Consider the following 276966-nt stretch of genomic DNA (forward strand, 5'->3'; position numbering starts at 1 on the left):
TGCGCCCTGGGGATGACATGGAGCTGCAACACAGACAGCTGCAGCTGCTCTCAGGGACTTGGTCTTGGCTCACGTGAGCCCTTCCCGTTTTAGAGGCAGGGTTCTGAGGCCCAGCCTCCAAGGATCATATCAGATGATATGGGGCCCTGACTTCAGTGACCCCCGGCCCAGCTTAGGAGCCAGGACAGGATGAAGGATATAAAGGTGGTGTGGCTTCTGGCAGCAAGGACACCATGCGGTGGTCCTATGTTATGTTGTTTTTTTTTTTTTAAGATTTTATTCATTTATTTGACAGAGATCACAAGTAGGCAGAGAGGCAGGCAGAGAGAGAGAGAAGGGGAAGCAGGCTCCCCGCTGCGCAGAGAGCCCGAAGCGGGGCTTGATCCCAGGACCCTGGGATCATGACTCGAGCTGAAGGCAGAGGCTTTAACCCACTGAGCCACCCAGGCGCCCCCCTATGTTATGTTTTATTTCACAGAGACTTTCTAAGACATAATGCCATCCATCCTCCCTGGAGTCTGTGCTTTTTGTACCCAGGAAGAAATTGGCCCAGAGCAGGGATATGGCCTGTTAGTGGCTCACAGTGGAGCTGTGGGTCCAGGGCTTCGTACTCCAAGTATTTTTCATCCTCTGGGTCACTGTGGACCCATGGTGGCTGTGTAGACCCCTTTATAAGAGTCCAGGTAGGCTGTCACATCCTCGACTAATTCTGGGGTGTGTGGGTCACCCCATCTGTCTATGTGGACACAGCCTTCTCCACAGGACTCACTATCTTGGCTGGTCATGGATGGGGACAAGAGTGGGGGTGCCTCCATGGAAAAGTTATACTGCAGCAAACATCTTACCCCTCGATGCCTCAGTTTCCTTCCTGTAAAATGGATCAGGTAGTGTCGATCCTAACTATCCCCCATAGGGACAGAATGAGAATCAAGCAAGCCGATGAAAGGTGCCCACATCATGACTGGCATGTAGTAAATGTTGAGGGCTGTGGTTCTGCCAAGTCCTGGAGGATAAGCAGGAGGGAGCAGACCCAGGGCGAGCAGTGCAAGAGGAAACACCTATGGGAGGGTCTGGACCAGGAGGGCCAGAGCCCCTGGGAAAGAGTTTAGCAGCTGGCAAGGGGAGGGATGTGAGGTGAGGGGACTTTGGGGCTTGGGTCTCTGGGGCCTGAGGGCAGATCTGGCCTCCCTCACATCCGCTCCCCTCCACCAGCTCTTCCTTCTCAGGGGAGCATCAAGGAAGACAAGCCCAAGGCCCAAGATACTGCATTGCCAGCAGATGCCTTCCACATGAGTTTCCAGAAATGTCAGTCATCTCAGCAGGCATCCTCCTTTCTATTCTTGATTCTGTGGTGCTCGACCACTCGCCACTGGAATGGAGCCACAGCTCCCAAGGAGCATGAGTCCTGGGGCAGGGCCCCTTCCTCAGTGGCCAGGGCTCTCTTCCTACTCTTCCTCTCCTTCTCCCTTCACTCTAGGGTGGGGCTGAGTGAGCCTGTCAGTCTAGGGCACCTTGGAGGAAATTCATTCCTGGACCAATTTGGGACACAGGCTCTTTATGGTCACCCTGTTTACCTGCCAACATCCAGGAAAAGGACAGAGCAGGGACTGGCATATGCCGACACCAGGAAAATGTTAATGGGTAAATGAGTGAATGGGGGCACTGAGCAGCATTTAGAAAGGTGGTTGGGGGCTTTGAGTATTGATGGTAAGTAGTTCTTCTGAAATTGATGGTGCCTGTTGACAGGCCCTTTATTCATGGGGTCCCCAGGGAGACAGCCACACAAAGGCAGAGGGATTGTTGCCATGGTCTCAGGGTGCTGCCATGGGGCAAAAAGTCCAGGTTGGGGACACTTACTGGTCCCAGAGCACATGTGGCTGGTCTTGGATGCCATCACATCCTCCAAGCCTCCCCTGCCCAGCCCTAAAGTGGATGTAGACCACACAGGTGTGACAGATGGCTTTGTTGGGGGCTGACAGGGGCCATCCAGCTGTCTCTCTAAGGCCACAAACCTGAGTGCTTTGGGAAGGGATGAGGCATCACTGTGTCTTAATCTGCTTAGGTTCCTATAGCAAAATACCGTGAAATGTGTGGCTTAACCAACAAATTTATCCCTCATGGTTTTGGCGACTGGAAGTGCAAGATGAGGGTGCCCACAGGGTTGGGTTCCAGTGAGCGCTCTCTTCCTGGCTTCCTGATGAGCTACCTTCTCTCTGTGTCCTCACACACTGAGGGAGGGAGGGAGACGAGAGCACACATGCTTTGGTCTCTCCCTCTTCTTATGAGGTCACTAGTCCCATTGTGGGGCCCCGTCCTCATGACCCCATCTAAACCTAATTCTCCTGCCAAAAGCCACATTTCTCATTACCTTCTTGCTGAGGAGTAAAGCTTTAACAGGAGTTTGGAGACAACACAATAATTCAGGTGAGACCACAGTACCCAGTGTCAAGGTGTTAACAGCGCCACTCACAGCATGAGCCACGCCCCTCCCCCATGACAAGAGGGTGTTTCCCAGAACATTCACATCCTACTGTTCCCCATGGGGCTGGCCCTGCTCAGATGGGGTCCATGGCTGAGCCAACGTATGTGGGATGTTTCAGAAGCCAGTGACATTTAAGGACGTGGCCATAGACTTCACATGGGAGGAGTGGGGGCTGCTGGGCCCCACACAGAGGATCCTGTACCATGACATGATGCTGAGGAACTATGGCAACTTGGTGTCCCTGGGGAGGCCTTCCTGTCACTTCTTCATCCATGTCCCATGTGTGTGCGTTTCCATGTGTGCTCACACATACATGTACATATTTATCCCCTGCCTTGTCCCCAGTACCCCACACCCAGGTATGTCCTTGCTCTGACCTGTGTCCTCCAGTTGGTTCCCGTCTGTGCAGAGTGGACGCCCTACCCCATATCACCAGAGAGAGACCTCCTGTGCCTGGGGCACACACGCTGCCCTGTTGGGTCTGTTGGGGTCTGGCTGGCTTGTGACAATAGCATCAGTATTTCCCTCCTACTTTCTAACGATGCACAGGACTTCCCGATTGCAAACCAGATGTGATCTCCAAGCAGGAGCAGTGAGAAGATCCCCGGACTATGGAGAGAGGTGTCCCAAGAGGTCCAGATGAGTGAAGTTAGCATCTATCAGATCAAGTGTTTTTTAAAATTAACCTTCCTCCCTCCAGTTGTTTTTTTTTTTTTTTTGAGGTATAATAACAGACAAAAAGTGTATATATTTAAACTGTACAACATGATGTTTTGGTATACATATACATTATGAAATGATCACCACCATCAAACTAATTGATATATCCATCACCTCACATAGCTGTGATATTTTTTCTGTGGTGAGAAAGATTACAATGAACTCCTTTAGGAAATGTGAGGTACACAATACAGTTTTGGAACTGTGGTCACCATAGTTACTATAGTTCAGATCAGTTTATTTCTCCTCCTGGGGCAAAGAGGTGCAACGTATATCGACCAGAAAAGAGCCAGTAGGCAGAAGCCTGAAAACAAAACCGACAGTCACTTAGGGATCACTTCCCGAGACCCGACAGCCACTAATCCGCCTCCTGTCTCTGTGATTTGCCTGTTCTGACATTTCATATAAATGAAGTTTATATAAATGTATTTGTATAAATTCATTTGTTTTTCCTATAGATACAGGTCATACTATGTGTGGTCTTTTTGTGTCTGGCTTCTAACCTCTGGCAATAGTGGTCTATGAATGCTCATGTCCCGGTTTTTGTTTGACTGTTTTCCATTATGTTGACTAGGCCATGTTGTGGTAAGGGTGTGGTTGTAAAACACCCCCACTGGCAGCTGACAGGTGGGGTGGCTCTTGGTGGCCTTGGCCCCTAGCCTTTCTGTGTTCCATTCTGCCATTTTCCTTCCTTACCATGCAGAAGAGGCTTGACAGCAGGCCTGTGGCCACCATTCTTGGAAAGGCCTGGTGCAGGGTTGGCCTTTGACTGGCCTGGGAACATGGATCGTGGGAGGATTCCCACCGTGTCTTAAATGGAGAGTGTCTCACTGCGCCCAGACTATTTGTCCAGACAGTGTCGTTTATACTGAATGCCTATTTTACTTCTGAGAGTGTGGAATTTGGGTAGATGCCACACAATGGGTGCATATGTGGCCAGCCCCCAGCCAAACCCTGGGCACAGAATCTCGAACAAACCAGAGACTACACTTTGTATGTTCACATACAGTGTAGGAGGGGTTTGGTGCACGCTGTGTGGCTCCACTGGAAGAGGGCTCTGCCCCCTGTGCCTTTTCCCGTCATGGATTTTGCCTGGTGTCCTTTTGCTCTAATCAGTCACAGCCACAGTGTGGTTCTTTGTTGAGTCCTATAAGTCCTAGGGAGTCACCAAGCCTGTGGTGGTCTTCTGGACCTTGATCTCTTCAATCTTCTGTCCTCAGCTGCAGGAATGCCACTGAAAGGCGCAGGTCTGTGTGTCCCAGTCTGACTGAGGTTCTGTCCGTCCCCTTCAGACTCAGTGCACAGTCGGGTTAGGACTTGAGCATGTTTTTTTGCTTATTTTTCAGACACAGAGCCTGGGCCCCAAGCTGCACGGCTGCCTTTAGAGAAAGGTGCTCTGCTTCAGGGGCCGAAGACAGTGGGACTTACAGGGCAGGATTTCTGGCACACCATCCAGAAAGAAGCCACAGAGTAGGAAGGCCAGGTGGTGGAGAGACAATGCCAAGCAATGACACTCAGCCAGGGGAAGAGGAGCCCAGAGTGGAGCCTTGCAGGGACTTTCTCCTGGCACCCATTCCTCACTGAGCACCAGTCCTTTCAGTGCTCAAGCTCCCACAAGCCACGTTGGCAAAAAGGGCCTCACCTGCCTTTCAGTCCTAGATCAGGGGCACCCTGCCAAGAAGAGAGTGTATGTCTGGAAGCCCCTTGCTCTTTTCCAGACCCAGTCACCCACAGGGAGCTCACACTGTGGGGGACACGCTGGTGTGTGGTGGGTGGGGAGATGGCTTTGGCAAGAATACACACCTTGGGGGCGCCTGAGTGGCTCAGTGGGTTAAAGCCTCTGCCTTCAGCTCAGGTCATGGTCCCAGGGTCCTGGGATCGAGCCCCACATCAGGCTCTCTGTTCAGCAGGGAGCCTGCTTTCCTTCCCCTCTCTCTGCCTGCCTCTCTGCCTACTTGTGATCTCTGTCAAATAAATAAATAAAATCTTAAAAAAAAAAAAAAAAAAAGAATACACACTTTGTGGGCTCTCCACGGATTCCCAGTAAACGGAAGGCCTACACGTGCGAGGAGTGTGGGAAGGCCTTTGGACAGAGCACACATCTCATTCAACACCAGAGAACGCACACCGGTGAGAAGCCATACTGTGGCGGGAGTGTGGCCGGCCTTCCAGCAAGAACTCATCGCTTGTTAAGCACCGGCGGGTGCACACGGGCGAGAAGCCCTTCAGCTGTGGGAAGTGCGGGTTCGCCTTCAGCCGGAGTTCGCACCTCGCGCAGCCTCAGCGAGTCCACACCAGGGAGAGGCCGTTCGCCCGCTGTGAGTGCGGCAGAGCCTTTGCCGAGTCTTCAAGGCCTCCTGGTCTCCCACAGGACCCACGCAGGGAGAGGCCTTGTGAGTGCCGCATGTGCTGCAGGGCGTTCGGCCTCCACTCCTCGCTGGCCGAGCACGAGCGCAGTGCTCCGGGAATGTGGGAAAGGCTTCAGCCAGAGCTGCTCCCTCCACAAGCTCCTGAGGACACGCACGGGTGAGAAGCCGCACCCCTGCGGGCACCGCCGCCGCTCTTTCAGCCAGAGCTCCTCCCTGGCCAAACACCAGTGGGTGCGCACGGGCGAGTGGCCCTACGCACGTGGAGAATCGTGAGGACCTTCAGCCAGAGCACGCTCCTCACCCGGCACGAAGGGATCCACACTGGGGAGAAGCCCTCTGTGTGTGGGGACCACGGAAGGGTCTTAGTGCAGAGCACCGCCTCACCCTCCACCTGGGACGCACACCGGGGAGGAGCCCCACAAGTGCAACGAGCGCAGCAAGGCCTACATCTAGATGTCGCACCTCACCGAGCACTACCGGGTGTACACGGGGGAGCGGCCCTACGTGTGCAGTGTGCGCAGCAAAGCCTTCAGCCGCGGCGCACACCTCATGCAGCGCGGGTGCGTCCGCGCGGGTGCGTCCACGCGGGCGCCAGACCCTGCATACGCCGCCTGAGCCGGAAGACCGTCCGCGAGCCTGCGGTCCTCCTTCCCCGTCGGAGGGTTCAAGCTGGACAGAAACCCTTTAAGTGTCACAAATGTGAGAAAGTCTTCAGCCAGGGCAGATCTCTGGCCCGGCACCGGAAAGTTCTTTCCCAGGGGACACCACGTGAGTGCAGCAGGTATCAGAAGACCCTCAGCAGCTCTTCCGCGCTCATCCCTCAGTGACCTGGGCGCGCGCCAAACATGGCGGCGACCCGTCGTCCTTGGTGTGGTGTTTCTCCTCGGCAGAGGGCGCCGGGAGGATCAGCAACCCCAAGCCGGTGCAGAGCAGCCCCTTGCCGTCATACACGTCTCGCTGCAGGGTCAGCCGGTTGGGTGAGAAAGCCAGAGTAGCCTTCAAGGGGAGCAGCAGCCCCTCCCGTGCTCCATCATGCAGGTTCCCACAGATGTCCACCAGGTGGTGGGAGAGACCAAGGTCCCAGCAGGTCTGAAACAGTCGTTTCAGTTTTTGCCAAGGCAAAAATGAAATTAAAAACAAAACCCAAAAAACATGAAACTTAAAAAGATGCTTTTTCAGGGCACCTGGGTAGCTCAGTCAGTTGAGCTTTTATCCACTTTAGAGAGAGTGCACAAGCTCTCTCTCTAAAGTGGATAAATAAAAAAATTTTTTTGTAAATATTTTATTTATTTGACACAGAGAGAGAGATCACAAGTAGGCAGAGAGGCAGACAGAGAGAGAGGAGGAAGCAGGTTCCCTACTGAGCAGAGACCCCGATGCGGGGTTCGATCCCAGGACCCTGAGATCATGACCCGAGCTGAAGGCAGAGGCTTAACCACACTGAGCCACCCAGGCACCCCGGAATATTACTTTTTTAAGATTAATTTATTTTAGAGTGTGAGAACATTTCCATGAGAGAGAAGACTGGGCATGAACTAAGACAGGACACGGAAACACACACACAAACGTCACAAATCACAGAAGTGCACAAGACATCTGGCAAAAACCAGCCACCCAGGAGCCCCCATCCTTGCTTTTATTTATTTATTTTTTAAGATTCTATTTATTTAACAGAGAGGGAGATCACAAGTAGGCAGTGAGGCAAGCAGAGAGGTGGGGGGGAAGCAGGCTCCCTGTCAAGCAGAGAGCCCGATGCGAGGCTCAATCCCAGGACCCTGAGATCATGACCTGAGCCAAAGGCAGAGGCTTAACCCACTGAGCCACCCAGGTGCCCCAATAAATCCTTAAAAATTTAAAAAAAAAAAAAAGATGCATTTTCAGTTGTTGGTGCCTTGTATTAACTCAGGCCATATGGTTTTGTTTTTTTCTTCGGCCAGAAAGTAAAGTTTGTAATGCTGAAATGTGGTGTGTCACAGTCATGGTATTTTATTTTATTTTAATTTATTTATTTGGCAGAGCACAAGCAGGAGGAGCAGGAGAGGGAAGAGCAGGCTCCCTGCAGGGAGCCCAACGTGGGACTCAGTCCCAGGACCCTGGGATCATGACCTGAGCTGAAGGCAGATGCTTACTGACTGAGCCACCCAGGCGCCCAAAGTTGCAGTCTTGAAAAGACATTGTGTGTCATTCATCAGCTTCAACACAAGGACTTCATTAAAATAATTTGAGCCGGTGACATTCAAGTAAGACCTTAGCACTTGGTAAGTACTTATACCCATTGTTCCATTCATCCTCTCAGCACCCCTGGGATGCAGATATTTTTATCCCCACTTTAGAGACAAGGAGCTGAGTTGTTGTTGTTGTTATTGTTGTTGTTTTAAGACCTACTTATTTGAGGAGGGTAGGGGTAGAGCAGACAATCCCAAGCAGACTGTGTTGATCATGGAGACTGACACAGGGCCCAATCATGACCCCAAGACCATGACTTGAGCTGAAACCAAGAGTCAGACACTTGACCGACTGAGCCACCAGGCGCCCCAAGGAACTGAGATTTTGAGAGGTTAAACCACTGCCGGAGGACTCCGGCTAGAAGCCACTCACTTTTCAGGATAAAAATATATGAGTTAGCAGATGGGGACAGAGAGGGAACAGTCCCTCCATCCCGTTCTGCAAATGCAAGGGGTATTTACTATAAGGAGGCAGCTCTAGAATTTGCCGTTCTCTTGAGACTCAAAAATGGCAGGGTGATTGGGTCCCACCTGAAGAAGCAGGTTGAACCATCCGCTGACTTAGGTAAAGGCAGAAAGTAGGAGCTGGCAAGCCACTGCTCAGTCTAGATGTTGGTTATGTGCCTGCTGGAGCCATTCCTTCATCCCGTCACAGGTGTGAGCCTTTCACTTTCCCACACAGCTTCACTCAGGGGTTCTTTGTGGCCGTCAGGATGTGGTCTGGCCTTGAAGCCCCTGCACTTACCCACCATACCCCATCTTTCCGGGTTCATTTCCAGTCATCCCTGTGTTGTCCAAGCCCAGCTTGGTTTGGTCTCCTATCCTCAGCATCAGCTCCAGGGCCCCTCCTCACTGGCTGAATCAGAAGCAGCCTGTCTTCCCCTCGTGTCCCCCGTGGCAGTATGAACATTGTGTTGTCATTGTCCATGTCCTTGTTCAGAGCCCAGTCTGGACCCAGAGCCCCTTCAGCACACACCTGTCTCAGGTGCCTCCATAGACCCATCCCCTGGCATGTGGCTGGGACAAAATCGGGAGGGAATGAGTGAGTGAACCAGGGAGATGGGGCGGGCTTGCCACAGACCCCCCACTCAGCCCCTGTAAAAACAGGGACTGTGTCCTGGCAGCAAGGTAGAAGGACAAGGAGGGATGGGCCAGCTCTCAGCAAAGTCTGCTTCCTTCCTTCAGGGTGGTCGGGCCTAAAGAACCAGTTAAATCCAGGTCCATGGGTTTGAAGTCCAGCATGACCCCAAGGCACTCTGGGTCTTTACTCCCTGCCTCATATTCTTGTCTATGAAATGGGGATGGCGAACGCCTCCCGACAAGGATTGAACGTGTTAACTTGGAGAGAAAATATGTGCAGTGTGAGTGTCGTTCCACCAGGAAGCACCTTCCACCTGAGGCAGGTCAGTGACAGTTACAGACTGGCTGCGGTTGGGTGATGAGAAAGAAGTGCCACCAACAGCTGGCACGAACAGCCCCACCAGGGGAGAGGGCGGCAGGTGGGAAACACCCAGCTCTTATGGGATCTGATGGTCAGGGCAAAGGCTGGCACAGCACCACATAGGAGCAGGATGGTACCCACAGAATGTCCCTGGGCGATTCACTTTCCCTAGAAGGCCAGTCTTCAAGTTCTCTGCCCATTCCTATTGATGGTGCACCTGTGTGTGTCTCATATTGAACATCTGTCTGCAGAGAGCTGTTCAGACACTGTGCAGAGGGCAGGGGAGCTGCGGGCACTGGCTGCGGGAGGCAGAGACTGGGCCTCCCAGCCCAGCTGGACTGTCCTGGGATAGGAGGCAAGGGGGAGTTCATGGGGCCTCGAGGCTGTCACTTCACTCCTTGGGTGGTGTGCACCTGCACTTAAACACATCCTCACAAAACATCGCACGCTCACACACTGACAGAAGACACTCTCTCTTTTTTTTTTTTTAGATTTTATTTATTTATTTGACAGACAGAGATCACAAGTAGGCAAAGAGGCAGGCAGAGAGAGAGGAGGAAGCAGGCTCCCCGCCAAGCAGAGCAGAGCAGAGCAGAGAGCCAGATGCGGGGCTCGATCCCAGGACCCTGAGATCATGACCTGAGCCAAAGGCAGACACTTAGTGACTGAGCCATCCATGTGCCCTGATGTGAGAGTTTATCTCCAGTTCTCCATGTTATAGAGTCAGGTTTATTATCTCCATGCTATGGAGAAAGTAGAGACCCAGAGAAGTAGAATCATCTGCCTGAGCAGGAGAGAGTAAGAAGCACAACTGGGAACTGAGATCTGCCGGGCCCCTCCCGATAGCCTGTACTTCCTATTGCATCCCCCCCGCTCCTTAGCCAGTGGTTCCCAGCCTCACCTACACGTGAGAATTGCCTGGATAAAAATCTGGGTGACCAAACCAAACACCAAACCAGTGCAATCTGGATCTGTGGTAGGCAGAATAATGCCTCCTCTCCCTGCTTAAAGATGCCCACATCGTAATCCCCAGAACCTGTGAATATGATACCTTACTCGGCAAAAGAGAATTTGCAGACAGGGAGGGGGAAGAGAATCCTGGGTCACCAGGTGGATCCAGTGTCATCACAAAGACCCTTTTAAGTGAAAGAGAAAGGCAAAGAGGGTCAGAGTCAGAGAAGGAAATGAGATGACACTGACGCAGATAGGAACAAGGAATGTAGAAGAGACAAGGAAATAGTTTTCCCCTGGAGTCTCAAGAAAGAACTGCCCCTGCCACTAGGGCGATTTTAGCCCCTTGAGACCCATTATAGACTTCTGACCTCCAGAAAGATCTTTGTTGTTCTAAACCACTACATTTGTGGTAATTCGTTAGAGCAGCAATAGGAAACCAACACAGCCTCTCTAGACACAAACCAGACCAGTGGAGTACAACCAGTTGTACCCGGGGGAAAACAGGAACAATGGTTTATGGAAGTGATAAAAGAGAAATCAGGAAAAATGTGGGGCTCTTTTCCCTGGTAGGTGGGTGGAAAGGCAAGTTCTGCTTGGAGGCAGGGAGGCACCAGTGATGTGAAGCTGGGCTGGAGAGAAGACAGGGCTGAGAGCTGGAAAGCAGAAGCTGCCAGAGGTAGGGCACCTGGGTGGCTCAGTTGGTTGAGTGACTGCCTTCAGCTCAGGTCATGATCCAGGATCGAGTCCTACATTGGGCTCCCAGCTCCATGGGGAGTCTGCTTCTCCCTCTGACCTTTTCTCCCCTCTCCTGCTCTCTCTCAAATAAATAAATAAAATCTTTTATAAAAAAAAAAAAAAGCAGCAGCAGCTGCCAGAGGTAAAGCCTTCGGTGGTGCAGAAAGAGATGGTCACAGCAGAGCTGGGAAACTGGATTAACCAGCACCGCCCAGACAGTGCCTGGTGCACAAAAGGGGCCCAATAAAAATGTGGTCTCTTGTTATGATTACTGGGGGTGAGCATCCTGGGGTTGTTCCTTTGACAACAAAAGGCAGAAAAGCAGAGAGGAGGCCAAGAAGACCCAAGGAGATGAGGGCAACCAGTGCCACCCACGGGCCAAAGCCCAGTTCAGTGCTTGACAGGGAAAAAGCACAGAATTTCTTGGATTAGGACCCCTGTGGTGTGTCTACCAGTGGTGAGAAAACGAGAAGGGGCCATGTGCACAAAATACCAGTGCAGGCAAATCTATGGAGGCAGAAAGCAGATTAATGGCTGTCAGAGGCTGGGGATCGGAGAATAGGGAGTAACTGCTAATGGGTATGGGGTTTGTTTTTGGGGCTGAGGAAAGCGTTCTGGAATTAGACAGGGGTGGTCTTTGCACAACCTTGTGAATATATTAAAAAGTGAACTGCATGGGGCGCCTGGGTGGCTCAGTGGGTTAAGCATCTGCCTTCAGATCAGGTCATGGTCTCAGGGTCCTGGGATTGAGCCCCACATTGGGCTCTCTGCTCAGCAGGGAGCCTGCTTTCCAACCCCCACCCCTGCCTGCCTCTCTGCCTACTTGTGATCTCTCTGTCAAATAAATAAATAAAATCTTTAAAAAATAATAAAAATAGGGGCGCTTGGGTGGCTCAGTGGGTTAAGCCTCTGCCTTCAGCTCAGGTCATGATCCCAGGGTCCTGGGACTGAGCCCCGCATCAGGCTCTCTGCTAAGCAGGGAGCCTGTTTCCCCCTCTCTCTCTCTGCCTGCTGCTCCGCCTACTTGTGACCTGTCAAATAAATAAATAGGGTCTTTGAAAAAAAATAATAAAAATTAAAAAAAATAAAAAGTGAACTGCAGGGGCGCCTGGGTGGCTCAGTGGGTTAAAGCCTCTGCCTTCGGCTCGGGTCATGATCCCAGGGTCCACATCGGGCTCCCTGCTCGGCAGGGAGCCTGCTTCCTCCTCTCTCTCTCTGCCTGCTTCTCTGCCCACTTGTGATCTCTGTCAAATAAATAAATAAAATCTTCAAAAAAAGGAAAAGTGAACTGCACACTTTAGAAGGATGAACTTGAGGTATGTGAGCTATAGCTTAAAAAGAAGAGAGTTAATTTTTATTTATTTATTTATTTATTTTTTAATATTTTATTTATTTATTTGACAGAGAGAGAGATCACAAGTAGGCAGAGAGGCAGGCAGAGAGAGAAGGGGAAGCAGGCTCTCTGCCGAGCAGAGAGCCCGATGCAGGGCTCGATCCCAGGACCCTTAGATCATGACCTGAGCTGAAGGCAGAGGCTTAACCCACTGAGCCACCCAGGCGCCCCAGGAGTTAAGTTTTAAAGGGAAAAGAATATGGAAAGAGAACCAGGTAAAAGGGCAAACTCTGGCAACGAGGAGGGAAGCAATGAGAGTGTAGGTGTAAGATGAGAGAGAGGACATGCCTTAGGCCTTCTGGACGATGGGAGATAACGTGGGGCATGGAGAGAGCATAGCCACCAGGGCTCTTCCGCAGGTCCGAGCTCCCCGGAAAGGCTTTGCCACACTACTTGCATTTGTACCACTCCCCTCTGGGGTGGGTCCTCTGGTGTACTTTTTAGTACACTATATACCAGGAAAGGAAGACTTTTCTACACTCGTGGCATTCATAGGGTTTCACTTCAGTATGGATCCTCTGGTGATCAACGAGGTTAGACCAGCACCGAAAGACTTTCCCACGGGTGCTACATGGACAGGTGCTACATGGATAGGGCTTTTTCCCAGTATGAGTCCTCTTGTGCACAGGGAGGGCCAAGTGCTGCCTGAAACTCTTCCAATACAAGCTGAACCTGCAGGGACTCCTGTCCACACAGGCAGCCTAGGACACAACTGCCTCTGGCATGTGCTCAAAGCTTCCTCCATGTGCACCTAACATGTGTGGTTTGTTTTCCACAGCAACGCTCTCTTTTTTTATAGAGCTGGAAGGTATCCTGACACTCCTCACAACTTTTTTAAAAAAGATTTTATTTTATTTATTTATTTTTTTTGTCAGAGAGAGAGAACACAAGCAGGAGGATCAGCAGGCAGAGAGAGAAGCAGGTTCCCCGCTGAACAAGGAGCCCCATGCGGGACTTGATCCCAGACCCTGGGATCATGACCTGAGCCAAAGGCAGATGCTTAAGTGACTGAGCCACTTAGGCGTCCCCCCTTCTCACAACTTTACTGCCTATAACCTCTCCCCATACTAGGAGATTCTAGTCTATTGACTATCCCCCAAAGGTCTACTGGGGAATGACCTTTTCTTAAAATTTTTTTACCTGGAAAAGTCTCCTCAGTAGCATCTCTGTTCTGGTTCCCTGAGGAGGCCTCAGGAGCATCAGCATCTTGAAGGCAGAGCCCTGTGAGCTCTCTTTTCTGATGACCTCCCTTGTTACCGCCATGATGAACTGCAGCAGCTCTTTGAATATCCTCTGTGGTCACCGTCCTTGATCTGAAAGAAACCAAGATCACAAATGTCAACTCTGTTGACTTTCTAAGCTGAAAAAAAAAACAAAAGTATTGATGAAGTGGACAGAATTAACGGCTCAGTTTTCCACCCCTCCTTGTGTACATACCCTTGGCCATATTTGTGGTTCTCACTAAAGGCAGCATGGATGCCTCTTCCTTGACTTTGGGTGTGGCCATGTGACTTGCTTTGGCCAACAGAATCTGAGTGGAGTTGCTAGTATGTTAGTTCTGAGCCTGGGCCTCAAGCCGGCAGGCATCTCTGCCATCACCATGAGATAAACTTGCCCTATGAGCCATACAAGACAAATGTAGCAGAGATGGACCCAACCTATAGCCTGGAGCGCAGCCCAGCCCGGATTAGCCAATTCTTAGACTCATGAGAGAAATAAGTGCTTACTGCTGTCAGTCAGTGAACTGTCGTAACTGTTCATTACAGAGCAATAGCTGACTGACATAACTGCCAAATTAAAAGGAATAAAAGATGGGGTTTGAATTCTGGGGAGAAGATGAGAAAGAGAGAGAGGAAGAGAGGAGAGTCTATTCAGGAAAACCCAGAGGTCTAGAGCACTGGTCCAGTAATCAGAGAATAAGCATAAAGGTGTCTCCCAAAGTCTGGGGTGTGGAGTGGAAGGACCACAGTGAGGATGGAAAGTAAGACAGAATCCAGATAAGCAGCTTCAAGAAAGGAATACTGTCACTCCGCCATTCATTCTTCACAACTCTTCTTGGGGCTCTGACCTGTGCTAAGCACCAAGGATGCCCCGGCCTCAGGTCACAGAAAGGGCAAGACTCCTCTCTGCTCTAACAGCACAGACTCCTAATCTGGACAGAGACGAAGGCCCTGAGGAAAGCTCCCGTCGACTTTCCAGGTCACCCCACACCTACTGTCAATCCAGGCTTTATTCCCTGGCACCTGGGTCTCCTCTGGCTGTTGCCCTCTCTCCCCTGCCCTCAGAAGCCTCCCAGAAAGTATCCCCACACTCATACCAATGTCCCTTCGTCCCATTACAGGCTGAACTGCGTCCCACCAAAATTCACACGTTAACACCCTAACCTAACACCTGGTATATCCCAGAATGTGACTGTATTTGGAGACAGGACCTTTAAAGAGATAACAAACATTAATCAAAGTCATATGGGTGGGCCTAATGCAGTGACTGGGAGGGAGAGACACCAGGGGTGTGCTAATGAGGAAAGGCTAAATGATGACAGAGCAAGAACGTGGCCAAGGAGAGAAGCCTCAGGAGAAACCAACCCTGCCAACACTTTGATCCTGGACTTCCAGCTTCTAGAACTGTGAGAAAATAAGTGTCTACTGTGTAGGCCACCCAGTCTGTGGTATTTAGTTATGGCAGCTGTAGCAAACTAAAACACTCTCAGGCTCCTGGGCCAGCCTTGCTCTCCCCTTGGATGCTGCACTTCAACCCATTGAGCTTGTCTGTTCCGTCTTCAAAACAGATCTGTATCTGACCACTTAGCAATACCTCTACCTCTACCATCCTGATCCGACCTACCCTGCTCCCTGGGATTCCAGCAGCACTCACCTCCTAGGTCTTCCCACCTCTACCCTCACCCCAGGAGTCTTCCCCTGTAACAGCCAGAGGAATCCTACAAAGACCTAAATCAAAGCACAATCCTCTGGCCAAAGGCTTCCCATGGCTCCTACCTCTCTCAGGGTAGACATCCAAGTCCACACATGGCCCATAAGCTCTGCACCATCTGCCCCCACAGGACTCCCGATTCCATCCCTATCCTTTGCTGTGTCCTTCCCTCAATCCACTCCAGCTGGACCTCCTTGCCTGTACCCGCCTCGGACTCTTGGGATTAGCATTCCATCTACTGAAACACTCTGCCTCTTCCCTCTATTCAGGACTCGGCTGGGATGCCACCTCCTCAGAAGCAGTTTTTGCGTCTTTGATTACTGTCTGCCTTCCCAACAACAACGTCCGCTCCATAGAGGCAGGCGGTGCCTGTCGTCTTCTCTGCAGGTCCCATCTGGGATGGCATTGGCCCTTACTGCTCAGTGCACATCTGTGGAAGACACAAGGTGCTCATTCTGGCTGCAGGCAAAGGTCTGACGAGCAGAAGGGGCCATGATCGCAGGCTGGGATCAGTAAGCATGGGCCAGGCCAACCTCAAAGCCTCACCACACAGGCTGGGCCCCTACCCACCCTGTCCTCCGCCCCCAGCCGGAGTCTCCTGCTCAGACTCTCCACAGAGGACATGTTTTCACATATAGTCACACATTCAGGCATCCACACTATCACACAGTCACATCCGCGATCACAGTCACAGTCCCTGCACCATCACAGAGCAATTCTACACAGTCTGGGACCCTCCTGCTGTACCGGGCCCTCCTGGGTACCACCACCAGACACCCTCTTTCAATGTGACAGCCACACCGTGCTGCAGGATTATCACATACGGTGACTAACACAGAGAGCACACGCACAAGTTACACACACAAGAACTACCCACACACGTGGTCACAGCGAATAACACATTCACCCTAGATTGTGGGGCACCTACAGCCACAAAGGACAAACACGTGCAATCAACTGTATACCGTCACAAAAAGCAACACATGCTACACACGGTGACAACCCTCACACCGATACCGTCACCCCTCACCCCCACGCACCGTGCACGCTTCCACCTCCCGCACAGCCCCTGGCCCAACTCTCCACTCACGGCCGCCACAACCCCACAGTGGGCCAGCCTTCTGCCCACTACCCGCCCGCACTGCAACTACCGTCGTGCCCCCACGGTGCGCAGGAGGGGACGCGGGGCTTTCTGGGGCTTATAATCCGGGAGGGCGGCGTGCGGGCTGAGGCGCTTGAAACGCGAGAACCCTGAGGATTGTGGTTCCGCCGAGTCCACGCGCCCGCAGGACGGCGAGGCGCATTCTGGGAATTGTGGTCCCGGCGGGCGGGCGGGCGGGCGCGCTGCCGGACAGCGCGGCGCATTCTGGGAGTCGTGGTCCCGACGAGCGGGCACCGCCCGGTGAGCTCCCGGAAGTGGCTCCCGCCGCGCGGGTGAGGTGAGTCTTGAGGCGGTCCGCTGGGGTCGCAGCGGGAGAGGAACCTTCCACGCCCCGAAGCTGCCAGCTCGTGCGGCGGCCTGTGCGAGGCGTGAGGGACCGACCCGCCGGCGGGAACTGAGGCGCTGACCACGAGCGGCGCGACTGGAGGGCCGCGTGATGGCCGCCCCAGCCGAGTGTAGAACTCCCTGCCCGAGCGTGGGGCCCCCGGACGGGGATGCAGCCTGAGAGTGGGCTGCAGCGGCGCCACGCCGCGGGCGCGTGTTTCTGACGGGCCGCTCGCTGTGGTGTGTGGCCGACGGGGCTGGGGGCTTGCGCTCCCGCGGCTTGTGTGCGGTCAGGAGTGGGAACGTGGGGGTGTGGCTGCGGGGCGAGCGGCTCAGAGCCGCGGAATGAAGGGGTTCGCGGGGGCGTTGGCGCCGCTGTGAGGACCTGTGGCTCCTGCCCTGACTGGGAGTGACACAGAGATTGGGAGTGCCCGGGTGGATTCGGGGGTGTGGCTGACGCCGCGCCTGAGGTAGGCTGTGTGCGTGCGACCGTGTGGCTAACACGTTGCCGGGCCCGCTGGAACGGGGGTACTAAGCAGAGTTTACCGAGTCTGTGCTTCGCCGCGCCCGCAGCTGCAGCTCTTGGACGGCGGACACCCACCCGGGTTTGTGGATGTGTCCCCAGCAGCTTCTGTGTGCTTAACCCGGCAGGAGGCTGTGGAGTCAGCGGACTGGGTGTCCACCACGTGTTCGCCGAGTGCCGGCCGCTGCTGCACGTTCATCATGGAGCACCTTGGGTGACCTCACAGCAGCCCTCTAAGGTAGGTCAGTTGTCAGGACAGCTACAAGTGAGGACCACTGTCTTCGGTTGGCTGAACACTCACGAATCCGGGGACCTTGACCTGATGTCCGGTCAGCGCGGAGGGGGATGGGCTGAGGCGGTTCCGTGTCCATGTGTTTCAGCGACTGTCATCAGGAATTTTCCAGAATAGAAGCTCCCGGTGTCCAAAAGGGAGCTTGGAATCTTGGTGCACTTACTGCCGTCCCTTGCTGCTTCCCCTCGCCTGTACAGTGGACTCCCCACGTCTGTGGGTGACCATGCCCAGCCTTCCCCGGTCCCAATTTGCTCAGCACCTGTTTACTATGCACTTGACGTGGGCCGTGCGTGCCCTGGGCGCTGTTGCTCCCGCTTGCCGGGTCTCTCTGGGGTAACATGTGGTTACAGCCAGAGCTATAGGAAAGAGAGACCCAGGGCATTCACTTAGCTTGTTCCAAGCGCTTGGACAGCTCTTGGAGACGAAGGCAGGCAAAGCGCAGTCTGGAGGAGTAGGAGAATTTAGGTGCAGAGAGAGATCGTAGAACATGAGAATAACAGGGACGAAGGCTGTAAAGATGCGGGTTGGGGATGATGGCAAGGACAAGGTGACAAGAGATCCAAATGAGCTTCTAGGGGCTCGAACACAGTTTTGCCAGAAGTTGCCAGCTGCCACAGAAAGGTTTCGGGATTGGGGACTTACTTTACTAAGGTTTGCTTTTCCCTGTGCCCAAGGCCATGGCTCAAATGCCAACCAACATTTGTTACCTCCTTTTTTTTTTTTTTTTTTAAAGATTTTATTTATTTATTTGAGAGAGAGAGAGGATGAAAAGGGAAGAAGGGTCAGAGGGAGAAGCAGACTCCCTGCCAAACAGGCAGCCTGATGCGGAACTCGATCCCAGGATTCCAGGATCATGACCTGAGCCAAAGGCAGTCTCTTAACCAACTGAGCCACCCCGGCGCCCCTGTTACCTCTTTTTGATTTTAGCCATCTTAGCAGGTGTAAAGTGGTATCTCATTGGGAGTTTGATTTGGATTTCTGTGGTTGGGCATCTTTTCATGTTGCCTCTTAGCCATTTGTATATCTTCTTTGAAGAAATGTCTAGTCAAAACCTTTGCCCGTTCTTTAACTGGATTATTTGTCTTTTTATTATGGAATTGTTTAGATACAGGTTCCTTATCAGATATATTTTGTAAATGTTTCCTGCCATATTATGGGTTGCCTTTTTGCTTTCTTGTTGGTGTCCTTCAAATCATGAAAGTTTTTAATGTTGATGAAGTTGTTTATCTGTCATCATTTGTTTATCCTCCTTCATTTATCTGGGAAGGCTTTGCATTTTTTTAATTGAAGTATAGTTAATGTACAACATTTTATTGGTTTCAGATGTACAACCGTGATTCAGAATTCATACACAGTGTAAAATGCTCTACAATAAGTCTAGTTACCATTTCTTACCATAAAAAGTTAATACAATATCATGATCTATATTCTGTGTGTTTTACATTACATCCCCATAACCTATTTATTTTATAAGTGCAAGTTTGTATCTCTTGATCCCTTTCACCCAGTCCCAAACCCCCTTCTCTGGCAGCCATCAGTCTGTTCTCTGTATCTATGAATCTAGTTGTTGTTGTGTTGTTTTTTTTAAGATTTTATTTATTTGTCAGAGAAAGAGAGGGAGAGAGCACACAAGCAGGCAGAGGCAGAGAGAGAAGCAGGCTCCCTGCTGAGCAAGGAGCCGGATGTGGGACTTGATCCCAGGACCCTGGGATCATGACCTGAGCCGAAGGCAGCCACTCAACTAACTGAGCCACCCAGGCGTCCCTGAATCTGGTTTTCTTTTGTATGTCCACTTGTTTGTTTTTTAGATTCCACATGTAAGTGAAATCAAATGGTATCTGTCTTTCTCTGATTTATTTCACTTACCATAATACCTCAGGGTCCATCCATGTTGTCATGAATGGCAAGATTTTATTCTTCTTTATGGCTGATATATATATCTATATCTATCTATCTACGTATGTCACATATATGTATGACATCATATGTATCATGTATATCATATGTATCATGTATATGTATCATATCATGTGTATATGGATATATATGATATATATATGCCGCATCTTCTTTATCCCTTCATCTGTTGTTGGACATTTAGGTTGCTTCCATATCTTGGCTATTATAAATAATGCTGCAATGAATATAGGGTGAATATATCTTTTCAAGTTAGTGTTTTCATTTTCTTCAGATAAATGCCCAGAAATGGAATTGCTGGATTGTATGGGTAGTTCTGTTTTTAATTTTTTGCATTTTTTTAAAAGATTTTATTTATTTGGTAGAGATTACAAGTAGTCAGAGAGGCAGGCAGAGAGAGAGAGAGAGGAAGCAGGCTCCCTGCTGAGCAGAGAGCCTGATGCGGGGCTCGATCCCAGGACCCTGAGATCATGACCTGAGCTGAAGGCAGAGACCTCAACCCACTGAGCCACCCAGGAGCCCCAGTTTTTTGCATTATTTTTTAAGTTTATGCAGAACACTGACTAAAATTAACTATATATTGGGTTACAAACCAAGTCTTAGCAAATTTCAAAGGATTAAAAATGACTAAAGCACATTTTCTGAGCACAACAGTCTTAATCTGGTAATCAACAATAAGAAGATAACTAGAAAACCCCAATTGTTTGGAAATGAAAGAGTAGATTTCTAAATAACCCATGGGTCAGGAAGAAACTACAACGAAAATGAGAAAATATTCTGAACTCATTAAATGATAATGAAAATGCAACATCGAACTGATGGGTGTGCAGTTAAAGCTTTGTTTAGAAGGAAATTTATAACCTTAAGTAAATGTATTAGAAAAGAGGAAAGGAAGAAAGGCTGAATGTCAATTATATAAGTATCCATCTCAGAAGCTACAAAATAATTAGCAAATAAAGTGAGTGAATGACCGTGTGTAGCTACCTGAGGAGTGTGTGTGAGGGGAGGGAGATCTGGTTCTGTGTGGGAAGAGCACTGTAAGCAGACCAGCCATGGGCTCAGGCTGCCTTGGTTTACAGCTCAGCAACTCCCCATACCTTCAGTATCTGGGAATCTTTGGGCAACTCTTCTCCTTTCTATCTGTTTTCATATTGATACAATGGAAAGGAAGTTCCCACCTCCTGACTTCGTTATGAGTTTTAAATGAGTTACTATATACAAACGTTTAGAATGGTGCTTAGCATCTGATTATTTTGAGCATCTATGTCTCTGTGAGAATGAGTCACATCTCACAGGCCCCCAGTCTGCATCTGCCCTGCTCTACAGGTACGAGCAGAGCACCAAGTTCCACACGATGACAAAGTTCTGGCATTCCTGCAGACCCAGTTCCAACACTCCAGCCCTCCTGTGCCTCCCTTTTGTACTGCTGCTTGATGGCCATCCCCAAGAGTCCTCTGAGCCCAGTGCCCTGGGAACAGGAAGGCTTCCTGCGTGTGAAGGTGGAGGATGAGGAGGCCACCCTCTCTGAGATCCAGGAATCTAGCTCTGGCCACACTGCCCACCCTGAGGCTGCTCGTCTTCGCTTCCGGCGCTTCTGCTATGAGGAGGCATCCAACCCACATGAGGCCCTGGCCCGGCTGCGTGAGCTGTGCCACCAGTGGCTGCAGCCCGAGGCGCACTCCAAGGAGCAGATGCTGGAGCTGCTGGTGCTGGAGCAGTTCCTGGGGGCGCTGCCCCCCAAGATGCAGTCCTGGGTGGGTGCCCAGTTCCCCAAGAGTGGTGAGGAGGCTGCCATGCTGGTGGAAGGTCTGACTCGGGCACTCGACAAGAGAGGTGAGGCGGAGCAGCTGGTAACTGTTCACAGCGCACTGAGGGCAGAGCCCGGACTGGAATGTGGGAGTGCAGGGTCTGGGCTTGGGGTCGCTCACACACACACTCGTCACCTTTGTACCTCACCCAGACTCTCACACACTGTGCTAAGCAGATCTGTTTTGATTGCTAATGACCAAAATCCCAGCCCAAACTGACTGAAGCAAAGTAGGGAGGCCTCGTGGCTATATTCAGGAGCTCTGTTGATGGTATCAGGACTCTTTTTTTCTCATTCTGCTTCTCAGTTGGGTTTTCCTACATTAGTTTCTCTCTCTCTCTCTCTCTTTCTTTTCCTTTTCCTTTTTTTTTTTTTTTTTTTTTTTTTTTTTTTTTTTTTAGAGAGTGCGCAGGAGCGGCAGGGAGGGGCAGAGGAAGAGGGAGAAGCAGTCTCACCACTGAGCAGGTAGCCTGATGGGGGGGCTCAATCCTAGGGCCTTGAGATCATGACCCAAGCCAAAGGCAGACACTTAATCAATTGAGCCACCCAGGTGCCCCTAGCTTTACTCTTAAGCAGCTTCTATCCTCATTGGAGATAAAATTGGCTCAGCAACCCAGACTTATGTCTTACCAGTGTAGAAACCCCCAGGAAGAACAGTAAAAGATTCCTGGGCTGAGGCCAGCTGAACTGGTTGGGGTCTTGTGCTTGTTTTTTGGATGATGAGCAAGATGAGCAAGGAAAACCAGGCTGCTGGGAGCTGGAAGCCTGTGAGGGTGGGGGCGGGAGTGACAGAAATACCCAGTGTCTCCTTGTGTCTTCTCTGATTCCTCCCTCTGCTGGCCCTCTAGGATCTGGCTGAGTCAGTCTTGCCCTTAACTAGAGTGGGCACTGTTGCTTTGGGGGACCCACACCAATATCCCAGCCCGGGGAGGGCCTGTAGGACGCAGAGAGGATGGCAGGACAATCGAGAGCAGGGAGTGAAGGCTCCTCCCAGAAGGGCCTGGCCCAGTGTGGCCAGGCGTGATGGTAGCAGATAGCGTGTATATGCCAGGACCTGGGAGGAGGCGTGCTGTGAGTAGGAGGAACAAAAGTATGATCAAGGGTTGGTAGATCCACCACTGCTCTTCTTCCTCCTGGTCATGTGACTTTCTTGTGCCTCTGTTTCCCTGTCAATAAAATGGGAATTGCAGTCATAATACCTACCTCAGTGTCAATGCCTGGCACAGATTAAACACAGTGGAAACTGGGGCTGTTAGGATGATTTTTTTTTTAGCTCCTTAAGAAGCAGACTTTTCTGGAGAGGGTAGTCATGTGCTTTCCCGTGGCCCCATCAGCTGTGCCCAGGCAGAGGTCATGGGGACAAGGGTAATGACCCCATCTTCCTGCAGGGTCGAAGTTTTCAGAGAAAAGGCAATATGGCACTGAGACAAGAAGGACCTGGCAGTCCAGGCAGAGGGAATGGTGGGAGGTGAAGGGCCAGTGGTACAGTAAGGACCAGTGAATTCTGGAAAGGCAGGTTGTGTGATATTTCTAGAATAGAGGAAGAAAGGGAGATGTGGGACCAAGCATGTGGCTGGAGAGGCTGGGGTGTTAGGAGGACATCTGTAGGCTTAGAGGAGGAAAGCTGAGATCTACAGTTGAAATCTCAACTTGGCTGCTAGCTAACTGTGTCATCTTGTACCAGTTAGTTACTCAAGACCTTCCTTCAACTGGGCCTGTTTCCTTGTTGAAGTGCAGTCGTTGCAGTATGTCCTTGTGAGAGCAGACTGAAGCTGAAACGAGGCAATGGAAATGATCCACTGTACTTGGAGACTAGCACATAACAAGAGTCCAAGAATGACCAGCACCCCTGGGAGGCGAGCGGTGGTGGGTCCCTCTGGCACAGGTGGGGAAGCAGGGCCAGACAAAAGCAAGCAAGACTGCGCAAGGCCCTGGAGCTGGCCAGCGGCAGAGCTGGGGCCCCACTGTGGGCAGCTATATGCCTTCTCCCATCTCTTCCTGGGGTCTGTCCAGTGCACGATGCTGTTCACTGTCCCCAGGTGCCCTGTGCACCCCTCAAGGATCAGTTCAGCTCAAAGGTCAGTTCAGACATGCCACTGACTCATACACAACCCAGTCTCCAGCTTCCTTTTAACCATACTCTGCCTCCACAGCCATTTAGAAAGAGTGGGCCTCAATCCTCCTGGGGTCTTAGGGAAGCCAGGCAGGTGTGTCACCACTCACCCTCAGCAGCACTTGTCTACTTAGGGCTCGAGGTAGAGTCTACTGTAGGAAACTGCACAGTTGTGAGCATCTGGAATTAATTCCCTCATTCAGCCAGTATTTACTGAGCACCTGCAGAAAATGCTCAGTAGGTGTCTAGGTCCATGGGGAAGGCACCAAGAGCTGGGGCCTGCCCAGGGGGAGCGAGTATGCAGGCACTTGGCAAAGAAGAACCCCTGTGCGTGCTTACTTGCTCTCGCTCTCACTCTTTCAGTTCAGTTCAACATCAGAGTCTTCCTTCTGATACTTGAGCAAAAATCAGCAGCCTTGAAGAATGAGACTTGTGGGGAGGGGGGATTGAAACCTGTGATCCAGTTTTTGATGGTGTGGGAGGACAGCCCCATGCCCTTTTGTCATCCAGGACACCAAATGAGAAACTTTCCTTTGGAAATGGGGCCAAATATTAGGAGTGGCTGTGTCTCCCCTTACAGAGTCAGACCAGGCCGAGTTGGGGAGCCCTGTGTGGACAGAGTGGTGACACTGTGGTTTGGATTGTTTCAGGATGGGACCCGAAAGCCAAGCTCTCAGAGGCAAACTGCATGCAGAGTGATTTGGAAGAGTCAGAGCCATTAGACAGAGCCACTGAAACCCTTATGGGAGGTATTTCCCTGGGACCCACCTTTGGTGATGCTTGTGAACCTGAGGGCAGCTCAGAGAGGCAGGCAGGACTCTCGGGGGAAACCTGGACGAAGTCTGTCCCCCAAGAGATGGATTTGAGGGAAACTTCAGAGCCTCACAAGGATGTTCCCATTGACCAGCCCAGCTGTGAATCTGGTGCCTTGGGGAATAGTCCCAATGTGTGGCCAAATTTCACCTCAAAAGAGAAGACACCAGAAGAGAAATTTGATGCAGTAGATGGTGATAGGACAGAGCCTCCATGCATATACTCAGGGAGGAGGTCTTCCAAGTGTGGTGAATGTGGAAAAACATTCCAGAGCCCCTCAGCCCTCGAGACACATCAGAAGAGCCATTCTCGGAAGACACCCTACACCTGTAGTGACTGTGGGAAAGCTTTCAGCCGGAGCACTCACTTAGCCCAGCATCAGGTCATCCACACCGGGGCAAAGCCCCATGAGTGTAAAGAGTGTGGGAAGGCCTTCAGCCGGGTCACCCACCTAACTCAGCACCAGAGGATCCACACTGGAGAAAAACCCTACAAGTGTGGGGAATGTGGCAAAACCTTCAGCCGCAGTACCCATCTCACTCAGCACCAGCGGGTGCACACAGGGGAGAGGCCCTATGAGTGTGAAGAGTGTGGGAAGGCCTTCAGCCAGAGCACCCATCTGACTCAGCACCAGCGCATCCACACTGGGGAGAAGCCCTACAAGTGTGACGCTTGTGGGAGAGCCTTTAGTGACTGCTCAGCTCTGATCCGCCACCTGAGAATCCACTCCGGAGAGAAGCCATATCAGTGTAAGGTTTGTCCGAAGGCCTTTGCACAGAGCTCCTCCCTCACTGAGCACCAGAGAATCCACACGGGAGAGAAGCCATACAAGTGCAGTGACTGTGGGAAGGCCTTTAGCCGCAGCTCAGCCCTCATGGTTCACCTGAGAATCCACATCACAGTCCTTCAGTAACCAAAGAAAGCCCTTGGGACACAGAACAACTTCCCCTCGGAGGATCAACATCTAAAAGAAACCCTAAGTTCCAAAGGAACAGAGAACAGGGTGGGTGATTGATAGTACCCTAAAATGATAAGGTGCTTCTGGGCAGATTCTGGGGCTGTCTGGGAACAACTCTGCGTTTGGAGACCCAGATGGAGGCACCTGATGAACACAGAGCTATTCAGGCCAGCAGGAGAATCTTCCAGAAGGATCCTGCTTCTCTCTATACCCCACTCAGGCCCATCTCAGAGAAAGGACAGCTGAGCTGAGGACCTGGATTGGTCTTCAGAGCCATGACAATTGGAGTAAAGTTTCTGTCGGGACTCAGTGGTCCCAAGTTGCTCTGGGCAGAAAGGCTCCAGCTTCATGTTTCCATGTAGCTGCTCTTACCTTTTCTTACTTTTTAACTTACCTGGTAAGCTGAACTTACCTCTTAGCTTTTCCTCTCCCGCTTAGCCCAGGAGGGATGACAGCCCATGCCCACCTCTGTGCCTTCACACCTACTCTTTTGCTCCACCTGTTCATGTCTAACTCCAAGGCCAACCTGTGGGGCTGCCTTTTCTGTGAGGCCTTCTCCAGGCCCCCAGTCTCTCTCACATTCTCCCTAATCAAGGGTGTGACATGATGCTTGCGCAGCATCTGTTTCTCTTTGCCCTCTTCTTCTATGTCCCATCAGTCATCAGCCCTGTTGGCTTTACCAAAAACTCACCTCTAATCCGCCTTCACCATTGTCACCTTCTGTGAGCCCTCATCACCTCATCTGGATTGCAGCTGGGGTCTCCTGCCTTCATTCTCTCCTCTGACTTCCCCCGATATTTCTTTCTCCACACCAGCCTCCAGGGGGCTCTTTCTGCAAGCCAGACCTGATTGTGTCACTCCGTAGTAGAAAGCTCTCCAATGCACCCCCTTCTTTGGCAAAGCTTCCTGAATGGGTTACAAGTATGCCAAGACATAAGTCTTGGCCCCAAACAACCTCTCCAGGTACCCTTATATGTGTATGTGAAAACTGTCATTTTTCTATGTGTTCAGTGATGTGAAAATGGTTTCAAAGAACTGCCCTTAGGGATATATGTCAAACTCCTTCACCTGCCATTCATGATCATTTGTGACCTGACGCCCCCGTTCATCTCCTCCTGTGGTAGCCCCACCTTCCACACACCAGCCCTGTGGAACTACTTGTGGTTCCTGAAGAAGCCATATTTCCCCCCACCTACGTGCCTCTGTACCTGTGCCTGCAAACCTTCTCTCCTTTCCTCCTAGATGTTTCACATATCCCTCTCTAACAAAACCCTCCCTACTTCCTTGAGCTGACTTCAACTTGCCTTCTTTGCTTCCAGAGCACCTCCTTAACTTCTCTTTAACTTCCTACCATGTTGTATTTACTGCTTCCAGAGCTTACAGTCTGTGTTTCCCAAAGAGACTGTGAGCTTCCAAGAGCAAGGACCTTGTCTTATCCTCAGTATCCACAGCACAGGATGCAGTAAGCTCTGACCAGTGTCTGTTGAATGATTATACCATTACTGGTGCCTTCCTGGAGGCAGTTGCCATGCTCCACCCTGCGACCTGAGAAAGGTTGCTGTCTCCCTGACACCCTGCAGGGCAAGAAGAATCTTATTTTCCTAGAGCCCCAGCACTCAGACAAGCCTAGCATACAGTGGCCTCAATAAAATGTTACCATATTGAGTCTGCCCTTTCTATCGCCCCAGAATTCCCTGGACTCAGTGGTTGCCAGCATGCTGTCAGTGCTTTCTGGCCTTCTCTCACAGTTCTGTATCCCTGCCCCTCTTTCAGGGTCCATGTCTGTAACTGGATGTCACTGCTTCTGTTCTTAACTTTTAGGGTGTCTCTCTCTGATGACCCTATCACATTCACATGTTAGCCTTTTGACCTACCATACTGTTTTGTACTGTACCATCTCTCCCAGTGTTTCTCCCTGTGTCTTGAACTCATTCCCTTTGTGTCACAAGTAAGCAGAGTCACACAGACCAACCAAGGAGTGAGGTTCAGAACAGGAAGGTTGAGACCCAGGGAAACAGATCTTGTATCAGTATCTCTGAGAAAGTCCCAGATACACCTGCACACAGGCAGACTGCCACTCATAGTGAGACCAAGGCTGAGAGACTCAAAGACTCAGACATAGGGAAAAGCTCAGAGATGAGAGATACACATTACTAGTGAAATGATCACACAGGCCTCCAAAAAGCCTTCAGGCAATGGAAATATATGGGCCTAAAGTCAGGCTGCCAAGCCCTACTGCTCCCCAGGGCTGCTTTTAGGACCTCAGATTAGTGACTTCCCTAAACCTCAGTGAACTGCTCATCTATAAAGCAGGAATAAGACGACCTGCCTTGTGCAGGACCCAACCCAGGGCCTGGCGACCAGCTTGCAGTGTCCATCTCCACCTCTTTCTGCCCCCATTTTCCTTGTCTTTGGCACAGAAGAGCTGAAACTCCATTCCCTGGTGCTCTGAGCATCTCCACCACCCACTTCGTCATGACATATGTGTCTTCCCGTGTTTGTCTAAAGGGGGAGGAAATCAGGAAAAAGGAATCTTCATTAAGGATCCACATGTGTTGTTCACTCTGCCAAATAACTTATGTACATCATCTCACAACACTCAGGGCAGGATGACCATCCCTGTTTTACAGAGGAAGGGACGTGGCCAAGTTTTTACTGCCAGAGACTGGAAGCACTAAGATTTGAAAGCCTATCCAAATAATGTCAGCAATTTTAAGAAGCACCACTATGTTCAACAAACCAAGTAAGTCAAATACTAACATTGGATTTCCTTCAAATCCAGACATATGTTCTTTAGAAGAAACACATTTAAAATGGGCAAGTTGAGGGTAAAGGAATAGAAAAGGATATACAAGGCGGATGTGAATCTGAAGAAAGACAACAGAGCTATATTAATTTCAACAAAATAGATGTTGACACGAAAGCATCATTAGGGTCATAGGATTGCTATGTTGTTTTGTTGGGGTTTTGTTTGTCTGTTTGTTTTTTGTGGTATTTTTTGTAATAAATAGAACATGCATTAGGAAGATGTGATAGTTTGGAACCAGACAGCTCATGACATCTGTATTAGGGAACAGAATCACAATAACTGATAAGACCATACATGTAGTTGAAAATGCTGCCACATTCTTTGTGATAATAGCAGAGAGAATATTTGAAGAAGTAATTACTGGAAACTTTTCAAATTTGGAAAAGGTGTCAGTTTACAGGTTCAGAAAGCTCAGTGAAAAACAGTGTAATCTCAAAGAAATCTATGCCTAGACACATCATAATTGAACTCCTGAAAACAAATTTTAAAAATTTCGAAAACAGTCTGTGAAAAACTATGTATCCTATAAAGATCAGTGCAAAAGATTATGGGTTTCCTGTCAGAAATAGTGAAAACCAGAAGGCAGAGAAACAACATGTTTAAAGTGTTGGGGGAAAAAAAAAACCCTGGCAATCCAAAATACTATATCCAATGAAAATACAAATCAAGAAGGGGAGTAAAATAAAAACATTTTCAAATTATGCAAAACTAACAATCTTGCCAGCAGGCTAAAGAGTGATTTTGGTAGAAGGGAAAGTGACACCAGAAAGAAAATCAAAACTTTGGTAGTAAAGAAAGTAATGCATTGCAAATTTTTGTTCTTTAGGAAACACATGAATGTTTTTTAAAAAAGATAGATATGACTGTTGAAAACAAAACTTATAACATTGGTAGTGTTCAATGTATGTTGTTTTAGTATGTATGACTACAACATAAAGAGGGGAGAATATCAAAATTCATTCATTGGGGGTGCCTGGGTGGCTGCCTTCAGTTCAGCTCATGATCCTAGGGTCCGGGGTCCTAGGATCAAGCCCCACATCGGGCTCCTTGCTCAGTGGAGAGTCCCTCCCTGCCTGCCATTCCCTCTGCTTGTGTTCTCTCTGTCAGATAAATAAAATCTTTTCTTTTTTTTTTTTTTTTTTTTTTTTTTTTAAGATTTTATTTATTTATTTGACAGACAGAGATCACAAGTAGACAGGCAGGCAGAGAGAGAGGGAAGCAGGCTCCCTGCTGAGCAAAGAGCCCGACGCGGGACTCGATCCCAGGACCCTGAGATCATGACCCGAGCCGAAGGCAGCGGCCCAACCCACTGAGCCACCCAGGCGCCCAGATAAATAAAATCTTTAAAAAAAAATTCATTCAGTGATATATTTGAGATTTGTATATTTTAATGCATATACATTATATCTCAAAGAACCATTAGTGTACAAAATTTTTTTTTTAAATTAGAGGGGAGGGCAAAGAGACCTCTAATTCTATGGTCAAAGAGGTCAGAGACCTCTATTAATTCTATGTAGACTGAAGAGTGAGGTACACATATTGTAATCCCTAGAGAAATGTCAGAGACAGACAGACACACACACCTATGCAAAGAAATAAGCCCAATAAATGAATTACAATGAAGCTCTACGGGCACCTGAGTGGCTTAGTTGGTTAAGCGTCTGCCTTCAGCTCAACTTATGAACCCAGGGTCCTGGGATTGAGCCCCACAGTGGGCTCCCTGCTGAGTGGGGAGCCTGCTTCTCCCCCTGCCTCTGCCACTTCCCCTGCTTGTGTTCTCTCAAATAAATAAACAAATAAATAAATAAATAAGGCAGGTGCCCTGCCAATTATTTTTTATTCACAAAGAAGTAATTTCCTATTATTTAAACTAATACAGACTTGTTTTTAAGCCTAATAATGAGCTGTTACTGATGTCTACTCCCAAGAAATCAGTGATCTGTGTTTCCTGAAGAAAGTGAAAAAGAACAAATTAATTCAGAAATAGAAGAGAATAATAATGATACAGGTAGAGATCCACAAAGTAGAAAAGAGACCACAGAAAAAATGAACACGGGCGCCTGGGTGTCTCAGTGGATTAAGCCTCTGCCTTCGGCTCAGGTCATGATCACAGGGTTCTGGGATCGAGCCCTGCATCGGGCTCTGCTCAGCGGGGAGTCTGCTTCCCCCTCCCACCTCTGCCTGTCTCTATGCCTATTTGTGATCTCTCTCTGTCAAATAAATAAATAAAAATCTTAAAAAATAAAAGAAAAAGAAAAAAATGAACAAATCCAAAAGTTAATTAGTTCTTTGAAAAGATTAATACAATTGATAAATCCCTAGCTAGACTGACAGAGGGAGATATTGGGGGGGTAAGGAGGGACACAATATCAAGCATGAAAGAGGTGACATCATTACAGACTCTGTAGGCATTGAACTAATACAGGAATGTTGTGACTAACTCTATACCAGGAAATCAGACCACTCAGCTGAAATAGGCAAGTTCCTTAAACAAAACTTATGAAGTATTAATTGATAATGCTGATACAAAGCTTCTGGTATTCCTGTACCTTGAGGGCCAAGCTCTAAGTAGACTGGGCAATCAAATGTCTAGAGGGGTACTGGGTCAGGCAAAGGATCTTAGATAGATCTGAGGAGACATGGGAAAGAATAAAGAGGAGTCGCACCCCTACAACAGTTTCAATCTCCAGTGTGAGAGACCTAGCCTTTGGGCACAGACTCCAGCACCATCAGCTGGTGGCCACTCAGTCCAGAAAAGAGAACTACAAAATGCAGCCTTTCTGAAGTGCCTCCCAGTGTGGGGACCAATTTGGTCAAGGTGGGGTTGGGTTTGTTTGGGGAGCTCCCTACCCAGACCTGCTAGGGACCAGGCAGAAGTGCCTGCAGAGTAGGAGGCAGCTTGAAGAAAGCAAAAGGTAATCTTGACAAATGTGGCCCCAAGTAGCCAGTCCATGGCCCCTATATCCTCAGGATCCACCCCAGAGCCCATCTACCTTTAGGACACAAGATCCCAGACCACTTCACTCAGCCCTGGAAGTATGGCCCCTTGCACCAGGACTGCCATAGCCAAGGACACCTTTTAAAGTCTCCACATTTTTATTGATTTCCAGGAGGAATGAGGGGCAGTCCAGCACTTCCAGGTGAGTCCAGCCTCTAGCTGCGGCGTGAGGCATCAGAGCCAGACTGGAGAAACTACTTGCCAAAGATACCATTAGCAGTGTGAGTCTGCAGCTGGATCAACTTCCTAGACAATTTGACAAAACAGAAGTGGTAGAGGAGGGAGGCATCAGGTGTCCTCCTCCCTGGTGAAATCAGGGCAGACCTCACTGAGACCCCTCAGGAAGTAATTAGCTTGGTCAGCCGCCAGCCAAGACCCCTCCCACAGGTGGGCCTCCTTCCAGGTGCTCTAGCTGACCAAACCACTCTCTGCTCCAGGGCCTTTCCCTGCCTTCAATTTCCCTCGTAACCCCAGCAGACTAGCCACACTAACCAGTATGCTGGGAGGAGGTGCAGGGAAGGGGCCCTCCTGGCAGAGGGCACAATCTGGGCAAAGGCAGGAAGGAGGAACCCAGCTCACAGAACCAGAGGAAAAGTTCACCTGCCACCTGGAGCTCCACCGGGTCGCTGAGCTCAGACACGAAGGGTTTGGGTGACCACCAGCGGTAGCGGCAGCTGTAGTTGCCCACGTGCTTGGGCCCCACATAGGTCACTACAAGGTCTGCTGAAGGGTGGCTGGACCAGAGCCTGGCTATAGGCTCCTCTTCGCCTGCCCGAAGCAGCTCGAAGGTGACGTCAGGCAACTGGCCCTCGCAGCGCAGGATGGCATCGCGGCCTGGAACCACTGCCCCACTCCACAGGGGCCGGAGCTGTGGTCTGGGATGGGTTCCTGGCCAGAAGAGCTGGGTCAGCCCAGTGAGGTCATCCCCTCAAGTAGCAGCTGCCCCAGCCCCTCAATGCCTTCCTGCTTCCCACTAAACCCAGGCCTGCTGGCTGCTCCGTCCCTCCAGGATGCTACCCTTTGTCCTCACACACCTCTCCTTTTCCTGGTCCTGAACAGACGCAGCGCCTCCTCTTGTCCTCCCAGTCACCCTCTTCCCCAAGACCTTGTAAGTTCCCTAGACCCAGGCCTGCTCTGAGACTTCCTGGGGCCCCTAGCATTTGGCAGTCAGGGCCTCAGGACAGGGTACCCAAAGGAAGAAATCGCCAAGGGAAATGGTGTTCCCGGCAGAGAGCACAGGAAATAAGCCAGATGCGAGGTGTCCCCCGGGGCGAAGTTCAGTTGGTCCGAAGGGTCTGCTGTGCGGGCGGGACCAAGGCCCGGTGCACTTCCCTTCCGCACCCTCATTTGCTCCCGGTTGCCCACCCCCTCGCCCCCTGCTCACCGTCTACACGCAGCTCCAGGTGCGCGCTGGGCTCTGAGCCCTCGAAGGGTGGAGCCGTGTCCACGTAGACGCAGCTGTAGTTGGCGGAGTCCACCACCGAGACGTCCTGCAGCTCGAAGGTGGCCTCTGTCCCCGCGGGGCTCAGGATACGGTACACTCGGCGCTTGGCATCCTCTCGCATCAGGGCGAAGCGCAGGCCAGCCCGGGGCGCCCGGCACCGCAGCTGCACGAGGGCGCCGGGCGCCGGGTGCAGCATCGCGGGCTCGGCCGAGAGCTCCGGCGCGGGGAGCGTCTCTGCGGGGAGGACACGGGCTGATCTGGGCGCTGAGGGGAAAGCTTGGGCCTCTCAGGCGATCCAGCCTCGTGCCTTCTGCCTACAAGAGTCCGCGCAGCCAGCTCTGCTCCCTCCCAGGAGGCCTGCCGGTCCTCCTCCGCTTAAAACTGCAGCGCCCTCCAGACCTCGCCGGATCCCTCACACACAGTCCTACACTATTCCTTATTAATTTGTCCATAAAAACACGTGGGGAAGGAGTCGACTTTTGTCACCAAGCTCACGACATGCGGTTGCAAGAGCATGCGTGCTTCCCCTCAGTCCGGGATCCTCTCTTGGGGTCGAGGCTCCCTGTCCTTGGCAGGTCCTGCAGCCCCAGACTGGCTCCCTTCAACAAACAGGCCTCAGGCGCCAACCCACACCCGGGAGACAAGAGGAGACCCCGGGCAGGTGGGGGCACCGGCATGGCCGGTGCCAGACTTGGTGTTGACCCAGTTTTTCTTGTTGGAGCCTTGGGATTGCTGAGCTCATTGTCCTATTCTCAGTTGGGGAAACTGAGGTCAGGCAGACGAGTTGGGATTGGGCCCCAGCCAGAGCCCTGCACTTCTGGGGGACCCCTTCCCTGCATCCTTGCTGCTGCTCCCCACCCCTGCAGCGGAGTGGCTCTGGCCCTCCCAGGCCCATGGCCTCCTCGTCGCAGCCTGTGGCTGCCAGGCTTACCGTCGCTCAGCAGCAGCTCCACAGGCGCACTGTCCGGGGACCAGATTTGCTCGCCGTGCAGCCTATAGCGGCAGGTGTAGAGACCTCCATTCCCGAGAGCCACCGCGTTCACTTGAAAGAAGACGCGGTCTGGGCTGGTGGAGCGGCTGGGTACCAGCAGCTCCTTCTCACCCTGCCGCAGCTGGAATTCCACGCCGCTCAGGGGCGCCACGCAGAGGAGGGTCACTCTGGCTCCCCTGTGCAGGACAGCTGCAGACTGTCCCTGGAAACTCAGCGTGGGTGGCAACGGTGCTTCTGCAAGGCAGGGAGCGTCCCTGGGGCTTGAGTCCCCGATAACTACCCCCTCCCACCTTGGGACTGTTCCTGAGAAAGATTGGCTCAGCCAGACCTCCAGACCTCTGCCCTGTCTGCGGCAGTCCCAGGAACACCTTTCTTTGTGGCCCATCCCCAGGCCAGCCATGGCACACAGTGTCAGTGTTCAGGTCAGGTGTGATCCACCCAACTGAGTGACCACTGTTTCCCAGACCTAGTCCTGGGCAAGGGTATTCAGGGTTGGGATCAAGGTAAATGCAGTTCTGTCCTCCAGGAACCTCCCACCCCAGGAAGCCCTCTGGGATGGTCTGCACACTCACCCAGCTCCTCAACTGTCACAGTGGCACTGGGCTCAGAGGGTGCGCCTGCTTCGTGGGTCCTGTAGCTGCAGCTGTAGTTGCCTGGGTGCAAGACTGTGAAGGTGGTCTCTACGTCTTTCGGGGCCTCAGCCACCTCCAAAAACTGATCATCGCCTTCCCGCCTCAGCAGGAAGGTCACACCATGAAATCCCCCACGGCACACCAGTTTTGTCTTCAGACCCCGTGTGATCCAGGACACCGGCTCAGGTGAGAGCAAAGGTGGGGGTAGGGACTCTGCGGGTGGAGCAGGGTGGGTGGATGGGTCTGAATGACTTGGCCCAAACAGACTGGGACCTTCACACTCATGGAAACGGGAGGGAGGGGCACCTGGGGGCTCAGTCAGTTGGGCTTTGGACTCCTGGTCTGGCTCAGGTCATTGGGTGGGGGGGGGGCTCCGTGCTCAGTGGGGAGTTTGTTTAAGGATTCTCTCCCTCTCACTCTGCTCCTCCCACCATGCACATGCTCTCTCTCCAAAATAAATAAATCTGAAAGAGAAAGAGAGGGAGAGAGGGAAGGAGAGAGAGAGAGAGAGAAAGAAAAAAAAGGAAGGAAGAAAAGGAAAGGAGAGAAAGAGGAAATGTGCGGGGCATTTCCCAAGCGATTTCTGGGGATTCAGTCATGTATTCCTCACAACCTTCCGGGATCAGTGCAAACATCACCCTCATTTTACAGATGAGGAAACAGGATCAGAAATGTCAGATGACTCGCCAAAGGCCACCTAGCTGCTCAGGGACACCCCTCCCCACCCCCACCCCCATGTCAGAAAAGTACGACCAGGAGAGTGAGGAGTGGAGAAAGGGAGGAAGGGAGGCCTGCCCCGCACGCAGCCCTTTCCCCACTGTCTCACGCCTCCATTAAAGCCTACGCACACCTGCTCCGGTCACCTCCAGGAGGTTGCTCAACTGGGTCCATCCACTCTTCAAGCCAGAACGGCAGCGGTAGAGGCCCCGGGTGTCACTCGTCACTGCTCCTAGTGGGAACCGGTGCTCCATGGCGGGTAAGTCGAGGTGCACAAGTTCCTGGGTTACCCCATCTTTGAGCAACTCAAAATCCGGGGTCTTCAGGCGGGCCTGGCACACCAGTGTCAAGCCAGCCCAGGGCTTCAGCAGCGATTCGGCCTCTGCCCACAGGTCTGGCTGGGGATCAAATACTGCGTGGCCAGTGGCGGTCAGTGCGGGGCTCCAGGACAGGGGCTCACCTCTGCAGGTGCCCACCTCCCCCCAAGACCCGACCCGGACTCACCTACTGCTGCCTCAGTCACTGGGCCCAGTGAGAGACCTGTAGAGAGGGCACCTGTGAGGCCCCCATTCCTGTCCCTTCTCCTCCCTCCTGCCCCAAGGGAACCCAGCCCCAGCAACCTCACCCCAGAGCATCAGGAAGACCCCAAGTGTGGACATGATGGCCAGTCTCCCTCCAGCCAGGGACTGTCTGGGATGATAAAGCCCACATGAGGCTGAGGGCAGCAAGGGGGCAGCAAGGGGCATTGACCTCTTCCCTATCATTTGTCCCTGCAGGCCGTGGAGACAAAGGGCAAAACTCCAAGGTCTTTGGGAGCCTCATCAATAACTATAATCAATAATTATGTATAATTATAAACTAAGCAATAAATAATAAAAATGATTTTTAAAATAATATAATAAAATAGCAAACTACAGCAAATAATACATTAGCAATTAAAATGACTTAAAATATGAGAAATACAATTTTAAAACAAAAATTAAAATAATGTAGTAATTACTAATTGATCAAGGAAATTTTCAGTTTCTAGTGTTTGTGGGCCCTGCCCCAGGGCTCCCAGGGAAGCTATACTTTAACATTTACTAAGATCAAAATGACTGCACAAAACCTCAGAGCACAGGCTCTATGTCTGCCTAGAGCACACATTGTCTGTCTGCTTCATTAAAACAACAAAAACAAAACAAAAAGGAGCATTCCAAACTTAAAGATAAGAAAAACAAAAAACCACCCTGGGTCCCAAAAGATGAAAGTCCTACAGACTTGCACATACTAAAAACACAAGAAAAAGTCTGAAACTTTCTGGAATGTCCTTCATTATGATGATTTGTAACTCTTTTTTTTTTTTTAAAGATTTTTCTTTATTTATTCGGCAGGCAGAGATCACAAGCAGGCAGAGAGTCAGGCAGAGAGAGAGGGGGAAGCAGGCTCCCCGATGTGCAGAGAGCCTGATGCAGGGCTCGATCCCAGGACCCTGAGATCATGACCTGAGCCAAAGGCAGAGGCTTAACCCACTGAGCCACCCAGGAGCCCTTTAACTCATTTTTTTTTTAAAGATTTTATTTATTTATTTCACACAGAGAGAGAGAGAGATCACAAGCAGGCAGAGAAGCAGGCAGAGTTGTGGGGGGGGGGTCCAGGAAGCAGGCTCCCTGCTGAGCAGAGAGCCTGATGCGGGGCTCGATCCCAGGATCCTGAGATCATGACCCGAGCTGAAGGCAGAGGCTTTAACTCACTGAGCCACCCAGGCGTCCCCTTTAACTCATTTTTTTAAAAAAGATTTTATTTTATTTATTTATTTAAGAGAGAGAGAGCACGCATCAGTGGGGGGAAGGCAAAAGGAGAAGCAGACTCCCCACTGAGTACCCCTGGGATTATCGCAGGACCCTGGGATCAGACCTGGGCCAAAGGCAGACACTTAACTGATGGAGCCACCCAGGTATTTGAGCCCTCTCTTCTTTGTGCAGACTGTATCCTGGGCACCTGCCCTAACTTGGGCTGGAATAAAACTCTTCCTTTCTCCTTAAACATTTTTAAAGGGTTTGTTCATTTTGCATCAACATTTCTTGGCATACTCAACAGGATGTCAGAGCAACTCGCCTGAGAACACGTGGGGATCATCTAGAACTCAGCGCTTGGTACGAGCACAGGCCCTCTGTGCCTCTCTGGCTCCTTAGCACCTCATAGGTGTTTCTGGTGAGATGTCCTGATATCTGGACTTCTTCAATTTGGGTTGACAGTCATGACTTTTATTTGAACTGTTCAAGGTTACCAGTGATGTCCTCTAGGTGGGAATAACCTGGGAGGAGGGGAAGTCGATTGGTTGGTTATTTTAATTTGGCATTATACTAATGGATGCTATTAATATATAAGGCTTGAGTAAATTTTCTCGCTAGAAATATAAGAGACTGAATAACTCAGCTCCAAAGAGAAGGGACACAGAAATTTCCTGTCTCATAAGGTAAGTGATGATTGGCTCATGCAGGGGTGCCCACATAAGGATTAGTCTTGCATTGCTCCAAACCCCTCTATGGTCCTAGACCTTCCAAGGAGAAATGGAGACACAGAGAGTGTACCACGGCCATTCAAAAGTAACACTCACAAGCGGCACCCTCTCGATCCACCACTCTTTATATCCTTAGATCTTAGTCAAGCCTTATCCTAAAAATAAAACCCAAATTAAAAAGAGTAGGGAACTGTGCTTCAAAAGCCAGACCAACACCCAGAAAACGAACCACCACCCATGGGAAACCCAGGCAGGCTACCTGTGCGTATGCACAGAGCCTACATTTGCAGGTGCTGGCTTCATTGGGACAGGTAAGGATAACCTGAGTGGGGTTCTTTTGACATGTCTGAACTAGTTTATTTGTGTGCGCAATTAAAGAAAGCCAACTGTAAGACTAAGTAACCAGAAACTAGGAAGCCATTTCGTTGAGTCAGTGAAGTCCCCAACTTGTGGGGAAGAACCAGCAATCCCAGAGGTACTCTGGGCTTCGTTTGGTTTGTCTGTTGCTACGGTTTTTGGTATCTTTGCATATGACGGGCCATGTTCTAACTGGAAAGGGAAAATAACTAATAAATGGATCCATAAATTCTAATGCTGTCTTACAATTAGATTTGATTTAATAGGGGCGCCTGGGTGGCTCAGTGGGTTAGGCCTCTCCCTTCGGCTCAGGTCATGATCTCAGGGTCCTGGGATTGAGCCCCGTATCGGGCTCTCGGCTCGGCAAGGAGCCTGCTTCCCCCTCCTCTCTCTGCCTGCCTCTCTGCCTACTTAGAATCTCTCTCTCTGTCAAATAAATAAATAAAATCTTTTAAAAAAAGATTTGATTTAATAAAAGGGGGATGTTTGGGAATTGGGTCTTTAAGGTCTTGTGCACAAATAAGAGTGAAACAAAGGCTAAGTTTTGTTCGCATCTTGTTTGTATACATGTATCCATGTGTGTGTTATAAATGGGAGGTATTTCCTCTATCTCTGGATGGTATTGCTAAAACCAATTTGTAGAGGAGCTCTATTTCATTGGTTTAAAGACAAGTCCTTGTACAAACTGGGCATGCTAAAACTCAAAAGGTTAAAAAGTAACCCTAGTGGTTTTTTTTTTTTAAGATTTTATTTACTTATTTGACAGAGAGAGAGAGATCAGAAGTAGGCAGAGAGGCAGGCAGAGAGAGAAGGGGAAGCAGGCTCCCCGCTGTGCAGAGAGCCCAACACGGGGCTCCATCCCAGGACCCTGAGATCATGACCTGAGCCAAAGGCAGAGGCTCAACCCACTGAGCCAACCAGGTGCCCCAACCCTAGTGTTTTCAAGTTCACATGATCTGGGGTAAAATTACCTACATTCAAACTTATATGTTACTCCATAATAAAAATGCATCATAGGAAGGGACCAGAGGAACAAAAATTAAGACACCTGACCCCCTTCCCGATGGTCAGAATAATGAGGGAAAGGAGGAGGAAGATAGGCAGACATCTTAGAAATCCTAAATTTGGGACGCCTGGGTGGCTCAGTTGGTTAAGCGGCTGCCTTCGGCTCAGGTCATGATCCCAGCGTCCTGGGATCGAGTCCCATATCGGGCTCCTTGCTCGGCAGGGAATCTGCTTTTCCCTCTGTCTCTGCCTGCCTCTCTGCCTACTTGTGATCTCTCTCTCTCTCTCTCTGACAAATAAATAAATAAAATCTTAAAAAAAAAAAAAAAAGAAAGAAATCCTAAATTCGCACCCCCTCCTCCAAGCACAAGCACCAGAACCAATGTCCAATCCACTGCCTGCTCTCCTTCCAGAGGGCTACAAAATACCCAGAGGAAAAGACAGGAGACACAGAAATCTTTTTAGGATTTTTACTTTTAAGTAATCTGTATACCCAACGTGGGGCTTCAACTCAGAACCCTGAGATCAAGAATTGCATGGGATGCCTGGGTGGCTCAGTCAGTTAAGAGTCTGCCTTTGGCTTAGGTCATGATCCTGGTATCCTGGGATCTTCACCTTCCTGCTGATCAGGGAGCCTTCTTCTCCCTCTCCCTCTGCTGCTCCCCCATTCCTGCTTGCTTGCTCTCTCAAATAAATAAATGGCATCCTTAAAACTGAGTACTTACAACATCCAACCTGGTTAGCTGAGGAAGGCCTGTGGAGACAGCCAGGCTGGAATCCTGATCCAGAGGCCTGAGCAGAGTGTCCTTCCCTCAGGTGAGACTTCTAACTGACCGTCACCATAAGGCCCTATTTATAGGGCAGATAAGAGGGTTTGAAATTAAACATCTGTTGCCTACGTGCAGTTTGGAGCGAGCTGCATTTCCATGTTATCATGTTTCTATATTTTCAAGGAGCCTGGGTGTCTGCCTCCCCTCCCGGATTCCAGTCTGGGGGGCCAGCCCAGCCTGGAGCAGGAGGAAGCAGGAGACAAGATCTGTAGCTCTTGGCCCCCAAACCAGAAGGGCCAGTTCTGACCTGGAGGCAATATAATATACTTCAAACCAGCAGGCTCCCAAGGTTACTCACACAGCACGAGTGTCACAAACAACATTCTTTAGCCTGCCTGTGTATATATAGACTCATAAGCATACCCGGCACATACACGGTCCAGGTGGCTGGCTATGTGGGACAAATCGCAAAAACATCCATCCGTACAGAGCTTATACATTACATCTATGTTTGCTCAATACACGTGCGCCATCTTTCCTCATAAATAATCATACATTTCCTTACCCTTTTATCAAGATGTACACCAAGGATTGTTTGGATTTTTCCTTCCTGTCTGTTCAAGTCTATTCCAAGGTTGCATTTGTTCCTTCAAACTGTACTTACTGGAATTCTTTTTACCATCCCTAGATCTTTGTTATAAATCTGCAAAACCAGAAGATCTAAGGCAGGCACACGTACTATGTCTGCTCATCAATTGGACTTTAATAGAGAACATATATCACTTTTAATCTTCCCACCATTTATGTTACAATAGTTTCCCCCCCAAGTGATGCCAGCAGGCCACGTCCAGGGACCCAGAGGGGGTCCCCCAGGACCAGGTAAGAGGGTCCTTGACTTCATGTAGGCTCAAAATCAAGCGCGAGCTGGCAAGAGGTGAGAGCAGAATTTATTGAAGATATAGAGATAGCAGATGCAGACGGAGTGTCTGCGAGACTCAGAAAGGAAAAGAGCATGAGGCTTGTCTTTGTTTGGGGCCTGGGGGCTTTTATGGAGGATGAAGATCTGGTGTACGTGCCCCCCAGGCATCCAGGAAACCTGGGAGAGCATCTAAGACTATCTGACCAAGAAGGATGGGATACAACACTGGGCTGGATCAAATGTAACTACCCATATGGGCCAACTTGCAAAGATTGGGTTTAAGGAGTTGGATTGAGTAGCTTGAGGGAGATTTTTGTTTGGTAGGTTGACCTGGACTCACAGTGCCCTAAATTGGATGAGGCCAAATCGCCAGAACTTCCCCAGTGCAACATGGAAGAAGGAATCCAAGGGCGTAGGGGCATAGAAACGTTGGCGTAGATTTGTTATGTGTGATCATACAAATTCATAGTAAAGAGGAGGACGGCCTTGTTTTAATGACATTGCGAAACAGGTTAGTTGGGAGGGGACCTGCATCCCTGAAAAGTGCCAGTGCGCTCCAGGCCAGTATGGCCTTGGGAGATGCTGCCATCAGGACTGATTTCGGAGATCAAAGGCCAGCTTAACAGAGCTCAAGTGACAGAGCCCAGCAGCGATGTGCACACTAGCCATCACCGGCAGCAGCAATGAGGTGGTGATCAGGATGTTTGAACCGTCAGAGGGGCTGCTTCTGTAGGAAGAGGTTTAGGATGACTTCGGGGACTTAAAGAGTCTCATCTTCAGGGATATTGTTCTTACCAATGCTTTTTCTCTCCCGGTATGCAAGGACCGCCACAATCACCTCATTTTCACGTGGCAGGGACAACAGCACACTTGCATGGCTTGCTCAAGGCTATCAACTCAACTTTCTTTTTATCTGTTGTAATCTCTGTAGAGATCCTGATCAGCCTGACTTCTGACAGGACGTCACACCCATGTGTCATTGCTACTACCGGGATGACATTGGCTGACTGGACCTAAGGAGCATGAAGTAGCAGGTCCATTAGACCATTATGTGAGTTAAACACATGCCGGGGTCTCACCTCCTCTGTTGAGTGCCCAGGGATCCAGAACATGTTAAGATAGCCCCCTCCAAGAAAAAAGATCAGTTGCTGCAACAGATAGGGTCTACCACTTAAAAAGAGGAATAGGGGCACCTGGGTGGCTCAGTCAGTCAGGCGTCTGCCTTCGGCTCAGGTCATGATCCTGGGATCTGCGATCGAGTCCCACATCAGGCTCCCTGCTCAGCGGATAGTCTGCTTCTCGCTCTGCCTCTGCCGCTCTCCCTGCTTGTGTGTTCTTGCTCTCTCTCTCAAATAAATAAATAAAATCTTAAAAAAAAATACAAAAGAGGAATACAGGAGGCCTCTGAATCCTGGACACAACATATATACCTCAGGGTGCTGCTCCAGTCTGTCTACAAGGACGGTTTTGTGTGGGGCCCACGCAGCAGGTCCTGGATACAAAGTCCGCTGCTCTGGCACATGGGGCCTATTACCAGAAGATCCAGTGATGCCGCTGGATAGCTTCAATGTGTCGGGCAAATAAAGATGCTGTGTTGAGCCTCTGGTGAGCCCAAACAGAATATAATGCTGGTTTCAAAGTAGTATCTGCTGCACATCCTCAAAGTTCCAGCAGTAGCCAAGGTCCAGCCTTCTCAGAGGCCCAAGCCCCCCCTGAGCCCCTTGGCCCTCATAAATCCACCCCTTGTCTTTTGCCAGCCTAAGGGACAGTAAGGGCTCTATGCTTAAGAGTCTCTGGGTTTTCAGTATTCCCTTGGGTTCCTTCAGCCTTACAAAGCTAAATAATCAAGTCCCTCAAAATCCCTAGGGAGGGAGGTTTATCTGCCTGCCTCCTCCCTGAAGCAGCCCCCTTCTGGCCCACCTCCCACCCATCAATTGGGCCAGATGCTCCCACCCACCCTGCTGCAGGGAGATGCTAGAGGTCAGGTCTGGGCTCTCGGTGCCAGCCTCTTCTCCCCTGGCCTGGGGCCAGCTTGAAGCCTCCCAACTGAGCAGTCAGGGCCAGGTGGAGAAGTCCCTTCATAGCACCGGATATGGTGCAACAGGGCTCAGTAACCCTTGTGATTAGACACTGCTACCCCGGCAGATAGCCCAATAGGGTCCTCATCATCTGTGAGTCCTCAGGCCCATCCAGTCCTCTCTGGGGCTCTGCTCTGAAGACAAGATGAGAAGGAACTTCCCAATCTAGAAAGGATTCACACTAGTCAGGGTCGCAGCTCCAAGCATTCCCTCTCCCTGCTTCCCTCACAGGCTTCTGCAGGAGGCTGCTGGTCCCAGACCCAAGTACCCAGGGGCAGCCGAGGGCAGAGAGAGGCTCCCTAAAATGGCGGTGGGGGCAGGAAGCCGGACAAACCCACAGACCGCAGGGGCATGCAGTGGGGCAGGACCAGGTAAGAGGGTAATGAAAGCCAACTGTATGGGAATCCTGGCATGGGAAGCCACGAGGGATGGTGGTGGCCGGGCCTGAGAAGCGGCCCTGTGCAATGCCCCTGCATCCCAGAGGAGACACGGACCCACCACCTTCCGGAGAGGGCCCCCTGAGTATGCCAGATGGCGCTGCCAGCTCACCCCCTGGGGAGGAAAGGGCAGTGGGTGCAGGCCAGGGCTGAGGGGGCCAATGCCCAGAAGGTTGCTTGGGAGCCTGGAAGGGGCCTCTGAGCCGGAGTGCTACCAGAGAACTGGTCTCTATCAGAAGAGGCCCCAGCACAGGTGGAAATCCTGCCTGGCCACCAGGTGTGGGAGCTGGGAGTGGTGGGCATGGCTGGCAGTAGGGAATGCCCCCTCGCGCTTTGTGGGTGGTCTGCTCCCACCCTACCCAACCCACCCATTCTCTCACTGAGCTCCCAGCACCTGCGGTGGTCCAGCTGGCTCCCCCTCTAGCTTCCCTTCCGGGAGGCCTTCCTGCTCGCCACCCTGCGTCCTCAGCTCCCCACCATCCTGCCCCTCCACCCGGCTGTTTTCCCCTCACTCTGCAGCCAGCCAGAATCCCTCTGCGTTGCCAGGAAATGGGTCAGAAACCTGCTTGCTCAGGTTGTCATGTGGGGACTGTGACAACCCCAGATGTGCGGGTGTGCTGCTGGGTCCACAACCTGCTGAAGTATTTCAAGCTGCTCAGGTTTCTTTTTATTTTATTTTTTATTTTTTTATTTTTTTTAAATTTTTTAAAGATTTTATTTATTTATTTGACAGGCAGAGGCCACAAGTAGGCAGACAGGCAGGCAGAGAGAGAGGAAGGGAAGCAGGCTCCCTGCTGAGCAGAGAGCCTGATGCGGGGCTCTATCCCAGGACCCCGGGATCACGACCTGAGCCAAAGGCAGAGGCTTAACCCACTGAGCCACCCAGGCGCCCCTATTTTATTTTTTAATATTTTATTTATTTATTTTGACAGAGTGAGAGAGCACAAGCAGCGTGAACAGTGGGGAGAGAGAGAGGTAGAAGCAGTCTCCCCACGGAGCAGGGAGTTCCATCCCAGGACTCTGGGATCCTGACCTGAGCCTAAGGACTGAGCCACTCAGGCGCCCCTCAGGCTTGTCTTTTTATAATGGACCCCTGGCCACAACTGTGGAGAGAACAGGAGGGAGGGGTGGGGGGGAAGCAACTGGGAGGGGGAAGATGGCAGGACCACCCCCCCCTTTGCCCTAGGCCTCCTGCTGCTCACCAGGGGCCCAGAGTAAGGCCTCTGACCTTCTGGCCCTTGGCTTGAAACAAAAAATGCTGTGCAACCTCAAATGCAGCTGAGGTGAAGGGGAGGCAGGGAAGGGGACTCATGTCGCCCTCCTTCCTGGGGAGCCAGCTGCACTCTGGATCTCTGTCTCCTAGGGTTCTGAGACAAGACCACCACTGATAAATGGATAAACAAAACATAGTGGACACCTACAACCAAACATTATTCTGCCATAAAAATGAAATGAATGAAACACAGATACATCGTAATAAGATACATGAACCTTGCAAACAGTACACTAAATGAAAGAATCAAGACACAAAAGACTTCACATTGTATGATTCTATTTATCTGAGATGTCCAAGATAGGCAAATCTGTAAGAAGCAGAAAGTAGATTAGTGGCTGCCACAAGCTGGGAAGAAGGAATGGGGAGTTTGATTAATGGGTATGGGGATTCTTTCAGGGTGATGAAAAGGCCCTGGAATTAGCCTGTAGTGACAGTTGCACAAAACGTGAACATACTAAAACAAACAAACAAAAAAACACTGTACACATTAAAAGGGTTAATTTTTTAAAAAGTCACCAGCCAATTTCAAAAGGTTACTTATTATATGATTACATGTATATTACATTCTTGAAATGACAAAATTGTAGAAAGAGAAAACAGAAAACCAAGGGGTTACGGAAGAGGTGGAGGCAGGAGGGAAGTAGGTGTGGCTAAAAGGGCAACTGGAGGAATCCCAGGTGGTGGAAATACTCAGTATCTTGATTATCTATTTGAATAGCTTGGTTATCTACTGTAGTTTTACAAAATGGTACCACTGGACAAAACTGGGTAAAGGGTACATGGGATCTATTTGTATTATTTCTTACAGATGTGATTTTATAATTATCTCAAAAATGTGTTTTTTACAAGTTATCAGAATTCAATAAAAATCCTTATTTAAGGACCCATGGCTTCAGGAGTCCCATGTTTCTAAGGATGGAGCCTGGCAGGGATATCCCTCCAGCCAAAACCTATGCTTGGCAGCTGCCCAGTCCTCTGTCCCCTCCAACTGGGCGCCCTGCCTGGGAGTCTGCCCATCTTGGGATAGTATCCAAATCCCTGAAGGTCATTCCTGATTGCCTTCAATGCTCCAGCCTCCCCACCGTCCTCTCACGGTCACTGTGTGCCCCTTTTCTGCCTGAAAGCCTTGTCCCCCACTCTCCCCCAGAATGCGTACTCACATGTTTTGTGGCCGCCCCTCCAGTCAGTCCCCATCGCCCACGCCAACAACCGGCTCCCATCGGACAGGACACAAGTGACTATTTGTTTCTCTCCCCAGCCCCCAGGATCTGGGCTCTCACCTACTGGGGGCTGGATGGAAAACTACTGAGTGGAAGAAGGGGAGGGACCCTGCACAGGAGATGCCCAACGGGGGTTCCGGTCTCGGGGAGCGCTGGGTTGGGGGCACACCTCGCAAGTGAGCGCGGAGGCTGGGAGTTCGCACGCAGAGGGCGCCGGCGGAGGCTCGGCGTTGGAACCAGCCTGGCGCGCCCTGACGCGGCGCGGGGAGGAGGTCCGAGTGGATGCGGGAGGAACGGAGGAAGGAATGACCGCGCGGCCTCGGGAGCGCAGCGCGGGACTGGAGAGCAGGAGGAGGAACGAATGAATGCGCACACGGATGGACAAACAAATCGGAGCCAGGTGGCCACCAGCTCCGGGCGCCGAGGGCGGAACCAGACAGCGGGAGGATGAATAAACGCGCGAACGAACGAACGAACCCGCGGGAGGAAGGGACGCTGCGGAAGGAAGCGACAGACGAGGCTCGCGGGACCGAAGTGCGAGCGGTGAAGCACGGGGCGCGGATGGGCGAGCCCCGGGCTCGGGGCGGCGGCTCACGCCCACCGGCTCTCCTGCGACGGCCGGAGACCCGAACCCTGACCCTCGCTCACCGCCCTCCGCCCGCCCCGGCGTCCACCTGGCGCGGCCGGGCTAGGACAGCGCCCGGGTCAGCACCCGGGCTCGGGCCGCGGGGAACGGGGAGGGGCGGGGGGTGAGCGCAGGGTGTCCACCGAGATGCTGTCGCGTCCCCAGTGCGACCTTGCGCCTCGCGGTACTCCTAGTTCCTCCCAAGTCGTGGGCTTGCGTCCTTCGGTTTCTGTAGCGATGGTCCAGCTGCCCTCTCCCCGGTCAGTGTCCTCCGTTGCCGTGGATACGCACCGCCCTTTTCCTCAGCCCCTCCCCTGCCTCACTGACACACCCAGAGGGACGGGGTGGGGACACACACACGCACACGCACACGGCCGCTCAAGGTCGCCGGGATCTCGGAGACCGGAACCAAATCTGGAGAAAGAACCGTCCTGCAGCCAGAGGGATGCACACTCCTCACCCCTGTCCGTTCTCTGGCCACCAGGTCCTCTCTACAAACCCAGGGACCTTGTCCAGCAGGGGCCATCAGGGAGCCGGTGCGCATCTCACATACCTAGCGCTGGCCCCGAGGCCCTTCCCTGGGGGACAACGCGCCCAAGCTGGAGGCACTATTTGCTGTATGAAAGTTTCTCAGTTGCCCCGCTCTCCGTCCAGGTGGTCTGGACGAGTGTGGACGTGTGACTCAGGCATACCCGGATTCCGTTCCCCTTGGCCCTCAGGACTGACTCAGGATCTATGTATGAGGAGCTTCCGCCTGTGGTTTCACGGGGCAGGAAGTTCTTTCTGAGCAATTAAGGCTTCCATTTTGTATGGAACTTTAAACCGTGACTAGCTTGCAGGTAGTACAGCTGCAGCTTTCTTGACCCATAAAGGGAGAACCTATCAGACAATGGAGCCCACATGAGAGGCAGAATGAAGGACAGTGTTATTAGTGTCCTAGGGCTCCTGTAACAAATTACCACAAACTTCTGGCTTAAAACAACGGAAATGGATTCTTTCACAGTTCTGGGTGCCAGAAGTCTGAAATGAGTATCACTGAGCTGAAATCGAAGTGTCAGCAGGCCTGATGGCCCTCTGGAGGTCCCGGGGAGGATCCGTAACTTTGCCTTTTTCAGCATCTATAACTGCATTCTCTGTATTCCTTGTTTATGGTCCCTTCTTTCATCTTCAAAAAACTAATAATTAAACAAAATCTTTGACACATGTTCATTTCATATTTGCACAAGTCACAATTTTAGGTTGTTGGGTTTTTTTTAAAGATTTTATTCAGGCGGCGCCCGGGTGGCTCAGTGGATTAAAGCCTCTGCCTTTGGCTCAGGTCATGATCCCAGGGTCCTGGGATTGAGCCCCGCATTGGCTCTCTGCTCAGCAGGGAGCCTGCTTCCCCTTCTCTCTCTCTGCCTGCCTCTCTGCTTACTTGTGATCTCTGTCAAATAAATAAATAAAATCTTTAAAAATAAAGATTTTATTCATTTTATTTGTCAGAGAGAGAGAGAGAGAGAGAGAGCACAAACAGGGGGAGCAGGAGGCAGAAGGAGAAACAGGCTCCCGGCTGAGCAGGGAGCCTGATGTGGCCCTTGATCCCAGGACTCTGGGATCATGACCTGAGTAACCAACTGAGCCACCCAGGTGTCCCACGATTTAGTTTTTAAAAAAGATGTATCCTGGGACTTCTGGGTGGCTCAGACGGTTAATTGTCTGACTATTGGTTTTGGCTCAGGTCATGATCTCAGGATTCTGGGATCGAGCCCCACATCCGGCTCTCTGCTCAGCATGGAGTCCGCTTGAGTTTCTTTCTCTCCCTCCCTCTGCTCTTCCCTTCTATGTTTGCTCTCTCTCTCAAAGCAATCAATCTTAAAAAAAAAAAAAAGATGTATCCTTTAACAGCAGGTAACTACACCTGCAGTAACCAACAATTCCAGGACCTCAGTGGCTCAACACAATACAGATGTCTTTTGTTCTCATGTCACAGTGTGAAGTGGTCAAGTGACCCTCCTTCCAGAAGGCGGTCCTTGATTCAGGGACTCAGGCTTCTTCTATCAGGTCTTAGCTATTCCTTACAGCCTCCTCAGAATTTTCTGCCAAATCTTCTCTGTGCAGCTGGCTGATGAAACAAGCAAAAAAGATGATGTAGGCCATTTCATGTTTTCCATCACTTCTGTCCACATTCCATTAGCCAGAACTCCGTCACATAGCTCCGTGTAACTGCTAGAAGCCTGAGAAATGTAGGTTTGTGAGGAAGAGAAAAGGGGCTTTGGGGGCATTTTAGTCCATCTGTATATGGGACCCACAATGTGCCTTCTATACAGAGGTTCATCTTGGCAGCACTCAGGGTCCAGTAGAGTCCATCATACTTGGATTGAACTCTCCCAAGGGCCTCCCCATACCTCTTACACACTCAAGATTTCTCCCCAGCATGAAGTCCCCAGCGTTGACTGGGCTCAGAGGCTCCTGTACTCCTAGCCTTCCCAGTAGCCACTCAACTCCTTGCATAAGGGGGCAAGGGCAAGTGGCGCAGATGCAGGGCCATCCCTCCTGCATCTGGGATGGGGGATGGCATGCATCTCCACAGGATCTGGAGCAGCCCAGAGTGCGGCAGATGTGAAGTGCCCAGCCTGGGCCAGGCACACACTAAAGGGAGTGCTTGGGAACGGAGAGCCAAACACTTCCTTACCCCACAGGGTGAACAGGAGCCTCTGACTTGGAGACACAAAGTGAAGAGGTATTTGCAGGGAATTTGCTGCCGGATCAAAAGGCCATGCCTGGGAACACTTTGGAAGTATATGAGGCCCAGGCCCCAGACTCAATGATGAACCCAGCTCTACCCTCCCACCAGGGGGCTCTGGCTGAGCCACGTGGCCTCTCCAGGGCCCTTTGCTATGAGGTGAGAGTTGCCCCTCCTCTCCCAGTTAGGGCAAGGATCAAATGGGGTGATTAAGGGTAGAGTGCCCAGCACAGTGCCTGGCATGTAGTAAGTGCAGCCAAAGTGGAGAGCTGTAGGGGTGTCACTTTGGAACTAGTGTGGAGGATGGAGTGAGGGAATCTGGAATCATGTACAGACGTAACTGTAACGACCTATTTAAAAACTGTCCCTGCTCCCCTTCCCCCAGGGGATTTACTTGGAGACAAGTCCCGGAAACCAGCTTCAGATAACAAAGCCCAGATACGAGGGTGGGTCAGGCCAGGTGGAGACATCCGATCAGTGGGGGGGATGCATACTGTCTCCCAGGTTACCAAGGAGTATGGGCTGCGCCCTTTGGGAGCCTTTTGGGCTCCAATCCCAATCAAGGTGTAATAGGCTGGTTCAAATGTCTACTAGGGTAAATTGTAACTCAATTGGTCACCTAGCATCACTGTGGAGTTTCCTGTGTGTATTACAATCTCATTGGCCACCTGTGCGTGGCCAGGCCCGACCGCATGGCCTTTGCCCTTAAAAGCTAGGCTGTGAAACAGAGAAGGGTCGCCCTCTCTTGTAAGAGGTGCCGCCCCGAACGTTCGGTTAGATTCTTGATGCTTGGTGCAAAATAAAGCTTTGCTTGACCTTCGCTTTGTATCAGTCTCTCTCCTTTAATCACGGACCCATTATTGGGGCATAGCAGTAACTATATATATTGCTGTGAAAGAAACATGTTGGTAGCTCCAGGCCTCTGGTGGACTCCCACCTATGTGGTGGCCACGTGGAATTGTGGCCGCACACTTGGTTCACACTCCTTGATTCCTCCCATGCGGCAGGAGATGGCATCCAGCCCGGAGTCCTCTGACAGAAGAGCACTGGCTGGATCACCCGGCCTCGATGAGGTCCCCACTTGCTAATCACAAGCCAGGCCAAGGCTGCCCGGGAATCCCTCCTCCTTCCAAGGGGAGTCCTCTGCGTAGCGAGTAGGAGCCACCAGGCGTAGGACAGGCAGAGGCTGTGCCCACGAAGCCCGTGGCCATCGGCCCCAGGACGGTCACTGCAGAGTCCCTCTTCTGAAGTCCAGGGAGGCCAGAGATCATCTCGAAGACCCAACGGAGGAGGCCGGGCCAAGCTACACTAATGGGTGTGCAAACACCCACAGGACACCAAGGGCTCACGAAGCCCCCTAGGCAAGCGCAAGGAGAGGTCCTGGGGTCAAAAGTCACCTCTACCATTCTCTGCCTGTGCCCCGGGGAGTCACGCCCCCGCTTCCCCACTTTCCACCCTACCCGGGAGGCGGAGCCCGACTCCCGAGAGCCCACGCGGCTTCCGGCTCACAGCGCGCTCCACGCGCGCCTTTATTAGCGCTTCGCCAGAGCCCGTCGCTGGGCGCGCACCCGCAAGGGCGCAGGACGGCGGGAGCGGGGGGAGCCTACGGACGCAGCGAGTACCGAGCAGGGCTCGGGGAAGCCCGGCGCCGTTTCGCAGTTTCGCAGGCTCAGGAGGCGGCGCGGCCCGCGAGCCGCCTGCGGTGCTCGTTGAGGTTGGAGCGCTGGCTGAAGGCGCGGCCGCACTCGGCGCACGCGTAGGGCCGCTCGCCCGTGTGCGTGCGCCGGTGGCGGACCAGGCTGCAGTTGCGCACGAAGGCCTTGCCGCAGTCTCGGCAGGTGTAGGGCTTCTCGCCCGAGCGCAGGCGCTCCTGCTGGCGCCGCGCCGAGCAGCCGCGGAAGGTTCTGCGGCACTCGGGGCAGCGGCAGGGCCGCTCGCCGGTGTGCGCGCGGCGGTGCTGCAGCAGGCCCGAGCGGCCCTTGAAGGCTTTGTCGCACAGCGGGCAGGCCTAGGGCCTGGTGCTGCTGTGTGTGCGCCGATGGTGACTCAGGTTCGAGCGCTGCTTGAAGGCTTTGCCGCACTCCGGGCACGCGTAGGGCTTCTCGCCCGTGTGCACGAGCCGGTGCTCCACGAGGTGTGACAACAGGGCAAAGGCCTTGGCGCACTCTGCGCACTCGTATGGCTTCTGCCCGGCAACGGGCACTCGTGGAGGCCCCCGGGTCCCCTCGCCACAGCCCCCACAGGGCGGGCACTCTAAGAGGCAGGACCTCTGGGCCAGGGCCAGGCTGTGGCGGTGGTGCTCGGCCGAGTGGGTCTTCTGGTGGCGGTGGAGGCCGGAGCAGCGCACGAAGGCCTTGCCACACTGGGCACACTCATAGGGTCGCTCGCCGGTGTGGATGCGCTCGTGCCGCAGCAGGCTAGAGGTGCGTGCGAAGGCCTTGCCGCACTGGTCGCAGACGTAGAGCCTTTGTGCCAGGGGGTCGGGGGTGCCGCAGCTGGGCCCCGAGGCCTGACCACACTGAGGACACATTAAGGGGCCCTCGGCCATCTGCGGCTGCTTGTCGGAGCCAAGGCGCTCGCCACACCGGGCACACAGGAGGGGCTCCTTTGCCATCAGCACTGTTTCCTGCGCGTTCGGCAGGGCCGTCCGGGTCAAGCCCTCGCGGCAACGGCAGGCCTGGGGCAGCTCCTTCAGGGGCTTCTGCTGAAAGGGTCACTTGCAGCGTCTTTGGGAAGGCCTGGGTGCCTATGCGCTGTTCCTGCGACCCCTCCTCTATGTGGACCTGGCACAGTTGGGACCTGGGGCAGCACCAGCACAGCAGCTGGCCTCCACAGTGATCACACACCAGGGGCTTCTCCTCCAGGGGTGTTCTGTGATGCTGTGCCAGGCAGCAGCTACAGCTGGAGGCCCTGGTATTGACTGGGCACCAACAGGGGCCCTCCCCAGCATGTGGCCTCTGGGGAATGACTAGGTCCGGGTCCTGAGAGGAGGTGGGGCCACATGGTTCTTTTACCAGGGGTCCTGCTCCTGCACTCTGGCGGGTCCCTGGACTGGGACTCACACCAATACCCCAGCTCCAGGAGTCCCTGCCTTGGGGAGCCATCTTGCTGCCTGCTGTCCCTCCATGTAGTCTCCCTCCTGAGAGGGGTGTCTCTTGGCCGGGTCCTCTGCCACAGGCCTCCACTCCATCTTGGGCCTCTCCTCCTGGCCCCTGTCGGCTCCCTGTAGATCTGCCTTGGGGATGCCTCCCTGCCTGGAGTTCTGGTCCCAAGCCTCCATCCTGGGGCCAGCCCCCAACAGTGTCCAGGATGTAGGATCTGGAAGAGCAGAGGAGAAATGGAGGTTGCAGTTCCCAGGAGGGGAGAGGTGAGAACTGCCAAAGAATGATGACCCCAGGACTGATGGGGTTGCCCCCACTTTTCTGTAGCCCAGGGAAGAAAGAAGAGAAATGACATCAGGCAGGGAGAATACTGGAGCCTCCTGCCCTGACTCCTGACATCTGCCACGGTCTAGGATGTCACGGAGGCCCCAGAAAGCATCATCCCTACTCTTCACCAGTTGCTGGAGCACCGTCATCCTTGACTTGCCCCTCCCTTTAGCAAGACATACCCCAATTACAAAGCTGCCCACTCCCCAGAATCACACTCCATTCCCAACCACCAGCTTCCTGGCAGCACGCCCTACTGACTCCCTGCCTTGACCTGGCCCAACCCTCTTCACCTGCCATCAGCCAGGTCTTCTGGGAGGTGCAAGGTAGGGCTCATCCGACAGCAGGGCTGGCCACCAGCTGTGCCCCTCCCCACTTCTACCAAGCAACGTTGGTTCTCTCAGGTCTGGCAGCCTGAGAAACGGGCATGATAAATGTAAAGTGAACAGCCGAACTTGGGGGCCCTGATCATTCCAGCAGCGACCAACACCAAGAAGGCCCGATGCCTCCTGTTACTATTTCCAAATTCCACTGTGGCTGTTAATTTTCTATTGCTGCCGTAACAAATTGCCACAAATTAGTGGCTTAAAGCAATGCAAACTTATTAGCTCACAGGTCTGGAGAGAAGTCCTGAAGCCAGGTTTCAACAGTGTTGCTTCCTTCTGGAGGCTCAAAGCCTGGATCTGTTTGCTTGTCTTTTCCAGCTTCTAGATGCCACCTACTTTCCTTGTCTCATGTCCCCGTCTTCCGTCTTCAGAGCCAGCAGTGAAACATCAGACTGCCCCTCCTGCCTCTTCTATACAAAGACACTATGATCACACTGGGCCCACCATAAATAATCCAGGATAATCTCCCGCATCAGGATCCATTATCATACCTCCTAGTCCCTTTTGCTGTGTGAGTAACAGTCACAGGTTCTAGGGACTTTGGGGGAAGGTGGGGGGGGTGTTCTGCCTACCACAGTGGCTTTTTCTGAGCTCATTGTATGCTTTACTGGGAAAACACAGTGTATGAATCGAGATGCCACTTACGTGAAACAAAACTGAGCGTTTCATCCGCAGTCCTGAAGGACACACAAGCAGCTCAGAGCAGTCCCATCTGGGTGGGGGCTTGCTTGGCAGGAGACAGTGAAAACATGTAGAGTGGGATGGGTGACTCTGATGTGTAGCAAACGTACAGGAAGGGGTCAGGCTGAGAAGGCCCACTTGGGGGGTTGGAATATAGAAAGGAAAAGGACAAGGGGCACCTGGGTGGCTCAGTTGGTGAAGTGTCTGCCTTCGGCTCAGGTCACGATCCCAGGACTCTGGGATCGAGTCCCATGTCGGGCTCCCTGCCTGGCAAAGAGCCTGCTTCTCCCTCTTCCTCTTGCCTGCGTCTCCCCCTGCTTATTCTCTCTTTCTTACAATCTTTCAGGGGCACCTAGGTGGCTCAGTGGGTTAAAGCCTTTGCCTTTGGCTCAGGTCATGATCCCGGGGTCCTGGGATCAAGCCCCGCATCAGGCTCTCTGCTCAGTGGGGAGCCTGCTTCCCCTTCTCTCTCTCTCTGCCTCCCTCTCTGCCTACTTCTGATATGTCAAATAAATAAATAAAATGTTTAAAAAAAACTTTCATTAACAGTGGAACTATTTTTAAAAAAAGATTTTTATTTATTTATTTGACAGAGAGAGATCACAAGTAGGCAGAGAGACAGGCAGAGAGCAGGCTCCCGGCTGAGCAGAGAGCCCGATGAGGGGCTCGATACCAGAACCCTGAGATCACCACCCGAGCGGAAGGCAGAGGCTTTAACCCACTGCGTCACCCAGGCGCCGCTTGTTCTCTCTTTCTAATAAACAATTAAATAATAATAATAATAAAAGATAAGAAAGGAGAACTTGCTTGTCGATTAGGTTACTGATTAATGACAGTCACTAAAAGAGGACTGACCTGTTAAAGAGGCCATGGTAAGAATGAGAATTCTTCCTACATTGTTACTTCCAGAATAAATATAGACGTACCCAGCACAGCCTTCGAGGTACGAATATGTGACCACAGTAAATCAACAGCTCACTGAGCATGATGGCTCAGGTTCTCGTCCTTTTGCTCTGTTCCCTTTTCTGTGCAAGGCAGATTATCCCTTTCTCAAAAGTTCCAGAAATTCTGGACACCTGGGTGGCTCAGTTGGTTAAGCATCTGACTCTTGATTTTGGCTCAGGTCATGATCTCAGCGTTGTGAGACTGAGCCCTGCTTGGGCTCTGTGCAGTATGTGGAGCCTGCTTAAGATTCTCTCTTTCCCTCTGCCCTTCCCCACCTCTCTCCCTCTTAAAAAAAGTTCCAGAAATTTGAGTCTATTTAGTGAAATGGTTTTCACCAACTCTCCCTTGACCCACTGCTGTTTTTCTGTCATTTTTGCAAATTTCTAACAAGCAGGTCCCTGGGGGCTACCAGTGGATTGAAATAACATGACTTGGAACTAAAAAGAATCAGGAAGCATTTGGCCAAGTCTCTCTGCACGTTTTCAGCCAAGGACACTTCAGAGCAAGTAGACATGGTTCTTTTCACGACGGGGCTGCCAGCCGTCTCTGGTGGATTACCTTGCCCTTGGACATCACAACCACAATGGCAGAAATCGGCTGACTTGGGAGTGAGAATTAGACATGCTGAGGAGGTCAAAGGTGAAAAGTGCAGAGTCACACACGTTCTCCAGATCACAAAGGGGTCACAGCAGCCGCTCGGCCACCAGCGCTCTGCTCTTCAGGCTCCCGCCTGCTGCAGTGTGGGATGCTGAAGGGTCCACAGTAAGGGTCATTTGTCTGGTCACATACTCAGCAAGTAAGCAGTCGGGGGCATGCTCCGAAGAAACGAAGGTGGCAATATGGACAGAACCACACACTGTGACCTGACGTTACTCAGACAGTCCTCACTCCAGTCATATGTGGTACTAGCAACCCTCCTGTGACTTTCAGGCCTGTGTGAGTCTGGCCTTCAACCCAAGGTAGGTGAGGCCACCTTTCTCCAGCTGCACCTCAAAGCCACTTAGTGTCTGGGTGGACTAAGACTTCACAGGGCCACATTCAGACCCAAAAGGAGATCAATCCTTGCTGGCTCTCTCTCCCATGGGTGGCACCGATGGGGGCTAGGGAATCCAACATCTTCCCCACTGTGGCAACTACCACTACGTGCCTTTGTTTCTCCGCCTGACAATTTAGCCACCTAGAGCTTGAGACCCAAGCAGAGGTGCTCAGAGCCCCCAGAGTGAGAGACTTCAAGCAAGCAGGAGGACATCTGGGCGACACTGAACACGGACATGTTGTACTCCAGTGCCAGACTGTCCATGGTGCCCTTATAGAGGGAGGCAGCAGGAGGACGTGAGGGGCACGTCTCTTTCCCAGACACTTGGGATCTGAGCCCGAGGTTATTCTCCCCAGGTAAGAAATGGCTACTATCCTACCCCGATACTATGTTTCTGCCTGTCTGCCCTGAGACTGGACTATGCAGCTCTCCAAAAACAGGCGTGGGGAACGACATTGGCTAACTAGGGAGCAAGCAACTGTGGGCTCCATGTGCCCACCTGTGCTGACTACCCTAACAGTAGGTGGACAGGAATCTAACCTGCAATAGACACCGTGCTCAGGGTTGAAGGACCGTGACTCCTGCAGAGCCCTCATTGGACCCACCTAGGGAAGGTCAAGGGACGAGCTTTCTCTGGAACATGCAGCTTGCTGTGCAAATACAACAGACAACCTGGGGGTCCAAGTTTCAGAAGGTGTCCCTTGCACACTGGCACTGGCAAAGCCGTTGTACTTTGTACGTTGGACCCACTGTGGGTAGACTGACCAGCCTCTTCCAGCTAAGTCTCCACACTCAGACTTTGTCCGAATGAGGACAGATGGGCAGGAAGACCTGGCAAAAAAGGCAATTGCACAACGCACTCCCACACAGCTAGTGGGAATGGAAAGTGATGCAACCAGCTTCTGTGGAAAACGGCCTGGCAGTTCCCCAAAAGGTGAAACACGGTGTCAACACATGACACGGCAGTTCCACTCCTAAGTATCTCTCCGGGAGAAATGAAAACGGGCTGTCAAGCAAAAACTTATACACAGATGTTCATTATAGCATTTTTCATAACAGCCAAAAGGTAGAAATAACCCAAATGTCCAAAAACTGGTGAATGGATGAATGAAATGTGGCGTGTCCACACCAGGGAATATTACTCAGCAACAAAATGGGATGAAATACTAATACACGGATGGGCCTCAGAAAACAGCATGCTCAGTTAAAGAAGCCAGACACAAGAAGACCGCATTGTATAATTCCATTTATGTGAAAACCCAGAATAGGCAAATCCACAGACACAAAGGGTAGACTGGTGATTGCCAGGGGCTGAGGAAAGGAAGAATGGGAATGGGGAATAATGGTTTCATGAGTACGCAATTTCATTTTGAGGTGCTGGAAATGTTTTGGAATTAGACAATCGTTGCACAACACAGTAAATATAGTAAAAACTAAAATATGTTAATAACCAACCTCAACTGTACACTTCAAAATGGTTCATTTATGTTACAGGAACTGTATCTCAAAAAACAACAAAGGAAACCGCCCGCAGCACAAAGCATTCCTGCCTCCGGTGTGCGGCAGAGCTCCAGAGGTGAGCCTGCCCTACAACACCCCGGAAATCATCTGAGCCCCGGCGGGCCGTAGGGACAGGGAAGCATGGGACGGAGGGTGTGTGTGTGTGTGTGTGTGTGTGTGTGTGTGTGTTTAACAATACTTTCATAATGAGAAAAACAAGGTCTTCAAAACTGCTAGGTAAAAATAAAATATGAACTTCCCCCACATGCCCAAGTGGACTGTACACCAAGCAGAGTTTCCACATCATTGGCTTAACCTCTGTGTTAACAGCATTCTCCCCTGGACCCAGACTTCTCTTCAACCAAGTGTCTCTTAATCCACTCATCTGAAGGAGAAAACTCTTGGTAGGAAGCTAGACACACCTGCTGTGCCAATGGGTATCAAGCTGGGGCCCAGGGAAATGCTTCATGGTGTCTTGAGGCCCAGGGCATTGTCATCACTGATTTACAGATGGGAACAAAGGCTGAGAGTTGGCGAAGGAGCTCACACCCCATTCTGTCTGACCATGAAGACGTCCTCCATACCAGGCTAGCCACTGGCTCTCCACCGCCACCCACGGAATTCACCTTTTGACTCTCACAAGCCTCCCTTGCATCCCCACCCCCAGCCTCTGCCTCTAAGCATGCAGATTCTGCAGGGTTCCTTGGTCTGCCTCCCCAAAGCCAGGCTGACCCCTTTCTGTGGCCAGGCACAGAGCTGTAGGAGAAGCCATAAGCATTGATATGGGGACGATCCTTTCTTTCCTCCTCATACAACTGTAACTCCAGGGTGAACTCTGGCTGCTCACAGAGAAGAGGGGGCCCCCACAGTGAGGGTTGAGCAGCAGGAAGGCAGGTACCCAGATTTCTGTTCCCAGGGAGGAATCAGGACTTCTATAATCATACTTTCTGGAAGCCCCACAGCCAGGATCTGGCATGATACCAAGTTGCAATGCCCCAGATGTGAGGGACAACAAGACCTGGGTGCCTGCCATGCCCCTGCCCCAGGGCTTCCATTAAATGCTGTCCCTAAAAAAAATAAAAAATAAAATAAATGCTGTCCCTGCAGGGTCATGGTTGCTGGCCTCATACCCTGGTTTGCATTAGAACCTGGCGGCCGGAACAGGACCTTGTGGAACTCAGAATGAGCTCTTGGAACCTCAGGAATCCAGAGGCCAATGACCCACCGGAATGGGAGAACACATCTGGGACAGCCTGACCAACCCGGGACAGCCAATCACCGTGGAATCAGTGGACAGGGCAGAGGATGGGTGGCCTGCAGTGTGATGTTGCTGCTGCCCCTCAGAACAATGTTACTTAAACTGTAACCCCTGGAGGATTTTACTAGTTGCCAAGCACATTTAGATATGGCCTTAAGAAAAACATACACTGGCAACAGGTCTTTGGGGAGAAGAACGATATATAAACATGAAGCTGGGCAGCTGGGGATGCCTGGCCCTCCCAGGGCGGAACGGCGCCTGCTTCAGGGAAGCCGAGCACCGGGGAACGCCGGGGAATGCCGGGGCAGCTCAGGGTGGAACGACGAAACACCGCCTGCTTCCCTTCTCCATTATCGCTCCTTTCTCTTCCCAGAAGCGCCCGTTGTTAGTTAGATGAGTCCTTTGAATGTGCTTGGTTAACTATAAACTTTATCCTCCTAAGACGTGACTAACGTTTGACCTTCATCAGTCTTTCTGTTGGCTATTGTTTCTATCTAATAAAAGTGAGACTGTGGAGTTGCTGGTGGCAGCAGTCCTTTTCGACGGTTGTCCCCTGCTCCCAATCTCTTGTAGCTGACTTGTATGTGCCTAATTCTTCTCCCGTCGCCGACTGGAAGTGGCATGATGTCACCCAGGACTGGGCAGGTTCCACCAAAGGAAGGTGTAGTGGACTGAATGGTGCCCCATCCCAAAAGCTACATATACACCCTAACCCCCAGAACCTGTCAAGGTGACTGACCATAGTTGGGAAAGGATATTGCAATGAGATCATCACGCATTCCCTGGGTGGGGCCTAAATGCAGTAACAAGAATCCTTGTAAGAAAGCGAGAGTGCGAGAGAGAAGAGGTGGAAGCCAAGACTCGAGAGATGCAGCCACAGCCCAAGTGGCATCTGAAACCATCAGGTGCCACGACAATTTGCATGGGATGGTCTCTGCCTCAGAGCTTTCAGGGCCTGGAGCCCTGATGATGTCTTCAGACTTCTGGCCTCCAGAACCGAGAATAACTTTCTACTGTTTTAGGCCACCTAGTTGGTTGTAATCTGTTATAACAGCCACAGAAAATCAATAGAGACTGGTCCAGCACCCCTCATAGGATGACTGGGTTTAGGGGTGGGAGCCCTCCTGATCTCTGGTGACGTCCAGTCCGATGACTGACTGCTCTGTGCAGAGGGTCAGGTAAGACTGGGTGGTCGCAGGAAAAAGCAGCAGCTTTTTTTCTTCCTAACAGGAAGAAACCCTGAACTCACAATGTGGGGACCAAGGGTCACCCATTAGCCATGTTCACAGAGCATCTCCCAACTGTCCCCAGACACCCGCTCCCATAGGTGGCTTCCTGGGCCCATCTACAGTGACAGAAACCTGCCTCCCGACGTCGGACACAGCAAGTGGAAGCTGCCGCCCACGGCCAAGGCTCCCTGCCTCTCTTGCCCTGCTCCCGGCCTGCACCTCCAAACTATCCTACCTGTACCCGGAGGGCCTTCAGTCATGAACCTGGGACCGGAGGCTGAGCTCAGCAAGGGCTCCCGGGAGCGGGTCTCCCCGCTGCACAGCGGCCGTCCCAGCTGTTCTGGCAATGCCTCCCCATCCGCCTCGGGTGAGCTCGCCCCGCAGCCTGAGCGCTCCCCAGCCTCTCTAAGGCTCTCCGGGCTGCTGGTGGACGGGACAGGACACACAGCGGCCACCGCTGGGTAAGCAGGAGGCTGAGCAGGGGACGTAGCCCGGGCCAGCCCGGCAGAACCGCACGACGACAGCACATGGGGAAAGGCTGGCAGGCCGACCGTCCTCCGCGTCTGGATACAACCCACTGAGACCTACGGCCGTCTGCCTGCTCCACCGGGCAGTGCGCGGCCCGGCGCGCGGGCGCGACCCGAGGGTGGGCCCGCCTCCGCGCTACGCCTGTCCTCCCGGTGACGCGCCCACCCTCGGGCCGCCTGGGGTCGGGGTCGGCGCCGTTCCAGGACGCGGACCAGAACGCACGAGGAGGAAAGCAGGGTTAGTGCGGGGACGAGCGACGCACGCGGGGCGGCGTGACAGCGGGGGAGGAGCGGCTCTCCGGCCTCCCGGCGATCGGAGCGGCAGGACCGGGCCTGACGAGGAGCCGGCGCCTGCACGCAAGCCGAGGCCGGCGGGTGGGCCGGGGGCCTCGGGAGGCCAGGGCCCGCCAGCAGGAGGCTCGGAGTTTGATTCTGAGAGCCGCGACGGTGGGGCCCGGGCCTGCTGCCTCCGCACGTGGGGCTCAGTGTCCACGCTCTGGTGGGCGCGCGTGGCAGCCGGAAGTGGAGCCGACAGGCCCTCCCGGAACTGAAGGCCCGACCTACGGTGGCCAGCCGGACCCCTGGGCGAAGCGGACCGGAAACGCGCGAGACAGGCCTCCGCCCAGAGCCCGCGCGCCGAAGGAGGGGGCAGGAGGCCGGTTGAGGTCGGGGGGGGGTAGAGGCGCGCTGAGTGCCCAGAGGTCCCGGCCTCGCGGGCTGGAGTCGCGGGTACGTGGCGAATGCCACTTACTCGCTCGGGGGCGGCCCGCACGGGTCCCCTGGTCCCCGCCCCGCACGCGGCACAGAGCCTGCCACCCTCCGCCTTCGGGCCACCGCGGCACTGAGGGATTAGAGCCTCAGGGCGAGAGAGAGCCGGAACCCTCGCGGGGCCTGCTGGGAAACGTAGTCCCGGCGCGCCCCGTGGTCCGACCCCTGGCCTCCGGTTGTCATGGCAACCGCGGGCTTCTCCGCCCAGTCAGCGAGGTAGGGCTTTTGCGTCTTCCGCAAGGAGACGGAGTCCCGGACCGACTGGGGCGCTTCCGCCTGTCCCAGAAATGCTCCGCTTTCCGTCTCCGTAGAGAGGAAGAGTGGGGTTGATGCTGGGAGCAGCACTAGAAGAGCCCTCCCCGCACACGCTGGTCACCTACGGGGTGCTTCAGGAGTGAGAACCCGGGTCCCCAGGGCACTGGAGAGAAAGTGGGGTTCCACACCAGGAATCCAACTCCCTCGGCTTGTCAGTCGCTGGACTGGCCTCATGCCGAAGCCACAGCCCTGGGAGCCTGTGCCCCAGAAAACTGTCGCGCCACCTGCCACCCCTTCACGCAAGTCCCTCTGCCGAGGGCAGTATCCCAGCACGGTGCTCCGCCGGGAGCTTGACTTCACGACAGGTTTCTCCTGAAGTCCCAAGGCACTGGGGACTGGGAAATCAGCCTCAGGGCGTCTTCACTGCTCAGCACCCTGGGCCGGAGCCTCCACCCTGGGGCTGGCCTTCGATTCAGAATCCTAACAGCAAGATCTGGGAACGCCAAAGAGAAATGGAGAGGCTGGCAATTCCCAGGAGGGGAAAAGGGTGCAAAGGAAGCAAATCCCAGCAGCTGAGGGATCTTAGATGGCTTGAACAGATTTGCTAGTCTAGAAAGCTGTTAAAAGGTGGGAGACATAAAGAAGGCATTTCGGGGGGCGCCTGGGTGGCTCAGTGGGTTAAAGCCTCTGCCTTCTGCTCAGGTCATGATCCCAGGGTATTGGGATCGAGCCCCGCATCGGGCTCTCTGCTCAGCGGGGAGCCTGCTTCCTCCTCTCTCTCTGCCTGCCTCTTTGCCTGCTTGTGGTCTCTGTCAAATAAAAATAAAATCTTAAAAAAAAAAAAAAAAGGCATTTCGGCAGGAACTGAAGGCAGCCAGCTCAGTGGGTGAGGTGATGGGGGGTGTCACCTCTTTCTCTTTAGGCTACGTTAGAGAGACTGCTCTCACCTGTCAGACCACTGGCCTCCTGCTGATTTCTGCCTCTCTCTGACCTATCCTCATTACCAGCTGCCCTGTACATACTCCAGACTGTCCATGTGACAAGCCACACCCAACGCTAGCTGTTGGATGGCTGTGTCAGGCTCATGATGGGAACTGTTGCTGACCTAGGTTTAGAGTCCCACGCATGTGTGTGTTAGATAGAATAATGGACCCCCAAAGATGTCCATGTTCTAATCCCTGCTCCTGGTGAATATGTTACCTCATATGGCAAAAGAGACTTTGCAGATGTGATTAAAAATCATGAGATAGGGACATTATCCTAGATTTTTCAGGGATCCAATATAATCACAGTAGTCCTTACAAGAGGGTTGCTGAGAGAGTCGGGAAGGAGATGTGATGATAGAAGCAGAGGTCAGCGTGCTGTAGTCACAAGACAGTGAATATGAGCAACCTTTAGGACCTGGGAACGGAGAACCTAGTTTCTCCCCTGGAGTCTCTGGAAGGATTGCAGCCTGCCGAAGGAGGATTGTGACCTCTCTCTGTCAAATAAATTTTTTAAAAGATTTTATTTATTTATTTGACAGATCACAAGTAGGCAGAGAGGCAGGCAGAGAGAGAGGGGGGAAGCAGGCTCCCCGCTGAGCAGAGAGCCCAATGCGAGGCTCGATCCCAGGATGCTGAGATCATGACCTTAGCCAAAGGCAGAGGCTTAACCCACTGAGCCACCCAGGCGCCCCAAGTAAATAAATCTTAAAAAAAAAAACAAAACAAAACAAACAAACAAAAAAAACTGTTCCAAGGTTCTCAAATCCAACCCAGAAACTCATCTCCCCTATTCCTTACTCCCAAGTGCCCCAAATGAGGAGACAGGTCTGGATCTGATCTAGTATCACCATCCCAGCCCTGTTGCCCCATCCCTACCTACAATTCCAGAGTCATCCTGAATATGTGGCTCTAATTTACAACTATGCAGACTGAAACTAGGGAGGGGGCTTAGGTTTGCTGATCCAGCATCTGGCCAAGTGGACTGGCCCAAGCACCTGCCTCTGCCTTAAAGTCTAGAATTCTCACTCTTGTAACAAGCATCCCAGCCAAACTACCTACCCGTGTAAGCCCAGCTTTACACATGCTGGTTGGTGGCCAGGATGTAGGGAGCCCTGGGCAGTCGGAAAGATCAACTTCTTGTTTGCCAAGAATCGTGGGAGAAGGAAACAGCACCGCAGGAGTTGGAGAAGCAATAAATATGCTTTTTGTACCTCTCTGGGCCTCCATGACTATCCATAAAATGGGGGAACCCACTTCAAACAGTTGCTCTGAAGAGTAAGATTGGATTCCTGGATTCCTAGATTTCTAATGTCCACCTGGGAGCCTGGGGTCAGGCAGGGGCTTCCCTGGAGTGACCTCAACAATGGAGTAGCCAGGAAGAGGGGCAGAGCAAGGTAAGGAGGTCTTCTGAACAGGTCTTATGAATATGCCTAAAAGTCCTGGGTGTGGAACTGGTGTCTGGTGGAGGAAGGACCAGCCACTCCAGGTCTGCCTGGAACCCAGAGTGGGAGCAGCAAGTGTATGAGGGACTAGGGAAGACTGGCCTATCCACCCATCATTTATTCAGGTTACTCACAGGCAGATCCTGTGTGGCAGGCTCCGTGCTCGCAGCTGGGGATACAGCAGGGAATAAGCCACACAGTCTACCTTCCTAGAGCAATTAGACAAATAGGGCAGAAGAGATGGTCAAGGCTGGTGGGCCCAGAGTGGAAATGATGCACCAGGTAATGAAGGTGGCCTCTAAAGAGACTTTCCACCGTTCAGGCTGAAGAACACAGTGCCAACATCCATAGACCCATGGGGTCAGCCTTCAGGTCTCCTCCACTGTGTCATGGAGGTGGGGAGGCGGGACCACTCCATGCCTGGCAAGACGTATGTGAATCTTAGCTATGCAAGGTGACACTCTCCGCCCCCCCCAACCCTTTTCACATTATGGGGTTTTATGGCAGGAACTCCCTCCTGCTCTCCAGTGCACAGCAGGTCACTGTTTCAGGGTCTATAAAGGAGTCTATTTGGGGCACCTGGGTGGCTCAGTCAGTTAAGTGGGCGACTCTTGATTTTGGCTCAGGTCATGATCTCAGGGTCCTGGGATCAAGCCCTACATCAGGCTTACCCCTTAGTGGGGAGTTGGCTTGAGGAGTCTTTCTCTCCCTCTGCCCCTCCCCCCACTTGCTCATGCTTTCTCTCTAAAAGAAATAAAAAAGATGTCTATTATCAAATGACAGTAGGCCAGTAGCCCAGGGCACAGGATCCAAACTGGCCTTGTCTCATTCTTTTTTTTTTTTCCCCCCAATTTTGTTTAGTAGGCTCCATGCTCAACTCAGGGATCAAACTCGTGACCCTTAAATCTAAAGTCACATGCTCTACCAACTGAGTCAGCCAGCACCCCTGATTCTGTTCTATGTCTATGCTGAAGGGGGAAACTGAGGTTCGGGGGGGGCTCTCAGCTTTTGAGGAGAAAGAGGCAGGGTTGGGAGCCTCCCTTTGGATCCTGCTGAGTGTGGGGGCACTATTACCTCTGTCTCTCTCAGCTTCCCTGCTCCCCCCGACCCAAGCACCTTCCCAAGGACCTCCCCCAGGACAAGGGAGGGCCCCCAAGGGTCAGAGAGGGTCTGCCGGACCAGGGAGGAGCCCATTTATCCCCTCCCCATCCCCCACAGACCCCAGTGGTAGGTCCAAGGCTGCTGTTTGCACCTAACAGGGCAGAGTTCAGGGATAAGGGCCACAGGTTGTAGGGGCTGGGGGCCTTGGTGTCTAGATGCAGTTCCTGTGCCCCCAATGGCAGCCCAGGATCTAACCCCATGCTCAGGCCAGCTTCAGGGTGTATCCTTCTGAGTCCAAGGCAGGGAGCAGCAGCTCTTTCTACCCAAGGTTCCTGTCCCCGTGTTTAATAAAAACGACCATTTTGGACCAAATCAAAACAAAAAACAAAAAAATCCAAAACCCAACTAAAAACCAAACAAAAAAAACCAGTCCAAGGGGGCACAGAGTCTCTGGTCTGAAACACCTGAAATGGGGTAGGAACAGGGGCTAGTCCTTAAAATCAGTCAAGCAGTACACACCTAAGGCGGATGCTGAGGACCTGCTATGAACATGCTCAGAGAGTGGGCAAATGGGGTCACTGGGGATCTACAGAGGACCACTTAAGTCAAGTGGCTGGGCCCCTTGGGGTCTGGCTTGAGGGAGCATCCCCTTGGAGGGAGAGATAGGCACCAGGAGGTGAGGAGCCCCATGCAGTCCTGGAGAGAAACCACTAGAGGCTGCCGCATTATCCTGCTAGGCAGCGTGGGTGAGCAACCGCACTGTCGCTGCCTCTGGGGAGCGCACCAAGACTTAGTCCACGTTCCAGTTCGACTCCAGGGAGTAGGTTTAGGAGACGCCAAACAATCGGGGTGTGTGAAGTTGCGGGCACAAGCTCTTCAGGAGAGCCACCGGGTCAATGGGTGAGGCTACAGCGTGGCCGCGGCACGGCCACCAGGGCCGACCCCCTGCACCCGTCCAGTGACGTCAGCATCAACACAGGACCCAGGTGCATCAAATAGAGTGAAGGCTGCCCCCGCCTCCAGTCCACCTGCTGGGCACAACCCCTGGCCCCATATCCAGGGCTCCTCCCCAACATCCGCCCGCACACGATAAGGGGCGGCAGTAGACGTAGAGAGACGACAGGGGTACCCTGGCATGGGATGAAGAAGGCTTAAGTCGGAAAGGGTCCCGCCCTCTAAGAGGCTCAGCAATCCGAGCGTGCGAGTGTGCGGTAGGCCGACCCGCGAGAGGGGCTAGGGCATGCACGTGGGGGCCAGTCGTGACCACCAGGCCCACTCCTCCTCTCCGAGCCTGCAGCTGCGCTTGTCTGTGAGGCGGCCGTGACCTGGACGAAGAACGAACCCGCTACCGCACTCGAAACCCGCGGCAGGTGCAGCGTGAAGTTAGAGGCCCAGGAGCACGAAGAGCGCGAGCCTGACTTCTACCCTCATTAGACATGGCGGCCTTGGCCTCAGAGAGATCTCTGCGCTTGTGCGAGGGCCGCCAAGACCGGGCAAGTACTGGCTATTAGAACATCCGCCAGGCGTGCTCGTGGGGTCACTTTTGCAAGCGCGCGTGCGCAGGGTATTTACGTATTTCGTTTGGCCCGGGGCGCCTTCATATCTTGTTCCGCATTGGTCCTTGGGTATAACGTAACGTTTTTGCATACGCGTTGTCCCCGCTGACCCGGAAGTTTTCACCCCCTTTAAAAGCTTCGGCCCGCGATTCGCGGTCTTTTCCTGTCTGTGCCAGGGCGACGCGTGGTGCAAGCTGATCGATTGTGACGCCCCGGCTGCGCCTTCAGGTAAGGCCGCCACGGTGTCGGGGGTGTACGAGGAACGATTCAGGATTTTCCGGGTCGCGATGAGCGATCCCCGAGGCTCGGGGCTTCCCCCGGGGGAGTTTCACGTTTTTCTCCGGAAAACGTGCTGAGGAACGTGGAGGCGCAGGAAAGTTACAATTTCTCGGTGTCCCGCTACCTCCGTACCTTTGCCCGGGAGCGGGGTTCGGGGGTGCGGGTTGGGCCCTGCAGTCGTGAGTTGAGATAGGAGGTTTCCGTTCTTAGCACACGGTGCACTCCGCGGCCAGTGCACGGTTTTTCCTCTAGTAGCTCCTAGTAGGTCTTTGGTGTCGGACACGCGCGGAATTCGTGTGGTGGCCCTCGGTGGCAGACCCGGGTTTCCATTTGACTCCAGAGAAGCAGAGCAGAAGCAGCCTGACTCTCCCCTGGGTGGGATTCGAATTCCAGCGGATGCGGTGTCGGTGTACCGGGTGTCTCCCTTGCAGACACGGTCCGCGGAGCCGCTGTTGGCCGGGGCCTGCCAGCGCTTGGTTCCCGGGGTCCTTGGTGAGAGAGAGATGCTTCTTTCTCACATTACAGCTAAGTGGTTTTTCTAGGACCCAGAAAGGTGGGCCCAGACGGTCACCGCCTTCCTGGGTTCCACATAAATTCCCAGGTGGCCGCGTGTGGGCCAGCCTTGCAGTGGTGGGTATGTTTGGGCTCTGACAGTTTGTGTTCCTAGGATGACCGAGTGGGAGACGGCTGCACCTGCGGTGGCGGAGACCCCTGACATCAAGCTCTTTGGGAAGTGGAGCACCGATGACGTTCAGATCAATGACATCTCCTTGCAGGTGAGAGGGGCGTGTGGTGGTCGCGCTGTCCCCAGCTAGGGGGTTCGGGGCACACGTGGAATCTTCCAGAAGGGGTGACTTGAAACTCCTTGCTATAGACTTGAAGATGTGACAGGTAAAGGAGGGCTTCCTGGACCACCACACCCACGGTATCTGTTTTTCCTTCGTATTTTGTTAACCCGGTTGCTACACACGATGGTTCCCACAGGGGTTTTGTGTCCATGTTTTGATTCTGTTTTTCTTTTTTGTTGTTTTTGTTAAGATTTATTTATTGATTTGAGGGGTGCCTCCGTGGCTCCATTGTTGTGTCTGCCTTTGGTTCAGGTCATGATCTCAGGGTCCTAGGGTGGAGCCTCTCTGGTTCCTTGCTCAGGGGAGAGCCTCCTTTTCCCTCTGCCCGCCGTTCTCCCTGCGTGTGCTCGCTCTGACAAGTAAATACTTTCTTAAAAGACAACTTTTCACTTTTACCTAGTGTTCTCTTAGGGGCTGGGGAAGTCGAAGTCCGTGTCATGCCAGAATTTGGTTTTGAAAGATGTGCAAGGCTCTGCCATAGAGCTGGATGTTATATCCAATCCCTGCCAGGGCATTTGGTGTTTGTGGTTTATCCTGCCCAGTGTGGAGCCCCGCATGGAGACCTAACTGCTTGCCTGTTTGCGCAGGTGGTTCTGTGCAGACTGTCACTTTGGTATCAGAATTTTCTCTTCTCCTTCAGTTATTCCTGGTGTTTATAGAAATAGGATGTGTGTGGGGCTTCTCGTGTATAAGTGATAGAGTGACGTTTGGGTGTATTTCACGGTGAAACGGTTGACAGTAGTACTCTACACATACGTGTAGTTCCTCTGATTTGAATGCCCCCTAACATTTTGGTGTTTTATAGACATTTTCTTGGGAAATGATGCCTCTGTGTATAGGAAGCGTTGCTGGATAATTTTGCTAAAACAGTGGTTCTCTGGCGTGATCTTCCCCCACCGCTTTTAGGTGACACTTGGCAATGTCTGGATACATTTTGGGTTGCAAAAACCCAGAGGGGTGCTACCACCGTACTGGATGCTACTAAGCGTTCTGCAGTGCACAGGACGGCCCCTGCAACAGGAGTTCCTTCATTGAAAATGCCTGTGGCACAGAGTTTGAGGAACGTTTAAAACTGAAATCGTTGGGGGTGCCTGGTGGCTCAGTTGGTAGGCGTCTCCCTTTGGCTCAGGTCATGATTCCAGGGTCCTGGGATCGAGCCCTGCATTGGGCTCCCTGCTCTACAGAGAATCTGCTTCTCCCTCTCCTTCTGTATGCCGCTCTGCCTACTTGTGCTTTTTCTCTATCTCTCTGTCAAATAAATAAAATTTTCAAAAAAAATAATAATCATGGGGTAGCTGACTAAGCCTGGTAGCCTAGTTAGTTAGGTGTCTGCCTTCAGCTCGGGTGGTGATCCCAGAATCCTGGGAAGGAGTCTCATTATCAGGCTCCCTGCTGTGCATCGTGAAGTCGGCTGCTCCCTCTCCCCTGTTCATGTTCTCTCTCTCTCAAATAAACATTAAAAACAAAAAATAGATCATAAGTTGTGATCTTCTTGGTTCTCTATTCCCCTCCCTTCCTCCCATTACAGAGGAGGTGAGCTTTTTTGGTTTAAGACTTCATTTATTTGAGAGAGAGAAAGCACAGATAGAGGGAGAAGCAGACTCCCCACCCCACTGGCTGGGCAGCCTAATGCGGGGCTCCATCCCAGGACCCTGAGATCATGACCTGAGTGGAAGGCAGACGCTTAACCGACTGGGTCACCCAGGTGCCTCAAGGAAGTGCTCTTCTTAGTGACTTTGATGAAGACACTTGTTAAGGTTACTTGTTTTGTGGCAGGCAGGGCCCTCACAGTAAAGCCACCACAGATGGGTGGGGGCTACCCCCAGTGGGTGCTCAGTCCCTCTGGTTCTTGTCCATCTTACTCCTAATGATGGTCCTTCCATCCCCTCTCCCTGCTGCCCCAGGACTACATTGCGGTGAAGGAGAAGTATGCCAAGTACCTGCCCCACAGTGCAGGGCGCTACGCCGCCAAGCGCTTCCGCAAGGCGCAGTGCCCCATCGTGGAGCGTCTCACCAACTCGATGATGATGCATGGCCGCAACAATGGCAAGAAGCTCATGACCGTGCGCATTGTCAAGCATGCCTTCGAGATCATCCATCTGCTCACTGGTGAGGTAGGACTGTGAGGCCTGATGAGGCAGAGTGCCCGTAGTACAGCCTGAAGCCATCAGCTGCCCCGTGGCGTGCGTCTCAGGGTCCATTAGGGTTTGGGGGTGAGGAGGGGGGTGGGATGTGGACTGATGTCACGTTCGTGGCTGCCTTCTCCTAGAACCCGCTGCAGGTCCTGGTGAACGCAATTATTAACAGCGGTCCCCGGGAGGACTCAACCCGCATTGGGCGAGCCGGAACCGTGAGGCGTCAGGCTGTCGATGTGTCCCCGCTGCGCCGTGTGAATCAGGTGGGCTTGGGGCAGAAATGGGCAAGTAGGAAGGTTTCTTCTGCCTGTGTGCTTTACCTGGAGTGTCTTTTGCTCCAGGAATCTTTCCTGCATTACCATCACATTCAGGGCAGATACTGGTTCTGGCCCCGTCCCGAGCAACGTTTCCCTGAGTCACGGTTTCATTTGAGTGTGTGTTGTTACATACTGTGTGTGGGTGTGTGTGTTTTTTTTTTTCCACAGACCATTTGATCATCAGCTAGGGGCATTGTCACCACGGCCCCCTTAATAGAGATAGAATTGTCTCACATTCTGTGCCTGCAGCTGTCCCCAGTGTATCTTTCGTAGCTGTCCGTTGTCAGTCAGGGTCCAGGTCAGGAGCGCACACGGCATCGCGCTTCCCTGCAGTCCAGGTTTCGGATCTCCTGTAACCAAACACCCAGCGTCAGCCTTTGTGTCCACACTTTGTTTCTGTGGCCCCCGGTCTGATCTCAGATCTGGCAGCATTTCACCTGGTGCTGCCTTTGGGCTCCTACTGTGTCTCGTCTCTGTCGCGGCGGGGGGGCAGTGGATGCCAGGCAGTATGGTAGCCAGCATTTGTTGGGGTGCCTAGGCTACGGAAGACAGTGGCCCTATCTGCTTTGGGGGCATCTGCTTAGCTGAACCCTGTGCTCCCTAGGCCATCTGGCTGCTGTGCACAGGTGCACGTGAGGCTGCCTTCCGGAACATCAAGACCATTGCTGAGTGCCTAGCAGATGAGCTCATCAATGCAGCCAAGGTGAGTGAGGACACAGGGGTGGGGCCAGTTCAAGGGGAAGCTGCTCCAGCCTTCAGAACTGACCATCTCTCTCCTTGCAGGGCTCTTCCAATTCGTATGCTATCAAGAAGAAGGACGAGCTGGAACGTGTGGCCAAGTCCAACCGTTGATCACGTGGCTGTGCCTTCAATAAACCTGTCTGTCCTCGGGGCAGCCTCACCCACCTGTGCCATTGTGTGTCCTGGGGGGCTCTGGAGTGGGATGGCCCCAGGGTCCTGAATTGCTGGCCACGTTTCTGACCTGTCTTTTGGCCTGTGGAGACCCGGGTTCACCAGGGAGATACTCTGCTCAGGAAGTGCCACTGACTCAGAACCATGGAGAGCAGGCCTGGCTACCCGGAGGGTTCCAGTGTGTTGGAAATGAGAGGGGTGGGTTGTCCTGGCACAGATGTCACTCTAGTCTGGGGAAGGGCTTGGTGTTTATCCAGGAGATCTGGGTGGTAGCCCACCACCCTGAGAGGCATGTTTCCTGTGAGCAGCGCCAGGGAGCGGTATCTAAGGCCAATGGTCTGGGTCAGTGTTTCCAGCCTCCTGCCTGCTGGTTTGTCAGGGGCCAGCCCTATCCAGTACACTGTGGGGCCTGCCCACCTTCCACCCCAGAGGCTCCTCTTTGCTCTGGCCAGCTTCCCCCTGAGCTCCAGGCTGCCTGTACACTTTTTTTTTTTTTTTTAAGATTATTTATTTGACTGATCACAAGTGCTCAGAGAGGCAGGCAGAGAGAGGGGGAAGCAGGCTCCCCGCTTAGCAGAGAGCCCAGTGTGGGGCTCAATCCCAGGACCCTGAGATCATGACCTGAGCCAAAGGCAGAGGCTTAACCCACTGAGCCACCCAGGCGCCCCTGCCTCTGCATTTTGTGTACTAGTCAGGACTGCAGCAACCCTGGGTACCCATAGAGGCACTGCTACATCAGGTTCATCTGATTCCACCAGTGGCTTGAAAGTGGATTCATGAGGTGATGGAAGACTTGGGTGGTGGGTTGTTACTGCCCACCCATGAGACCAGACTCACTGGCCTGTCCCCCTGTGCCATCTATCACCTTGCCGCCCCCAACATCCGGCCAACGTCAGGCTTGGTGTTCATGCTGGAGGGACCTGTCTCGGGGGCGGGCCAGGCAGTCAGACAAGTCTGACAGGTACCTTGGGAACCTGGGATCTGGAGGGAGTGGTACCAAGGCAGTACCTTCCTGCAGGGAGGGGCACCTAGTATACAGCTGCTGGTAGGCAAAGTACTGGGGTCAGAACTGGCAGGGACGTGCCAGGCAGAGGGAGGTGGCACCCACAGGTAGGAAGAGTCCAAAGGCCCACTGGGGTCTGTCATCGGGAATCTCTGGCACCTGCTCTGGGCTTCTGTCATTTCTCTGTGTTGCTGGGCTCCAGTCCTGAGGCTGGCATGTCCTCTTCCTCATCTGCCCCTCCTGGGATCTGGTATGGACCCCCCCCCCCCAGAATCGAACTAGTTCTTAGAGGTCCCCATCTTTTTTGTTCCTCTCCATGTTGGAGCCTCCCCATTGCTTGTCTGGGGTCCTGCCTGGTGATGAGTCCTCAGCTGTCATCTCTGCCCCTTCCCCACCTAAGTCAAGCTTAGGACCTACCATGCCCCCTGGGTCTGTCCCTGTCCCCCAATCCTTTCCTCCCATCTCTTTTGCTCCCTCCCTTCTCCAGTCTTGATGCTTCTTCAACTCCCTACCTGGACACCCTTTTTCTTTGCTTCTACCCTGAGTCGCCTACCATTCTAGCCTCTGCTCCTTGGCTCTACACCCCCTTTGCTTCGGTACTCCAGAGTGCAGCCCCTGAACCCCCGCAGACCCTCCTCCGCTCTTCCACCGCCTGCTTTCCTGGCTGACGGGCCTCTTCCCTCAGGTCCCGTCCAGATGCCCTGCCCTCGGCCGCCCTGGCTCCGCTGCTCCCTGGCCCCTCAGGGCTCAGGCCCCAGCTCCCCGAGCTCACTCTCTGCGCCCTGCTCACCCGCCAGGGAGGAGGGCCAAGACGACGACGGCGAGGAGGAGGAAGGGGACGGCAGCCCCGGCTCGGGCCCCATCCTGACCCCCGCGTCCCCTGTGGAGTGTCTCATTTGCGTGTCACCCTTCAACGGCGTCTTCAAGCTGCCCAAGCGCCTGGACTGCGGCCACGTCTTCTGCCTCGAGTGCCTGGCTCGCCTGTCCCTGGCCACGGCGGGGGGCGGCGACGCGGTGGCCTGTCCGGTGTGCCGCGCGCCCACGCGCCTGGCCCCGCGCCGAGGGCTGCCCGCGCTGCCCACTCAACCGGGCCTGCTGCCCCGCGACGCGCGCGCGCCCCTGCCGCGCCAGGGATCGGTGCGCTTTGACCGTCGCCGCGGCCTGCTGTACTTGCGGCCGCCGCCGCCCGGGCCCCGCAAGTCCCGCGCCGCGCACCCGCCGCCGCCGCCGCCGCTGCGCCTTGGCCGCCCGCTGTCTCGCCGCCTCTCCCTGGCCAGCCCGGCCTGGGTCTTCAACGCCGCGGTGGCGCTGGCGGTGCTGGTGGCCGCCGGCCTCGTCGTCTCGGGTGTCTACATCTTCTTCCTCATCCCCCACGCCGCCTCCTCCGGCCCCGTGCGGCCCCAGCTCGTGGCGCTCGCCCCGGCGCCGGGATTCTCCTGGTTCCCGCCGCGGCCCGCGCCGGGGACATCCTGGACGCCGCGCCCCGTGGGTCCTGACCTGGACACCACCCTGCCAGGGGCTACGGAGGACGTGCTGGAGCCCGAGGGGGGCTCCGAGGACAAGGCGGAGGCCGAGGGGACTCTGGACCGGCCCCCCGACCTCGTGTGGTGAGCAGAAGCCGGCCCGGGCTGGGCCCCGCGGGGACCGGGAGGGAGGAGGGTGTGGGCGCCGTGGTAAACGCATCCGTGCTGCTGGTCCTGTCTCCAGGGCTGGGGTCCTCCGTGTCCTCCTGGTGGGGCCCTGCCAGGATCCCTTGCCCTGGTCCTCAGGGAGGCCTTACCAAGGTGCATGGAAAGCACCCATTTCTTCGAGGGAGGCCTAGTGAGATCTTTCCAGGCGTCATTACCAAGGAGCAGGGACCCTCTCAAGGAGCAACCTCTGCCTTCATTCCCACAAGGGCCCTCTGGGAGCACCCATAACCCCCAGCAACTGTGGGCATCCAGCTGAGGCTGTCCTGAGCCCCTCTTTGCAAAGGTCCTTCTGGGAGGCACTCCTAAATCTGGTCTCCATGAGGGCCCAGGTTGGGAGGACCCTTGATCCTCATCCCCCCGAGAGTCCAGCTAGGGAGCCCCTCGGACCAGCATTGGGTAGGTACCCTGCTCAGGAGCTTGCCTCCCCATCAGCCCCTCCGGAGGGTCCCACTGAGCGCACCCCCAGTCATCATCAGACCTTGGGGGGAGAACCCTCAGCTAGCAGCTGGGGGGGGAAGCTTCTGATTTAGTCATCCTGTGGGCTCACTGCAGGTGGCTGGAGCCCCCAGTCTCTGGTGGTGAAGCTGCTACTGCTGTTGGCCTCTGGCCATGCCCCTCTGCACGGCCCATCGCAGTCCTCCCCACCCCACTGGGGCTGTGGAGTTTATTTTCCACTCTGCTGCCTGCAGATTGGGTGTGGGTGGGATCCAGCTATTTCCAAGCTGGTCCTTGGTTGTCTGCACGCATGGCTGGGGCTTGGGCTTGAAGGGGCAGGGGTGGCCAGGCCAGGGCTGAGGAGGGACACATAGGGCCTGAGCCTCCAAGATTAGTTCCCACTTGGTTCTGAGAACCAGTCTGCAAGCAACAGCCTCGACTACTGTTTGGGTCGTGGCTTCTGGGGTCCTGATATGCTGTGGGGCAGCTGTGGTCACCAAGGCTCATACAAGCTTGCCCTCTAGGTCAGGTCCACGTGATTTGGGGGGTGGGTGCTCCTGGATCTCGCTGGCCTGCTTGGAGACATCCTGGCCTCTCTCCCTGGGTGCTAGAACCCCCATCACCCTTATTTCCACTCATTAATTTCTCGAGACCAGTTATTGCATGTCTCCTCCAGAGCTCCATCAACTTTTTTTGGCAACCCTGTTGTACCCTGAGGTGAAGCCTCAGCCTTGGGCAGCAGCCTACAGGGAGCGCAGCTCTTGGGTTCTTGTCCTCCTCCTCTCAGAAGCCTTCCTGGGTCAGTCATCACAGGGTAGATGGCTGCTACCCTCTACACAGACTGAACGCAGGTCTTCTGTTTCCCCCAAGGCTCTTGAGCCCACATCCTGCCTCACTTGGCCCAGGTTTGGGGTTCCATGTTCTGTGGCTGGGAATCTGGCATTTTCCAGAGAGAAATGTAACTTCTATGGGGCTGGGGGCTCTCATTTGATCTGTTTACACGTATGTCCTCAGTGCCTGGCACATGGGGGGTGCCAAATAGTTTTCTGGGGAGTGACGGCATTGCGGGTGACCAAGAGGCAGGCTGGGAATGCCTGTGGGCACTCTAGGCTCAACTAGCTCGGAGCCACCCTGGTGGAGGCATGTCAGCCGAGTTCCTTTCGATGGGAGCTGCTGCTTCCGGTTGGAAAGCCAGAGGGGGATCATCAGGACATCAAAGGGAGTGTCTTTCCAGACCAGTTCTTGTCCCACACCCAGGTGCCAGTGTCACCCACAGTGACTGAGAGCAGGGTACTGGGTCACTGGGCAGCCCTAGCCCCGCCCACACAGGGAGGGGACTTGGTCAGGCTGGAGCAGTGTTGGTGGTCTAGGTTAGTGTCTGCTGACTGCTGCAACAGAGAACTAAGACTAATTCTGTCACAGTTCTGCAGGCCAGGAGTCTTGAAATCATGTTTACCTGGCTAAAATCAAGTGTCCTTAGGGCTAGCTTCTCCGGAGGCTCCAGGAGAGAATTTCCTTAGCTTTTCATCTTCAAGACCTGCATTCCTTGGCTTCTTCCTCTATCTTCATATTTTATTTTTATTTTTTTAAGTAATCTCTACACCCCATGTGGGACTCAAACTCACAATCCCAAGACCAGGAGTCCCATGCTCTACTGACCGAGCTGACCAGGTGCCCTGTCCTCCTCTGTCTTCAAAGGCAGCAGCATCGTGGCTACAAAGCTCTGACTGTCCTGCCTCCTGCTTTCACTTGTAAGGGTATTGTGAGAACTTGAGCCCGCCCTGATAATCCGAGATAATTTCCCCAGATCAGCATCTTAATTTAATCACATCTGCAAAGTCCATTTTGCCATCTAAGTAGCAGATTGACAGATGCTGGGGGTTAGGACCTGGCTATCTTTGGGGGCCATTATTCACCTCACTATAACGTCTCAGGTATCCTTCTCATCCCTTCCCTCCTCCACCCAAGGCTGGGAGATTGGGGTGGGGGGCAAAAGTTGGGCCCAGCCAGGAGAGTGAGAAAGGGGCCCTTAGCTGGTGGTGCCCAGAGAGGGGAGAGAAAATGCTTTCTGCCTGAGGTTGTTCAAGAAAGGCTGCCTGGAAGAAGACCTGCATCTTCGAAACAGCTGGTATTAAGGCAGAAGGAGCTGGGGCAGTAAGCGGGTGGCTGAGGGCACTGGCAGGGCTGACCATCCCATAACCCAGTCCTAGCTAGCTTCCTCCTAGAGGTTAGGGAAGGTTCGGCTTCTCCGCTCTCCCAACTGGGAGACTGAAACTTCAGTCTCTCCTTCCTTACAATGAGCCTGATGACAGATCCCAGGGGTCCTGAACATTCCTGTCTGCTAATTACTACCTCGATGACTGCCCGTCCACTGCCCATGAACAAAGGGGCCGTCCAAAACCACCCTGGGGCCGGTATCATGGGTCTTCTGCCCCAACCTTTCCTACCAGCCTCTGTGGCCATCTAGAGCCATGCCCTCCCTGCCCTCCCTCTGCCCACTTCAGCCCTGCTGCATAACCACCCCTCATCTGTCGCAGGCTTGCGAATACCCAGCGAAGGGAGTCAATCTCATTGCCTGGCATGGTGCCAGAGATGCCAGAATTTGGTTCTCTCTTCTGTAAAATGGGTGACAATAAACACTTTACTTGCAGGGAAAATTAGTTAATCTACAAGTATTTATTGTGCACCTGCTGTATACCAAGGGTGTGCACTGGGGACATCGCAGGAACAAGGAAGGCCCTCACATGGCAGATGACATCCAGAACGCTGAGCAGAGCAACTATCATCTTGGCCACACTGCCTTCCCTGTCAAGTTCGTGGAGTCCCCAGTTCCCCAAAGCTTCCCCATGTTCTCCTCCCAGCTTTGCCTTCTTTGCCCCTGGAGGGACGCAGGGTGCGCTGTTCTATAGGGCTCTGGCCAGCCTCTCCTCATGAGAATCAAAGATGCAGCTGCCCGCACTGCACCCATCCCTGCCCATCAGGGCATCTTCTTGTGTTGAGGCCAAGGGAACAAGGGCCACAGAGGGCCCTCACTGGACCCTGAGAGTCGCAGAGTCCAGACTCTGCGGGGAAACAGAGGCTGTTGGGCTGGGCAGGGTGTGGATTCGAACCAGGACCAGAGCTTCCTGCAAAACACCTTCTCCCCTCAACTCCACACCCTGGTAGGGTAGACTTGGTTTTTTCCCCTCCTCCCCCGGTCCTGCAATTGGAGTTCTCTCTCCACACTTGGGAGGCTTCCCCTCCTCACTAACACCCACACGCAAACCAGGGTGGGGCTTGGGGGAACTTCTAGCAATCCTGGCTGGGGGCTGCTTGAGTGTCGTCACAACATGGCAAGTGGCTTCTCTCTGAGCAAGTGAGCCAAGAGGGAACAAAGCCAAAGAAGCCACAATGCTTTTTATGACCCGGCCACAGAAGTCATTCTATCATCTCCCCCATGTGCTAGCGGCCACTCTATTCACTATGTAAGGGACCTAAGTGAGTGTGTGAACATGGACAAGGGGACTCATGGTGGCCATTTGGGAGGTCAGCCATCTATCTAAAGTGGAGTCACCAGCACAGTCCTTTGTCCTCTTTAGCCGAATGGGCCTGTGCCACTCTCTTGGGCCCTCTCTCCCCGAGAGAGTCCCAGGCCTTTGGTTCAGGCTGAATCCCCAGGGTGACAACCATGTCACCCTTTCTGTGAGTTTGGGGGAGGCCAGGGAGAAGCCAGTGCGGGCCACAGTAGCACCAAGTAGGGACTGGGTCAGAACCAAGGACAGAAAGGGAAGAGTGACTGGCTTCGTCCTCACCGGTCTCCAGGCCCCCAGATCTTAAGGGAGGGAGGAGACATGGAGCTGTGGGTGTTGACAGGAGTTGGAGGGTCGAGGGGGGTGGCATTAAAACAGCTGACTCTTTTCTAGGCCCCTTACCCTCCGGTGTTGGAGGAACAGGAGTGAAGAAGCATTGTGGTGGTTCAGACCTGGGCTAGGCACCGCCCTGCAGCCGCCTGTAGTGTTTCCACATCAGCAGTGTGGGAGGGCGCACAGTGGGGCAGCAGGTGGCACAGGTGCTAGGGACCAACTGGCCTGTTGCAGAATTTGTCTGAGATCGGAGTTCTCTGCAGGAAGCTGGCTCTGCTGCCCTTATTCTGTGCTGTCTGGAAGAGCCAGCTGGCATGGGTCCAGAGGCTAGTAAGATGCCAAGGCAGCTTAATCGTTTCAGAGAGGAAGCATGACTCATTCCAGGATCTACTCTGTCCCACAGCCTTGGTGAGCCACTGCAGTCAGTCCTGTCCACTGTACCACTGGGCGGAAATAGCCCTCCTGATATTAGTGTCCTTGTGTACCTGGAGCCCTAATCCACACCAGATCGTCTATGCCAACAGTGTGATTTGTGGTAGGGGCTGTGGGCCACGCTGCATCAGTTTGTCTTGCGGGGGGCGGGCGGGGGAGAGACTGGGTAACTAAGGTCAGTTACATGGGTGCTGTTACAAAAGTGCACACCTTTGTTACTGTTTCCCAATGAAAACCCTGGAAACCAAGACTTAGGTGAGGACACTTGGTGGCAACAGTCAGTATGTGTTGTCATGTATATTGTTTTTGGGAGAAGTGAGTGCTGCGTGTGACCCCACTGGGAGAGGACAGCAGGAAGCTTGTGACTGATCTTTCTTAATTCCTGTTTACATACCTCTTTCTTCTGCCAGATTTTATTTATTTTTTAAAGATTTTTTTTTTTTTTAATTTGACCCAGAGAGAGTACAAGCAGGGGGAGCAGCAGGCAGAGGGAGAGGGAGAAACTGACTTCCCACCAAGCAAGGAGCCCCACGTCGGACTCGATCCCAGGAGTCTGGGATCATGACCCCAGCTGAAGGCAGACGCTTAATGAATGAGCCACTCGCGTGCCCCTCCTTTCCCAGATTTTAAATTATATCTTTTCACTGTAATAAACTGCAAATAAGGGCCACTACAACAACGTACTGGCAAGGACGTGGAGAAAAGAACAGCTGGGCACTGCCGGTGGGAATGTGAGCTCTACAACTGCCGTGGAAGACAGTAGGGAGGCTCCCCACAACCTTAAAGATAGAAACCCCACACAGTGCCGTAATTTGCGGAGGGGAACGAACTATTGAGAACATACAAGCACCCCTCTGCTCACTGCAGCGCTATTTCCAACAGCCGAGCTGCGGACGCAGCCCACGTGCCCACCCATAGATGATGGATAAAGAAGGCGCGGAGCACGAACACTGGACCACGGCTCAGCCGCAAACACGAAAGAACGGATCCTGCCCTTTGCAACACCGCGGATGTTCTCAGGATGTCCGCTCTCGGGACGTTCTGCAGAGCGGGTCGTCCCGGCCTCCGCGGCCAGGGACAGCACACACCGAGCCGCGGGAAGGGCCCGAGCCCAGCCACCCACCCCTCTGCCCACACCGACCGCCGATTTTCCTCCCCGCACCCCGTTTTCCTCCCGCCCAGGTCCCCAGGCCCTGAGTCCGCAGCTGCTCAACGCCAGGGGGACGAGCCGGCTTCCGCGGGCACGAGCCGGTTTCCACTGAGGAGGTCCCCGCACGACTCCGCCGCACAGCCCGGGTCCGTTCCCACTAAGGCTGGGGACGCCAGGGGCCCAGGAAGCGGGTCATTCTCCGCGCTAAAGGCGCATACAGGGCGTGGCGGGACCCTGCCCACTTCGACTCTCGTGCCGTCCGCCACTCCCGATTCCGCCGATGCGGGGACCCTTACGGACGCCCTCCGGGCCCGCGACGCGGTAACCAAGCGAGGGGCCGATAAAAGCGGGACTACAGACAACCATCAGAGGCGGACGGCGGAAGTCCCGCCCCAGCAGCCGTCCCGGAGACGCCCCGTCCTGGGTCCTCATTGGTCAGCGCTGAGGCGTCGTCGCAGTGTCTTCTGGGTAGTGTAGTTCCCGCCGTGGGGCCCCGTGCGCCCGCGGGGCCCCGTGCGCCCGCGGGGCCCCGTGCGCCCGCGGGGCCCCGTGCGCCCGCGGGGCCCCGTGCGCCCGCGGGGCCCCGTGCGCCCGCGGGGCCGAGTCCTCCGGGTGCTACTGCCCACGCTCCGTGAGGGCGGGGTCCGTCGTCGCATCTTCTCCGAGCTGGGAGCTCCCAGTCCTGGCTTCGTCTCTCTGAGACTCGTCCCCAGCGTGGGGCGGGCTGCCTCTCATAGAGATATCGGTCCGCGCCGCGCGCTCTCCCGAGCCTCCTCACCGGTCCTCGGTGCCCGCCGCCCCGGCAAGGGGCACCCGGCGCCCGGTAGGCTTCTCGCGCAGGAGTGGCTGGGGACCGAGGCCCCGACTGCGACGGTCAGCCCGAGGTCATCCCTCCGCTGGCTGGGCTGGGGTCTGGTCTGCGGACACGTGGGACGACCCGGAGCCGCCTTTCAGCGCGCAGCTCCGCCGCCACGGCCGCCGACGGCCGCGGGGACGACAGACCCGGCGCAGGTGGGTCGCGGGTGAGTCCAGGGCGCTCCCTCGGCCCCACTCACTCAGAGCCCCGTATCACCTGGGCTTTGGGGATCACCCACAGTCCAGCCCGCAGTCCGGCGGTTATGCCAGTCGGTGGAATGTGATAGGGAAAGCGTTAAGGACACAGAAACCAGCAAATGCATGTTAGTGAGGCTGAGTGGGAATCCAGGTCCCACCGTGGTCTTCCGAGAACAGAGAGCAGGGGCAGGAGTCAGGCCTGGAATGGATCTAGACCCCTGTTCCGAGGGCTCTGGGAGCCACGGGAGATTTAGGGCAGAGGGGGAGGTGATCTGACACGGTGTTGGGAGGCTCCCTCTGGCTACAGAGGGAAGAAGGCCCATGAGAGGTTGCTGGTGACGGGTGGCTGCACCAGGGTGCTGGCAGTGGAGATGGCAGAGGTGCTTGCACTCTGTCTGTTATCTCAGTGCCACCAGCCCAGTTGCTGGATGTGAGGCAGCGAGAGACACTGACCTATCAAGGGGTGGCTTGGGCGTTTGGACTCAGTGGTTTGATGGATGGACTATCTATCAACAGATGTGGAGGTCGGTGGCTAGAGCAGGTTCTGGGACAAGAGCTGGAGTCTGGTTTTGGAGACTTTAAGAACAATCCATCCAGGAACGGAGGCTCCATGTCGCACAGGGATGTGCGGCTCTGGAATTCTGCAGGATCCGGGCTGGCAAGATCCAAAGGATGGGGCTGGAGAGTGGGACTAGGAACGATGTGGGATGAAGGATGGTGGTGAATGCCCGGCGAGTTGTGGGAAGGGAGGCTGGGGACCAAGGAGGACCAGATGTTCTGACTGTGCAGTCGGAAGGTGGTGGTCGGTGTCACTAAGGCACTTTGAAGTCTGGGCCTATGTTAGCAGGGAATGGAGGGGGTGTGGCAGGGGGCCAAGGCTCCTGATTGGCAATTGGACCTGGGATGCAGCCTGTGGCCTGGCAGAGATGGAGGGAGGGGCTAAGTGGGCCCGGGGTTGGGCTGATTCCCTGTCTGCAGGCTCTCCAGGGTTTTATATTTGTCCTCTTTGGGGCCTGAGGGTTTTCATTCAGGGTTGCAGAGGCATTCAGTGGCAGATGGAGGTCACCTGGTAGACAGGCAGTGTCCCAGGCCCAGTGGGCTGGACTCTGAGTGTGCCTCAGGATGGGAGAGGAGGATCATGGCAAGTGAGAGGGCAGCCCGTGCAAAGGCAGAGCTGAAGGAAGTGCGGCATCTCAGAGATCCAGCTGTAGTTCTGAGTGGCTGAATACTGAAGCCAGGAGCAGGGCCGGGTAGGGAGTCTTCAGTGCAGGGCAGGAGGGTGCTTGTGGTGGTGGCCACAGGAAGCGCAGGCAGGCTGGAGCAGGGTCGGACTGTGGTTGCTGGGCCATGCACCCTCAGGACACCACATGGAGCGTGGTATGCGGGGACGCCAGGGAGTTGCCAGTGGGATGCACTGGTAGGTTGTGCTGGAATGGTGTGGGTGCAGAACTAGGAGGATTCTGAGTATGTCATGTTCCTGCTGGGCAGGAGTGCCGACTGAAGGACCTTGGGAGCCGGTGTCTGGCCCTAAGGAAGAATGGTGAGTGTAGGTTTAGTTGCATCTGAGAGGTGTGATGTGAGGGACATAGACAGAATGGGGTGGGAGGAGAAAAGGTGAGGCCTGTGTACCTGGACCAGAACATAGATGGCATCCATCCTGTCGTGTCTGTGGGACGGATACAGAATCTAATAGTAACGTGAGGAGAAAGGCACCAGTGGCACTGTGACTTGGTATTCTCTCTGAGGTCGAGTTCTGGAGGGAAAAGGATGTGTCGGGATGTGGTGGTGGGGGGGCTGGTGTTGTTGAGCCTGCCAGTGAGAGAGAGGGTGGTGCCCTTCCCTGTCAAAGCTTGGATGTGTCCAGTGGTTGGTTTTCCCCCCAATCGCCAACCACTAGGATCAGAGGAACCCATCACTGCAGGGTCAAGTGACATTTGAGGATGTGGCTGTGTATTTCTCCCAGGAGTGGAGGCTCCTTAATGTAACCTAGAGGCATCTATACCATGATGTGATGTTGGAGAACTTTGAGCTCATCGGCTCTCTGGGTGAGTCCCTGCACCTTCCCACAGTATACTGACTACATTCTGCCATTTCCCATGGGAAGTTCTCTCTATCCCAAAGCTGGATCACAGGGTCTGCTTCCTTCCCAGGTTTCCCTACGGTGGGCGCTGTGACTGGGGTGGGCATACTCTCCCAGCACTCTTCGAGCAGCTCTGTGAGTAGCCTCCAATAGGTATTACCTCAAGACTTCACAGGGTAGAGTTTGGGGGCCAGGTCTTTCATAGGTATCCAGCTGATCCCACCAATCTCAGCCTCTCCCCAGCTTGGTGACCCCACTGGAGTCATGGCCTCTTTGTGCTACAAGTGTGCCCTCTTCCTTTGCAAGTCTTTGTGCAGGACTGCCCAAGTCCTGGGCCAAGCTTGATCTCCTATACTATTCCCATTTAATGTTAGATTTCTGGCTGTGTGGGTCAGATGATACCAGTTCATGAGGGGATGCTCACATCACATGGTGACCTGGAGTCCCCTGGTTAGGCATTCAGTCTTTGATTAGCAAACTAGAAACTATTTCTCTAAAGTAGAGTTGTCATATAAGATGTAGACTTGCTTCCAAATCCTGGAGATCTGTGCTGTGATTCTCCTACTGCCGCTTGCCACAGGCTCTGCACAGTGTCCCAGTTTGCCACAGACAGTTCCGGTATCATTGAATCTGCTGTATTGTAAGGCCCAGGGGGTTGAGCAGCCTGAGCCTGCTTCACAGGCTTGTCTCTTTCTGGTTCCACTTAAAACAGGAAGCCTGATGGCTGACCTGGTGGATGGTTCAAAGCAGTAGATTCAAATGGTGTGTGGGTTACTTCCAGAATCCAGGAAGGCCTACCAAATATTTTTTGGTGGTTGATGGTGTGAGGTGCAACAATTAGATGGGATTTCTCAACCTACTCGGTGACTGAACCCCTGAGAGCTTTGCTGAGGTCACAGGCCCCTGAATTTTTGGAGGTTTTGTTTCTCACCCTTTTGTCTGCATATTTCTAATGGAGGTATCTGAAGTAGTTGCTGCTTCTTGCTCATCAGATCCACACAACATGTCATAATCAAGGGAACCCACGTGATGTTTATGCAAGACCAAGACGGAGCAGAACATACACTGTGGTTTGGTGTGAGCAGATGAAAGGAAATGGTTCGTGGGGCTGCTTGTGAATAGTATGGAAGAGAAGGCTCCGGCCAATTCACTGGCTGCAGGCCCAGTGCCCGGGTCTGCCTCTGGGAGAGCAGCCACAGTCGGAGCAACCACATTAAATTTAGGATGGATGGTCCACGGTCATCCTCCAAGATCCATTTGGATTGTGCTCAGGCCAAACTTGTGAGTTGCATGGGATGTGATAGGTACCAGTGGCTCTGCTTCCTTCATGTGGTTGGTGGTGGCATTAGTCCCTGCACTTCCTCCAGAGGGCAGTACTGCTTTCAGCTGTCTGTCTTGGCAGGGAGTGGAAGCTTCCAGGGCTTTCATTTAGCACTTCTTAGCATAATGACCAATACCCCAAGTACTTCCTTCGGAGGAATGCTGTACCCAGTTCCTCACTGCCAAAGACCTCTTTGGGTCCAGGCATTCTGGTTGCCTGGACGACACTGCTGCCTGTTGTGGCAGGTGTGCCCACCTTGTATTTGGTAATTAAGTGCTGCCCCTTGGTGTCTGCTACTCATGGGATCGTCCCACAGAAAACAGAGCCCATCTCAGTGGCAGCATCTCCTACAGTCATAACTGGCTTACAAAAGAGAGTAACCATGGAGATTTTCAATCCTCTCATTAATATATTTCTCAATTATTTTAGTGAAGGGAATATCTTCTGTGTCTTTTTGTGGAACATAGTTTGGAGATGGTGTGTACTTTTTTTATTTAAGATTTTATTTATTTATTTGACAGACTGAGATCACACGTAGGCAGAGAGGCAGGCAGAGAGAGGGGAGGAAGCAGGCTTTCCGAGGAGCAGAGAGCCTGATGTGGGGCTCGATCCCAGGACCCTGAGATCATGACCTGAGCTGAAGGCAGAGGCTTTAACCCACTGAGCCACGCAGGGGCCCCTGGTGTGTAATTTTTATTGCTGCTATAAAAGATTACTACAAAGTTACCAGCACAAGCAGGGAGCTTGCTTTTCCCTCTCCCTCTGCTGGAATTCCCCCTGCTTGTGCTCTCTCTTTCTATCAAATAAATAAAATCTTTTTTTTTTTTTTTTTTTCAAAAAGGTTAACATCAGGGGTGCCTGGGTGGCTTAGTTGTTGAGTGTCTGCCTTAGGCTGTCGTGATCCCAGGGTCCTGGGATCAAGCCCTGCGTCCGGCTCCCTGCTCAGCGGGGAGCCTGCTTCTCCCACTCCCCCAGCTTGTTGTGTTCCCTCTTTCACTGTCTCTCTCTTTGTCAAATAAATAAATAAATAAAATATTTTTTTATTTGCATTTTATTTTTATATGCAGGCTTCCAAAGAAAAATATTTTAAAAATCTATTTGCGGGGCACCTGGATGGCTCAGTGGGTTAAAGCCTCTGCCTTCAGCTCAGGTCATGATCCCAGGGTTCTGGGATTCAGCCCGGCATGGGGCTCTCTGCTCAGCGGGGAGCCTGTCCCCTCCCCCCACTGCCTGCCTCTCTGCCGACTTGTGATCTATGTCTGTCAAATAAATAAATAAAATCTTTAAAAAAAACCGGTTTGCAAAGAGCAGGCAGATGGGTGAATTTGGAGCTGAGAGACAGTCAGGTGAAAACCAGGATGGTAACCTATGCAGAGCTGTCCCACGCTGACCTATTCTACACACGACATGAGTCATGCAAATATCTTTCTGTGTCACATTTGAACCAGCTACTGTGCTGCAATGACATTTTTTTTATTAACATAAAATGTATTATTTGCTTCGGGGGTACAGGTCTGTGAATCATGAGTCTTACACAATTCACAGCACTCACCATAGCACATACCCTCCCCAATGTCCATAACCCAACCACCATATCCCTCCCTCCCCCTCCCCGCCACCAACCCTCAGTTTGTTTCCTGAGATTAAGAGTCTCTTACATTTTGTCTCCCGCTCGATCCCATCTTGTTCCATTTTTTCCCTCACTCACCCCATGACCCCCCCGCCCTGCCTCTCAAATTTCTCATATCAGAGAGATCATATGATAATTTTATTTCTCTGATTGACTTATTTCACTTAGCATACATCGTGGCAAATGGCAAGATTTCAAGTTTGTTTGTGTTTATTTAAAGATGTTATTGATTTATTTGACAGAGAGAGACACAGCGAGAGAGGGAACACAAGCAGGGGGAGTGGAAGAAGGAGAAGCAGGCTTCCCGCTGAGCAGGGAGCCTGATGTGGGGCTCGATCCCAACACTCTGGGACCATGACCTGAGCCAAAGGCAGACGCTTAACGGCTGAGCCACCCAGGCGCCCCAGATTTCCAGGTTTTTTGATGGCTGTATAGTATTCTACTGTGTGTGTGTGTGTGTGTGTGTGTGTGTGTGTGTGTGTGTGTAATGTATATATGTGTATGTGTATGTGTATGTGATATATATATATCACATCTTTTTTCCCCCAAAGATCTTATTTATTTTATTTATTATTTATTTATTTTAAAATAAGTATTTATTTATTATTTGTTTATTATTTATTTATTATTATTATACAGCTTATTATTATACAGAAAGAAAGACAGCAAGAGAGGGAATACAATAATGGAGAATGGGAGAGGGAGAAGCAGGCCTCCCACGGAGCAGGGAGCCCAATGTGGGGCTCAATCCCAGGACCGGAGCTGAAGGCAGAGGCTTTAACCCAATGAGCCACCCAGGCGCCCCCCCCCCCTTTTTAAAGATTTTATTTATTTATTTGACAGACAGAGATCACAAGTAGGCAGAGGGCAGGCAGAGAGAGAGGGAAGCAGGCTCCCTGCTGAGCAGAGAGCTGGATGCGGGGCTCAATCCTAGGACCCTGGGATCATGACCTGAGCTGAAGGCAGAGGCTTTAACCCACTGAGCCACCCAGGCGCCCCAAATTCTTTTTTTTTAAGATGGGAGGGGACCCTAAAGGGTTGCCCTATGATGGAAAAAATCTTGAGGTCATCTTAGAATTCTGCCTACTATGTTTTTTTTTTTTTTAAGATTTTATTTATTCAGGGGCACCTGGGTGGCTCAGTGGGTTAAAGCCTCTGCCTTCGGCTCGGGTCATGGTCCCGGGGTCCTGGGATCGAGCCCCATGTCGGGCTCTCTGGTCAGCGGGGAGCCTGCTTCCCCCCCTCTCTCTGCCTGCCTCTCTGCCTACTTGTGATCTCTGTCTTTCAAATAAATAAATAAAATATTTTAAAAAAAAGATTTTATTTATTCATTTGAGAGAGAGACAGAGAGTGTGAGCATGAGTGGGGAAAGATGCAGAGGGAGAAGCAGATTTCCCGCTGATCTGGAGCCCGATGTGGGGCTCAGTACAATGATCCAAGCTGAAGGCAGATGTTTAACTGTTTGAGCCACCCAGGCGCCCCTGCCCACCATGCTTTTGAAAGGGCAAAAAATTTGGACACCTCAGGAACAAGATACACAGGTAGCAAATAAGCATAAGAAAATATGCTCGAGGGGCACCTGGGTGACTCAGTGGGTTAAGCCTCTGCCTTCGGCTCAGGTCATGATCTCAGGGTCCTGGGATTGAGCCCCACATCGGGCTCTTTGCTCAGCAGGGAGCCAGCTTCCTCCTCTCTCTCTGCCTGCCTCTCTGCCTACTTGTGATCTCTCTCTCTGTCAAATAAATAAATAAAATCTTAAAAAAAAAAAGAAAATATGCTCGAGATTATATGCTATTAGGGAATTGCAAGTTAAAAGAATATCATTACATAGGTATTAGAATGGCTAAAATCTAAAATCCAATAGGAGGAACCAGGATTCTCATTCACTGCTGAGGAGAATGGTACAACAATGTACAAAATGGTACAACCACTTTGGAAGAATCTGATAGTCTCTCGCAAAGTTAAATACAGTCCTACCATATCAGCCAGCAAGGCACACAAATGGTTGTAATTGTTCAGAACAGGAATCAACTCAGATGTTCTTCAATAGATAAGTGGTTAAAGACACTGTGGCACATACACACAACAGGATATTATTCAGCTGTAAAAAGAACTGAGTTGTCAATCCACAAAAGGGCATGGAGGAATCTTAAATGCATACTGCTAAGTGCCAAAGTCAGTCTGAAAAAGGCATCCGCTGTTAAATTCCAACTTTATCGCTTTCTGAGAAGGGCAAAGCTTAGAGACAGTAAAATATTGGTTGGTGAGGAGGGGAAGGGAGGGAGGGAGAAATAGGTGAAGCACAGGGGGTTTTTCATGCCACAAAACTATTCTGTATGATACTGTAATGACTGACATATGTGATATTATATATTTGTCAAAACCCATATTATGTATATATTATGTACAACTCTAATGTAAACCATAGACTTTAGTTAATAATAATGTATCAGTATGGGTTCACAGTTGTAACAAATATACCACGCTAAAGATAACAGTAGGGGAAAATGTAAGGTGAGACCAGGAATATGAAAATTCTGTACTATCAGCTCAATTTTCCATAAACCTAAAACTTAGTGCTCTAAAAATAATGTATATTAATAAAAACTAGAGTAGTATTGATAAATAAATGTCAGAAATTTTTTTTAAAGATTTTATTTATTAGAGAGAGAGAGCACAAGTAGGCAGAGAGGCAGGCTAATAGAGGGAGAAGCAGGCTCTCTGCTGAGCAGGGAGCCCGGTGCAGGACTTGATCCCTGGCCCCTGGGATCATGACCTGAGCCAAAGGCAGTCACTAAACTGACTGAGTCACCCAGGCATCCTAAATGTCAGAAATTTTAAAAATGAGCCGGACTAGAGACAGTCATTGGGAAAATCATGTGATTTTCACGTGTAGTTAATACTGGGCTACTTTGAGTACAGCCGGGCGGTTTTAGGCAGTGTCTATACAAATTTAAAACATGACAGGCTCAAGGAGAGTTATATAGTGAATTTAAGAGCTGAACTGTTTAGAGGGAGAAGTATCTAACAATAGGGCACTACTGGAAATAATTGGGGTATCTCCATTAAAAGATGTTGGCACTGAAAATGATTACATTTATAATCAGCAAATATACTAATAAACCTTCTCTGATAAGCAGAAAACATCATGTGCTTGTTAACAAATGGCCAGTGTCCCAGCTGAGGCTTGCATCTCAGCGACTTGGATGTTCCCATTCTCTCTTCCTTGTTCCCGATGAGCAGGAACTTGCATTGTCTCCTTGCCCAATGTCACCCAACCCAAGAACGAAACGCTGTAAGTATGTGATCCCAGACAATGCTGTGAATGCACACGAGAAAACAAAAAGCACCAGTAATTACGTATAATAAAGTATAAATAAATTCTTTCTTTTTTTAACTTATTGTAAAAGCAACTATATAAAGCCATATACATAATTGTATTGCTTAATCTATAACAAATAGGAATGTATTTGCCATTAGCAGCACAGTGGAGGTGGGTGGACATAGCAATACTGGCTTAAGGAAATGGACTACAGAGAGTATCTCAAGTTCCATACATGGGTATATCTGTTTGTCCAACCTCATCTAATTTTGCACTTGAAATGGATTTTTTTGTTATACATACATTTTGTATGTATACATACATACATTTTGTTATATATAAGTTATACATTAATAAAGTTGACTAAAAAAATTCGTTAGAAAAAGGGCAAAAATTTGGGGTGTCTGGTTGGCTTAGTCAGTTGAACATTGGACTCTTGGTTTTGGCTTGGGTCCTGATTTCAGGGTGGTGGGATGGAGCCCCACGTTGGGCTCCATGCCCAGGGCAGAGCCTGCTTGGGATTCTCTCTCCCACCCCATCTTGCCCCATCCCCTGCTCACTTACTCTCTCTCCCTCTAAAACAAATAAATCTTTTTAAAAAGATTTTATTTATTTGATACAGAGAGAGAGAGAGAGAGAGCGAGCACAGGCGGGGGGGCAGGAGAGGGAGAAGCGGACTCCCCACTGAGCAGGGAGCCGGATGCGGGGCTCGATCCCAGGACTCTGGGATCACGACCTGAGCTGGAGGCAGATGCTTAACTGACTGAACCACTCATGCGCCCCTAAATCTTTTTTCCTTTTAAAGATTTTAAAAATTTTATTGATTTGAGAGAGAGCGTGAGAGTGAGCACAAGTGAGAGAGAGCACGTGTGCACAAGTAGGGGGAGGGGCAGAGGGAGAAGCAGACGCTCTGCTGAGCAGTAAGCCCGATGAGGGGCTTGATCCCAGGACCCTGAGATCATGGCCTGAGCCGAAGGCAGACGCCTAAGCGAGTGGCCACCCAGGTGCCCCTAAAATAAATAAGTCTTAAGAAAAAAGAAAAAAGAAAACGGGCAAAAACTTGAGCAGATACTTCACTAAAGCAGATACATGGATAGCAAATATATGAAAGGAAGGCTGTTCAACAGCTGTTGCTGGTGGGAATGTAAAACGGTGCCGCGACTCTGGGAACAATTTGGCAGTTCAGCATACAATTACTGTAGCACTCTACAGTTGCGTTCATGGGTATTTCTCACTTCCCTGACACACAGAGCAATGAAAACGCATGTCCACACTAAAATGAAAACATGTTCATAGAAAACCGAATACAAATGTTCATGGCAGGGTTGTTTGTCATAGCTAACGATGATGATGATGACGATGATGATGTGGACACCCCAAATGTCCTTCAGCAGGTGACCGGATAAGCAATCTGTGGTATATTCAGATAATGCGATACTGCTCAGCCGTAAAGAGGAACAAGCTACTGATAGACACCCCTTTCATGGATCTCAAATACGTTATGCTGAGTGAGAAAAGCCCACAGTACGGCGCATCCATGCTCTAGGATTCCCCCCTGTACGTGACATTTGTGAAGTGGCCCAATTACAGCGATGGAGGACAGATCAGTGATGATCAGGATTAGGAGAGGGTATGACCTAAGGGTTAGTTAGAAGTTCCTTTGTGAAATGAAACAGTTCTGTATTGGACTGTGGTGGTGGTGGTGACATGAAGCCACACACGTGATAAAATTTCACAGAACTCCGTAACAAGTATATGTGAAAACTGGTGTGATCTGACTAAGGTCCGTAATTGAGTTAGAAGTATTGTGTTAGTACTATTTTCCTGGTTTTGACAAGGTACTGTGGTTATGTAGAATATTATCATTGACAGAAGCTGGATGAAGGATACATAGGAACTCTTTTGCAACTTCTTTCAAACTACTTCAAAATAAAAAATATTTTGGGGGTTCCTGGGTGGCTTAGTTGGTTAAGTGTCTGCCTTTGGCTCAGGTCATGATCCCAGGGTCTTGGGATCGAGCCCCATGCTCAGTGGGAGCCTGCTTTTCCCTCTTCCTCTCCCCCCACAGCCTCTTGTTCATGCTCTCTCTCAAATAAATGAATAAAATATTTAAAGCTAAATAAAAGTATTTTGTAAATTTCTTGAATGTATATGTCCAATTGAAAGGGGAAACACAAATCAAGGCACTGTGAAATAAGAGGGCAGATCTATTAGAATGGCTCGCGTAAGGTAAACAATTACATACTACCTGCTACAAAAGGGATAGGCACACGGTTCCTGCAGGGTACACAAGGACCCTCACTGGCATCACTACTTCCATAAGACCCTCACAGACACTTCTAGGCTTATGTGGGAGGGGTGGGGTAAGAGGTCACAGCCACCTCTCTGCAGGGTCACTGGTCTCCTCTGCCACCCTAGAAAGTGTACTTTGATAAGGGAGCATGTCGTAAAATACAGGCAGGACTCTTGCCCAAGGGATGTATTCTTTTTTTTTTTTTTAAGATTTTATTTATTTATTTATTTGACAGGCAGAGATCACAAGTAGGCAGAGAGAGAGAGAGGAGAAAGCAGACTCCCCATGGAGCAGAGAGCCCGATTCAGGGCTTGATCCCAGGGTCCTGGGATCATGACCTGAGCCGAAGGCAGAGGCTTTAACCCACTGAGCCACCCAGGCACCCCCAAGGGATGTATTCTTACACGCCACACCATTCACAACTGGGGAGAGGCAAGAATAATTTCATCTGGACTACACAGAGAAGGGTCTATACTGTTTCAAATTCACTGCATGAAATGTGATGCTAGTAATTATGCATCTCGTACTTTCAAATCCACACACTTCAAACTTGCATCAAATTTAACCACTATGTCCTGCTTGAAGCAAAATTGTACACAGAGGTGGGGGGGTTAAAGCTTAGGGAGTCAGGCTGAGCTGAGTTTCTTCCTGGGCTCCCATGAGACTGTGGGTACAATGCCTCACCTCTGTATGTCCATTTCCTTCTCCATAAAATGTGGAATTCATAATCTCAGGCTGTGGTGAGTGGGAATATCAACAGGAATATATACATTCAGGCCCTGTATGGCTGTGTGGTCACCTCCAGTCACCTCCACAGCCCTTCACAACTGGTTGGCAGGAAGTGTCTCCCACCTGCCAACAGCCCCCCATGCTGCACTGTGACCTGGGCAAGGCATCCGCCTGTTGTGGCCACCCAAATGGCTCCCTCTTGCCATCCTTCAGGCAGCCAGCCATAGGTAGATGTCCTGCAGTTTAGGGTCACCCTGCCACCTCCCCAGTAAGACTCCATTGTTTCATTACCTGTTCTTATAGTCTCTAAAGAAGCACCAAACCTAAAATCTGAAAAGTAAAACTACTGAGGTTCAAGAAGGCAACCTCAGGAATTAACACAAATAAAAAACACGAGCTGTGACTGCAAGCCCAAGAAAGGTGTGTAGTTACAAGAGGCAATTCAGGAGTGCTTGGGGGTTCAGTTGCTTGGGTATCTGACTTGATCTCAGCTCAGGTCTTGATCTCAGTGTTGTGAGTTTAGGTCCCACCCTGGGCATGGAGCCTACAAAAAAATCACCCTGGGGTAGGCTTCTTTGGTACTCATCTAAGTGCTCTGTTTTTCCTAGGAGACTCAGTAACACATCCTCCAGGGTAAGTGCATCTGAATTGAGTACAAGACATCCGGAGCTGGGTTCTCCTCCTGCCAGCCTCCTATCCCCATGTGCCCAGGATCTTTCCCCCAACACGCTCCTCCACAAGGCCCCTGAGTTGGCACCACGGCTTGACACGGGGCAGACTACCAGCCTACATTCCTCTGAACATATGCCAGACCCATTCCCAGCACCCCAGACCTGCCTGAGTCCAGTGGACCTGGCACCATAGACTCAAAACTTGTAAAATCCCACTGCTGATCTTCCGCGACCTCCCCTCCCCACCAAGGTTCCCCGCCCCCCCCGCAAGCTGCTGGTCCCCAGGTGCTCACTGAACTCTGGCTGGAGAGTCTTTCTTTCCTTTCACCTTCCCCTATCTTTCTCTTTCTTTTTGCTTTTAGGATTTTATTTGACAGAGAGAGCCAGAGACCACAAGCTGGGGACTGGGCTAGGGGTGATGGTGGTGGATGGCATAGGGAGAAGGAGAAGCAGGTTCCTCAACGAGCAGGAAGCCCGATGTAGGGCTCCATCCCAGGACCTCGCGATCATGACCCTTACCGAGGGCAGACGCTGCGCCGACAGAGCCACCCAGGCGCCCCCGGAGTCTTTTCTGAGCTCTGTCTCCTGCTCTGTGAAGCAGACACAGCGGCAAGCGCAAGGACTCCCCGGCGGTCCCAGGTACCACAGGCTTTGACGGAGGTGAGGCCCAAAGGTGTCACTTCTCTGCGGCCCGGGACACCAGGGCTCGGGACACCTCCGGCGCTCACTCTCACCCCGTCCCTACGCCCCTCTCCTCCGCCCGGAAAACCCTCTCACACTCAGACCTGAGCGCAGCGGCGGTCCCCGTCCCGCGGGTGTGGCTCCGAGGGAGGAGACCGGCGCGGGAAGTTCCGCCTCCCCCCGCGCGGCTTTCCGGAACGCTCCTGTCCGCGGCAGTCCTGGTCTACATCCGCTCGAGCTCTCCGCAGCGGCCTCCCCTGTCGCCTTGGCAACGAGCAAGCGGCCCCGCGAGGGGAGCTGGGAAGTGAGGTCCTGGAGTGACGCGGGGGCTAAGCTCATGGCGCCCGCTGAGGCGGCGGGACTTCCGGCTTTGCCCTCGAGCTTCTCCGCTTTCCGCTGTGGGTCGGGACAAGTATCCCGAGAGCTGCGCGGCGGGCCGACTTCCCTGAGAGGCCGCACCGCGGAAGACAGCGGCGGGGACCCCCGTGGCGCCCCTGTCAGCGCCCTGACTCCGGGAATGAGCCCCTCTTCCTGAGACTCGCTGTTGCCCCCTGCGGAGCGGGGCCGGAGGGTCTGGGCCTCCCACAGGCGGCTGCCTGGTCCCTGCGCACGTTTTAGACCCAGCTTCGGAGGTCCCACGGTCGGCGGGAGGTTCCTGCGCCCAAGCCAGAGTGGCAGGTACGGCCTGAAGAGGCAGAAATTCGGCGTCCGCCACGGCCATGCTCCGCCCACAGCTTCCGACGGCCGAGGAGGCGCGGGTGAGTGGAAGGTGCCCCAGGCTTTGACAACCCCGATCCCCACCCGGACCCATTGGGTCCGGGTTCCGAATGAGCTCAGGAGGAGCGGGGTTGGCTGTGGCGGGTGAACGGACAGCCTAGGCAAAGGCACAGGTGGAAGAGGGCCGGGATCTCCGAGGTCCGTGTGCGGTCTGGTCGGGGAAGGGTTGAAGCTAAGAACAGGTCTGCGTGGGAGGTCTTCAGTGCAGAGCGGGGGGAGGGGGGATGCCTTTAGCAATGAACCTTGAAGGAGTGGGGTTCGACTGGGGCGGGATGGGATGGTGGTTGTTCTTAGTGGAGATGCCATGTGCAGAATGAGCATGTGGGGGATTCCATTGAGTTGCCAGTGGGGTGAACGGGTGAGATTGTGCTGGGGTGTGGAGCTGTAACATGCAGTGGTACAAAGACATATGCATGTCAGGCAGGAGAGCAAACTGGAAGGTCTGGGACCACGTACCGGGACCTGAGAGGGAAGGGTGAGCGTATGTTTGGTTGCCTCTGGGAGGTGATCTCTGGGACATAGAGGGAATTGGCTGACGGAGGTAGGGTGGGACCTGTGTGTCTGTCTGTTACATAGATGGCATCTGTCTGGTCACCAGCCTGTTGTTGCTGTGGGCAGGATGCAGAATCCAACTGAGGAGAAGCAACAACGGAACTGGGGGCCCTGGCAATCCTCTGAGGTCAGGGTCTTAGGAGGAGGGAGGTAGAGGGTATGCTTGCGTGGGAGTGGGGGTTTAAGGCTCAAAGGGAAAGATGATGTATGTCAGTGAGACATGTGGCAGGGCCCTGAGACACTGATCAAGGGCCTGGATGTGTTCCTCTGTCCATGTTTTGCTTGGCTTTTCTGCCCACTGTTGACTCCTAAGGCTCAGCTGAATCAATCATTACAGGGCTTGGTGACCTTTGAGGATGTGGCTGTCTATTTCTCCAGGGAGGAGTGGGGTCTCCTTAATCTGACTCAGAGGAGCCTGTACCGTGATGTGATGCTAGAGAACTTTGCACTTATTGGTTCGCTGGGTAAGTCTCTCACACTCTTCCCTGGCAGACTGACCACCTCTGCCTTTTCCCCATAGGAAGGTGTGTTCATCCTAAAGCCCACCACAGAGGCCGTTTGTTTCCCAGGTTCCCTGTGGTTGGTGCTGTCAGTACTGGCATTGGGCTGTGTGTTCTTCGTCCGCCTCCTTAGCATCTTGTTAGCAGCCTCAACGGCTGTTGGTCTCCTGGAGTAGGGCTTGGGTGCAGGTATTTACAGTTTGCCCAACCAGCTCCACTCAACCCTGCCTCTCTCTCTGGCTCTGCTGAAGTCATGGCCCCTCTGTGCTCTGGGTGTTGATTTCCTTCAGAGGAGATTTTTTTTATAGGGCCCTACCTGGGCCAAACTTCAGCCATGAATTCGAATGAGTAGATCAATTTGGGGAGTATTACCATCTTAATATCTTTCAATTCATGAACATGACATATCTTTCCATTTATTCAGTCTTTAACTTTTTTCAACAGTGTTTTGTAGTTTTCAGCATATAAGCCTAACTTTATTCCTAGGTATTTTATTCCTTTTTTTTTTTTTAAGATTTTATTTATTGATTTGACAGAGAGAGATCACAAGTAGACAGAGAGGCAGGCAGAGAGAGAGAGAGAGAGAGAAGTAGGCTCCCCGCTGAGCAGAGAGCCCGATGCGGGACTCGATCCCAGGATCCTGAGATCATGACCCGAGCCGAAGGCAGCGGCCCAACCCACTGAGCCACCCAGGAGCCCTATTTTATTCCTTTTGATGTAATTTTAAGTGGAATTGTTTTCTTAATTTCATTTTAGGTTGTTCAGTGCTCGAATATAGAAATACAGATTTTTATATACTGATTTTATGTCCTGTAGCCTTGCTAAGCTCATTTATTAGTTCTAATAGTTTTTTTAAATCATATTTCATTTTTTAAATTATTACTTACATATAATGTATTATTTGCTCAGGGATACAGCTCTGTGATTCATCATTTTTTTTTAAAAGATTTTATTTATTTATTTGACAGAGAGATCACAAGCAGGCAGAGAGGCAGGCAGAGAGAGAGGAGGAAGCAGGCTCCCTGCTGAGCAGAGAGCCCGATGTGGGGCTCGATCCCAGGACTCTGAGATCATGACCTAAGCTGAAGGCAACGGCTCAACCCACTGAGCCACCCAGGCGCCCCTGTGATTCATCATTCTTAAACAATACACAGTGCTCATTGCAATACTAACCCTTCCCAGTGTCCATCACCCAGCCACTCCATTCCTCCCACCCCCCTCCACTCCAACAACCCTCAGTTTGTTTCCTGAGATTAAGAGTCTCTTATGGTTTCTCTCCCTCTCTGATTTCTTCTTGTTTGATTTTTTCCTCTCTTCCCCTAAATCCCAATAGTTCCTTTTTGCCCTTGCTTCCCTTGCCTTCGGCGATGTATCTAGAAAGAAATTTTTGCGGCCGAGGTCAAATAGGTTGCTGCCTATGTTTTCCTCAAGGATTTTAATGGACTCCTGTCTCACATTTAGGTCTTTCATCCATTTCGAGTCTGTTTTTGTTATGGTATAAGGATATGGTCCAGTTTCATTCTTCTGCATGTGGCTGTCCAGTTTTCCCAACACCATTTGTTGAAGAGACTTTTTTCCATTGGACTTTCTTTTTTTTTTTAAGATTTTATTTATTTATTTGACACAGAGAGATCATAAGTAGGCAGAGAGGCAGGCAGAGAGAGAGAGGGAGAAGCAGGCTCCCTGCTGAGCAGAGAGCCAGATGTGGGGCTCGATCCCAGGACCCTGGGATCATGACCTGAGCTGAAAGCAGAGGCTTTCACCCACTGAGCCACCCAGGCACCCCTGTGCATTGATTTTAAATCCTACCACTTTATTGAATTTCTGTATGTCTATCAGTTTTAGAGTGGAGTCTCTTGGGTTTTCTACATAAATTATATCATCTGCAAAGAGTGAGAATTTGACTTCTTCTTTGCCAATTCAGATGCCTTTTCTTTTTGTTTTCTGGCTGCTGAGGCTAGGACTTCTAGTACTATGTTGAACAGCAGTGGTGAGACTAGACATCCCTGCCATATACTTGACCTTAGGGGGAAAGCTCTGTTTTTCCTCATTGATAATGAAATTTGCTGTGGGTTTTTCATAGATGGCTTTTATGATGAGGTATTTAAATTCTGTCTCTACACTATGAAGAGTATTTTAATCAAGAAAGGATGATGTACTTTTTTTTTAAAAAAGATTTTATTTATTTATTTGACAGACAGAGATCACAAGTAGGCAGAGAGGCAGGCAGAGAGAGAGGGGGAAGCAGGCTCCCCGCTGAGCAGAGATCCTGATGTGGGGCTCGATCCCAGGACCCTGGGATCATGACCTGAGCCGAAGGCAGAGGCTTTAACCCACTGAGCCACCCAGGCGCCCCAGGATGATGTACTTTGTTAAATGCTTTTTCTGCACCTGTTGAGAGTATCACATGGTCCTTGTGCTTTCTTTTATTAATGTATTGTATCACATTGATTGATTTGCGGATGTTGAACCAACCTTGCAGCCCAGGAATAAGTCCCACTTGGTCGTGGTGAATAATCTTCGAATGTACTGTTGGATCCTATTGGCTAGTATTTTGGTGAGAATTTTTATATCCATTTTAATGAGGGATATTGGTGTATAATTCTCTTTTTTGGTGGGGTCATTGTCTGGTTTTGGGGCCAAAGTAATGCTGGCCTCATAAAATGAGTTTGGAAATTTTCCTTCCATTTCTATTTTTTGGAAAAGTTTCAGAAGAATAGGTATGGAAGAATAGGTATTAATTCTTCTTTATTTTATTTTTAAAAAAGATTTTATTTTTTTATTTGACAGAGAGAGAGAGATCACAAGTAGGCAGAGAGACAGGCAGAGAGAGAGGGGGAAGCAGGCTCCCCACTGAGCAGAGAGCCCGATGTGGAGGTCGATCCCAGGACCCCGAGATCATGACCTGAGCCGAAGGCAGAGGCTTAACCCACTGAGCCACCCAGGCACCCCTAATTCTTCTTTAAATGTTTGGTAGAATTCCCCTGGGAAGCCCATTTGTCCTGGGCTCTTGTTTGTTGGGAGCTTTTTGATTATTGCTTCAATTTCCTTGTTGGTTATGGGTCTGTTCAGGTTTTCTATTTCTTCCTAGTTCAGTTTTGGTAGTTCATACGTCTCTAGGAATGCATCCATTTCTTCAAGATTATCTAATTTGTTGGCATATAGTTGCTCATAATATCTTCTTATAGTTGTTTGTATTTCTTTGGTGTTGGTTGTGATCTTTCCTCTTTCATTCATGATTTTGTTTATTTGGGTCCTTTCTCTTTTCTTTTGGATAAATCTGACCAGGGGGTTATCAATCTTATTAATTCTTTCAAAGAATCAGCTCCTAGTTTCGTTGATCTGTTCTGCTGTTCTTTTGGTTTCTATTTCTCTGGTTTCTGCTTTGATCTTTATTATTTCTCTTCTCCTGCTGTGTTTAGGCTTTATTTGCTGTTCTTTCTCTAGCTCCTTTAGGTGTAGGCTTAGTTTGTGTATTTGAGACCTTTTCTTATTTCTAGAGAAAGGCTTCTATCGCTATATACTTCCCTCTTAGGACCGCCTTTGCTGCATCCCAAAGATTTCAAACAGTTGTGTTTTCATTTTCATTTGTTTCTATGAATTTTTAAAATTCTTCCTGAATTGGGGTACCCGGGTGGCTCAGGTGGTTAAAGCTTCTGCCTTTGGCTCAGGTCATGATCCCAGGGTCGTGGGATTGAGCCCTGCATCAGGCCCTCTGCTCAGCAGGGAGCCTGCTTCCCTCTCTCTCTCTCTCTGCCTGCCTGTGATCTCTATCGAATAAATAAATAAAATATTGAAAAAAAAAATTCTTCCTGAATTGACTGACCCATTCATTCCTTAATAGGATGCTTTTTAGCCTCCATGTATTTGAGTTCTTTTCAATTTTCCACTTGTGATTGAGCTTGAGTTTCAAAGCACTGTAGTCCAAAAATATGCAGTGAATGATCCCAGTCTTTTGGTACCAGTTGAGACCTGGTTTGTGACCCAGGGTGTGATCTATTCTCAAGAATGTTCCATGTGGGGGTGCCTGGGTAGCTCAGTGGGTTAAGCCTCTGCCTTCGGTTCAGATCATGATCTCAGCATCCTGAGATTGAGCCCCACATCGGGCTCTATGCTCAGCAGGGAGCCTGCTTCCCTCTCTCTCTCTCTCTGCCTGCCTCTCTACCTATTTTTGATCTCTGTGTCACATAAATTTAAAAAATCTTTTTTATTTTTAGAAAAAGAATGTTCCATGTGCACTAGACTAGAATGTGTATTCTGTAGCTTTGGTATGGATAGTTCTAATAGTGTTGTTTTGTTTTGTGGATTCCTTGATATTTTCCATTTATATGACATTATGTCATCTGCAAATGCAGATATTTTTACTTCTTCCTTTCCTTAACTGACCTGGTTAGAATCTCCAGGACTTACTGAATAGAACTGGTGAGAGTAGACATCCTTGTCTTCTTCCCAACCTGACGAGAAGAACATTTAGTCTTTCACTAGTAAGTATGATGTTAGCTGTTGTTTTTGTAACTGCCCTTGACGGGTGAGGAAATTCCCTTCTTTTCTTAGTTTGTTGAGTGCATTAATCATGAAAGATAATTAGATTTTGTCTAGTGCTTTCCCATATCTTTTGAAATGCTCATGTGGTTTTTCCTCCTCTATTTTGTTAACATGGTATATTACAGCATTTGGTTTTCATGTGTTCAACCTTGTATTACAAGGATAAATTCGACTCTGTCATAGCTTATAACCCTTTTATGTATTTCTGGATTTTGTTTACTAGTATTTTGTTGACTTCTGCATCTATATTCATAAGAGTCATCAGTGCATAGTTTTCTCATAATGTCTTTGTTTGGATTGAGCATGAGGGTAATTTTGGCCTGAATGAATGAGTTGGGAAACATTACCTTTTCTTCTGTTTTCTGGAAGTGTGTGTGAAATATTTGTGCTAATTCCTTTTTTTTTTTTTCTTTTTTAAGTAGGCAGAGAGGCAGGCAGAGAAAGAAGGGGAAGCAGGCTCCCTGCTGACTTGGGGCTTGATCCCAGGACCCTGAGATCATGACCTGGGCCAAAGGCAGAGGCTTAAACCACTGAGCCACCCAGGCGCCCCTGTGCTAATTCTTATTTTAGAGTAAATATTCATCAGTGAAGCCCTCTGGGCCTAACTTTTATTTTTTCACCCCTGTGGGGGAAGTTTTTTTGTTTTTGTTTTTTTGTTTGTTCGTTTGTTTAACTCTAACTAGACTTTCTATTTCTTCTTGAGTCAGTCTTGGTAGTTTGTGTCTTTTTTAGGAATTTGTCCATTTTATCTAAGTTACCTAATTTGTGGTCATATAATACAGTTGTTCATAGTATTTCCTTACAATTGTTTCTATTTTGTAATGTTGTTAGTGATGTCCCCTTTTCCATTCCTGTTTTTTTTTTTTTTAGGTTTTATTTATTTTATTTGACAGACAGAGATCACAAATAGGCAGAGAGGCAGGCAGAGAGAGGAGGAATCAGGCTCCCTGCAGAGCAGAGAGCCCAACGTGGGGCTCGATCCCAGGACCCTGGGATCATGACCTGAGCCGAAGGCAGAGGCCTTAACCCACTGAGCCACCCAGGCGCCCCTCCATTCCTGTTTTTAATAAATTGAGTCTTCTATGTTTTCTTGTCAGTCTAGGTAGCAGTTTTTCAATTTCATTGCTCTTTTCAAAGATCCTAGTTGGTCTTATTGATTCTCTTTTTCTAATCTCTATTTCAATTATCTCTGCTCATTATCATTTCCTTCCTTCTGGTAGCTTTGTGTTTAGTCACTTTTCTTTTTCCTGTTTCTTGAGGCCTAAAGTTAGGCTGTTGGTTTGAGACCTTTTAAATATGGGTGCTGTGACATAGTAAGAAATACATATTTTGTCTTAGTCTCCAATTTCTAGCATAGCTCCTAAAAAACTTGGAATCTCTGAAGTGATAAGAATGTCTTTGTGTGCTAATGGAATGACTGGTGGCTGGGAGCTCCTAGATAGCTTCAGGATAGGAGGTGGCCATCTGAATGATCAGGGCATGATAGTAAGGTTGGATTTTGAGCTACCCTTCAACCCCATCCTTCTAGTCCTCCACCTCTGGCCTCTGCGGAGAGTGGAGGGGCTAGAGACTGAACCAATCACCAGTGGCCAATGATTTAACTAATTATACATCATCATGAAATCTCTATAGAAACTACAAAATAACAGAGTTCAGAGAGCTTCTGGGTTGCTGGGAAAACGGTGCCACTGGAGGGCGTGGATGCCCTTTACCCTTTGCTTCCTCCCCCCTCACTCCCATCTCCACCCCTGGCAAACTTTGCCCTTTGAATTTCTTCCATTGGGCTGTTCCTGAGTTGTGTACTTTATAGTAATAATCTGGTGATACTAAGTAAACTATTTTCTTGAGTTCTATGAGCCATTATAGCAAATTATTGAACTTGAGAAGGGATAAATATATTTGTGGGAATCCCTGATTTATAGCCAGTTAGTCAGAAAAATGGGAGTCTTGCAGTTCCAACTGTTGTCTGAAGTGTGGGCAGTCTTGGGAGACTGAGCCATTTAACCTGTGGGATCTGACACTGATTCCAGGTAGTTAGTATCAGAATTTAATTGAATCCTTGGACACAACGTTGGTGTCTGAGGGTTAGAGATGTGGCGGAACATCCACCCTACATCTTACCCACATTTGGTGTCAGAGGTGTTATGAGTAGGGGTGGCTGGATGGCTTAGTCACTTAAGCGTCTGCCTTTGGCTCAGGTCATGATCCTGGGGTCCTGGGATTGAGCCCCACATCAGGCTCTCTGATCAGCATGGAGTCTGCTTCTCCCTCTCTCTCCCCCTGCTTTTGCTCTCTCTCTCAAATAAATAAACAAAATCTTAAAAAAAAAAGAAGAAGAAGAAGAAGAAAAAGTGCTATGAGTAAAACACCATGGAGGTGTTTATAGCTCTGAACTGCTATGTCCCATTACTTTGGTATGTTGTGTTTTCATTTTCATTCATCTCAAAGTGCTTTGTAGCTTTCTTTGTGGTTATTTAGGAGTGTTTTATTTAAATTCCATAAATTTGTGAGTTTCCCAAATTCTTTCTGTTGATTTCTATTTTAATTCCTTTTGTGGTCAGAGAACATACTTTGTGTGATTTCAGTCCTCTGAAATCTGTTGAGACCTGTTTTATGTCCTAGCAAATGGTGTGTTCTGGAGAATGTTCCGTGTCTGGGTGAGAACATGAGAATACATATTCTGCTTTTGTTATGTGGTAGGCTCTATAGATATCTGTTAAGTTTAGCTGATTTCTGGTGTTATTCAAGTGCTATTTGCTTGTTTTCTGCCGAGTGGTTCTGTCCATTATTGAAAGTTAGAAGTTGAAATCTTCAACTATTATTGCTTATTTTTTTACTTCAGTTATGTCAGTTTACCTTCAGTGTAAGGTTTTTTCACAATAAATTGTGGTAAAACACAACATGGAGTCTACCTGCTTAGCAAATTTTCCAGTGTGCCGAGGAGGTTTGTTTTCTAATACTCCATTTCCTTCATGGTTGGCATGAAGACATGAGCTTCCTATGGGGTTGGGGCGATGTTCCTTGGCTTGGGCTGGCCTCTTACTACCTTTCTCCCTCGTAGGATTTGCACTTTCAAGGTCCCATGTGGTCACCAAATTGGAAAGTGAAGAAGAGCTCTGGGTGCCCAACATGGTAGACTTGACTCTAGGCAGCAGAGCAGAGTCCAGGAGGGGTCCTGTTCCTGGTGAGTAGGGCTGGGTGATGCCTTGATTTCAGCGATGGGCTCACAGCATGCTGGGTATCATTGTGCACCGGCGTTTTGGTGCTGAGGCCAGTGACCACACACTATTTCCACCTTTCCTCTCCCTTCTGGACACACTGTGTGGTCTTGCTATCCCTACTATGACTCTCAGGACCTAGATGATCCACCTCTCTGGCCTCTGTGCCAGTTTAGTGCTGTCCACTGGTGACTTGAGATGTGTACATACCCTTAAATAACACTTGAATACCAGCTACTCTGTTACCATTGCCTTTTCATTGGAGCAATCACATCCCCTTCACAATGCTCCCTGTCACCAGCGGCTGAGGCCCTACTTGAAGCCATTGAAAAGGAGTGACTTGGAGATCTCACCTCTTCTCCCTGCACTGCTCCCATCTTGTGTCCTCGTCCCTGCTGAGCTCTTTCCTATTCTGTGATCTGGTGGAGCCCTGTTCTGCTGGGGCAGCCCTTTCTTACCCAGACTCTTCCTAGCAACCTTCTGGCAACTCTCTGGACTCCTTTTGGGTGTGTCTGACATGCGTTTTTTGTTTTGTTTTGTTTTTAAAGATTTTGTTTATTTATTTGACAGAGATCACAAGTAGGCAGAGAGGCAGGCAGAGAGGAGGAAGGGAAGCAGGCTCCCTGCTGAGTAGGGAGCCTGATGCAGGGCTTGATCCCAGAATCCTGGGATCATGACCTGAGCCGAAAGCAGAGGCTTTAACCCCCTGAGCCACCCGGGCGACCCATGACATGCGTTTTTGATGAAGGTGCCTCCTCCCTCTGATCCAATGCTCAGTAACTGGCTTTTCTCTGTTTTAGGTCATCCGTGTAGACTGGAGGACGAGGAAGCCTCTCCAGAGCAGATGAAGAGCTACGGAGTCTGCCTGTCGGAGAGGCCCTTTCTGTGTGAGGAGTCTGGGAACGATGTCCCAGCCACCGTGGGCCTCCTCCAGCGCCAGGCCGCCTACAGCAAGGAGAAGCTACACAAGAGCACCAAGCCTGGGGAGGCCTTCCACATCAGCTTCAGTTGCCAGAAGCAGCAGGGACTCCATACCACACAGAAGGCCTTCAAGTGCAGTGTCTGTGGGAAAGCCTTCCTGAAGGCATTTGCACTCCTTGACCACCTGATAACTCACCCCAAAGAGAGACCCTTTAGATGCCCGAAAGGTGGAAATGCCCCCAAGGAGAAATCCACCCATGTCAATTACCAAAAAATTCACACTGCAGAAACATCTCATGTGTGTAATGAGTGTGGAAAGGTTTTCAGTTATCCATCTAAACTGAAGAAGCACCAGAAGGTTCACACAGGCATAAAACCTTTCAAGTGTGATGAGTGTGGCAAAACTTTCAACCGCAAAGATGCACTTGTTCTGCATCAGAGAATTCACACTGGAGAAAGGCCTTATGAGTGCAGCGAATGTGGGAAAACCTTCAGCGTTCTGTCTACTCTCATTCGGCACCGGAAAGTTCACATTGGAGAAAGGCCCTATGAGTGCAGGGAATGTGGGAAGTTCTTTAAATACAACCACAGCTTCATTCTTCACCAGAGAGTTCACACTGGAGAAAGGCCTTATGAGTGCAAGCAATGTGGGAAAACGTACGTGACCCGCTCTGGCCTGTATCAGCACTGGAAAGTTCACACTGGAGAACGGCCCTATGAGTGCAGCCTGTGTGGGAAGACCTTCACCACGAGGTCCTACCGCAATCGGCACCAGCAGTTCCACACTGAAGAGAGATCCTATGAATGTACAGAATGTGGGAAAGCCTTCAAACATAGTTCTACCCTCCTTCAGCACAAGAAAGTCCACACTGGAGAAAGGCCATAAGAAGACAGGGCATATTGGAAAGCCTGTAGCCGGGGCTGGGCACCTTGTTCAACATGAAAGGCCTCCCTCCGGAAAGGAGATTGAGGAGAGTAGTCATTTGAAAGCTAAACCTGGCATACCCAACATGTGCCACAGCGTGGCAGGTGTGTAGGAAGCTTTCAGAAGCTAGGTTGCACTCCGACCTGCCAAGGCTGTTGGCAGTGTGAAGTCACCACTGGTTTCTGTGATAGAAGCCATCCCACCTCCACCACCAGGCAGGAGCCCAAGGTGTGCATCAGTCATGTCAACGTGCTCTGAACAGCAGACCTCCTTAGTCCCCACTCTGTCGAGGAAAGAATCATGAGTGGTGGACCCCACAGTGGGCCTCACTGCCCCCCCAACCGGGTATGTCTGTGACCAGTCACTGGTCAAGAGTAGCTGAGCTGTGCTACTGGGGGCTTCCAGAGAAGATTAATCATTTCCATGGACACAGTGGACACTCTACATGATTCCTGTCATGGATTCATGCACCCCTGGACCTGACTGTCTCATGCTTCCTGGAATGTGTTAGGTAATGAAAGCTTTACTGTTTACGCCATGTTTAATATTGGGGGTTCTGAAAAATAAAACACAACAAAACATATTTAATATTGGGGGTTTTAATCACTGTGTATGGAGGGACTGAGAACCGAACTGGGCTCATGAAGAGAGGGACTGGCTTCTGTGGGGAGAGGTCCCTGACTTTTGTTGCCTTACTGGGGATAGCAGGATGTTCACCTCATGGCCATACCCTGGTCCTAAAATGAAGACCATGCAGTCCTGGGATGTGGCCAGTTCTCCTGGCGTCTTTGCATACCATGGCCTTCATTGTTTTTGCTGCCAAGGGAGAGAAGTGATACCCTCTGTTTTGTGGGGTCTTTTGATTTTAAAATTTTGGGAAACTAATTTCCCAAAAGGTCAATAAAATGTCAGTTCAGCAAAACTTGTGTGTCGTAGATTTCTAGATGTGTCCCTGGTCCAAAAATTATGCTTCCTGTGATGAAGAGAATGTTAACTTGGAGGCATGTTTAGAGAGAGAACTATGACCCTACACTTGACGGGCTTTGAGCCACAGTGCTCAGCCAGTACCATGTGTTGGGGTTGGAAACCACTGCTGCTTTCTGTAACTGGGGTGATTCTTCTCCCCAATCCCCCACTCTCGCTACTGATGGGAGAGGTGATGACCACGCAGGGTAGAAACGCAGTCAGGCTTGAAAAGTCCGGGAACTTGGGGCACCTGGGTGGCTCGGCCAGTTAAGTGTCTGACTGTGTACATTTGCTTCTTTAGACATTTCATACAAATGGAGTCACACAGTATGTTTTTCTGTGAATGGCGTTCACTTGGCATAATATATTTGAGGTTCATCCATGCTGTAAAACATGTCAGGACTTCATTCCATCTTATGGCCAAATAATATTTACCATGGTTTGTTTATTCGTTCATCAGTTGATTGGGCCTTATTTGTCTTGTTTTGTTTCCACTTTTCGGGTGTTACGAAAAATGTTGCGATGAACATTCAAGCATAAGGTGTTGTATAAGTATGTTTTCATTTCTTTTGAGTAGATAAATAGAAATGGGATTGCCAAACTGTTTTCCAAATTGGCAGCACCGTTGTATAAGCTCCACAGCAGTGTATGAGCATTCCAACTTTTCTACTTCCTTATCAATACTTGTTGTCTGTTTTCACATAGATAGCCTAGGGGGTGTGAAGTGGTTTTGATTTGCATTTCTTTAATGACCAGTGGTGTTGAGCAACTTTTCATGTGCTTACTGGCAGTTTCTGTGTGTGTGTGTGTTTGTGGGTAGCAGAGGCCTGGCATCAGGCTAGAGGTTCAGGCATCAAAGAGAAGAGAGAAACTGACACCAACTTGGAGAGAAAATGTAGCAGAATTGGAGGAGTGGCAAAGTGGGGAAAGGCTGAGCAGACAGTGGAGAGTGTCCCTCATGGGGAAGGTCCAAGTGCCGGGAACTACTGTTGAATGGAGCTCAGAGAACTATCATGAGTGAGGGCAGAATGCGCAGTGTCAGTATACAGACTGCATCCCTGCTGATTGAGTGAGCTGAAAGTGTTGGAACTACTGAGCCCTGCAAAGGCTGGTATCCGGTACAGCTCAAAGGTCAGAGTCATGAGACCTTTGCCTGGAGTATTCCGGCATCTCTGGCAAACATCTTTCTTCCCCCAACAGACTGGTTGCTGTGTACTGAGCCCCAGTGGGAGACCAGGCCTGTTCCAGGAAAACACAGAAAATTCTTTACCCATGAGCTGGGGGCCATTTAATGCGATCTAACCAGCCATCCACACCATTACAAAGGTTTGAGCTGTGATGACCAGTGTCTGTCCTACCCCATTTGCTTAGATGGCTTGATCCTCACATGGCTCAGTTGGCCTTTAACTCTGATCCCACATGAGTCCTCCATGTTGGTAAAAGACAATTATTACATCCAGAAAGGCAGGCCTGAGCAGGGTGGGGGATTCCCCCAAATATCTCATTGTGCTAGGGAGTACTTGAGCAGCCCTGCTGTAATCTTTGATGAATGCAAGCCTGTTTTGGGTTCCGCCTCTAATGTGGCTATCACTCCTCGTCCCCTCTGGGCTTTTGGGAAAGTCACCCTGAGAAGAGGTGGCAGTAGCACTGCCTTCCCACCTACGATGCAGTATGGATAGACTGTGCACCCTAAAGCCTGTCATGTCAGAAAACTCTGTCTTTCTTACCCAAAGTCTGCCTAGGGGAATGTATATAGCCCACCCACAGGTTTTGGTAAACTGCTTTTGTATTGTACAAAATGTTTGTATTGTTTTTTTTTTTTAAGATTTTATTTATTTATTTGACAGACAGAGATCACAAGTAGGCAGAGAGGCAGGCAGAGAGATAGAGAGGAGGAAGCAGGCTCCCTGCTGAGCAGAAAGCCTGATGCGGGGCTCGATCCCAAGACCGTGGGATCATGACCTGAGCCAAAGGCAGAGGCTTTAACCCACTGAGCCACGCAGGCACCCCCAAAAAGTTTTTTGAAATTGCTTCTAACATAAAATCAAAAGCCACATAAAAATCTGAATATCTGGCTCTTCCCAGAAAGGTAAGAGATGTGGGAGACCCATATTAACTCCACCATGTTGTCTCCCCACCCCTTAAAAAGGATAAACTTCCTTGGTAGCTACCAGAGGTGGAATAATGAATGCCATGGCTAGGCGATTCTCTAAAAACTCTGGCTACTCACATAAACCATTCTCCAGACCATGAGCTCTATCCTCTTGATATGAGGTTCCTGTGTGGTGACAGCCACAAGGTGAACAGCTCAAGGAAAATAAGGAATTCTTACATTTGTTTGGATTTCCATTATGGGTAATACACAGGTCTGCAGGTCTTGAGAATTTCTTCACTCTTATCTCACTTGGCCATAGTCATCTGGAAAGTTTTTTTTTCTTTTTTAAATATTTTATTTTTAAGTAATCTGTACATCCAACATGGGGCTCAAACTCACAACCTCAAGATCAAGAGTTGCATGTTCTACCAACTGAGCCAGCCAGGCACCCCAATCTGCAAGTTTTTGATATACCTTTAGAACAGCCAAGTTCCCTCTAGTTTACCAGTCTGCTCCAAACCCAGTGTTTCCTACTAACAATGGCTCCCAAATGGCCTCTGTAGATCTCATATTAAGTTATACTTGCCTCACCCTGCAGAGCCACAGCTGATGGAGAACTGTGGTGCTCCTTTGTCCCTAGCGGCAGTGCTGTAATTTACTAGTCTCCCCAACTCCCTATTACCTCACACCGATTGTTTCTCTGTTCACATACAGAATCCACTGGGCCTCTACCAGCCTCCCAGGGTCATATCTTCTTTATGGAACCAGAAGACAGCTTCTCCTCAGATGGGAAAATCCAGACATCTCTCTAGGAACCAGGGACCTGCCTCCTAATCCAACAGTGCAGACTAGCATCCTCTTTCAAGGTGAACTGTGGGCCTTCTGGTAACTCTGAAACATAGGCCACTATGTTCACTTTATGAACCCTTCAGTTTTTTTCCTAGTCCTTCACACTCACTGCAAAGTAGGCCAGAACAGAATGTAAAGCAACTCCCTATGTTCCTTCTACACCGTGAGGCAGATGGTGCTGCGTGCCCTGTCTTAGCCATCCCTCACTCTACCCACTTTTTTCAGCCTACTCCACCAAACCCCCCAAGAATAAAGCTGATGTGAGACGTACCTGGATGGCTCAGTTGGTTAAGCATCTGCCTTCAGCTCAGGTCGTGATCCTAGGGTCCTGGGATCCAGCCCTACGTTAGGCTCTCTGTTCATTAGGGAGCCTGTTTCTCCCTCTCCCTCTGTCTGCCACACCCCCTGCTTGTGCTCTGTCAAATAAATAAATAAAATCTAAAATAAATAAAGGTGACTTGATCAGGGCATTTGGATAGCTCATATAGTTAAGCACTCTTGATTTCAGCTCAGTTCATGATCTCAGGGTTGTGATTTTGACCCTGAGTCAGGCTCTACGCTGGGCATGGAGCCTGCTTAGGATTCTCTCTCTCCCTCTGCCCCTTCCATCCCTCTCTTAAAAAAAAAAAAAAAAAAGACTTGGTTACTTGGTCTTTATTATCATGCAGAATACAGAAGACCAAGATAAGCGGTTCCAGGGGAGGGTGATGTGTGGGCTCATTGGACACATAATTGGGGTTACATGCAGACATGACAATATCCATGAGGAATGGACATCTTTCTGAGAAGCCCAAACTGGACATCCCTCGAGGCCCTTGACCAGCATGGGGTTAATTCACTTCCTAACCATTTTAGAGGCAATGGGAATGAATCCATTCCAATAGGCCCAAGACAATCCTGTTTCCCTCCACGAAAGGGGAAGGGAAGCACAGGGAGCTGTTTTCTTCCTGCATATGTAGATGACTGCTGCAAATATTTGGATCCAGGCAGGCTGGAAAGGGGTTTATGCTCCAGAGGGGAGAGAGCTCAGTCCTGGGCTGCTCAGAAAGGGCAGAGTACCTTCTGAAGCCTTCTCCACACTAGTGGTACATCCAGGTAACTTCTCTGTGGGTATTCTGCTGCATGAAGTTTGACTTGGCTGAAGATCGTCTCAGAAGGACCATCTCCATAAGGTTCCTTTCAGGTATGAATCCTTTTATGCTGAGCAAGATTGCAGAGGCGGCTGAAGATTTTCCCACAGTGGCCACATTCATAAGTCCTTTCTCTGGTGTGAACTGGCTCGTGTCGAACAAGTGTAGATCTTTCACTAAAGGCTTTCCGACATTGGCTGCACTCATAGGGCCTTTCTTGTGTGTGAACTCTCTGGTGACGAACCAGGTGAGAGTTATTGCTGAAGGCTCTCCCACATTCACTGCATTCATAAGGCCTTTCTCCAGTGTGAACTCTCCAGTGATAAGAGAGGCTGGACTTTCGGCTAAAGAATTTCCCACATTCACTGCACTCATAAGGCCTTTCTCCAGTGTGAACTTTCTGATGTTTAATGAGAATGGAGTTCTGGCTAAAGAATTTCCCACATTCACTGCACTCATAAGGCCTTTCTCTTGTGTGAACTCTCCAGTGCTCAATGAGACTAGAACTGTGAGCAAAGGCTTTCGCACATTCATTGCACTCATAAGGCCTTTCCCCAGTGTGAATTCTCCAGTGCTAAATCAGGCTGGAGCTGCGGCTGAAGGCCTTTCTACATTCGCTGCATTCATAAGGCCTTTGCCCAGTATGTACTTTCTGGTGCTGAATGAGGGTGGAACTATTGCTGAAGGTTTTCCCACATTTGGTGCACTCAAAAGGCCATTCTCCAGTGTGAACTTTCTGATGTCGAAGGAGGTGGGAGCTTTGGCTAAAGTCTCTACCACATTCACTGCACTCAAAAGGCCGTTCTCCAGTGTGAACCTTCTGGTGCTGCGCAAGGTTGGAGTTATTGTTAAAAGCTCTTCCACACTCACTGCACTCATAAGGCCTTTCTCCAGTGTGAACTCTCCAGTGCTGAATGAGGGCAGAGCTGTGGCTGAAGGCTTTACCACATTGATTGCACTCATAAGGTCTCACTTGAGTGTGAACTTTCTGGTGCTGAAGGAAATTGGAGCTTTGGCTGAAGGCTCTTCCACATTTGCTGCACTCAAAAGGCCTTTCTCCAGTGTGAACTTTCTCATGCCGAGTGAGGTGTGACCTGTTACTAAAGGCTTTCCCACATTCACTACACTCATAAGGCCTTTCTCCTGTGTGAATTCTCTGGTGATGAACAAGTGTGAGTTTGTGTTGGAAGGTTTTCCCAGAATCACCACACTCATAATATTTTACTCCAGTGTGAAATTTCTGGTGTTTCCTCAGTTTAGAAGGGTGACTGAAGGTCTTCCCACATGCTTTACACACATGACATGTTTCCTGATCATGACATTTTTGATGATTAACAAGGGTTGATTTTCCTCTAAGGGTTGATTCCTCTAAGGAATTTCCAACTGTTGGGCATCTAAATGGTGTCTCTTTAGAGTGAGTTCTCAGGTGGTTGAGGAGAGTGGAGGTCTTCTGAAAGGCTTTTCCACAGTTGCTGCACTTAAAGAGCTTCTGTGTGGTATGGACTTCTGTGAGCTGCTCAAGATTAGAGTTGTGTGAAAAGGTCTCCCTGCACTCTGTGCTCCTTTGTGGCTTCCTGCTGCTGTCAGTGGTTGAGTGCTGGAAGAGGTCATGGCTCTCCAAGGCATCCTTACCACCTTTTCCACAAGTGAAGGGCTTCCCCACAAGTGAAGACAGGTGAACTGTAAGATTTTCCACATGTGAGTCCTTATCCTTGTCCCATCTGAAGGGCTTTTCTCCACTGAGCTCCTTCTGGTGCTGGTGAAGGTTTGCACTGAATGAAAATTCTCTTCCACATGTTCCACATGTATAGAGGGTCTCCTCAGGATATGTTCTTTGATGTTCATCCAGGTGCAAAATGTCTTTCAAGAATGGGCCACACATATCACAGGTGTCAGCCTTCTGGGTAGAAGGATTTGCACTGGGGATCCTGACCTGTGACATCCCTTCTACAGAAGTATTCTGCTTGGAATGGGCCCCTTCATCTTCCACTCCATGCCAACAACCTGAAAGCAGAGAAGTTTCTGGCAAACTGAGTGTTCCACTTGGTGGAAAGGGTAACTTCATTAGAACTATATGGCTGAGATATACAGGAATGGGTCCAAGGGATGTTGACAGGCCAAGGGCCCAGAATAAGAGTGAAGAGCCTACTGTGCAAGACAGGACCTAACCAAGCCACAGAATAAAGGAGGCCTTACTAAAGTCAAGGACAAAGAGAAGGACAAATGATGTGTGTGTGTATGTGTGCACGCGTGTGCGCGCACGCATCAGTAAGCACATGAAAAGTTGCTCAACACCATTGGTCGTTAAAGAAATGCATATCAAAACCACTTCACACCACCTAGGCTATCTATGTGAAAACAGACAACAAGTATTGATAAGGAAGTAGAAAAGTTGGAATGCTCATACACTGCTGTGGAGCTATACAACAGAGCTGCCAATTTGGAAAACAGTTTGGCAATCCCATTTCTATTTATCTACCCAAAAGAAATGAAAACATACTTATGCAAAACCTTGTACTTGAATGTTCATAGCAACATTTTTCTTAACACCCGAAAAGTGGAAACAAAACAAATGCCCAACCAACTGACGAGTGAATAAACAAACCATGGTACAGCTCCACATCAGAATGTTATTTGGCCGTAAGATGGAATGCAGTCCTGACGTGTTTTACAGCATGGATGACCTCAAATATATTATGCTAAGTGAACGCCATTCATGGAAAAACATACTGTGTAACTCCGTTTGTATGAAATGTCTAAATAAGCAAACGTACACAGTCATAAAGTATGTTAGCAGTTGCCTAAGGCTGAGAGAGAACGGCTGAAGGAGAATGCGGAAGGAATGTTAATGGGCACATTTTCTCTTTAGGTGATAAAAATGTTCTAAAATTAGTTTATGGTGGTATTTATACAACTGTGCAAATACACTAAAAATCACTGAGCTATACACTTCAAAGTATGAACTGTATGGTATATCTCAATGAAAATTTTTTTTTTTTTAAGTCTCATGAGGGAAGGAAAAGAATCTAGGTGTCCCCCACAATGGATCATCCAGCCAGGATTGGTCAAGCTTAGTTGGATCCATCAGGCAGACGACAGGTGCCTGATCCCCAACTTTTGCCCCCACAGGGCCCCTGGGCAAGAGCTATTGGGACTATTCGTGAGGCTGTTGAGAGAGACGTGGAGAATGCACACAGCCCAGTCCCAGCACCCACAAGATCTGTAATAGGAAACCTGCAAAGAACCAGTGCCTTGGGTCCAGCTATGGGGCGAACAGAAATCCTTCTTTGAGAAGAAGGCAAAAGGGCAGAAGTTGGTTACCATGCTGGGCCGGGCAGAAAGGCCTTACCAAGTGAGGTCATGAGCTCAAAGTTCTCCAGCATCACACTGTGGTACAGGTGCCTCTGGCTTACATTAAGAATCCCCCACTCCTCCCTGGAGAAGTACACGAACACATCTTCAAAGGTCACTGGGCTCTGCAATGATGGGACACCTAAGCCAAGGCACCAATGGATGGGCTGAAAAACAAACAAAATAGTTACATGGATGCAGGCCCTTGATCTATGACTCAGAGTGCTGCCACACCTACTACTGGCACGTCCTCTTCTTGTGACCCCTCGGTCCTCTTCCCCTCACTCACCTGCAGCTCCTCTTCCTCCTCAGTCCCCCACCTCGGAGGAGATGAGAGGCCCTGACACCACTGGTGTCCCTCTCTCCTTGTAGTCCCACTGGTCACTGTATCCAGGCCAACCCAAGCCAGGTGGGCAGACAGTTGCTGTCTGAGCGCTGGACTGGCCAGGAACCCCTCCCCAAGGTAAACAAACTCTCTCGTGTTATGTCTCTTGTCTCTCCAGATCACACTAAGCAAGTATAAAAAAATTCAGACTCTCTTTTCTCCCTTAAGCCTCTAGTACCAGGGCCCTGGGCACACTGGTTCACATTCCCTTACCTTGTACATGTCATTCTTTGGACTACACCATCATCATATCTAGCCCCCCTCTCCCCGTCCACACCACAGGCATCTCCCTAAATCCCTATATCCTACTATGCGCACAGCACACCCAACAAAGGCAACCAGGATCCAACACTGAGCCTGGCCTGCCTGGATCTCCAAAAAACACGACTTCCAGAAACAGCCATCACTTCTAGTTAATGCCTCCCCTCCTAGTCCTGTTACTTCAGCCTTCAGTTCTCCAGAACCATGAGTAGATCTTAAACACCCCTGCTCTCTTCCACCTCTATCCTTGTCCCCTCATGCTGTCCCTTCACCTGTCAAAGCTGTTCTCACTCTTCCTAGTAGACAAATCCCAAACCTACTGTCCCCTATCCCTGGCTTAGGGACTCTTAGGTTACACTGACCTTTTCTGCCCCTGATTATTCTCCAGCCAGACACCCCCTCCCCCACCCTCAGACCCCAAGGAGGGTGGCCACAAAAACCTGATGAGTTGTAGAGCAGTAAACCAGTCCTACCTCAGACCCCACTGTCATCCTACCTCTGTTACTTTCATGCTTCATGTCTAGTCTCTCATCAGAGGCCTGGTCACCGTTCACCACAGCCACACATCATGTCCACACACAAGTCTTCATCCGTTGGATGTCTCCGGCCTGGACTTGATATAAAGATTACTTGATACCTTAATTTGGAAGTCTGTCAGATACCTCAAATACAATATGGCCCAAACCCAACTCTTTATCTTCCCTCTGATATCTACTCACTCTAACTTCCACATCTATCTATCTGGATCAACCCTCATATCTCACTGTGTCACATCAGGAAATCTAGTCCACCCTTCTTAAAAAGTTCAAGAGCCAACAATTTCTCCTACTTCTACCTTTGGCCTAAAAGCACATACACCTGAACTATTGCAGTCACTCAACGGAAGACTCAGTGGTCGTCCTACCTCCAACCCCACCTCCACCGCCCCCTGACCAAATCTGTTCTCCATTCAGCATCCAGAGGTAGCTTATTAAAACCTGAGTCAGGGGATCTGGGTGGCTCAGTGGTTGAGTGTCTGCCTTTGGCTCAGGTCATGATCCTAGGGTCTTGGGATCGGGCCCCTTGTCGGGCTCCCTGTTTGGCGGGAAGCCTGCCTCTCCCACTGTCCCTGCTTGTGTTCCCTCTCCCACTGTCTCTCTCTCTCTGTCAAATAAATAAAATCTTAAAAAAAAAAAAAAAAAAAAAAGAAAAGACCTGAGTCAGAATACCTCCCTTCTCTGCTCTAAACTTTCCACACTCCCACCACACTCTATAAATAGAGACTTAGCTCCTCAGCTTGCCATTCCAGGCCAATACCTGTCCTCCTGCTCTCTATGTCCACCAGACAAAATACAGACCTGTAGTTCTCTGAACATTTTCATCCTATACTCACCTCCAAGAAATTTGCACATCCTGGTCCCTGTGCCTGGGACACCCTTCCAGACCTTATCCCATAGGATTCCAGAAATGTGAATATCAGGGGAGGTCATCAAGAGGATGTGACTGCCAGATGACCCACGCATGAGCTGGACCTGGGCAATCGAGGTTTGTCCTCACCTCCGGTCCTTGGAATGTGTATTCTTACCCCCTCCCAGAAATTCCCTCAGGGACATAGCCTTGAGATTGTGATGTGGTGCTGAAACCATCTGGGTGGTATCCGTGACTGAACCAAGTTAAGGTCTCTGTATAAACTTATGATTCAGTGGGCTGATGTGGAGGTCTACTCTTCTTGTGGCTGTCCAAGGCAAGCTTGCTGTGTACCTACCCTTGCTTATTTAACCTGCAACCTACGAATCTGGAGTGACCTGCCTCTTTCTTCACTCTCTCCCTGCCCTCCACCTACAGGCTCGGTGTCAGATTACAGCAGGTAAGCTCTGGAGGAGGTTGCAAACTAACAGTGAACCCCTCCATATAACTTCCGGCCTGGATTTTGGATGCTAGGAGAAGTGACTCTCTGGCTTCCAGACTCAAGTGTAGGTGAAGAGTCCAGGACACCACTCTTCCCCGTACAGGCGGTACAGGATCAGGACGGATCCCAGCGGGTAAGGGGCTGGGACACCCTCCACTCACCTGACCCGGGTCCATCTGCGACGCTGCTGTCCTGGTCAGTCTGTGGTTTGGGCGGGACGGTGAGAGGCGGCGACAGGGACAAGCAATGAGGGCTAATCCAAAGCTTCAAATCCCCACTGTCCGGGGTGACCGCGGGCTGACGGTCGCACTAAGGGCCTTAGTCTTCCCCAGCATAGCATGCACCCAGGGACCTGGGAACTGCATCCCGGGACCGTGGGACGAAGGCGAAGCGTGGGGGTCGTTACCTCCGTTCTGCATCCGGGGTAACCAAGGCTCAGGAAGGAGGAGCCGTTAGCGGAGGGGGAAAAGTGCGTGCAGTGGAGTTGTGACAGTCCCGGCACTTCCCTACCCTCATCTCTGGTCCCAGGGGCCACCTGCCAAGCACCCCACCAACCGCGAATTGAGGAATGCAGTGGCGACAACGGAAGTCCCGCCCCATCCTCAGCTGCTTACGCAGAAACGCCCAGACCTTGAGCAAGCAGGGGCTCCAGGCCCGCAGCCCGTTAAGACTCTAGGTCCCGGAGCCAGTCGCCGCGCCGCTGCGTCGTTGCCGAGGTGATCGGGACCCACGCCCGGCATGCCCCTGCTCCCGCGACGCGAACTACATTACCCAGAAAGCCCCTCACCGAGTGTTCCCTCAGTGTATCCCTGTGAGCGCGCCGTCCGGACTCTGGCCAATGATGAGCTAGGGGCGTTTCCGACACAGCCGAGGTCTTCCGGTCGCCACTTCCGGGATCCGGCCATTTCTTTGTCCACTTGCGGTTTTGTCCGGTGTGGCTGAGGGACCTTGCTGCCAGATTGTGGCCTGTGTCCAGGAGGCTCCCCGGTCCTGCGGGCGTGATGAGTGAGCGTATCGAGCAGTCACGGCTGAAGAATCGTGTCCTGGCCCCCACCCGGCTGGACTCAGTCCCAGTGTCCTAGTCCCCGACTGAACTGCGGGCCTTGACGTTCAGGACGATGGAGCGTTCGCAGGGGCCGGGTCTTCATCCCAGAACCTAGTGTCGTGAGATACAGAGGACGCAGGCAGAGGGATCTGCATGTGCAACGACTCAGAGGTAAGACCGACCCGAGAACATTCAGGAAAGCTCCGTCTTCCACTGCAAGGAGTCAAGAGCGTGAGAGGAGTGCTAGGAGTCATGGAAATTTTTTAGTAGAAGAGGGATGACCATGATCTGTTGTAGGATTTTGAGAGTATCCCAATGAATACCCAGTAGACATACTAAGTGAGCGCGCTGGTGGGAGAGGGGTTGTGGCCAGGCTGAAAACAGGACGATTCATGAGGATGCTGCGGCAGCATTCGTCGGGACCGTTACGGTGGTGGCCTGTCCAGGGCAGAAGTAGGAGAGGTGAAAGAAGCGATCATATTTCGGTTTGATTTTCAAGATGGAGTTGATGGGTTTTCGTGGTGGATGTGAGGACTGAATGTAAGTGGCAGATAAAGGACCATCCCAAGGGTTTACAAGGAATGAGGTACTACTGCTCGTTGAGATGGTCCCAAAGGAGGAGGATGTTTTGGGGAAGATTAGCAGTTAGATTTTGTAGACGTAGAGTCCGAATTGTCTGGAGACCTCTGAGTGGGGGTGACATATGTACTGTGAACACACAGGGAGTTCTGGTTTGGCCTCCCATGCCAGGCTGTGGTCCAAGGAAAGGCCTGAGAATGGCATTTTGGAAGGAGAGTCTTGAGTTGTGGTTACAGATGAATGGCCCTGAGGTGAATGTGGGGTGTCCAGGAAGGACCAGTGGCTAGGTGGAGGACATGGGTGCCAAAAAAGAGAAGCGCTGTCCAAAGACCAGTGGATCTGGGGAGAGTGCACATCCAGGAGGACGGCCCACCCTCAGAGGGTGAGCAGGCATGTCAGGGAACAAGGTTTGGGGACATAGGGGAGGTGGCTGGCAGGACAGACTGGGGCCCCAGGTCCCATGCTCAGGGCTCACAGCCATCTGCTCCCTGGCCTGGTATTGCAGAGCCTGTTGACCTTTAAGGAGAAGGCTACATATCTCTTTTAGAAAAAGTGGGGCTCCTTCATAAGGCACAGTGGGGCTACTACCATGGCATGGTCCTGTCCTCACCAGGTTAGGCCAGTGCGTTCCCCGTGGGTTGTGCTGCTGGTCCTGATGCTGGCCCGTGTTTGATACCTCTTCTCCCAGACTGCTGCATAAGCAACCTGAACTCTTTGTCTTGGGACCTTTTTATCATGGTTAAGGGTCAAAAATATCACAACCCGCAGAGGAGATCACATCAAGCTTGGTTATTATCTGGCCAAGAGACCCCATCAGGGCCTGTTGCTTTTCTCTTCCCTCTGTCAGGGAAAAAAACCCCTCCAGCAAGTTTTCTGCCAGCTGTCCCTTGTCAGTCCCTGTGATGACACGTGAGCATTGACATGGTCATTGATTATGGGGACAATGAGCTTTTCTGCTGAGATATGTTCTGGTTCTTCGTTTCGTGAGGTTCCGTTCTCCAGATGCATAGCGATCCTCACCCCTCTTGCTCTGTCATGGGTAAATCCCCGGACATGGGGCTGACCTCTCACAAACCACTTGATCCCATCTAAGAATGACTGTCTGCACTACCCTAAATGTGGTCACCCAAGTTGAACTTGGCAAGGAGACCTGGACAGGGCAGCTTGAATCATTTCTTGACCAGAGAGGCCCATGGAGGACCAGTCCTGGTCAGCATGAAACTGTTGTGGGAGGGACTGTAGCAGTGGGCTCATCTCTCATTTGGTACTTGACCTATGCCCTCTGTTCCCCTGGTCCCAGAGTGAGTAGCCATGCCTCTTTTCAATCGTTCTGATCCCTTTCTGACACTCCATTCTCCTTTCCCTTGACTCTTGTCCCCTGGCTGATCCTTCTGTGTCCTTTGCCTTACAGCTTTTCTCCTTCTCCCCTCTTCTGGTCAGGTCCCCCACCAGTGGCCTCCCCTTAACATGTCCTGAGCTGATACATCTTTAAGTAGTTCTTGAAAATTTGTTCCTCCATGAGACTGCTTGTTCCCTCAAAGGAAGGTAGATGCAGTGTCAGTGGCCGGACCACCCTCACCGCACAGCCCCTGCCTATCGCCAGGCCCTACCAGCTCGACATTTTGCTGACCCACAGAGAACTAACACTGAAGAGACACCCAGTAAACGTATGGTGTCTGGAGAGGAGTTCAGTCACCAAAAATGTTTCAGAATGGGAAAAAAAATCCCAAGTACGTCGGGAAGGTGGGAAGGTTATCACCTTTGCCTCCATCCTGAGAAAGCAGGAGTACATTCATATCTTCAAATGTTGTGAGTGTGGTAACATGAGAAAACCTCCAGCCAGAGCTCTATTCCTTTTGACCACCAGAATGTTCTCCTTGAGAAAGCCTTTATGAAGGCAGTGAGTATGGCCCAGGCTTGAGTGAAATTTTCCATTTCCCCCTTGCACTAAAGGACCCAAGTGCAGAGAATGTGGGCATCTATGTCCAGAGCTCCATTCTTGTTAGCACCAAGAGATTCATGTCAGAGAACAGTTGTAGAGATGCAGTAACTTTCAAGAAAATATTGAACCTGTTTCCTATGATCCTTATTGAAGAAAGGCATAATGAGTACAGCTGATGTTGGAAAGCCGCCTCTCACCAGATTGAATCCAGTTTTGCAGCAAATTAGTGCATTGTGAGTGAGTATAGGGAGTAGGAGAGCAAAAAGCTGCAGCTCCTGCCGTGTTCTGCATAGAAATATTAACTGGAGAAAGCTCCTGTGTGTACAGCCAGCACGGGAGAGCTGTTGGCCACGGCTCCTGCCCTGTCAACACTAACAACTTCAGTAGAAAAAAGCCATTTGAGAGCAGTGAATGTAGTCTTCCACTGCCGTTTTCTTTTTTAAAAAACATTTTATTTTAAATAATCAACCTACTTTACAAACTTTGTTCAATACAAAAGAATTAATACCTGAGAAAGACCCTACCTAGTAGCCTTCAGCCACAAGTTGGACCTTATATAGAAGAACGTTACCTGAAGAGACACTCTGTGACTGCCCTGTGTGTGGGGAAGCCTGTAGGGGCCACCTGGACTTTGAGACCACTTGTTGCACTCCTGGGTGCTGTGGGAAAAGCCCTTCTGTGTTTGATGGTCCCCTCCTGTTGCTCAGCAGAAGCAGTCCCTGTTCCCTGCTTGCCTTCCCCTGGAGAGATGGCGGTGGCCCGGCATCCACTGAAGTGGTATCACGGTGCTCACCCATGACTGAATTTGGCATGGACTCCTGCTCTAAGCAAAGCGCCTGATGGGATAGCTTTTGGAGGGCTTCTGGGTAAATTTCCCATTGTTTATGGACCTTGTGAAGTCTGCCTTTGACATCCCTGATGCCTTCATCGAGCTGCTTCAGGTCCTGCTAACAGTTCTTATGCATTGCTGTCATCACCCAGCTCTGGTACCAGGACCGTGCTCGCTTCGGCAGCACATATAGTAAAATCTGGTACCAGGACCTCACACTGCTCTGGGCCATTTGATAATGCATTTATCACCAGTTAATTCACCTCTGATGTTAGACTCCTGTTTAGCAGGAGCGCATAGAGAACATGACAGGTGTTCATAGGTTGGTCATCAGGGCCCCTGTAGCACCTCACAGAGGGCACAGCAGCAAGGCATGGCTCATCTTGGTCCAGATGTGACTCAGTTGGCTTTGTACCCCATGTTCCCTGGCAAAGAATGAAGCCTGTGTGTTCTGAAGCTTTGGACCTGGAGTTCGCCTAGAAAAGGCAGTGGTTGGTCTGATGGTCTGTGTTTCAGGGACTGTCCTTCCCATCTCAGCAGTGTTTAAAGGAGGCCCCCTGAAGGCCACATCCTAGCAATATATCACCCACTTGTGTTTGTGTGAGAAGGAAATGAGTACCGTTAATGGGTAAAGAACACTGAGTGCGACAGATAGGACATGGGGGAGCCTGGCACAACATTTTCATGTCTGGGTCCTTGCAAGATAAAGGTTTGCAGGGCGTCTTAAGGATCTGTGTAGCTCCCAGAGCTGTATGCCTAACCAGTGTTTCATGCTTTCCTGTCATCTTCTAGTGGGCTGGATACTCTGGTTATCACCATGCGGTCAGGAGCTCCAGGACTGTGAGAATGAAAAGTCCTGTTTGCTAAGTGGCTTTATCGAGGGTTAGTTTACATAGTGTAAAACACACCCATTATAAGTGCACTATTAATGACTTTTCGTAAATGTATAGAGTTGTACAGCCATTATTATCTTACCCATTCCCATCGCCTCAGAAGGTTCCTTTGGACACTTTTATAGCCCAAATCCACTCCCATCCCCAGCCCCTAGCAACCACTAATCTACGTAGTATGTTTCTATACTTTTGCCTTTTCTGGATATTTTGTATCAGTGGAATCATGTAGTATGTAGTTCTTCGTGTCTCGTTTCTGTCACTGAGCTTAATGTTCTTGAGGTTATGCATGTTATTCATAAGTATCAGAATTTTCTTCCATTTTATTGCTGAATAATATTCCTTTGTATGGATACACCACGGTTTATTTATCCATCATTAACTGACAGATTTTGAATTGTTTCAAGTTCTTGGCTATTATAAATGATGCTAGTAGGCACATTTTACTTACAAATCTTTGTGGAGACATATGTTTTCATTTTGCTTGGGTGGATTCTTAGGAGTCAAGGACAGGCTTCCCCAAGATGGGCCACTTTGGCATAAAGATTATTTTGATTTAAAGGTAATCAAGGGGTACCTGGGTGGCTCAGCGTGTGACTCTTGATCTCAGTTCAGGTCTTGATCTCTGATTGTGAGGCAGTTGGCTTCTGCACTGGGTATAGAGCCTACTTAAAAGAAAAAAAGGAATAATCAGAACGCTGGGTGGCCCAGTTGGGTTGAGCGTCTGCTTTCCGCTCAGGTCATAGCACCCGACCCTGGGATCAAGCCCCATATCAGGCTCCCTGCTCAGCGGGAAGCCTCTTTCTCTCTCTCCTCCCTGCTCCTACTCTCTCTCAAATAAATAAATAAAATCTTAAAAAACAAAAAACAAAACCAGCAGATGCAGGAAAAGCTCTCTGCCTTTCCCACAACTGCCTGATTTACATGGGGAAGGAGAGCCTGTAATAGGAAGAGAGCTATGAACAGAGACTCCCCTTTACTTAAGGAATTTATCTGCGTAGTAGAGCAACCTTGTGTTTCCAAATCTCTCTTTTCAACTTCTTGCTGAAGGGCTTTCTCCGCTTCGTATCCTTAGACCTTGCCCTCAGCTCACATAAGCTTCATGTTGCCTCACTGTCTTCGGAATTTTCTGTTTGTTGATTCCCTGTATGTATGCCCATTAAATTTGATTTTCTCTTGATAATCTGTATCATGTCAGTTTGATTCTAAGTCCAGTTAGAAGGACCATAGGGCAGAGTAAGGTCTTCCTGCCTGAGAATTCCTAGGAGTGGAACTGCTAAGTCCTGTGTTAAGTTCATGTTTATCTCTTCACTGCCAAACTGTTTTCCAAAGTGTCTCTACCATTTTATATTCCCACCAGCACTGTAGGACTGTTTGTTTTCTCCGCCTTCCTGCCAACACTTGGTGTTGCATCCTGGTGAGGGTGAAATGGTATCTCAATGGATTTTTTTTAATTGTGGTAAAATACACATAAAACTTCTATTTTTAAGTGTACAGTTCAATGACATTAACTAAATTCACACAGTTGTACAGCTATCCCCCAATACCTCTCTCTAGCTTTTTCGTATTCCAAAACTAAAACTCTGTACCCATCAAACAGTAATCTCAAGGGGTTTTTAACTTAAGTTTTCCTAATGAATAATGACGTCAGGCATCTTTTCATGTACTTTTTAACTATCTGTTTATCTTCTTTGATAAAATGTCCATTCAGATCTTCTGTTCATTTTTAGTTGGGTTGTCTTCTTATCATTGAGTTGCACAAATTCTTTATATATTCTGTATTAAGACTCCGTATTTATTTCCTCTTGGTCTGTGGCTTGTTTTAATTTTTTTTTAAATCTTTTTTTTTTTAAGATTTATTTATTTATTTGACAGATGGATCACAAGTAAGCAGAGAGGCAGGCAGAGAGAGGGAGAAGCAGACCCCCTGCTGAGCAGAGAGCCCGATGCGGGGCTCTATCCCAGGACCCTGGGATCATGACCTGAACCGAAGGCAGAGGCTTTAACCCACTGAGCCACCCAGGCGCCCCTTGTTTTAATTTTCTTAATAACATCTTTTGAAGAGGGATATTTTATTTTTTCTTTAATGTAAGCTCTGAGGCCAACATGGGGCTTGAACTCACAACCCTGAGATCCAAGAGTCACTTGCTGTACCAACTGAGTCAGCCAGGTGTCCCTTGAAGAGCAGTATTTTACATTTTGATGAAGTCTCTATGTAGAGGCTGCTTTTAGGCAAACAGGCCTAAGTGATGGGATGTAGAAAGAGCCCACAGTGACTCCCTGGCTGAACACAGACAGGATCACTGGGTGACCCACCTCACAATATCCATAGACCCCGGAGGCCTGGGTGGCTCAGTGGGATGAGCATCCCACTCTCGATTGCAGCTCAGGTCATGATCTCAGTGTCATGGGATTGAGCCCGACGGGGCTTCGCGCTCAGGGGGAGTCTGCTCAGGATTCTCCTTTTCCCTCACCCTTTGCCCCTACCCCCCGGGGGCTCACGTGTACACGTGTGTTTTCTCTCAGATAAATAAATCAATCTTGAAAAAAAAGAAAAAAGTATATACAAGGGTCTAACTGACCAAGGGACTACTTTCAAGCAGGCAGTTACCAAAAATGAGAATTCCACATGTCACCAACCTCCTCATCTCCCCACACTGAAAATAGCCCCTGCCCACTGCGTCATTGCTGAGAGCCGCTCCTCTGCTGACCTGTCCACCGTTTAAACTTCGTCTCCTCTGTTCTGCCTCAGGTGAATTCTTTCATCTCCCCTGCCATTGATTTCCACCTGATCTCTGCTTCGCATTTGGGGTTCCCCATCCGATTGAGAGACACCCCATTTAGACACCATAGTCTCATTTATTAGTTTTTCCTTTTATACATTGTCTCCTGGTTTCATATCTAAAAAATTATTTGCCTAACTAAAAGTCAACATTTTTCTCTGATTTTTTTCTTGTCAGTTTTATAGTTTTAGCTCTTATATTTCCATTTATGATCATTGCATGGTAACTTTCATGTAGTTAGGTGAGGGTCTAAATTCATCTTTTTGCATGTAGGTACCTAATTTTCCAAGAACTGTTTGTTGAAAAGACCATCTTTCCACATTGTATTTATTGAAAATCAGTTGGGGGCACCTGGTGGCTCATTGAGTTAAGCCCTCTGCCTTCCACTCGAGTCGTGATCCCGGGGGTCATGGGATTGAGCCCCGCGTCGGGCTCTCTGCTCAGTGGGGAGCCTGCTTCCCCCTCTCTCTCTCTGCTTGCCTCTCTGCCTGCTTGTGATCTCCATCTGTCAAAGAAATAAATGAAATCTTAAAAAAAAAAAAGAAATCACTTGAGTAAAGTTATTTTGGTACTCTTAAGTCTGTTCTACAGATCTGTGTGTCTGTCTTTATGACAGTGCTACAGTGTCTTGATTACTATAGCTTTACAGAAATTTTTAAAATTAGGTAAAGTAAATCTGGCTTTGTTCCTGGTCAAAAGCATTTTGGCTCTTGTAAGTCTTTTGTGAATTTAGGATCAGCTTGTTAGTTTCTACTGAAGATGTCAGCTATGGTTTTGATAGGGATTGCATGGAGTCTGTATTTCAATTTGAAGAACAGTATCATCTTAAAACATTGAATCAGCTAATCCATGAGCCTGGACTGTTTCTCACCAGTTTCTCTTATCACTGTTTTATAGCTTTCAGAGTGTTTTCAGAGTACGGCACTTGTTTTGTTAGACCTATTCATTTCATTCTTTCTCAGGCTGCTATGAATGGAATTACTTCATTAATCATATTTGATCATTTGTATGGGAAACTTTGCAGCTCTGCTTTGTTCTTATTTGTTGCATATATATATATGGCATATATTTGCATATATACATATATGTTTTTTAAGAGCAGGAGAGAGGAATAGAGGTGGGGGAGGGGCCCAGGGTCAGGAGAGGGGGACAGAGACTCTCACGAGTACTCTACACTGAGTGCTGAGCCCTGAGCCAAAACCAAGAGTCATACACTTACCCAACTAAGCCACCCAGGTACCCTTCATACCTATTTTTATATATACTTTTTAATGGATTCCTTGGGATTTTCTACACCCAGGTCATGTCATCTGCAAATAAAGACACTTTTAACTTCGGGGACACCTAGGTGGCTCAGTCGGTTAAGCATCTGCCATGGGCTTAGGTCATGATCCCAGGTCCTGGGATTGCGTTCTGCATCAGGCTCCCTGTTCAGTGGGGAGCCTGCTTCTCCCTCTGCCTGCCGGTCCCCCTGCTTGTGCTCTTGCAATCTCTCTGACAAATAAAATCTTAAAAAAAAAAAAAAAAAGACACTTTAACTTCTTCCTTTCCAGTGTATATCCTAATTTGCATTTCTATCCCGTGCCCTCCTGGGAAAGGCTGAAAGATTCTAGGCTCTCAATCTTTTAAGTCAGATACTAAGAGCTCACCTGGTGAAGGGAGAAGTGAGTCCAAAAGCCTGACAGCGATGCAAAAGGAGCTGCTGATCTCTTGTTCGAGAGGATGTTTCATGGCATACCCCCTGCGGCAATGACAAGAAGCACTCCCCCTGGGCTAAAAAGACATGCCCTCTAGACACCAGACTCTCTTAGGTGGGGTTACCTCCTGTGTTCATCTAAGAACCAGGTGGGTGTATTAAGTGATAATCACTGGGTATGAGGAATAGGGATTGGAGACTGGCAACGTGGAGTGACGTGGAGACATATCTGTGGGGCAGCCATGACTGCTTTGATGACTGAGTCTGGGTGGGGTGATGGTGTACAGAGTTTCTCTGTACCTGCAGACCTTCACATCTGCCACAGCCATTCAAAGTATCAGTTAAATACAGGGCAAACTGAAGCACAGAGACGTGGTAACTTGTGTGAGAGCATACAACTCATTATTAGCGGGTACGTAAATGTACAACGTGTAGCTCCAGACTCTGTGCTCTTGGCCACCTCACCATCTCTAGAATACCTGTGGGAGTGTTGTGAACCGTTAATAAAAACACATTTTAGGGGCACCTGGCTGGCTCAGTCTGTAGAGCATGAGACTCTTGACCTCGAGGTTTGAAGTTCAAGCTCCAGGTTAGGTATACAGGTTACTTAAAAATAAGATCTTAAAAAAAATAGTAACATGTTTTATATAGAAGGCATGTGCTTATTTGCTATTCATATATCTTCTTTAGTGAAGTGAGTGTTCGAGTAATTTTTGCCCATTTTTAAAAACTGGGTTGTCTTGGGGTGCCCGGGTGGCTCAGTGGGTTAAGCCTCTGCCTTCGGCTCGGGTCGTGATCTCAGGGTCCTGGGATTGAGCCCCGCACCGGGCTCTCTGATCAGCGGGGAGCCTGCTTCTCCCTCTCTCTCTGCCAGCCTCTCTGCCTACTTGTGGTCTCTCTCTTTGTCAAGTAAATAAATAAAATCTTTAAAAAAAGCAAAACTGGGTTGTCCTATTAGGTTGTATGAATTCTTCATATGTTCTCGATCAGGTCCTTTGTCAGAATTTGTTTTGCAGATAGTTTTCCCAGTGTGTGGATTGCATTTTCATTTTGTTGATGTGCCTATTGAAGCTTCTTAATCTTTTTTTTTTTTTTTAAGATTTTGTTTATTTATTTGACAGACAGAGATCACAAGTAGGCAGAGAGGCAGAGAGAGAGAGAGGAAAGGAAGCAGGCTCTCTGCTTAGCAGAGAGCCCGATGCGGGTGGGGCGGGCGGGGGGGTGGCGGCGATCCCAGGACCCCAAGATTACCACCCTAGCCAAAGGCAGAGACCCAACGGGCTGAGCCACCCAGGCTTCCCGAAGCCTCTTAATCTTTTTAAGTTTTTATTTATTTAAGTAATCTCTACACCCAACTTGGGGCTTGAACTCACAACCTTGAGATCAAGAGTTGCATGCTCTTCCAACTAAGCCAGCCAGGTGCCCCTGATGTGACTACTGAAAAGCAAAAATTGAAAATTTTGATCCAGTCCAATTGATTTATCTTTTTTCTTGTCATGTTTTTTGTTATGTTTCAGAAATCCACCAAATCCAGGGTCAGTGTGCTTTCTTCTGGAAGTTTTATTGCTTGTGTCTGTGATGAACTTTGAGTTGACTTTTGCATATGACTTGGGTGAGCCTAGAGGTTTGCTGTTCCATCTGGCTCTGCAGTTGTTATAGCACTATTGGTTGAGAAGATTATCTTTTTCCCTATCAAATTGCCTTGGCCTATTTTGGTTAATGGAACCCAGAAGTCCACTTGGCATTTGGCTTCGGGCACTAAATGGATCTGGGGCTCAAATGATCGAAGGCCTGCTTCTGACTCTCACTCGACACTGCCTCCTTCTGTGGCTGGTTCACAGGACAATCTTCCTGTAGCGTCAAGATGAACATTAGTATCCCCAGTGTTTAGACACTCAGAGCCACAAGGGGTTTGTTTTCGTTGTTCTGGCACATGTGTATGCACACACGCATGCACGCACGCACGCACGCACAGCAGGCCAGCTGCCTTGCACAGAGCCCTGTTGGGGAGAGCAGAGTCAGGTTCAGGTCAGGGCATTTCTCCGAATCAGGATTCTTTGCCAGAAGACTTCATTTTACAAGGTCTCCAAACAGATGACCATTCAGGATAAAAGGGATTGCGTTCTGATAATGAGTGTCTGCCCCACTTTGCTTTCAGGCCTGAGCTCCACTGGCTCTGCTGGACTCCCCTCTAACCCCAAGCAGCCCTTCCGTGTTGCCCACATAGAGAGGTCACATATATACTTGCAAACTTTGTTCAGAAGTTTGCAACATTTATAGAATCAAAAGGCTTCACATAAACATATGGATCTTTCACTCTTGGAAAACCCAAGAATGGGGGCAACCCTATGTTGATCCCATCATCTCTGATCTTTGTACCCAGGGACAGCCTCGTCTCAGGGGCAGCAAAAAACAGCAGATGATGGCGGCCATGGACACAGTGACCTGGAATATTGGCTGAGCTGCCAAAGTCCGGGACTACAGTCCCAGCATTCCTGCCTGTGCACTGATGGCCCTGAAGTGACCAGCGCAGGGAGACTACAGGAACCCACACCACATTTAGGTTATCTGCTCTGGCAGTGAGCAGCATATGCTGGGTATGCCTATCGTGAAGGGTCACTGTACGCATGCTAGAGGATGAGATGAGAGTATGCAGGACTTCTAAGATCTCCAGAGCTGAGTCTCTCCTGTGGCCAAAGACAGTGTCAACTGGGTCCCCCCCCCCCAGTTTTTTTGTTTTCAAAGGATTATCGTTTGTTCATTTTTTTGTGGTATAAATTCTACTGTGGCTGACTGGAAGCCATCCGTGTGAACATGGAATTGAGTGGGTATGATGTGGCTCAAGCATAGCGTCTCGTTTGCCAGTCTCCCTGACCCCTCACCTCAAAACCGGTGTTCTGTACCCGCTTACGGTTCTGCCTGGCCCTTGGAGATCTTACATCCAGTGATGTAACCAACCTGTCTATGGATTTTGGACATCAGGGGCCTTACTCATGGGCAGGTCCCAGGAGACAGCGGCCCCTCAACTCTACTGGGTAACGTGGACATTCCCAGGAACAAAGAACCCAACCCCTGCTGCCCAGGAAGAACTAGAGATTGCCATACGGAATACCCAGTGTCCAAAGCTCTGGGCCTGTCAGGCTGTCCTGGCATCCAGGACCAAGATTTAACACAGAGACTTTCAGCCTGTCCCAGGAGGCCCTGGGCCTAGACTGCAAGGTGTTCTGTGCCATCCTGCTGTTGAAGGTGAGGTCTCCCACTAAGACCTTTTCCCCTCTTTATCCTGTTAGAGCCCCATTCTGTTCTCCATCTCACCCACCCCCAACCACATACACAATGGATAGAAATTAAAGACAGCTTCAACAGTGAGGCAGGCAGTTCCAGGGTTGGGTGATTTGGAGACTGGACAGATCCATCGCAGGCACCATCTGTAGACAATACCAAAAGGGTGCCTGGGGGGCTCAGTCATTTAAGCATCTGTCTTCAGCTCAGGTCATGATCCCAGGGTCCTGGGATCAAGCCCCGATTCTTCCTTTCCCTCTCCCTGCTACCCCCCCATTCGTGGTTGCTCTCTTTCAAATAAATAAATCTTTTTTAAAAAAATTACCCACAAAAGAGGGAAGCTATTTCTGGAAAGTCCTGGAGAGAAGAGATCAGTCAGGTCCATGCTTGAACCACTGGGGACAGGGCAGAGATGGAAAATGAGGCACCCCAAAGAGCTCCCATCACTCATGTCTCCCTCCTGGGAATGAGTGAGGACAAAATCAGCCTTCCCTGAATATGCTGAGATGACAGGCTGTGGGGGGCCCCGCCAGCCTGTAGAAGTGAGATGCCATCTGGCAATGACATAATCTGGCAAAGCACCTGGACAGATTAGAAAGTGTGATATAGTTCCTGAAAGCTTCCCAGGTATCTGGCGATCTCCTGGGAGGGGTGTTAGGATATTTTTCAATATTTGGCTTATGCCTTCTTCACAAAGGTTCCTTTCACATAAGTTTTCTCAGGAGTGAACTTTTTTAAAAAAAAGATTTTATTTATTTGACAGATCGAGATCACAAGTAGGCAGAGAGGCAGGCAGAGAGAGAGGGGGAAGCAGGTTTCCCGCTGAGCAGAGAGCCCAGTGTGGGCTCTTAAGGTGAACAAAGAAAATGCCCCAGTTAGTTAGTGGTTTTCCACATTTGCCACACTCCTTAGACTTTTCTTTGGTATAAACCTTGTGGTGCTGAGTGAGGTGGTGCTGGGGCTCTGGCTGAAGGTATTCCTATGTCCACTGCACTCAGATGGCTCTTTTCAGGTGACCTTTCTGGTGCTGAGAGAGGTCTGACCTGTAGCGGAAAGCTTTTCCACACTCAGTACACGCATAAGATTTTTCTTCAGTGTGAACTCTCTGGTGCCGACTGAGGTTGGATCTTGTACTGAAGGCTCTCCCACACTGGCTGCACTTGTAAAGCCTCTTTCCAGTGTGAACTATCTGGTGTGTAACAAGGTTGGAGCTATAGCTGAAGGCTTTTTCACACTCACTGCACTCATAAGGCCTATCTCTGGTATGAACCTTCTGGTGCTGAATGAGGGCAAAGCTTTGATTAAAGGCTTTTCCACACTTGTTATACTCATAAGGCTTTTCTCCATTATGGATTCGCTGGTGTGCAACAAAATTAGAGGGCCAGCTGAAGGCTTTCCCACACTGTTTGACAGAGATCACAAGTAGGCAGAGAGGCAGGCAGAGAGAGAGAGGAGGAAGCAGGATCCCCGCTGAGCAGAGAGCCCGATGCGGGGCTCGATCCCAGGACCCTGAGATCACGACCCGAGCTGAAGGCAGAGGCTTTAACCCACTGAGCCACCCAGATGCCCCTGCTGTGAACTTTCTGATGCCAGTGAAGATGAGAACTGTTAATGAAGGCTTTCCCGCATTTACTGCACGTACAAGGCCTTGCCCCAGTGTGTATTTTCTGGTGCTCCACAAAACTGGCGATGCAGCTGGAGACTCTCTGGCACGGTCTGCACTTACAAGGCCTTTCTTTGTCGTAACTTCCTGATGGCGAGCGACACTGAAGCTGCAAGTGAAGTGTCTTCCCACAGTGGCCACAGGCATAAGGCCATTCTTCAGTGGACTCTCCGGTGCCAAGCGAGTGTGTACTTCTGGGTGAAGGCTTTCTCACACTCACTGCAACCGTGATACACTTTTCCAGTAGGAACTTTCTCATGTGTCCTCAGTTTGAAAAGGTGACTGAAAGCCTTCCCACATTCCTTACACACACGGGATGTCTCCCCAGTGGGGTTTTCGGGTGATGAACAATGGTGGCCTGCTCTTCAGGGGCATTTCCCCGTGCTGGGCATCTGCAGGGTCTCTTTGGAATGAGTGAGCAGATGATCTAGGAGCACGAGAGCCTTCAGAAAGCTGCTCCCACAGCTGCTGCACTTGAAGGACTTCTGTGCGGTGTGGCCTCTCTGCTGCTGCTGGCAGCTGGAAGGCCTCCTTGTGCCTGGTGCCTGTGTGGTATCCCCATGTTGTGGGTGGCCCGGTGCTGCAGGAGGTCGAGGCTGTCCAGGACATCCTTAGCATGTTTGCTACCTGTGAAGCATTTTTCTCTACTGGGCTCCTGCTGGCACTGGTGAGAACTTATTCTGAGCCAGAAGCCTCTCCCAAATGCCTCACACTTGTATGGTTTCTGCGTAGGGTGATTTCCCTGACGCTTAGCCAGGTGTAATGTCTTTTGAGACCAAGCCACACATGTCACAGGTGTTGGCCTTCAGGGTAGAAGGATATGCCTTAGGGGTCCTGAAATGGTATGCTCCTTCTACAAAAACACCCCGTTCAAGAGGGGCTTCCTCCATTCCGCACCAGCAACCTGAAAGCAGAGAAATACTGGCGAAGTGTATATGGGCTTTGTTGGGAGGGGGCAGCCCCCTCCCAGATGTGGATCTGACAAATTTAGAAATGAGTCTGCAGGATCAAGTCAGGGGGAGGTAGAGCTTGTGGTGCAGGACAGGGCCCAGGAAAGGCACTGAAGGTGAAGATCCAGGACGTGAGAACACACGTGAGGGTTCTGGCTGGGAGGAGAGGCAGGAACTGCAACCTCTCAGCTCTCAGCAGGACCCAATACAGGCAGGCCCCAGATCTCGGACAGGAACAGGGGTCACAGAGTCTCCTTGAGAGCAGGAAAATCCAGCTGCAACCAGGCATCTGGTGCTTAAAGCCTCTATGAGGATATATGCACATCTCATAATACACTGACCATGGGCTAAGGTGGGACATCCCTGTAAAAGGAGGAGTGGAGGGGAATAAGGAAGACACAGATCAGAGCACTGTACACAGACAAAGTAGAAATGGAGAGAATGCGTTGTCTAAAACAAGGAAGGAAAATGGAGTAAGGTACGGGTACTGGCCCCAGCAGCAAAGGCCAGTGGATACAGGGCAAGTAGTACAGTGTGAACCCAGCCCCAGTGTCATGTCTGCTCCAGCTCCCACTCATCAGAGCCAGACCCCCTCCCAGCCTCTTCTGTGGTATATGTAGCTATGTGCACCCTGTCAGGCTCCCAGCCTTCTCTGTCCTGTTCCAGGTGAGCAACCATGCAGGACCTGAAAGTTCTAAGTCCTGGGAAAAAGACAGAGCGGGTGAGTGTCTGGCCCAGCCAAGGGCCACCTACCCTGTGATAGACGAGAGGGAGCTCACGTCATCTCCGCAACTAGGGAGAAAACCCAGTGTTACAAAATAAGCCTGTGAGGAGCATCTCCTAGGAAGAGCCCAGCGGCAGGTAGTGACGATGTCCATGTCTACAGTCCATGACGTAGCCCGGCTCCTGGAAATGTCTGATATAAAAAAGTGCCGGGGGGGCGCCTGGGTGGCTCAGTGGGTTGAGCCGCTGCCTTCAGCTCAGGTCATGATCTCAGGATCCTGGGATCGAGTCCCGCATCGGGCTCTCTGCTCAGCAGGGAGCCTGCTTCCCCCACCCCCTCTGCCTGCCTCTCCATCTACTTGTGATCTCTCTCTGTCAAATAAATAAATAAAATCTTTAAAAAAAAAAAAAAGTGCGGGGGGAAGAACCTAGGCACAGAGGTCCCACTGATCTAGACAAACTCAGGCAACCAGACGGAGCCCCTCGGTCCTGAGCCCTTCTGCAGGAAGGGAAGCAGATATTGGGGCTCCTCAGGGGAAGGAGCAGGCTGTGCCTGTGCCTGTGCCCCAGCTCTGCACACACAGCAGATAGCCCAGAGGCTATCTGCTCAGCTGTCAGAACACAGAGCTGTTTCCAGGAGAAGAGGAAGGACAGAGACCAGAACAGCAAGCTGGGGTGAGAGGGCCTTATCCATTGAGGCCACAAGCACCAAGGTCTCCAGCATCACATTGTGGTACAGACACCTCTGAGTCTCATCAAGGAGCTCCCACTCCTCCTGGAAGAAGTACATGGCCATGTCCTCAAAGGTCCCCCAGTCCTGTCATGGTGAAGACAGCTAAGTCAGCCATGGTGAGGACAGGGCAGCAAGAAAACTACAAAAAAAAACACAGATGAACCCATCCAGACCTGAGCCTGTGACCCTACATGCTGCCATCTTCTCGTGGGTAGTCTCTGACTCCCAAATCAACCCTGCCAAGAAACTCCTAGGTCACCCTTCTACCTGAGCTCCAAAGCCATGGGGAGTATTGTCTCCTCATGTCCCACTGATCACTGTGTCCTCCTTCACACAGCAGGGAGGTGGGCAGATAGTTGCCACAAGGTCTGGGCCTGGTCGTGGGGCCTCACTGCCTCCTACCAGACGATTCTCCTGGCTCCCCAGATCCTGCCTCCCAGAACAACGAAACTGGGGCTCATCTCGCGTACGCCCCCAGTACCAGGACTCCAGTCCATCAATTCATATGCCCCTGCATGTGCACGTCCGTCTTTGTACCACACATCTCCAGACCCCACCACTATCCCATGGCCCATTCTTCCTCCCAGCAACCCTACAGATCACTCTGCAAATGGTGTCCAAAATGTGGCTAACTTGGTGAGGTCAACCAGGATCCCATCCTGACCCAGACTTCTAAAAGTACCCACTTCCAGAGGTGGCACCCAGCTTTCCTTCAGTTTCTCTAACTGGTCCTATTCCTACCTTTATCACTTAGCCATCCAGACTAGGCCACAAAGACTTCTGGGACCTCCAAGTCTCTCTGCCTTTATTCATGCTGTCCCCTCACCAGCCTCAGTATTCCTCTTTCCTTCTGATGCAACCCCCCCGCCAAGCCTAGGACACTCAGCCTACTGCCACTGAACTAACCTGTCATCCTGACTGAAACACTCAGACCCCACAGAGGGTGGCCAAGAAATGCCTGTGAGCCCACAGAGAGTTGACTAAACACGAGTCCCAGTTCCACTGTCATGTTACTTGCGTCTCCAATATGCCTTAGCCTCTGTCCCAGGGATCTTGGTCACTTTCTGGACCCCCTCTCACACACACCTTCTCTTGTGGCTCCTCCTCCCTTCATCTGACTTTGTGACACCCACCGACCCCGCCCAGTACCCAAGCCAGCCACCCAGTCCTCAGATGCCCTTGTAGAACATCTTCACCATAAGCTAAAGATGCCCCCTCTCAAATGTGAGCCAGAGCTCTACTGCAGCTCACAGGCTGACTGCTGCTGACTGGATGTCTCCAAGCTGAATTCCTCAGCGTAACTAACTTAGACCTGCCAAGCTAGCCCAGGCTCCTCCACTTCTCTGCACATCACAAAATCTGGCTGACTTGAAAGATCCAAAATCTCCCAACTCTAGGTTGGACCTGGATTGACACCATCACCCACCTAATCTAGTAAAAGAGCATCCTTATGAGCCTCCCTTTCTGCCCCCTCAACTTCACCTCCTACCCCACCCTACCTCTCTTTTCCACTCTGCAGCCAAAGGGAGCCTGTGAACATCTCTACTCCAAACCTTCCGTGGCTCCAACCATCTTCAGGCCAAGCTCCCCAGGCTGCCATGTCCAGGCCTGACTCCGTCCGGCCCACCAGATATAAATAACGGAGGCCTGTGGTTCCCCGAATACTCCCAGCTCAGTCTCATCTCTGAGCATTTGCACATCCTGGTCCCTGTGCCTGAAACAGCTTTCCACATCTTGTCCCACTGGATTCCAGAATCGTGAAAATTCCCACAGAAACTCCGGTCGGGACTCAGGACCTCAGGCTTGGGGTGATCCGAGGGTCGCAGCAGCGAAGCAAAAGTGAAGGTGGAGGAAGGGTCCAGGGACTCCCCACTCCCTTCTACCGTGGACCCCACTCACCCGCGCCAGGTCCACCAGCGCCGCCGCCGCCATGGGACCCGGGCAGGCCCTGAGTGCGCAGCCGATGCCCACACCTCCTCCGGGCAGGGTGCCCGCCCGCTGCCCGTCGCAATCGGGGCCTCAGAGGGGACGGCGGGCGAGTGCGGAGGGAAGAGGATAGCCCCGTTACCGGAGATCACGGCTGGGACGGAGCGGGGCAGCTCATCCCAGCCTTCCCGCACCCCCCCCCCCCCCCCCCCCCCCCCCCCCCCCCGCCCCCCCCCCCACCCCGCACCCCACGGCTGGGTCCCAAGGAGGCGCCTGCGGGAGGTCAACTCCCCGAGGGCGGGGAAAGGGCAAGACGAATGTGCTCGAGGGAGACGCCGGAAGCCCGGCGACCCGCAGGATATAGCCCCTCTTCGGGGCTGGGATTGGTGGCGGGTCGCCGCCGTCCCCGTGGCCTTCTGGTCGTTGTAGTTTCTGCCGCGCGCAGGCCTCGCGTAGGGCGCCCGCGCGTTCCGCTTGGCTATGCCCGAGTGGCCCCGCAAGGGCTGCTGGGAAGGGGAGCCCGCGGTGCTGAGTGGCAGTGCTGTGCTTACGCTTGCTCTGACGGGGCTACCTCGGGTTCCTCCCGCAGAGATGCAGGGCCCGCGCTCTGGAGGGAGGACCAGCCCGGAAGGGGCCCCTGGGGCGCAGCTTCACTTCTGCATTTCCCCGGTCAGAATCTTCTGGGACGAGCCTGAACATTCCGTGCCTGCACAGTCCCTCGGGGATTTGGACGCGCTCCCAGAAACAGCTCTAACTCGAAATCCGGTGACGAGATTTGGTCACTGCTGCACCTTTCCTCGCGAGAAGTGACCGGAGAAGTATTTAGCACACGCCAGGCACATAGTGCTGTGAAACCCAGGAAAGGGAGCCCCACTAAAGTGTGAAAGGGCGAGCTCTCGCTTGGTACGGCTGCGAGTCAAGAATTACCGACATAAGAAGCTTCAGCAGCCGAGAATCCTCAGCTACAGGCCCCGACGGAAAAGACGCGCACTGCATCTCCTACAGCAGTGAGTGGGCCCTGCGCCTCAGCCGGCGAGAGCCCATCGTCACCCTGAACTCTTCTCCGCTGGACTTTCCTTCAGAACAGCCCCTCCTAACCCCCTTCGTCCTCTCCGTACAATAACGTTCTTCTCCTTTGTTACATTTGCCTACAGCTTTGCTGTATCTTGCATGTCCAGAATTGTAATTCTCTCCTATTCCCAAATAAGCCCATTTTTGCTGGTAAAGTAACTTCTATTTGTAAGGATAACACTACTAAATAAACAAGACAGCTGTTATCCTTATCATCATCATCATCCCAAGGCTCTCATAGCACTGCCAGGGGAGGGCAAGTTGGAAACACGTCTTTCGAGAATCATTGTTGACATCTATCAAAGAATAAAAACGCCCTCATCCTGACTTTGCAAGTAGCCATATACGCAGTGTTCAAAATTTTTAAAAAGTATATTCTTGTACAGTGGTAGGCAGAATATAATGACCCCAAAGATGTCCACTAACCTGTCTGCAAATAGGATTCCCTCGGGCCTCAGTGCTAGTGACAGGAGTGCCAAACAGGGTGGAAAGCGGGTAACACTAGGGCTTCAAATCCCCAGAGGGGACAAGTGCCTGCCCACCTCTAAAATCCTGCATTTTAGGATATGTGAGCTATGCAGGGATTGTGCTAGTTTCTTTTTTTCTTTCTCTTTAAAGATTTTATTTATTTATTTGACAGAGAGAGATCACAAGTAGGCAGAGAGGCAGGAAGAGAGAGAGGAGAAAGCAGGCTCCCTGCTGAGCAGAGAGCCGGATGTGGGGCTCCATCCCAGGACCCTGGGATCATGACCTGAGCCAAAGGCAGAGGCTTTAACCCACTGAGCCACCCAGGCGCCCCGGATTGTGCTAGTTTCTTATTGCTGCTGTAATAAATTACCATAAACCAACCGACTAGCTTAAAACGACACAAGTTTACTCTTCCAATTTTTTTTTTTTTTTTTTTTTTTTACTCTTCCAGTTCTGGAGGCCAGATGAAATTAATTTAGATGGGCAAAAATCAGGGTGTTACCATGGCTGGTTTCTTTTGAGGCTCTAGGAGAAAATCTGTTCATTACCTTTTCCAGCTTGTTGAGGGAGCCTTCATTCCTTGGCCCTTGACTTCCTTTCCTCACATCACTCCAACCTCTTGCTTCTGTTGCTCCATTTCCTATCTCCTCTTTTGACTTTCTTTTTCCACAAAAATGTGTTTTTTCACTGACACTTAATTTTCAGATAGCAGAAGAATCTAAAACAGTTCTTTTTTTGGGGGGGAAGTAATTTCAGATTATAGTTACTACTACACTAAAAATTGTAGTTAAATAAGCAGTAGTGTATTTAAAACACAGTAGTTAAAACACAGTAGTTTTCATTTTAACCATTTTTAAGTGTACAGTCCCATGACATTAATTGCATTCATAATGTTGTAAAACCATCACCACTACCTATTTCCAAAAGTTTTCCATCACCTGAGCAGAAACTTTGCCCATTAAACAATAACTCTCCATTCCCCCTTGCCCTGGCCCCTGTTAACTTCTTCTTTATTTTTAATTTTTTTATCTTTTTAAAAATTATTTATTTTTTAATTTCTTTTCAGTGTTCGAAAATTCATTGTTTATGCGCTACACCCAGTGCTCCATGCACCCTGTTAACTTCTTTTTTTTTTTTTTAAAGATTGTATTTATTTATTTACTTAACAGACGGAGAGCACAAGCAGGCAGAGAGGCAGGCAGAGGCAGAGAGAGAAGCAGGCTCTCCACTGAGCAAGGAGCCCGATGCGGGGCCCTATCCCAGGACCCTGAGACCATGACCTGAGCCGAAGGCAGCAGCTTAACCCACTGAGCCACCCAGGTGCCCCCACCCTGTTAACTTCTAATCTACTTTCTACCCCTATGAATTTGCCTATTCTAGTGATTTCATTTAATTACTCTTGTCCTTTTGTGTCTGGATAATTTCACTTAGCATAATGTTTTCAAGGTTTATCCATGTTGTAACACTTACCAGTACATCATTCTTTTTGATAGGTGAACAATATCTCATTGTATGACAAGACACATTTTGTCCTTTCATCTGCTCAGGGACTCTTGGGTTGTTTCCACCTTTTTAGCCATTATGATTAATGAGCAATGAACACTGGCATAAAAGTATCTGTTTGAGTCCCTGTTTTCAAATCTTTGGGTATATACCTAGGAGTGAAACTGCTGGGTGATACGGTAATTCTATCTTTAACTTTTGAGAAACTGCCGAACTATTCTCCATAATGGCTACACTGCTTTACAGTCAATCCAGCAGCATATGAGGGTCCATTTTTCCACATTTGAACCATTCTTTTTCTTTTTTTTTTTTTCATGATAGCAATCCTAGTAGGTTTGAAATGGTGTCTTTTGATTTGCATTCCTCTAAAGACTAATGAGTTGAGCATCTTTTCATGTGCTTATTGGCCATTTGAATATCTTGTTTAGAGAAATATCTGCTCAAGTCCTTTGTCCATTTTTTAATTGGGTTTTTTTGTTATTAAATTCTTTATGTATTCTGGATATTAAACTTTATCAAATAAGTGATTTGCAAGTATTTTCTCCCATTCTTGGGTTGGTTTTTCACTCTCCTTGTAATGAATACCTTTTGATGTACAAACATTTTAAATTTTGAAGTCCAGTTTATCTTTTTTAAAATTTATTTTAATTTTTTTAGAGAGGGAGGGGGAAGGACAGAGGGAGAGAGAGAGAGAGTCTTAATCTGACTTCACATTCAGCACAGAGCCTGACTCAGGAGTTGATCTCACAACCCTGAGATCATGGCCTATGCCAGATTCAAGAGTCAGACACTTAACCGACTGAGTCACCCAGGTGCCCCCAATTTATTTTTTATTTTGTTACTTAAGCTATTGGTGTCACAAATTCAAGGTCATTATCAAAGGTCATTGAGATTCATCCTTATGTTGTCTTCTAAGAATTTTATGGTTTTTCGCTCTTATATTTATGCTGTTGATTCATTTTGAGTTAATCTTTTGTATATGGTGTGAGTTTAGTGGTATACCTTCATTCTTTTGTATGAGGATACCCAGTCGTCTCAGCACCATCTTTTGAAGATTCAATACCAATTGAGTGGAATTGACACCCTTGTAAAGAAATCAATTAACCATAGTTATATAGGCCTATTTCTGGACTTTCAAGTCTATTCCATTGGTGTATATGTCTATCTACTAGTGTATATGCCACTATCACACTGTTTTGATTACTACAGCTTTGTAGTAAGTTTTAAAATCAGAAAGTGTGAGTGCTCCAACTTTGTTCTTTTTCAGGTTTGTTTCAGCTGTTTGGGGTCCTTTGTAGTTTCATATGAATTTGAGGATCAGCTTTTTCATTTCTGCATAAGAGGGATGTTGGAATTTTGAAGGGGATTGTGTTGAATCTGTAGTTTTGGGTAGCATTGACATTTTAACAACGTTAAGTCTTCCTGTCCACTAATATGGAATGACTTTCTACTTATTTAGATATTTTTAATTTCCTTCAATGATGTTTTCTAGTTTTCAGTGCACAGTGTTTCACCTCTTTGCCTCAGTGTATTTTTTTAAAGATTTTTTAATTGTTTTATTCATTTGACAGACAGAGATCACAAGTAGGCAGAGAGGCAGGCAGAGAGAGAGGAAGGGAAGCAGGCTCCCTGCCGAGCAGAGAGCCCGATGCGGGGCTTGATCCCAGGACCCTGAGATCATGACTGAGCTGAAGGCAGAGGCTTTAACCCATGCCTCAGTGTATTATTATAGTTACTGTATCCTTTTAGATCCTATTGTAAATATAGCTTCCTTAATTTCCTTTTTAGATTGTACATTGCTGGTATATAGGAACACTTGGATTTTTATGTGTTGATCCTGTACCCTGCAACTTTGCTAAATTTGTTTATTAGCTCCAGTAGCTTTCCTATGGATTCTTTGGAATTTTCATATCATCTATGTATAGAGATAGTTTTGCTTCCTCCTTTCGAATCAGGATGCCCTTTATTTCTGTTTCTTACTTAATTTCTCTGGCAACATCAAGTGGCAGTGATGCAAGTGAGCATCGTTGTCTCATTCCTGATCTTAGTGTGCAAGCTTTCTGTCTTCCACCTTTAAGTATGTTAGCTGGAGATTTTTCACAAATGCCCTTTATCATGTTGAAGAAATTTCCTTATATTGCTAGTTCTCTTGAGAGTTTTTGTCATGAAAAGGTGTTAGATTTCCTTTTACCTTCTTGTTTCTCCCTTATGAGAATGCTTGTGATTCCATTTAGGGCCCACCTGAATAGTCCAGGATAATCTCTCCATTCCAAGATCTTTAACCTAATCATAACTGCAACATCTTGTGTGTGTGTGTGTGTGTGTGTGTGTGTGTGTGACATATCTCTTTCCACATAAAGTAACATACTCACAGGTTCAGGGATTAAGTCGTGAACATCTTGGGAAGTTAGGGGGCATGATGATGCTGACCAGGAAGGAGAAGCTGAATTGAAGGATCTGAAAGCAACAGTGGGAAAGAAGGGGTCAGATGTGGAGGCTCAGCTCGAGGAGGCTGGGAGACAGCCAATGCCCAGGAGTCACATGAGAGGAAGTTTGGGTCTAGAGGACAGTAGGAATGAGATACAGCTACTGGACTTAGAGGCACTAGTTAAGCACCAGCCTCACTCAGCAATAGTCCAGGCTTGTAATGATGCCCTAGACTGGTGAAGTTGCCCTGGATCAGACTTAGGAGATGGTGGGCCCAAGGAGGACAGATGGTGAGAGCATGTGACAGGGAGGTGTCCCGGGAGGTTCTGCACACTAGAGGCTCCACACTGGGACTGCAGGCCTTGTAGGCATGCTGGTATAGATGATGGTTCAGTCTCCTGCAAGTGCGGGGTCAGGATGTACTATCCATCATGATAGTGGAGCTACTGGGACTGGAAAGATTGTCCTGCGGTGGAACAGGTAGGACAAGCCTGGTAAGAGGTTAAGAAAAGCAAAGGCAGAGGTGTAAGAGGGCCAGAGGTATTTGGGAATCCACGTGTTTGTAGCTGAGAGATGGAGCAGAGGACAGTGACAGGTGGGGAAGGCTTGAATAAAAGACCAGGGGCAGTCCTTAGCCCTGAGTGACGTTGGAGGTTTTGTTGCAAGACCAGCTGGGAATTGGATCCCGGTTATCATTTCCAGGCTCACTGGCTGCCATGTGCGGAGCGGCCTGGGGAGAGTTGAGAGGGCTCATCCAAGGACAGCAGAAAGAAGAGGACTTAGAGGTGTGAGAAAGGAGCTGTCGCAAACGGATGAATCTGTCATGAGTCAGGCAGGACAGTGGGTACAAGGACTTGGTGCTGGGGCCCTAGGGGAAAGTTTGAACCTGGGGTCACATTGTGGGGAGTGTCCAGGGAACCACTTGGAAGTAGGGCATACACAGACTGGATGATATCCACTTCCCCTCCTACTTTATGACACAGTGGCTGCAATGCAGTGGCCAGTGGGTCTTGGGAGAAGGAGAAGGCCCTAATGTTGGTAGACTAGCATCCCCTGTGAAATGGAGGCCTGGAGAAGAGGGTAAGCTGGAGGAGTTAGTATGTCTGGGAGGTGTTAGAGGAGAGAGAGCGAGGTGCCCTGGGTTCTAGGCCTGGGGCTCGAAGATATCCACTCATGTGCCCTGCAGGATCGTCAGCCATCTTCCTCACTGCAGGGCCTGGTGACCTTCAGGGACGTGGCCGTGGACCTCTCTTGGGAGGAGTGGAGACTCCTCACTGGCTCAGAGGATTCTGTGCTGGGACGTGTTGGATGACTTCACGTTCACCGCCTTCCTGAGGGATCTCCTGTGTCTCTTTTTTATGTGTTCCTTTTCAGAGTTGTTGGCATTCAGGTTGGGCTATGGGTACTCACTTGGGCTCTTCCTGAGCCACTCCACCTTTGCTGCCCTAGGCTTGGGGCCTGGGGAGAAGAGTTAAGGTTCTCTCCCTCTTTCCAACAATCTTTTTGGGTTTGCCTCCATAACAGGGTCTCTCTGTGCCATGGATTCTGCTTTCTTTCTCCAGCAGATACTTCCTTAAAACTGTCATTGCCAGTCTGTGGGAGTCCTGTTGTCATTGCTTACAAGGGACAGATTGAACAAAGGGCCAGGGGCATCACCTGGCTATTCCTGAAAAACCCCTCTCAAAGTTTCATTTTGTAACATCCTTCCTCCTTCCTCCTCACTAATGTTAAAGATGAAGCAAGCTTCTTGACTTCTGCAGAAAGGTCACACAGTCAGGGCAGGCCCCTTACCTGCCCTGTCCTCCACAGGACTTGTGGCCACTCCATCCCACAAAGTCATTTTGCCAGAGCATGGCAATGAGTGCTAGTTATCTAGCCGGGAAGTTGCAATTCTAGCCATTACAAGAGTGTCCCGGGAGAGGTGGGCCTTGCTGAGTGAAATCTGGGACTGGGTGAGGCCTGGTCTTGGTTGAATCATACTTGGCCGTGGTCCTGTACCACATCACTGTCCTGTTGCCAAAGTCATCGTGCAACCTCAGTCCAACTTTTTACACCTTTCTGAACATTCTGTCCTCTTGCCTTGTCCTTCTGATGTCTAGTTCCTACCTCTCCGACCTCCAGTTCCAGCTCATAACTGCTCTCCCTATCCCGGCTCCTCCAGCACCAGCTTCTGTTTAGCTGTTTGGGTGTGTTCATGCATGAATGAACACATGTTCATTCATGTTCTGGTAAAGAACCTTCAGAAGCCTGACCCTTAGAGGTGGCGGATGTTACATCGTGTCTGGGCATTTTCTGCGCAGCATCTGCCTGCCCCAGCATTCCTACTGAGTTGTGTTCACAGAGGTCGAGCAGCAGATCCTGCCAGCTACATTGAATCTTTGGCCCTGTTGAGATACTTCGCACTGGTCTGGCCTGTAGTGACAGGATCTGCTCTTTGCCCCTGATCCCAGCCCCCTTAGTTTCTTATGAACACAGGGAATCAGCTCTTAGCTTATTAGACACCATGTAATGATGGATCCATCCTCATGCACCTACCACGGCCTACAGAAAGGGCATTTCCTGATTTTCAGGTGATTCATGTGGAAGAGAAGATGAGGCACTGTTGGAATAAAATGTTTTTAGAAAAATTGCATCACAGGTCTGAACTCCCAGTGCTGGTCCTTCTAGCCGGACGGTCCACCCCTGTAACCCAGGTGGTTAAGTCTTCAGAGACTTTGTCACTGGAGAAGCATGGAGACAGACCCTGTGCAGAAACTGCACATGAGGAGAGAATTCTGGTTCCACTGAAACCTTCATCTGAGACAGTTGACTTCAATATAGAGAGAGACCTCTCACCTGTGATGAGCACATACTACAGGAAAGCAGTGCACACATAAGGATGTCCTAGACAGCCATGACCTAGCACCCAGCCACCCACCATGATAGGAAGCCGTGAAGGAACACCAAGTTCAGGAAGGCCTTCCCACCCAGCCCCAATATTGGTCAGTTCCCAATGCCCACACTGCAGAGAAGCCCTTCAAATGCAGCAGCTGGGGGTCAGCCTTCCTGAAGAGTGCCACCCTCCTTAGCTACCTGACTCACCCTGAAGGGACACTACACAGATGCCCAACAAATAGAAGTGTGCAAGGAGAAATCAGTGCTTGTTTGTCACCTTGAGATCGTGGGCAGAGCTGAACTCAAGAGTTGGATGCTTCATGGATGGAGCCACCCAGGCGCCCCAAATGTTCCTAATTCTTTTTTTTTTTTTTTAGATTTTTATTTATTTATTTGACAGAGATCACAAGCAGGCAGACAGGCAGAGAGAGAGAGGAGGAAGCAGCCTCCCTGCCGAGCAGAGAGCCCAATGCGGGGCTCGATCCCAGGACTCTGAGACCATGACCTGAGCGAAGGCAGAGGCTTTAACCCACTAAGCCACCCAGGCACCCCAAATGCTCCTAATTCTTAAAAGTAATCTCTACACCCAGCGTGGGGCTCAAATTCACAACCTGGAGATCAAGATTCAGATGCTCTACTGTCTAAGCCAGCCCAATGCCCCAAAATACTCTTTTAAATGTATAGCTGAGTTTTACAAATGCATACACATATGAAAGGGCCACGCTTACAATACTGAATGTTCTCATCACATCTAAAGTTTACTTTTCGTTAACTTCCAACTCTGTCTCCTCCAACCCATGTGTCAGGCCACTACTGAGGACTTGCTTTCTGCCACTATCGGTTAGGGTTGTCTTTTCTAGCACGTCATATGAAGGGGATAATCTATACTGTATGGACTGTTTTGTGTGTTCTTTCACTCACCAGAATTCTGGGAGATGGATCCATGTTGTAACATACCATTGTGTCCTCCCTTACTGAGTTGTACCTCACTGTAGGAGATACTACTGTACTACTACATGTTTATTCCACTCACCAGTTGTTATCCATCAGGGCTGTCTCCAACTTTTAGCTGTTATGGATAAAGGTGCTATGAATATTTATACCAGGATTTTTAAAAGAAAAATTTAAAAAGATTCTTTATTTAAGCAATCTCTATACCCAATGTAGGCTTAAATTCCTGACCCCAAGTTCAAGATTCACACGCTCTACTGAGGTGCCCCTCACATACTAGGATTTTGTGGTCATGTGCTTTCATTTCCGTGGCTAAATCCCTCAAAGAATAGCTGAGCTGGAGGGTAGGTGTCTGTTGACCGTCACAGGGCAGTGAGGGTCTGCCACAGTTCAAGGGCTGGCTGCACCAGTCCAAGCAGAACTACAGAATTCAATATTCAGTGAAGGCAAACTCGTCTAATTATCCTGTGTTGTAAGACGAAGTAATGTGATTATAAATTCCCGCCGAGCAAGCAAAACGCCTTCAAGTCCCTCAGTGTACTCAGCAGGGCCTAGCACCGTGCCAGGGGGTTATCCCTGACTCTGAGTCCAAATGTGGCCTCCTCAGGGACCAGAAGGAAAACTCCAATACTGCCTGATGGTCTCAAGCCAGGAAATCTACAGCTCCTGCTAGAGGTTAGGCATGAGCAATGGGAGGATGGACCTTAGGTGTCCTGACCAGGTGCCCCACTGCAACCCAGGCCCACCCAGGGCCCACACCCTCCCAAATATCCAGCAGTTTGTCTGTGGTTACAACCCAGAAGAGGAAGAGTTAAGTGTGGTGTGCTGATTGCCCTTGTGCAAAAGCAGCTGCTTGTCCTTATGTGACCTGTGTCTCTAGAACAGAAATCCTGTTGAGGTTTCCTAGGGTGCACGCATTTGTGGGCTTGAGGGGGTTGTTGTTAAGATTTTATTCATTTATTTATTTAGAGAAAAGAGCCACCTAGGCGCCCCTATGTAGGCATTTTGAATGCAGGAAAGGACAGGCTTAGTTGGCCGGTTATTATATAATCCAGGCCTGTCACTCAAATGAGACGACCCTAGGATCCACCACAAAAAAAAAAATTGCTGTAGGGGCACCTGGGTGGCTCAGTGGGTTAAGCCTTCAGCTCAGGTCATGATCTCATCCTGGGATCGAGCCCCGCATCGAGCCCCGGCATCGGGCTCTCTGCTCAGCAGGGAGCCTGCTTCCTCTTTCTCTCTCTGCCTGCTTCTCTGCCTAGTTGTGATCTCTCTCTCTCTCTCTTTGTCAAATAAATAAATAAAATCTTTTTTAAAAATTGCTATAAAGCCCACACCCTGGAATTTCTGGGGCCATTGTCTCCCTTGACTGGCCTTGACTGGCCTGCTTCTCCCTTGGAATGCAGACTGGGGTTCAGCAGCCGGGCTGTAGTGATTCGGTGTCAATGGGGAAGCTGGCTTAGGCACCAGAAACACTGGTCACGTGCTTAAGTTCCCTCCACTGCCACCACCTAAGGATATTTCCTCTCCTTCCAAAGACCCTCAAATCCACCCTGCCTGGTCAGTGGCTTTATTATGATGATTTTATCATCATGGAGAGTAAGTGGGAGAGGGCACCAGTGAAGTACAAGGACTGCAGAGCAAGCCGGTATCCAGCCACACTATTCCTCCTATGCTGTCCTGGGACAGGTACAAACACAGCAGCAACAGCACCCGCCTCACAGGGGTCATGAGCTGTAAATGAGTGAACATATGCGAAAAGCTGAAAACAGTAGCTCAAACAAGGTAGGCCATGATAAAGTTCATTCATTCATCGGGGCCTCCAATCCCTTGAAAAGAATGCTCCAGTACTATGAGACGCTAGACACACAGAATCCACGGATGGTTTTCCCTTGAACAAGAGACATCGAACTCGTTAAGTTGTTGTAGTTTTGTTATTAGAGACCTCCGTGTAAGTGTCACCATTCCATTGCCATGTGGTTAAACCAGGAGGTCCCAGGTGCCAAGTGATTTGCTCTGGGCACTTGGGCTACTCCCTCTCCCTATCCTACATGCCAAGGCTGGCCACCCGAGGTATGGCCCGCGGTGCCAGCTTCCTCATCACCGTGCACACTAGCAGCCAGCTGCCCTGAGAGATGAAAGGTAGGGCAGGAGCAGGTGACATTCTGGTTCCTGCAGCAGTCAAGAATGGAACCCTCTGGGCGCCTGGGTGGCTCAGTGGGTTAAAGCCTCTGCCTTCAGCTCAGGTCATGATCCCAGGGTCCTGGGATCGAGCCCCCATCGGGTTCTCTGCTCAGTGGGGAGCCTGCTTCCTTTCCTCTCTCTCTCTCTGCCTGCCTCTCTACCTACTTGTGATGTCCATCTGTCAAATAAATAAATAAAGTCTTAAAAAAAAAAGAGAATGGAACCCTCTGAACTGGGATGGAGTGGGAGAGGACGCCGGTGGCTAGAGGCACTTTCTGGCTCCCAAGTGTGTAGGGCTATAACACTGTTAAGGGTGTGGCCCAAGACAGGTGCAGTGTTTTCCATAAGTCAGGGAGGTGCCCAGCATTAATGCAAAGCTGCCTGGGCCAGGGGCTGAATGTTGATACTCCCCAAAACCACAAGCTGTGCAATCTCAGTCCAGTAATTGAGATGTGAAGAAACCGAAATCACGGGACATCAGGGCCCAAGATCATGCAGGTTATAGTCAGAGGAACTGAGCTGCAAACTCAGGTCAGCCTGACCTAGCTTGGGCCTAAGCTCTGACTCTTCTTCCATGTTGGCTTTTTTTTTGGGGGGGGGGGATTTTATGTATTTATTTGGGAGAGAAAGGGAGAGAGGGAGCAAGAGTGGGAAAGGTAGCCCAATGTGGGGCTCGATCCCAAGACACTGAGATCATGACTTGAGCCGAGATTAAGAGTCAGATGTTTAATGGACAGAGCTTCCCCAGGCTCCCTAGAAAACTTTTATTTAGTGTCTTGGGATGTGGGGACAGGGAGCTTGCATATATATTAAGGAACTTATACATATTCTATTACTTTGGCACATTGGTTCAATTGTCTTAGTTTGCCATCTTGATGGGGGCAAATTACTCCATTTGGGCTTGTTGTGTCTTTTCAAATAGTAGACACTCCAGAATGTCCTTCCACTCTCCTTTTCTCTCCTGATTCCCAGCCCCTTGCTGTGCCCAACTTCTGTGGCCTCATATTTCATCCTTTCCCCTCAACCCTCCTCTCTTTCTCCTAGGTCCTTTAACACCAGACTCCCCTTAATGTGTCCTGACTTGACCACATGTCTTTGAAATGTCTTGTTAATGTGCTATTTGATGACAGCAGTGTGTTCCCTCCAAGGGGTTGCAGTCCAGGTATAACCACTGCCTAGACATGCTTCCCAACATGGTGCTCCCTTGTCAGCAGAGGCTAAGGCTGTACCAAATCCCCCAAACAGATAAGTGAGCAAGAGGCCTACCATGTCAGTCTGTACTCACACCTGCGTGGGGTCCCCCCAGTCTAGGCTGTGGAGGCGCACAGGTAACCTAATTCCTGTCCCCTTGGCAGTGACTCCATGGACTTCATCCTGGTTGTGTCCAATATGCACTCAGTTAACTGGCATTTCTCTGTTTTTCGGGTGTTAGCGTGGAGCAGAGGAAGAGGAGCTGTCATATGACCAGAAACATAACCATTATGAAATATAGGCAGAGCCTTTTCCCTACAAAGACATATACTACCAGGAGTAAAGCTGCTAGAGCTCTTTCCAGCTGGGTGAAGAAAGCTGCTCCCATTCCAGGTCACTCTAGCCTTCTTCTCTCACCTAACTGAGAGGTCATAGTCAACAGGTGCTAGGGCTTCAGGGAAATACACTGAGAATGCCATAGCCAGGGAAGGCAGTTGGGGTCAGGAAGTAAAAGAAACTACAGCGGTAGAGATGTGCTCTTGAGACTCAGTCCCACTGAAGACTGAGATTTCACTGGAAGATTTAGTATGCTCCTGCCCTGGAACACCTGACACGGCATCCGTGGAGCTACAGTGTAACAACACTGGGTTACACCTAACAGAGATGCAAGACAGGGACCCTCTGTGAAGAATACTCACCAGAGCACAAAGTCTGGAGAAGAGATGAAAACTAGCGCACAGGAGGAATCTGAAGCCTCTGGTGTCCATAACTATAGCAAGCAAGTTCAGCCCTACTCCTACCACATTACCATAAATCCTCACACGAACCTCCTGTTTACCTTACTTCCTGTTACCAAACATATGTCTGGCTTTCAGCAGCAACTGACAAGGCATGTCAAAAGGCAAGAAAAAAAGAAAATCTGAGGACACACAAAGCAATCATCACAATGACAATCACATAGGACACTGAGGTTGGAACTATCAGGATGTAAAATAACAATGATTAAGAAAGATGTTAAGGGCTCTAGTGGAAAAAGCAGACAAAATGCAGGAATAGATGGATAATGTAAGTGGAGAGATGGAAACTATGGAAAGGTCAAAAGTGAAGGCTTGAAGGAAACACCACCAGTAGAAATGAAGAGTGCCTTCAGTGGTCTCATCAGTAGGCTCAGCCCAGCCAAGGAAAGAACTGGTGCTCAGCACAATTCCGCAGAATGCAAGTGTCTACTATTATCTGGTTTACAGGTGTGCACGGGGATTCACAGAGGTCCCACCGGGTTGTTTGGAGTCCAACCACCAGCACCAGATAACAGCCCCCACCCCCACCAGATAACAGCCCCCACCCCCACCCGGCAGTGCAATCTTGTTTAGGGGAGATCCGAGCCAGGGATATGGAACTATTTTGTGTACAGAGGAAGTTGCCATTTTTATTTCATTTCCAATTCATTAAATTATGAATTTATCAAACAATTAGCATATCTCTAAATATTAGGCAATCAGGATCCCTCTAGTCTAAGTAATTGCACATTACAGGGATGATTTTATTATTTTTTAAAGATTTTATTTATTTATTTGACAGAAAACACAAGTAGGCAGAGAGGCAGGCAGACAGAGAGGAGGAAGCAGGCTCCCCGGCAGAGCAGAGAGCCCAATGCGGGGTCGATGAGGGGCTCGATTCCAGTACCCTGGGATCATGACCTGAGCGGAAGGCAGAGGCTTTAACCCACTGAGCCACCCAGGCGCCCCTACAGGGATAATTTTAAAAATAAGGTTTTAAGAAATTAAATGTCTCCAAACATTCAAACGGTGCTTGAAATGTTAATGCCTCTAAGCTTTTGATTAAATCATGAGTTTAAGATGTTAGATTTCCTTAAATTCTTTCAAAGTGAGCAATACTTAACAAACGAATATTCCTGGGGCACTTGGGTGGCTCAGTGGGTTAAAATCTCTGCCTTCGGCTTGGGTCATGGTCCTGGGGTCCTGGGATCGAGCCCCGCGTCACACTCTCTCCTCAGCGGGGAGCCTGCTTCCCCCACCCATCTCTGCCTGCCTCTATGCCTACTTGCGATCTCTGTCAAATAAATAAATAAATATAAAAAAACAACCCGAATATTCCAAAATTGATGGGCTCTCTTGCATTTCGAGGATTTACATTCCAAAGATAGTTATGGCTGAGACAGATGCATGTACAAGGAGGGAGAAAGAGACTAAGGAAGACAGAAAGAATGAATGAGCTTGACGAAGATGAATTCCCTATCTCCTTACCAAAGTGGGCAACAAGGCGCTGGGTAACGTTACTGTACCACGTCTGTCTGTATGTATGCATGCGTACCTGTATGTATGGAAGTAATTGAGGCTGGGGGCTTGCACACCTTGGTGCAGGGGCTGCAAAGCTGGTGTTAACCCTTCACAGGCCACAGAGAGGCCAAACGAAGCACAGGCCTCCAGAGGTGAACCTGGGGTCGCATTCCCGGGCTCGCTTCCCCAGCTCCACCCCTTCTGGCCCGCCCCTCCCACTGGGCTTTGTCCTTAAAGCCCCGGGCTGGGGTCGCCTCCTGGCACCTCAGTGGTTCCCGCTTCCGCGCGTGCAGCGTTTAGCCTCGGGCCGCTCGGGTTCCGTCATGGGTCCCAGGACGCCGACTAGCCACCGAACGCTCGCTGGCCGGAGGAAGCAGGGGTACGCCTGCGGGACTCCATTTCCCAGCGTGCTGCGCGGAGATCCTAAAGAGCGACGCTAGCCCGGTTGCAGAGCGGGCGGGAACTACGCTTCCCAGAAGGCCGCGCGCGTGCGTCCGCAGCGCGCATTGGGCCAATGAGGGCTTGCGGGGGCTGGACTTCCGGCGTCCGGCGACTGTCACTTTGCAGCGGGGCGCGGGGCCACACCGGTGTTGGGGACCCTAGCGCGGCGGGCACAGGCGGGGTTCCAGGAGGCGTGAAGACCCGAGGCGAGGGCGGCGACGAGGGCGTGAGCGGAGGACGGTTGGGCGCATGGCGTGGGCGCCGGCGGCCGTCGCGCCCCCCGAACCTCGGTTTCTCCGGGTGTAGCCTGGGCCGCCCCGCGGGGCTGTGGGGCGGTGGCCCGCGTCACGTGTTCTCCGACCCCCGGGCGGCAGGGGAGGCGGCGTCCTGGGCTCCGGGACGTCTGTGCCGTGGACGGACGGGGAGACTGAGGCCCGGAATCGGGACGTTCGCGTCGTCCGTCGCTTTCTGCGCGTCCCCAAGTGCAGGCTCTGATGGCGACCGCGGCGCTGACAGACCCGGCGCAGGTGAGTCGAGGAGGCGTCGGACTCCCTTCCCCACCCCCCAGCCACCCGCCTAGGTCGCTCCTGGAGGGACCCGAGTCCCGACTCAGGGAGGGGCCCCCTCGGGACGTTTTGTCTCCCGTCTCGGTTCGTCCCAGGCCCCGGTGTTCAGGCCATGGGGGGGCGTGCACGTGTGAGATCCCCTGTCCTGGCGGCCAAGGGGGTGAGGGTGGAAGGAAGTTGCAGGCGGAGGGCGCCGCACGTGCAAAAGCCGGGAGGGGAGACTGAGCCTGGGTGCTCCCGGAGCTGGGCTTCTGACGTGAGCCCCGGACAGAAATGGTAGGCCGAGGAGGGTTCGACGGAGACCGGACATGTTTCAAGTTAGGGCTTTTAAAGTGTCGCCGCGTGTGCTTTGCGGAGAAAAGACGCAGACCGGGGTGGCCGCGCGCAGGGAGCAAGCAGTGCCACAGCAGGTGGCCCGAGTCGCCGCTTGCGTCGCACTGGGCCGGTGGAGATGGGAAACTTGGTGGGTTCGGTTTAGATCCGATGTCTCAGGTACGGCGGGGGAGCGAGTGGCCCCAGCTGAGCACAGTCCCAGGGTTTTTGGCCTGAACACCCGGAAGAATAGAACTGCTGTATCAGAAACAGGAACCTGAGGGGAAAGCAGGCTTAAGAGTATGTCCCAGAGCAGAGGTATCATCACGTGGACCCGAAACTGCAGATGTCCAAGGACACGGTCCTGATATTCCGAGCCAAGGCAGGGCCTGGAAATCCCATTTAGGAGGAAGGAATCTCATGGACTCAGCCAGGGATGGGTAGCTCTCCAGGGAGATGAAGACAGGTCGGTAGCCTCTGGGGTTCTGGGAGGAAGTCTGGCAAGTGGCTGAAGGCAGGGGTTTTGGCCAAGGAAATGGAGGGGTGGGCTGTGCGTAATTATGGAGGGAGGAGGAAACTGACTTCCTGTGTGGCCACCGGATCCCTGGGCCCCTCCCTATAGTGACTGGAGGGGATCAGCCAGTCAGTCCTCAAGCTGGAGGAACAGCCTTGGGATGTCAGGCACGTTCTGCAGAAGATGGCATTCCTCCAGGCATGGGCGTGTCCCGGCAGGTCCATAGCTGGGACTTGTACAATAGCTAGTTACAAGAAGAGCTAAGGGCATGTCTGGGAGGGTCAGTTTGTGCAAAGGCTGGAGCACAAGGGGCACCTGGGCCTGCCTTTGGGGTGGCAGCCATCTGAATGCCGTGAGCTTGCTCTGGCTGCCATGTGTAAGTGACCCGTGTGGAGACCGAGAAAGCATCTATGACCTAGACAGGTAGGGTTTAGGGGAGAGGAGGGAAGTTTAATCGGCACAGTTGCAGAGCCCGGGGGAGGAGGGGTTCAGGGCAAGGAAGGTAAGCCTCTGAGGGACATGGGAAAGGTAGCCATTGGGCCAGGGAGGTGGGTCCTGGGTCATAGAACCATAGCTTAGATTGTGTCCATCTTCCCCTGCCCACTGTTGTAGGGCCTGATGGCCTTTGAGGATGTGGCCGTGTACTTCTCCCAGGAGGAGTGGGAGCTCCTGGACGCAGCCCAGAAGGCCTTGTACTGCCACGTGATGCTAGAGAACTTCGCACTTGTGGCCTCACTGGGTAAGGCCCTGGGTTTTCCATGGGAAGCTTAGCTGTTGCCAGCACTAACCCTGCATCTCCCATTGGCCTACGAGCAGCCTCACACCAGCTGGCCAAATGTCCCTGTCCCGCTGTGGCACCTCTGTGTCCAGGCTCAGCCCCTTTCATCTGCTACTGCCAACCCGGTTCTCCTCACGGGAACCATTGCTATTTTCCTATGAGTCCTGCCCTGTGGTGTGGTTTTCTTCATTGACCAGATGACACCATCTGTGTCCCATAAAGTCCTGGCTCCTATTACCCATTGTGCCGGGCCTGGCCCTTCACTTGCTTGTCTTTTCTCACAGGACTCTCTGCCTCACGACCACGGGTGGTCATTCAGCTTGAGCGTGGTGAGGAGCCCTGGGTTCTCAGTGGGACAGTTGTGACACCAGTCAGGAATGCTCCTCGGAAGCCCAGCCCTGGTGAGTGGGGACTCGGAGAGTGTGAACTTGGGCCCACCAATGGCCAGGCTTCTGTCTCCCTTTCCCTGCCCTCCTGGACACTCTCATCTCCTGCCTCCCACCTGACTCCCTCCCGTTATCCTTCTATCATCAGCCCCTCTTGGAGGCTCTGGTCTTGGCTTGCCCGTTAAAGGGGAGCTCCCAGAGCAGCCCATTCCAGGCACCGGGGCGCAGCCTTTCCCAGGATGTTCCTAGTCCTGCTCTCATGGAGTTGACCATGCCAGGGGAGACGCCTGGGGAAATGAGTTTGTGAGTAAAGCCTGTAGCATCAGGTAGCCATTAGTGTAAGGAGGAAAAGCAAGCTTGAGGAGTTCCTGGGGCCAGAGGGAATGACATACACTGGTGTCTGGCTATTGCTCTTCTCCCCACCTTGCACACCTAATCCTTGGCATCCCCTTTGCCTGAACACTAGGCCTGGCCCAGTAATCCCCTCTTGGCCAGGGTGACCCAGGATCTGCCATTTCTGTGCCTTTAGGTTCCCGTCATCTGGCATACGACAGAGTTGTTCCAGCAGAAGCAGAGCTGCCAGGGTCCTTCCATGATGGCTCCCCTCCAGCATCTACAAGGGTCCTCCCCTTCACTGGCATCTGTGAGCACCGGAAGAGCCTGGAGGGCTGGCAGGGCATTTCCCCCTCTCAGGAGAAAAAACCCACAGGGGTGTCTGTAATCTATTGGGAACAGCTCCTGCTAGGTCCTGGCAGTGGGGAGGCCAGTGTCAGTCTGCGCCTGACTTCCCCACTGAGGCCAGCTGAGGACTGCCCACCTAGGGAGAAGGCCCTTGTGACCCGCCCCATGCCAGGCAAGCAGCTAAGGGCATGTGGGCGGGGGGCCTCTCGGAGAGGTTTCTCCAAAATTCCAGAATTTGAAGCTGGTCTCACCTCTGGGGAAGGAGGAAAGAGTCCGGCTAGCCACAAGTCTCATGGACACCCTGCTGCCCAGGAGCCCTCAGCCTGGGATCAGCTGGGCAAGGCCCTCCACATGGGCCCTGGCCTCCTCCCCGGGGAGAAGCCCTTCGAATGTAGGGCGTGCAACAAGGTGTTCGTGAAGAGCTCCGACCTGCTCAAGCACCTGCGCACGCACACCGGGGAGCGGCCCTACGAGTGTGCGCAGTGCGGCAAGGCCTTCAGCCAGACCTCACACCTGACGCAGCACCAGCGCATCCACAGTGGGGAGACGCCATACGCATGCCCGGCCTGCGGCAAGGCCTTCCGGCACAGCTCCTCGCTGGTGAGGCACCAGCGCATACACACCGCCGAGAAGTCCTTCCGCTGCGGCGAGTGTGGCAAGGCCTTCAGCCACGGCTCCAACCTCAGCCAGCACCGCAAGATCCACGCAGGTGGGCGGCCGTACGCATGCGCCCAGTGTGGCCGCCGTTTCTGCCGCAACTCACACCTGATTCAGCACGAGCGCACGCACACGGGGGAGAAGCCTTACACCTGTGCCCTTTGTGGGGCTGCCTTCAGCCAGGGTTCTTCTCTCTTCAAGCACCAGCGTGTGCACACGGGCGAGAAGCCCTTCGCCTGTGCACAGTGCGGCCGCGCCTTCAGTCATAGCTCTAACCTCACGCAGCATCAGCTGCTGCACACAGGCGAGCGGCCCTTCCGCTGCGGGGACTGCGGGAAGGCTTTCGCCAAGGGCGCGGTGTTGCTCAGCCACCGACGCATCCACACGGGCGAGAAGCCCTTCGTGTGCTCGCACTGTGGCCGCGCCTTCCGCGAGCGCCCGGCCCTCTTCCACCACCAGAGGATCCACACAGGAGAGAAACCTGTGCGGAGACCCCGGCGTGGGGCAGGCCTCTGCCCCCAGGCCAGGCCTTCTTCGGTGGCCTCATCAGAGGGCTCACTGGGGAGGGAAGCGGGGCCCACTCCTGCCTCCAGTCCAGCCGCAGTCTCGAAGCCTGCTGAAGCCTGAGTTCACAGCTCCAGCCTTCCCTGGCTTGTCGTAACACAGCTGTGTTCCCTCCATATCCACATTTTGGAGGAGACCATATGTGCACTGTGGTTCCGTCTGCACGTGTGATGATGTTTGCCATTTCAGCCACAGCTCACTCCAGCCCTAAGTGGTCAGGCTGCAGAAATATCAGGGGGATTGTCTCCCCGTTTGTATCCTGGGACTTCAGTAGGGCAGAGACTTGGGAGTCAGAGTGCTGTTTCATGCCCATTATGACTGTGGGTGCTCAGGTGAGGCAGGGGAGTGCTGGAATGCTGGGGAAGCAGCCCTCGACATTTCCCCTGCCCATGCACAAACTGGCCACCAGGCCAACCCTCAGGATAGTCCTCCAAGGCCTCCTTCCTCTAGATCTGGAAGTGGACCCAGTGGACAGGAGCTCATGTGGGGGTCTGGGGTTGACCTTGGGTCTAGGTCCTATCTTCCACCTCTGGGACAAAGAACACGAGAGAGAGAGAGAGAGAGAGATTCAGGCCTACAGAGGGAATTTGCAGCATCCTGAAGGCAGGATCTTGATAAGCGCCAACACGTGCCAGTTGCCAGGCCTGTGAGGCTACACTCACAGTACCTATACTACACTGAGTAGTACCTGCCAGGCTACTGTGGCTGGTATCCCCACCTTACAGATGAGGAAACTGAGGCAGAGAGAGGGGATGAGTTGTACATAGCAGAGCCAGCAGTTGAATCCAGGCCACAGGCCCAGTATCCAGACAGCTCACCACTCTGCCCCCATGCTCTGGCACCCGTGCTCTGGTCTGCTGGTGTGAGAGCTGGGTGATGTCAGGCCTGGTTGTGTGCACATGGCAGTCTCCCAGTGGGTGGGGCAAGTAGAGGAGGCAGTCCCCTGGGTGGGCAGAGGAAGACAGACATCAAGGTGGTGGCTCTTGAGCCATGCTCTTTTATTCAGTTTCTCACGGCAGCCTCAGCAATGGCCATGTCCCGTTGTTACCAAAGCACCACTACAGGACCCTTTATGTCCCCACTGCCCTAACAAGAGGTGATTACAACAACAGGTTTGGAAGAGACTTGTTTCTGCAGGGTCTGGTGGGCAAGTGCCCACCTGTTCACTTCCTGAGTTGGAAAGAGGATTTGCTGTCACCTAAGGCCATGTGTGTGTGCACCCTCCCATCCTGGGACACTGAGTTGGATGGGTGGGGTGGGGCCCAGGTTTCTCCCTGTGGCCCTCAGCAGACCAGGGCCCATCCTCACCTCAGTCCTCAAACCCAGGGGTGGTAGTGGTCTCTTTATTTGGCAACAAAAAAGACCCAAAATTGGAAGTTGAATGGATGCACATTGTGTAAATCCTTGCAGGGCACTTTGGAAGTCCACAGCCTCAGCCTCCCCTCCCAGCCTCCAGGTCCTGGGTCAGAGGGTTTAACATCACAGTCCAGAGAGGCTTCCTGATAAAAATTTGTCAAACGTGTGCACGGTAACAGCCTGATGCCTGTTTCATCTTAGCAGACTGCATACATGCCATCACTGTGTGTTGTGACAGAGCTTCAGACACTTGGCTTTGACCATGTCATTCTGAGAGTGAAAGGGTAGGTATGTAGCCTGTCTGAGGTCCACTGGGTATCTGTGATACCTGTTACTCCCTTGGTAGCCAGAGGTGTGGGGTCAGCCCAGGAGATCTAGTAGGGAGGATAGCATGGGGTGGCCCCAAACAGGACTTCTATCTCGATATGAGTCTTTGTGGATCCAGGCCAGGGAATCTAGGCTGGGGTCACCAATAGTGGCCAGAAATACTAACTCCAGTTTGGTGGATCGTCTAGTCCCACCATCTCCAAGACTTGGCAGCTATGTTCATATACTATGACCACACATATTGTCCTCTCATACTCACTTGTCTCCTCCCAGCATTGCCAGACCTTTTATTCTAGAACCTCACAACTCCTGCAGAGGATTCTTGCTGAACCCACTCCCAAAGACCCTTAGATGCAGGTCCTCTGTGGCACCTCCTGGGTACCCCACAGGCCTCTGAGCCACTGTTCACCCCTCCTGGACTCATCCTTTCTCCTCTGATCTGGTATACACTCTGGCCTCATCCCCATCTTCCTTTAGAATGGCATCATGAGGGTGCCATTCTCAGTCTGCACAGCTGTGAAATGCAGACAATCCCCCACTTTCTTGGGAGCCCATGGGATTCAGAGGCAAAGGCAACTGTCAAGCAGCACGTGGCTCAAGTCATATGCAACCTTTTCTGCATCTTGGACTGGAGCTCCTGGAGCTCTCCTGACCCCTTGAGCTGGGTCTGATGTCCTGAGCCATCTCCCCACCAATCTCCTCCCCACTTCATTGAGGTCCTTCCCACCTGTGTGCTTGGCCCCTGCTATGCCTCACTTCCTCTACCCTTCTCAAACCCGTCCCTCCCAGTGCATAGGAATGGTCAGTGGCCCACACTGGGGCCTTAGGGGAACAGTGACCACGATTATCTGCCTTCCCCCATATCTTGAGCCTTACACTGCCCTCCACTAAACTTCTGTGGTCATGCTGAGCCTTGTCCTGTCAGGCTAGTCTTTTACTTTCTCTCCCTCTCCCTCTCCCTCTCCCTCTCCCTCTCCCTCTCCCTCTCCCTCTCCTTCCTTCCTTCCTCCCTCCCTCCCTCCCTTCCTTCCTTCCTTCCTTCCTACCCTCCCTCCTTCCTTCCTTCCTCCCCCCCCCTTCCTTTCCTTTTCTTCTTTTCTCTTTTCTAGGCTAGTCCTTAATCCTGAATAGGCTGAGGTTAACAGTGCCCTTGAGCTCTCTGGGGCAAGATAGTGGTGTGAACACATGCATTTCACTTGGTTCAGAAACCCACTGGAGCTACAGAGATGAGAATATTTAAAAATATGAACCCACAAGAACGAGGATGGTGAAACTAGAAGCAATGGCATTCTGGAACTAGAAGCAGATGTGGGATCTGTCTCTGATTTAGAGAAAGCTAAATACTGATTTGGCCCTGGGGAAGTGGGCAGAGGTTCCACCAGGCTTATAGTGCAGAACTCCAAAAGGCCTGTAAAGCAGCAGCCCCCTGGGAGAAGGGACCTAAAGCAAAGGTGACTGGGGGACAGCTACTAAAGCTATTAGAGCACTAGCTGTCCCCATGGTGGAAGAGACATTTCTGGGGAATCCATACAGTTCCAGAGAAACAATCTAAGTCCCCCATCCCCACCCAAAACAGCTCAGTCTGATGACGCGTGGAAGAGTTGACAGGCCCCACCCATGCAGATGCTTAGAGCATCCAGTGTGTACGACCACTGCTCTTCACTGAGTGCTAGGAGCTAGGGATTACTAGGTATCCCAAGAAATCAAAACAGGCATATGCAATTTAGGACCGAATACTTGGTTTCTGGAAGCAAAGCACCCCTTCCCACAGTGTGGTTCTTGGCTACTGAGATAAACTGAAGGTACTCTTACTCGTTTTGGTACCCCATGTAAAAGGTTAGCGGCGTCCCATAAGCTGGACAAAAACCTTCGTCCCACACTTTGCAGTACTGACATCTGAAGACGTGTCTGAGACTCTGAGAGTATAAATCATGGGACAGTATCTTCTGTAAATATGTGTCCACCCTGGTCCTTGTTCTCGATGTCCGCAGGGCACCCAGCAGAGGTCGAATAAGGACCCCAGCACCATCCCCGCTGGAGTCCTTCCCGGGGATGGCGGACAAAGTCCACAGATAAGGTCGGCCCCTGCTTCCTCCGGGGACCACCTGGAGGCGAGTCTGCACTGTTCCCGCAGTCCCTTCTGGCTTCCCGGGAGGACCCGGCGACGCTCTGGCCGTTGCCTTGGAAACAGGGAGGGGGGCGGGTGTCCTCTAGCGGTCACCAAGAGGACTGCTCCGCGACTAGAACGCGGCCTAGGTGGGGCGCTAGCTCAGGACGGCCGTGAGGTCACGCTCCTCCCACCCCACTCGCTTGCCAATAGGCGCCGGAGCCACTGTGCGCACGCGCAGGAGTCTAACGTACCGTCCGTCGCGGCCGTTGGTGAGTCCAGGGTGCGGATGCAAAGGAAGAGCGGCCGCCAGAGCGGGGAGGGAGCCCCCACAGTCTGCGACTCTTCTCATTTCTCTGAGAGGAACAGAGCTCTTCTCAGTTGTGAGAGGCCTTTGGCAATGAGCATCCGCTGGCTGAGGCCGCGCCCGTCCTCGCTTGCTGAGTCTCACGGGAAACGTAGTCCGAAGGGGGGGGCGGGACCTGCCGGGCAGGCGCGTGGTTGGCCGGGGCGGGGTCGCCATGGCAACGCGCGGGGGCGGTGGGCGGAGCCCCTCCACAGAGGCTGCTTTCTGGCGCCGGCGCCGCCGGCGGAGGTGAGCACCGGCGGGGCCTGGCGGGCCGCGGCTCTTTGCATCCCGGGGGCACCCGGCGGTGCCACTCTGCCCGCACTTCGGAGCGCCCGCCTACCGCCCGACGCGCCCCGCGCGCCCCACCTCCCACCTCGGCCCGGGCTCTTCCTCCCACCCGGAACGGCGTTCCCCCTCCTCCGGCAGGACCTCTTACCCCTCCCTTTTGGGGGCCGTTCTCCGGGGGGTCAGGCCTGGTCTAGCTGGTCTGACGGGCACCCCAGGTGGCCTTAGTTCATCCCAGACCCTCTTGACGGCCGGGACACAGTGTCCGCTGAGGACCCCACGCACCTCGTAGCTTTGCTTTGTTGTGATTGTCACACGCTTGCTTCCGGCGACGCGAGCCGTTCCCAGTCCCCTGGGGTCAGCGAGCGCGGTGTGTTGGAGTCCACACAGCCTCTGGCTCGCCCCGTGACGCAGACGACCCTCCTCCTCCTGGCCGGCCCCGCAGGGGGCCCACTTCCGTCAACATGTCCCCATGTCCCGGAGATCTGGAGATCGTGGGGACACACACTCCGCCACAGCCCAGCACGGCCCTGTGTCCTGCTGAGGCCTCTTCCCACCGTCACTGCTCCCCCTCACCAGGGGTGATGGCCTCACCCAGTCCCTGGCTGCCTGCCCCTCCTCCTCCTCCTGCCTGTCACTTTACCGGGCTTCTGAGTGAGACCCTGGAAGACCGCCGTGACTCCTTTCGCCTCCTCTTCATCGTCTCCTGCAGTTTCCTGGAAGCTCCATTGGACAACTTGCCTCCAGAGCGTCCAACCGCAAGGCTTCCTTCTGCCTTCAGTTCCGTCGGCAGCCAGCTCCTGTGACCCCTCCCTCCACCGAGCCTTCCCAGCCTCATGCATCCCTGGGCCAGAGCCGTTCCTCAACCAGCCTCAGCCCCCTGGGCTGGGCCTGTCCGCCCTACCCTCGCCATGGCCTCTTAGCCCGCACCCTGACCCCTCCTTTCCCGCAGGTCTCTCTTGTTGGCTATAAGAAGACACCCAGTACAACAATGCCATCCCCACTGGGCCCCCCACGCCTGCCCTCTGTGGACGCCGTGGCCATCCTGGAGGAGCCTGAGGCAGCACGCCTGCGCTTCCGAGGATTCTGCTACCAGGAGGTGGCAGGACCCCGTGAGGCCCTGGCCCGGCTTCGAGAGCTGTGCCGCCAGTGGCTGCGGCCGGAGGCATGCTCCAAGGAGCAGATGCTGGAGCTGCTGGTGCTGGAGCAGTTTCTGAGCACACTGCCCCCCGAGATCCAGGCCTGGGTGCGGGGCCAGCGGCCAGGCAGCCCTGAGGAGGCTGTAGCCCTGGTCGAGGGCCTGCAGCATGACCCTGGGCAGCTGCTGGGCTGGGTGAGTGTGGCCAGCATTGGCTTCTCTGAGGGACAGAGCCATACGAGAGCCCTTGTGACATTCCTCTTCCCCTCAGATCACATCCCGTGTCCTGAAGCAAGTGGTGTTCCCAGCAGCACAGAAGACAGAGGAGTCCCTGGGGAGATCCCACCCTTCAGGGACAGTGGAGCTTCTCGGGGCCATCTCTCGGGAGGGATCCCAGGACACCCAGACGGAGAGGTCTGCCCAGCTTAGCTGCAGTGTGAAGGAGGAGCCAGATGCTGATGGGCAGGAGATGGGTGAGAGTGGGAACTACACAAGTTCTGGGGGGCTCCTGAAAGGAAGGTGAATATCCCCAGATGGGATGAGGACTCGGGAAGGACTGCAGAGCTGGGTCCCCAGGAGGCAGGAGGAAAGGACTGGCAGGCTGCCTGCCATGTGACTGGCACACATAGTAGCCTCCTGGCTCCTGGCAGAGGAAGGCCAAGGCTGCAGCACCAACACCAGGTCACCTGCCATGGCTCACATGACCGGCCCCCAACCCTCATCTGCCTCATTTCTAGCATCTTCCAATCCCCCAAATCCAGCCCAGTGCCATGAGGGGCACCCTGGACACCGGGAACCAGCCTCCACGTCCTTCCACCCACCCAGGATTCAGGTAAGCAGCCCCAGGTGGAAGCTACAGGCACCCAGAAGGAGGAGTGTGTCCTTGGTGGCCACTCTGCCCGCCAGTTTTTCAGGCTTCTTGGCTAGCAGCTTTTGTGCTCTTTGCTGCCCAGAAATGGAGTTGGTATCAAGGTCCCTTCTGCAGATCCTCAGGGACGGGGCAGGCTGGTGGTCTCTCTAAAATTGGGAAGAATTTGGGCCTTAGGCCACAGAATCTGGTTTAGAGTGACTGACACTGGTAAGGGTTGGGTTTCTTCATTTACAGAGAAATCACGGATTTTGAAGCACTTAGCAGTCTTTTTTTTTTTTTTTTTTAGTAAATTTTTTGTTGTTTTGTTTTTGTTTTATATTTTTATTTATTTATTTGACAGAGAGAGAGACAGCGAGAGAGGGAACAGGAACAGGAGGAGTGGGAGAGGGAGAAGCAGGCTTAGCTTCCCGCTGAGCAGGGAGCCCGATGCAGGTCTCAATCCCATGACTCTGGGATCTTGACTTGAGCTGAAGGCAGATGCTTAACGACCGAGCCACCTAGGCGCCCCAGCACCTAGCAGTCTTAAACTGGTACTTGGGGACTTGAACCCTCATGGGCACGTGGGGAGGGGTCAAGATGGTGAACCTTGGCAAGAAAGCCTGAGCACCACACAACAGTTTGGCCTTCCCTTTTGGTTTCCCCTCCCCCTCCACACAACAGGTGGCCGTCCTCTAGGAAATAACCTGCAGCCACCTCTTTCCTGGGGCTTTCTTTGAAGGCCAGCCAGCCAGCCCTGGGCTGCGGCCAGCTGGGCGTGGAAGTCCCACGGAGGCCCCGGCTACCTGGAGTGTTTGGTTGCTTGGTTCCTGAGTGTGAACAGCAGGGGTCCTGTCTTTTCCCAGCAGCTTTGCTCCTAACCCATTCCACTGGGGAGCGTTCCCAGTGGAAGAGCTGGTTGAGATGGGCTTGGAGGCTGAAAAGTTCCTCCAGGCTCTCTCCACAGTCTGATGGCACAGTGCCCGACAGCTGGGTGGGCAGGCCACACCCTCCAAAGCCGCTGAGCTCCAGCCAGCAGCATTCTGGCTGCGGCTTCGTGCAGCTGTCTCCTCCCTGTCCCTGGACCTGCAGGCATTTGCCTGGCAGGATTACTTTTCCCACCCCAGCAAAGCCCCAGATGGTGGGATTTGGGGAGGCAAGGATAGCAGAAGCCAGGGGCAGGGAGTGCATGCCCTGGTAAAGTCCACAAGGGTCCACCACAAGGTGGTGCTTCAACCACCAGAGTTCACCCTTTGGCAGCAGGTGGGACCCAGCCCACCACCCCACCCACACACCCGCTCTGAGCACCGAGATGCTTGGCTGCACTTCCTAATGTGAGTTCTCCTGCCCTAAACCTCCCCAAAGCTAGGTCCCCACATCTAGGAATGCTGACAGCCCTCAGCAACTCCCCCAAGGAGGATCTCTGTTACTTTTGTAATCAGAGGCTTGGGGAGAGGTGGCTGGATTCCCTTGGGTCCCCAGGCCTTTTGTTCTCAATGCAGCACACTGTTCAAGGCAAGGAGGTGGGGACAGTCATATCTGTGCCCACCTCCGCTTCTCCCAGAACCCAGTAAGGGGTTCTCAGCTTTACTCTCTCTGGCTAGAATATGGAATGGGGCTTCTGAGGGGAACAGGTGCTAGCAGCATCCCCCCAGTGAGCTGAAGGACAGCTCCTCTCTGCCCTACTTCCCAACCTTCACACACCCTTTTCAGCTTCACCCTTAGCGAGCAAAAGAGCCTTAGGTAGCCTGCCCGCTACTTCAGGTAATGAGTAAGGTCATGACCAGGGGACACGGGCAGGGTGGGCACTGCAGGCGAGGCGGAGGTTGGGGGGTGGACAGGTACCAAGGGTGATGGGCCGTATCCCCACAGGAGGAGTGGGGGCTACTGGACCCGTCACAGAAGGAACTGTACTGGGACGCAATGCTGGAGAAGTATGGCACGGTGGTCTCCCTGGGTGAGGACCAGCCATCACCCCTCCTTCAGTGTCTGCATAGCCCTAACCACAGGGTACTCTGCCCAGCCCTGTCCTGTGCACGTCTCCCAGCGCTTACCCGAGTTCCTGCTCATTACCTGAGGGCACCCTGTCACCCAACGGGGCCCCCACCCCCGCCCCTAATATGTAAGAGCCCCTCACCCACCCCCATGCTATGACTGCTACCTGACTGCCCCTCACCCCAGCAGGGATACCAGCCCCCCAGCCGGAGGCACGGGTGGAGTTGGAGCCTGGGGCACTGCGTACGGGGACAGAGGGTCGAAGAAGCCTCCACCCGGGTGAGTTCTTCTCCATGTGACTGGAACCACCTGTTCTCTGCTGGGGTGGGAGCTTGTCCACCCCCACACACCTGACGGGAGAGGGTGGACCAATGTCAAGGGTACTGGGCTACTGGGACTGCCACCTCTCCTTCCCCCAGGAGATGAAAGTGAGAGCCACTGCGAGGGTCCACCCCAGTGCCCAGAGGCCCAGCCACCCCAGGGCCCAGGATCTGTCACCTGGGAGGGCCCGTCTGGGGCCTCTGTGTCTGCCAGGGCAATGCTGGGAGCAGGGCTGGAGGCCGGTGCCCCGCGAAGGAAGCCTTATACCTGTGAGCTGTGTGGCCGAGGCTTTGACTGGAAATCAGTCTTCGTCATCCACCACCGGACCCATGCGGATGGGCAGGGTCCACAGGCCCTGGGCATCGGGGGTGCTCAGAAGCTGCCTCTGGGTTCCCGGGAGCCGGGCACACCCCGGCCCCCCCGGCGCATGCTCCCAGGCCCTCGGAGCTATGCGTGTGAGGACTGTGGGCGTAGCTTCAGCTGGAAGTCGCAGCTGGTCATCCACCGCAAGGGCCACGTGGGCCAGCGGCGCCACCTCTGTGGGGACTGCGGCCGTGGCTTTGACTGGAAGTCCCAGCTGGTCATCCATAGGAAGAGCCACCGACCCGAAGCCCCATGAAGGGCCCGAGAAAGTGTCCTCATCCTGCGGGCTTGGGAGCTTCCAGGGCCTGGACACAGTTCCTGGCGCTCTGGTTCCAGCTTTCCCCGGGGCTGCTCAGCCTCTGTGATTCTTGGGGGCAGCAGAGGACACTGGTGAATCAGAGTTCCCAGGAGGTTCCCCTGCCCCAGTTCAGTCTCCCCAAAACAGCCACCTGGGCGTAAGTGGAAAGAAGCTGCCCCTCCTTCCACCACCCCGTGAGGCCCGAGTTAGAATCTGCTGCCTAAGCCTGGTGACTTCCTGGCTCTGAGACCCCAGCTTTGACCCAATGCAGGCTGACAGGCCAAGGACTCTCCCTACCCCTGGGACCTCAGTGGCCCCAGGTGGCTACTCAGAAACTGCCCCTTTCCACCCTTCCTGAAGCTTCCGGGCCCGATGTCTCGGTGTAGAAGGTGCAGACGGCCCAGGAGAATATGCCTTGCCTCTGTTTGCAGGCAGATGGAAAACTAGTGCCCGTCCACGTTTGAGATTTTTTAGAAATTTCACTTTCATAATGGAAAGTTTCTGCATAAGAATCCTGATCTCTGCTTTCCATGGGTCAGAATATTGGCAGTGCCACTGAATGACTAAGCCACCCAGGCTTAGTCGCCCCACGTGAACCCTTTTAAAGCATGGAGTTTTCTCTGGCTCGTGACAGGAAAGGAAGTCCAAAGGACTCGAAGCATGGGGCACCTGGGTGGCTCAATCAGTTAAGCATCTGCCTTCGGCTCTGGTCATGATCCCAGGGTCCTGGGATCGAGTCCCGCATCGGGCTCCCTGCTCAGTGGAGTCTCCTTCTCCCTCTGCCACTCTCCACCTTGCCCCCCCTCACCACCATCTCAAATAAATAAAATAAAATCTTAAAAAAAAAAAATCGAAGCCTGAGAAGGATTTGATTCACCACTGCTGGCTTGTAAGATAGAGGGAGTCCCACTGTGACCTCTGGAAGTTCAGAACAAACCCTGGCTGACAGCTGGCAAAGAAATAGAGACCTCAGTCCTACCACAAGGCTTTGCAATCTGCCAACAACTTGAATGGGTGTGGAAGTAGATAACTCCCAGGTCTTCAGATAAGAGCCTCCCCAGCCAATGTATTTCAGCTTTGTGATACTCAGAGCAGACAACCCAGCCAGTGCCTCCCAGACTTCTGACCTGCGGAACGGTGAGCTAACCAATGGATATTGTTTTAAGCCACTAAATTTGTGGCAATTTTTTTTAAAGATTTTATTTATTAATTTGTGGCAATTTTTTAAATAGCACACAGAAAACGTAATGCAATCACATATTGTTAACGGGTGCTCCTCGTGGCTAAAATACAAAACTGGCCTGCATCCAGGGATGAATGGGGTATGGAATAAAATGGTGATAGTGTTTTTCAATAAAAGTATTAATAAGAATTGAAAAAAAACAAATAATGACTTTGGAAAACTTGCCTGTATGTACTACAGCTGAACCTATGTATACTCTTACTCAGCAATTCCACTCCTGGCTATGCACCCCACAAATGAATTCTTGTTTTGGCTCAGGTCATGATCTCAGGGTTGTGAGGTCAAGCCCCGAGTCCGGCTCCATGCCCAGCACAGAGTCTGCTTGTCCTTCTCCCTCTGGTCCTCCTCCCGCTCACCCCATCTCTCTGTCTCTCATGCAAATAAATACAATCTTTAAAAAAATATATATGAATGCTTATGAGCACCAAAAGACAGCTATAGAAACAGAGCAACTATCTGTGAAAGCAAAAAGATCAGAAAACAGGGGCACCTGGGTGGCTCAGTGGGTTAAACCTCTGCCTTCGGCTCGGGTCATGATCTCAGGGTCCTGGGATCGAGTCCCGCATCAGGCTCTCTGCTCAGCAGGAAGCCTGCTTCCCTTCTTCTCTCTGTGCCTGCCTCTCTGCCTACTTGTGATCTCTCTCCCTCTGTCAAATATATAAATAAAATCTTTAAAGAAAAAAAAAATCAGAAAACAGCCCAAGCCCACTGCAGTTACCAGTGTATCGCCTCTCTGCTTCATACCAGTGCCCGTCTGCTGTGGTGGGCTGGGCCCTGCACCAGTTTTCCTCCACAGTCAGCACGTTGTTGAGCTTGGTCAGTCGTAGAGGGCACTGGAGGGAACCACAAGTTGTTTCTCTTCTTCCTGCCACGACAGCAGTGGTACATGTGGAGACTCTGCCCAAAGCGGGCCTTCTTTTGGCAAGCTCAGAGCCTTGGCCTGTCCCAGTCGCCACCTCACCACAGCCCTCCTGATACAGATACCATGCACCCCAAGGTACCCTGCTAGCAAACGGCTTCCCAGTGCCTCTCCCAGCAGATACCTCATGCTGTAGGCCTTATACCTGCAGTGGCACCTTAAGTCATCTGCATGCCTGCTTATCGCTTTGGCCCACCACCACATCCAGGTGTTTTTGGCTTGGCTTAGGCAACCCAGAGAATCTCTCTGCTTCCTGGTGTGTTGCAAACACATCTTCCCCAATATCGTCTGAACTCCAACCTTGAGGAGAGGGCTCCCACTCGAAAATTTATTCTTACATTGGGCATTCTCTCAGCTGAAGAATTTTAAGAGTTAGTTCTCTGTTATAGTTAATAACTGTAAAACTTATTTTTAAGATTTTATTTGTTAGAGAGAGAGCACACAAGCAGGGGGAGCAGCAGGCAGAGGGAGAAGCAGGCTCCCCGCTGAGCAGGGAGCCTGATGTGGGACTCGATCCCAGGACCCTGGGATCATGACCAGAGCCAAAGGCAGATGCTTAACTGACTGAGCCACCCAGGCGTCCTTATAGTTAATTAAAAAAAATTATTTCTAAATCTTTTTGGCTGAGCACGAAGTCAGATGCGGGGCTCCATCTCACAGCCCTAAGATCATGTCCTGAGCTAATATCAAGAGCCAGATGCTCAACTGTCTGAGCCACGCATGTGCCCCTATAGTTAATAGCTTTACGTATCAAATCTACCCAGTTCCAATTACTGTACGGCTTCTGCCTCCAGCCTGGGTACTCGCTGGTACACCCACTGGCAGCAGCGTGGACACTTACATCAGCTGTGCATGTGCTGAAGTACTGTGCCCACAGCGATGCCCACAAACAGGTGACTGCTACATCAGTGCTGTTGACTCAGACACAAATGGAAGGGAGGGACAGAGCTTGGCACCATCTTTTGGGGAAGCAGGGGCTTTCCTGGGGTCTGCACAGGCCACAGCCTCCTCCCACAATGGCAGATGCCTAAGGGTAGAACCCTCTCCTAATGGCACATGGGTGCTCAAGGAGGCAGTGCACTTTCACAGGAGACCTGTGTTTTCCGGGCTCTCGGCAATACCAACACTATCTGAACAAGTGTCTGGCCATGTGTATGTGCTCCATCCTGCTTCCCACTCAGTGAAGGCCACACCCATCCTGTCCCCCCCTGCAGTGTCGTCAGCTATGCCTGTCCCCTTCCCCAGCACTAAACACACCCTGCAGATCTCCCTTCCTCCCACATCCACATTTAGGCAGCACCTAAAGCCCTTGACATGGGGTGGATTGCACTTCCCAGGGGTTCAGTGCCCTGAAATTCCTATCTGTATTTATCCTAATTCCCAAGGAAGCATTTTTGGTTCTTGAGACATTGAGGACTATACTTCCCAAGGCTTTGGCACTCACTGTTCCTTGGCCCACAGACTATGTAGTTGGGTAATGATCAACTAACGTTTAAAGCCCCCGAGATAGTGTCTACTACACTTTTCTGAAACCAGCAAAAACATGATCCTGCCAACAGTACACACAGTGCCCAGTGGGCTCTTTTGGCCCCTAGGACATTGATTTCATCTTCCAGAGGGCTTGATCTGCTCCACACCCCTCCCCACAGGACTTGCGTCAGGGCTTTTGCAGGTGCACTCTGCCAAGGACACTCTTTTCCCAGTTACTTGTTGCTCATCCTTCTGGGCTTAGCCCGAGGTCATTGTCGTATCACCATGATAGCACTTCTTACACCCTCCAGACCATACCACATCTGTCAGCCTGGAGTCAGCCCATCAGAGGCCACAAAAAGATCTACAGTTAGAGTGAGCCTTATGTCTCAACCCTGGAATGACTCTGAGGCTGCTGGCTCCTCCCACACTGGTGGCATTGCCTAGAGAGAGGTTTTCCCTGAGACTTGCCAAGTTCCTTGGTGATGGTAGGTGGTGGGAACCCTGAAGTAAGTAAGATGTCTGGAGTGCACTAGGCCCTGAAGTCCTTGTCTGTATCTCCATCTACTGTTGGGGAGGAAGAATTTCTTCTGTCGTTCCAGGACTTTCTGGCTTGACTAAGAATCAGGTGGACAGGAGACATATTAACAGGAGAAAATCAAATTAAATTGGTACGTATGTGGAATACATACAGCCATAAAATTCCAAAGACAGGCAAAATGAGGTATACATGTCATACTGAACTGAGAAAGGTATCGAGGTCCCGGAATTCAGTAGGAAAGAATACAACTTAAAGGAAGACGAAAGAGTAAATACTTGGTAAACAAGTGGTCTTTGGACCATTCAGAAACAAGAGGACACAGGAATTTGATCAAAGAGGCCTTGCTAGGTTCCTCCCTGTCACAATGTAGTTATCTGTGGGGGAGATAAAGAGCTTCTGAATCTATTAGAGTTTTTTTTTTGTTGTTGTTTTTCAAGATTTTATTTATTTACTTGACAAAGATCACAAGTAGGCAGAGAGGTAGGCAGAGAGAGAGGGGGAAGCAGGCTCGCTGGTGAGCAGAGAGCCCTATGCGGGGCTCGATCCCAGGACCCCAGGATCATGACCTGAGACGAAGACAGAGGCTTTAACCCTCTGCACCCAGGCACCCCTGAATCTCCTAGGTTTTTATTGCTTTTAACACAATCTTTTTGCCGAAGTGACCCACCTGCCCTTGGCCCCTACATCTGTAGTAGACATCTGTGTACACATCCAAGTTCATTCTCACTCTGCTACTGGGCCTAGCATCATCTCACTCTCTGGCCAGGCTAGGATTCATGATGACCCTCAGCAGGTTTGGGCGGGGGGAGGTGACCCTGCAAATGGGAGTGGTAGTCAGCACTGGGTGCTACCACTTCAGATGTCCTCTGGACTGGCTAAATGATCAGAGTCTCCAGGTTCCATTGCACACAGCCTGGTACATGTCTGGCGTCAGGGGCCGGAAGGCCTTGGCCTGGTTGTCCAACACGAACAAGGGGTCAGCAATGATGCCTACATTGAAGCCCTCGCGTGCCAAACGGGTTTTCACCAGTTTGAATGTGCTTGTGATCGCCAGGGTGTCCTGCAGGGGCAGTAAGCATAACCCGACTGTGAGCCCCTGGCCGAGACCTCACCTCCACCTGCTTCTGCCACCCAGAGCTCACCTGGATACGGATGAAATGGGGTGCAGCGTAGGCAGGGAGCCAAGTGTGGACATGCTGGTACATCCTCTCACCATCGAAGGTCTGGCCGGGGACCAGCCGCACAGCAGCCATGCCCACCTTGCCCTCACAACCTGGGGAACATACCAGTCATTCCGGCGTCACCCACCTCATAGCGCCCATGGCTGACCCTCTCACTTGGCCCTTCTCTACTCACTGGCTCTGCTCCAGCAGCTCCCCGCCCCGTGAAGTCTGGATAACACCCCTCCGCCCACAAAGCTGTTGGCGGTTTAAAAGGAGGCAAGTCCTCCGCACCTGGCACCGACACGCCGTAGACGTTCACCTCCTGCAGGAAGTCCACGAGCGACAGAACGCTCTCCACCTCCCGCGTGGACACGTTCTCCCCTTTCCATCTGTGGGATTGGACCAGTGCTAGAGACAGCAGCCCTGGCAAAGCCGAAGCGCCCTCTTGCCCACCAAGCTCCTCCTCCCGGGGCATGTGGGAGCTGGTTCTGCCCCGCTCCGCGCCCCTCGGGATCGGGGAGCCACGCCCCTCGAGGGCGGGGGGGTGGTCGGGAGCCACGCCCCCGGGCCCGGAAGTCCCGCCCTCTCAGCCTGGCTCCTCCGAAGGACCCGGAAGTCCTGGCCACCCGCCCTCGCAGTCCTGCCCGGGACCCCGACCGGAAGGTGTCTCCGAGGCGGTCGCGAAAGTAAAGGAAGCCTTCTCCGTCCATGGCCAGCACGTCGCCGGTGTTGAAGTAGACGTCGCCCCTGCGCCGCACATCCCGCACCAGCTTGCGTTCCGACAGCTCTCGCGCCCCGCGGTAGCCCACGAAAGGTTGGTGGCCCGAGACCTGGGTCAGCAGAAGCCCTGCTTCCCCTGGGGGTAGGAGTTGGAATTAGGGCCTTAACCCTGGCCAGGAACCGCACAGCCCACCAGCCCCTGGCCGGAGGTTCCCAGCCGTGGTAGAGTCTTCATCCCGAGAGCCTGCCAAAGAGGAGACAGAGGGAGACCTGGAGGGAAAGTTGCGGGGGAGACAGGAGACATTGGGGAGCTCACTAGAAATAGGATAACAAGGGAAGGACAAGGGACAGAGACAGACGGCGGTAGGAAGAAAGATATGGCCAAGACCACGCATGGCACCAGGAGAGAAGACCCTAGGAGAAGGTACTGGACCAGAGACTGATGTCTGGGAGGACATGACTTCCAGCAGAGCAAGGGACTGAGGCAGAGGAGCCAGGCAGAGCTGAGTAGCTGAGAGGCAGAGGGCCCCAAGCAGTGGTCACACAGGTGAGGGCAGCAGACACCACCACTGGGCACTGACCTCAAAGCTTGTTCCAGCCAAGGAGCAGATGGCCCCCGCTCTTCCCACAACCAGGGAACGTACCTGGCCTCACAGGGACACAGAATCCCCGATTGTCCCTGACAGGCTCTTCGGCCTCCGTGTCGAACTGTACAAGCTCAAAGGGGGACAGCATCTGGGTGGGGGGGGGTGGGGAAGTGTCAGTAGAGGTCCCGTGGGCTCAGCCTCCATCAGGGCCACTGTCCCACCCAACCCACTCACTCGAAGCAAGCAGCTCATCTTGCCCAGGGCCCCACAGCGCCCTGGATAGTTGACGAAGCCAATGTTGCCTTCCGTGGAGCCATAGCTTTCCAAGATCCGAATAGGGCCAAAGCGCTGCTGGAAGGACTTCCACACATCTGCCCGGAGTCCATTGCCCATTGCCAAGCGGACTGTATGTGTCCGGTCCTCTGGTCGCTGTAGGGACATCCCAAGAAGGGTGAGGAGGAATGTGCCCTAGGACCCTTACCTATGAAGGCTATCTCTTGGTCCTTACCTGAGGACTTACCTGGGAGGTGGTGGGGGCTGGGGCATCTATACCTAGTAGTCTACCAAAGATTCTTACTTGAGAGTAGTTACGTGGAGTCTGTACTTGGAGGGTTACCTGCAGAGGTTCCCTGGGGGGGCAGTTACCTAAAAGGCTTACCTAGGGGTGACTGGAGGCCTTATCCAGGGCTTACCTAGGGGAAATATCTGGGATCTTCTATAGGGGTAGTACCTGGAACTTTTACCTGGAGGGAGGTTACCTGGGGGGGGTTACTTAGGAGCCCTTACCTGGAGGTAAACCAGGGAGTGACTTGAAGGGAGACACCTGGGGGCCTTACCTGGAGGTAGTTACCTGAAGCATTTTACCTGGGATCCATATCTTATTGCTGTGTAAGTTTACATCTAGTGAGTTTACCCCGAGCCACCCTTTGTTCTAGGCACTTTATATGTGTTTTATTCTCACAAATACCCCCTTTGAGTTACTATCCTCGATTTCCAAATGAGGACACTGAGGCTGAGAGAGGTGAAGTCACCTGCCCAAAGCAGCACTGCTGACCATCACAGGAGCTATGATGGTGTGGGCTGCATTATCTGTGGCTGTTGCCTGAGGTGTTTTACCTAAGGGATCTTGCTTGAGTCCTGTACCTGAATCTCTCTGAAACCTTTACCTGAGATGACGTCTAGGATCACACCTGAGGTGTTCGCCATGGAGCCCTAATCTCAGCCCCTCACCTGTGGAGTGTTACACAGGTACCGCAGGACCTCGCCCACATACAGGATCACAGTCACACTGTGCTGGCGACAGTCATCCCAGAAGCGGGAAGCAGAGAACTTGGGGGCCAGGACACAGGTTGCTCCTGAGTGGGGAGAGGAAAAGGTTTTACGTCACACTTCCATGCCACTGTGATAACCTAACTGTGGCCCTCTGAAGCACAGGATTTGGAGCTCAACTGTGTGTCCCTGACCCAGCAAGGACTGCCCACATGAGAAGAACATAGGTGGGCATGGGTTTGAATTCTGTCTTCAGGACGCATACTAAGCTCAATACTTGGTACAAAGTGGGCACTGCAAAATAAGGACTATGAATGTTAATCATTGATTATGATAAATGTTTTATGAATGTCTAGCTGGGCAGACAGATAGGTGGGGGGATGGGTGGGCAGATGGATAGGTGGTGGCACAGATGGATGGGTGTTGGGTGAGGAGGTACGTTAGATGGATGCGTTAGTAGATGGTGGAAGGATGTTTCGGAGGATGGACACATGGATTAATAAATTTTACAGGCCACTACTTATCACTCCAGGAAGGTGATCCTTTCTTAGCTGCTCACCTTTGCAGCTGGCTTTGTGGAAGGCACTCTCCCTACCTCAACCCTAATCCTGAACAAAACCCTGTGAGCTAAATGTTATCATCTTGGCACCCAAAGGGACAATTGCTTGTGTGCCTGGGGAGGTAGCAAGTGTGTGCCTTCTTTGAGGCTGTATTTTTGGCAGGGAGGTAAAATATAGTGCCTTCTGTGTGAAAATGGATGCTGGTCTTGAAAGTGACAACTTTGCAACCTGTAATGAAATGCCTGATTCAGGAAAGGTCTTCAAGAGCTGGAAAAACCGCCGGGGGAAGGTTGATAAGGAGTTTTCCAATTAAAGCCCCCCCACCAGTATAGATTTCTCTAATTGCTACATAGTGCACCTGAATGAAGCTAATGTAACCGTGCAGCTATACATACATACATAAACAGATACACCCGTAACAGCTCCCCAGTTCATCTCAGCCTCCCTAAGGTAGGGTAACAGTTACGAGCTGCCTTCAGTGTAATGTATTAGGAAGTACACGGGATTCCACCAAGGTTCTTGCCATCAATAACTGACTTCAATCTAACATCTCTAGAGGAAGTTTCCAGTTTGACCAGAAATACAGGAGAAAGAGGAGCAGAGAACAAACAAGCAGGTGCAGTGAGGGGACTTCAGCTGTAAAACAGACGTGTCATTGGGGGAATCTGAACGTGACCTGTGCATCAGATGATATTAGAGTTACTGTTAATCTTGTCAGATGTGATATCACTACGGTGACAGTTCTTAAGTCCTTATATGTTAGAGATACATACTGAAAACTTACAAAGAAAAAGATACAGTGTCTAGGATTTGTTCTAAAATAATTGAGAAATAGAGGAAAACATGAAGAAAGATTGGCAACCTGTTAACAATTGTCAAGGGTTGGTGAGGATATGTGAGACATCAAACTCTTTTCTCTACTTTTACTGTGTATCTTTGAAAGCAAAGTGCTGGTGGTGGCTGAAGCTGGGTGGTGGGCACATGAGGATTCACGTAGAAATATTTAGCAATTTGTACGTGTTTCAAAACTTTTTTTTATAAAAACTCAAAAAGAAAATACTGGAGAGTTCCCAGTCAGAATTGCTTGTCAGGTGTCCAGGAAGAAAGCCCAGTGGAATGCTTGGTGCACACCTAACCATCACTGACGATCTCAACACTCATATCAGCCTGTCTCCTTCTGACAACAGCAAAACCATTAGGGACTGTCTAAGTGACCAAGTCTCTGCCCAAGTAGCCTTGGGGCCTGCTGCTGTGTGTCCCTTGTCAAGGGTAAAAACTTCGGTGCTGGGTAACGTGTGGGGCCTTGTTACCCTGAAAGTACCACCCTGACATTGAGTCTGGAGGTCCCATGGATTGGAGGGGTCTTCAGAAAAGGGCTTACCGAGCTCCAGGCAGCCGAGGACCCCAAGGATAAACCCCATCACGTGGTACAGAGGCAAGACTGTGTAGACCACGTCATCAGCTGTGATCCCAGCCAGGGACAGCATCTTGCACATCTGCAGCAGTCGCGCATGCGTGACAATGGCCGGCTTTGGGAGCCCTGGGGAATGGAGTGGGAAGGGTGGGTGGTGAGAGGACAGCCGGTAGAAGTGGGTCACCGTGGTCAGGTGTGCAGTGAGGGGCTTGAGGCTCTTAGAAAGTGGTCAAGTATGGGAATTTGTGGGTGGGCTCAGGGAAGAAAAATTGGATTTGGGGCTCAGAGGGTAAATTCCAAAGCTCGGTTAGGGTTTCAGTGGCTGTTTACTGGGCAGAGGCAGGATTCTGGCACTGACCAGTCAAAACACATTGGGGGTCAGAGTTCAGGCCAGGTGTCACAATCAAAGGGTAGGATGGGTTTCAGAGGTCAAGTTTGAGGCACATGTCAAGCTTGGGGTTAGGGCAGTGTTAGGGTTCAGAGGTCAGGGCTAGGGTTGCTGGGCACCCTCACCAGTGGTCCCAGAGGTGTAGATAAACAGGGCAGGACTTTGTGGTGTGATCCAAGCACGTAGGTCAGTGGGCACCGGGTCGGTGGGTGCAACATCGAGAGCAGCCCCCAGGGCCCCCACTCCTGGTGTTGGGGAGGACTGGCTGAGGTAGAAGCATCGGATCTTCTCTGCCTGCAGCTTGGGAAGGACCTCTTCCAGGTTCTCCCGGAGTTCTGCAGGGATGGGTCAGAAGAGAAATTGGGGAAAAGCCCATAGATGAGGTCAGGAGGGGAGACCTGAGACCCAAGTATAGGGGAGAAGAGCCTACTGCGAGCAAAATGGGAAGCAGCTGGCAGAAAAAAAGTTACACATTCTTCTGTAAAGAGCCCCATAATTAGTATTTTTTGGCAAAAAGGATTGAAACATGGTGCCTGGGGGTCTCAGGCGGTTATGCTGAGCCAGCTCTTGGTTTCAGCTCAGGTCGTGGTCTCAATGTCCTTGAATTGGAACCTGAGAGCACTGCATGGGGCTCTGCGCTAAGCGGAGAGTCAGCTCAAGGATTCTCTCTCCCTCTTCCTCTGCACCTCCCCTGTTCACTTTTTCTAAAATAAATAAATCTTTTTAAAAAAAGATTTATTTGACAGAGAGAGAGCACAAGCAGGGGGAGGGGCAGAGGGCGAAGCAGGCTCTCCACCAAGCAGAGAGCCCAATGCGGGGCTCAATCCCAGGACTCTGGGATCATGACCTGAGCCGAAGGCAGAGGCTTAACCAACTGAGCCACAGAGGCACCCCTAAAATAAATAAATAAACAAACAAACAAATAATCTTTAAAAAAATAACCTCTAGTAACCCCAAAATTACTTTCTAGCAATTAAGTTTTGACTCTAATTGCCTGTGAGGGTAGGTAGGAAGCAAGGAGCTCCTTGCCCAGCTCCCTCATCAGGACCCTCTGAACAGCAGTCCTCTATGTATGTCCTCTGCTACCTCACCCTCCGTCCTCTGCTAGCCTCTGGGGTCCTCACCTGGGTCCACCACCAGCAGCCGAGCCCCAGAGCTCAGCACAGAGTGCAGCAGGGGTGCTCCCCGGCCATGCGGATTGATCCAAGCTACTGGGCAGCCCAGCTTGGCCAGCCCCAGCCACAAACCCAAGGCCGGAATGGTCTGGGACTCCAGCACCAGGAGGGCAGCCGACTCCCCACCAAGCAAGTCTGTGAGGCCACCCAGCTCAGCCTTCAGGGCCCACACTGCCTGGCATGCCCTCTCATCCAGCTCTCTGAAGGTGACTGAGCGGCCCCCTGGCCCCTTCCACACCAAGGGTGTGTGGCCTGGCTGTGCTCGTGCTCGTCGCTCGAAGGTATCCACAAAGGTGTCAGGTGGGTGGCGTCTCATGCGCGATCTGACCACCAGGCCCAGGTGGAGGATCCTGACGATATAGGCCATATCCGCAGGCAGCCAGCGCAGCCCTGGGGGTGGCCGTGGAGGCAGCAGAGCCAGTGTGAGCGCCGCGGCTGCCAGACTTAGCCAGTGGGGCATCCAGGTGTAGAGCCAGGATTGTGCCAGCATAGCCAGGCCAAGCAGCACACAGAAGATCCAGTCTCCCAGGAGCCAGCGCAGGGCCAGGGCCACCGCAGCAGGCCATGAGGGCTGCCCTAGGGCTTGCGGCAGCAACAGTGAAAAGGTGAGTCGAAGCCAGATGCTCATTGCACCTGCTTCCTCCTCAGAGAAGTGTCCACAGAATCCTAGAAACTTTGCCAGGGGCTGCCTGGCCTAGATCTCTGACCCCTTAGTCCCACCCCCGACCCCAGGGGTGTTGACAGCAATGCTTCTGGCCTCAGGACTCCACCCACCAGCCTTTTTTTTTTTTTTAAACCAGACTTTCACTGTGCCTGCCTCTAGCCAGGTATGTGACTGGCACTCAAATTCAGTGCCTAAATTCAAACCCAGTTCTTATACCCCCACCCCCAGGCATCCATGGGGACTATCCTTGGGGTTCAGGAGCCTAAACTCACCACCCCCCGCAAACGTGGGCAGGGCAGTCTATGAATGGTTGGACCAGAAGCCCTTAGCCCTTCATCTCTTGGAGGCAATCACAGAGGGGGAGCTCAGAGAGGTGCGGTCATTGAACTGGGAACCTGCACGTCTTCAGTTCAAACCCCTCTCCACCTGCTCCACATTCTTAAGACAGGATGCCCAGGGTCATGCTCCCCCATGTTCTGGAGCTACTTTCTGGGTTGACAGCCGATGTGATACAGGGTCTCGTGACACTGGTTCACTACTAGGGATCAGTATCTTTGGTCACCAGGTTAGCAGCCCAAGGGTCCTGGCTGCCGCTCCCCTTCAGCCCTCCTCCCCCTGCGCTTCAGACCTACCGGTCGGGGTATGCATCCTGGGGCTCAGATGCCCACCTGGCTGCCTGGCCTCAAAGACTCCCTGGATGCGGCCCCTCCCCCCTCCCCCTGCAAGGAAGGTACTCAACCATTGTGCCCATGAGAATGGGGGAGGGGAGCCTAAAGTCCAAAGGGCTTTGAAGTTCTGGTGGGAAAGGCCTCAAAATCTGCGTCTTTTCCACATATGGCTTCCCCCTTCCAGGCGCACCTCAAGGCTGGCTCTAGAAGAGCCAAGTGCCAGTCATAAAAGCATCCCATTCCCACCCGGAGAACAGAAGCATGAGTGGCCAAGCAGACCGTCCTGTCTCGGCCCAGGGAGCCTGGGAGATTAGGGTTAGCTGCCCAGGGACGGGGTCACTGAGCCCCGACGCCCACAACCTGTCTGTGATGGTGAGAAATGCACGGGTCTGGGAGTTCACAGCTTCCGAGTTTGGAACCCATGGCCCACAGTACTTTATTAGAGAGCGGGGGTCCTGAGGCCCAGGCCCAGTCCACGATGGGTCCACCTGAGCCCCCTAGACGCCAGACTGAGGGAGGGGTAGTTCAGGATCATGCCCAGCTTGACACTGGGGCAGAGGAGAAGCTCCAGAATCCACCCCAATCAAGCCACAGACCTTGGGCCTGGCCCAAGGGTCTGAGCAGCCAGTCTGAGTTTAGGCCAGAGGTGATTCAGTTCTCAGGGATGGCCGGTCCCTGACCAACCCCAGCCCGCCGCCATCAGAAGGGTCTAAGGAGGAGGGAGGAGAGGTGTAAGGCAGGCTGGACCCCTGTCAGGTCTGGGGAGAAGGGTGGAAGGAGAGGGAAGGCCTGCGCTCTGGGGAAAGTGCGGTTTGATGGTGGGAGCGTGGTCCAGGCGTCTAGGCAGGTATGAACCGGTCCCGCAGCGGCCGTGGCCTAGTTCCACCGGAGGTCCCCATCCCGGCGAAGGGCGGCCTACCGCGCGGGGGTAGGAACGGGGGTGGGGGGGAACCGGATCAGGGCGCCGGATGCGCGGCCAGGTGGCGCTCGAGCAGCGCGCGGTGGGAGAAGACCTTGCCGCAGGCGGGGCAGGGCGCGCGCTCCGGCCGGTGCGTGCGCATGTGCACGTTGAGCGAGCTCTTCTGCGTGAAGCGCTTGGCGCAGACCGCGCACTGGAAGGCGCGCACGCCTGTGTGCGTGACCATGTGCTTCAGCAGGTAGTCGCGCAGCGAGAAAGATCGCCAGCACACGGCGCACTGGTGGGGCTTCTCCCCTGTGGGCGACAGGGCATGCGGTGCACGTATATAAGCTGGGAAGGGGCTCTCCCCTCTCTTCCCAGAATCCCCCTCTCCCGTTAGGGACACTCCCTCCCGGGACCACCCCTAACCCCCCTCACCCGCGGACCTTCCTGCTCACCAGGGACCCTCCCCCAACTTGACCTAGTATGTCTCCCCACTCAGCGGAGCCACCCCTTTCCCAGACCCTTACCGTCATACCGGGATACCACTGTCAGGGGCCCCCAACTCTAACAGGTACCCTCCGAACAGGGACTCCTGCTGGTTAACTGGGATAACGCTGCCCCTCGTGACTGATCACTAGTCTCCCACCTCTAGGGACTTCCCCTCCCCCCACTCCTGCTATGCCCATGGAGCATTCTGTACTCTGCTTGCTGGCCACCATTCTGAGGACAGTCTTGCAAGGCCCGGTAGGCTTACACTGGGAGAGACGCAGGCATACCTGCCCACCTCCTACTGGAAGCCTCTGTTGCCCAGAACCTTTGTCTGCTGGCAGCTATAATGTTCCTGGGGTGGTGCAGACGGTGTTGGCTCTTAAATCATCAGGTATTAATAAAAAACCCATCTCAGTGGCAGAGGGACTGCAGGGCAGTGCCTGGGCAGGGGGTTCCCCCAGACCAACCAGGCCTAGCACCTGGCTAAGGTGACACAAAGCTCCAAATCTTGGCTGGCCTACCTTGGGGCCCCTGGCAGCTCTCCACAGGCTGAACACCTATGCCTGTATCCTCTCCCCTTCATCTCAAGACAGCCAGGTGGGGATGATGGTGTAAACCACATCTCAGTCACTCCTCACCTCAGAACACTGATGCCCTCCCATCCATTCACAGTGAAATCCCGAATTCCCGGCCCTGCAGAACTCCCCACTCCACTCCCACAGGACTCCCAGCCAAATCTTTGCTTTTCCTAACATCCAGTTCAGCCCTGCAGGCAGTCTTTGACACTCCATAGCCCTGTCCTCCACCTGAGCCCCACCACACACACACCCTGCAACACACCGAGGCCTTGCCAGCCACCACCTCAGCCTCTAGTGCCACAGTCTCCACTTGCTCACCCTAGCACACTCCCTGTCTCTCCCTCAGCCACTGCAGAGCACCTCCCAGATGAGCTAAGGTTTTAGGGGACCGCCCCCATGGTCTTCAAGGAGCTTCCCTTTCCTGCCTCTGCAGCTGCAGGGTCCCCACAATGCAGCCCCATCTGCCACCCCCAGCCTTGATCAGGGCACCTCTCTGCCTACTCTGCATGCTTTCCCTAGGCCAGCGAACTCATCCTCCCTCCATCCAGTCTGTCAATGAACCCAGGGACAGCCAGAAGACCCAGGAGGCTTCCTGCAGCACTGCTTCCCAACCTGGCTATTTATCCCTGCCAAGGCTCTGTTCCTCCAGATCAGCCCAGATCACGGTAAGTAAAGGCTTCACTGCCAGCTTTCCAAAAGCTCTGGGCAAGTTCCTGCTCCTTTACCCAGCCTTAGGATTCCTCCTGCACCAATAAGTCGAGGTAGGGGACTTGCAGGAGCTCCTGCTTTTCCAGTGGAGGGGCTTCCCCTCCCCCCTACATGTCATACTTGGGGCTCAATTTCCAGGCTCCCCTGGGGTCACGAAAGAGCATCAGAACCGCATGAGTGTCTCCACCCCACTTGCCCAGTGCCCAATCCTCTCTCAGGCTTGAATCTCTAATGACCAAGGGGCTCAGAGACCCATCCCGGCTCACCGGAGTGGATGAACATGTGCTTGGTGTAGTTTTTCCGTGAGCTGAACGTCTTGCGGCAGTGACTGCATTCATAGGCAGGTGGCTCGGTAGCACCTGGGGCTCGGGCAGGGGTGGCCGAGGGGGCCGCAGCAGGAGCAGCGGGCTGCGGGGCCGGTGCCTCCCCCGGAGGCGCACTTGGGGCCGTATCTGGCTGGAGCGCGGGGTAGAATGCGGAGGAGAGTGCAGGAGCGGGCCCGGAGGGCGCGGGAGAAGGCTGCGCAGGCGGCCCGGGAGCTCCCAGATGAAAAGGGAAAAGCGAGACTGGGGGGGCCCGGGGTCTTCACGCTGGGGACGCGGGATCCGGACAGGACGCAGTCAGGCGGAGCCGGGGTATCGGGGGGGCAGGCTTCCGCGGCGGTGCCATCCTCATCTTGCCAGGCGGACACGTAACTCTCCGGGAACACGTCCTCGGCCGCCGAGGCCCCCCTAAGAAAGTCCCTCCCGGCGCCGGCGTAGTCCGAGAGGCCGGCGGGTGCGGGTGGCTCCTCGCACGCACTGTCAGGGGCGGCGGTGAGGAAGCCGGCGGCGCAGTCGGGGAAGGAAGGGGGCGCCTGGCCCTCTCCCGGGCCGCCGCCTTCACCGTCCTCGCCGTCGGTTTCATCGTCGGTCTCCTCGTCGCAGTCGCCGCAGTCGTCTGGGGCCGCCGGCAGGGCGGGGTCCTCCGACCCCTCGGCCTTGGTTGGCGCAGTGGGAGCGGGCAGCTGCAGGCGCGCTGGCTGGCGCTGCTTGCGGCTATGCGCGGTGCCTGGGTGGCCCGGAGGGCGCGCCGCAAGCAAGTGGCGCAGACGGTGGCGAAGCTGCGCAGGTGCCAGAGGTGGGGGCACGGGTGTGGGAAGGGGCGCCGGCGCGCCCGGGACCGGGGCGCGGGCGCGGGCAATGATCTGCGTGCATTCGTCTATGACCGTCTGGATGCGCAGCACCGACGCGGCCGTGAGCACCTGCAGGGCTTCGCCCTGTGCCACCACGAGCGAGCCGCTGTAGAGGAACTCGACGAGCTGGCGCACCGTTTGCGCCGGCACCACTGGTGGCACGCGGATCTCGGAGTGGCCGAGAAGCAGCTTGTCCTGGAAGAAGGGCGAGCCAGCAGCCAACACACAGCGGTGTGCACGCAGCGAAGCCTCGCGGATCCTCACGGTCACGTCACAGAAGTGACCGCCCAGCCGCTGCCCGTTGAGTGTCTCAAGCAGCGAGCGGGAGAAGTTCTGCAGGTGTATATGGTGTACTGCCTCTGCCGCCGCCATCTGCACCGCATGAGGGGATGGGGTAGGGGGAGGGAGGTCAGTGGGGGACCCCCCCCCCCACTGTCCCTGTCCCTCGAGCTCTTATTGCAGGGCAAGGCCCACAGGCACACCACAACCCCAGGCTTTGTGAACCTCAGCCCTCCCAAATAGGCCCGACAGTTCTGTCCCACAGACACCACACAAGCCTCACCTAACCCCACCCCCCCGGTGTCCAGGGCCTCCGCAGCTCTACCTTGGAAGCACCCAGCACATCCCCTGCAGGAAGACTGGAATACCCCAGACATGCCTCCCTCCCAGTCTTGCTTACTTCTCAGGGGAGGGTCCAGAGTTCAAATTCCCCTATATTGGTCCACCCACCCTTCCCCTAACTCCAAATCCATAAACCTTCCCAAAGTCCCCCTCCAATGGGACAGCTCTGTGGAGGAGACTGCAGGGGCCCCTACACAGAACTGGCTGCCACACCTTACCCACTCCCCTTCCTGGCTGGCTGTGACTCCTCCCCAAGCAGCTTTTTGATCTTCCTTTGCCACATCCCCCCTCCTTGGAGCATCCAAGGCCCTGTGGAGACCCAAGTCTGTTGGCTTGGAATTGGGTTATGTTAACTAGGGTATACAGAGGTCTTCTCGCGGGTGGGGTGGCATGACCTGCGTCCTGGGCTAAGCAATTCAGGGTGTGCATAGTCAGAGGATTGAGAGTAAGTTGGGCATCAGCCTGACAAATGCCCTATAAGAGAAGAATACATGGTCTCTGCCAACCCCCACAGCAGGTGGAGAGGATCCTCTTGCGGCCTGGTTCTTGGACTCTCGATATGGCTTGCAGGGCACAGGTGTGGGGTGGCATAGAGCGGGGGCTTCTGTGGACTGTGCAGGGTGTGTGGTTGGGAGGGCAAAGGTGGTGCAGCAGCGGCCTCCAGATCAGGATGATTCTTGTCAAAATTGTGGCCTCCTAATTCTACCTAATTTGCCCACCGTCAGACACTGGAATGGGGAAGGGACACCATCCCCCAGGAAACCCCAGGAATCTGAGAAGCTCTGCTACTTCACGGGTCAAGCAGGTCCCATGCTGACTAGGGCTCAGTCTTCCGTCTATCAAACAAAGATGGGATGCCTGGCTCATCTTGCACCCAGCCCCGCGCACCCCGATCAGAGAACGGCTGGGACACAGGATGCACCCTGACACTCACCCCCTCTCCACCAGCCCGGCGCAGGCCGGGTCCCACAGCCCTGGAGTGCAGCCTCTCTTAACGTTCCGGGTCTAACGGGGTCTCGGACTCACCCCCCTCCGGTCCCTCACCCCCCAGGTCCCCTTTCCTTTTTGGGGGCCAGCCCCCCGCCCCTTGCACGCTCCACATCTCCCTCCCTCACGGACCACTTCGCACACCTGCACTCCCCAGGCCGATGGGAGTCTTCCCCTTGGGTTCCCCGCCTCCCAGCCTATTCCCCGCGCCACAGGCAGAGGGAGCCTGAGCAGACCCGACAGCAAGGAACCCTCCCGGACTCCGCGCCCTCCACGGCCACGACAAAATTCCTGGCGCTTCTTCAAACGCGCCCGGTGTGTGCACGTGCCGTTACCTGTGTCCCAGCCCCTTCCCCGTCTCTATTCACGCACCGTCCAGAGACCTTCAGATCCGCGCGCGGGCGGCGGGGCTGCGCACCGACCCGCACCCGCACCCGCGCCGCCGGCCGCCTCCGGCCCTCTGTCGCCCGGCTCCCGGCCTCTGCTCAGTCCCGGCGCAGCAGGGCCTTCTCTGCGCCGCAGAACAAAGGCCCGCCCTCCCGGGTGTGGCGCCGCGTGGGGGCTGCCGCACCGCGGCCCTCGCCGTGCGCCGCGCTCCGAGCACCCTCCCCCATGTTCCGCTCGGCTGCCCGCGCCTCAGCCCGAACGCGGAAGCCCCCCTCGCACACGCCCCGGCGGCGCCCGCAGCAGACCCCGGCCAGCCTGGATTTCCCGCCTCCGCGCGATCGCCGGGGCCAGGCCCCCATCAGCAGCGCCCCCTCACGGCCGCGGCGTGCGCGCCACGCCCAGCGCCGGCGCCCCTCCCCCGGCCCGCCCGCGGGCCCTGAGGCGGCGAATGCCAGCCACTTCGCACCTTCTGCACCTCCGCGGCGCTCGGCCGGGACTTGGCTTTCTCCCGCTCAGCACCAACAAGGCCGCACTTTCGAGGTGCGACGCCGACGGAACTCAACTCTGCGGCCGCCGTGGGGCCGGGGAGCGCTCGGTCAGAGCACGTTTCCGGTGTTTCTATGGCGATCGGCCGCCGCTGCCAGGCCGCTCTTCCGGCTCTAGCCGGAGCGGGAACTAAAGTCGCGAGGCTCGGGCGGCGGGGCAGCGAGGGAGGTCGGAGCCGCAGCACTCTTCCGGCGTGGCCCGAGGATCGGGGATGAGGCGGGGCCTGCGCTGTCAATCTCTGGGCCGCGCTCCCGCGCGCTCCCCGCGGGGCTGGCACTGGCGCGCGGCCGCGGAGGCCGGGAAGGCGGTCAGGAGCCCCAGGTAGGTCTCGGACTGCACTGCGACCCCAGGGGACGGCCTTCTGCCCGTAGCAAGAGTGGAACCAGCCGTAGGTCCCCCAGACTCCAGCCCTGCTGGGAGAGCAGCGGAGCGAGGGGCAGACACCACCCCAGGCTCCGGCTCCCATCGTCCGCCCCCGAGCCTGGGTCCCTGGTGGACGGTGGAGGCGGCCGGTCTCTGTGCCCCTGCCCCGTCCCACACACACCGGGCGCATCTGCCCCGGGGCGAGCGGTGAACGACGGTTCCCTTCGGCACGCAGCACTTGGGACACGCGTCGCAGTAAGGGGAGGGCAGGGGTGAGATGGGTGGTGCATCTGCCAGGACTGGGGGCGCCAGCAGTCGCTTTCAGAGACAGTCTGCGGGCGGAGGAAACAGCCTTAGTGTTCGAAGACCTTGAGATGGGGCTGGCTATCCAGGACACAGTGAGCCAGGCCTGGGGCTGGAGTGGTGGGCTGGCCTCGCTTTATACTTTGCTCGTGGGGGCTAGAGGCAGTCGGGAGGACAGAACGGTCGGAAGATTCCCGGAGACCTCGGTGGACCCCGTGCCTACTGCAGCGGGTGTGGAATCCAGCATGGGTGTGGGGTGCCGACTCAGCCTCCGGGATGAGGGCAAGATCCGAGTACCAGCCTCCCGCCTTGGGCAGCTGTGCCGTAGACGCGTTGAAGGTCAGGAGGGGAACCACTGTCCCCACTGGCAGCCCATCATGTGGCCCATGCCCCGAGGAACCTTGTTAAACCCCAAGTCTAATGACCTCAGTGTCCTTCTTCAGAATGTGGGCCCCTCAGAATGGCCTGCCCTGCCCCCTGGGTCTGCTCCATCCAACCTCAGTGGCCGCTCTCCAGTCCTATCAGTCCTCATTCCTCAGGTCTGCGGTTCTGGCTACCTCGAGGGTGGCCTGTGCTGTTCCCTCTTTTTGTAGCACTTGCTCACATGACTCGGCAGCGTCCATGCCTCTAGGGACTCTCCCTGACTTCAGGGCCTCCCTGTCTTCTGTCCCAGGACCTGTAGAGGTGGGGGTCGTCTGTGTCCCTCACCTTGACGGACAGCTACTGCTACTACCTCAGCAGAAACAGAGGCCCTAACAGCAGCTTCATCCTCTTGTGGGCCTGATTCCACAGGATTCTGAGACACTGTAAGTTATCTCCTGGAGGGAGGCAGAATTCTAAAAATGGCCCCCTCCAAGATTCCGTGCGCAGGACTTACATATAGTTACAGTACCTGGCAGATATAATTAAGGTTGACAGCCCGCTGGCCTTGAGATGAGATGATCCTTGATTGCTTGGCTTGGCCAGAGGTCATCATAGGGTGTTTAAAAGCAGACGAGGAGGGGCGCTGGGGAACTCAGTGGGTTTAGCCTCTGCCTTGGGCTTGGGTCATGATCTCGGGGTCCTGGGATTGAGCCCCACATTGGGCTCTCTGCTCGGCGGGGAGCCTGCTTCCCCCTCTCTCTCTGCCTGCCTCTCTGCCTACTTGTGATCTCTGTCTGTCGAATAAATAAATAAAATCTTAAAAAAAAAAAAAAAGCAGATGAGGAAAGCAGAGAGAAGTAGAAGTAGAGGGATTCCGGGGCGCCTGGGTGGCTCAGTAGGTTGAGCCGCTGCCTTCGGCTCAGGTCATGATCTCAGGGTCCTGGGATCGAGTCCCGCATCGGGCTCTCTGCTCAGCGGGGAGCCTGCCTCTCTCTCTCTCTCTCTCTCTCTTTGCCTGCCTCTCTGTCTACTTGTGATCTCTCTCTGTCAAATAAATAAATAAAATCTTAAAAAAAAAAAAAAAGTAGAGGGATTCCACCGGCTTTGAAGCTGGAAGAGCCCATGTGACAAGAAATACAGGGGGGAGTAAAGAGTCTACGAGGCCCACATGACAGCCAGCGAGGAAATAGGGGCTTCAGTCTACAAACGCATGGAACTGGAATCTGCTGATGACCTGAAGGGGCTGGGAAGCTGATGTTCCCGCAGAGCTTCCCAGAAGAGCCCCCAGCCCTGCCCAGAACTTGATTGCAGCCTTTGTGAGACCTGGAGCAGAGGACGCTGCCTGGGTTTCTGACAGGTAGAACAGGGAGCTAATAGTGTTGTGTTAAGCTACTGAGTTTGTGGTACTTTGTTAAGTAACAACAGGGAATGAATATAGCCGCTGGAGGGTCAGGGCCTGCACGCAGTGCGTTTCTGCTAAACGCTGCTGTTTTCCATCTGACAGATGCCTTCCCCTTGCCTTTCCCTTGCTGAGTGCTGCTTTGTTTCTGCTTTACAAGGCTTTATCAGCGACATTGGTGGTCTCATTACCCTGTGCTATAAACGGAGGGCCTCGGGGGTGAGAAAGAGGGAATGATCGGGCGCCTGGGTGGCTCAGTGGGTTAAGGCCTCTGCTTTCGGCTCGGGTCATGATCCCAGGGTCCTGGGATCCAGGCCCCATCGGGCTCTCTGCTCAGCAGGGAGCCTGTTTCCCTTGCTGTCTCTCCCTCTGCCTGCCTCTCTGCCTACTTGTGATCTCTGTCTGTCAAATAAATAAATAAAGTCTTTAAAAAAAAAAAAAAGAGGGAATGATCCAGACACGTGGCTGTAACATCAGGCCGGTGAAAAGGCATGCATGAGGGCTTTGAGGAGGGCGGGTGGCCCTCCCTAAAGTGAGGAAAGTGAGCAAATTGTGGGCTGAGCTGCTATGGGGATTGTGGAGCTGTGGGAGGAGAGGGGGAGGACCACAGTCCCAACTGCATGTTTAAAGGACCCGTGGGTGGTGGGTCTTGTGGGGCAGCAAACACAGGGGGCCTAAAAGGCAGCAATGGCGGCTCATACCTCAGCAGGAAGGAGAGGACATGGGTGGCTTCAGAGAAGGTCTTAGTGGATGAGGATGAGGTGGAGGACCTGACCCAGTGGGAGGCAGGAGGGAGAGGCGCAAACTCTGGCCAGTTCAGCAGCAGTGGAGGTGGGAGCGCAGCCTCCCGTGTCACAAGCCTGGAGGAGACATGGATTTTGCTTTCCCCTCTAAAGACCTTACCACAGGGGTTGTGGGTTGTGCGTTTTGAGGAATAAATAGTATATCCAAGGATACAGGTTTAATAAGCCAAGGAGGGGGTCAGTGTGGCCTGCAAATACCAGACATTCTGGGCGGGGTCCTAGAGTCTTAGAGGCAGTGTGATAAGAGGCAGATGGCACCAGCTGATGGACCATCCAGGGAAGAACCTGTGAGGTTGCAATGGTCACAGACACATGAAAGGAGAAGAAATTAAACTACTCATTGACTGGGCCTCCTCAGCAGCCAAGAGGCAAGAACCACTGTACTCGACACCCCCACACCCCTCACAACCACAGGCACAGCTTAGGTCAGAAGACTTAGTCCTGCTTCCCGCCCAGTCTGTTCCTAACCTCCCTCTACCCTCCATCACTAGCCAGCTTCTCACACAGGGTCTCCTTCTGTGGCTGCCGCTGCCCACGGATAAAGTACCGCTCAGGTCCCACTGTCTCTCAGCCTAGCGCTACCTTCCTGGGGCTGGATAGTGCCAGGTGTGGGGTGCAGGTTCCAAGATTCAAGTACTCACCTCAGGCAGCCAGGAGCTTCCCTTTGGCCTAGGGGTTAGGTACAAAGCACCTCTCTGGAAGAGTGCTTCCCAGTACAAGGCAGATAGGGGAGGGACTGAGGGAGGTCCCAGCCAAGGCAGCTATGGCAGTGGAGGGTCTGGCCCTCCCTAGAAGACAGAGCCAATGAGGAGCCCTTTGGGGTGGGGGAAGGGGAGTAACAGGTTCCATTTCTGTACCGATGAGGGTTAGGAAGCTGGGGGGAGGACTGGAGGAAACCCAGGCCCAGTCCCAGGGGGAGTGCATGAAGGTGGTAGGAGTAGTGGGTCAGATAAAGCAAGGTACCTACAGGACTTAGCAAAACAGAAACCTCAGGGACTGTTGGGGTGGGGGTGGAAATGGGGTGAGGAGTATTTGCAACATAGAGAGAAAAGGTTTAATTTGCTTTCATATGTAAAAGACAAGAACACCTTCTAGTCTGTGGACAGAGAGGTGGGGACATCAGGGAAGTAGGAGACCTAAACTGAAATAATCATAACACAACTGCCATGGTCACTTCTCCTGGGTCCCTGCACCAGGTCCTACACGGGGCTCTTTATTTAATTTTGGAAAAGTGAAAAAAGACCCCAAGAAACACGAAGTACAATATAGCACACACTGGAGTGCTCACATCCCCAAATTACCAAATGTTCTTGTTTTGTCCATTTGTTTTCCCTTGAAAGATTTATTTGTTGATTTATTTGTGATGGTGAGTGCACAAGCCAGAATAGGAGTAAATGGAGAGAATGTCCAGTGGACTCCTCAGTGAGTGTGGAGCCAGACGTGGGGCTCAATCTCATGACCCTGAGATCATGACCTGAGCTGAAATGGAGTCAGACACTTATTTTTTTTTAGAGATTTTATCTATATATTTGACAGAGATCACAAGTAGGCAGAGAGATAGGCAGGGGGGGCGGGAAGCAGGCTCCCTGCCAAGCAGAGAGCCCGATGTGGGGCTCGATCCCAGCACCCTGAGACCATGACCTGAGCCAAAGGCAGAGGTTTGACCCATAGATCCCTCCAGGCTCCCTGTCCTTTATTTCTTTGTCCTGCTTTTAGTACACACACACACAAAGTTATTTAAAAAAAATTTTTTTTAAGCAAAGCTTGTAGGCAAAAAAGAAAGCCACGGGAGGGAGGTGGCACACCTGCGTACTTCTGTTCCTTCAAGGCCTCTTGGTCCTACCCTGGTTTAACAGTTCTCCTGAAGCCAGATGAATGTTTCTGGTTTTGTCTTGTTTTTTCACATGTAATAATTTTTCTAAAATTAAAGTTTACTAATTTTTTAAAATAATCTCTACACCCATCATGAGGCTCGAACTCACCACCCTGAGAGGAAGAGTCCTATGCTCCTCCGACTGAGCCAGCCAGCCGCTCCATATGTTTGTATTTAAAGTTTTTTATTTTTTAAAATTTTTTATTAGGGAGAGAGGGGATGGGGGAGGGTCAGAGGGAGAGCGAGAATCTTAAGCAGACTCCCCAGAGTGTGGAGTCCAACATGGAGCTCAGTCTCACAACCTTGAGATCATGACCTGAGCTGATAACATGACCTCAGCCGAAATCAAGTGTCAAGAGTCAGATGCTTAACCAGCTGAGTCACCCAGATGCCTCTCTGTTTTATTTATTTTTTATTTTTTGAAAGACTTTATTTATTTATTTGACAGATAAGAGATGACACGTAGGCAGAGAGGCAGGCAGAGGTGGGTGGGGGAAGGTGGAAGCAGGCTCCCGGAAGAGCAGAAAGCCCCATGCGGGTAGGGCTAGATTCCAGGACCCTGAGATCATGACCTGAGACGAAGGCAGACGCTTAACCCACTGAGCCACCCAGGCACCCCAGAAACCACTAATCTAATGTCACTATAGATTAGCCTTTTCTGGACATTTCCCACGGATGGAGTCACACAATATGAGGTCTGGGTCACTTTAGCTTAGGCTTCTGTGCCATCGCCCCAGATGTTAAATTTGTTTACATTGTTCATTGTTTTCTCTTCGGGTGCTATGCCCATGGCTTCTGGTCCAAAAAGTATTTCCTTGCCATTATGGGCAACTGAGGCAGAAGCCTCTCCAGTCCTGCCTTTACCAGCTGTCCTGCTGGACTCAGGCCCTCCTTCATGACATGGTCTGTTCCACCCTGCCCTCTTTGTGCTTGATGCACTGTTCAGCTCTCCTCTTTTAACACCAGAATGCATCTTTTAAAAGCAAGGATGGGGGGCGCCTGGGTGGCTCAGTGGGTTAAATCCTCTGCCTTTGGCTCGGGTTGTGATCCCAGGATCCTGGGATCAAGCCCAGCATCGGGCTCTCTGCTCAGCGGGGAGCCTGCTTCCCTTCCTCTCTCTCTGCCCGCCTCTCTGCCTACTTGTGATCTCTGTCTGTCAAATAAATAAATAAAATCTTAATAAATAAATAAATAAATAAATAAATAAATAAATAAAAGCATAGGGGGCTCCTGGGTGGCTCAGTGGGCTAAAGCCTCTGCCTTCGGCTCGGGTCATGATCTCAGGGTCCTGGGATCGAGCCCCGCATCGGACTCTCTGCTCAGCAGGGAGCCAATTCCCCCTTTCTCTCTGCCTACTTGCGATCTCTCTCTCCGTTAAATAAATAAAATCTTAAAAAAAAAAAAAATAAAAGCAAGGATGGGGGCGCCTGGATGGCTCAGTCGGTTGAGGTCTGACTCTTGATTTCTGCTCAGGTCATGGTCTCAGGTTTGAGATTCCCTCTTCCTCTGCCCCTCCCCCTGCTTGTGTGCTCTCTGTAAAACAAATAAATAGATCTTTGAAAACAATAAGGATGGGGCACCTGGGTGGCTCAGTCACTTAAGCATCCAACTCTTGATCTCAGCTCAGGCCTCGATCTCAGGGTTGTGGGTTTGAACCCCATGCTGGGCTCCACACCCAAGACAAAACCCCAAAAAACCAAGGATGGTTTCCTAGTTGCCTGCCTTTGGAAGCTCCTCCTTAGCGTAACCGGTCCCCATTCCCAGGTCACCAGCTATCCACAAGTGGGCCCTGACTGCTGATTTGTCTCTGCCAGGAACTCTTTCAGAATTGCCCATGTTCCTCTTTCCCTGTTGATCCAGAAGTTCCACTCACCCTTTTTAAATTAAGGTAAAATTCAGATAAAACAGAATTAACCATTTTAAAGTGAACAATTCATGCACACCTGGGTGGCTTCTTCAGTTGGGCATCCAACTCCTGATTTCAGCTCAAGTCATGATCTCAGCATTGTGGGATCAAGCCCCGCATCAGGCTCTGCTCTCAGCATGGAGTCTGCTTGGGATTCTCTTTCCCTCTCCCTCTCCCCCTCCCACCCTATCTCAAAAAAATGGATAAATAAATAAAATCTTTTAAAAAGTAAAGTGAACAATTCAGTGGATTTTAGTATGATCCCATGTTGTATAACCACCACCTCAATCAAATCCAGAAACATTTTGCTTAATCCAAAATAAAAACTTGGAGATGCCTGGGTGGCTCAGTCAGTTAAGCATCTGCCTTCGGCTTGGGTCATGATCCTAGGGTCCTGAAATCGAGCCCTGCTTAGCAGGGGAGCTTAACGGAGCCTACTTCTCCCCCTCTCTTTCCCTCTTCCTGCCACTCCACTTGCTTGTGCTCTCTCTGTCAAATAAATAAAATCTTGAAACAAAAAACAGTGTGTACCCATTGGCAGTAACTCATTTCCCTCTTCCCCCAGCCCCTGGCAACCACTAATCTACTTTCTATCTCTATGAGTTTGCATGTTTTGGATATTTCATATAAATGGAATCATACCATATATGGTCTTTTGTGTCTGATTTCTTTCAGCTGGTGTAATATTTTCAGGGTTCATCTATGTTGTACTATGTATCAGTTCATTTATTTTTATGGCTGACTAAGACTCCATTGTATGGAAATACCACATTTATTTAACTAGTCATCAATGGACTTTGGGTTGTTTCCACCTTTGGCTACTGTGAATAGTATTGCTATAAGTTCCTGTACAAGGATTTGTTTGAATACTTGTTTTCAATTTAAGGGGTATATACCTATACTTTTTATTTTTTAAGATTTTATTTATTTATTTGACAGAGCGAGATCACAAGTAGGCAGAGAGGCAGGTGGGGCAGGGGGAAGCAGGTTCCCCACTGAGCAGAGAGCCCAATGCAGGGCTCGATCCCAGGACCCTGAGATCATGACCTGAGCCGAAGGCAGAGTCTTAACCCACTGAGCCACCCCAGCACCCCTTCTTTTTAAAAGGATTTTATTTCTTTTACTTTAGAGAGAGAGAGAGAGAGAGAATGGGGGAGGGGCATAAGGAGAGGGAGAGAATCTCAAGGAGACCCCATGCTGAGCATAGAGCCTGAAACACGGCTCGATCCCATAACCTGGAAATCATGACCTGAGTCAAAACCAAGAGTCATACACTCAGCTGAGTTACCCAGGCACCTAGTACATACCTATAAGTTAACTGCTGGGTCATATGGTAAATCTATGTGTAGCTGTTTGAGGAATAGCCAAACTGTTTTTTAATCAGTGGCTGCACTATTTTACATTCTCACCAGCAATGAAGGAGGGTTCCAATTTCTCCACACTCCTACCAACATTTGCTATTGTTCTTTTCTTAAAAAAATAAAGATTATTAGGGGCACCTGCGTGGCTCAGTGGGTTAAAGCCTCTGCCTTTGGCTTGGGTCATGATCCCAGGGTCCTGGGATCGAGCCCCGCATCGTGCTCTCTGCTCAGCGGGGAGCCTGCTTCCTCCTCTCTCTCTCTGCCTGCCTCTCTGCCTACGTGTGATCTGTCAAATAAATAAATAAAAATCTTTAAAAAAAAACCCAAAGCAATTAAAAAAATAAAGATTATTAATTAATTTTTTTTTGAAATTTTTGAGAGGGAGAGCAGACTCTCCATGCTCGGAATCGGACATGGGGCTTGAGCTCACAACCCTGAGATCAAGAGTTGCACACACTACTGACTGAGCCAAACAGGCACCCCTAAAGTGGGTGTGAATTGGTAGGTAGTGGTTTGATGTGCAGTTCCCTCATGACTAATGATGTAGAATGTCTCTTTATGGTCTTATTATCTAGGCCATATTGTATAAAAGTTGTATTAATGGGTGCCTGGGTGGCTCAATCGGTTAAGTATTTGCCTTCTGCTCAGGTGTTGATCCCAGGGTCCTGGGATTGAGCCCTGCAACAGGCTCCCTGCTCAGTGGGGAGTCTGCTTTTCTGTGCTTGCTTGCTCGCTCTCAAATAAATAAATAAAATCTTAAAAAAATAAAATCTAAAAAAACAAACAAACCCTAAAATGAAAGTATTAAGGGTTAGCGTATATGCCACAAAATACACCCCTTGCAGGCAGCCTTCAAGGATTCTTAGCAAATTCATATTCATCATTGTGCAGCTATCACCACAATCCAGTTTAACTAATTTTTTAAATTTTTACTTATTTATTTCACAGACAGAGATCTCAAGTAGGTAGAGAGGCGTTGGGGTGGGGGAGTAGGCTCGCCGCTGAGCAGAGAGCCCGACGTGGGGTTGGATCCCAGGACCCCGAGATCATGACCCGAGCTGAAGGCAGAGGCTTAACCCACTGAGCCACCCAGGCGCCCCTAACTAATTTTTTAAAATTTATTTTTATTAGAAGGTTTTTAATTTTTATTTTTAATTAATGTGCACCCAACATGGGGCTTGAACTCACAACCCCGAAGTCAAGAGTGGCATGCTGTACCCAGGAAGTCAGGCACCCCACCACAATCCAGTTTTAGAACATTATCCTTCCCCTTAAAACTTCCTTTGTACAGTTTGCATCCATCCCTGCCTTACCCTAGGAGTCACTGATCTCGTGTCTGGCTACAGATACACAGCCCCTTCTTTGAAGGCAGTTGAAGGACAGTAGACCTTAGTTTCTGGCAGGACATCCCCCACTTCTGGATGGGCCCACTGGCTACTTCTTTCCCTCTCTCTAGTATTTCCTTTAGCTCCTGTGGATGAGAAATGAGCTCTAAAGACTTGTTGGGTTTCTGGCCAAACACTGGCTGGAACCTCTCACAGAGTGGTGGATGGGTCCTGTTGTGTCTCCTGAAGGGTGTCCGTGTTGCTGACCCTAATGTGGGGGCAATGACAGGCTGACTGGCTGCTCCCCACTCACGTGCCCCCTCCTAGATGATCATATTCACACTTTACCTGCTAGTACCCTCGGAGTGTGTACAACTGATAATCCTGACCTCAGGAATCTCATTATGGGTTGGGAAATGATATTTTCTGAATTCTAGAATTTAATGATCTAAGCAAGCACTGGGGCCGTGTGTTCCCTTTGGGAAGGCAGGATCAGTGCTGAATTCCCAGAGTGAGGGGTCAGCTTAAAAGTGACATCAAATGGTGACAGATGGGCTTATTTTCCTGGCTCTCCTTTTTGAGAACCCTAAAGGATTCATTGTATGTCAGCCAATGACAGTTGCAGTTTTTTCTGATGCTTGAATTGTATCATCAGGTTTAGTTTCTGTGTCCTTTTAACATGTTCCTGTCATTTTTTGGGCACTTATTTTGTGGCATAACAAGATGTTCCAGGCTCACCTCGGACCTTCCCTGTTTAGCCTTGGAATCAGTCTTTTCTCCCAAGAGCCCTGGTTCCTCTCTGCAGAAAAAGGGATGAAATTCTGGGCTGTGGATGTCTCCTGTCCTTTCCCTCCTTGCCCTCCCTGGGAGCTGCAGATTCCCTTGGGAAGGAAGCAGATGGAAAGGGTGAGGGCACCCTCTGAGCACAGGACTGGGTTGGACTCCTACAGACTGTGGGGCTGTGGACAACTCCTGTTCTCTGATGACTGATTTTCCCATCTGTGAAATGTGGACTTCAGTAGGCTGAAATATGGCTCGCAAAGATGTATACATCCTAATCCCTGGCCCCTTGACGTGTTACCTTATTAAGAAAAAGGATCAGGGGTGGGGCACCTGGGTGGCTCAGTGGGTTAAAGCCCCTGCCTTCAGCTCAGGTCATGATCACAGGGTCCTGGAATCGAGCCCCGCATCGGGCTCTCTCTGCTCAGTGGGGAGCCTGCTTCCTCCTCTCTCTGCCTGTCTTTCTGCCTACTTGTGATCTCTGTCAAATAAATAAATAAAATCTTTAAAAAAGAAAAAAAAAAAAAAGAAAAAAGAAAAAGGATCAGGGGTAGTTAAATATCTGCCTTGGGCTCAGGTCCTGATCCCAGGGTCCTGGGATTGAGCCCAAATCAGGCTCCCTGCTCAGCAGGAAGCCTACTTCTCCCTCTCCCACTCCCCCTGCTTGTGTTCCCTTTTTCGCTGTGTCTCTCTGTCAAATAAATAAATAAAGTCTTTAAAGAAAAAGAAAAAGGATCTTTCCAGTTGTAATTAAAGATCTTGAAATGGGGAAATTATCCTGAATTATTGGGGTGGGCTCCAAATATAAAGTCATGTGGACCCTTATGAGGGTGAGGCAGAGGGAAACCTGACACTTAGTTGGCTCAAGCTGCCATTACAAAGTACTGTTGTTGGGTGGCTTAAACACCCAAAATTGGCTTCTCACAGCTGTGGAGGCTAAGTCCAAGATAAAGGTGCTGGCAAAATAGGTGTCATCCTTAGGCCTTTTCTCCTGGTTTGTGGGAGGCTGCGAAATCATCGTGTGCTCACAAAACATGTATGGGACAACGTCTGTGTTTATAACAGCACAAACAGGAGGGAGACCCAAGTGCAGTCAAAAAGAGAATATGTAAACAGACTGTACGGTATTTGTGTGGTAAGGCCCTACACAACAAGGGCATGCAAGGAACCAAGGCCATATAGAACCACACAGATGTGCACTCAGAAAAAGAAGCGAGACACTGACATGCAAACCCTGTGTGGTTCGACGTACAACCAGCAAAACTCGTCTGTGGTGGCAGTCAAGATGGCAGTGGCTGCTTGGGAGACACAGAGGACTTCTGGGAGCCTGACACATTCCAGTTTTTGCTATGAGACTCATGGTGCTCACTGGGGGTATGATGTGTTTGTTTTTCTTTCTAATTACAAGCCTTCATCAAAAGGTTAAACAGTTTATAGAAATAGAAAGTGGATAAGTGGTTGCCAGAAGCTGGTGGGAGAGTGAATGCGGAGTGAGTGCTGACAGATTCTGAGTTTCCTTTTTTTTTTTTTAAAGGATTTTTTTTTTTTTTCACGGGGGGGGGGGGGGGGGGGGGGCAGATATTGCACAGGCAGAGGAAAAAGGAGAAGCAGGCTCCCTGCTAATCAGAGAGCCCGATGTGGCGCAAACGCTTAACCAACTGAGCAGCCCAGGTGGCCTCCCCGGGTTTCATTTTCAGGTGATAAACATGTTCTAGGACTAGAGGTGATGGTTGTACAATATTGTGAATGTATGAAATGCCACCAAATGTACTTTTTTTTTTTTTTTAAGGTTTTATTTATTTTTGCAAGAGAAAGCAAATGAGTTCGAGTAGGGAGAGGGTCCCTGCTCAGCAGGGAGCCCAATGTGGACTCCACCCTAGGACCCTGGATCATGACCTGAGCCAAAGGTAGACGCTTAACTGACTGAGCCACTCAGGCACCCCTGTGCACTTTATTTTTTTATTTTTTAAGATTATTTGACAGAGATCACAAGTAGGCAGAGAGGCAGGCAGAGAGAGAGGAGGAAGCAGGCTCCCTGCTGAGCAGAGAGCCTCATGAGGGGTTCCATCCCAGGATGCTGGGATCATGACCTAAGCAGAGGCAGAGGCTTTAACCCACTGAGCCACCCAGGCACCCCTGTGCACTTTTTTTTAAAGATCTATTTATTTAGGGATGCCTGGTGGCTCAAGTCGGTTAAGGGTCTGCCTTTGGCTCAGGTCACGATCCTGGAGTCCTGGGATGGGTCCTGCATTTGGCTACCCGCTCAGCGCAGAGCCTGCTTCTCCCTCTGCCTGGTGTTCCCCCTACTTGTGCTCTTTCTCTGTCAAATAAATAAAATCTTAAAAAAAAAAAAAAGATTTATTTATTTATTTGAGGGAGAGAGAGAGAGAGAGCACGTGTCTATGCGCACCAGTGTAGGGAGGGGCTGAGGGTGAGAATATTTAGGCAGACTCCCTGCTGAGCAAGGAGCCCAATACTGAGCTTAACCTCACCACCCATGAGATCACGACCTGAGCTGAAATCAAGTCGTACACTTGACCAACTGAGCCACCCAGGTGCACCATAAATGTACACGTTAATATAGCTAAAAGTGATAAATTTGATGTTATATGAATTTTAACTCAGTTTTTAAAAAGATTTTAAAAAGTAAGATAACCCAGGGGTGCATGGCTGATTCAATCAGTAGAACATGTGACTCTTGGGCGCCTGGATGGCTCGGTCCTAAGGCATCTGCCTTCGGCTTAGGTGGGTCATGGGATCGAGCCCCGAATCCATGTCCCTGATCAGCGAGAGGCCTGCTTCTCCCTCTCCTACTCCCCTTACTTGTATTCCCTCTCTCGCTGTCTCTCTGTCAAATAAATTAAAAAAAAAAAAAAAAAAAGGAACATGTGACTCTTGATCTTGGGGTCATGAGGTCAAGCCCCATGTTCTGCAGGGAGCCTTCTTAAAATTAAAAAAAAAAAAAATAAGATAACCCTAATGTCATCTTGTAGCTCACAAAACCGGCAGGGTCGAGATAGTCATCATTTCCTTCATTTGTCCTTTCTTATTTTTCTTTATTTTTTTGAAGATTTATTATTCTTTTAATAAGCCCTCTTTTTTTTTTTTTAAGATTTTATTTATTCACTTGACAGAGATCACAAGTAGGCAGAGCCACAGGCATGGGGTGGGGGGAAGCAGGCTCCCTGCTGAGCAGAGAGCCCAATGGGGGGCTCAATTCCAGGACCCTGAGATCATGACCTGAGCCGAAGGCAGAGCCTTAACCCACTGAGCCACTCAGGTGCCCCAAGACCTCTTTTTTAAAGATTGATTTACTTATTTGAGAGAGTGAGAGAGCGCATGCGTGCGCAAGAGCTGGTGGGAGGGGCAGAAGGAGAGGGAGAAGCTGACTCCCTGCTGAGCAGGGAGCCTGAGGCGGGCTCCATCCAAGAACTCTGGGATCATGACTTGACTAGAAGGCAGACACTTACTGAACCACACAGCACCCCTAAAAAGATTTTAACTATTCGGTATACCCAGCTTGGGGCTCCAGCTCACAACCCGGAGGTACGAGTAGCATGCTCTACCAACTGAGCCAGACAGGTGCCCCAAGGGTCAGCGGCTCCTGGGTGGTCAGCCAGTTAAGCATCTGACTGGTTGAGCATCTGACTCTTGATTCTGGCTTGGGTCATGGTCTCAGGGTTGTGGTATAGGCCCTGAGTCAGGCTCGGTGCTGAGCCTGAAGCCTGCTTAGGATTTCTCTCTTCTTTTCCCTCTGCCCCTCCCTGCCTACGCTCTTTCTCTCTAAAACAACAAACAAACAAAAAACAAAAACAGCCCAAAAAACAATGAGAACAAAAATATAATTCAGTGGCATTAAGTACATTCCTGATGTTGTGCAAGTTTCATGACTGTGTAGTCCCAAATGAAATCTGTGAAGATGGAGAGAGACTAAAGTGATGCAGCTACCAGACCTCCCCAGGAAGTGGCTTTGGCGGTGACACCTGAAGTTTACAGGGAGAGCCAGGTGCAGGTATGGAGTTTGGGGGGAAGAGAGAGGGCTGCCTGCAGCTAGGTGCTCAAAAGAAGCAGTGGGCAGGCCATGGTTGGTCTGGATGCAATCTGAGTGACTCCTACACTTTGCTTTATCCCTTGACTTCTGTCTGCAGGAAACTGTCTGTAGACAGGTGCCAGTGTTCCAGGACTGGGAAGGGTGAGATGCTGAAAGGGTGAGCAATGAGCACAGAGGATGAGAGTATAAGGTACTGACTACTTGGTCTGGCCTACTAAGGGTACAGAGCAAAGATGTACCCACTTCCTGCCATATACATCTGGACCTCTGCCTTGGTCTTGCCTACCTGTATGCCTCCTCTGCCTCCACCTACCCTGGGGTGCCCCCTTGTGCTTCTCTTATTCTGCCTGAGCCTGGTTCCCAGTTGATTCCCCCTCCGTCAGGGTTGTCCTGGCACTTCAGAAGACTTGGTTTGTGCATGTGGTGAATGGAGCTGGTAGTGGCCTGGTACCTGATAAGAAGGTAGAGGGAATCTTCAAGGCCTGCTTGCTGCTGGCACCTGGTTTTACCCTGATTATGTGACTGCCATGTACTGGGAAGGAAAGTACTGGGCCCAGGAGGAAGGAGGTCCTGTTTAGAGAGAAAAGTATGAGCCACTGAAACTGCAGGGCCTGTTGCTATAGTCTATGGAGGGGCCCATACCAGGGGCAATCCAGAGGACCGCCCCCCCCCCCAATTCAGCCAACCTCTAGGCTCCCTCCAGCTGTCTCTGACCACTCCTTACTTCACTGCTCTCTCAGTGCCTTGTCAGGACCCCCGCAGTTGTTTCTGCCCGGAACGGTCCTTCTCACAGGTGTTTGGAGGTAGTCCCCTAGGAGAGTTCACTCTTTTTTTTTTTTTTTTTTTAAAAGGTTATTTATTTATTTATTTATAAGATTTTGTTTATTTATTTATTTGACAGAGAGAGATCACAAGTAGGCAGAGAGGCAGGCAGAGAGAGGAGGAAGCAGGCTCCCCGCTGAGCAGAGAGCCTGATGTGGGGCTCGATCCAAGGACTCTGGAATCGTGACTCAAACCGAAGGCAGAGGCTTTAACCCACTGAGCCACCCAGGTGCCCCATCACCACTTTTTATTTTTGACTGTCCCTGACACCCTGGTGCCTGCCCCAGAAGTTTGGGTCGGTATGGGAAGCTCCTATGCCCCCTTATTGGTGATTTTGGGGCGCAGGGAGGGGTGGGGTCGTGGAAAACGCTCAGCAAGTATCGCTACTGTTTGTCACACCTCTCCCCACACACTAGCCAACTTTCCTTCCCACTTATCAGAGAAGGAAAGCAAGGGTCTGAGGCCAGGGCCTTGGGGGAGCAGCACGGATGGGGCGGGCCACTCCATGGTGGGGCGTGGCCCCGCGGACCGGGTGGGAGAGAGGCCAGCCAAGACTCAGCTCAGGGGCGGGGCGGGCCCCGGATTTGGGGGTTGTATTGGGACGGGAACAAAGGCAGGCGCAGAGACAAAGCCCCACGGACACCCAGCCCCCTTCAGGAACAAAGGCCACACCCCGCCCAGCCGGGCCAGACGCGCCTCCGCCGCCAGCACGCGTGGGCGCACGGCTCAGCGCACAGGTTTTACGTTTGAACCCAGAGACGGAGGAGGACTTGGGGCCAGACCTGGGGCCGGCCAGCATGGTTTAAGCATCCTCTCAAAAGCTGACCTCCCCCTTCCTGCCCATCGTCTCCTTTAGCCTCGTCCTCAACTGGAGATCTCGACACCGAGGAGCCCCGCAAAGGGGGCCTAGGCCCACCGCTGGACCGGCTCCGACGCACGCACCCCTCGAGCCTCTTTCCGGCCCGGGGTCTTTAGACAAGCTCCCCGCCCAGACTCTGCTCCCGCCACAGACAGGATCGAACAGGAGCTCTCCGCCTGCACCGTAGTCTGCGCCTCCCGGCTCAGACCGGACTTCTCTCTCCGCCCCTGCCTGGCCCCCGGGATGCTCTTCCCAGACTCTGTGTCCTCCTCGGGACTCCCGCGACGAGGCTGTGTTTGTCTGACAGGATTCCCCACGGCTCACAGGCCTCGCTCTCCGCGTCGGACGGAATTCTCCCCGACATTCAGCCTGGACCCTCTCCGCCCCCGCCCCGATCCCGCGTCGGGCTGAGGCAGGACTCCTCCCTCGGATAGGACCCTCCCCACCCAGACTCTGCTTTCCCCTCCTGCGGGATTTCCCGTCCCGCTCCGCACCTCTCGCCCTTACTCGGCTTCGTGCCGTAGAATTGCCCCGCTGTGGGGGGGGGTTCATTCCGTTCGCGCTCTCGGAAAAGCGGCTGCCTAAAAGATGGGAAGGGGTCGTTTGTGGGGCCGCGGGACTCGCTGCTTTGGACCCCTTGGAATCTCTGCTTTGAGCAGGTTTCAGTGTTTGCCATGTTAAACAATAAAACGGTTAAAACCCAAAAGTCATCCACTTGGCTCAGAAGGGGACTATCTCCTGGGACGGGGACCCCGCCGCCCGCTTCGCTCTCAACCCCGCCTCTCTCCCCAGCACGGCTGGGCGCGGCGACAGGAGACTTCTCCGGGCTTGGCCTAAGGGGCGGGAACTGAGGTGACGGCGGGGACTGCCAAATCGCCTGCGCAGTACCGCGGCCAGGGGCTGCCGCTGGAGGGGGCGCCAGATCGCGTAAAGGTGCGCGCGCCCCGCCCGCGTACGAGGTTGCGGCAGTGGCGTCACTAGCCCCACCCCTGCCGCACAGGCGGCGCTGGGGCAGCGTGGGCGGAGGTAGGAAGACCCGGCTCAGGCGCGTGCGTACTCGCGGTCTCGCCCGGGGCGGCCGGCCTGGGCCCCGCCCCCGGGCCCCAGACGCCCAGTGCGCCTGCGCGGCAGCGTCGGCGCCAGTTATTTCTGTCCCGCCCCCCGGCCGCGGCTCTTTCTGCGAGCGGGCGCGCGGACGAGCGGTTGTTCGCGTGGTGCGTGGCGCTGTGTCTGGACGGCCTTTGAGGAGAAGCGCGGTCGTCGGCGGCGGGAGGCTAGCAGGCGGCGGCCCGCGGGGCTTCCAGAGCGCCCCGCGCGCGGCGGGCGGTAGCCCAGGCGGCGCGTGGCGGCGCTCGGCCTCGCGGCGGCGGCGGCCCAGCCGTTGGCGGCCAGCGCGTCTGCGCCTGCGCGGCGAGCCCCGCGGCCCCTCCTCCCCCCTGGGCGCCCCCGGCGGCGTGTGAATGGCGGCCTCGGCGGCGGCGGCCTCCGCGGCGGCGGCGGCGGCGGCCGCCTCCGGCAGCCCAGGCCCAGGCGAGGGCTCGGCTGGCGGCGAAAAGCGCGCCGCCGCCTCGTCGGCCGCGTCTGCGGCCTCAGCCTCGGCCTCGGCGTCGTCACCCGCGGGGGGCGGCGGCGAGGCTCTGGAGCTGCTGGAGCACTGCGGTGTGTGCCGGGAGCGCCTGCGCCCGGAGAGGGAGCCTCGCTTGTTGCCCTGCCTGCACTCGGCTTGCAGTGCCTGCCTCGGGCCCCCGGCTCCCGCTGCCGCCAACAGCTCGGGGGATGGCGGTGCGGCGGGCGACGGCTCCGGTGAGTACGGTCGGGCCGCGACGGCCCATCCCCCCACTCTGCAGGCTTTGATCCTGACTCGGCGTGGGCACTGGGGGTCCGTTCGCAGCATGGCGATGGCGGGGGATCGACTGAGCGAGAGGGATAGGGACCCGGATAGTGCGTGGCCGGATCGGGTATGGGCAGTGGGTTCTGGGCTGGGCGCAGAGATGGGGTGTCTGCTTCAAGTGCGATGGAAGAAGGGGTTGGGTTCCTGCTTCCTAATGAGAGGATCTGGTTCCCTTTGGGATGAAGGTTGGGCCCAGTCAGGGGATGTGTTATAGCTTGTGGGTGAACTTGGAACAGTCTCTCTTTGTTTGTTTTTGGCAGTGGTGGACTGTCCTGTTTGCAAGCAGCAGTGCTTCTCCAAAGACATTGTGGAGAACTACTTTATGCGTGATAGTGGCAGTAAGGCTTCCGCAGACTCGCAGGACGCAAATCAGGTATGTCCTGCCCGGAAACCCTAAAGAGGCCTTGGGACATGGTACCAGTATATTCCAGACTGTATTCTCTTGCTACAGGGCTCTGGGCAGACTCGTGTAGGCTAGGTAAAGGCTGCAGTTTGCTTTAAGGTTGTGTTATTTGGGATGCAGTTGTGGACATGTTAGGAGGTTTTGTCTCTTGTTTTGCCTTTGCCCATCAGTGCTGCACTAGCTGTGAGGATAATGCTCCTGCCACCAGCTACTGTGTGGAGTGCTCTGAGCCACTGTGTGAGACGTGTGTGGAGGCACACCAGCGGGTGAAGTACACCAAGGACCACACCGTGCGCTCCACTGGTATGCAAGGCAGAGGGGAAAGCCTTGGTTATCCTACGTTTGTTCTCAACTGTTTATGGTGCTGGTTATCAAGGATGGATGGGTCCTGGGGAGGTTTTTTGGAGGGTACCACTTGAAGGGTCTGAGGGCAGAACTCAGAAATGGGGAGTCTGGGGCTCAGGTGTGCAATCTCTCTGGGTCCAAGGGGAAGGGAAAAGGCAAGCTCATCAGGGACACCTCCCTGCCCGCAGACATACAGAGGATAAGGCCCCTGTATGTGAAGGAGCTCCTGTATGTGTATGTATGTGGTGGAGGGGTGGGCCTGGCCTCCCTGGCAACTTCCGTTCAGACTCCAGGGGAAACGAAGCCTCTGGTTGCAAGGGCCCTCAAGACCATCACGGAGAGTGAGTCTGAGAAGTGTTTTAATTTTGGGTCACACACGCCTAACAGTTTAGCTGAGGAAGGTATTTGTGCAGTTTTCTGTAAGTGCTGGGGTTGGGACAGAAAAGGGCTTAGGAGTTTTCTGAGTTTATCTACTCTTTGTTCCAGAACTTTCTGTGAGTAGCCTTTTGGTAGTTAGGTTTTTGCTTCGCAGTCCTAGATGATAGCATAGGCAGGAAGGTAAGGATGGAGGGGGTAGCTGTGGGGGCGTGAGGAATCAGGAACGAAGGGCAGGAATCTGTAGGAGGTCCTGGGTTCAGGCAAAGGACAGAGTGCAGGAGGTGGCATTGTTGGAGGACCCGTGGTCTGGCTGATTTGTGTCTCAGTCATATGTCTTGGGCAGGGATGGTATAGCCAGGGTGTAATTGGGATTGAGTAGGAAAGAGGGATAGATACTCTCAAGCAGCTTTGTGATGGTGACAGGTTGGGGGTGGGGTGGTGTGTACCAAGACACCCCCCCCCCCCCGCGCAGAGGGGACCCGACACCTTTGTGAGGATTTTGGTCTGACATTTCAGCTCTCCTATCCTGAGAAGGCTTTGCAAGCCCTGGATCCCTTGTAGGCCTTTGGGTTATAAGAGGTTTGTGGATTTCTCTTCCTTCAGAGAGGGGAGGTCACCAGAGCATGGTTTTTAAGGGAGCTGTACTTGAATTGTGTCTCTAGTCCCTTATTTGCTTTCTGTCTGTGCCATCAAGCAAACATTGTCTGTGTGCTTATAGCCAGAACTCCCTTTTCTGCCGGACAGAACGTGCTGCAGGTGGAGGAGGAATTGAGCCCAGTGGGGATTTTCAAGGTGGAGGAGCTCTCCAGTGTGTTCACTTGGGGAAGGTTCTAGTAGCCAGAATAGCGAGTGGGAGGTCCCTGCCAGTCTTCAGACTTTGTTGTCCAGGTCAGAAGCTGGGAGGAGGGAGTTGTTCTCCAGGTCAGGCTTGGGGCAGAGTGTTTTGAGAGGAAGGATTTGGGCCTATAGGCCTGTGCTTTTCTCTGGCCACTGCTACAGGACCCTTGAGTTTTCCCAAAGGCAGCCCAGGGTTGCAGGACAGGCAGGAAGTGAGGCCTTAAGTTTTGTTTACTGCTTAAGATGGCAGTAGCTGAGGATGAGGTTCAGCCTCATGGTTTCTATTCCCCAGGGCCAGCCAAGTCACGGGACGGTGAGCGCACAGTGTACTGCAACGTGCACAAGCACGAGCCCCTTGTGTTGTTCTGCGAGAGCTGTGACACCCTCACCTGCCGGGACTGCCAGCTCAATGCCCATAAGGACCACCAGTGAGTACTGGGAATTCTGGTGGGTGCTGCCTGTTCTTCCCATGTTCAGCACCCAGGCTCTCTTTTGTCTGCTGTCAGATACCAGTTTCTGGAAGATGCAGTGAGGAACCAGCGCAAGCTCCTGGCCTCGCTGGTGAAGCGCCTTGGGGACAAGCATGCAACGCTGCAGAAGAATACCAAGGAGGTTCGCAGCTCGTAAGTGTGGAAGCCAGGACCGCAGTTGGGGGCAGGCCTGGGGCAGCATCTTCCTGACCTGGTTCACCCTGTCCCCTCCAGGATCCGCCAAGTGTCTGACGTACAGAAGCGTGTGCAGGTAGACGTTAAGATGGCCATCTTGCAGATCATGAAGGAACTGAACAAGCGGGGCCGTGTGCTGGTCAATGATGCCCAGGTACACCCTGTCTGAGCGGGGGAGGGGATTCTGGGTCCCATCTGCTGGCTGCCGACTGCATCTGTGATGGGAGGGCCTTGGGGACTGGCATCTCCGTTGGCTGTTGATGCCATCTTTGATGTTTTCTCTTTTTCACTGCTTTTCTTCTCTACCGCAGAAGGTGACTGAAGGGCAGCAGGAGCGCCTGGAGCGACAACACTGGACCATGACCAAGATCCAGAAGCACCAGGAACACATCCTGCGCTTTGCCTCCTGGGCTCTGGAGAGTGACAACAACACGGCCCTGCTGCTCTCTAAGAAGCTGGTGTGTGCTGGTGGGCACCCAGGTGGTGGGTTCCAGGCAGGTGCCACTCAGCACCCTGCAGCCGTGTTTGCTATGTGTTCATGCACTGCTCCATCTGCAGATCTACTTCCAGCTGCATCGGGCCCTCAAGATGATTGTGGACCCTGTGGAGCCACATGGCGAGATGAAGTTCCAGTGGGACCTTAATGCCTGGACCAAGAGTGCAGAGGCTTTTGGTGTGTTCTTTTGTTAACCTGCTGCATATTGGTACCATTCCAGAAAGTGGGTGTTTTAACGCTGATTTTATTTCATTTTTGCAGGGAAGATTGTGGCTGAGCGTCCTGGCACCAACTCAACAGGCCCTACATCCATGGCCCCTCCTAGGGCTCCAGGGCCCTTGAGCAAACAGGGCTCTGGCAGTAGCCAGGTGAGTTGGGGTTGCGGGGGGCTGGTAGGGGAGGGAGGGGCACGGGGTCCTATGGGACACCTGCCCACTGAGGTCTACCTACTTTGCCCACAGCCCATGGAGGTGCAGGAAGGCTATGGCTTTGGCTCAGGTGAGTACCTTGTAGGTGGGAGAGCTTCAGTGCTTTAGGTCTATCCCTAATCTACTGTCTCTTTCTCTTTCCTGAGCAGACGATCCTTACTCAAGTGCAGAGCCGCATGTGTCAGGTGTGAAGCGGTGAGTTTGGCTGTCCTTTGGTTTAGCCAGGTGGGCATAGGGATGGGTGTGCTAACGCCGTGCTGCACCTGCACCCACAGGTCCCGCTCAGGTGAGGGCGAGGTGAGTGGCCTCATGCGCAAGGTGCCACGGGTAAGCCTCGAGCGCTTGGACCTGGATCTCACAGCTGATAGTCAGCCACCAGTTTTCAAGGTCTTCCCAGGCAGCACCACTGAGGATTACAATCTCATCGTTATTGAGCGTGGTGCGGCAGCTGCTGCTGCTGGACAGCCTGGGACTGCTCCACCTGGGGCCCCTGGTGCCCCGCCACTGCCTGGCATGGCCATAGTCAAGGTGAGCCTGCCTCAAGTGATTGTGACTGTGAGATGAACACCTAGGTCTGCACCCTGCCGAATACCTCTTACTACCTCCTTGCAGGAGGAAGAGACAGAGGCTGCCATTGGAGCCCCGCCTACTGCCACTGAGGGCCCTGAGACCAAGCCTGTGCTGATGGCCCTGGCGGAGGGCCCCGGCGCTGAGGGCCCCCGCCTGGCCTCACCTAGTGGCAGCACCAGTTCAGGTCTAGAAGTGGTGGCTCCAGAGGGCACTTCAGCCCCAGCAGGTGGCCCAGGTGCCCTGGACGACAGTGCCACCATCTGCCGTGTCTGCCAGAAGCCAGGCGATCTGGTCATGTGCAACCAGTGCGAGTTCTGCTTCCACCTGGACTGCCACCTGCCTGCCCTGCAGGATGTGCCAGGGTGCGAGGCTGGTGTGGGGCCTGTGCAGGGTGGAGGGCTGGGCCAGGTTCTTTGCAGCTCCTCATTCTCCTTCCATCCAGGGAGGAGTGGAGTTGCTCTCTGTGCCACGTGCTGCCCGATCTGAAAGAGGAAGATGGCAGCCTGAGCCTGGATGGTGGTGATAGCACCGGTGTGGTGGCCAAGCTTTCGCCAGCCAACCAGCAGGTGAGGGTGGGGGCCTACTCCCTAGGGAGTTGTTCAGTAACCCTACCCGCCTGTGGCTCTGATGTCTCTCCTCCTGTCCATAGAAGTGTGAGCGTGTCTTGCTGGCTCTGTTCTGTCATGAGCCCTGCCGGCCCCTGCACCAGCTGGCTACTGACTCCACTTTCTCCCTGGTGAGTTTTGGGACTTAAAGGGAGGTTGCGGGGGTGGGTAACTGCCTGGTCTCACCTTCAGCTTGTGGCTTTTGTCTACAGGATCAGCCTGGTGGCACCCTGGACCTAACCCTGATCCGCGCCCGTCTCCAGGAGAAGTTGTCACCCCCCTATAGTTCCCCCCAGGAATTTGCCCAGGATGTGGGCCGCATGTTTAAGCAATTCAATAAGCTGACAGAGGTGAGCTTGGGGAGAATGGGGTTGGGGGTAAGGTGAGGGGAGGTGGGAGGAGGGAGAGCTAGGACCCATCCCGTGCAATCTGCCCGGCTTAGGACAAGGCAGACGTGCAGTCCATCATCGGCCTGCAGCGCTTCTTTGAAACTCGCATGAACGAGGCCTTTGGTGACACCAAGTTCTCAGCTGTGCTGGTGGAGCCCCCGCCGCTGAGCCTGCCTGGTGCTAGCCTGAGTGCCCAGGAGCTATCCAGTGGTCCTGGTGATGGTCCCTGAACCTGTGGCTGCTTAGGCCAACCCGGCCTGACTCTGTTCTCTGTCCTGTCAAATCTGCACCCCCCTCCCCCTGCCCCCAGCCTTCCCCTCTGGTGGCCTGGCTCCTACTTCTTGGTGGCCCCATCCCTCAGCCCCTCACGATATGGTTTTTACTTATGTGGATTTAATAAAAACTTCACCAGTTCCTCACGCCTTTGTTGGTGGGGGCAGTGGTCCTGGGGCCTGGTCTTTGCAATTCCCTCACCAATGCCCTGGTGGATGGAGTAGGTGTGGGGCAGTCCTTTTCAGCCGTTTTGTTGGTGTCCAGGGAGTAGGAGAGAGTCTCTCTCCTTGCCCTTCCAATGTGGAGTATGCCTCAGGTGGGTGGGAGGGTTGCATGGGGCACATGCTGGAGGGTTTGGGGAGCCCCTGTAGGTGGTAATGCTTAGGCTGCTCTGGGCAGGCAGGGTGTAGCCCCAGATATGCTGTGTGGTGGCCAGTCTACCTAAGTGCTTCCTGGACTAGGGTGTAACCATTTCTCACAGTCAGCGCCACAGAGCTGGGTGGGCTGAGGATCCCTGGCAGAAAAGCCCAGACTTCAGGGAATCTGGGAAGCCCACTGTCTTGGAGGTGTTAGGCTCTAGAGGCCATGAAGCTCCTAAACCCTGAACATCCTAGAGAGACTTGACCTGTTAACTGCCACAAACTGGGAAGCAATCCAGCCTTCCTTATCGTATACCCCAGTGCGTCTGGCATTTGGGCTTTTGCCATGCATGTCAGTTGCCTTTTTACCAAACCCTGTATGTGAGCTCCGTGCCAAGGGACCCCAGCCTGGCCCAAATCAGGCCAGTCACACAGGCCTAGGAATTAGTGTCCAATCTTTTATTACAGAAGTACAATGAAACTGTTGGGCATCCACTGCCCACCTCCCACCCGGGGTTGGTATAGGGTGATCAGTCCCTCCGCAGGTTCTTGAGCCGCTCTTCCAGGTCTGCATCGGCATCTACTAGGGCTGAGGCTGCGGCCTCTGCTTTCTTCCCACTGGCAGCCACACTGAGTGAGCCTCCGGTGGAGGGGAGGTCTACAGAGAGTGGGGGTTAGGAGAGCTCCTGTAGAAAGGAATAATGCTGGGAGCAGGGGGGTCAGGGGTTGTGTCTGGACTGTTGGGTGGGACGGGGCCCAAAGTTTGGTGCACTTACTTGACAGCTCATCTGTCAGGCTCAATCCCAGCTCGTCCAGGACCTGGGACACAACAGCGTCACTTGGGAAGAGAGAAGAACTTTATGAGGGCCAGGCATGTGCGAAGACCAGATGTCCGTCCCCATTCTCCCCATACCTGGTGTCCCCCCTAACCTTTCTTCTTCATCTTCCTCATCACCCATGGCATCATCAATGGCATCATTCATCATCTCCTCCTTCATGTCCATGATCTCAGCCTGCCGCTCAAATTCCATCATGATCTTTTGGATCTGAGGCAACTTCAACTGGAAGTAGGGTGTGGGGAGGGTTAGTTGGTTGTTCGTTGTGGGGGAGAGGGGGGATTAGGAGAGGCGCACCTGTCTGTTCATGGTGCCCATGGCTTTGGTGACCCCTTTCATAGCTTGTGCCATTGAGTTGTTAGACTTCAGTGTCTGGATCTTCAGGGACACAGCCTGGATGTTGGCCCGCATCAACACAAATTTACGCACGTAACGCCGAGTGCGCACCAGGTCTTTTGCCATGATACGCACAGCATCCTGAGGAGTGGACAAAGATGATGGAGTGAGCCAAGGGAAGATGCTTGCTCCCAATGCACCATTCCAGCTGATGCTCTTGGACATTTACATGGGATCCCTGCCCCCTCCCTCCTCCCAACCTCATCCTTATGCTTCTTGGGTCATCACTCCACAGGCCCCTTTGTACACTACCTCTGACAACCCAGACTCTCGAAGGAACACTGGACTCACTATATATAGGGACCCTTTTCCCTCCATATATCTAGAGTCCCTTGACTGAGAGAACCTATTCCTGAATTTTGATCCTGGCTGAAGAGTTTGTCTCTCCCTCCACCTCAACAGGCTCATACTGCAAGCACTTTATTCCACATAGAAATCTATCCATAGCTTAACTTTTGACTAACCCAAATGTCTTCCTTGCCTTGCCTATCCTGGGAGATGGAACCTCTTCAACCCACCTCCTTAGATTCAAACTCTTGTCACCTGTCACAGGCTCTGCTCCTTACTGATTCAGGCTGTCTCTATTTCTTTTACTAACCTCCATGTCACAGTGAATTCCAGGCCACATCTCTCTTGAATTAAACCCTTTGACTCAGCTCCCATTGTAGCCCATGATTTCAAATGGTCTGGTCTACTGTGTAGTCTGAACTATCACTACCTTATGGAACATTTGCTGTCTCATCTGTTTGACATTTTGGTTGCTTAGATCTTCACAGGCTCATTCTTTTAATATCACCTACAAGCAGCCTTTCTGGATACCCAAAATATCCGCTCACCCTTAATTTCTCTCAAAGCACCTGTTGGTGTCCTATCATTTTCCATTGTTAGAGTGGTACCTGATGAAACCACAGCACCTAACCCTGTGTTCCAGCCTGTGCCCAACTGAGCTCACCATCTGGCCCTGCTTGGCCATCTTCTTGATGTCTGCGATGATTTTCTTCTCCTGGGTCTCTAGCTTCTGTCGCTCGCGGTCCAGCTCTCGCATGGCACGGTTCAGGGCTCGCTGATTCTGCCTCAGCAGCTCCTCTGGTGTCTTCCGGCGCCCAAATAACAAATCCATGGTAGCAGGAGCCCACCAGTGGACCTGGGACAAGTGTGAAGCCTAGGTGCAAAGTGGTGTGGAGCCCACAAAAAGGGCAAGAAGCAGAGCCAAGATCACAATGTGTATTTGAGGGGTTAGTAGGGGGAACTTGCAAAATGCGAAGGGGTAAGCAGAGAGCGGAAAGGTTAATGGAAAGCCCAAACCTAGCGTGGAACACTGAAGTAGCCCCACGAGTAAAAGTGGGGCCAGCATCCCTTCCTCTCTCTCTGCCTACTTGTGATCTCTGTCAAATAAATAAAATCTTTTAAAAAGGGTGGGGGCGCCTGGGTGGCTCGGTGGGTTAAAGCCTCTGCCTTTGGCTCAGGTCATGATCCTGGGGTCCTGGGGTCGAGCCCCACATTGGGCTCTCTGCAAAGCAGGGAGCCTGCTTCTCTTCCTCTCTACCTGCCTCTCTGCCTACTGGTGATCTCTGTCAAATAAAATCTTTAAGGGAAAACAAAAACAATAACTAAAACAAAAAAACAGGGCCAGCAAAATCTGAAAGTCATCCGCCACCCCAGCCCTTCATCATAGTGTCCCAAAGGAGGTTCAAGGCTTCAGCCTCTCCAGGCCATAGTAAGGCCCTGGAGTCTGATGGATTAAGAATGGAAATGGTTGTGTGAAAGTGCCCTGGGAGCATGTGGAACCTGAGGGGCAAGGATAGGGCAAACGTGGGGGCCCCACGGGATGGCAAGGTAGGTGGAGGGTCTGAGTGCCAAGAACAAAGTGGATATAGGGGTTCTGAAGCTGACAACATATGAATTAGCATTCAGATTGTGGGGAGGTCTGAATGGGGAGGCAACCTGGGTGCGAATAATATGGTTGTGGGGCACTGGAGCACCCGGTACACTAAGGACATAAGGATCTGGAAGAATCTGGGGTCCTCAGGGACCCCGGTACACCTGGAACGGTATAATGGACGATGGGGAGCCTTGTTCATCCAGGACAGAACCTGGAGGGCGCTGAGAGGCCCGCACACCGAGAGCAAAGTGCCTCGATGATGAGGCTAGGGTCCCGTGGATGGGCGAGACAGTCGACACCCCGGCGTCGAGGCCCTCGTATGCCGTCGCCCACGCACCCACCCGGGACCCGCGGCCCGGCAGGGGCCACTCACCGGAGCCGGGACGGAATCCGCTTCCGCTTCCGGGTTACGCTCCTCTCTCGTCTTACAGGCGCACCCACCAACGATAACCCCTCGGTTCTTTCTGCCGTCCCCGCCGTTTCCGGAAGAAACGGTCTGACGTCACAAGCTCCACCGGCACCCGGAACGATGGGCGGGGATAAGATCGCGCGTGCGCAAGCAGGCTGTCGTCCAGGCGCATGCGCACCACCTTCCGTCTCTCTTGGGCCCGCCTGAGAGCGTTCCACAGGTTCCAGCTGACCCAGTCCTGGGACCCCAGTCCCACTGGGTTGATGCATCTTCGGGCGCCCTCCGTCCGGCCACCCCAGAGGTCCCGCATCCCACCACCGAACCCACTAGAGGGCCCAGCTCATCCGACGGACACCGTTTCCCTAATGTTTCTGGATCTCAGGCACCTGGTAGCACCAGGGAGGGTTCTTGGTGGGCCCAATCGGCGCAGGAGGGGGGCAGAGCTGGAGATGGCACGGACTTTCTTCTATACTGCCTTACCAAGCACGAAGTGAGTGGTTACTGGTTCTGCCCCTCGCTGGTCACACACTGGGATTCATCCCACACAGCCTGAGGCTTGGGATGTTGTCCCCCATTACCCCCCAGGCTGTTTCAGGCACTGGGGAGCTTGCTGAAGGATGCCCCAGTACCACTTGTAACCACACATCTCCCACCACTCTTGCTGCAAGAGCTCTGGTGGACATCACCTGCCCCTCCCACCCCCACAGAAGGAAGAGGCAGAGGCCATGCAGTAACATTCCCCTTTAATAGCCTGGTGGGACCTCCAGTGGTGGAGGGGTGGAGTGCCCCAGCCCCAGCCACCCAGTCCCCTTAGCCACCCACCCCAGAGCCCAGAGTGGGGGGCTGGACAGCACCCAGCTGGGGGCTAGACAAGCCAATTCATTTCCCATCGCTGAGCGGGTCGGGGTAGGCAGCGCCGACCTTAATCACATGGTGGTTAAAAAATAATAACTAGGAGCGGGTGGCAGGGAGGGGAGGCAAGGCCAGGGCATGGGATTCCCCCACCGGCCACCCCATGCCCCCCACCTGTGGCCCCCAATAAATATTTGCAGGGGACGCCGGGGCTGGTGGCCCTGGCAGGGGTGGGTGTGCGCCAACCCTATTTCAGGCAGCGCTCGAAGTAGGTGGAGCCGATATAGCCACCTCGCATGGAGCGCTGCACATTCTGCTCAAACAGCCGCCGGTTGTTCTGCAGGACCTCGGCGGCCTCCTTGTTCAGTGGGTCTTCGGGGTTGGGCTCCTGTGGCCGGTATGGGTGGGGGTCAACAGGCCCTAAGAGCAGAGAGGGCCAACCTTCCCCAGCCTCACCCACCCACCCTTACTCACCAAGAAGAGATACTGCAGGCCATAAATTATGGAGTTTATCGTAAGGACTGGCTTCCAGTCCTCTCTGTGGACAGAGAATCAGGGTCAGGGGCTGGTGAGTGGATTGCCAACCACAGAGCATGCTGGGACTGAACCGGTCAGGCCCAGGGCACAGGATGGTGCAGATGTGAGAGGCTAGGAGGAAAGCACACAGCAGGATAGGCCAGGGAGAAGGCTAAGGTCGAGACTTAAGGAAGAAAATGTGGAGATGAAAAGATAGAAAACCACAAACCACAAGAGGGAGGGAAGGGACAGAGACCCGTGCAGTCTAAAGTCAGGGCCCTCACCTGAGGATGTTGAGGCAGACATTGCCCTCGAGGTCAATGTTGGGATGATAGACCATCGTCTCACACTTCACCTTGGGGGGATCATGTGGGTAACCCTGGCCCACCTGGCTCCAAGAAGAGAGAGAAGATAGAGAGGCACCCTAGCAGTGCCTGGCTGGGGCAAGCCTCAGCTGTTGCCTCTATCCCTCTATCCCTGTGCACCCGGGACTCACCTTAAAACTGAACACAAACTTTCCACTCTTGTAGAAGCCCTGTGAGGAGAAAGAGAAAAAGTCTTAGGACACCATCCTGCAGGGCCTGGCACATAAACCAGGTCTCTTAATTCCAGGTGTTCCCCCCTCCCAGCACCCTGGCCCATGCCTGGGAGTCCAGCTGAATGTGCCCTTACCTCATCAGGACAGATAACCAGCTTGAAGTTGAGGAGATCGTCTGGATCTGAGAAGCTGATGTCACACGTCTTGGGCAGGTTCAGCTCGTTTATGTCTGGGTTTGCAAAGCAGAGAAGCAGAACAAGGAGAGGGAGAGAGGAGAGCACTCAGAGCAGGTGCAGGTGCTGGCATAGCACCCAGGCCTCCTCTACGATCCTCAAGGCTCTGTCCTGGCTGTGCCCCATAGCCCCAATCCTCTCCCTGCTCTTTCTGCTTCCTAGTCTCCAGGCAGACTCTTCTAGGTCCATAGCACGCCTCAAACATGCATTTTCAACTGTGGCTAACTGTATCTCCTGGTCCAGGGTAAGTTCCAACTCTTTTGAATCCATAGCCTGAAGTCTTAGCACCCAACATCTGGGTACCCAGCTCCAAATGCCCCCATCCCTGTGTGGCCCCCAAGAGCCTCCAACTACCCCAAACACCAGGATCCTCAGCCATACCTCCATTTTCTAGTGGACAATGCTGGTCCCCTCCTGCCCACCCAAACTCAAGGACCCTGCCCCCCATCATCTCCTCACCAGTCCTGTCCCCACTGATCCTCCTCTTCTCTGGTTGTCACCCTAAATTCAGGGATCCATCCGACCCTCAGACACATGAATTCCCCTTCCTGTACCCCTCTAAGCAGCCTCTAAGATTCCCAGCACCTCCAGCATAATACTCTAAAAATGCAATCCTACTCCCATCTCCAATCCCTGGCACACACTGTTCTTCCTTCCTCCACGTGTCACCCCAAACTCCAACTTGCCATGTGACCCCCCCCAGACCCACAAATCGCAGTGCCCAAAACTGATTACACTCTATCTCACTTTCAGAGTCCCCAAGACCCCAACATACTTCACTAAATCCTCTCCGATTCCTATCCCCAGTCCTCAGTCTCCCATCCAATCTCCTCTGCCTATCACCCATGTTCCTGTCTGACCCCCAGACTCTGTGGAGTCTCCAGCTTCCTGCACGAAGCTGCCTAACTCTCCGATTCTCGGTCACTAATGGAAGGCGTCCGGCTTTCTGGGTATCCTAAGTGCCCCACATTCGGCCCCTATCTTTGACCCCCCTCCCCCGTGACTGCATTACTCCTGATCTTCCATCACACCGACACCCACCCTAACCTCCGACCCCCGGTGACTGCATTAACCAACTCCTGACTCCTACATCACCTCACTCCAGCCGCTGACCTCCGACCCCCACTCCCATCCTCCGACCCCCTACCCTTCTGGATCCGCAGCTGCGCAGCCGACGCCTTCTTGCTGCTGCCCTTGGTGCCGCCCGCCGACTCCTCCTCCTTCTTCTGCTGCTTCAGCGAGAACAGCTTGATCATCCTGCCGCCGCCGCCGCTGCCGCCGCTGCGGGGCCCGGGACCCCGGCCACCCGGCCCCCTGCCGCCGCCCGCGCCGCCTCCGCCACTCGAACCCGCCTTCGCGGCCTCCTCCGCTGCTGCCGCCGCCCGCCCGGCCTGCCGCGCCGCTCCGCGCCCACCGCGCGGCCCGCGTCGGCTCCCGTAGTCCGGCTCCGACCTGGCCCGGCGCCTCGGGCTCGCTCGGCGGCGCTCGGGCCGACTCGGCTGTTCTCGGGCCTACTCGGCCCCGCCCCCACCCGGCCGCTCCCTCCTCCCCCTCGCCCGCTTAGGTCCCCTGAGGCTCAGCTGCGTCCGCGCCGCCTGTTTACTCGCTACCACCGCGAGGGGGTGCGGCTCGAGGGGAAGGAGGAGGCGGCGGCCGCGGTGGCGGCTGCTGTGTACTGGAAGAGGCTCGGTTTCCGCGGCAGCAGCAGCTTCGGCGCGGAGGTCCGCAACGGCCTCGGGCGCCCCACCGCTTCGGATATTTCCGCCGCTTGCCCACTTCGGCTCTTCTCGCCCGGCCTGCTCTGTGCGCCTGCGCAGCCGCCGCCGCTGCCACCGCTGCCGCGACCGCCGCCCAGCGTTGCTCTGCGATAGGTCTTGATATTCGGACTTGTTCGGCTGGGCTCGGGTATTTCCGTTCGCGCAGGCCGTCCCGCGGTCATTTCCGGGGACGCTCGCGGGTCCACGCACGGGCGGTGCCGCCGCCATCTTTAAGTAGGGCAGATGCGGTCTCTCGGCTCGCAGTCCGCTTGTGCAGAGTGCGGCGTGGGTGGGTCCTACGAGGCCTTGCCCTAGGAGATCATAGTGGCAGGGTGATCACGGCGGGCCGGAGGCCGGGCGAGGCCATAGGCTTTGCCCAAAGAGGGCGGGGTCGGGCGCCCTCGGTGTCTCATCGCAAACGCCACGCACGCGCGGAGATTCTGGCTGAGGTAAACTAGCAAATAAAACGTGTTTCGTGCTAGAGTGGTAAGCACTTCGGGGGTTGACACGCGTGGACACTGGCTAGGACGTGGGGCGGGGGCCCTCTCGGAGCCGGGCCCGAGTTCCCGCGGAGACATCCTGCGACCTTCCGCCGCCCGTGCGGCCAGCCTCCGCTCCAATCACACCCCGCGCAGTGGGCCTCGGAGGGCGGGAGGAAGCGGAGCGGGCCGGCGCGGGGACTTCCGGCGGTCGCTGCGGAAGCCGTCGGGCGGGTGAGCTGCGCGGCCTGGGGCCGGTTGGGTGGGTGGGAGCTCCTGGCCAGAGCTGCGCCGTGTGCGGCCCGCGCTGCGCGTCCCCTTCGGTCTCGGAGGCGACCTGTCGTCATCGCCCAGAGCCCTGGGGAAGTAGTCTTGGCTGTCCTGTCAGGCAGGGGTGCTCCCGGGCTCCTCTCGGCTTCGCCTCAGGGGAGTCGCCCTGACGCCCGCTCCCCGCCAGCGCCTCCTCAGACCCGACCTGGTGTCCGTCTCGGCCCCTATCATCACCTCCACCTTTTCGGGTCTTGGGCTGGCCCCAGCCTCCTTCCTTAGAGTTCCCGCCTTGTGGGTTTTCGGGTACCGTGGACGTCCCCGGGCTCCTCGGACTGCTCCCTCTTTAGGCCCTTCGCTTCTCAGTACCACCATCCCAGACACCCCTTTTGTGCCTCTGGTTGTCCCGTTATCCTGGCCTCACATTCCCAGCATCCTTTCTTGGCTCGAGGTGCCAGGACGAGAACGAGGACTCAGAAACAGCCAACAGCCTAAGTTTGGGGCTGACATTGCAATCATCCCAGTGTTCTTAGGCTCCAGACATGGCTGGTCATGGGACTCGGGTGGCCCCTCCAGACTGCCATCTTCCTCTTCCTCTATCCCTTCCTGTTCTTCTCAGCCACTCTGGTTTTCCTGCCCTTGTACGGGCCATCGCCAGGGGAGGGTTGATGACCATTCAGTTTGCAGCCAAAGTCTCAAGGGTGTTGCCTGTGGGTCAGCCTAAACCATGTGTCTATCCTCAGCCCCGTTTCTGAGGCTATCAGTTGAAGGCCCATCTGAGGATAGGGTATTGGTTCCTTGGAGAGGTGGTGCTTGCTGCACTAGTCAAAGCTAGACTCTTGTGGTCTCTGACCTCATGGCTTTCCCACCATCAGTGGGGGAAGACTTAGCCATGCAAGAAAATGCAGAGCCATGGGGCCTGGGCCAGGGAGGAGGGGATGGCTGAGCTGAGACAGGGTTTTGGGTTGGAAGTGGTGCACCTGTGTTTTCCTTGTTACTCTCATGGTACAGGTGTTGAGCGGTGAGAGTGCCGTACCCCTTGGGTCTGCATCCTCTTGGGACACAGCATAGGGCTCTGCATATCAAAGTTCCAGAGGGAAGCTGGGACTGGCACCTGGAGGAATTGGGCAGCATATGACAGGTGCAGAGTGAGGGTGCCAGTGCACCTGGTGCGTCAGCGTAGCCTCTGGGACCTGTCACTGAGAAGCAAGGGTCTGTTTTGGAAACGAGTGGCAGGAGTGGGCAGGGAAGGGAGGCTGAGTGCTGTGGGCCTCCAGGCTGGAGATGGAGGGCTGGGATCAGAGCAGTGCTGGGGGGTTGGAGAGAATTGGACAGATTTGGGAAGCTTGGGGTTGGGGGTAAGAATAACTGGATGGATGTGGCATGGGGAGGGTGTGCTTGGGAGCAAATTGTATGGGCTCAGGTACAGATGATCCAGGGACAGGCTGGTTGGGCGCTGTTGCAGCTTCCCCAGGTGACCAGTTGTCTTAGGGGTTCCTCTCCTGCCTTCCTCCTATGGTTCTGGCCGAATGAGGCCAAGTGGTTATTCTGTCCAAGCCCTCAGCCCTGCTGATAGTATGGTAGCATTTGGGTTCACAACCCACAGCCTGGCTTGCAGGGCTGACCCCAGCCAACTGCAGAAATGACCCTTCATGGGGGACTCTCCCATCACTTCATGTTTCTTTCTTAGAGGACTGGCTCAGCAGGCGAGTCTGTGGACTTATGACTTTGGGCACTGGGCCCTGGCCTGTTGTCGCCATGCCTTTCACGTGTGTTATAATTTTTCCTGTGTGTAATTTCAGGTTCTTAGTCATACGTGTGCAGATTTCTCTTCATGTTCTTCAAACACCAAGATGATCAAAACACAAGAGTAAGCTTTCTTGTCCTCTTTGTTTCTGAGTATAAAATTCACACAGGACTTGAAAAAATCCATGTTACAGGATTTATAAAGTTCGGCAATACTCAACCTCACAGCACTAGCTACCTCAGTATTTGTGCGCCTTCCTTAATCTGACTCCTAGCCTCCACCTAGGGACCCAGTGACTGCTTTCTACCCCTCTGATTAGTATATCCCAGGTCATGGTCCTTAAGAGTTCTGTTTGTGGTTAGGAGGACAGAAGTATTGGCCTAGGGCCCAGGTGGCCTCCCCCCACCTCCCAACGGTGCCACATGGAAGTACCCCTACATGGGGAGTTGTTGACTTTGCCAGATGTAGATGCCAGAGTGGCCCTGGTCCTGGCTGGGGGTAGGTCAGGGGGGCGGTGGAGAGGGGTGGAGTGGGGGAGGGAAAGAGGTAGGGAACACACCTTCTTTGGGATGGCTACTAGAAGCTTCTGGCTGAGGCTGGCTTCTTTCCCTGATTTCAGGACCCCAGTCTTGTAGCAAAGTCCAGCTGTATCCCTGGAAGAAGCTTAGACACATGAGCCTCAAAAGGTTGTTCTTAGAACCCCTCAGGCCAAGGGCAGGCTGATACCTGCCCAGAGTGGGGTATATGTCCCCAGCCAGATCCTGATGCATGAAGATCTTTCCTTTGGCACTGCTTCTCATTCCGCTTTTGGCCCCCAGGGTACCCACTGGTTGGGGTTGGGGGGCGCACTAGGTCAAGAGTCTGCACAATTTGGATGGAAGGGAAAGATAATTAGGGCAAGAAGCAATGGCATGTGAAAAGTCCAGAGGGTTCGAGATGCCAGCCCAGTGTACAAGCCACCGAACCTGCACTGGCAGCATCCGCACTTTTATGTAAGCTGCTGACAGCTGTGATTCCTGTGACTTGCTGCTGAACACATTCTTCATAGGGACCACCACCCAGTGTTGGGGAGCCCTTGGGGGTTGCACACCTGGCCAGGGTTGGTGGCAGCTGTGGCCCACAGAATGTGGATGATCACTAGGGGGATAGAGAACTGGCCTGGGGCCTCCAGTGGACTTTGATTTCTGGACAGGCTGGGGTATCCTAAGGGGAACCTAACCTCAGCATCTGCTGGTAGTTAACATGCATGAAAAAAATCTAGATTTCTAGATAAAACCTTCTAGCTTTTATGCCTAAGAAATAGCTTCCTAAGGTTAAAGTTTTATAGACACATCCCTAGCTCTGGCCTTCTGGGCACCAGTTTGCTACTTGTACTGCCCTTGATGATCTTGGCTGGTAGGGGAAAACTGGGCCAGTCTCACCTGGCAGTTGGCTTGGCCCATGGTTGTGCGGGTTGAAGCTGTCATGGCAAACAGTACAGGAGCCACAGTACAAGGTGGCATCCGTAGCCCTTGGGAGAGGCTGCTAGGAGTCTATGGCTCTCAGAGACTGCATGGTTGCCGAAGTGGTAGATGGTGGGGGGAAGAGGGACCTGTACAGGTCGGGAGGCACTGAGTGTGTAGATTTCCAGACCCACGGTCCATCTACTGTTTATTGAGCTCCTACTGGGCGCCAGGTCCTGAGTGGGCCCGTCTGTACCCAGACTTGATCAGAGGCCTCACAGCAACCCTGTGAGGTTAGTGTTCAGAGCGAAGACCCTCCTCTGTAACCAAAGGCCAGAAGCGGAGACGCAGAGAAGAAGGGGTACGGTGAGTGCCGTTACTCCGCACTGTGGATGCGCTGGTGCTGGATGAGCTTAGTGCTCTGGTGGAAGCGGCGGCCGCAATCCTGGCAGGCAAAGGGCTTCTCCCGCCGGTGGGTGCGCAGGTGCTGTGTGAGCGTGGGCCGCTGGCGGAAGGCCTTGCCGCACTCCGGGCACGCGTAGGGCCGCTCGCCTGTGTGGATGCGCCGGTGCTGCGTGAGGTTGGCGTGCTGCCGGAAGCTCTGGCCGCAGTCAGGGCAAACGAAGGGCCGCTCCCCGGTATGGATCCGCTGGTGCTCGGTGAGCCGTGACACTTGCGTGAAGCCCAGGCCACACTCACTGCAGTGGTAGGGTTTCTCCCCGGTGTGCGTCCGCTGGTGGCGCGTGAGCTTCAGACGCTGGCTGAAGCGCTGGCCACACTCCGGGCAGGCGAAGGGCTTCTCGCCCGTGTGCACGCGCAGGTGTTGCGTGAGCGTGGGCCGCTGGCGGAAGGCCTTGCCACACTCAGCGCAGGCGAAGGGCCGCTCGCCGGTGTGGATGCGCCGGTGCTGCGTGAGGTTGGAGCGCTGGCGGAAGCTCTGGCCGCACTCGGCACAGGCAAAGGGCCGCTCTCCACTGTGGACTCGCCGGTGCTGCAGCAACACGGAGCGGCGGCCGAAACGCTCCCCACACTCCACGCAGCCAAAGGATTTGTCGCTCGTGTGCACCGCCTGGTGTTCCAGGAGCATGGCTCGCCGCGCGAAGCTCTCACGGCACTCGCTGCAGGGGAAGGGGCCTGGGGGCTCCGGGGCACCGGGAGACGTGGGGGGCGCAGCGCCCGGGCCAGGGGGGTCGCCATGGATGCGCTGGTGCTGCAGCAGGTTGGAGCGCTGCCGGAAGCTCTGGCCGCACTCTGCGCAGTGGAAGGGCTGCTCGCCCGTGTGCACTCGCCGGTGCTCCTCCAGGCGCGCGCTGCGCACGAAGCCCTGACCACAGTCGCCGCACACAAATGGCCACTCCTCAGTGTGTGTGAGTTGATGACGCAGAAGGTGTGAGCTTCTGCTGAAGCTTCGGCCACACTCGCTGCACACGAATGGTCGCTCTCCTGTGTGTATCTTCTGGTGCCTCAGTAGGTTGCTGCGCTGGCTGAATACCTTCCCACACACGTCGCAGCGGCCACCCCGCCCCACCCCGGGGCATGTGCTGGGGCGACCCCGTCCCTGGCCTTCGGTCCTGGGTGTAGGCCAGCGGCCAGTGGCCAGTATGGGGCCCAGGAGCTGGTGAGGACCCTCGTTCGTGGGGTTCTGCTCACCTCCGGGGCCACTGGGGAGCACAAGTGCATGTGAGAAGCCACTTTCATGGGAGGGCGACCGGAGTTGGTCTGTGAGGCTGGCCATGCCGAGGTCCCACGGGATGTGGAGGTGGGGGCTCACAGTGCCTGGGCCAGCAGAGACACTGTCCATGTGGAGGGCAGACCCTGCATTGCACAACGGGATCCACTCAGTCATACCAAGAGAGCTGTGCCTGGACCCATTCCAGCCCATGGTAAATAGGGTGAACTAGAGGGACCTGAAACTAGCCAGTGAGGCAGAACCTAGTATGAGGAAGATTTAGAAGACGGGGACAAGCTTTCCAGGCCTGACTTAAGTTTGCAAAAGTTGCCTTTCTGGAAGGGCTACAGGACACATATGGGACAGGTGGCCTTGCAATAGTGATGATGGTTTCTACAAATACACTCAAGTGGGTGGGTCTGAGGGAGGCTGGAAGTGGAGCCAACACGAGAGAAATGGAGATCAGAGGGGACAGGCGGCAACACTTTGGTCTGACGTGCCTTGCTTGAGAAAAAAAAAATCAATCTGATTCTGAAGAAGACTCGAAAAGTTTGGGATTAGAGGTACCAGGTAGCTCTGGCCATGGAGGTGAAGGGGCGAGGCCACCAAGCATGCTGGGGAGGCTGTTCAGAACTACTACATGGACCAGCCCTGGACACTCTCAGCACAGAATTCTGAGCAGATAGCGGGCATTGATGTAGCTTTGATTCCTGGATCTCTTCTCTCATTTTGGCAAAAGGCTGGGTTGAGGCTGTGAGACCACACTGAGGAAGCAGTATAGCCAACAGCCAAGGAATACACGTTCCAGAAACAAGGGAACAAAACAGTGGAGGGAAAGGAAATCAGAGAAGTAATTCAAGCCAGTTTCCCACAATTGAGAGGGATAGATTTCAAACCGAAAGGGCTTACCCACAAAGATGATGAAAAAGCTTTGAAACTGAATTAGTAAAAAGAATTCTTCATGTAGCCCAACTAGCCTAATATAGAATGTTAGGTAAGTGTTTTAAGAGATATAGCATCTCAGAACTTTTTATCTTTTTATCACGGTTTATCAAGAACTTTTTATCACGGTTCCCAGGAAGGTCCACCAGAACAAGGGAGTAAACCAAGGAAGAGGAGCAGTCCAGGAAACAAGGAAGAAGAGGCAGAGAGACTGGACGATGGCCGACTGAGAGCAGATAGCTGAGGTGGACAGCAGGGGCTTCTGGCCTCCTCTGCACCATCCACACCCTGTGTCAAGGTCCCTCTGCCCACCCACTGTCTACTAAGCTGCTGTCATTGGCAGATCCAGACCCTCCCTCCCCTGCTACCCAGTTAGTGGGGGCAAACCCAGACTCTGTGGGCCATCTAGGATGCCAGGGATGGGAGAGGTTGGGGGTATGGGGAATACAGGCCCTGCTCTCAGGTTTTACTGTGGTGGGAAGCAGCAGCTGGAGGGAACCTGAACTCAGCAGAGAGCTTGATGGAAACTCCCAACAGCCTACTCCATGCCAGGGGAGAGCACAGAAGGTTATATGCTGCAAGAAACAGTCCACGGAATGGAGGAGCTTGAACATGTTGGACTGAGAGGGCAACCTGAGCAGGGCCAGGAGTGGGATAGGTGAAATGTGGTGCTGCCCATGCAGAGGGCCCAGCCCCACCATGCCCAGTCTCACTCACCTGGAAGGAAGATGCCTCCAGCTTCCTCTTGCCACAGGACCCCAGGATGCTCCCTCCATGAAGGCCCCTCAAGTCCAGTTTCGCTGTGAGGAGAGGCCTGGTCCAGCACTATTTCACAGCCCTGAAACCACAGTGGTCACTGCTCATCTATGCCCAGCTAGGCTAAGGAAGGGACCCACCTGATCCCCACCCACTGAGGCTCCCCAGACAGGGAGGATGGCCTGTATGGGCTCACCTGGGTCTCTTCAGGCAGGAGAGAGGAGGTGGCCTCCTGGGGATTGGCTAGAGGCCCAGAATCCAGAAGCTCTGTAGAGGAAAGTTGGGGTCAGGTGGCCCAAGGGTGTCCCCACCCCACTGCCCTCTTCTGTGGTATGCCAGATGTTGGAATCCAGACTGGGGGCTGGAGTAAGGCAGAACCCCCTGGAAGGCCACAGGAGAAGCTCTAGCAGGATGAGACAGGCTCAGGACACAGACCCCTGCATGAGCCCTGGGCAGGATGGCCAGCGAGGGTGGATAGGAGCACTGTACTAGGGTCCACACAGGAATGAGGGAGAGTGTGGGTGGCCAGCTCTGGTACAGACCTGGAAGAAGTAATACAGAGAGGGGCTGCCTCCCAGCATTCTGGGGTCCTCCCTCAGCCACTCCCACCTATATTCAAGCCTGCCACCTCCTCCTCAGAGACCAGCTATTGTTTCCCAATGGGTCTCCTTGGGAGTGCACCCCACATTCCTCCCCACCCCAGAACCCCAACAGCCTACTTCATGTCAGGGGAGAGCACAGAAACATAGCTGTGGCAGTCAGATTTGGCATGAGAGGAGCAGTGATGTCCACTGGCTAGGCAGGATGGGGGTGGGGTGGGGGACACCAGTGCATATGAATAGTTCCAGCCAGCAGGTGACCTTTAGGCTGTTGAGGCCAGGCTCCCCTGGTCTACTCCATCAGGCTTTGGGCCATGCATGCCTTGCCCACCCTCACCTGGGTCATCTGTAACCGTGGGCTCCTCTTTCATCCGAAGGCCCAATGGTAACTCCTGCGTAGCTTCAGATGGTGTCCTAGGCCCATGTTCTGGAGTCTGAGGCTTGGTTTGAAGGAGGGGCTGGAAGTTGGAGGGCTCCATCTTCTCTGATAGCACCTCCTGACCTTGCATTTGGACTGTGACCTGGGAAGGTGCCCCTGGCCATTAGGGACCCATGCGGAGAGTTTAGCTGGGCACAAGCAGTGGGTTCATAGGCATCTACCTCATCAAAGGACCCCAGGTCCTGACCTACTAGGCTCTCCAAGGACCTACATTCCCCCAGCACTGAGTCAGGGGTAAAGGAACCACCTGCAGTTGCTCTCCTGTTGCTTACACTTGCGAATGCTCAGTGGTCTCCCTCTCTCCACCCTGCATCCCCTCCCATGTCCATGACTCCAGGCGATGTAGTGATGGGCCAGTGAGGCTGGCCCTGGAAGCCTGTCTACTCCCATACAAGGTCTGCTGCAAGTGACTACTTCAAACCACAAGGAACAGGTGTTTGGTTGAGCATGGCACCTGCTAGGGGGAGGCACAGCTGGATACTGTTCCAGCCTGGATCCTGGCTCAGGGCCACTGACTCACCCATCTCCGGGGGCCTCCTGGCTCCTGGCGTAGCCCCTCGACTAGGGCAGCTGCCTCCTCAGGGCTGCCTGGCCGCTGTCCCTCCACACGGGCCTGGATCTCGGGGGGCAGTGCGCACAGGAACTGCTCCAGCACCAGCAGCTCCAGCATCTGCTCCTTGGAGTGCACCTCGGGCTGCAGCCACTGGCGGCACAGCTCCCGGAGTTGGGCCAGGGCCTCTTGGGGACCCAGTGCCTCCTCATAGTGGAAGTGTCGAAAACGCTGGCGTGCAGCCTCTGGGCCGGGATCCCATGGGGCAGCCTCACCCTCCTCCTCAGAGTCCTCCAGCTTCACCATGACAGGCCCCTCATCTTCCAGGGCTGTGTGACCTGGGGAGCCTAGTGCTGCGGGCCTCATTGGAAAGACTGGGCTGGGGCTCCGAGGATAATGTCTTTCCCTAGGAGAGGAAGAGGGTGAGGCTACTGCGAGGACAAACAGTGGCAGTAAATGCTTATTGAGCGACTACTGTATGCTTCGTTGTTCCATCTTCAGACCTGTACTGAGTGGAAGGCAGATAAGAAAACTGAGGCACAGAGAGGTGGTCACATGCCAGGCACCTGTGTCTCTGGTCTTTAGCTGGGACTTACACACAGTCTGGCATTCCCCTGTTCCAAACACAGGGTGCTTCTTAGGGATATGAAGGCATCCCCCCCACCCCCCGGACCCAAATCCTGCCCTTCTACATGCACCATGCCATCCCTGATGTGCGGATCTCCCACTGCCAAGTAAATGACATCTGCAGTATTTACCACATGGCCATAAGAAACACTCCAGCCCCCCTCCCCCTACACCACCCAGAACACCACCCCATCATTGCACCACCCACTCTCCCATCTAGTCTCTCTGACCATTCTCTTCTCAGCTTGGTTCCACAGGGCAGCCTTTCCCACTCCCACACATGGGCAAGGTCAACTCTGTGGCCACACTTCCAGGCAGCATCCCCCTCTCCCTCCATTCGGTCCCATCCTCTGAACCGGCCCAAGTTATCACACCATGTAATGCCCCACCATTACTTCAGCTCCCTGATTTAGTCAGGGTTAGGAGGTGATGGGATCTTAACAGGGGGCCCACAAAGGCCCCAAGATAACTGGACCAGATGCCTGCAAGCAAGATCGGAGATTCTTATCTTGCCTATTTGCTACATAACCTTGGCTAGTTTCTGTGAACCTCAGTTTCCCCATCTTTACCGTCCCCCGTAAGTGGGGCTGTCCCCCCTTCCCTCGCCATTGCTGCTCCCTTTGCAGCTGGGAGTAATGTGCGGGCTTTGTGAAGAAATCTGAGTTTATTAAGTGAGTAGATTCGACTTCCAGGGCCGCCGGATCCCGTGGGTCAAAATTCCGATCCTCAAGGTTCCAGGCCAACCTGCAACCCTGGGAGAAAGTTGGACCATTTTTAAGCCAGCCAGCCAGCTAGCCAGCCAGCCACTGCGAAGCTTCCTGAACTACGTCTACCAGAAATCCTGGAAGGCAACCTCCACTTTAGAGAGCCGCCCGCCTTCCCCCTCCCCCAGCTGGTTTAGTGCCACCATGGCAACCAGGGGGGCGGGGCTCCGAGACCTAGTCGCCGTGGCAGTGCGCTGCGATTGAAGAGCATCGCGCGACAGCGCCCGGCTCGCCGGAGAAGGAGCGCCTAGACGTCTGCTCCGCGCTCCGGGTCCCGCCGGGCAGCCGGAATCCGAGAGTCCGCGGCCTCCGCCCGGATCCCCGCCCCAGCCTCCCTCGGTGAGAGGTCCCCGCCCTCACCTCCACGCTTGGCGGGCCGCTCCGCGCTCGCAAGTAGGCGCACTCGCCGACTTCCCCCTCCCCGGCCGGACTCTGTCTCCCAGAATGCTCCACACATCAGCCCGAGTGCCACCTTGCTCTTCCCCCACGCTCGCCTCCTTTCCCACCCTCCTCCCGTTCCCCGGGGTAGCGTTGTTCGCAACGACCAGATCACACGCCTGGCAGCCTCTTCCCTCGCTCGCCCCCTCAGATCCAGGCGTCCATGCCCCGTCTACTTGCGCGAGCTTCTCAGGCGGCTACGGACAGCAGCACCGTCTTCCCAACCGCGCATGCCCCCTACCACGTTTTCCTCAGTTCTTTACGGGCCTTCCAGGGATTAGCAGGGGTCTGCACCAATCACCGCTCTCACTAGGACGCCGTCAGCCCACGTCTCCATGGCAACCGTTCGCCGGTAAAGGGGGCGCCTCCTGCAGCGCCCAGCCCGACTGTAAATGGCGAAGAGGCTCGGCCCGGTGCTTTCTGGGAAGTGTAGTCGGCTGGGCCTTTGCGCCCGGGAGCGGGGGGCGGGGCTAGGTCGCGCCAAGGTAACCGGGTGGGGACCCGGAGGGCATCTGAGAGGCGCAGGGGGGAGGTGGGGTGGGGTGGGGCTGGGGGTACCGCCTGGGGTAGGAAAGCCCGGCTAGAGGATGAGGAGAGGTGAGGAGAGGCTGACACAAAGACTTAGGGGCGGGAGAGGCCCAGAACCTGCAGGGCTCAGGAGCAGAGAAAGCTGGGAGGAGAGACAGTGAAAGGAACTGAACAGATCCAGGGAACAAGACCCTGAGAGGAAAGAAAGTCAACAGAGAGGGGTTTCTACTCTCAGGGACCTAGAGAATGAGATAAGAAGCCAGAGGATCCGAGAGTCAGGCCGGGTGGACAGGATGTCCGAGAAGTTAGCAAGGCAGAGGGTCAGGAAGGGATCCATCTGGAAGGAGAGTCACAAAGACAAGACATGCAGCTATCGAGATTCAAGGGACGGGTGTACACAGGCAAGGGGAGAGAAAGGACAGGCATTTGAGAGACAGCAAAGATGGGTGGAGAGTTTTCGAAGACCTAGAGAAGGGGGACAGCAAGGAGGGAGCTGGAGGGTTAGGGTTAGGAGGTAGACTTTTAGGAAAACTCACCTGAACTGAACAGTAGTGTAAGGGCCTACTTAGCGAGAGCAATTCCATCTCGGATTAAATAGTCATTTTTTTTGTTTATGCAGTAACATATGGTCGATCAGTCCCTGATAACAGAGCCCAAATACAAGGGCGGATCAGGTCAGGTGGAGGTAACAGAGCCCGAATGCAAGGATTGAGTTGGGCCAGGTGGAGACATCCAATCACTATCTCCCTAAAGAATGTGGGCCCTGCCTTTTGGGTGCCAATTCTGACCAAGGTGATAGGCTAGTTCAAATAGCTACTATAGGGTGAATTGTAATTCAATTGGCCACCTGTGTGTGACCTAGCAGGACTGTGCAGCTTTCTCTGTGTGTTACAATCTCATGGGCCACCTGTGTGTGGCCAGGCTCAACCATATGGCCTTTGCTCTATAAAGGTTAGTCTATGAGGCTCTGTAAGAGGCAGCCCCAACTGGCCGGTTTGATTCTGTGTGCTTGGCGTGAAATAAAGCTTTGCTTGACCTTCACTTTGTATCAGTCTCACTCCTTTGATCACATACCCTATCAGTAGGACCAAAAAAAAAAAAAAAAAAAAAGGTGATTGGGAGCCCTCTCTGTGTTTCCTAGCATTGTCTACCAAGCCAGCTTGGGCTCATCTCCCTAAATGAAGGAATTCTTTCCCTCTGAAGTACCTTTTGATCGGAATCCAGGCCGCACATGCTTGGGGTTAGAGTTGTATCAGTTAGAGTTGAGCGGGAACTGAGACACCCGGGCCCGCGACCCCAAGTGCTCCTCATTTCTTTCACCCTTCTTGTTCTTTCTCATCCTCCTGGAACCGCCTGTGCTACCCTGCGAGTTCCCTCCTCCAGGTAAATAACTCTTCGATGCGCACTCACTGAGTTTATTTTTAAGTTGACAGTCTGAGCGGAATAAATTCTCCAGGATGGGGGACAAACCGAGAAAAGAGAAAGAAAAAAGAGAAAACAGAGCCGGAAATGGAAGGAAGTAGGGAGGATGTTGGAAAGACACAGAAAGTCGGGGGAGGGAAAAATTAGAGAGAAATGAGGCAGAAAGCCAGCTTCCGGCAGAGGCAGCTTCTGCTGCCCCCCGGCTGGCCTCTAGGCGCAGCGTCCTCTTCTCTGAACTACATTTCCCTGCGGGCCTGGGAGCGTCTGGCGCAGGGTTCTGCGCGCCGTCAGGGGCGGGCCTCACGCGGACTCCTCCAATCCTGGCAGTCCCTGGCAATCTAACGCCTCCGCCGAGAACATGGAGGTTGAGCTCTGCTGTCTCAGGAAAGGGGTCCTGTAAGGCAGGACACAGGGAGGAGTCGCATCCCCAGCGGACCAGCTGAAGCAGCTGGCCCACGTCGCTGTCCGGAGGTGAGGGCGGTCGGCTGCGCGGGGACTGGGGCGCCGTTTCTCTTGGTCCCCAGCGGTGGGAAGAGAGCGGAGAGAGGCCTTGACACTTTCAGTCCAGGACGAGCGCGGGGTGGGGGCCAATCGACGCTTCCGGCAGCCCCGAGGCTCTATGGGAATTGTAGTCTCATGGGGACAAACCCTGTCTCCCACCCAGACGTCCGGCCGTGAGCCTCCCCGGGCAGCGTGCAGCGCGCTTGGAGACTTCCTCTCGAGCGTGGGAGGGAGGGAACGGATGAATGAACATACGGATGAATTAATTTATTTTATTTTATTTTTTTTAAAGATTTTATTTATTTATTTGACAGAGAGAGAGAGATCACAAGGAGGCAGAGAGGCAGGCAGAGAGAGAGAGGAGGAAGCGGGCTCCCTGCTGAGCAGAGATCCCGATGCGGGGCTCGATCGGAGGACCCTGAGATCATGACCTGAGCAGAAGGCAGAGGCTTTAACCCACTGAGCCACCCAGGCGCCCCCGGGTGAATTAATTTACAATCGTGGGTGAGCAGAGGAAGGTGTGGATGTTGGAGGAAGAACAGAGGCTCGTGAGGGGTTCAGAATTCGGGGACGGCTTCCAGACAAGAGGAGCCTTTCCCATGCCCACCCACCTTTCCCTGCCTCCCAGGCTCGAGGGTCCTGGGCCTGTGCCACCTTGTTTCAAGCATGCGCCGCCCACGAGTCCCTGAAAGAATTGATGTGATACGGACAGGTGCCATAGGCGCTGTGAAAACAAACCTTCACTCATTTGTTCATGCTTTCACAGGCGCGCCTTCAAAAAAATTTTTTTTCTTTAACTGATCAGGTGCTACTTTCACGTGGCTCATAATGCAGTAGGGACAAGATGAAAACTGTCTCCCACAGCTGTACTTTATAATTAATAATAACGTACTTGAAGTTTAATAATTTCATCATCAAGCGCCTACTGGATGCACTATTCCTGGGCCTGGGGACACAAGAGAGCTCAGCCGACACAGTTCCTGCCCTCAGGCAGCATGTGACAGATGTATAATAAAATGTATGTAGGGAGGGCCTTTTTGATTAGGTTACATTTGAGCAGAGATTTGTAGGAGAGGGAACAAGCCATGCAGATAACAGGGAAGAGCCTGAGCCCTGGGCTGAAGGAAACAGGAGCACCCTTAGTCTGCCCCAAGGATGTGGGTAGTAGTGAGCCACGTAAAGGAGGAGGCTTTGAAGTGCTTGAGGAATCTGGTGAGGATTGTGGCTTTTACTCAGAAATGGGAGAGCTCTGAGCAGAGCGGGGACAGGATCTTAGTGCTTACTGAATCTTCGTGGCTGCTGTGTGGAGAACCACCTTCCTCCTCTATCCCCAGATGTTCTCTGGGGTGGCACGAATTATATTGGTTTCCTCCTGCATTAGTTTTCTATGACTGCTGTAACCTATTACTGAAAAAAGAGTGGTTTAAAATAACACAAATGTGGGGCGCCTAGGTGGCTCAGTGGGTTAAAGCCTCTGCCTTCGTCTCCGGTCATGATCCCGGGGTCCTGGAATCAAGCCCTGCATCAGGCTCTCTGCTCAGCAGGGAACCTGCTACCCCCCCCCCCGCCCCCCCGTCTGCCTCTCTGCCTACTTGTGATCTCTGTCTGTCAAACAAATAAATAAAATAATAATAATAATAATAATAATAAATAATAAAATAACACAAATGTATTATCTTGGGGTCTTGGAGGTCGGAAATCTGAGTTGGGTCTCAGTGGACTAAAATCAAGTTATCAGCAGGGCTGTTTCCTTCTGGAGGCTCTAGGCTTTAGTGGTCACATTGCTGCTTTCTGAGTGAAATCTTTTGCCTCCTCTTGCAAGGAGCCCTCTGATTACATTTAGGGTCCATTTGAATAAGCCAGGATAATCACCTGATTTCAAGATTATTGACTTAATCACACTCACAGTGTCTCTTTTGCCATATTAGGTAATTTTTAAATAAGATTTTATTTATTTATTTGGCAGAGTTCACGGGGGTGGGGAGCAGGCTCCCTGCTGAGCAGAGAGCCTGATGTGGGGCTCAATCCCATAAGAGATCATGACCTGAGCTGAAGGCAGAGGCTTAACCCACTGTGCCACCCAGGTGCCCCACCATATTAGGTAATTTATTCATAGGGATTAGTACTTGGACATCTTAAGGAGCCATTATTCAGCCCCACACTGATGTTTGATGTCTTTGGGTGGGAAACATGGAAATGGGTAGCTTGTTTGCTCATTGGTGTGTGGGAAGTGGGTTTCTAGACTGTCTCGGGGTTGCAGGAGGTTTGCTGGGGGAAGAGAGCAAAGTCTCCTAGCGGACTTTTCTTGATCTCATAAGCTAAAACTAAGTGACAGGCTCCTCTAGATGCAAAGAATGGTTGGAATTGAGTGTGCAGTGTTTTCAGCAGTAGGAAAAGAAGGGATTGGGCACGCCTCTGAGGCAGTGGTCAGCAGGGCTGGGTGCTCTTTGTCAGAACATGGGAGGGCCAGCTGGTGGTTGGCACTTCCATGTACTTACACATTAATGCCCATGTGTCCTTGTCTTACAGGCAGAGGCAGGTATGGCAGGAAAGGCCAAGGGGCTGCCATCGTGGGCACACTGGTAGCTACTGTGGATAGGCACTGGGGAGAGACCTCATCAAGGTGCATGGCCCAGAGAGGCAGAATGAAGACAACTCCCCAGCTGCAAGTGTCGGGGAAGGCATCCCTCGGTGGGATTGGCCTCCGCCACACTGCCAAGCGGGACCGAAAGTCCATCACCTTGCATGTGAAATTAGAGGTGCTTCGGAGGTTTGAGGAAGGCGAGAAGCTGACTCAGATTGCCCGGGCCCTAGGGCTGGCCACTTCTACTGTTGCCTCGATCCGTGTCAACAAGGACAAGATACGGGCCAATTCTCAGGCAGCCACACCGGTAAGTGCCACACAGCTGACCCGCTGCCGGGGTGTGGTGATGGGCCATATGGAACGCTTGCTGAGCCTCTGGATCGAGGAGCAAAAGCGGCAGAACCTGCCTGTCAGCACGCTGCTCATCCAGGACAAGGCCCGACGGCTCTTTATGCAGCTGCAGCACGAGCAGGGTAATGGCACTCGGGCTGAGACCTTTGGGGCCAGTAATGGCTGGTTTGCCCGATTCAAGGCTCGCCACAATGTGCTTTTGACAGATGAGCCATCTGTGGCTGACACCCAGGCTGCTGCCCACTACCCCCCAGTGCTGCGCACCATTCTAGAGGAGGGCTGCTACTCACCACGCCAGGTGTTCAATGTGGATGAGACTGGCCTATTCTGGAAGCGGCTCCCAGAGCGCATGCTGTTGGCCCTGGAAGGGGCAGCTGGGCCTGGCCTCAAGGCCTCTAAGGACCACCTGACCCTGCTGCTTGGTGGCAATGCAGCTGGTGATTTCAAGCTGAAGCCGCTGCTGGTGTACCCCTCGGAGAACCCGCGTGCCCTCAAGGGCTGCTCCAAGGCTAGCCTTCCGGTGGTCTGGCGCTCTAACCGCAATGACTGGCTGACACCCAGCATCTTCCAGGAGTGGTTTACTAGTTGCTTCTGCCCTGCTGTGGAGAGCTACTGTGCCAGCCACGGCCTCCCACACCGTGCCCTGTTGGTCTTGGACGGTGCACCCTGCCACTCTGCTCACCTGGGTGGCCTCTCACCCCATGTGCGAGTTGAGTTCCTGCCCAAGAACACATCAGCCCTGATTCAGCCCATGAACCAGGGTATCATTGCCACATTCAAGGTGTATTACCTGCGCTGTATGCTTAGCCAGCTGGTCCAGGAGACGTTTGGTGAAGACCGACCGTCCGTGCGGGAGTTCTGGTGCAGCTATACTGTTGTGACTGCTGTGGACAATATAGCTAGAGCCTGGGCAGAGTTGCAGCCTGCCACCATGAACAGTGCCTGGAGGAAGCTCTGGCCCGAGTGTGTGCCTCCTGGCGCTCCCGAGCCGGACACTGTGCCTCAGCTCCGCCGCAGCATTGTCGCACTAGCCAGCCACGTGGGCCTTGGAGATGCAGCCGAGGCCGATGTTGCTAACCTCTTGCAGGCCCATGGGGAGCCCCCACCCCATGGCCTCCCCCAGGATTCAGAAGATGGTGGGGACATTTGTGGCTCTGGGTTGCCGTGGCAGGAAGGGAAAGGCTCAGTGTCCGGAAAACGAGAGCCGGATTTCACAGAAGCTGTAGTGGGTGTGGGGACTGAAGATGCTGATGTGGGTGCTCTGAGCCCTGAGTACCTGGGCCAGGCCCTGTCACACTTTGCTGCTGGTTTACGGGTCCTCCTGGAGAATGATCCAAACCGGGAACGCAGCCTCCGGGTGTCTCGGGAGGTCCACTGTGCCCTTGCCCACCTCCGGGAGCTGCACCGGGAAAAGAGGCGACAGGCCCAGGCAGGTGCATCCTCAGGAGGGCCCATGGCAGTGGCACCAAGGGATTTGGCAGGAAACCTGCCCTTGCCCCAAGTGGGGCCCACAGAGGGTGAGGAGGTGGCTAAGGGCACAGGTCATGAAGGTCAGACCTCTGGTTGTCCTGTATGATTTGGGGCTTGGGCTTAACCTCACATGATCTCTAACGATGTTTTGTTTCTGGAGGTCAGATACTGCTACTTCTTCCCCAGGTTTCTCATAGCTCATGTTGTATTCTTTGTGTAGTGACACCAGGCTTGGGGAACAGAAGGGTGGTGTTCTCCGATTGGCAGTTGAACTGCAGGGCCCAGGGAGTGCCCACTCATGACAGTGACACATCCTGTAGTATGGTCTTTGCCCAGCACAGCCTGCCAGGGCAGCTTTGTCAGGGGCCAGAACTGAGACCTGCCTCTCCCATTTTCCAAACCTGACTTCTTACTCCCTACACCATTGTGACCCTTCCTTGCCAACTGGAATTGGCAAGTACAATGGGTTTCCTGCTCTCAACATGACCTTTTGTCACTTTACATGCCATCTTCATGGCCTCTGTTGACCTGGGTCTCTGGTACCTTCCCTGTGCCTGAGCACTTTGATTCTCTGTGGATTTTGTTACTGGGGATCACTTCCTTTTTTGGAGATGTTTTCCTCTCTGAGTTTCTGTGCTATAGTTGTCTTGGCTTCCCTCTAGCCTTTGAGGTTGAGCCTTTTGTGACTGTGATGGTCTCCCAGTTCTGGTGCTCTTTGGAAAATACTATCCACTCCTCTAAGAGCTGGATCACCTCAGGGTTAATTCCTAGTGCACTGGCTGCAGCCCAGCCTCTCCCTGAGCCAGCTCCTCTCCCTGAGCTAGACCCTGAGCTCTGATTCTGATGGATATACTCCCACCCCAGTCGTATTATCTCCCCTAATTCCAGTTTGTTTTCCTGTTCCCCAAACTGTAACAACCAGCATCATGGGGTGTCCACCTGACTGCAGAAATACCACTTGGGTCACCAAAACGGATAGTCAGCAAGGGAAGGTCTTGTGCTCCAGCTGGATGAGCCACAGGTGATGGGATAGGGATGTCTGGGCTTTTGGACTCCTTTCAACACAAGTGCACGTGTACGTGAACACATGCACATATACACACACAGACACGCTAAGAAATAAAAATGGGAGAAAGGATTCCCATTACTTCTGTCCCAGCTAACACCACACTGATGGGCTTGCTGTCAACATATCCCTGGGGCTGGGGGCCAGGGAGGGTTTGAAGGGCCAGCCTCACTGGGAGAAAGGTCAGATGAGGCCCCGTGCTTGCTTTCCTGGGGAGAATGGTAAGAGGGATGACAGAGAAGGGAAGCTTTTCTTAGGATTCTGGTGACAGACTGGATACATTGCGCAATTTATGAGCACTTGTAACGCGCCAGGTGTTGAGACCAGGGTGAGTGAGACTGACTTCAGGAGCTGCTAGTCCAGAGGTTGTTACATTCTATGTGACAAGGCTGTGACAGGCGACTCAAGGAAGGACCCCCCACCTAGCCAGGCACGGAGGACTGGACGTAATAGGCAGGCTTTCTGGGGAGTGTTGTCTCAGCCTTTAGGGACCTTGCTGACAGTCAGGAAACCCGTCATTTCACAATGCCACACGGTACAGAGGGGCTTGACAGAGGCAGCCCGGTGTGGTGGGGTGGCTGGTGAGAGCCCAAGGACCCGGAGGAAGGAGTATCCTAGTGGAGGCTGAAGGGAGCAGGTGACCAGGTGGGAGTCCGAGGCGGAATCTGGCTGGGCGGAAGTGTAGTTAGGGGACCGACGCCTGAGGTCGTGCCGGCGTGGTGATGGGCGGTCTGGCCCCAGGGCTTGTTTCTCCAGGCGCCTGGCCCGAGAGCCAGGGTTGCCTTCAACCAGCAACCGTTCCCAGGCCCCTGAGCGTTTCAGGGAGGTCCTGGTGGTGGATCATGGCAGCCTGGCGTCTCCTGGGAGATGCCGGGTCTCAGCCCGACAGGCTGGTTCTCTGGCTCGCTGGGGACATTGGCCAGAGAATCTCGCCCCAGAGACGGTCTTGGACGCTTTTCACCTCAGGCGTGGACCGTTTCCATAGACACGCAGAAGCAACAGGGATACCGTTCCCTCCCCTCCGCGTGCTCGTGTGGCGTCGAGTGGGGGCGGGGGTCGCCAGCGGGCGGAAGGGCACAGGCGCCAGAAGCAGTCATTGGCGGGACTGGGCACTCCCGGTTCCCAGCCGGGGTGGTCGGTCGCGGTCCTTGCGCGGCCGGCCGCCCGTGTGGCTCCGGGGAGGTGGTGAGTCGGGGGCAAGGCAGCCAGAAGCGCCAAAACGCCTTGGGGCAGGGCGTGCAGCCTGGCGGAGGGAGGCGGGGGCGTTGGCGCCGAGGAGCGTCGCCCATTTCTAGCCCTGAGGAAGGGCGGCTCGGAGGCCTCCCGCGGGCGGGTCCCGACCCGGAAGTGGTTCTGGCGCCGCTGTCTCCCCCCCACCCCAGCCGAGTTTCCCGGGCTTCCTGCCCGCGGTGCCCCTTCAGAGGCACGTCCGCGCTGCTCCTTCAGAGTTGGGCTCCCTTCCTGTGGGGAGTCTCAGGATGGCCCAAGCCCCGGCTTGTGTCTCCTCTCTGCTGGCACTCCGCGTGCCTCCGCCCAGAACGAGCGCTCCGGCCTTGGGGAGGAGACGCTGACCCCGCGCGGCGGGAGGCGCTGGCCCGAGCTCCTCCGGCTGCCCCCGTGTTGTGCCGAGTGTTGTGCTGTAGCCATTACCTCCTTGGGGCGCCAGGCGGTGCGGAGCCCGGTGGTGGGCCGTTGGGTGTGTGTGGGGACCAGAGCTGCCCGGGCCTGGGGAGCCCCGACCGCCCCTTCTGAGAACAGGCGCTGGCGGTGGAAACAGCCTGTTCGTTCGTGAAGGCCGTGGTAGCAAGTAGCCGTTGCCGAAGATGGTCAGACCTTAGGTGGAGATTCTTGAGGAAAAAGCGGACGTCCTCCAGTTATTGTCCCACATCCCGCCCACTGGGAGCTTGTGTTTCAGGACCCATTTCTGAACATTTGTAACTGTAGCTTCTCCCTGTGCGCGCGCACACATGCTCCGCAGAGGTTGTTCTAAGATATTAACAGTCGGATCGTGTTGTGTGAGGACTGCCGCGGATTACTTCCTGTTTCCCACTGCCATTTTTTGATCTTGGCTAATTGGTTTGGTGAGGCCTTAGAATATAGGTGAAGTTCAGTGGGGTGAGGTCCGGAGCCAATGACCCAGAAATAATTCTTGAGATGTCTTTGGTGCAAAATGGTGGTTTATTTTTTATTTTTTAAAAAGATTTTTAAGTTTTTTTTTCTTTTTTTTTTTCATTTGACAGAGATCACAAGCAGGCAGGGAGGCAGGCAGAGAGAGAGGAAGGGAAGCAGGCTCCCCGCTGAGCAGAGAGCCCAATGCGGGGCTCGATCTCAGGACCCTGAGATCATGACCTGAGCCACCCAGGCGCCCCAAAATGGTGGTTTATTAAGGCACGGGGATAGAACCCATGGGCAGAAAGAGCTGCTGCCCAGGGGTTGTGAGGAGTGGTCCATTATATGCTTGCAAGTTGGGAGGGGATCAGGGATGGCGTAAGTCTCTGAGGAATTTTGGAGGCAAGGGTTCCAGGACCTTGAGGGGCTAGTTATTTTTGGGGAAAAGGTGATTCATTACCAGTAATAAAACCTTTTTTTGTGAGACCCTTAGATGTGTATCAGTGGGCCATATGCTTGGGAATGATTGTCAACATATATCTTGGAGGGTTTAGAGATAAAGTTTCCAAAGGAATTGTTAAAGTAGACTTATAGGGTCCTGGTTGAGGGTAGGGGGCTCATCAGGCTATGACTGCCCTTTGCCCTTAGCAAAGTGTTAAGGTGGAGGCAGTTGAGTCCCTAGAGTGGGTAAGGACATTTAATAATTTTTCTTCTGCCCTTGTTTCCCACATCAGGTTTGAGCTGAGCCTCTCAGGCTTGTAGGAGTCTGCCATGGGGGAAAGAAGGCCTTCCAGTGTAGGAGTCAGCTGTTGCTATCCCTGTGCCTGGCTCAGGCTGGCTGTAGTACAGCTGACCCTAGCTTCCATCTGCCCTTCCATTCTGTGCCCCCCCCCCCCCCCGCCATCACTCTTGCTGGTGCCTGGCAGATGGCATCCTTCACTTGCTCAGACTCTTCCTGGGCACTTACCCTCTGCTAGTTCCCGCTTGCACTTCTGCTTGGGTGCTGGTGGGGTTCTCTCAGGTCACTGAAACGTGGCATGTCCATGCCCCCTAACCTCAGGAGCAACTCTCCTACCTTTATCCGGTCTAGCTTGAGCTAGTGTACACTTGTGCAGGGTGGGCTCACTCTTCTCTTAACCAAGTTCCCAGTGCCAGATGTTCTCTTGAGGGCAGAGATGGGGAGGGGGGTTGAGGCTGGATGTATCCCCTACCAGGTTGACAGCCAGCCAGACTTGGGGACAGTTTCCTCAGTAGCAAGTGGCCTCGAGGGTGTATGTGTGTGGGGGGATCCCCAAGACCACCCTTAGACTTAATGATTTGCTGGAAGGAGTCACAGGTTTCAGCAAGGTCGTTATACTCATAATGGTTGGTTACAGTGAAAAGATACATATTAAAATCAGTGGTGGGAAAAGGTGTATAGTCTGGGAGACAGTGGCTGTGAGCTTCCATGTCCTTTGCCAGGATAGTCATGTGGACACTGCTTAATTCTCACAGCAATGCTGTGTGACAATGCAGCAACCAGGGATGCTTACCTGAGCTCTGGTGGGCAGGGTTTTTATTGAGGGTCAGTCACATAAGCATGGAGCATACTGACTTTGAGTTACTCAAATCTCAACTGCTCTCAGAGGTCAAATGGGTACTGTGTGACCCGTGGTCACCACTGTAAGTCACACTCTTAGCATGAACTATCTGCTTTGGCCCAAGTCCTGAGGTAAACAAAGATACCTTTAACATGCAGAATATCCAAGGGCTTAGAGGTTACCTCTTAGGAGCAGGTCAAGCACCAAACTTTTGGAACGTTTAGGGTTTGGACAACGCAGGCCTGCTGAGTCAAACCTTTACTGAATTTCTTGCTGCAGCCAAAGGAAGGTTCTCATGGTCCTTTCCTTGGCATTTCAGTGACTTGGGTTTCAGGGGCTCTAGGTGTACTCCTGAGGTATGTGTGTGTATGTGGACCAAAGTGGGAGCTGCATGCGGGTCAGGGCAGGGTGTTCTGTGGGATTTGGAGGGCAGGCCCTTGTCTCATCCAGCCCAGAAGCCCAGACCAGCACCGGGGTACATGCTAACTGCCTGACTGATTGATTGGCCTGGGTGCCTGACCCCTGTGCCCTTAGGTGGGGCTGAGGACACTAACCTTCTCCTCTCCCCTCAGCATGGGCCGAGGCCCGTCCTGAGGACCAGTGGTCTGGAGACCTGGCAGATCCAGCCAAACCCTTCACGGATGGAGCTCAGATGAGCTATGAGTCCTCCAAAGTCATAGATGCCACATCTTGTCTACCACTCCCCCCCATGTCACAGGGTACTTGAATGTTTGTGGTCCCAGCGGGTAACGCCGGGACTTCCCCAGGAGGAGAGAGGGAATTGCTTATAGACGTTGACTGAGCGTACATGGGAAGGAGGGCAGATCAGGCAAGGAGCATGCGTGTCCAGGGTCTCCTGTCAGGTGAGTGGGCCACACCCTGGCCCTCTCTGCCCCTTGACTGTCATTCTTGGAGCTTCCTGAGAGACTGCAAAGGATGGGAACTCTTACAGTTTCCCTGTCCAGATCTACCCAAGGTGGGCTCAGCAGATGTTTTCTGTGAGTTAGTGGCATGTTGGGAACTCTTGGGGGAATAGCCAGGATGCTTCACTGTGAAATTCCAATGAGAAAGTAGTACAAGCTCTGAGAAATGCTTTTTCTAAAACAGGGTGCATGGTCTGCCTTGTGGAAGGATATGCGGGAATTAGGTTTCCCTGGCTGCCTCTGGGACCCTCCCCTGGTTCTGCAGTGGCCTGTCTGGGTTATTTCACCATGTCCATGTACGGTTGACCCTTAAATAGCATGGCTTGAACTTTATGAGTCCACTTGTATATGGATTTTTTTTTTGAAGATTTTATTTATTTGAGAGAGAGAGTGAGAGAGAGAGAGAGAGAGCACCTAAGCAGGGTCAGAGGCAAAGAGAGAAGCAGACTCCCCACTGAGCGGGGATCCCGATGTGGGACTCCGTCCCAGGACCCTGGGAACATCACCTGAGCTGAAGGCAGAACTTAACTGACAGCCACCCAGGCACCCTGGATTTTTTTTTTTTCCTTTTAAAAGATTATTTATTTGAGAGAGAGTGAGAGCGAGAGCAAGAGAGAATGAGTGGGGTGAGGGGCAGGAGGAGAAGCAGGCTCTCCACTGAGTAGGGAACCCATTGCGGGGCTTGTTCCCAGGATCGAGCCACCCAGGCACCCCTGTAATGTATTTTCTTTGTGCTTTTAATAACATTTTTTTTTTCTAGCTTTATTGTAAAAATACAGTGTATAATACATATAACATACAAATATGTGTTAATTGATTGCTTATGTTATCAGTAAGCCTTCCAGTCATCAGTAAGTTATTAGTAGTCAAGAGTTATAAGTGGATCTTGAACTGCTTGGTTGGGGGGGTGGTGTCCCCTAATTCCATGTTGTTCAAAGGTCAGCTGTTACCTCTAACAAAACAGACAAAACAACACAAAGAAAAAACTGAGTTGATATCCTTAATTACATTGTTCAGGGTCTTGCAAGCTCAGAGCCATGAAAATGTGTTTTCTTGTAACTGAACAGCTTCTTGTTTTCCTCCTTGGATGCCTGAAAACTCAGAGTTCAGTTTTAGGAGCAATTGTTATAAATTCCTGTACCCAGCCACAATGTTTTGAGGCACTTCTCCCCCAACCTGTGAATTTTTTATTTCTGCCTTTGGTCTGACATCAGCTTGTGTATTGTGTTACATTGGATCCCTCAGGAGGGGGGTTGAAGTAGGTGACTTCAAACAGTATGGCCATTGGGAGGCATTGTTGTAAAGTGGGAGTAGGTTTTCAGAGGCTTGCTGCATTACTGAGGCTGAAGTTCATTTAGTCCACTGTGGCCGGAATTCATCCAGTGGGACGTGAGTTCTGTGGCCAAATGAGGGGGATTTATCAATGGTCTTTAACAGGTTTCATCCAAGCCTGTCTCATTTCCCACCAGTCAATGTCTTTTCCCTGTTTTATAGCAGGTCAGAGCCAGGGCAGCAGTGGCATTGAAATTGGCAGGCCCGGGGTGGGAACATGCATATTCTTTAGCTGTGTCTGGAGAGGGTGATGCAGATGGAGCCTCCTCCACTGGTCGAGGTGGTCTTCAGACCACCAGAAGATCGCTCCACTGGCCGGAAGATCGCTCTAGAGAGGCCATGCAGTGCAACCCTGTGCCAAGGCACCAAGTGGGACTGCAAGGCTGTCAACCCTCAGGTGCAGCTTGAGGTGTTGGCAGTGCTTTGAAGCCAGAGAGAAGCTTAGTAGAATCAGGGAGGTGCTGGGACTGTCCACCTCCACTGTGGCTACCATTCTTGACAGCAAGGAGAAGATCTGAGTGAGTGTCTGGGCGGCCAACCTGCAGGCGGCCACCAGATTGACACGCAGCTGCAGTCTGGTGATGGAGAACGTGGAGTGGGTGGCGAGGCTGTGGGCACGACTGTGGCAGTTGTGCGCAGGTAGCCCGCCCTGCTGCGGAGAGTGATCTGGGAGGGCGGCTGCACACCCTGGCTGTCGTTCAGCATGGATGAGACTGGACTTTTCTGGAAGCAACTGCCTGCCAGGATGCTTCTTTCTCTGGAGAAGTCAGCCGGGATGCAAAGCTGCCTGAGCTCTGATGCTGCTGCTTGGTGGCAACGTGGCTGGCAACTTCCAGCTGAAGCCGCTGCTGGTGTACCCCTCAGAGAACCTGCATGCCCTCAAGGGCTGCCCCAAGCCCAACCTGCCTTTGGCATGGCGCTCACACAAGGGAGTCTGGGTGACCACGAGCCTCTCCCAAGAGTGGTTTGTGCACTTCTGGCCAGCCATGGAGAGGTACTGTGCCCCGTACGGCCTCCTGTACAAAGCACTGCTCATCCTGGACAGTGCCCCTGGCCACCCTGGGAGCCTGGACGACCTTTCAGAACACATGCGTGTGGGGTACATGCCCAAGAAAACCAGGGTCCTTGTCCGGCCCATGAACTAGGACGCTGTTGCCACCTTCAAGGCCTGTTGCCTGTGCAGGGTCTTCTGCCTGTTGGTGTTGTGGGTGTGAGGCAGGGACCACCAGCACTCAGTGGTCCTTGACTTCTGGCGAGAATACAGCATTCTAGACACTGTCTACGACATCTCTGAATCCTAGGAGCAGGTCCACCGGCGACACTGGATAGGCGAAGGAATCCGTGGCCTGAGCACATTGGCGGGATGCCGGCAAGCTGCATGGGGACGCTCTACTGCAGACCCTAAGGGACATCACGGCAGTGGCCCACAGTATGGGTTTCAGACAGGTGAAAGGCAGATGTGGTGGAGCTGCTGCAGAGCCCCAGCACAGACCGGTCCAGCAAGGAACTGATGGGACTGGAGCAGGAGCATACTGCTGGCGAAGAGGGCGAGGACATCTACCTGTCTTCTGGCGGCTCATGGCCAGGCATCTGGCCATGCCTTTGGCACGCTTGGATGCTGGCCTGCAGATCATCAGTGACAGTGACCCCAACCTGGAGTGCAGCCTCAGAGTCTACATCACCAGCCACTCTCGGGAGCTTTTCAAGGAGAAGAGGCCCCAAGTGGTGGTGGTGGGGGCAGTGGTTGGGAGCTCCAGGGACTCAGCCCTTGGTTGGGGAGAGGGCTTCCTGATGGCTCCCTTTGCTTGTGTTGAAGTTGCAATGGCCTGAATTTTCCCATTTCATTATATTCCTCAGATGGTTTTTATCAGCAAATAATTTATTATTTCCAGTGAACTTCTCAAATACATGGCTTTAAAAGCCTTGATGAATTCTCAAGTGTGATATTTTTTGTGTTGTGGGTCCTTTGGAGGAAAGTGTACCAAGTTTCTTAGTGGAAGTCCTTGAGGAAGCCAGGCCCCCGAGTGTTCCTGTGCCTGTGCTCACTACAAAGAGCTCTCCTTCTGTTGAGTGTGGGACTCTTAGAACTGTGTGGACATTCAGTAAGGAAAAGGGGTTTTGCTCAGCTTCTGGTCCTCTCATCTTTCTGCTGGGTTTAAGGCCCAGCAGACAGAAAAGGCTGACCCCAGATGAGCCTCCAGAGAGACAATGATAGAGTAGTTTTGGGTGGGAGGAGTATCTGGCCACACACCTCCCAGCTCTGTTCCTCTGGGGCCTTGGATGCTAATTGTCACCCTGCCCTGTTCTCTGAAATGATGTTGTGTCCCCACTGAGTGGCTGGGGAGAGAGAAGAGAGACTTCAGCCCATGGTGGATGAACCGGAGAGGCTGCATACCAGGCCTCGCAGCTCCTAGCAAGGGGCATCCTCATGGCTGTAGGTTTCTCTTGGGCAAAACTGGGTGCCAACTCTTCCTTTCTTCTTGTCTCCTCCCCTGCTCTCTCTGCCTTGTACCCCCTCTGTTTACTCATTTCCATTTGACTTCTGCCATGCCTCTTTGACTTTCAGAAGAAAGTGGCTTATTCCTCACATCGAGGAAGCCGCTCCCGGAATGAAGCTGCTCCCCGGAATGATGCTGCTCCTGCAAGTCCGCTTGGCGAGGCCGCAGCTCGGGGTGGCGGGGCTGCTGGCAGCTCTCACGGCTCTGACGGCTCTAATGGCTCTGACAGCTCTGACAGCTCTGGCAGCTCTGACAGCTCTTACAGCTTTGACAAGAGCTCTGACAGCTCTAAGAGCTCTTACAGCTCTGATGAGAGCTCTGATGGCTCTGACAGCTCTGACGGCTCTTATAGCTCTGACAGCTCTGTCAGCTCTCCTGGCTCTGACGACTCTCCTACTCCAACGGCTCTCCTTCTCCTCCCGACAGCTCTCCTTCTCAGCTTCAGCCTCGCAAACTAACCTTTATAGGGGTGGTTGAGTCCCGCCCCCACACAGGTCGCCAATGGGATTTAAACTCACCTCAGTAAATATATGCGTGCCCCTCTGATTGGATGTTTTCACCTGGCCTGACCCGCCCTTGTATCTAGGCTTTGCAAGTAAGTTCCTCTGGGAGGGGCAGGGTCAATCTAAGTTCACTGCATAGGGTCAATCTAAGTTTGCTGCAACAAAATGGCTCCCTCTGACCAACCAGGCCCTTACATTCCCCCCTTTTCTTTGGAGATTATTAAAATCCTTGACTTTTCAGCCAGTCCTATGTTATATTGAGCATGTAAAACTAACATTTTATCACTCCAATTTTCTCCTATACAAATGACATTAGTGCACAGTCGGCTCATTTTTCCAGTCAGCTCATTTTTCCTGTTCATCTAATTTCCCACCTATACTTTACATAAACAGGTAACAATAGGAGCAACAATAAACTCACAGTTTCTTTAGTCTTAGCTTTAGTCCATGGTCAGCGGGGTCTGTCGGCTGCAGCTTCCATCTCTGGGGGGCATCCTTACTCTCGGCTCGTTTGACGTGACCTGCATGAACCCAGGCCCTAATGCCTTCTACTTTTACTGCCATGGGGGTGGTCAGGATAACAGTAAACGGTCCCTTCCATTGAGGCTCCAAGTTCCCCACTTGATAGCGACGTATCCAAACCAAGTCCCCGGGTTGGTAAGGATGTGGTTCCACCTCCGTCTCCGTCACCGTGTGGGCAGTCCGGATCCCTGCATGGGCTTTTTTAAAGACAGACTGTAATGCCTGCAGTGACTGGAGTACAGACTGATCAGTCATATCTGCTAGGGCAACCTCCTGTAGCCGAGGACAGAGCGGGGGGTGCTGTCTCCCAAACATTATTTCAAATGGGGTCACCTTGTTTAAATAGGGTGTACATTGTGCCCTGAGGAGGGTGAAGGGAAGGAGATCCACCCATCCACCGCCAGTCTCCAGAATTAGTTTTGTCAAGGTCTCTTTAAGAGTCTGGTTCATTCTCTCTACTTGCCCAGAACTCTGGGGCCAATAGGCACAATGTAGTTTCCAGTTAGTGCCCATGGCCTTGGCCAATGCCTGCGAGACTGAACTCACAAATGCAGGGCCATTGTCTGACCCAATAGTGAGAGGCAGCCCAAACCTAGGAATTATTTCTTCTAGTAGCTTTTTCGCTACCACTCCTGCCATCTCATGTTTGGCGGAAAAAGCCTTCACCCAGCCTGAAAAGGTATCCACAAAAACTAACATATACGTGTGCCCATATTTTCCGGGTTTAATTTCTGTAAAATCTATTTCCCAATAGATTCCTGGTTCCTTACCTCTTTCTCTTTTTCCTCTTCCCATTTTAGTTCTTCCCACATTAACTGCCTGGCATTGAGCACATCTATCAACTACATCCTGAACCATACACCCTAATTTAGAAACCTGGAATTGCAGTTTGCGTATCCCCAAATGAGTACCCTGATGTATCTGGTCTACTAACTTCTTACCTAGTTTTCGAGGAAGAATTATTTTTCTTGCTTTAGTCTTAGCCCAGTCCCCTTTATAGTCCAATTTAACCCATTTCTGTAAATACTTTAAATCTTCTTCTGAATAGTTCGGTTTTTCTGGTAGGGCTGGAGCTGGGAGTGTAACCAGTTCTTGCACTGTTTCTCGGGCTGCTTGCTTTGCGGCTTGATCTGCTAAGTGGTTTCCTTTTGAAATCAGATCAATCCCCTTTTGGTATCCTGGGCAATGCATAACAGCCACCTCTTTTGGGTCCCAAATAGCCTGGAGGAGAGCCAATATTTCTCCTCTGTTTTTAACTCCTTTTCCTTCTGCTGTTAATAGGCCCCTTTCTTTATAAATAGCCCCATGTATATGGAGAGTAGCAAAGGCATACCTGCTGTCCGTATAGATGTTGGCGGTGTTACCTTTGGCCATCTGCAGTGCCTTAGTGAGTGCAATCAGTTCCGCTTTTTGTGCTGAAGTTCCATGTGGCAGGGCTGCTGTCCAGAGTTTCTGCTCAGGAGAAACAACTGCAGCCCCTGCATACCTCTTTCCATTGACCATGTAGCTACTCCCATCTGTGAATAGAGTCATCTCGACATCCGGGAGGGCAATGTCTCTGAGATCCGGCTTTATTCCTGTGACTTGGGTTAGGACTCCCCACAGTCATGTGGATGGTCAGCTAGCTCCTCTGGCAGCAGTGTGGCTGGATTTAGCACCGCCGGGGGCCAGAAGATCACTCTTGGTTCGTTGAGGAGAAGGGCCTGATACCCTGTCACTCGGGTGTTCGTCATCCATCGGTCTGGTGGAGTCTGGAGAAGGCCCTCAATAGCGTGTGTGGTGGTTATGATGAGATTTTGACCCAAAGTCAATTTACTTGCATCCTTGACCAGGAGGGCCATTGCAGCAATTATGCGGAGGCAAGGGGGAAACCCAGCTGCTACTGGATCTAGTTTCTTGCTAAGATAGGCTACTGGCCTTCGCCAACGCCCCAGAGTCTGAGTTAAAACTCCTTTGGCCACCCCTGCTTTTTCATCCACATACAATTGGAAGGGCTTAGTAACATCTGGGATGGCCAATGCTGGGGCACTCAGCAAGGCTATCTGTAATTCCCGAAATGCTCCCTCTGCCTCAGTTGTCCACTCTATCATAGTAAGCCCCCCTTTTGCCAGTTCGTAGAGAGGTCGGGCCATCTCCGCAAACCGCGGTATTCACAGCCTACAGTAGCCCACAGTCCGAAGAAACTCCCTTACTTGTCGGGACGTGGTGGGGTGGGGGTATCGAGTGATCACCTGTTTCCTGGACTCAGACAGTAAACGCACTCCCTCGTGGAGATCAAAGCCTAGGTAAGTGGCATGGTTCTGACAGAGCTGTGCTTTCTTCGCTGACACCCAATACTCTTTCTCCTGCAGAGTCTGTAAGAGAGCTCTCGTCCTCCGCAAACATGACTCATAGTCCTCAGCGGCTACTAGCAAGTCATCAACATACTGTAACAGAGTGACTCCTGAGTTGGAGGTTCTATACCATGCAAATCCTCATGTAGGGCCTCGTCAAACATGGTGGGTGAATTCTTGAATCCTTGGGGAAGTCTTGTCCAGGTGAGCAGGCCTTGAAACCCTTTCTGTGGGTCGGACCACTCAAAAGCAAAAAGGGACTGAGATTCCCTTGCTAAAGATATACAGAAAAATGCATCCTTGAGATCTAAGACGGTATACACAGTTCTTTTGGGGCCCAGGAGGGAGAGTAGGGTATAGGGGTTAGGCACCGTCAGGTGGATATCTTCAGCCCATTTATTCACTTCCCGCAAGTCCTGGATGGATTGGTACTCCCCAGTCTTGGCCTTTTTGATGGGCAGCAAAGGTGTGTTCCATGGAGATTTGCAAGGAACTAGGATCCCGTCTCTTCGGAGGCGATTAATATGTTTTCTGATCCCTTCCTTTGCTTCCCGGGGAAGGGGGTACTGCCAAACGCGAATAGCCGTAGCTGTCGCCTTTAACTGTACCACCACTGGAGGTTGTTCCTTGGCCAAGCCAGGGGGCTTCCCTTCTGTCCAGACCTGGGGAAACTCGTCCTGTAGGATTTGGAGAAGGCTCCCCCTCTTTATTTCCTCTGGTTTTGAGACTGGCTCGTAAAGGAGGTATTCATCTACTGCTGCCATAAGCACTTGTACAGTGGGTTCTCTCAAGGTTACAGTCATGTCTCCTTCCGAGAACTGAATGCCAGCTCTTAACTTGTGGAGGAGATCTCTTCCCATCAAGTTATATGGGGCATTAGGGAGGACCAAAAAATCAATGTTTATCTACTCCCAAGGCCAAATTTAAAGTCCTTTCTGTTGTCCATTTATGTCTCTCTGTGCCATTTGCTCCTTGTACCCAAAATTCCTCTCCAGATAGTTTTCCCATAGGTTTAAGTAATGATGAAAATTGGGCTCCTGTGTCCACCAAAAAATCAACTGATTTCCCCTCCACTTCAATTTTTACCCGAGGTTCGGGGAGGGCCTCCGAACCATGGCCCTTTCAGTCTCTGGTGGCAAGCATTGCTGTCTTCCTTTTAGGGCACTTCCTGGCCCAATGTCCTTTTTCCTTACAGTATGCACACTGATCTGAATCTAAGTCTTCCCACCTGCCTTCTCTGTGCTTAGGCTTTTCCATTCATTTACTATCCCCTACCCGTCTCCTCTCCGCCTCATGTAATGACAAAACCTTAACCAGTTTTTTTTTTTGTCTGTTTTTCATCTTCCTGTGTATCCCTGTTGTTTAACACCTTTTCTGCTATTCCCACTAACTCAGATTCTTCCCTTCAAATCCCTCAATTTTCTGAAGTTTCCTCCTTATATCTGGGGCTGACTGACTGGCAAAAGCAAGATTCATTGCCCTCTGATTTTCGGGTGCCTCAGGATCGATCGGGCTATACATTTTATAGGCTTCAATTAGCCTTTCTAGGAAAGCTCCTGGAGACTCATTCTTACCTTGAGTCATTGTACTAATTTTAGATAAATTTATGGGTCGCCTTGCAGCTGCACGGAGGCCTCCCAATAGAGCCTGGCGGTAGAATGTAAGCTCTCCTTACCTTCATCAGAGTTTGGATCCCAGTCGGGGGGGTTCCCTCGGGCAATAGTCCTCTATTTGGCGGGGATCGAGGTCCCTGCCAAGTCTCTCGCGTATCACCTTATGGGTTTCTCGCATGATGCGATCCTGCTCTTTCCCGTTAAAGAGAGCCATAAGGAGCTGTTGAACATCCACCCAGGTAGGTTGATGAGTAAGATAGTCTCCAAGAGGCTAATTAAATCCTGAGGTTGGACAGAAAAGGATTTGTGTTGGGTGTTCCAATTATAGATGTCAGAAGAGGAGAAAGGGATATAGCTTAGGAAGGGCCGCCCTCTCCCATCTGGTAGAGCAACCTCACGAAGAGGCAGCATTGGCGCGGACAGTACCGGTGAGGTAAAGGGAGGCAGAGGGGGGTAGAGGAAAGGGGAAGGATCAGGGCGGTCTCTCTGCTTGGTGGTCCCATAGGTGGACCCCGACTGTGTATGAGGTGGACTGGTAAAGGCATTTTGGGACCGAGAGTCAGATTTAGAGGACAAATAAGGGGGGGTGGAATTCCACATCCTCCATATCCAATGGAGGTAGAACGGTCTTCTTCCCTGGTTCCCCCTTATCTGTCTGTTCTGGTTTTGGTGCTCTGACCTGCCTTAGAGGGAGAGAAATGGTTTCATTAGCAGGGGGAAAGTGGGACTTGAGCCATGACAGCAGCTCTTCTATCAGACATCGCCAGGCCACAATGTATGGTATTTGGTCTCGATGTAGATCAAAGACCTCACTCAGCGTAGAATAGATCTGAGTCAAGGAAAACGTTCCTTCTGGCGGCCACCCTGTGGAGAAAGTGGGCCGCTCTAATTGGCAGAGTGTTTTTAGTTTTCCCGGGTAAACCTTGTCACCTGACTGAGTGGCTTTACCTTGAAAACACTTGAAATGTTCAAGAACAATACCTAGGGGTGTCACAGGCCCCTTACTCCCCGTTTGTCCCATTTCTCCAAATATAACAAACAGCACAACAGACAACAAAAAAACAAGGCAAAGACAACCACAGACCCAGTGATCCCCATCCAGAGCCTGCTGCTGGTGGGGACTTTCTTGGTCCCCTGCAAACACAACAAACCACACAACAGACAACAAAAGAACCAGGCAAAGACAACCGCAGACCCAACGATTCTTACCCAGAACCTGCCACTGGTGGGGGCTTTCTTTATCCCCCAACCACCTAGGGGGACTCGAACCCCCCAACCGCCCAGGAGGACTCGAATCCTCTGTCTCGATCTACCGGCAGAGGGATGGGGCATCCCCGCATCCACTCCAGCCCTGGGGAGCATGGCCGCGTCCAGCTTCTCCCCAGTGGGCTATACTCTGGAGCTCCGCAACCAGACAGACAGATAGGATCCCAATACCCAAGATCCCAATACCTCCGAAGGCTTTTTCCCAAAAATTCCGATGCTGGCTCAGTTCTCGTTGTTTGATCCCAGACGATCCCCCAATGTTGGGGTCCGTGATCAAAGGAACAAGACTGATACAAAGCAAAGGTCAAGCAAAGCTTTATTTCGCGCCAAGCATCAAGAATCAAACTGACTGGTCAGGGCTGTCTCTTACGAAAAGGTGACGACGACGACCCCAGCAAGGCTGCTCCCAATGTGGCTGCTCTGGACAAGGCTGCTCCCCAGACAGGGCCGCTCCCCGGACTGGGGCTGCTCCAGCGAGGCCGCTCCCCGGGCAAGGCTGCTCCTGACTAGGCTGCTCGCCGAGGAGGCCTCACGTCGAGGAAGCTGCTCCCGGAATGAAGCTGCTCCCTGGAATGACGCTGCTCCCACAAGGCTGCTTGGTGAGGCTGCAGCTTGGGGCGGCGGGGCCGCTGGCGGCTCTGACGGCTCTGGTGGCTCTGAGGGCTCTGACGGCTCTGACGGCTCTGACAGCTCTGACAAGAGCTCTGACGGCTCTGACAGCTCTGACAGCTCTTACAGCTCTGACAAGAGCTCTGACAGCTCTGACAGCTCTGACAGCTCTGACGGGTCTGATGGCTCTTACAAGAGCTCTGACAGCTCTGACGGGTCTGATGGCTCTTACAAGAGCTCTGACAGCTCTGACAAGAGCTCTGACAAGAGCTCTGACGGCTCTGATGGCTCTGACAGCTCTGACAGCTCTGTCAGCTCTCCCGGCTCTGACGACTTTCTTACTCCGACGGCTCTCCTACTCCTCTGACGGCTCTCCTTCTCCTCCCGATGGCTCTCCTTCTCCTGCCGATGGCTCTCCTTCTCCTCCCGACGGCTCTCCTTCTTCTCCCAACAGCTCTCCTTCTTCTCCCGACAGCTCTCCTTCTTCTTCTTCTCAACTTCAGCCTCACAAACTAATCTTTACAGGGGTGGTTGAGGCCCCCCCACCCACAGGTGGCCAATGGGACTTAAACTCACCTTAGTAAATATATGTGCGCCCCTCTGAGTGGTTGTCTTCACCTGGCCTGACCCGCCCTTGTATCTAGGCTTTGCAAGTAAGTTCCTCTCGGAGGGGCAGGGTCAATCTAAGTTCACTGCATAGGGTCAATCTAAGTTTACTGCAATCAGATGGCTCCCTCTGACCAACAAGGCCCTTACACAGACAGTGGTGGCATTTTGGAGAAAAGGCCCCAGATTCTATGAGGGAAGACTGGGGGCCACCCAGTGCCCTGCAGAAGGCAGCCTTTGGGAATGTGTCCTGTTTGGGTAAGGATGTGGATTTGGGGGAGTGGGTTGGCCTAATTGCAAGACACACAGCCCCTCAGGTGAGTGGTCTGTTTCCAGCCATGGATTCCTGCTGCAGAAAGGCCTTACCTGAGCCTACCCTCTTTCTGCAGGAGTAGGGAGAGGGAGGGCTAGTCTAGGAGATCACTTAGTGTTTAAATTTGGCCCAAAGGTTTTGCTGTGAAACCCAGATTCCCACACATCTCCCATCTGCCTACTGTACACACCTGTGCACACCTGACTGCGGTATTCCCAGACTTGACCTCAAATTATAGGCAGGAAGTGAGTGCCACCTGCTGGCTGGACCTGTTGCACCTGAGGCAACTCTTCTGCCCCAGTGCTGAGGCCAGCCCTGGGTTCTCCTGGGAGTGGCCACCATGGGTGTATCTTGGGAACCCAGGGTTGCTGGGAAGCTTCTCCCACTTAGGTACCTACACCACTTAATGTAGAATCCGAATCAGATGAGAGACTGACACTATTTTTTGCTTTATTTTTTTTAAAGATTTTATTTATTTATTTGACAGATCACAAGTAGGCAGAGAGGCAGGCAGAGAGGGGGAAGCAGCCTCCCCGCTGAGCAGAGAATGTGACACGGTAATGAATGGTGTGTTGAAAGGCACGTGGAGTGGCTTAATGATTGTGACTGGGAAGCCCCGTCTGATCCAGAGCCCAGGCAGCATGGAGTGGGGCCACCAGGACATCCAGAACTTTGACTTGGTAGAGGGGACCAGTTCATGGACCTTGGGGCTGTACTTTGTCCAAGTGATGAAGAACAGAATTTTGTTTTGTTTTATTTTGGTTTTAAAGATTTTATTTTTATTATTTTTATATTTTAAAGATTTTATTTATTTATTTGACAGAGTGAGAGAGCAGCAGAGGGAGAGGGAGAAGCAGGCTCCCCACTGAGCAGGGAGCCTGAGGTGGGGCTCCATCTCAGGACCCTGGGATCATGACCTGAGCCAAAGGCAGACACTTAACTGACTGAGCCACACAGGTGTCCCTAAAGATTTTATTTTATTTAAAAGATTTTATTTATTTATTTGACTGAGAGAGAGATCACAAGTAGGCAGAGAGGCAGGCAGAGAGGTGTGTGTGTGTGGGGGGGAAGCAGGCTCCCGCAGAGCAGAGAGCCTGATGCGGGGCTCGATCCCAGGGCCCTGAGACCATGACCTTAGCTGAAGGCAGAGGCTTAACTCACTGAGCCACCAGGCACCCCTAGAGATTTTGTTTTTAAGTCCTCTTTATACTCAACGTGGGGCCTAAAGTCATATGCTTGAGATCAAGAGTTGCATACTACATTGACTGAGCCAGCCAAGCAGCCCAAGAACAGAATGTTTAATGAGAGCATCTGCAGCTCACCTTATGAGGGGATGTTTGAAGGGATGACATCACAGTGGGCCTGCGGACATCCTTGCTGTCTCACAGGGCAGTCAGCCAGCTGGAGTCAGAAGAGGATCTGGCAGAGATGCCACAGAGTTTGAGTATGGGCAGGTCTGAGAAGGAGTGCAGTGGCCTCACTGTCTCATTGGTGGATCTGTGAAGAGCTGGAGTCGCATACTGTGGTGTAGGCCCCATTGGCTGTGGGGAAGCCCATGTATGTGAGTCCTGCATGACATATGTGTTCCTGTCTTCTGGCAGAGACTCTTGGACTATGAGAATGGTGATTTGGGTATCAAGAAGAGCCTTGTTGCTTCCCTCAGTACACTGCCACTCCCATTTAAGAACGTGAAGTTGGACTCTAATCAAAGCACTTTCTGGTCCTGGCATTGGTGATGCCATCAGAATTTCCATCCTGGATTTAGACAGGGAAGGGTGAGGTCAGAAACATCCTGTGTGTGATCCTTTCCATCAAATATGAGCAGTTTTATTGATCAGGCAATGGGTTGGGAACTATTCAGTTTTTCATGAGGAGTCTGTTCACAGTGTGTTTAGAGGCTTCGGTTTCCATCGAAGAGATTACACCCTAGGAATGGTCCCTGGGTGAACTCTCATTGTCTCAAGACAATGTCTGTCACTGGCAGGCAGGGACACAGGCAGTGAATGTGTGAAGCCAAGTGTGGGACCAACAAATGTCCCTGCCAGGGCCTTTCAGGTTCCTCTGTTTCTCCAAATATCATTTGGGTTTGTTCTGCTGTAATTAATGTCCAGCTGCTGATGAGGTTCTCTCTAAGCCCTCTTCTCTGCAAATCAGAAACTTCTGACATGAGGATCCTGAAACCTGAGCCCCTGCCTTGCTTTCCTTGCATTGCTTGACTGACCTCTATTGGGTTTATCTGTTTTTGGGAAATTTTATTGGGTCGGTTGACTTCAGTGTAAATGTGTTTGATAAATAACTGCTTTTATTTGTGTGTATTAGGTTCTGTCTAGGGCTTGTTTCATCAGGACACATTTGTGGGTTAGGGTTAGGAGGGACGGGAGAGGAGAGTGGCAGTGGGATCTGGCAAGCAATGACGATGGTGTTGGGATGAGGAGGAAGAGCCCAATTCCCAGCTTCATGGAGCAGCCTGTCCCTGGGATGTGGCATCCAGCTAGAGATGGACTATGGCTCTCTCAGGAGGGGACTCACATGGCTAGAGGCACAATGAATAGGGCAAGTGGCTCATGGAAAGGGTAAGCAGATCTTGGCTCCAGGGATCCCTGGACTTGACCTTTGCTATGAGCTCCTACTCAATCTCCCAGGCTCCTCTTCTCTCCTTCAGATATCCAGCCAGAAGAGAGAATACTGTGGAACTTCTGAGCCTATAGAAAGGTAGTGTAGGCCCAAAGGGAAGGCCTGAGTTTGAGGGAATCCCCATAAAGTCCATCAAAGTGAGGATGTTAATCTTCAGCCAGATCTGGAGGGAAGTGAGTACGTACCTGCCTAGCCCTGCTTTCAGCTGCCCATGTTGAGCACTTGGACCATGCCAGGAATCAGCAAGCATCTGTGCCTAGAGGAGCTATGGAAACCATCATTGTTTGAGGGGGGTGCTGGTATTCTGGGGACATGGAGAGGATCTACCACAGAAGGCTTCCTGCAAAAGGGTGAGTGAGGCAGTGTAGGTTGAAAATGCAGAAGAGGACATGTTGAGCAAAGAAATTGCCTTGAATGAAGGCTCAGAAGGATAGACGCAGCTTGCCATCTCTTGAACATTAGAAGCTTTCTAGTCTGTGAAGCAGACATGTTGAATTGGTGAGGCATAAGGCCATATAAAAAGGTAGGGGCTGGGTCATAAATAGTCATGAATCCCAAACCATGGTGTATCAGTTATCTAGTGTTGTGTAACAGATCACTCCAAGATTTAGTGGCTTAAGACAACACATCATTTCATAGTCTCTCTGGGTCAGGAATTTGGGAGTAGCTTGGCTTGGTGGTCCTGGCTAGGGGGTCTCTCACTAAGTTTCAGTTAACATGTCAGTTGGGGTTTGCGTCATCTGAAGGATTAACTGGGGCTGGAGGATCCACTTCCAAGGTGGCACCTTCAACAAACTTGGCAAGTTTTAGTGCTGGTTTTTGGCAGGAGGGTCTCAGCTCTTTGCCACATGGACTCTGGAGGTGTTTGAATATCCATAAGACACGGTGTTTGGCTTTTTTTTTTTTTTAAAGAGTTTTTCATTTATTCGTTTGAGAGAGAGCAAGCGAGGAAGAGTGGGAGCATGAGCGTGGGGAGGAGGGTCAGAGGGAGAGGGAGAAGCAGATTCCTTCCTGAGCAGTGGCCCAACATGGGGCTTGCTCCCAGGACCCCAGGATCATGGCCTGGGCTTAACCAAATGTGCCACCCCAGTGCCCCTAGTGTTTGGCTTCTGCCTTCTTGCTTTTCAAAAATATCTGTTGGGATTCCAAGAAATGATTGGAAAATGCTAACACAGGCAAAGGTTTTCTTTTGTTTGGTTGTTTAAGTTTTTATTTAAATTTGTTTGTTTAAGTTTTTATTAAATTCCAGTTAGGGGCACCTGGGTGGCTTAGTCGGTTGAGTGTCAGTTGACACTCAGTTGAGTGTCCAACTCTTGATTTCTCGCAAGTCATGATTTCAGGGTCATGAGACTGAGCCCCATGTTGGGCTCCGCACCGAGTGTGGAGCCTGCTTAGGATTTTCTCTCTCCTTCTCCCTCTTCCCCTTGCCCCATCTCTGCCTCAAATTACTGAATTCTACTCCAGAAACCAATAATATGCTGTTGTTATGTTAACTACCTAAAATTTAAGGGGCGCCTCAGTGGTTCAGTGGATTAAAGCCTCTGCCTTCAGCTCAGGTCATGATCCCAGGGTCCTGGGATTGAGCCCCACATCGGGCTCTCTACTCAGTGCGGAGACTGCTTCCCTTCCTCTCTCTCTGCCTGCCTCTCTGCCTACTTGAGATCTATGTCAAATAAATAAATAAAATCTTTAAAAAATTTAAATTAAAGGGACGCCTGGGTGGCTCAGTTGGTTAAGCAGCTGCCTTCGGCTCGGGTCATGATCCTGGCGTCCTGGGATCGAGTCCCACATCGGGCTCCTTGCTTGTCAGGGAGCCTGCTTCTCCCTCTGCCACTCTGCCTGCCACTCTGTCTGCCTGTGCTCGCTCTCTCTCCCTCTTTCTCTCTGACAGATAAATAAAATCCTTAAAAAAAAATTAAATTAAAAAATACATTAACTTAAAAATACATTGGAAGCCAATTAACATCTTTACTAAATATGACAATTTGACCTAAATAAAACTAAATCTAAACTTCAAAAAAGTAACAAATTCCAGTTAGTTAACATACAGTGTAATATTAGTTATTAGTTTCAGATGTACAATATAGCAATTCAATACTTCCATACAACACCCAGTGCTCATCATAAGTGCACTCCTTAATCCCCATCATCTATTAACCTACCTAACCCCACTTCCCTTCTGGTATTCATCAGTTTGTTCTCTATGGTTAAGAGTCTGGTTCTTGGATTGCCTCTCCTTCCCCCTCCCCACCTTGCTCATTTGTTTTTTGTTTCTTAAATTGCACATATGAGTGAAATCATGTGGCATTTGTCTTTCTCTGATGGACTTAATTCACTTAGCATAATACTCTCTAGCTCCATCCATGTCATTGCAAATGACAAGATTTCATTCTTTTTGAAGGCTGAGTAATATTACATTGTATCTGTATGCTACATCTTCTTTATGTATTCATCTGTTGATGGACACTTGAGCTGTTTCCATAATTTGGCTATTGTAGATAGTACTAAAATAAACATCAGGGTGATGTATCCCTTTGGATTAGTATTTTTCTATTCTTTGAATAAATATGTAGTAGTGCAATTGCTGAATCTTAAGGTAGTTCTATTTTTAACTTTCTGAGGAACCTCCATATTGTTTTCCAGAGTGGGTCCCTGTTGGAGCACAATGCTGTATCAGCCCAGGCAAATATAATACTATACCTGAAAACCTTTTCTTTCCCTGGGGTTTTTGACTGGAGGAAACATGCAAGATGGAGGTTTGAAGATGGATCCATTAAAATGTAAGATTCATTCAGCATGACTGATTTTTTTTTTAAGATTTATTTAAGATTTATTTATTTATTTGAGAGAGCACAAGCATGAGGGGCAGAGGGAGGGGGAGGGAGAGAGAGAGAAAGAGAGAGAGAGAGAGAGAGAATCCCAAGCAGACTTCCTGATGAGCACAGAGCTCAACACAGAGCACCTGAGATCTCATGAGTCTGAGATCATGACCTGAGCCGAAATCAAGAGTCAGATGCTTAACTAACTGTGCCACCCAGGGGCCCCAAGCAAATGATATTCAATCATTAATCAGACAGTGGGGAGACTGGGCTGCTCTCCCTAAAGCCATTGGATATTTCTTTTCCAAGAGCAAAAGTTCTAGGTTACAGGGAGGGGGAGATTGGCTCCTGTGAGTCACACTCTGGTTGGGGGTTGGGCCCTGTGATTGGGAAAAGGGGATGGCACAGACTTTGTAAACATATGCTAGGCTTCTGATAGTCCTTTAGAATTTAGTGAAGAAACCTTATACAGTTTTTAACTTTTATATAAACTAACTCAGACCCAAGCTACAAGGTTGAAATTTTTTTTTTAAGTACCTCCTGTATAATTGCATCTGAATTCCTTCCTCTTCCCTCCTTCCCCCACCCTGTGTTTGTATTTTGGGTTGGTTTACACTTGCACATATTCAACTTGAAGTTTTTTCCTTTTATAGTTTTCTCCCCTCACCTCCAGGACCCTCTCCTTTTAAAAAAGTAAATCGCTGACAAGTGTGTTCCTGTGTTCTATCTTTCACTCTCCCTTTCTCAAATAAATAAAATATTTTTTAGGGGTGCCTGGGTGGCTTAGTTGGTTAAACATCTGCTTTCAACTCAAGTCAGGTTCCCTGCTCGGCAGGGAGTCTGCTTCTCCCTCTCTGTCTGCTCCTCCCATACCCCCCCTTTTTTCATGCTCTCTCTAAAAATAAATAAGTAAAATATTAAAAGATATATTTTTTATTTGGTTAAAAATCTTTATTTCAGGGTGTGGGCTCCAAGATGGTGGAGGAATAGGAGGCCTAAATTTCATCTGGTCCCAGGAGTTCAGTTAGATAGTTATCAAACCATTCTGAACACCTACAAACCCAACAGGAGATCAAAGGAAAGAATAGCAGCAACTCTGTGAACAGAAAAGCGGCCACTTTCTGGAAGGTAGGAGACATGAATCTAAGACAATGTAAAGGAAGATAGACTTCAGGGAGTGGGTAGAGAGCCTCCGTTGGCAAGTGAGAGAGCAGCAGGACATGAAATCAGAACTTTCAGAAGTCTGCCCTGTAGAGGGGCATTACTCCAGTGGCTAATGGGGTGGTGGTGGTGGTGGTGGTGGTGGTAGGGGAACCCTCCCGGGGACAGTGTGGCTTCAGGACCCTTGCAGTTACAGAAAGACCAGTGGTACCTGAGTGTGGCAGACCTCCCATGTATTGGAGTGGGGAGGCCAGGTGCAAAGATGGAGCCAAGGAGTGGGCTCTCAGCTCAGGATTGTCATAAACCATGATCCGTGGCACAGTGGGGCCACTGCTTTTCAAGCAGGGACCCCACAAGTGGCAGATCTGGGGAGACCTCCCCCTCCCCCCAAATCTGCAGGGTTTGGAGACTCCAAATGGGGTCGTGCACCAGAGATAGAAATGCTCGGTCACGGGCTGGTGAGTTCAGAGTGCAGCCAGAGACCAGGGAGACAGGAGTGACTGATTGCTTTTCTCGAGGGCACACTGAGGAGTGGGACCCTGAGTTCTTGCCTCCTCCAGGCCAGAGATTGGGAGGCCACCATTTCCATTCTTGTCCTCCGAATCTCTACAGAAACCATTCAGGGAACAAAAACTCCTGAGAGCAAACCCAAGCAGATTACTTAGCCTGGCCTCTGGCAAGGGTGGTGCAACTCCGCCTTGGGTGAAGACATTTGAGAATCACTGCAACAGGGCCCTTCCCTAGAATATCAGCAAGAACATCCAGTGAAGACCAAGTTTACCAACCAATGATAACTGCAAGACATCAGTGCTAAGGGAATATAGCACATAAAATTCATGGCTTCCCCCCCATGATTCTTCAGTCTTTCAAAATTAATTTTTAAAATTTTCTTTATTTTTTCTTCTTCTATTTCTTCTTCTTCATCTTTTTTAAAATATTTTATTTATTTGAGAGAGAGAGAATGAAAGAGAGAGAGATCAAGAGCATGAGAATGGAGAGGTCAGAAGGGGAGCAGACTCCTGACTAATCAGGGAGCCCAATGTGGGACCCAATCCTGGGATTCCAGGATCATGACCCAAGCCAAAGGCAGTCACTCAACCATCTGAGCCACCCAGGCGCCCTTCTTTTTTCTCCTCCTCCCCCTTCTCCATCTGTCCTCCTCCCCCTTCCCCCACATCAGGTTCTCTGCTCAGTGGGGAGCCTGTTTCCCCCTCTCTCTCTGCCTGCCTCTCTGCTTACTTGTGATTTCTCTCTCTGTGTGTCAAATAAATAAATAAAATTAAAAAAAATTTGGGGTGCAGTTCTTCTAACAGAGCAAAATATACCCTAAATCTAGTGTATGACTTTGTCTTATTCACACGGCTGATCATAATCTCCTTTTAAAAAATTTTTTTTCTTCTTTCTTTTTTCTTTTCTTGTTTAAAAAATATTTTATTTATTTATTTGTTAGAGAGAGAGAGAGCACAAGCAGGCAGAATGGCAGGCAGAGTCAGAGAGAGAAGCAGGTTCCCTGCTGAGTAAGGAGCCCAATGCAGGACTTGATCCCAGGACCCTGGGATCATGACCTGAGCCAAAGGCAGCAGCTTAACCAGCTGAGCCACCCAGGCGCCCCCCCTTCTTTCTTTTTTTCAACCAACTTCTTATCAATTCCTTTTTAAGGGCCACCTGGGTGGCTCAGTTGGTTAGGTGTCTGTCTTTGGTTTGGGTTATGGTCTCTGGGTCATTGTGCTCCCAGTTCATCATGGAGTCTGCTTTTCCTGCTCCCTCTGCCTCTCCCCCTGCTGTGTACTCTTTCTATTTCAAATGAATGAATGAAATACTTAAAAAAATCAAATATTTAAAAGTTTCACTTTTACAGTCATATTTCATCCCTTCATTGTAGTTACTCTTATTTTTGTATATATGTAAGTTTTTCTTTCTTTAAAATTTGGGACAGTTTCCTCTAACAGACCAAAGTGTACTCAAAATCTAGTTGTGGCTCTGTTCTGTTCACCAGCCTGATCATATTCTTTTTTTCTCCCCCTCTCCCCATTTCAGGTCTCTTCTGATTTGTTTAGTGTTTACTTTTCTGGAGTTGTTGTTACCCTTTAGCATTTTATTCTCTTGTTCACTTATTCTTCTCTGAACAAAATGACAAAACGGAAAAACAAACAAACAAACAAAAAACCCAAAAAACAAAACAAGAGGCAACACCAACTGCCAGGGAGCCAATCAACATGGACATTAGTTAGATGTCAGAACTGGAGTTCAAAATGACGATTATAAAGATACTAGCTTGAAAAAAAAACCTTAGAAGATACTAGAGAATCCTTTTCTGGAGAAATAAAATCTAAACAAGTTGAAATTAAAAAGGCTATTAATGAGGTTCAATAAAAAATGGAGTCTCTAACTTCTAGGATAAATGAGGCAGAAGAGAGACTTAGTGATATAGAAGACCAAATGATGGAGAATAAAGAACCTGAGAAAAAGAGAGATATTGGATACTATCGGATCACAAGGGGAGAATTCAAGAGATAATTAACACCATAAAGTGAAACAACATTAGAATAATTGGGATCCCAGGAGAAGAAAGAGAGAGGGGGGCAGAAGATATATTGGAGCAAATTATAGTGGAGAACTTCCCTAATTTGGGAGAAGGAAATAGGCATCTAAGTCCAGGTGGCACAGAGAACCCCCCTCAAAGTCAATAAAAATAGGTCAACACCCCGACATCCAGTAGTAAAACTTACAAATCTCAGAGACAAAGAGACAATCCTGAAAGCAGCTCAGGGCAAGAGGTCTGTAACCTACAATGGTAGAAACATTAGACTGGCAGAAGACCTATCCACAGAGACCTGGCAGGCCAGAAAAGACTGTCAAGATATAGTCAGGGTACTAAATGAGAAAAATATGCATCCAAGAATATTATACCCAGCTAGGATGTCATTGAAAATAGAAGGAGAGATAAAAAGCTTCCAGGACTAACAGAAACTAAAAGAATTTGTGATCACTAAACCAGCCCTACAAGAAATATCAAAAGGGGTCCTCTAAGCAAAGAGAGAGCTGAAAAGTGAGGCAGACCAGGAAGGAATAGAGACAATATACAGTAACAGTGACCTTATAGGCAATACAGTGGCACTAAATATCTTTCAATAGTTACCCTGAATGTAAATGGGCTAAATGCCTCAATCAAAAGACACAAGGTATCAGATTGGATAAAAGAAAGAGGACCCATCAATATGCTGTCTGCAAGAGACTGATTTTAGACCCAAAGACACTTCCATATTTAAAGTAAGGAGGTGGAAAACAATTTACCATGCTAATGGACATCCAAAGAAAGCTGGGGGTGACAAATCTTATATCAGACAAATTTGGTTTTAAACCAAAGACTATAAGAGATGAGGAAAGACATTATCATACTTAAAGGGTCTTACCAACAAGAACATCTAACAATTGTAATTATTTATGCCCCTAACATGGGAGCAGCCAATTAATAACAAAATATGAGAAACATATTGACAATAATACAATAATAATAGGGAACATTTCTCACCCCACTCACTGAAATGGACATATCACTTAAGCAAAAGATCAACAAGGAAATAAGGACATTAAATGACAGACTGGGCCAGATGAACTTCATAGATATATTCAGAACATTCCACCCCAATGCAACAGAATACACATTCTTCTCTAGTGCACATGGAACTTTCTCCAGAATAGATCATATCCTGGGTCACAAATCAGGTATCAACTGATACCAAAAGACTGAGATCATTCCCTGCATATTTTTGAGCCACAGTGCTTTGAAACTGGAATTCAAAAACAGGAAGAAATTTGGAAGGAACTCAAGCACTTGGAGGTTAAAGAGCATCCTACTAAAGAATGAATGCGTCAACCAGAAAATTAAAGAAGACCTTAAACAATTCATGCAAACTAATGAAAATGAATACACATGGTTCAAAACCTATGGGATGCAGCAAAAGTGGTCCTAAGAGGGACGTATATAGCAATAAATCCTCTCTCAAGAAATTAGAAAAAATCCCAAATATTCAAGCTAACCCTACACCTGACCTAGAAAAAGAACAGTAAATAAAGCCTAAACCAAGGAGGAAAAGAGAAACAATAAAGATTAGAGCAGAAATTAATGAAATAGAAACCAAAAGAATAGTGGAACAGATCAATGAAACTAAAAGCTGGTTCTTTGAAATAATAAGAATGATAAACCTGTGGCCAGACTTAGAGGATCCAAATAAATAAAATCATGAGTGAAAGAGGAGAGATCACAACCAACACCAAAGAAATATGAATAATTATAAGAACGTATTATTAGCCAACAAATTAGGCAATCTGGAAATAATGGATGCATTTCCAGGAACTTATCAACTACCAAGACTGAAGCAGGAAGAGGTAGAAAATCTGAACAGACCAATAACCAGCAAGGATATTTGAAGCAGTAATCAAAAATCTCCCAACAAACAAGAGCCCAGGGCCAGGTGGCTTCCCAGGGGAATGCTACCAAACATTTAAAGAGGAATTAATAATATCTATTCTTCTGAAAGTGTTAAAAAAAAATAGAAACAGAAGGAAAACTTCCAAACTCATTTTATGAGGCCAGCATTACCTTGATCCCAAAATCAGACAAAGACCTCACCAAAAAGAATTACAGACCAATATCCCTGATGAACATGGTTGCCAAAGTTCTCATAAAAAACTAGCCAATAGGATCCAACAATACATTAAAAGAATCACTCACCACAGCCAGGTGGGATTTATTCCTGGGATTCAAGGGTGGTTCAACATTCGGAAATCAATCAACATGACAGAGCACATTAATAAAGAAAAGACAAAAACCATGTGATCCTCTCATATCTCAACATCATAAAAGGAATCTATGAAAAACTGACAGCATATATCATTTTCAGTGGGGAAAAACTGAGAGTTTTTCCCTTAAGGTCAGGAACATGCCAGGGATGTCCACTCTCACCATAATTGTTCAACATAGTACTAGAAGTCCTCACCTCAACAATCAGACAATGAAGAGAAATAAAAGGCACCCGAATCATAATGGAAGTCAAACTCTCTCTCTTTTCAGATGACATGATACTTTATGTAGGGAAACCTGACAAACACTGCCTCAGTCAGGTGACCAAAGTGAAAATAGACAGTAACAAGTGGCCTCCAGAACATGTTCCCTTGATATAAGGTGATGACAGAGCCCTTCACTTCCTTGATCTGCTTTCTCAAAACCCACAGTCCCACATGAAAAATGACAACAACTGAACATTCAGAAAACTCAAGATAATTTGAAAGTTATTATTTCATGAAAAATATGTAGGGTGATCCAGACTAAAAATACTGGAGATAGGTCCAAAGATAGGGAGGAGAAATATAATAAGAAAAACAATATAAAATACATACATAAAAACATACACACACGGTGAATGTCAGAAGTCTGGTAAGTTTGCTTCCAGATACTCCAATGACAATTACTTATTGAATACATGATATACATAATTTCCATAGCCAACTTATTTCTCTTACAAATTCACTACAAACTGTAAGTCACATCTTTAAGTAAGAGGCATGGTGGGGCGCCTAGGCGGCTCAGTGGGTTAAAGCCTCTGCCTTCGGCTCAGGTCGCGATCCCAGGGTCCTGGGATTGAGCCCCGAATTGGGCTCTCTGCTCAGCGGGGGGCCTGCTTCCCTTCCTCTCTCTCTGCCTGCCTCTCTACCTACTTGTGATCTCTGTCAAATAAATAAATAAAATCTTAAAGAAAAAAAGGCATGGAGAAAGGGCCACCCAGCCTACACACTGCTGGTGTTGAGCTGACCTCATTCTGCTTCACTGGTTAGACTTTCTTCTCTTCATCTCTGTGGTCTGATAGTGCAGAAAGTTAGAGAGCCTGTTACTTTTCTTACACCAGAAATGACATAATTAAAAGCAAACACACACACACACACAGAGAGATGAGAGACCTTTCTTTTTTTTTTTTTAAAGATTTTCTTTCTTTATTTGACAGAGATCACAAGTAGGCAGAGAGGCAGGCAGAGAGAGAGGGGGAAGCAGGCTCCCTGCTAAGCAAAGAGCCTGATGCGGGGCTCAATCCCAGGACCCTGGGATCATGACCTGAGCCGAGGGCAGAGGCTTTAACCCACTGAGCCACCCAGGCGCCCCGAGAGACCTTTTCATGATTAGGGGCTGCACTATCTGTACCAAATTCCAGAAAGCAAAACTATCCCCACCTCTGAGACCACATATGGGGTCACATCTGAGACAAAGAACGATATCTCCCTTTCTACACTGAGAAGGCAGAAATGAAAACAGACTCAGAAACAGGATGGAATAATCCAGACAGCCCTTCCCATGGAGCCTTCAGGATCAGAAGGATGCACACAGTTTACTCCAGTGATAACCCATTCCCCAAGCTGCTGGGTGTCAGAGTCCCTGCCTTCAGTGTCCACCCTCCTGCTGTCTCCATCACAAGATACATCAGCCCACCTGGCCCTGGAATTGGGCACAGGCAAGGCTAAATGTCATCTGGGACTAGGGGCAGAGCTTTGATCTGTCCAGATCCAAGCCCTGAGTACCTCTGCCAGGGGACTCAAGTCCATCCTAACCTGGACCTGGGGACACTCACAGGCTCACCTCTGCTGCTGGGGCCATGGACAGGGGAGTGTCCAGCAGGATGCACAGGAGGTGTCTGCAACCACTGATAAAAGTATGTGATTCCCAAGTCCCCCTTGCGGGCTGTCATTGTGTCACTTGCAACTGCAGTGACACTTTCATGCAAGTGTGTGTGAGGTGCAACTCTGGAAGCAACTGGCAGTGATTAAGTAGGGGGCTTAATGAAGAGCTTGCATAGCTGGAAGGTCCCTGGAGCTGCAGGGAAGCATCCAAGCCAGAAGGAGTGGAGGGAAAGTTTGTTGACTGTGGGGAAGGGACTTTGCCTTCCCCTCTGATGAGGTTGACCTGTGATTGTCCCTAGCCAGGGCCAGCTGCTATGTCTCTAATCCCTGCAGTTTTGCTTTCCTGTCTTTACCTCAGCCCCATGCCCTTCCATCCACACCCCCCTGCAAAGTCTCAAACCCCCTCAGAATCTCAAGGGATTTTCAAGCATCTTCCAGCCTCCACAAACCTGACACACCCCTGGACACCCTCTACCCCCACCCTCATCCCCAGCTAAGGTTCCTTTTCTTCATGAAGTTTTCTTAATTGTGCAGTTCATTTTAGATTTGTGCATCTTTTATGAAAAGAGGATAATGTTTAGAGATGTGTGGTGGAGGGGAGAGGTTGGTATGAATAGGGCCTCTCCAGTTGTGTCCCCTCCCTGAGGGGTGAATGGGGGCACATCTGTCCATTGGATAGAGATAAAGGGGGATGCAATTGAGGAACCCTGTGAAATGGAGTGGGATGCGCATTGACAGGGCCAAACAAATGAGTATTAGAACACCTCTGGGCAGAACCTTCCTCTAAACAAATTGCTAAGGGAGAGGCTATAGCATGGGTCTGAAGGAGATGTTGGAGTCATCATGGGAGTACATGGGCAGACAGGGAAGTGAGTCTTGCAGCTGGTGGAGCCAGGGTGTGGAGACTCAGTGGCCACTCTCAAAACCCACATGTTAGCCTCACTCCCTCTCACATGTCAGCAGCCACAGCCTCTGCTGGGCCTTCTCACAACTCTGGCAGTCCAGTGCCCTCCCCTATACCATCCATGACCTACCAAGTTTCCCTTGATCCCCTCACACCCTGTATTCACAGCTACACTGGCCTTCTTTCCCTTCCTCCAGTGGACTCAGGATCCTCTCCACTGCAAGGAATTTGTGCAGTTACCACCACATACACAGACATGTACTTTCACACAAAAAATACAGTCACTCGCTCACAGAATCCTCCTTCCATGTCATCATAAATGTCACTTCCTGGGGGAAGTATCCTCTGCCTTAACTATAACTTTCTCACAGGCGCTCAGAGCACCTAAAATCATTACACACCAAATTATACACTCTCATCTTTTCTATGTCTACAGCATTTTTTATTTGAGATGTTGACTATTTATGCCTTTCTCTTTTATCCTTGATCAGGCTTGAGAGATTTATAAATTTTGTTTCTTCAGAGAACCAAGTTTTGCCTTTGTTAATCCTCTATTATGAATGTTGCCCTGCTTTAATTAATTCTTTGTGCTTATTATACTTTTCTTTCTACTTTCACTTGGTTTAATTTTCTCATCTTTTACTAACATCTTGAGTTAGATTTTTTTCCCTGTGGCTGAACCCCAGTTGGTGGGGCCATATTTATTTTGTATTATATATGCTTTCTCTGGTTCCCACACACAATCCAATTACATCAAATATTTTATTTTTTAAGTTTTTATTTAAATTCCATTTAGTTAACATACAGCCTAATATTAATCTCAGATGTATAATGTGGTGATTCAATACTTCCATACAATACTCAGTGCTCATCACAAGTGTAACTTCTTAATCCTTATCACCTATTTAAGCATCTTTTTTTGGGGGGGTCATATACACTAAGTGTATACATTTCCTTCTAAATACTGATTTAACTTTTCCATACAAGTTTTTTTTTTTAAATATCACCTTTCAACTTTTCACTTCTAAACTTTTTCTAATTGTAATTCTCAATGGAGAAAATTCTTATTTGATTCATGGGTTATTTAGAAGTGTGGTTTCATTTTTTAATTATAGGGGGATTTCTTATCATTTTGTTTTTAGTTTTATGTTGTCTTCAGGCCCTGCTCACCTCCAGCTTTGCCTTCAACTGGAGCTGGCCATTCCTTGTTGTTTTGTCAAGTCTTAGGGGGTTTTGAGAAGATACTCTTTACATTTTATCTATCACTTTTAGTTTTCTTCAGGGAGATGATTGGCTTGGATGACCTAGATGGCCAGATTCCCAGAAACAAAATCAAATTGATTTATTACAGCTAATTTTTAAAATTAAAAAGTCACCTAGGGGTGCCTGGGTGGTTCAGTCAGTTAAGAGGCTGACTCTGGATTTTGGCTCAGGTTATGATCTCAGGATCCTGGGAGCCAGCCCTGCCTTGGGCTCCATGTTCAGTGGGGAGTCTGCTTGAGGATTTGCTCCCTCTTCTGGTCCTTCTACCCCCCTCTCTCTAAAAATAAATAAATCTTTTAAAAAGCCATTTATAAAAATGAGAAAAGCTCAACTTCCGGGGAAGATGGTGGAATAGGAGGATCCTAAGCTCACTTCATCCCATAGATACAACTAGATAACACCCACATAAGTGTAATTAACCCAGAAAAGAACACAAAGATTGGCAGAACAGACTCTCCACAGCTAAATGTAGAGAAGAAACCATGTCAAAGAGGGTAGGAAGGGTGGAGATGCAGTTGGGAGACAAATTGACCTGTGAGACTGCAGGAGGAAGAGACATCCTGGTCAGGTGCAGAGAAGGGAGAGAAACAGACCTCACAATAGACAACCCAGGCTTAGAGAATCCACACTGGGAAGATGAATTCCCATAACATTTTGCTCTGAAAGCCAGAAGGGCCCAATTTTTTGAGAGTTCTTACCATCAGCAGGGCTTAACACCTGGAACTTTAAAGATAAGCAGGCTGGGCTCTGGGAGAGCTGGAGTGCATAAGGAAACAGCCCTTGCTCTTAAGGAAAGAACACAACAAACAACACCATCAAGACACACCATAGAACTAGCAGTTTGAGAAATGCCTGGGGTATATGGGAAGGAAATTTATTTACTAATCTCAGAGGTGTGCTGGAGGGACAGAGATCTTTAGAAGACTTCAACAACAAAATTGCTGGCAAGCACCATTTCCTTCCCCTGTATGGCCCCAGCCTAGATATAGGGACACCTGTGGGAACCAGCACAGCATGAATACACCCCACCTAGCTTGCTAACCGTGTGCCCAACTGCCCGTGCTCTTCTGTGGATCCACCTGCTCCATATCAGCCTAGGCAGGAGTTTTCCCCAGGTGGCTTCAGGTTCCCTTCTGTAGCAAAACTGTGCGGAGCTTGCTGGCACTGTGTACCCCACCTCCATGCTCTTCTGTAAGCCTGCCCCCTCCAGCAGGATGGCAGGAATTTTCCAAAGTATCTCCAGCAGACAGGCACAAACCTTGCTAACATCATGCACTTCAACCCTCACATTCTCCTATGAATCTTCCCTCAGCAGGAGTCCATTCAAAGCAGTTACACAAGCAGTATGCAAGTGGTCCCAACAGGGGCCAGCACCACTCCAAAGTGACTCCTTTCCAAAGGATAGGGGAGGACAACCATACAGGACCAGTCAGACTACAGCCCCAGCAGTGGGCTTGGGGCAGACATCTGGTCTGACTGTAGGCACTGTCCCATTCTCAGGGGAAAACACAGATAAAGTGCCCCACAGCTTGAAGTTTGGTGCTACTGCATCTCTAGCAAATGCCTGATCTGGCTGAACTCCAGCCCAAGGCAGCTCCAGACTGTACCACTAACTACACAGGGACCAAATCCTGCCCACGACAGGCAAAGAGAGCCATTGCAGATGACTGTACTGAAAGAAAAAGTAGCTCAGCCGCAACAGTAGGACACATGCAACACATATAGGAGATAACCCTGGAGGACCAGGTTCTGGTGAACAGGGGACACTGCACTATAAGGCACTGCAGGATCTCTTCTTCATTAAGCCAATACTTTAAGTGCAGGACATGTAGCCAACTTTTCTAACACATAGAAACAGGCATAGAGAGTTAGTCAAGATGAAGAGACTATGTCTCAAATGAAAGAACAGGACAAAATCACAGCAAGAGAGCTAAATGAAATGGAGATAAGTAATATGCCTAATAGAGAATTTAAAGTAATGGTCATAAAGATACTCACTGGACTGGAGAAGAGAGTCCTGGACCTCTTCTGGATTTTGGCTCAGGTTATGATCTCAGGATCCTGGGAGCCAGCCCTGCCTTGGGCTCCATGTTCAGTGGGGAGTCTGCTTGAGGATTTGCTCCCTCTTCTGGTCCTTCTACCCCCCTCTCTCTAAAAATAAAGGAAAGAACACAACAAACAACACCATCAAGACACACCATAGAACTAGCAGTTTGAGAAATGCCTGGGGTATATGGGAAGGAAATTTATTTACTAATCTCAGAGGTGTGCTGGAGGGACAGAGATCTTTAGAAGACTTCAACAACAAAATTGCTGGCAAGCACCATTTCCTTCCCCTGTATGGCACCAGCCTAGATATAGGGACACCTTCAACAACGAGATAGAAAAAAAGAATGAATCAGGGATGAAGAACTCAATAACTGAAATTAAAAATACACTAGAGGGAAATAAATAGCAGACTAAAGGAAGCAGAAAAATGGATCAACAACCTGGAGGACAGAGTAATGGAAAGCAATCAAACTGAACAGGAGAGAGAAAAAAGGATAATAAAAAATAAAAATAGATTAAGGGAACTCAACAACAACATCAAGCATAATAACATTCACATTACAGGGATCCCAGGAGAAGAGAGAGAAAAGAGGGCAGAAATACATTTGAAGAAATAATAGCTGAAAACTTCCTGAGTCTGGGGATGGAAACAGCAATCCAGATCCAGGAGGCACAGAGAGCCCCCAAGAAAATCAACCCAAGGAGGTCCAGACCAAGACACATAGTAATTCAAATGGCAAAAAGAAGTGATAAGGAGAATTTTAAAAGCAGCAAGAGAAAAGAAAATAGTTATATACAAGGGAAACCCCATAAGGCTATTAGCTGATTCTTCAGCAGAAACTTTGCAGGCCAGAAGAAAGCAACATGATATATTCAAAGTGCTGAAAGAAAAAACCCCTGCAACCAAGAATACTCTATTCAGCAAGGCTATAATTCAGAATAGAAGGAGAAGTAGTTTTCCAGACAAAGTCAAAGGAATTCAGCAACACCAAACCAGCCTTACAAGAAGGAATGTTAAAGGAACCCTTTGAATGGAATGGAATGACCATAAGCAGAAGTAAGAAAATTAGGAAGAACAAAAGCAGTAAAATTAAGTGTATCTATAAAAATCAGTCAAATAAAAGGATGTAAAGTATGAAAAAATAAAGTATCATGAAGTTTCACAAAATGAAAGTATCAGGTATTAATAATAATAATAAATATAAATAAATAAATGAAAATAGAAAACAGAAAATAAATAAATAATTAACAATATTAAAAGTATCATTATTAATAAAATTATAAAATTTTAATTATTAATAAATTATTAATTTACATTAATAAACTTATTAACAAATAAAATTATACTTCGTAAAGTATCACAAAATAAAAGGATGTAAAGTGTGACACTATAAACTGAAAATGTAGGTGCTGGGGAGAGGAGTAAAAATTTAGTGCCTTTAAAATGGTTTCAAACTTAAGTGACCACCAACTTCATATAGAGTGTTATATGGATGAGATGTCATATTTAAACCTAATGGTAACCACAAATCAAAAACTGATAATAGATATGCATAGATATTGATAAAGAGAAAGGAATCCAAGTATATCACTAAAGAAAGCCAGCCAACCATGAGAGAAAAAAGCAAGAGAAAAAAGGAACAGAGAACTGTAAAACCAACCATAAAACAAGTAACAAAATGGCAATAAGTACATACCTATCAGAAATTACTTTGAATGTAAGTGGACTAAGTGCTCCAATCAGAAGACATAGGGTGAAGAAAGCAAGGCCCATCTATATACTACCTAAAGAGACTCATTTTGGAACTAAGGACACATGCAGATTGAAAACAAAATGATGAAGAAAAAAAAGAAAGTGAGATGATGGGAGGGGCACCTGGGTGGCTCAGTTGGTTAAGTGTCTGCCTTTGGCTCAGGTCACAGTCTTGGGGTCCAGGGATTGAGCCCCATGTCAGGCTCCCTGCTTAGCGTGGAGTCTGCTTCTCTCTCTCCCTGTTTACATTCCCGCCAACAGTGCAATAGGGTTCCCCTCAATCCACATCCTCACCAACACTTGTTTCTCATGTTTTATTATTTTAACTATTTTGACATGTGTGAGGTGATATTGTGGTTTCAGTTTGCATTTCCCTGATGATCAGTGATGTTGAGCATCTTTTCGTGTGTCTGTTGGCCATCTATATGTCTTCTTTGGAGAAATGTCTCTTCATGTCTCCTGCCCATTTTTAAATTGGGTGATTAGAGGGTTTTTTTGGTGTTGAATTGTATAAGTTCTTTATATGTTTTAGATATTATCAGATATGTCATTTGCAAATAACATTTTCCAATGAGGATGGTGTCTTTTAGTTTTGTTAATTGTTTCCTTCACTGTGCAGAACTTTTTTTTTTTTTTTTTTTTTGTTGTTGCTAGAGTCCTAATAGTTCATTTTTGCTTTTGTTCTCCTTGCCTCAGGAGACATAGCTAGAAAAATGTTACGGATGATATCAGAGAAATTACTGCCTGTGCTCTCTTCTAGGATTTTTATGGCTTCAGGTCTCATGCTTAGGTCTTTAGTCCATTTTAAGTGTATGGTGTATTTTGAGTTTTTGAGTATGGTGTAAGAAAGTAGTCAAGTCTCACTCCTTTGCATGTGGCTGACTAGTTGTCCTACATCATTTGTTGAAGAGACTCTCTCTCTTCTCCCCATTACATATTCTTGCCTCATTTGTTGGAGATTAGTTGACCATATAATTGTGGCTTTATCTCTAGGCTCTCTTTTCTATTCCACTGATCTATGTGTCTATTTCTGCACCAATACCATACTCTTGATTAGTATAGCTTTGTAGTATATCTTGAATTCTGGGATTGTGATACCTCCAGTTTTATTCTTCTTTTTCTTTCTTTTTTATATTAGTTTCAGAGGTAGAGGTCAGTGATTCATCAGTCTTATAGAATACCAAGTGCTTATTACATCACATGCTCTCCTTAACTTCCATCACCTAGTACCCCATCCCCCCACCATCCTCCCTTCCAGTAACCCTCAGCTTGTTTCCTATGATTAAGAGTCTCTTACAGTTTGTCTCCCTCTCTGATTTCATTTTGTTTTTTTATTTCCCTCTCTTCCTCTATCATCCTCTGTTTTGTTTCTTAAATTCCACATAGAGTGAGATCATATGACAATTGTCTTTCTCTGATTGACTTATTTTGCTTAGCATAGTGCTCTCTAGTTCCATCCACGTCCTTGCAAATGGCAAGATTTCATATACATCTTCTCTATCCATTTATCTGTCGAAGGACACCTGGGCTCTTTCCATAGTTTGCCTATTGTGGACATTGCTGCTTATAAACATTGGAGTGTAGTTGCCCCATCAGATCACTACCTTTATATCATTGAGGTAAATACCCTACCAGTAGTGCAGTTGTTTTGTCATAGGGTAGCTCTATTTTCAACCTTATGAGGAACCTCCATACTGTTTTCCAGAATGGCTGCACCAACTTGCATTCTCATCAACAGTGTAAGAGGGTTCCCTTTCTCCACAACCTCGCCAACATCTGTCACTTCCTGAATTGTTAATTTTAGCCATTCTGACTGGTGTGAGGTGGTATCTCATTGTGGCTTTGATTTGAATCTCCCTGATGGCTAGCAATGATGAACATTTTTTCATGTGTCTGTTAGCCATTTGTATGTCTTCATTGGAGAAGTGTCTGTTCATGTCTTCTGCCCATTTTTTGACGTGATTATCTATTTTGTGTGTGTTGAGTTTGAGGAGTTCTTTATAGATCCTGGATATCAGCCCTTTGTCTGTATTGCCATTTGCGAATATCTTCTCCCATTCTGTGGGTTGCCTTTTTGTTTTGTTGACTGTTTCCTTTGCTGTGCAGAAGATTTTGATCTTGAAGTCCCAAAAATTAATTCTTGCTTTTGTTTCCTTTGCCTTTGGAGACATATCTTGAGAGAAGTTGCTGTGGCTAATGTCAAAGAGGTTACTGCTTATGTTCTCCTCTAGGATTCTGATGGATTCCTGCCTCACATTGAGGTCTTTTATCCATTTCGAGTTTATCTTTGTGTATGGTCTAAGAGAATGGTCGAGTTTCATTCTTCTACACATAGCTGTTCAATTTTCCCAGCACCATTTATTGAAGAGACTGTATTTTTTCCACTGTATATTTTTTCCTGCTTTGTTGAAGATTATTTGACCATAGAGCTGATGGTCCACATCTGAGCTCTCTACTCTGTTCCACTGGTCTATGTATCAGTCTTTGTGTCACTACCATGCTGTCTTGGTGATCACAGCTTTGTAGTAACGCTTGAAATCAGGCAACGTGGTGCTCCCAGTTTTGTTTTTCTTTTTCAACATTTCCTTAGCAATTTGATTGCTCTCTTCTGATTCCATACAAATTTTAGGATTGTTTGCTCCAACTCTTTGAAAAATAGCCATGGATTTTTGATCGGAATGGCATTGAAACTATAGATTGTTCTAGGCTATATAGACATTTTAACAGTGTTTATTCTTCCAATCCATGAGCATGGAATGGTCTTCCATCTTTTTTGTTTTCTTTGATTTCTTTCACGAGTGTTCTGTAGTTCCTTGAGTACAGATCCTTTACCTCTTTGGTTAGGTTTATTCACAGGTATCTTATGGTTCTTGGTGCTATAGTAAATGGAATCAATTCTCTATTTTCCCTTTCTGTATTTTCATTGTTAGTGTAATAGAAAGCAACTGATTTCTGTACATTGATTTTGTATCCTGCCACATTACTGAATTGCTGTATGAGTTCTAGTAGTTTGGGGATGGAGTCTTTTAGGTTTTCCATATAAAGTATGTCATCTGCAAAGAGAGAGAGTCTGACTTCTTCATTGCCAATTTGAATACCTTTTATTTCTCTTTGTTGCCTGATTGCTGTTGCTAGGACTTCTAATACTATGTTGAACAAGAGTGGTGAGAGTGGGCATCCTTTTCGTGTTCCTGATCTCAAAGGGAAGGCTGTCAGCTTTTTCCCATTGAGGATGATATTCACTGTGGGTTTTTCATAGATAGATTTTATGAAGTTCAGGAACGTTCCCTCTATCCCTATACTTTGAAGCGTTTTAATCAGGAATGGCTGCTGGATTTTGTCAAATACTTTTTCTGCATCAATTGAGAGGACTGTGTGGTTCTTCTCTCTTCTCTTATTAATTTGTTCTATGACATTGACTGATTTGTGAATGTTGAACCACCCTTGCAACCCAGGGATAAATCCCACCTGATCATGGTGGATAATCTTTTTAATGTACTGTTGGATCCTATTAGCTAGGATCTTGTTGAGAATTTAGCATCCATATTCATCAGGGATATTGGTCTGAAATTCTTCTTTTTAGTGGGGTCTTTGTCTGGTTTGGGGATCAGGGTAATGCTGGCTTCATAAAAAGAGTCTGAAAGTTTTCCTTCTCCTTCAATTTTTTTAAACAGCTTCAGAAGAAGAAGTATCATTCTCCTTTGAAAGTTTGGTAGAATTCCCCAGGGAGTCCGTCAGGTCCCGGGCTCTTGTTTTTTTGGGAGGTTTTCAATCACTGCTTCAATCTCATTACTAGATATTGGTCTATTCAGGTTGTCAATTCTTCCTGATTCAGTTTTGGAAGTTTATAGTTTTCCAGGAATGAATCCATCTCTTCTAGGTTGCTTAACTTATTGGCATATAAATGTTGATAATTTCTGATGATTGTTTCTATTTCCTTGGTGTTCATTGTGATCTCTACATTTTCGTTCATAATTTTATTAATTTGGGTCTTCTCTCTTTTCTTTTGGATTAGTTTGACCAATGGTTTATCGATCTTATTGATTCTTTCAAAAAATCAGCTTCTAATTTCATTGATGTGTTCTACTGTATCTCTAGTTTCCATCTCATTGATCTCTGCTCTATCCTGATTATTTCCCTTCTTGTGTGTGGGGTTGGCTTAATTTGTTGTTGATTCTCCAGTTCTTTAAGGTGTGAAGACAGCTGGTGTATTCTGGATTTTCAGTTTTTTTGAGGGAGGCTTGGATGGCTATGTATTCCCCCTTAGGACTGCCTTTGCTGTATCCCATAGGTTTTGGTTCATTCTCGTTGGTTTCTGTGAATTATTTAAGTTCTTTGATTTCCTGGTTGATCCAAGCATTCTTAAGCAAGGTGGTCTTTAGCTTCCAGGTGTTTGAATTCCTTCGAACTTTTTCTTGTGGTTGAGCTCCAGTTTCAAAGCATTGTGATCTGAGAAAATGAAGGGAATAATCTCAATTTTTTGGTGTTGGTTGAGTCCTGATTTGTGACCCACTATGTGGTCTATTCTGGAGAAAGTTCCATGTGCACTTGAGAAGAATGAGTATTCTATTGTTTTTGGGTGGAATGTTCTGTATATATCTATGAGGTCCATCTGGTCCAATGTGTCATTCAATGCTCTTGTTTCTTTATTGCTTTTCTGCTTAGATGATCTGTCTATTACTGAGAGGGGCATGTTAAGATCCCCTACTATTAATGTATTTGTATCAGTATGACTCTTTATCTTGATTAACTGTTGTCTTATGTAGTTGGCTGCTCCCATATTGGGGGCATAAATATTTACAATTGCTAGGTCTTCTTGGTGAATAGACCCTTTGAGAATGATGTAGTGTCCTTCTTTATCTATAACTACAGTCTTCAGTTTAAAATCTAATTTATCTGGGGCGCCTGGGTGGCTCAGTGGGTTAAGCCGCTGCCTTCGGCTCAGGTCATGATCTCAGAGTCCTGGGATCGAGCCCCGCATCGGGCTCTCTGCTCAGCAGGGAGCCTGCTTCCTCCTCTCTCTCTGCCTGCCTCTCTGCCTGCTTGTGATCTCTCTCTGTCAAATAAATAAATAAAATCTTTAAAAAAAAATAAAATCTAATTTATCCGATATGAGAATCACTAACCCAGCTGCCTTTGGAGGCCCATTGGCATGAAAGATGCTTCTTCATCCTTTCACTTTCAGTCTGGATGTATCCTTAGGTTCAAAATAGGTCTCTTGTAGACAACATATGGATGGATCCTGTTGTTTTATCCAATCTGCAACCCTGTGACGCCTTGTGGGTGCATTTAGGCCATTCATGTTCAGAGTGATTATTGAGAGATACGTTTTTATTGACATTGTGTTACCTGTGAAGTCATTGTTTCTATAGATTATCTCCATAAATTTCTGTTCAGTGATATTCTTGTTTTTTTTCCTCTTTACTAGAACCCCCTTTAATATTTCTTGCAGTGCTGGCTTGGTGGTCACATATTCTTTTAAACCTTGCGGGTCTTGGAAGCTCTTTATCTCTCCATCCATTTTGAATGTCAGTCTTGCTGGATAAAGTGTTCTTGGCTGCATATTCTTTTCATTTAGTGCCCTGAATACATCTTGCCAGACCTTTCTGGCTTCCCAGGTTTCTGTGGACAGGTCTGATGTTATTCTGATGGGCCTCCCTTTTATGTAAGGAATCTCTTCCCCCTAGCTGCTTTCGAGAGCTCCTGTCTAAAATTACGATTCATCATTTTCACAATCAGGTGTCTCAAGGTCTTTCTAGATTCTATGATCTTGGGGGGAGATCTTTCTGCCTCTAGGACAAGAACACTGGTTCCATTCCCCAGAATGGGAAAACTTTCATGGAGAATTTGTTCAACTATATCCTCTAGTCTTCTTTCTTTCTCATCCTCCTCAGGGATTCCAATAATTCTGATGTTGGAGCGTTTCATGGTGTCATTTATTTCCCTAATTCTGTTTTCATGGCTTCTAAGCTGTTTGTTCCAGACCTCCTCCTGATCCTTTTTCTCTATCAGTTTGTCCTCTAGATCACTAATTCTATCTTCTGCCTCAATTACCTTAGCTGTTATAGAATTTAGACTAGATTGGAACTCACTGATAGCATTGTTAACATCTTCCCTGGTGGCTTTCACTTCTGCCCTAATCAATTCCATTTTGTCATTAATAGCTTCCTCCAACCTAGCCATTGCCTAGATAATTGTTAGCCTGAATTCCATTTCAGACATATTGTTTATGTCCATATCCAATAGCTCTGATGGAGAGGGCACAGTCTCTGAATTTTTCCTCTATTGGACATTCCTCTTATTAGTCATTTTGGTGAGAGATGGCTGAGGGGATGTGTAGCTGAATGTATCAACCGTGGTCCAGGCAAGGTGCACCCTGGAATGCTTCTGAGCAATTGGGAGTCCCCACCAAAAAGAAAGAAAAAAGAAAAAGAGAGAGAGAAAGAGAGAGAGAGAGAGAGAGAGAGGAAAAAAGGAAAAAATAAAAGATAAGACCCAGCCCAAATGGCCCCCAAAGGTAAGATTTATAAAGTATACAAACAAAAACAGACAAACAAAAAGACTGAGAAAAGTAAATGACAAGGAAAAGAAAAAAGAACCCAGCCAAAATGAACCCTAAGTATAAGATTTATATACTACCAGAACAAAAACAAATACACAGAAACACTGACAGAAGAAAAAGATGGGAGGGTGGTTATAAATTCTCAGTGTGGGTGAGGAAGGTTATTTTGATTCTTCCTAGGTGTATCTTGATATCTTTATTAAAGGACTCAACTTTCCCAAGATAAAGGGGGATTTAAACTGGTTTAAATATATGGGTAGTATCGACAGGGAAAAGAGGATTACCTTGAAGTTTATCTCTATATGAATATTTAAAAAAATAGAAAAACACAGGTATATGTCTCAAAAAAGTTCAAGTTAAAGGGTTATTATGGAATTTGTTGTTCTAAACCTCTCATTGTGATGGTAAATAGGTTAAAATTATGAAAAATTAAAAAGAACAAGAATAGTGGGAACGAATTAAAAATAAAAGTTGTACCTATGAAGTATACAGGCTTTAGGGCAATACCAGGAGCTTAATATCCTATTTTCCCCTGATATTGGGGTTTTAGAGTTTTATGCGGACCCTGTGGTGGTTGTCCTCTTGTGTTTTGTTTTTGTTTTTGGCTGGCTTTTTGGGGGAGGGGTCTGCAACGTGGTTTTTCAGGCAGTTTTGCTAGAGTTGAGTCTTCCTGCCCCCCTATTAAGGGGCTGGGCTCTGAGGAAATCGGTTTTTCAGGCTTTTGTTCTCTGGAGGTCCCCCCCCCCTTTTCCCTCCCCTTGGTGGCTTTGTGCAGTTCTTCAGAGGTTTAGAGGAAAGCAAACTCTGTCTCAGAGAGAAGCCTCAGTCTGTTCCCCTCTGGGTGCTCCAGAGCACATAAACTCTTGAGTACCTCCCACAGGCAGAACACGACCCCAGCCACAGTCTCAGGGGTTGCAAGAGCTCCCGCTTGTACCCCAGTGCTACCAAAACCATGAGAAGTACTAGACCAGAGAGCTGGCTTCCAGTGGCTGCCTCCACCGCGGCTGAATGGGCAGGTCCAGACCACCAGAGCGGTCCTAACTGGAGACAGCACGCTGAGATTTTCATGCTGGCCTGGGCTGGGAATGTTCAGACTCTCATGGGTCCTAGAGAGCACCAGCTAGCTCCTGCATGGACTTCTCTCAGGGAAGGGGGTGGAGTGGGACTCAGACCCCAGTCTCGCAGCACGTGTGCAGAGTGCAAAAGGCTGTGGTTCAAGACAGTGCCAGGTGGCGTCCACACCAGACACTCTCACACGCGCCAGCAGCTCAGGGACCAAGGCCTGGCTTCTTTGCTGCACTCTCTGGCACAGCAACAGCAGTGGCCGTCCTGGGTCTGTGGGCTTAAGCCTGTGTCCCAAACCGCCCAATCCCACCAATTTCTCCTTAAGATCTTTTGCTCCTTTTGAGTGCTTTTAACCAGACTCCAAGTTAATGCTGGTCCCCAATCACAGGGCACTCTCATATTGGGAGTATTGGGGTATTACTTTCCAATGGGTCACTTCTGGGGCTCCCTTCCACTTTTGTTTATCTTCCAATATCAGTCTGATGTTCCCACTCCACTTTACCTGTCCACTGGAGTCTTTGCCCCCATAGAGATCCAGAAGTGTGTAATTCTAACATCAGGCTGATTTCATGGGTTATCAGAGTGCTTTGGTCGATAATCAGTTTAATTTAGGTGAGTGGTTGAAACAGCGTCTCCTACTACTCTGACATCTTGCCCCCTCCTCCTTTTGAGTCTATTTTTTTGTGTGTGGTGTAAGGAAATGGTCCCATTTCATTCTTCTGCATGTGGCTGTCCAATTTTCCCAACACCATTTGTTGAAGAGACTATCTTTCTTCCATTGGACATTCTTTCCTGCTTTGTTGAAGATTAGTTGACCATAGAGTTGAGGGTCTATTTCTGGGCTCTCTGTTCTGTTCCATTGACCTATGTGTCTGTTTTTGTGCCAGTACCATACTGTCTTGATGATGACAGCTTTGTAATAGAGCTTGAAGTCTGGAATTGGGATGCCACTAACTTTGACTTTCTTTTTCAGCATTCCTCTGGGTATTTTTTTTTTCTGGTTCCATACAAATTTTAGGATTATTTGTTCCATTTCTTTGAAAAAAATTGATATTTTGATAGGGATTGAATTAAATGTATGGATTGCGTTAGGTAGCTTAGACATTTTCACAATATTTGTTCTTCCAGTCCATGAGCGTGGAACGTTTTCCCATTTCTTTGTGTCTTCCTCAATTTCTTTCATGAGTACTTTATAGTTTTCCGAGTACAGATTCTTTGCCTCTTTGGTTAGGTTTATTCCTAGGTATCTTATGGTTTTGGGTGCAATTGTAAATGGGATTGACTCCTTAATTTCTCTTTCTTCTGTCCTGTTGTTGGTGTAAAGAAATGCAACTGATTTCTGTGCATTGATTTTATATGCTGACACTTTACTGAATTCCTGTACAAGTTCTAGCAGTTTTGGAGTGGAGTCTTTTGGGTTTTCCACATAAAGTATCATATCATCTGCAAAGAGTGAGAGTTTGACTTCTTTGCTGATTTGGATGCCTTTTATTTCTTTTTGTTGTCTGATTGCTGAGGCTAGGACTTCTAGTACTATGTTGAATAACAGTGGTGATAGT

The 276966-nt window shown here is 51.4% G+C and overlaps 17 protein-coding genes and 1 long non-coding RNA gene across 36 annotated transcripts; 9 read left to right on the forward strand and 9 right to left on the reverse strand.

The window, feature by feature from the left end:
* Positions 1-17292: 17292 nt before the first annotated feature.
* Positions 17293-26985, forward strand: ZSCAN22 (zinc finger and SCAN domain containing 22). Of its 2 annotated transcripts, XM_032847684.1 has the most exons (3): positions 17293-17497; positions 20849-21301; positions 24039-26985. In XM_032847684.1, the coding sequence occupies exons 2-3, from the start codon at positions 20902-20904 to the stop codon at positions 25112-25114; spliced, it is 1476 nt and encodes a 491-aa protein (XP_032703575.1). In that variant the 5' UTR covers positions 17293-17497; positions 20849-20901; the 3' UTR covers positions 25115-26985. The 2 variants fall into 2 exon arrangements, with proteins under 2 accessions (XP_032703575.1, XP_032703576.1); XM_032847685.1 differs by lacking the exon at positions 17293-17497 and having other exon boundaries at positions 20020-21274.
* Positions 26986-31073: 4088 nt separating this feature from the next.
* Positions 31074-35453, reverse strand: A1BG (alpha-1-B glycoprotein). 2 transcript variants are annotated; one of them, XM_032847675.1, is made up of 8 exons: positions 35376-35453; positions 35255-35290; positions 34884-35162; positions 33974-34246; positions 33342-33635; positions 32351-32644; positions 31567-31854; positions 31074-31212 (listed from the first exon to the last, which is right to left on the reverse strand). In XM_032847675.1, the coding sequence occupies exons 1-8, from the start codon at positions 35407-35409 to the stop codon at positions 31205-31207; spliced, it is 1506 nt and encodes a 501-aa protein (XP_032703566.1). In that variant the 5' UTR covers positions 35410-35453; the 3' UTR covers positions 31074-31204. The 2 variants fall into 2 exon arrangements, with proteins under 2 accessions (XP_032703566.1, XP_032703565.1); XM_032847674.1 differs by lacking the exon at positions 31074-31212 and having other exon boundaries at positions 31251-31854.
* A 4364-nt stretch (positions 35454-39817) lies between these two features.
* LOC116861186 lies at positions 39818-42899 on the forward strand. Its single transcript, XR_004381428.1, has 3 exons — positions 39818-40264; positions 41236-41355; positions 42614-42899. It is a non-coding gene; the product is annotated as an uncharacterized LOC116861186 (long non-coding RNA).
* Positions 42900-50334: 7435 nt separating this feature from the next.
* Positions 50335-59463, reverse strand: ZNF837 (zinc finger protein 837). Its single transcript, XM_032847612.1, is given in 4 exon segments — positions 50335-51370; positions 51372-51787; positions 51790-51983; positions 59364-59463. Coding segments are annotated over 4 exon segments (1671 nt in total). The 5' UTR covers positions 59389-59463.
* Positions 59464-65863: 6400 nt separating this feature from the next.
* On the forward strand, positions 65864-70247 carry RPS5 (ribosomal protein S5). 2 transcript variants are annotated; one of them, XM_032847713.1, is made up of 6 exons: positions 65864-65991; positions 66710-66818; positions 68795-69004; positions 69160-69288; positions 69947-70045; positions 70126-70194. In XM_032847713.1, exons 2-6 carry the CDS (start codon positions 66711-66713, stop codon positions 70192-70194), a joined length of 615 nt encoding a protein of 204 aa, XP_032703604.1. In that variant the 5' UTR covers positions 65864-65991; position 66710. The 2 variants fall into 2 exon arrangements, with proteins under 2 accessions (XP_032703604.1, XP_032703603.1); XM_032847712.1 differs by lacking the exon at positions 65864-65991 and having other exon boundaries at positions 66711-66818; positions 70126-70247.
* Positions 70248-71849: 1602 nt separating this feature from the next.
* On the forward strand, positions 71850-72868 carry RNF225 (ring finger protein 225). Its single transcript, XM_032847705.1, has one exon. It carries the CDS (start codon positions 71954-71956, stop codon positions 72866-72868), a length of 915 nt encoding a protein of 304 aa, XP_032703596.1. The 5' UTR covers positions 71850-71953.
* Positions 72869-92915: 20047 nt separating this feature from the next.
* Positions 92916-104947, forward strand: ZNF584 (zinc finger protein 584). Of its 2 annotated transcripts, XM_032847702.1 has the most exons (4): positions 92916-93345; positions 94254-94380; positions 102023-102145; positions 102980-104947. In XM_032847702.1, the coding sequence occupies exons 1-4, from the start codon at positions 93307-93309 to the stop codon at positions 103984-103986; spliced, it is 1296 nt and encodes a 431-aa protein (XP_032703593.1). In that variant the 5' UTR covers positions 92916-93306; the 3' UTR covers positions 103987-104947. The 2 variants fall into 2 exon arrangements, with proteins under 2 accessions (XP_032703593.1, XP_032703594.1); XM_032847703.1 differs by lacking the exons at positions 92916-93345; positions 94254-94380 and adding an exon at positions 101287-101375.
* Positions 104948-108574: 3627 nt separating this feature from the next.
* ZNF132 (zinc finger protein 132) lies at positions 108575-115631 on the reverse strand. Its single transcript, XM_032847642.1, is given in 3 exon segments — positions 108575-111069; positions 112415-112583; positions 115506-115631. Coding segments are annotated over 3 exon segments (2169 nt in total). The 5' UTR covers positions 115551-115631; the 3' UTR covers positions 108575-109114.
* A 223-nt stretch (positions 115632-115854) lies between these two features.
* On the forward strand, positions 115855-153970 carry LOC116861153 (zinc finger protein 324A-like). 2 transcript variants are annotated; one of them, XM_032847662.1, is made up of 4 exons: positions 115855-116166; positions 151403-151529; positions 151853-151969; positions 152484-153970. In XM_032847662.1, the coding sequence occupies exons 1-4, from the start codon at positions 116149-116151 to the stop codon at positions 153917-153919; spliced, it is 1698 nt and encodes a 565-aa protein (XP_032703553.1). In that variant the 5' UTR covers positions 115855-116148; the 3' UTR covers positions 153920-153970. The 2 variants fall into 2 exon arrangements, with proteins under 2 accessions (XP_032703553.1, XP_032703552.1); XM_032847661.1 differs by lacking the exon at positions 115855-116166 and adding an exon at positions 149553-149925.
* Positions 129531-134055, reverse strand: LOC116861178 (zinc finger protein 552-like). Of its 2 annotated transcripts, none has more exons than XM_032847717.1 (3): positions 133965-134055; positions 132023-132149; positions 129531-130563 (listed from the first exon to the last, which is right to left on the reverse strand). In XM_032847717.1, the coding sequence occupies exons 1-3, from the start codon at positions 133995-133997 to the stop codon at positions 130409-130411; spliced, it is 315 nt and encodes a 104-aa protein (XP_032703608.1). In that variant the 5' UTR covers positions 133998-134055; the 3' UTR covers positions 129531-130408. The 2 variants fall into 2 exon arrangements, with proteins under 2 accessions (XP_032703608.1, XP_032703607.1); XM_032847716.1 differs by having other exon boundaries at positions 130479-130972.
* Positions 153971-157838: 3868 nt separating the features above from the next.
* Positions 157839-163962, forward strand: ZNF446 (zinc finger protein 446). Of its 4 annotated transcripts, none has more exons than XM_032847667.1 (6): positions 157839-157918; positions 159233-159613; positions 159690-159891; positions 160156-160250; positions 162447-162539; positions 162680-163962. In XM_032847667.1, the coding sequence occupies exons 2-6, from the start codon at positions 159272-159274 to the stop codon at positions 163307-163309; spliced, it is 1362 nt and encodes a 453-aa protein (XP_032703558.1). In that variant the 5' UTR covers positions 157839-157918; positions 159233-159271; the 3' UTR covers positions 163310-163962. The 4 variants fall into 4 exon arrangements, with proteins under 4 accessions (XP_032703558.1, XP_032703556.1, XP_032703557.1 ...); XM_032847665.1 differs by lacking the exon at positions 157839-157918 and adding an exon at positions 162138-162222 and having other exon boundaries at positions 162680-163307; XM_032847666.1 differs by lacking the exon at positions 157839-157918 and adding an exon at positions 162138-162222 and having other exon boundaries at positions 162450-162539; positions 162680-163307.
* Positions 163963-168064: 4102 nt separating this feature from the next.
* Positions 168065-175414, reverse strand: SLC27A5 (solute carrier family 27 member 5). Its single transcript, XM_032847643.1, has 10 exons — positions 174641-175414; positions 173642-173851; positions 173096-173254; positions 171116-171240; positions 170120-170314; positions 169943-170033; positions 169236-169434; positions 168870-168967; positions 168558-168688; positions 168065-168475 (listed from the first exon to the last, which is right to left on the reverse strand). Exons 1-10 carry the CDS (start codon positions 175317-175319, stop codon positions 168299-168301), a joined length of 2064 nt encoding a protein of 687 aa, XP_032703534.1. The 5' UTR covers positions 175320-175414; the 3' UTR covers positions 168065-168298.
* A 1005-nt stretch (positions 175415-176419) lies between these two features.
* Positions 176420-182524, reverse strand: ZBTB45 (zinc finger and BTB domain containing 45). Its single transcript, XM_032847678.1, is given in 5 exon segments — positions 176420-176940; positions 176971-177236; positions 178966-179272; positions 179274-180245; positions 182335-182524. Coding segments are annotated over 3 exon segments (1536 nt in total). The 5' UTR covers positions 182335-182524; the 3' UTR covers positions 176420-176940; positions 176971-176979.
* Positions 182525-200067: 17543 nt separating this feature from the next.
* Positions 200068-206048, forward strand: TRIM28 (tripartite motif containing 28). The gene is made up of 17 exons (XM_032847618.1): positions 200068-200425; positions 200774-200886; positions 201087-201219; positions 202769-202904; positions 202983-203099; positions 203181-203295; positions 203453-203599; positions 203700-203814; positions 203899-204005; positions 204099-204135; positions 204215-204260; positions 204341-204593; positions 204678-204997; positions 205078-205201; positions 205285-205371; positions 205453-205590; positions 205683-206048. Exons 1-17 carry the CDS (start codon positions 200083-200085, stop codon positions 205857-205859), a joined length of 2508 nt encoding a protein of 835 aa, XP_032703509.1. The 5' UTR covers positions 200068-200082; the 3' UTR covers positions 205860-206048.
* Positions 206049-206705: 657 nt separating this feature from the next.
* Positions 206706-209894, reverse strand: CHMP2A (charged multivesicular body protein 2A). 5 transcript variants are annotated; one of them, XM_032847706.1, is made up of 6 exons: positions 209749-209894; positions 208446-208655; positions 207395-207574; positions 207192-207322; positions 207038-207099; positions 206706-206965 (listed from the first exon to the last, which is right to left on the reverse strand). In XM_032847706.1, the coding sequence occupies exons 2-6, from the start codon at positions 208611-208613 to the stop codon at positions 206724-206726; spliced, it is 783 nt and encodes a 260-aa protein (XP_032703597.1). In that variant the 5' UTR covers positions 208614-208655; positions 209749-209894; the 3' UTR covers positions 206706-206723. The 5 variants fall into 5 exon arrangements, with proteins under 5 accessions (XP_032703597.1, XP_032703599.1, XP_032703598.1 ...); XM_032847708.1 differs by having other exon boundaries at positions 208446-208637; positions 209749-209868; XM_032847707.1 differs by having other exon boundaries at positions 208446-208742; positions 209749-209855.
* Positions 209895-210510: 616 nt separating this feature from the next.
* Positions 210511-213229, reverse strand: UBE2M (ubiquitin conjugating enzyme E2 M). The gene is made up of 6 exons (XM_032847714.1): positions 213071-213229; positions 211825-211919; positions 211649-211687; positions 211437-211540; positions 211111-211174; positions 210511-211024 (listed from the first exon to the last, which is right to left on the reverse strand). The coding sequence occupies exons 1-6, from the start codon at positions 213177-213179 to the stop codon at positions 210884-210886; spliced, it is 552 nt and encodes a 183-aa protein (XP_032703605.1). The 5' UTR covers positions 213180-213229; the 3' UTR covers positions 210511-210883.
* A 713-nt stretch (positions 213230-213942) lies between these two features.
* On the forward strand, positions 213943-231702 carry LOC116861148 (tigger transposable element-derived protein 1-like). Of its 2 annotated transcripts, none has more exons than XM_032847653.1 (2): positions 213943-214129; positions 229380-231702. In XM_032847653.1, the coding sequence occupies exon 2, from the start codon at positions 229478-229480 to the stop codon at positions 231359-231361; it is 1884 nt and encodes a 627-aa protein (XP_032703544.1). In that variant the 5' UTR covers positions 213943-214129; positions 229380-229477; the 3' UTR covers positions 231362-231702. The 2 variants fall into 2 exon arrangements, with proteins under 2 accessions (XP_032703544.1, XP_032703543.1); XM_032847652.1 differs by lacking the exon at positions 213943-214129 and adding an exon at positions 226703-226820.
* On the reverse strand, positions 216300-224768 carry MZF1 (myeloid zinc finger 1). 5 transcript variants are annotated; one of them, XM_032847632.1, is made up of 6 exons: positions 224663-224768; positions 222541-222976; positions 221919-222102; positions 221179-221249; positions 220944-221064; positions 216300-219430 (listed from the first exon to the last, which is right to left on the reverse strand). In XM_032847632.1, exons 2-6 carry the CDS (start codon positions 222934-222936, stop codon positions 217992-217994), a joined length of 2211 nt encoding a protein of 736 aa, XP_032703523.1. In that variant the 5' UTR covers positions 222937-222976; positions 224663-224768; the 3' UTR covers positions 216300-217991. The 5 variants fall into 5 exon arrangements, with proteins under 5 accessions (XP_032703523.1, XP_032703521.1, XP_032703524.1 ...); XM_032847630.1 differs by having other exon boundaries at positions 224322-224768; XM_032847633.1 differs by having other exon boundaries at positions 224701-224741.
* Positions 231703-276966: the final 45264 nt, after the last annotated feature.

This window comes from Lontra canadensis, unplaced genomic scaffold (genome assembly GCF_010015895.1).
Source record: "Lontra canadensis isolate GAN:19392208 unplaced genomic scaffold, GSC_riverotter_1.0 scaffold191, whole genome shotgun sequence".
Classification (NCBI taxonomy): Eukaryota; Metazoa; Chordata; class Mammalia; order Carnivora; family Mustelidae; genus Lontra; species Lontra canadensis.

Excerpts from the sequence above, each read along its gene's own strand:
- ZSCAN22 (XM_032847684.1), top strand. The coding sequence starts at position 20,902 with ATGGCCATCCCCAAGAGTCCTCTGAGCCCAGTGCCCTGGGAACAGGAA. Across the intron at positions 21,302-24,038 it reads TCGGGCACTCGACAAGAGAG|GATGGGACCCGAAAGCCAAG; the intron begins GTGAGGCGGAGC and ends GGATTGTTTCAG.
- A1BG (XM_032847674.1), bottom strand. The coding sequence starts at position 35,409 with ATGTCCACACTTGGGGTCTTCCTGATGCTCTGGG. Across the intron at positions 35,163-35,254 it reads AGTGACTGAGGCAGCAGTAG|TATTTGATCCCCAGCCAGAC; the intron begins GTGAGTCCGGGT and ends CTGGCCACGCAG. Across the intron at positions 31,855-32,350 it reads CCTGGAGCTGCGTGTAGACG|GAACCCATCCCAGACCACAG; the intron begins GTGAGCAGGGGG and ends TCTTCTGGCCAG.
- RPS5 (XM_032847713.1), top strand. The coding sequence starts at position 66,711 with ATGACCGAGTGGGAGACGGCTGCACCTGCGGTGGCGGAGACCCCTGAC. Across the intron at positions 66,819-68,794 it reads TCAATGACATCTCCTTGCAG|GACTACATTGCGGTGAAGGA; the intron begins GTGAGAGGGGCG and ends CTGCTGCCCCAG. Across the intron at positions 69,289-69,946 it reads CGCTGCGCCGTGTGAATCAG|GCCATCTGGCTGCTGTGCAC; the intron begins GTGGGCTTGGGG and ends TGTGCTCCCTAG.
- RNF225 (XM_032847705.1), top strand. The coding sequence starts at position 71,954 with ATGCCCTGCCCTCGGCCGCCCTGGCTCCGCTGCTCCCTGGCCCCTCAG.
- ZNF584 (XM_032847702.1), top strand. The coding sequence starts at position 93,307 with ATGCTCCGCCCACAGCTTCCGACGGCCGAGGAGGCGCGG. Across the intron at positions 93,346-94,253 it reads CGACGGCCGAGGAGGCGCGG|GGCTTGGTGACCTTTGAGGA; the intron begins GTGAGTGGAAGG and ends CAATCATTACAG. Across the intron at positions 102,146-102,979 it reads CAGGAGGGGTCCTGTTCCTG|GTCATCCGTGTAGACTGGAG; the intron begins GTGAGTAGGGCT and ends TCTCTGTTTTAG.
- LOC116861178 (XM_032847716.1), bottom strand. The coding sequence starts at position 133,997 with ATGGCGGCGGCGGCGCTGGTGGACCTGGCGCGG. Across the intron at positions 132,150-133,964 it reads CGCTGGTGGACCTGGCGCGG|GACTGGGGGACCTTTGAGGA; the intron begins GTGAGTGGGGTC and ends TCACCATGACAG. Across the intron at positions 130,973-132,022 it reads GGTGCTTGTGGCCTCAATGG|GGATGTCCCACCTTAGCCCA; the intron begins ATAAGGCCCTCT and ends CTCCTTTTACAG.
- LOC116861153 (XM_032847661.1), top strand. The coding sequence starts at position 149,893 with ATGGCGACCGCGGCGCTGACAGACCCGGCGCAG. Across the intron at positions 149,926-151,402 it reads CGCTGACAGACCCGGCGCAG|GGCCTGATGGCCTTTGAGGA; the intron begins GTGAGTCGAGGA and ends CCACTGTTGTAG. Across the intron at positions 151,970-152,483 it reads TCCTCGGAAGCCCAGCCCTG|GTTCCCGTCATCTGGCATAC; the intron begins GTGAGTGGGGAC and ends CTGTGCCTTTAG.
- ZNF446 (XM_032847667.1), top strand. The coding sequence starts at position 159,272 with ATGCCATCCCCACTGGGCCCCCCACGCCTGCCCTCTGTGGACGCCGTG. Across the intron at positions 159,614-159,689 it reads CTGGGCAGCTGCTGGGCTGG|ATCACATCCCGTGTCCTGAA; the intron begins GTGAGTGTGGCC and ends TCTTCCCCTCAG. Across the intron at positions 159,892-160,155 it reads TGCTGATGGGCAGGAGATGG|CATCTTCCAATCCCCCAAAT; the intron begins GTGAGAGTGGGA and ends CCTCATTTCTAG.
- SLC27A5 (XM_032847643.1), bottom strand. The coding sequence starts at position 175,319 with ATGAGCATCTGGCTTCGACTCACCTTTTCACTGTTGCTGCCGCAAGCC. Across the intron at positions 171,241-173,095 it reads CCTCGGCTGCCTGGAGCTCG|GAGCAACCTGTGTCCTGGCC; the intron begins GTAAGCCCTTTT and ends CTCCCCACTCAG. Across the intron at positions 168,689-168,869 it reads CTACGGCGTGTCGGTGCCAG|GTTGTGAGGGCAAGGTGGGC; the intron begins GTGCGGAGGACT and ends TATGTTCCCCAG.
- TRIM28 (XM_032847618.1), top strand. The coding sequence starts at position 200,083 with ATGGCGGCCTCGGCGGCGGCGGCCTCCGCGGCGGCGGCGGCGGCGGCC. Across the intron at positions 203,600-203,699 it reads TGCTGCTCTCTAAGAAGCTG|ATCTACTTCCAGCTGCATCG; the intron begins GTGTGTGCTGGT and ends CTCCATCTGCAG. Across the intron at positions 204,261-204,340 it reads CATGTGTCAGGTGTGAAGCG|GTCCCGCTCAGGTGAGGGCG; the intron begins GTGAGTTTGGCT and ends CTGCACCCACAG.
- CHMP2A (XM_032847706.1), bottom strand. The coding sequence starts at position 208,613 with ATGGATTTGTTATTTGGGCGCCGGAAGACACCAGAGGAGCTGCTGAGG. Across the intron at positions 207,575-208,445 it reads TGGCCAAGCAGGGCCAGATG|GATGCTGTGCGTATCATGGC; the intron begins GTGAGCTCAGTT and ends TCCACTCCTCAG. Across the intron at positions 207,323-207,394 it reads TGGGCACCATGAACAGACAG|TTGAAGTTGCCTCAGATCCA; the intron begins GTGCGCCTCTCC and ends CCCTACTTCCAG.
- UBE2M (XM_032847714.1), bottom strand. The coding sequence starts at position 213,179 with ATGATCAAGCTGTTCTCGCTGAAGCAGCAGAAGAAGGAGGAGGAGTCG. Across the intron at positions 211,920-213,070 it reads GCAGCTGCGGATCCAGAAGG|ACATAAACGAGCTGAACCTG; the intron begins GTAGGGGGTCGG and ends TTGCAAACCCAG. Across the intron at positions 211,688-211,824 it reads TGGTTATCTGTCCTGATGAG|GGCTTCTACAAGAGTGGAAA; the intron begins GTAAGGGCACAT and ends TTCTCCTCACAG.
- MZF1 (XM_032847629.1), bottom strand. Across the intron at positions 222,103-222,540 it reads CAGGAGGCCCCCGGAGATGG|GTCACAGTCCAAATGCAAGG; the intron begins GTGAGTCAGTGG and ends GCACCTTCCCAG. Across the intron at positions 221,250-221,918 it reads CACGGTTACAGATGACCCAG|AGCTTCTGGATTCTGGGCCT; the intron begins GTGAGGGTGGGC and ends TTTCCTCTACAG.
- LOC116861148 (XM_032847653.1), top strand. The coding sequence starts at position 229,478 with ATGGCCCAGAGAGGCAGAATGAAGACAACTCCCCAGCTGCAAGTGTCG.